The 232,961-nt window shown below is 40.5% G+C and overlaps 2 protein-coding genes across 9 annotated transcripts; one reads left to right on the forward strand and one right to left on the reverse strand.

The window, feature by feature from the left end:
* The first annotated feature begins 35,062 nt into the window (after positions 1-35,062).
* Positions 35,063-136,678, forward strand: Cd99l2 (CD99 molecule like 2). Of its 2 annotated transcripts, XM_058582620.1 has the most exons (12): positions 35,063-35,323; positions 84,125-84,187; positions 99,289-99,360; positions 100,597-100,668; positions 113,045-113,116; positions 113,243-113,326; positions 115,229-115,294; positions 127,473-127,511; positions 128,010-128,129; positions 131,238-131,255; positions 132,461-132,526; positions 133,728-136,678. In XM_058582620.1, exons 1-12 carry the CDS (start codon positions 35,257-35,259, stop codon positions 133,790-133,792), a joined length of 804 nt encoding a protein of 267 aa, XP_058438603.1. In that variant the 5' UTR covers positions 35,063-35,256; the 3' UTR covers positions 133,793-136,678. The 2 variants fall into 2 exon arrangements, with proteins under 2 accessions (XP_058438603.1, XP_046309521.1); XM_046453565.2 differs by lacking the exon at positions 131,238-131,255.
* Positions 136,679-137,959: 1,281 nt separating this feature from the next.
* On the reverse strand, positions 137,960-213,062 carry Mtmr1 (myotubularin related protein 1). 7 transcript variants are annotated; one of them, XM_058582613.1, is made up of 18 exons: positions 212,758-213,062; positions 206,708-206,813; positions 197,350-197,373; positions 196,755-196,781; positions 195,216-195,266; positions 191,173-191,248; positions 174,042-174,136; positions 173,423-173,530; positions 170,254-170,355; positions 169,863-169,946; positions 168,565-168,714; positions 167,085-167,273; positions 161,844-162,029; positions 161,090-161,296; positions 155,160-155,252; positions 147,836-147,949; positions 144,640-144,816; positions 137,960-140,320 (listed from the first exon to the last, which is right to left on the reverse strand). In XM_058582613.1, the coding sequence occupies exons 1-18, from the start codon at positions 212,910-212,912 to the stop codon at positions 140,156-140,158; spliced, it is 2,109 nt and encodes a 702-aa protein (XP_058438596.1). In that variant the 5' UTR covers positions 212,913-213,062; the 3' UTR covers positions 137,960-140,155. The 7 variants fall into 7 exon arrangements, with proteins under 7 accessions (XP_058438596.1, XP_058438597.1, XP_046309479.1 ...); XM_058582614.1 differs by lacking the exon at positions 197,350-197,373; XM_046453523.2 differs by lacking the exon at positions 195,216-195,266.
* Between the last annotated feature and the right edge of the window lie 19,899 nt (positions 213,063-232,961).

Consider the following 232,961-nt stretch of genomic DNA (forward strand, 5'->3'; position numbering starts at 1 on the left):
TCAAGTCTGGAACAATATGAACATCAAAATAAATACAGAAGGGCTCGTGGTGTTGTAAGGGTAAAAGAAATTGAAGTTAGTGTAAAAGTTAAAGGGTAAAAGACTGGGCATTGTAAAGTTTCTAAGCTGCAAGGTCTGAGTTAAAATGTAAAGGATTAGGTATTGTTAGGTTTCTATGCTACATGCAAAACCTGAAATTCCTGTAGCTGTTAAGACAATGCTTGGAACCGCCCAGTAAATATTCCCCCTGACCGCTTGGTTGTCTAATAACTCAGGGCTCTGTATGATCTTGCACGTAGGCATTGCAGGGCCTCGACCAATCAGTTTGAATGTGTACCCCGTTTAGAACTGACCTATCACCCCCGTCCGACCTGTTCCCGCCAATGAATGAACTAATCATGTTTAGGAATTGTTGTTTGATTTTCCCGCGGTGTATGATGATTTGTTAAAGGAGACTGTGATGTATGTAAAATCCCCGCCCTCCCCCAAAAAGTGTACTTAAGCAGTGCTCAGCCCCTGCTCGGGGCTCTGGGCTGTTCTCCCTTCTTGAGTGGGCACGGAGCCCTAGCATGCTAGATCAATAAATCCCCTTCTGCCAATTGCATGAGTGGTCACTTGGTGGTCTCTTTCTCCGACGCTTTGCCGGACCCTTACATTTGGTGCGTTGGCTGGGAATTGCGCATCGCCAGACAAGGAGACCCCAACGGACTCCTTTAGGGGGTAAGTAAGGTGCCTCTTCTTTTTCCTCCTCTTCTTCTCCTCCTTCTCCTCCTCCTTGCTTTTTCCTTTGCGATCGCTCAGAGCTTCTTGGTTCAGGTTTGGTCTTTGGCTCAGTGGAGAGCGTAAGTTCTCAGAGCTTTTTGGTTCAGGTTTGGTTTTTGGCTTGGATTGGTTGGTTGGGTTGGCAGCGTGGCTGCCAGCGGAGAGCGTAAGTTCTCCTTGGCAGTGGTGGACAGACGTGTCCTAAAGCCACAGGCCACTCCTCTTAAGGGACGCCTTGGAGGATTCGGGGAGGGGTGAAAGTGCCCCCAGTTGGTAGAGGGACAAAAGTGCCCTCGTTTGTACTCTGCTGCCAACCCGTTTGGTTTCACCGGCAATTCTTTCTCTCAGATTGGATTAACAGTCTGTCTTTAATCTTTGCCTCTAAACTTGTGTTAACCATTTACTGTTTGTCCTTGTCTCTGTGTCACGTTTGTATTGTCCCTGTCTCTGCCTGAGTAACTCCCAGTATGGGACAAAGCCATTCCACGCCTCTGTCCCTGAAGCCTTTCCTGGTCCCTGCTTCCAATCCAACCCCTTCCCCCATGATCCTATCACTCAAACCTTCTGCTCCTCCCCCTTTTCCCTTCATTCTCTGAGTCACAAGATTGTAGATCTTGGGGTTGTGAACAAACGGGAGATGCATGATGATCTTTGTGTGTCTTTTTGTCTGTGTCTCTGTTAAGTGTGATGGCATTATTTTATTTTGGACCGATGCAGAGTCCCAAATTCCAAACTGCATTAGATGTGTGGAATTAACTTTAGCTAAATTTTAACCTAATGCTTCTCCTGTGAGGGACCAAAAGTCAATAGAACCACCAGCTTTTCTGTTCTCACCTTTTACACCTCTCTTAGCTGTGTTTTAAAGAACTTTGATAAACTTTACCCCCCTTTGTTAAGTGAGATTAGGGAAGCAGTGTTTTCTTTTCTTTTTTAGTTGGCTTGAGCACGCCCACTGCAGAGGGAAATGCCTGGGGTCTAAAAACTTTGATATCTTGCTTAAACTTTTCTCAAACAATTGCAAGCAGAGGATGAACTTTTTTGGGAAGCTGACTACTGAAAAGTTAGGAGATGTGAAAAATGCCTGGTGCCTGGGGTCAAACCAAACCAGAGGAACTAATCTTGGAAGTAAAAGATGGGGCTGAGAGACTCCCAGCAGCTGCCAGAGCCATTTTGCTCTGGGGAACTCCCTCATCCCTTACCTGCACTTTAAGGATTACTCCACCTCTGTTTACTTAACCAAAGGGACAATGAATGCAGTAATGTGTTGATATTATAGATTGTTTCTTGGGAAGGATCTTGGCTGAATGTGTATCTAAAAGATGATTTTTTTATTGTAACAATTTGGTATCTGAATGGGTTTCTAAAGCATTGCACTATCTTGCAGTTAAAAGTTAGGTTTAAGCAATTGTTTAGCCTGATTTCAGATAGTTCATGCTAGAAAACTTAAATACTTAGGATAAAAAAAAAAATTAGAAAGTTTCAATTTTGAACTGGGTAGCCTGAGAAAATTTCACTAGGTATTCCAGTGCATTAACTTTGGCAAGGATAATAAATTATGATATGATATCTGTTCCCCTCAGTGTGTAAGATTCAGGGAAAAAAAAGGTGCTAAATTAAAACGTTGGTCTGGCTTATTGAAATGACATTAATTAGCAACAGTCTTGGGAATTTTTAAAGCTTAATTTCGGATACACATGGTAGTGTGTGGTTCTTTTTAAAATTTTCAGGTAATTTAATGTAACTTAATACTACTTTAGGAACTTCAGAACACAGAAAGTGGCTTAATGATCCTAAAGAAATTTCTTCTGTGGTAGCTTTTTTATTATTAAGATCCTATTTTCAGTTTTGTGTGAGCAAGTTTTTCTAATGTAAAGAGATATAAAGATATAAAATTTTGAGAATTGCATCTTAAACCTGGAAATTATGACTTATAGCTAAAATGCCTTAGGCATGAGGTTTCTGCTCAGAATTCCAGTTTTCCCAGTTCCTTCCAGACCTCAAACAGGATTTAAGTTGATATGCAAATAGAAGAAGCCCGGGGCTCAATAGAGGACAGATCTGAGATCCAAGGAAAAAAAAAGAATAAAAGTGTCTTTTTACCTGAACTCAAACTAGACCCCAACCAAAAAGTAAATTATATGGTATTTACTAATTACTGGCCAGTCATCTTTTTAGGACTCTTGCTTTTTCTTAGATTCTGTATTTTTTTTTTTTTTGAGCTCATGATTTTGGTCCTACAGACCTAGGTTAATGTTTTTCTGATCAACTGTGGAGTTTTTAAACATTGCAATGGAGATTTCACCTGAAAAAGCTACAAAGATGTTACACTTGTGTTATGTGTTATATGTCGATATGTCTGTATGTGTGTATGTCCATATATCCTGCAGTGATATGACAATTGACAGATGAGGAGCGCTCATAAAAAAATTTAAAAATGGATCCAAATATCTTTGATTCACGTGATTCAAATGGTTCAATTTAAATTGGGTAAACAGATAAAATGTTGATGTCTATGAAATAATCTGCCTAAATTCAGAAATTTACAGATATTGTTTCAAAATGTGAACAGAAGGAGGTTAACAGATGGAAAAGAGAAACTAGAAGGTTCTAGATATGGATTTAATAGAGGGAAAATGTGTTTCTGGATAAGAGAGTCTATGTGATTAAGTAATTAAGAGGGTTTAAGTAAGGGATAAAAAAAGGTTTGTGTAAGTTGGTTATATGGTTAAACTATGTTATTATTTTTCAATACTTTTCTTGTGCTCTCTTACTCTGCATAATGAAGTTCTTCCAAACCCAATTGCAGAAAGTATCTAATTAAACTTTAAACCAGCTTCTGCTTAGGCACTACCAGCCTCTGATGACCGATGAACCCCCAACATCTTCAAGAGAACAGTTCACTCAGTGCTGAAGCTCACTACCAGGCATGATGGAATGCAACGGATATCAGACAGCGGGAGACAACAAGTTCGGAGAACCTCTTAATCTGCCATCCTGGATTCATGAGTCTTTATGTCCTTCTAAGCTTCCTCATGGCCCTTGGCCTCTTTTCTGTCGGTCCCCCAGCATGGAACTTCTGCCAAAAATTGACCTTTGCTTTAATATTTATCTTCATTCTGTTTTTATTCCCTCTGATTTTCTTCAGGTGCTGGTAACGCCAACATGGCGCCTATCTGGAAGAACTTACCAATAAACGGGTTGCCTGCCATTTATCTAAGCCCTACCATCTCCCCCTTAGTTCTATATAAGCACACAGCTTTTTGCAAGGTTAATTATGGTGCTGTTAATGTGTTCATATCTTCCAGGTATACAAGTCTTTAAGGTAGAAGCTTCAAAAGTACATTTTATCAAGCTGGTGTTCTAAAGTTGTATGGTAATTTTAGGCTTAAAAGAAAAACATGTTGGAGATTTATTTATATCATTTGTGTTCTACAACTGGACTTGTTATCAGTTCTATGTTACTTTCTACTCTGAGGTACAATTTAAATGTATTTTAAGTTAATGAGAGCCTAATCTGTGTGAAGGTTTTATTGCAAAACACAAAAGTACATTACTACTTTTCTACAAAAGGTTAAAAGCTTTCAGCTTTTCTTTAATTCATGTTTTAAGTGTGATATTATATTATGTTAGCTAATGTTCATGTAAACTTGAACAACAATTTATATAGACTTTATAAAATGATGTCTAAAAAGCAAAAGATCAGCTTCAGAACTATAATATTCAAGATTTATGAAGAGCCCCGCCTTACTTGAGATAAGGCTCTATGTCCCATCTCATGTGAAAGAGACTATAAAAGAAGTAAGCCAGATTTCAGTACATTTAAAGTTGTGTCCAAAAGTAGGTTTTTGCCAAGATTACTAGGATCTCAAACAGGGAATTATGGTGTATAACCCTGCCAGAATTCAAGGTAGCTATTATGTAAGCTAAATATGTTTTTACCCTAGTTAGTTTTGTTTTGTAGTTTGCTTATAGATGGTTTAAGGATTGCCTGTTAATGTTTTAAAGAGGTACTGCTTTAACACAACCTGGGTCAACATAAGATAAGGAGTTATCACCTACAGGATAGAGAGATAGACATTAAAGCCCAGTACTCTTAATATAAGGCTATTGACTTATTTGCTGGATGTTTAAGATTAAGTTTTTAAAATTAAAGATAAATTAAAAGGGCCAAGAAAACCAATATTTGGCTCTTGCCCTCTGAGTCAGTCTGAATCAGGGAATAGGGGACTTCTCCAAAGGGCTCTGCAACTCTAGGCCACATAACCTCCTGATCAGGGAGATTAATGAGACCAGTGGAGGACAGAAAGCCAATCGGTGCATTTGCTGTGAAGAGGAGAGTCATCAGAAAGGGGAAACATCCCTGATGCTTCCGAGGGAAGCCACATGGTCAAACAAGGCCTGGACCCATCCTAGCGCAAATGGCACTAGCAGAACTGAGAAGCTGCTGTAAGTTCCCCGAGGACTCCCAGGGAAACTCAGCTGACTGTTAACAATAGATAAAAACAAAAGTCAGTTTGACTTGCTTCATCTTAAACACTTAGCAAAGACAGTCAAAGCCAAAGCACAGCTGTTCCTGGACATTTTAAATAATAATAATAATTAAATGTAACTTCCAAAAGTAAGTAAACTGGAGGCTACAAAAGAGATACTCAGACAGGAATGCCTGATAACTATTTTTTTTTTTTTTTTAAAGAGAGAGTGAGAGAGATAGAGGTAGAGAGAGAGAGAATTTTTTAATATTTATTTTTTAGTATTTGGCGGACACAACATCTTTGTTTGTATGTGGTGCTGAGGATCGAACCCGGGCCGCACGCATGCCAGGCGAGCGCGCTACCGCTTGAGCCACATCCCAGCCCCCCTGATAACTATTAAAAAGAACTGCCAGAGTAGTTTTTAGTTTAAGGCCCACAGATATTCCTAACCTACACAGGTAGGCTTGGTGTTTGCTAGTATGGTTATCCAGCCCTAAGTAACAGAATTAAAGGTTTCTCTATTAGACACAGAGGTCATACTAGTAAAAAGGATTTTACAAGATTAGATGGCATTAAATTATTAGACTATATCTTAAAAGAAAGGACATCTGTAAACCTAAATGTTAATTGTTGTGTTTACATCCCTGACTGACATTTCTGGCAAGGTGACAAATATCCTTAAAGATTTACATGCTCAGATAGAAGCCATGTCCTCAGCAACTTTGTCATGGAAACAATATCTTAGCTTCTGGTTCTTGGTACTTCCTGGTGGAAAACATTGTTAGTCTTTGTCTTGGCCATTATACTCATTGGCATATTCCTGTGCTATGAGATTTATTGCTGCATCAATTTGGTTCCAAAACTAATGAATTCTTGTTTCTCTTATAGACCATCCATCACTCAAATGGCCCTCCAGCCTATTACTTCTCAATTGGACTTTTATCATGGACCACTCGATAGACCCGATATTTTTAAAGGGGGACTCCAAACTGCTTGCCCCACACCGACCCTTTTCAGCCTGAAGAAGCCAGAAAGATCCTCTTAGCCCCCCTTCCTTACAGCAGTGAGGAGTTCCCAAATTAGAGGGGGGAATGAAGCCAGATTTAAAGTTAGGTAGTCAGTGTAGTTAGATAAATCGGGGTCTAATACCGAGTGAAATCTAAAATGGAGGCCATGTGGAAAATGATTCCAGGGAACGCAAAACAACTCATGAAATGTGAAACCCTTCAATAATTATGATTCATTAATTTTAAGATTAAAAGTAGTCAGAAAAAGGAGTGGGGAATGTAAGGGTAAAAGAAATTGAAGTTAGTGTAAAAGTTAAAGGGTAAAAGACTGGGCATTGTAAAGTTTCTAAGCTGCAAGGCCTGAGTTAAAATGTAAAGGATCAGGTATTGTTAGGTTTCTATGCTACATGCAAAACCTGAAATTCCTGTAGCTGTTAAGACAATGCTTGGAACCGCCCAGTAAATATTCCCCCTGACCGCTTGGTTGTCTAATAACTCAGGGCTCTGTATGATCTTGCACGTAGGCATTGCAGGGCCTCGACCAATCAGTTTGAATGTGTACCCCGTTTAGAACTGACCTATCACCCCCGTCCGACCTGTTCCTGCCAATGAATGAACTAATCATGTTTAGGAATTGTTGTTTGATTTTCCCGCGGTGTATGATGATTTGTTAAAGGAGACTGTGATGTATGTAAAATCCCCGCCCTCCCCCAAAAAGTGTACTTAAGCAGTGCTCAGCCCCTGCTCGGGGCTCTGGGCTGTTCTCCCTTCTTGAGTGGGCACGGAGCCCTAGCATGCTAGATCAATAAATCCCCTTCTGCCAATTGCATGAGTGGTCACTTGGTGGTCTCTTTCTCCGACGCTTCGCCAAACCCTTACAGTGTGGTTCACTGGTTGAGCATATCTTTAGGATGTGTAAGATCCTGCACTCCATCCCCAGCACCAAAATAAGTAGATAATATTAGTAGTGAATTATATGTATATATCCATGGAACAAAATAGGAATTCATCACCTATGCCTATATAAACCAAGAAACTGGAGAAAAGAACAAACTCTCCCCATAACAGAACACCAATAAACAAATGTGGAAGGAAGAACAACATTAGAAAATCATTTGGGAACTATCATAGTAATACTTTATTCAAGAAAGGAATATCAATAGATGCTAAAACTGGCATATAAAAGTTGAATGAGGAATATCATTCAAAGTCTCTCCCCCAAATATGTACTAATTACTTATAAATTCATAAGTACAAAAGCCTTCCTGGTGGTAGGACTGCACATTGGTGCAGCCAATCTGGAAAGCAGTATGGAGAATAGTTGGAAAACTGGGAATGCAATTGCTATTTAATCCAGATATCCCACTCCTCGATCTATACCCAAAGGACTTAAAAACAACATACTACAGGGCTGGGTTGTAGCTCAGTGGTAGAGCATTCATCTCACACATGTGAGACCCTGAGTTGGATCCTCAGTACCACATAAAAATAAATAAGTGAAATAAAGGTATTGTGTCCAACTACAACTAAAAAAATAAATATTAAAAAACCCAGCATACTACAGGGACACAGCCACATCAATGTTTATAGCACCACAATTCACAATAGCTAAGCTGTGGAACCAACCCAGATACCTTTCAATAGATGAATGGATAAAGAAAATGTGGCATATATACACAATGGAATATTGCTCAGCAATAAAAGAGAATAAAATCATGGCATTTGCAGGTAAATGGATGGAGTTGGAGAATATAATGCTATGTGAAATTAGCCAATCCCCAAAAAATAAATGCCAAATGTTTTCTCTGATATGAGGATGCTGATTCATAATGAGGATGGGGGAAAAACATTGGAGGAATGGAAGAACTTTGGATAGGGCAAAGGGGAGGGAGGGGAAGGGAGGGAGCAGGGACATAGGAAAGATGGTGGAATGAGATGGACATCATTATGCTAAATACATGTATGAAGACACGAATGGTGTGACTCTGTGTACGACCAGAGTCATGAAAAATTATGCTCTATATGTGTAATATGAATTAAAATGCATTCTGCTGTCATATATAACAAATTAGAATAAATCTTTTTTTAAAGCCTTCCTGGTAGATAAACCTGGCAAGTAACACTTTTATCAAGTGATCAAAGTTAATGTTATAATCAGTAATGGGACAAATCAATACCCTATACTTCCTAATATTGAAGTTGAAAACAGTAGCTTTCCTGTTTCTGTAAAGCAGTTTTTCAGGAGGTCAGTACAGACCTTCAGAGCCTGGCAGAACGAACAGTCACCAGTGTGCAGAACCTGAAGAAGGAGAACAGGTCTTCAAAGACCTAGATTAGAAGTGCAGCATGCTGGCAACAGCTGCAGAACAAGCAGGTCAGAGTAGTACAAAGACCACAAGTTCCCCTTGGTCAGGCTCCCCAGGTGCAGACTATTCCACTAAGACCCCTGGATGCAAACAATCATCCCTCTAATTCTCTGTGTTCTGTGCCATTTACATTCCTTTTTGATCAATCAGGAGACAGACTCTTTACCCAGGCTCTGTGGTTGGAACCCAGGGCCTCATACATGTGAGGCAAGTATTCTACCCTTGAGCTATACCCCTTGCTCTCAGGGAGCCAGCTTTGAGCAGGCCACCTGTGGATAAAGCTCTTTCTTTCTGCATAGGCTTGTCTTTTGCCATTGTATTGCCCTGAATGTGCATAGCACAGTCGGCCCATGCTTAGTAGCAATATGGTATACTGAGAACAAATTGGAGTCAGATTTACAGATAGGTAGTTAGTGTACTTAGGTAAATCTGGGTCTAATATTGAGTAAAGAAAATGGAGACCATGATTGAGAATGGCGTCCAGGAAACCAGAGCTGCACTTGGGGAAATTGAAATGTTAATGTCCCTAAGGGGGCTGGGGATGTGGCTCAAGCGGTAGCGCACTCGCCTGGCATGCGTGCGGCCCAGGTTCAATCCTCAGCACCACATACAAACAAAGATGTTGTGTCTGCCGAAAACTAAAAAAATAAATATTAAAAAATTCTCTCTCTCTCTCTCTCTCTCTTAAAAAAAAAAAAAAAAAAGTCCCTAAGTGCCGCACTCTGGCTGGGCACAAATCACGAGCCACTGAAGCAGGAACAAACTTTATTTCTGAACTCCACCAGCACACTCCACACACGCTCCCCGGGAATTCTCCCCCAACCACGCACGTGGCGTTCTCCCGGGACACACTACACCAACAGGGAATCCCTCCTCTGGAATTCCCTCCTACCGCACTTCCCCAACCAATGGGAACTCTCCGGGAGTCCCGCGAGAGCTCCAAAGTAGCAGGCCTAGGCAGACAGCAGGGGTCTAATCTCCAATTGAATGTGCATCTTAACATAATCATTATCATCTCAAGGGCTTGCTGGGGTCACCTTTCAACCAAAAATGTCATTCCTACTTGGCTATGGCTCTCAGCACCTAAGGCCCAGAACCCATCCTAAGGAACTGTTAATGAAGTAGCTCCCAGTAAACAGGGAGGTGCTAACCAAAAACCACCCCAGGCCCTTCCTGCTCAGACTACTCCTTCAGCCCACCTATGCCCTCCTTTTGGCCTTCCCATCTGCATTCTAGCACTGAAAGATGAAGGGAAACAAAGGAAATGAGTGTGGGAAAGCTGAAAGAAGACCTTAGCTGTAAAAAAGGGAAGACCTCCTCTTCCATGGATTCCAACTTTGCCTTTAGGGTCCCCTTCTTCCTCCGGGGAGAAGTCTTTTCTGCTCTCCTTTAATAAAGCTTCTACTTTCCACTCTACACTTGCCTTGGTGTGTTACATGTCAGCATTCAGGAAAGCAAGGATTTGTCACCTGTCACCTGTAAACAGCAGTAACAATATCACTTCCAAAGTGCTCCTGTGGAAACATTGACCAAACCCAACTTGAGGGACATTCTACAAAATAACCGGACTGTGCTTTTTAAAAATACTGAGGTCAGGGCTGGGGATATAGCTCAGTTGGTAGAGTGCTTGCCTCACATGCACAAAGCCCTGGGTTTGATACCCAGAACCACACACAAAAAAAATGAGGTCATAAAAAACAAGGCAAGACTGAGAAACCATTCCAGATTGAATGACAAGTATACGCAACATATGGTCTAGGATTGGATCCAGGACCAGAAAGGAAACAAGGAAAAAGAAAGTTGTTATTGTTGTTGGCTGGGGATGTAGCTGAGTGGCAGAGTGCTTGTCTGGCATGTGTAGAGACCTGGGTTCCATTGCCAGCAACACACACACACACACACACACACAGAGACACACACACACACACAAAGTTGATAATGATGATGATGCCAAACATTGTTTCTGTTTGGATTTTGTTTTTCTTACAAAGACAGTAATTTTTATTTTACTTTTTGTTGCCAGAGATTGAACTAGGGTCGTTTAACCATTGAGCCACATCCCTAGCCCTATTTTGTTTTTATTTTGAAACAAGGTCTCAATAAGTCCTTAGGGCCTCACTAAATTGCTGAGGCTGGCCTTGAACTTGTGATCCCCCTTCCTCAGCCTCCTTAGTCACTGGGATTACAGGTATGTGCCACTATGCCCAGCTCAGAAATTGTTTTTTGACATTCAGAATTTTGTCCAAAGTCCTCCTGCCTCTGTCTCCCCAAAGATGTCCATGTCCTAGTCCCCAAAATATTTGAATTTGTTAGCTTACAAGGCAAAAGAGACTTAGCGGATGCAATTAAGTTAAGGATCTTGAATGGGAAACTTTTCCTGGATAATCACAAAAGGTCTCTCTTTGTAAGAAGGAGGCAGGAAAATCAGAGTCAGAGAAGGAAATGTGATGACAGAAACAGAGGTGGACTGATATGGCCACAAGCCTAGTGATGTAGGCAATTTCTAGAAGGTGAAAAAGCAGGGGAACAGATTCTTCTGAGACCCATTTGGGACTTTTGAGCTCCAGAACTGTAAGAGAAGCAATGTGTGTTGGGTTAAAGCCAGAACATTTGGGGTGATTTGTGACAACATTTATCAGAAACACACCTTGCTTCCTCCACTGTGGAGAATGTGGGGTTCTCCAAGGCCTTCACTGTCTTATTCATGTCCTCATGAACAGAAAGGTGTCTTCCCCTGACTCCTGACCCCTTAGTAGCCTCTCAGGAAATGTTCATTTGAATTCACTCAGCCAGAGTGGGTATTGAGGGCAGGAGGGCTTGGCAAATATGAGATCTCCCAAGTGGGCCTTCTAGGAGTCAGAGTTGGGGGCATTTTAATGCCTACGAAAGGAGTCCCAGATGTAAGCTTTCTGCCCATCCAGGAAATATCTGGAACCTTCTGTATTCCCCCCCAGTGGTGCAAGTGCCAGCTGGGCCCAGGTTTTGGTTTTAGAACTGCAAGGTCCCAGAGCTCCTTGCCAGCGGCCTTTGCCCTATGCTCCTGCCAGAGTAGGGATACTGATACAATGTCTGAGCTGGAGAGCTGAGTTTTCTCCCACTAGTCCAGCCCCAACTTCCTCACTTTTCATCAGGGTAAACAAGGCCCCAAAAGGGGAAAAGACTTGCCTGAGGTCTCATGACCACCCAAAGAACTGGATTGATATTCCAGACAGCTGGGCTCCAGGTCACAAAAGTTTTCCTTTCCCAGAGCCAGGGAGGGAAGAAAGGGGACATGTTGTATCCTTGGGTATATAAAAATGTGTGGCAATGTACCATTTAAACAGTACTTTTTGTGATTGAAATGTTCTAAAAAGAGATTGTGCTGATGTTGCAGTACTCTATAAATTTCCTAAAAATCTGAGTTGTATGTATACCTACAATTTATGTTCTCTACATTATAACCTAATAAATCTGTTTTTAAAAAGACATTGTAACATCTGTCTGGAAAACCCATTAAAAAACCTATATTTATCCAGCAGAAATGGGGTTCAGTGTTAGAGTATTTGCCTAGTATGTACAAGGCCCTGGGTTGGTTTCATCCCCAGCACAGCATACACATGCAAAAAAATATTTTTTCTGGTGAGGTGGGAACTTAAAAATGTGAGTCTCTTGGGTAGCCCACTAGCAACTCCCCTTTCAACATGCAGCTATCATTTGTCCACAGCTGCCCCCCCTTTCAGGAGCTCACAATAGGGAGGGAGATATGGTGCCAGCAGAAATATCTGGAATGTCAGGGATTCTGGGGAGTGACTGGGATCAGTACTGCCAGGAGGAACAGACTAGATACCACAGCTCCCCGGAATGGGGAGAGGAACCACCCCTGAACAAGAACGGAGAGTGCCAGTGACCATGAGAGCCCTTTCCTGTCAGCTGCCTGGGAGCTGTGTGGCTGAGCCTCCCCCTGCTGCCTTCCCTCTAGCCCTCCTTCAACTCAATCCATTACCTTCTGTTTACAGCCTCTTCAGACAGTTTTCCTTGGCTTGATGCCAAGCCAATTTGAATTAATTTTCCAAGCATGACCCTGTGAGTCACTATATTAAATGCCTTCCAGATAGTTCTCATTGCTGAATACACGCAGTGCATTTGGCCAGCCATCTGTAATCACAATAAGGTACCCAGCCCAACAGAGCAGTGCCCAGCACCAGTAACAACAGCCCCAAGATGCAGAAGGCTTCATGCCACACACACCTTCTTCTGGGGTTTCTTGGAAATTGAAAGAGATACAGGTCAGCTAAGGAAGGATTGCCCAGTGATTAGCTTTCTTTTGTTTTTTTTAAGCTGCTTTGTTAATGTGTAATTATCATACTATACAGTTCATCCATTTAAGGTGTACATTTTAAGAGTCTTTGGTACATTCACAACCATCACCAATTTTAGAATATTTTTGTCACCTCTAAAAGAAACCTCCTACCCTTTAAGCTATTATCCTGTTGCTGCCTCCTCCCCCCCAGCCCTAACAACCACTAATCTCTTTTCAGTCTGTATCGATTTCCCTAGTGTGGACTTTTATTTGAATGGAATCATATGATATGTGGGTTTCACTGGTCAGCTTGTAAAAGGAAAATTGTCAAAGGACTGAAGAGCCAGCTTCTGAGAGGAAATGTGAGGGGTTCCAACCCCATCTTTTGAGGAGTATTCAAAGGTGGGATATGAAAGGCATTGCCTCCTGCTATGTTTGGACCACCCCACAGACTCCCAGTCTCTCCCCTGGGAGGAGGGCCCAAGGGGACTACCTTTCATGTGCCTTTCCATCTTTCCTGGGGCTGTAGTCCAAAAAGGCAGGGAAGAGGAAGAGTTTTCCCTCTGGTTCTCAGGAGGCTAAAGGGAGCCCTGCCTTCATTTGGACACTGAGAGAGGTATACAGATGCCCTTGGGCACACACTTGCAAGCAGCCAGCCTGACAAAGAGTCCCTCCTTCACCTCCTTACACAACTCACATTCATTTTCCTTCTTGTGGAAGCAAACTTGGCTTTTCTCCAGTTCACAGGAGCATCACAGAGAACGTTGGCAGCCTCCCCACAGAGTCATCACCCAACTCATTGTGTAATCCATAAAACCCAAACTTCTCAAGGTTGGAGGCTGAGAGATTGTCTGGCCTAGATCAGGATGGGCATCAGACCTGTAAGGGTCCGGCGAACGTTGGAGGAAGAGACCATCAAGAGACCACGGCTCATGCAACAGCAAAAGGGGTTTATTGAGGATCCAATCCAGCATGCTGGGGCTCCGTGCTCACGCAAGAAGGGAGAGCAGCCCAGAGCCCCAAGCAGGAGTTGAGCAGTGCTTAAGTACATTTTTGGGGGAGGGCGGGGACTTTACATACATCACAGTCTCCTTTAACAAATCATCATACACCGCGGGAAAATCAAACAACAATTCTTAGACATGATTAGTACGTTCATTGGCGGGAACAGGTTGGGCGGGAGTGATAGGTGAGTTCTAAGGCGGGAGGTACATTCAAACTGATTGGTTTAGACACTAGTGTCTTCAAGGTCCCTCCATGTTGCAGGGTGTGCTGGTGCACCTTTCCTTTCTGAGGCTGAATAATATTGCACTGTATAGAGAGACACCACATTGTGTTTATCCATCCCTACCTTGGTGGACTTTGGGTTGTTTCCACCTAGGCTACTCATAATGATGCTGCTATAAACATTCATGTGCAAATAACTTTTGTTACTGATCCTTAACCTAATCCATTCAAGTAAATCTCTTTGAAGACATGCCACTCACAGATCAAGATATGTCAACATCAATTCAACTCTTTCTAAGTACAATCCAAAATGATGTCTTCATTTTCACCATATTTACCCCTTGAAACCCTCCTCAAGTTTGTGCTTAAAGAGGTAGTGAGATATAGAGAATATCCAGCAAGCTAAATGGTATGGGTTCGTTCATTCTGTTCTGTGTTCACAACCAGCATTGATTCCCAAACCACAGGTGTATATTGACCAGGGTAGGCTTGTCATGGGGCACAGCAGAATTAGACTCAGTTCACTTGCCACACTTCTTTCCCTCTAACCAGATGGGTAAGTGAAAACCCCAGATCAGCACAAATCCTTTGATAATCATTTACATTTCCAAATAGCCCATATAAAATGGGACCCTTGACAAGAAAAGAACATCACTTGTAAATTACAAATGTTAACTTACTAACATTCAAACAGGAAGTTATCATACCTTCAAATGCTGGACTTGATTGGAAAGTCAAGTTGTTTATTTGCTGGGTCAGTGGCTGGTCCCTCCTATGGAGCACATGACACTGAATGAGAGTTGAGCTTTACTGTGCAGTGCTTGGCAAAGCTCCCATGCACCTTTCATCACAGATCTGAATAAGGAACTATGCAAGGGCATGAATGACATTGAAATGGCAGTATTTCATTTTCAAGAGAAAACAGGTGCATTGAGAAAGGCACTTTTAGAACTGTGTCACCTAGAAAGGATAGATTGGGCTGTGGTTCGGCAGCTAGACCCTGGCTTGGATCTGTAGAGAATCCTAGGAGTTGCTTCCTCATTCACCCACTCATCCTGTGTCTAAAGATACCATGTACCTTCTCTTGACAATTCTAAGCTCCCAACAGAATCTCTCCCATAGCCTCTCAGCTCCAGAGCACAGGGTGAGTGTGGAAACGTGGGCAGAAATTTATTTATTTATTTTTGGTACTGGGGATTGAACTCAGGGGCACATCCCCAGCCCTATTTTGTATTTTATTTAGAGACAGGGTCTTAGTGCTTTGCTTTTGCTGATTCTGGCTTTGAACTCATGATCCTCCTGCCTTAGCCTCCCAAGTGGCTGGGATTACAGGTGTGTGCCACTGCATCCGGCCAGGGCAGATTCATTCAAGATGTGTAACAGCCTCAAAGATGTGTCTGAAATTTAGGCTTGTAATAAAGGCTTTTCTTCAGCAGTTTTAGAAACCAAGCTTTCCATAGCATCCTGGCTCTAAGCTGCAGGTGGGGGGGGAGTGGCGCGGGACATGAGTGAGTCAGAGGACCTACAGGTTGGAAGGGGCTTCAAAGGAAGTCTAGAGAACCAGGCCCAAGTATCCCCAAAAGTCCAGCCAGCTAAGCTGGAATCCCTTCCCTGCAGAGGCAGCTCCTCCATCTTGAGATAGTTCTGCCACTCAGAAAGTTCTAGAAGACATTACCCGTAACTTGTCCCCTTTATTCTTGTTTTCACAAGTTCAGCCACATGCAACAGATTAAATCCCCCAGGAGATCCCCTAGGATTCTTGCTCATCAACCCTGTCCCTTTTATCCCTTAAAATCATCTTGTTTTCTTGCCTAAACATTCCCAAGCTTATTCCCTGTATGACAATTCTGAGCTCCCTTTGACATTCTCATCACCAGTTCTTGAAGCACGTCTAGCTTGTTAATGTCTCTAGAAGGGCTACTGATACCCCAAACAGGGCACATATCCAGGCACTGTAGGCTGACCAGGAAGGCACAGGACATCACCTCCCCTTTCCTAGAGTACAACAAGTTCTTCAGAGCATGTAGGGATAAAAGATATCCACATTTTTCTGCTGTAATTCTAGAAGAATCTACAACTCAGATGGTTAGCTTACTACTTATGCCTCCTTCCCTACCCACCTACATCAAAATTTTACCAGTTCAAATAAAATTTTAAAGTTATCATTTGTGAAGTGCTTCATCTGTGCAGTTTCCATGTGTGTTAGTGTGTTTCCTTTACACAAGGGTCCTAAGATGTAAGTGCTATTACTCTGCCCATTTTGTACATCAGAATGCTGAGATTCAGGAAGGCAAGGTGATTTGTATAAGGTTACTCAGCCTGGCTGACTGCAGAGTCCATGCTCTCAACCTCTAAAGCTGAATGCCATCCTCTATTCACTGAGAACTGACATCTCCCACTAGCAAAAAGCAATGCCAGGTCCCAATATTGGCTTCAGGAATCTCTTCCCTGTGCCTTGGGCCTGTGAAACATGTACAGAACCATCAGAAAAACTAAAGGCCAGGATGACCACTCTGGCTCTTTCCCAGTCTTCCTGACTGTAGCTTTAGGACAATAAGCACTCCTGCGGGCTTGGCTTGGTGTGTCAGTCCTAATTTCAAGGCCTAGGCAGGACAGAGGGCAGTAGCAGCCCACCCTGTAAAGCTCCTCTGGATGAATGCAGTGGACCTTCTTCCCACTTAACCTGGCCTTTGTTAAAATGCTCCTGGGGAGTTGGCCTATCTTGCCTATCTACAGGTATGGTAGAGACCTAGCCACTGATTTTGGAGACACTTTTGGCAGAATTCCTCAGAACAATGTAACTACTGGGGCCTGAGGACCTCTCAAACTCTTCTTCTGAAGCAGTGCTAATGAAAAACCAATAGTCCCAAACTATATAACACATATGCCTACCCAAGAGGCAGCTAAGTGGAGAGTTTTTCAAGCCAGAGTCTGTAGGTTCAGGTCCTGGTGGTTTCACTTCATGCTGTGTGACCCTGAGCAAGCTGTTTTACTATGCCTCAGTTTCCTCAGTTATAAAATGGTGAAAAAATAGTACCTATCTGTATTATTTAGGCCAGGCTGCTTTAACAAAATACTATAGATTGGGTGATTTAAGCAACAGAGATTTATTTCTCCTATGTTTGGAGGCTGGGAAGGTCAAGATCAAGCTGCTAGCAATGTGGTTATCTATGAGAGCCCTTTTTGGGACTTGTAGATTGTTGTCTTCTTGCTATGTTCTCAAATGGCAGAGACAGTATTCTGTATCTCTTTTTATAAGGGTCCCACTCTGGTGACTCAATTATCTTTCAAAGGTCTCATCTTCTCATATAACATGGGGAGAGGAGGGCTTCAACCTATGAGTTTTGGGGGGACACAGACATGTATCTTCTCACACTGTCTGATAGGGTTTTGATGAGAATCTTGGAGCCTTTAAAACATTTGCTCAATGTCTAGTATCGAAACAGTACTCAAAATACACTTGCCAGGGGCTGGGGATGTGGCTCAAGTGGTAGCGCGCTCGCCTGGTATGCGTGCGGCCCGGGTTCGATCCTCAGCACCACATACAAAACAAAGATGTTGTGTCTGCCAATAACTAAAAAATAAATATTAAAATTCTCTGTCTCTCTCTCTCCCTCTTTAAAAAAAATTCTCTCTCTCTCTCTCTCTCTCTCTCTCTCTCTTTCTCTCTCTCTCTCTCTTTAAAAAAATACACTTGCCAGTTGGTTCTTTCTTTTTATGACAGCTTTGTTCAGATACAATTCATATACCACATAATTCAGTATATAATTCAACATGTGCTTGTGTATGTTTTAACGCATTTATATGGTTGTGCACCCATCACCATTATCTAAAGGCAGAACATTTTCATGACTCCAAAAGAAACCCTGGCATCCTATGACATCACCTCCCAGCCCTCCTTTCCCTGAACCAGCCCTACACAACCATTAATCTGCTCTCTGTCTCTATGAATTTGACCACTCCAGACATTTTGTATAAACATAATCACAGTATGGTATTTTGTGTCAGCTTCTTTCACTTAGCATCATGTTTTCAAAGTTCATATATTTTGTAGTGTGCATCCATATTTAATTCTTTTTTACTGTCTAATGCTATTCTATTATATGGATAAACAACATTTTCTTTATCTATTCATCAGGGACATTTGACTCGTTTCCACTTTGACTATTATAAACAAATCTGCCATGAGCATTTGGGTATGAGTATTTTTTTTCCAGTGTTAGGGATTCAGCTGAGGATTAAACCCAGGGCCTCACACATGCTGCACAAAGTTTCTACTACAGAGCTATACCCCCAACCTAGACATGCTCTTTCAATTCTCTTGGGTACATACCTAGGAGTACTTTGCATTGCTGGGCCATAGAGTAACTCCACAGTTCACTTGTTGAGGAACTCCCAAGCTATACCATTTTATATTTCCACCAGCAGTATGTGACAGCTCTGATTTCTCTCAATCTTCATCAATACTTGTCATTATCTGCTTTTTTGATTATACCCTCTGTAGTGGGGTGAAGTAGGATCTCACCATGGACTAACTGCTTCCTTTAGAGAGTACTTATTGGCTTTATACTGGAGCTAAGCCCCAAGATGAGAAAAGAGCTGGGGAGACAAGGTCCTATTCTGAGCCTGGGACCACCCTCATGCTGGAGTTTGATGGGAAGAGTGGAGGTTGCAGAGGAAAGAGTTCCAGAAACATATTTAGATATGCCCCTCCTCTTCACTGACCCAACTCCACAACAATCCCATGTTCAATTCCACTAGAGAAACACAAGGGAAGCTGCACCCTAGGCTTCCAGAAGCTTTCCTTCTTGATAAAATGTACATAGGGTATAGTTAAAAATAAATAAGGGAAATGCCCAATCAAGTCTGTCACACAGGATACCTTGCTAAACAGATGGATGTTTGCCCTTTGAAGGCTTTGATAAAGAAGTACATGTTAACCTGGGGCTTGAGGGACGTTATCATTTGAATAAAAGGATGGAAAGGCTAAGAGAAGGATCAACAGGCCGCAGAAGTCATATTAAGTAAAGACAAGGAGGCAGGCAAGCAGAAAGTCCATTCAGGGGACAGTAAAGTCACGCATTGTGCCAGCTGAACTAAGGCAGGGGAGGCTGAGCATTAAATGCCAGGTCAAGGCATGTGGCCTGATCCTGTAGACAATGGGGAGCCAGGGGACATTATATGTAAAGGAAGATACGGTTTTGGTTGTGGACACTTTGGGACACAAGCTACCACTCAGTCAGGAGGGGAAATCAACCTGCTTTCTGGGGACCAACATGGAAATAGGCACAGAGGTACAGGATGGCAAATGTCACCCCCAGGACCCTGTCCCTGGGCAGGGACCAAAATGAGGGAGCAGGAAGCAGATACCTGTGATCACAAATGAGCTGGAAATCAAGAATGTCAGAGCAAGAAGGAGATGCAGGTGTGTGAAGACCTCTTTCTCTTCAGGACTCTGCCTAAGCAGAAAGGAAGGGGAGAGAACCAGATTTCAGGAGACACTGTGGAGACAGGCTCCAGAAAGCCTGTTGCCAGTGGGCTGCCCTGCCAAACCATCTTAGTACATTACAGGGACACTCACCAGAGGCAAGGTGAGGAGGTAGGAGGTGTGCTGTGTGCTGAGTGGGTAGTAGGGCGTAAGAGTAGTGCTGGCTGCCCTGCACTTCTGGAGACCATCTGTCTATTTTCTTATAGATGAGTTCCTTAATGACTCAGATATTATATCTATCTATCTATGTATATATTTTTTGGTAATGGAGATTGAATTCAGAAGCACTTAACCACTGAGCCACATCCCTTGACCTTTTTATTTTTTGGTTTTGAGATAGGGTCTTCCTAATTGGCTTAGGGCCTGGCTAAATTGCTGAGGCTGGCCTTGAACCTGTGAACCTCCTGGCTTACCCTCCCAAGCTGCTGGGATTACAGGCTCACATTTTTAAGTTTTTTTTTAATTGTGGTAAAATATACATAACACAATACCTATCATTTTAACTATCTATAAATGCACAATTTACTGGCGTTATAATCAAAATGTTGTGTACTCATAACCACTATCTATACTGGACACTTTTTCATCATCCCCAACTTTGAACTTTATACTCAGTAAATAATTCCTCTCCATCCCCTGTCTCCCACTTCATGGTAATTTTTGTTTTGTTTTGTTTTGTCTTTTGGTGCTAGGAATGAACCCAGGGGCATTCTACCACTGAGCTACATCCCTAGCCCTCTTTATTTTTTTATTTTGAGACAGGATCTCACTTAGTCGCTGAGGCTAGCCTCAACTTTGTGAAGCTCTTGCCTCTGCCTCCCTGTTGCTGGAATTACAGATGTGTGCCACTGCACCTGGCCCATGGTATTTTCTTATGTACTTTCTGTCTCTAAGAATTTGTCCATCAAGATACTTTATATAAATAGAATCATGCAATATCAATGTTTTGATTTCTGGCTCAGCATAATGCTTTCGAGGGCTATCTATGTTGTTGCTTACATCAGTATTCATTCCTTTTTATGGCTGAATAGTATACCCTTGTGTGCATATGCCACATTTTGTTTATCCATTTATTGTTCAGTGGACAATTGGGTTGTAAACATCTTCTGGCTTTTGTGAATAATGCTGCTATGGACATATATGCATAAATATGTGTTCAAGTCCCTACTTTCCATTATTTTCTGTATGTATACGCTGGTAAATACCCCCTGTAGTGAGTTGAATAGTATTTCCTAAAATGCATGTCCACTGGGAACCCCAGAATGTGACTTACTTGGAAATAGAGTCTTTGCAGATGTAATTAAGTATCTCAAAATAAGGTCATATCAGATTAGCATGGGTCCTAAATCCAATCCCTGATGTTTTTATATGAAGGCCATGCCAAGGCAGAGGTGGAGATTGGAGTTGTGTACCTACAGGAAAGGGAAGTCTAGGATTGCCTGACAGCCACCCAGAGCTGGAAGTTGCAAGAAAGGGTTTTCTGTTAGAGTCTGCAGGGAGCACAGCCCTGCTACCTCCTTGATTTTGAACTGTGGCCTCTAGAACTGTGAGACAATGGATTTTTGTTGTTTTAAGCCCCCAGGCATGCAGTAATTTGTTATGGCAGCCACGAGAAACTAATATGCCCCCTCATGGGAGTATCAAAATTATTAAATATGAGACTTGTCAAGTGCTTATCATAACACCAGGCTCATTGCCCAAGGCTTTTCAAGAAATTATTATTATTCTCATCTCAGGTACCATTCACAGCCGCCCACAACCATAACACAGAGCACATCCAGGCACACAGTTCTCTGAGGCCTCATTTGGCTTACACGGCAGGCACCTAGCTCATCCATCTTACCAGAAAGAGTGGGCTGGGCAGAATGTGAGTTTGAATGCCAAGTTGACCACTGACTTGCTGGTTGACTTGACTAAAGTCAGTTTCCCTTTTTAGAAGATTTGTTGTATCAACTACAAGGTCATGATATTAATAGAAATGGTGCCCTCCTCCTTGGTTGCTGGGAGGACTTGACAAGGGAATGCAGGTGATAGTTTTGGTACCATGATTATCAGAGAACTTGGAAGTAGAAGGGATCTTAGAGATAGTCCAGTCTAACCAACTCATTTTCCAGAAGAGAAAAACAAGGTACAGAGAAGAACAGTGACTTGCTCAAGCCACAAAGTGATTCCTAACCTTTCTCCCCACCCCAACAACATCTGTGTGAGGGACTTGAAGTGCCCCAGCTCTTGAATGCTGGGCAGCACAAATCCATCCCCCAAAGCAGCTCTCCTGAGAGACTGGGTTTTCAGCAGCCAAGTGAAGAACACATTTCAGGAAGTAGAGAGGGCTCAATTGTGCCATGGCCACAGAAAGATTAAGAAACAGAAGGACTGAGAATGGAGGATGGCAGGAGCCAGCGACAGTTTTCTATACCCAGCCAAATAGTGCAGAGTTGGCTTTATGGACCATAGAAAAGCAGTAATAGATGATGGTACACAAACAAATGGGTGTGGCTATGTGCCAATAAAACTTCATGGACACTGAAATTGCGTGCTACATCATATTTGTGTGTCACAACATATTCTCATTTACAATTTTTCTCAACTATTCTTTGAATAGTTTGAAGGCCATGTGAAAACAGTGGACAGGACTTGATTCACTAGCCTTAGTTTGCCCCGCCATGGTCTCAGGCCAAGTACATTGAAAACTCAGGAAGTACAACCCTGAAAGGGGTGATATTAATAGCTTCCTTGATACCAAGTGGCTCATGTATATAAACAAGAGAAATGAAAAGATGTGTCCACACACACACATACACACACAAAGCAAAAAACTAGGGCTGGGGCTGTAGCTCAGTGGAAGAACACTTGCCTAGCATGTGTGAGGCACTGGGTTCAATCCTCAGCACCACATAGAAATATATACAAATAAAATGAAGCTATTGTGTCCATCTACAACTACAAAAAATAAAAAAGCAAAACCTAAAAAAAAAACTTATATACATGCATGTTCCTAGGAGCATCATTCACAATAGCCCCAAATTGGAAACAACCCAAATGCCCTTCTATTGATGAATGGATAAATAAAATATGGCATATTATACAAGCAAATACGTCAGCCATAAAAAGAAATGAAATTCAGATACATGGAATGATGTGGTAGATGAGATTTGAGAGGGTCCTCAAAGGTACAGGAAGCTTGGTTCCCAGTGCAGCAATGGTGGGAGGTGTTAGAACTTTTAAGAGGTGGAACTTAGTGCCAGGTAATTAGGTCATTAGGGCACTTCTCTTGGAAGAGAATAATGTAGTTCTCATGGGACCCTAGTTAGTTTCCATGGCAGTGGATTGTTATAAAAGAGCGAGACTGACTCCTGAATCTCTCTGGCTTTCTGTCTCACCATGTGATCTCTGCCATATGTGTTTCTGCCATTGTGATGCCAGCAGCCATAAGGTCCTCACCAGTGATTGAAATGATGAGGACAACTAATCTTGGACTTTTAACTTCCAACACTGTGAGCTAAATGCACTTATTTTCTTTATAAATTATCTAGCCTTAGATATTTTGTCCTAGCGATGGAAACAAATAGGTGGTAGAGCATGAATGAGCCTCAAAACCTTGCTCACTGAAAATAGCCACAAACAGTAAGGCCACATGGTATATGATTCATTTTTATATGAAATATTTAGAATTAGGCAACTCAGACAGAAAGGTTATCAGTGGTTGCCAGAGGCTGGTGGAGGGGGAAAGAGGAATGCCTAGTGAGCAGAGGGTTTTGTTTTTGGGGTGATGAAAATGTTCTGGAAGTAGAGGTGATAGTTGCACATCACTTTTTTTAAATATTTATTTTTTAGTTGTACACAATACCTTCATTCTGTTTATTTATTTTTATGTGGAGCTGAGGATCGAACCCAGGGCCTCGTATGTGCTAGGTGAGTGCTGTACTGCTGAGCCACAATCCCAGCCCCTGCACATCACTTTTAAAGTGTTAATTTTTCATGTGAATGTTACCTCAATGTAAAAAACACAATTTCACTGATGATTCGATCATGCTGGTAGGGTTGAGAAATGGGGCCAATGGAAAGAGCAAATTTCCAAGCAAGTTGAACCTGAAGGTGAACTCACAGCTGGGTGTTAAGGTAGAATCAAACAAAGGATTCCATCTTTTCCTGGGTTGGCAGTTTACAGTATGTTCTAGTACAGCCTGAGGGATAGACTGAAACCACCAGTTAAAGGCAAGGCAAAAAGTCCCTCCAGATAGGTGAAATGGCGGGGTAAGGAAGAGATAGGACTGAGCAGAGGGAAGCTGTAGGTGAGGAATGAGCTGGGGAGTTGCACAGGAAGGAGGGACTGCATCCAATCGTATAGGACTTTGCAGACCACAGACAAGAATTCAGTCTTCATCTGAGTCAGATGGACAGCTACCCCTCTACCTGAGATTGATAAGGTTTGAGCAAGGGAATGACATGATCCCAGCTCCTTTTTAAAATTTTATATTCTAATTTGTTATAAATGATAGCAGAATGCATTACAATTCATATTACACATATACACAATTTTTCTTTTTTTCTTTTTTTAATATCTTTATTTTATTTATTTTTATGTGGTGCTGAGGATCGAACCTATGGCCTCGCACATGCTAAGCGAGCGCTCTACCACTGAGCCACAATCCCAGCCCACATATACACAATTTTTCATATCTCTGGTTGTGTAATTCATATTACACCATTCATATTACACATATACACATTTTTTTTCATGTCTTACCCTTTATTTTCAAGTGCACAGGAGAACATTTCTGATATATGCATCCCAGTAGGCAGGCAGCCAACAGCGACACGGACTGGAGGGCAGGTTATAGACAAACCGGTTGCCACATCTATGGCAGGGTTTAGTATGGAAAAGGACATCCTTTGGCTCTCTCACATCCCTCAGTATCTCCATCAGCTCATCATAGAGTTGGAGAAATCTCCCTGGGTGGATGGCACCCTGGGCATCATAGCTCTCCAGAGGGGCAGGATACCTCTTTAGGCTCAACTGGCTCAGCCTGGAAGCGTGAAGCAGCAGGTTGCTCAGGACCGACATGGAGATGTCATTCCCATGGAAGCTCAAGACTCTGAGCTTGGAGCAGTAGCTCAGGACAGGGAGGATGGCCTGGAGCTGGGAGTTGGTGATCCCACAGTCTTGCAAGTTTAGGGTCTCAAGGGTGGCTGCAGCATTCTCTAGCAGAATTACGAGGGGCTCAGGACTGAAACTCGTCAATTTGCTGCCCCACAGCATCAGGTGTATTAGCTGGTCGAGGTTTGGAGACCCTGACAGATCATTCCAGTCTGGATCTGAAAGCTGGCAGTTGGTTATTGAGAGGGTCTCCAGGGGGGGGGGGGTCTTCAGGAGCCTGAGCACCTGGCACAGACGGCCTTCTAGGCGGAAGATACCATCCAGGTACAGCCTCTGGAGGCTGTCCATCTTGGCAAACTGTGAGGTAATGTCATCCATCAACTGATCTTTCTCCTCCTGGGAAGCATAGGCAGACACACAGATGTGGGAGAAAAAGAGCTTCCTCAGGTTGCTAATCTGGCCCCAGTAGGTAGCAAAAGTAGACAAGGTGGACATTCTCCAGGAACACTGCACATCCACTTGCTGGATAAAGTCCAGATCCAACCTCTCCAAGATCCTCTTGATGCTATGAACGGGCAAAGGGCATATCTGCAGCTTCTAACAGCACAGCTGTAGCAGACCCTTCCTCTCAACTACTCACTGAAAGAGGAAGGAGAGGAATGCATTCAGGGGTCTTTGTTGAAAGCACAGGCTTACTAACACCTTCAAGGGCAGAGTGGGCCCTGACTCTGGAGGGACTGTCACTGTTTGCCTCTCCTTCATGTCCTCTGGTGACCAGGCATCGACCATGGCTCCAGACCACATCCTCCAGAAGTTCCCATGAACCTTCCTCAAATCCAGCACCTGCGGTTTCCACCTCCTGCAAAGAAAACAGCAGAGTCTCAGCCCTGAGGCCCCTTCCTTCATCTCTCAGCTGCTGCTCCCCGCTCCACTTCTTTATTCTGTCTCACTTTTCTCTACTCCTGTCCCCTCCAATCTAGCCTGGTGCCTCCACTTGTACCAGCTGAGGAAGGGGCAGGCAAAACCTCCTTCAAGGGTCAGGACAGCTGCCACAAGCACCTCCACATCAGGAAGCCCCTCCCAGATGGGGCTCAGCATGGCCAAGTGCCGCAGTCTGGCTGGGCACAATCAGGAGCCACTTGTCAAAAGAAACTAGCTTTATTTTTAGAACCACACAGACCAAACAAAACAGCCTCTCAGGAAAAACCCTCAGAGCCTCAACTGCCACCACCGGCTTTCCACAAGCCTCCCTCTCCCACACAAGCTTCTCTCCACCTCCCACAATCCTCCTGCTCTTGAGGCCGATTGGCTGGGTCGTGTGGGCAGAGCCAAAAAAGTCCCCCAATGAGCAGCTCCGTGGTCTGAAAGGGCAGGGAAACAGCCCAATGAGCATCACCGCAGAGGAGCCAATCAGCTAGATGTTGCTGGGGCTGCTGTGAGCCAATCATCAGCCAGCAGCTGGAAGTTTGCTGGGGCCCCTTTGGCTGTGGCTCTCAACAGCCAAGGCCTCTCCAACCCTCTTTGATGGCAGAACAAGAAGCCTGTGGAGCACACTTAAGCACCTACTCTCCCTACTCACAGCCATCACTTCCCTGGATGCCCAGGGTGCTCCCTTCCAGGGTCCCCCTCACCTGAGGCGATTCTGCTGGGCAGCTAGCATGTCCAGCCCATCCAGTGCCACTCGGATCATCTCCAGCTGTGGCTTCCTCATCAGGGCCCCCAGGGGCAGGCGGATGAAGGGCCAGGCCTACACCATTTTCTTTAGGATCTCAGTGTGTCCCCCTCTGAAGGCCTCCATGAAGAGTGGTGGGAAGAGCTGTATGGGCAGGTCCTCCAGAGCTAGGATGGCCCTGGACTTGTCCTTCAGGAGGCTGTGCCCTGCCAGTTCCTGGAGTGTGTGTGTGTGGGGGGGCCGCTGCTCATCCTCGTGAGTCTGCATGGAAAGGATCCAGAGATGGACGATTGGCAGGTAGTTCAGAATCCTAGCAGTGTCAGTGACACAGGGCTCCAGGTTTCTATGCTTCTTTAGCTCCTTGAAGCTTTTATTGATCTTTCTAATCCCACCTCCTCTTTTCAACTCCTAGTTCCAATCAGTGTTACCTGTATACACAATTTTTCATATCTCTTGTTGTATATAAAGTAGGGTCACACTATTCATATCTTCATACATGTACTTGGGGTAATGATGTCTGTCAGGTCAGTGGTGGTGACTTAGAACAAAGCAGCCTGCATGGGAAAGAAACATCAATCAGGCACCTATGGAAACACCTGTCAATCAGCGGGATCTCCTGACCAATGCCTGTCAATCAGCAGGCCCCCTGGCTGATCCTGGAGTTCAGCCAGTTCTCCCAACCAACTCCAGTGGGACAAAGGACTCTAAAAATAACTTTTGCTGTCCCAAGCCCTTCCCTCCTGCCTTAGCCCCATAAAATCCCAGTCCAGTCAAGCTCCCATGCGGTTTCTCCTCATGACCTTCTCCTGTCCACTCTGTCAGTCTGATGAGTTCCACCCAGGAATGATATCTTAAATAAAGCCATTCGGTGGGCTTTTTAAATCTGCCTCCTTTGGTCGCTGCCCACCTTGCCTGATCTTACAAGGTCCATCTCATTCCACAGTCTTTCCTACCCCCATGCCCCCTCCTTCCCCTCCATCTCCTTTGCCCTATCTAGAGTTCATTTATTCCTCCCATGCCCCCCCAACCCCATTATGAATCATCCTTCTTATATCAGATAAAACATTCAGCATTTAGTTTTGGGGGGTTGGCTAACTTCACTTAGCATTATACTCTCCAGCTCCATCCATATACCTGAAAATGCCATGATTTTATTCTCTTTTAATGCTGAGTAATATTCCATTGTGTATATAACACAGTTTCCCTATTCACTCATCTACTGAAGGACATCTAGGTTGGTTCCATAGTTTAGCTGTTGTGAATTGTGCTGCTATAAACATTGATGTGGCTGTGTCTCTGTAGTATGCTGTTTTAAAGTCCTTTGGGTATAGACCGAGGAGTGGGATAGCTGGATCCCAGATCCTTTTAAAGGGGCACCCTCTAGCTGCTGGGTAGAAAATGGGCTGAAGGAGGCACCCAGCAGCTTTCCAAGGCAGGGATGGGGCACACATGAAAGAATGGATGGAGAGGGTTGAAGGCTGCCTCCTGGGTCTAGGGGAGGAGCAGAGTGATTTGGGGGAAAGGGGGGACAGTTGTGTTTTAGACATTGCAGTGTCTCTAAAAAGTCACTTTTGAATAAAGTGTTATCACTACTAGCTGAATGTTGTATTCCACATTGGTGTAACTTTTTTTTTTTTCCACATTTTCTGTAACTTTTTCTGGGAAATTTCTCAGGCTGCTTAATGACTAGAACGCAACGTAAAGAGAGCAAATGTTGGTTTGTGTGGTTTAAAGTCTCTCAAGTGCTTGAGGGAGACTTCACTGGGTAAGCTAAATAAATTCCTACTCCACATTTGGGAGGCAAATGTTAAGTTCTGTTCCTATTGAGGTCAGGATTCAGAGTAGAAAATGCTGTCTGGGAAATATTACAGAGACATAATTTATTTCTTGCCAAGTGCTTATGCAAATTCCATATGAACTCAACTGAGAATTAAAAAGAAATATACAGAACAGTCTGTGCATTAGAAAAACACGCAGGTATGAGGTTGTGCCCTGCATGACTCCACACGCAGGCCTCCTGAAGACACTAGCTATTCTGCATAGAGATTTCAAAAGAAGAGGGCTGCTTCCCATAATAATGAGCCTTGAAATGAAATTGTGACCCTGTTGCACCTCCTACTGTTTCTTCTGGTCTGTTGTCACAGTGGCCAGCACTGCATTGATCACCACCATGTTGTCCTTGGGGTGTTAAGCCCTTCAAATCCCAAATGGGAATCCTCACAGGGATTCAGGATGAGATGACACTGTCGTGAATATCTAAAAAGGAAAAAAAAAAAAAGGATGAGATGATTCTGATCTCTGCATAAAGGGCCCCTTTCTTGGGATAAGTGACTCTGCAGCATGTAAGACAGGAGCGACAAGGGGCAGGGGATTCTGCAGAAAATTGGAGAGGAAAGTCAGCGCACTGAGAATGAAGCTGCTGCTCCTGCCCAGCCAGTCTTGGCTGTGTCTCTCTAAATCCCTTTCCCATGCTGGCTTGCACCTCTCCTGAGAAGGGTTGTAGGATTCTTGGGACTCTTTCTCCCCACTTCCCAGCTTTTTACTCTTGGATGGTTCCTGTCACTTAGAGCAGCATTTTCTAAGGCAGATTCGTATTCTTATTTCTTTTTTTTTAAATATTTATTTTTTAGTTGTAGTTGAACACAATATCTTTATTTATTTATTTATTTATTTATTTATTTATTTATTTTATGTGGTGCTGGGGATTGAACCCAGGGCCTCACACATACTAGGAAAACACTCTACCACTGAGCCACAACCCCAGCCCAGATTCTTATTTCTATACAACAAAAGTCTTGAAGTTCCTTGGAGAAACAGAACCATGAAATGCCAATATTCTGATCTTGTCACCCTGTAGTGCTACCCCATCCCACTTAAAACATGTAGAGGTTGACATTGGCTTCTAGGAGAGTCTAAATTTACCCTGGTCTACAAGCTCTGCATGACCAGGTTGTAGGCAACTCAAATTCCATGTGGCCACTCATTTCTGGGCCATTACCTCAGTGTTTGTACCACAACAACCCCCATCTGACCAGGGAACTGTTTCCTTTCCTCTAAATTGTCTGTACCCTGATTCTCCCACTGGAAAAAGGTCTGCCTCAGAGTCCCAACAGCTCCCAGTGCTTCTGTCTCTAACTGCCTGAATCACATGTACTTCTAATTGCCTGTCTTCTATGTCCATTCCTATAGGGAACTGCCAGAGTCGCTGGACTTCTTGGAGTCTTCCCAGTCCTGAGAACAGGGTCAGGCCATACATTGAGGCCCTTCCTTCTATCTATCACTTCCTTCCTTCTATCACTACCTCCACCCCATCCACTCCCTGAATACAGTCTCATGGCCCCATCCCCTCCCCCTAGAAGATATGTGTCACATTCCTATGTACCACTTGCTTCCCCCCACCCCCGCATACTGCTTAAAACCCTTATGTAGTTTCCCTCTGTTCTCAAGTTCAAATCTTTGCTCATTAGCATGGCATTAAAGTCTCTAGCTGACTTTGCCATGCTACAAAGAGAGGAGACATTAAGAATGTGGTGGAACTGGGCACTGTAGAGACGTCTTTAATCCCAGGAACTCAAGAGGCTGAGGCAGAGTATCACAAGTTCAAGGCCAGCCTCAGCAATTTAGCCAGAGCCTGCCTCAAAATAAAAATAAAATGGGCTGGGGATGGAGCTCAGTGGTTAAGCACCCCTGGGTTCAATCCCCAGGACAAGAGGCAGGGAGAAGACACCCTGGGGAGTGGCAGAAAAGCCTGAAACAATTTCCTTATAACTTGAAAAATATGAGAGGCTTCTACTGACATATGGGGTATCTTCCAAAAATTCCTGTATATCAAGGCTCTGAGTAGGCTGAATATTTTTAGGATAGCTGGTGGTTCCCAGCTTTGTGAATTTCGCCAAGTAAATTTCTTTTTTTTTATTTTATTCATTTGAAATTTTGGGAACAGTAGTGTTGCCAACTTTTTATTTTGCAAAGTAAGCACATTAAACAAAACACTGCGATCTTTGCAGGAAATAAAGGACTTTTGTATTCCAAAAAAGTTCACGATTTCAGAATAAAGGTCAGTACTCTAGTGTTTTATTTTTTTTTTTTGGGGGGGGGGAACATTTGTCCAAACAAGTCTTTGTCTCTTAATTGGCTCGCACAGCAGGAGCACGGTGGAAGTCAGAGTGTTCTTTTCCATCTCTTACCCAGCTAGGATCCTAGAGGGCCATGAGTGAGTGACGCCCCCTTGAGGGACTCGCTGAAACATAGTATTGAGGGTGGGTTTAGAGGCAGTTGGGAGCAAGAACAGGAACTCTGCTTTCGTGATAGCACTGTGATTTTATTTATTCTGGGAGGCTGCAGAGGCTCAGGGACCCTGAGATAACAGCTGTTTTGTAATTTAGAACACATCCTCCCTTGAACACAGTGTGTGATGAGATTTGGGAATACCGGGCTGGCCCTCAGGAGCCTACTGAACTCACATTAGTGTAAACCTCCCAGTCTTGTCTGTGTGTCTGCTGTGCTCTCAGGCTAGCTTGGTGGACATTTGTCCACGCCACACTTCTCTGCGTGGGCCAGAGCTGGGGAAAGGCAGGCATTTTAGGAGTGGGGCTTGGAGGACCAAATGGTTTTTCCAATTGGTGACAATTTTCAGGGCATGAGAAATTCAGGTGTAGCAAGATGGTGGGAGCTGGGCACAGTGTCACACACCTATAATCCCAATGGCTCAGGAGGCCAAGGCAGGAGGATTGTAAGTTCAAAGCCAGCCTCAGCAAAAATGAGGTGCTAAGTAACTCAGTGAGACTCTGTCTCTAAAGTATAAAAAGGGATGTTGCTCAGTGGTTAAGTGCTCCTGGGGAGGGGGAAAAGAGGGTGGGGACAAGGGGAGGGTGTGTGGTGGAGTCAGGCTTGGCCATGAGTTGGTCCCAGAACTCAGGTGTATTGACAATGGGAAGTATGTGTGTATGTGTTGCAGGTACAGATCATGATTTCTAAGTGTAGAATTTTCTATATGTATATAAATTTCATGCTTACTTTCAATTCAGCAAGGTAGCAGCAATCCAATTGAGTTCCACCTCATACATTCATCAGATAGACTCATATTAACCCAATTTACAAGACACAGAGAGACAAACTAGGTTCCATATGCATCATAACATAAAGGGAGAGTTATCTGGTGTTACTGCTATTTACCAGTGATGAGTCCTTGCTTCCCCGAATGCTGAAGTATAACACCAGAGAAGCACGCAGAGGCAAGTGTAGAGTGCAAAGTGGAAGGCTTTATTAAAGGACAGCAGAATTAAAGGACAGAAGTCTTTACTTCTCCCTGGGCAGAATCCATGAAAGGGCGAAGTCTTCCCTTTTTTACAGCTAAGGTCTTCTTTCAGCTTTCCCACACTCATTTCCTTTGTTTCCCTTCATCTTTCAGTGATAGAATGCAGATGGGAAGGCCAAAAGGAGGGCATAGGTGGGCTGAAGGAGTAATCTGAGCAGGAAGGGCCTGGGGTGGTTTTTGGTTAGCACCTCCCTGTTTACTGGGAGCTACTTCATTAACAGTTCCTTAGGATGGGTTCTGGGCCTTGGGGACATTAACATTTCAATTTCCCCAAGTGCAGCTCTGGTTTCCTGGACTCCATTCTCAATCATGGTCTCCATTTTCTTTACTAAATATTAGACCCAGATTTACCTAACTACACTAACTACCTATCTTTGAATCTGGCTTCATTGGTACGATAACTGATCTTGGGCATTTGCAATATTTTAATGAATGAATTTTTTTTTTTTTGAGTGAGTGTGTAAGGGTAAAAGAAATTGAAGTTAAAGTGTAAAAGACAGGGTGTTGTAAAGTTTCTAAGCTGCAAAGCCTGAGTTAAAATGTAAAGGACCAGGTATTGTTAAGTTCCTATGCTACACCTAAAACCTGAAATTCCTGTAGCTGTTAGGACAATTCCCGGGACTGCCCAGTAAATATTCCCCCTGACCATCTAGTTGTTTAATAGCCTAGGACCCTGTGCAGCTTGGCACGTAGGCATCTCAGGGCCCAAACCAATCAGTTTGAATGTACCCCCTTCTTAGGATTGACCTATCACTCCCGCCGGACCTGTTCCCACCAATGAATGTACTAATCATGTTCAAGAATTGTTGTTCGATTTGCCCGTGCCTCATGATGATTTGCTCTGATGTATGCAAAGCCCCCGCCCTCCCCAAAAAGTGTACTTAAGCACTGCTTAACCTCTGCTCGGGGCTCTTGGCCACTCTCACTTCTTGAGTGAGCCTGGAGCCCCAGCGCACTGGATTGGATCCTCAATAAATCCCCTTTTGCTGTTGCATGAGCCGGTCTCTTGGTGGTCTCTTCCTCGGTCGTCCGCCGGACCCTTACAAGTGTCTTTTGGCACATGATAACCATTGTCCTTTTCTCTTGGTTTTTATTCCTGTATGAGAACAGGTCATTTTTTTTTGTGTGTGTGCTTATCATATGTTCTAGAGAAGCATTCTTTTGAGGTTCCACATCTTTACCACTCAATATAAATTCATGCCATTGTTCAATTTGCTGGAATGGAGGTTAGCAATCTTTTTCTGTAAAGGGCTAGATAGCAAATATTTTAGGCATTGTGGGCCCTGTAGTCTCTGTTCCAAGTACTCATTTCTGCTGTGGTAGCACAAAGATAGCCATAGAAAATACAGAAAATAACGGCCATGGCTGTGTTCCCATAAACTTCATAGCCCTGAAATTTGAATTTTGTATTAATGTTTTATTTCATAAAATACTTGAGTTTTTGGCAATAATTTTAAAATGTAAAATGTACTCTTAGCTGGGAGGTTGCACAAAATAGTGGGTGAGCCAGATTTGGCCCACAGATTGCAGTGTGTAACCTGCCCCTGAGCTAGAAGACAGTCCTATCACACATTACTATGGCAGGCATTTGGCTGGCCGGTTCAGTTGTCTCTGATGCACATGTAGCAGAGTTTCGGTTGGGTGTCACCACACTGCCTGCTGACTGAGATGGCCTCACCTTAGGGGTTGTACTTTCCACAGCATTTACCCATCACAGTCTGAAGGGCTCCTATAGACCATGTAGTGGTCCATTAGTAGAAGTCACCACCAAGGTCAGACAGTTAAATAATGGCCCAGGGCATCTAGATTTAGTGGAAAAATTGGGGGCATTTCTACAGTCTGGAATACACAGTAACCTCCCACAGTCAACAGTAGCCAATATTTCTTCAGCTGTTACAACAAGTAATAATTCTACCATCATCACTGTGTGCTAGGCTGCCCACTTTTCAGGTCCAGCCAGTATTTGTACCACATCTGGTACTAAAGTACAAATTCTTAGCCATTTATTGACTGGGCTTCCTCCTTTATTGTTGGTGGCAGGAGGACTTCCTCCTTTGATGCTGTGGGCCTGGGACTGGCTTCCTCCTCAACCTCAAGGAACCGCTTAGCTCATTCACCCTCCTTAATTATTGCAGTGATGCATAAGGTCATTGTAAGTAATAAAATATAAAGGTAAATGCCTGAAATGTGCCATGTGTAGAGTGCCAGTTCAGTGACTGCAGCTACTTCTGTTCATTCTCTAGCTCATGTAACAAAATAAACACTGCTTTGAAAATCAGAAGACTGACTCCTTACACACCATTTGGTTTTTTGCAGCCCCAGGATTCAGAGCAATGAATGGAAGCTGAGGAGGCAGGGAGAACCACTGCAGGTCTGGGGGGGCGGGGCACAGGAAGGCTGCCTAATGGGCATTGGGGGAAAGTGGCAGTAGTCGCTCTGTAAGAAAGATGTGGTCCAGGACCTTCTGTGAACCATAATGGCAGGGACAGGCTCAATGCTGTCACTCCGGAGCACAGTGGCGCTTTCTCTTTGTCCTTGAATGTTACTTGCAGCTGGGGCTCTTCTACAAAGCTTTCACGGAAAGGTTGCAGGGGGGCATCTTGCTGTCCGTGGTGGTGTCACAATCTGATTTCTCTCCATCTGGGAGATGATCTCCATCTGCGGGTGTTCATGGGAAAGGACTGCAGCGCGTTTGTTGGTAATGGGGTTTTCCAGATCGATTCTGCAGTTGTGAACTTGCACTTTCAGCGCATTCAGAAAGCCTAGGGAGTGCTGACCCTGGCCCTACACCAAGTCTCCGGAGCACGAGGCGCTCTGCCTCTGGGCCGGTCCCGTTTCCTCTCATCCGCCCTGGCACCCCCGGGCCGCTGCCTGCTGACCGCGGTCAGACACGAAAAAAACGGCACCTTTTCTTTACTTTTGAGACAGGGTTCACTACATCTTCCTTCAGGGAGCAGCGAAAGGCTCTTATGCTCGGTTCTGGAGCGGCGGCTGGAGGGGTCCCCGGGGAACAGTCTTTCTTGGGGAGAACTTCAGGGCCAGAAGGGGAAGAGTCCTGGCCAAGGTCACAGAGCTGGCAGACGCTCCGACAAGTGCACTCAGGCCTGGGGGGAGTCACCGCACACGCCCGCCACGGCAGCCTCTGGCTCTCGGCCTCAGGCAACTTATTACTCCCTGCCCACCCGCCCCTAAGTGCTTTCAATGGCCGGAACCAGGAGGGAAGGGGTGTGCGGGCGGCGCCCCAGAAATCAGACCGCTCCACCCACTGGGAGCCTGCGGCCCCGCCTCCCGGCATTGGCCACGCCCATCGCCCCCGCCCTCAGACTGCGGCCTGGCTACAGAGACCCAAGCCTGGTCCCGCCCCGCCAGCCTTGCCCCTGCCGCGTCGCCCGCAGGCGCCAGCACTCGCGCGTCCCCTTCCCCGGCCCTCCCGGGGCCGCGCAGCGCGCACCGGCTCTGGGCGGGGCCTTGCAGTGGTAGCAGGGCTCCTCCTCCTGCTCCTCCTCGACCTGCCCTTCGGGTCCTCTCGCGCTGTCCTCCTCTGGGGCCCCTCCGCCTTGTCCCAGCCATGGTGGCCTGGCGCTCGGCGGTCCTTGTCTCCCTCGCTCTCTTCTTGGCTATCCTGGTCCAGAGAGGTAAGGCAGGCGGGGGACGCGTGTGGACCCCGCCCTGGGGGCCCCGGGTCGCTCTGTGCTTGAGCGGCCCGACCCCCGCCTCGCAGGCCTGAGGCTGAGGCACCAGGCTGTGCTGGGCGGAGGTGCGGGGTGCGACCATGCCGGGATCAGTGTAGCTGGAGAGGAAACATGGGGCCTCTCTTGGTGCTGAGCTACAGACCAGGAGATTGGCCTCCGCTAAAATCCTGAACAAGCAGGTGTCACCACTGGTGACAACAGCTGTCCTCACGAGTTTACCTTAGGGAAAGCCTTGGAAAGAGCAGTCATCTTCGAAAAGTGTGTGGGGCCACCTGCAGCAAAAGCACCTGGGGAACTTACTGGGCAGATTCCTATACCTTTGTGTTGGGATTGCGGTGGGGCTGGGGTGGGGGTGGAGGTGGAGGGCGCGACGTGTAGGTATAACCAGCTCCCTAGATGCTTTTGGTATCTGCTTCAGGTTTCAAGCTTTGGTCATATTTTGCCAAGGAAGAGGAGAGAGAAATTTCGCTGAATCAAGGATGCAAGGTTCTTAGACTCTGTACTACTCAAAGTGTGGGCCAGGGCCCAACCGCATTGGCATCACCAGGGAGATTGTTAGAAATGCAGCATCATATGCCCTGTCCCTGACCCACTGAGTCAGATTCGGTGTTTTATTTAGCTTTTTAACTAGGTCCCTGGGTAATTTACAGGCACATTCAAGTTTGAGAAGCATTGTCTTAGAATAAATGCAATCTGTGGTTAAAAGTAGTGTCTTAAAACATGTACCAGCAGAATCTTCTTAAACTTATTTATATCCCATCTCCACATCAGAAAACTGGTCTAAGGGAAACTCTGCAATTTGAGCACTGAATTGTGCTCTGAGCTTCATGAAAATGAAGGTAAATCCAACTAGTGAAAAACATGAGCTCAGAAAAGAAAAGCTTTCACATGGTATTGAGTTCTACTAAAATTTATGTCACATATCAGGAACTCTGGAAAACAGTGGACAGTACTAGCCAACGTAGGTTTGCAAAAGATGCAGAAATGTTTTCATGTGGGTCCTCTTCCTGCATTTGATACAAGAAGAGCCATTCAACATTCTTCAAAGATGTCAGGCTTGGTTCTAGGAACTGATGATATAGAAGTGAACAAAACTAAGACTGTCTTCCTGAAGCTGACCTCCATGTTGGAGGGAAAAAAACAACTACACACATCTGTTCTATAGAATATATTGTTAGTGCTATGAAGAAAAATAAAGCAGGTTATAGGGATAAAGTGTTTTAGAATTTTCCCTTTCATTTTCTACTTTGGGAATACAATTTATTCTGTCTAATATGTATTTGTGGAGAAAAGTATACAGTTGTGCCCCTCTTATCCTCGGGAGATACATTTCAAGACTCCCATTGGATGCTTCAAACCATAAATAGTATATACATGGTTCAGTAAACCCTGTATATACCATGTTGTATACTGTATTCCAGGCAGCATTGCCACAGAGTACCAAGTTCATTTGTCCTTCCATGTCCTATGCCCTGGTGCCTCATTTACATCACTGATCTTTTTTTCTCTTTCTACATTTATTATTGCTGCATAATAGTTGCACATAATGATGGGATTTGATGTTACATATTGGTAAATGCACACAATATAACAATATAATTTGACCAATTTTACTCCCCAGCATTTAACCCGTCCCTCCACTCCTCCCACCCCTTGGTCCATTTCTTCCACTGATTTCCCTTTGATTTTCATGAGATCCACCCCACTTTTGTTTGCTTTTTTCCTCTCTAGCTTCCACAAATGAGAGAAAACATATGACCCTTAACCTTCTGTGTTTGATTATTTCACTTAACATGATGGTCTCTAGTTCCATGCATTTTCCTGCAAATGCCATACTTTCGTTTTTCTTCATGGCTGAATAAAACTCCACTGTGTATAAATATACCACATTTTCTTTATCCTTCTATCCATTGAAGATACCTAGGCTGGTTCCATAGTTTGGCTGCTGTGAATTGTGCTGCTATAAACATGGGTATGCATGTATCACTGTAGTGTGATTACTTTAATTCTTCAGTGTAAATACTGAGGATTGCTATAGGTGGGTCATATGGTGGTTGCATGCTTAGTTTTTTGAGAACCTCCATACTGTTTTCCATAGTGGTTGTACTAGTTTACAGTTTCACCAACAGTTTTTCTCCACATCCTTTTTAACATTTATTATTACTTGTATTTTTTTTTTACTTTACTAATAGGATATCTTTATTGCTGTTTTCATCTTCCTGGATTACTTTTCTGGAAATTCATTTATTAAGTTATCAAAATTTAAAGGAATTTCATTTCCTCTTTTAGTACAAAAGAGCATCTTTTTACTATTATCTTAATTGTATATATTTATGGTGTTCAGTGTGATAATCTAACACTAAGATTTAAAGTTAGTAATAACCCGGTCAGGCTAGTTAGCATCTCCTTAAATTCCTTTGTTTTTGATTAAGACAGTAACTGTGCATTTGCGGTGGGAGGTTCTGACGGCACTATGTGTTCTGATCAAGTCGGGGTCATTAACGCTTCCCTCTGCTTCCCTCTCCTTACTTTCTGTTTTGGGGCTTGGAGGTCCTCTTCTGTTATTCCTAAGATATGCAAGGTATGGAGACTAGTCACCTGGTGTCCTGCAGAACACAGAACCTGGCACCCCGTCCCATGTTTTAGTTCTGATCATCTGCCACCTCCTCTTTCCTTCCCCAGCCTTTAGGAATTGCTGTCCTACATTCCGATACACTCTTTTCACCTTGTACCTATGAGAACACAACAGAACTTGTCCTTCCATGTCTGACATTTCAGGCACATTCAAGTGTGGAGGGCCTACCTTGCACCTGTGCCTCTGACATAATGTCCTCAGCACCGTCCAATTTCCTGCAAATGATGGAATGTCATTTTTTATGGCTGGATAATATTCCACTGTGCATACATACCATTTTCTTTGCCGTCCTTTCATTGGTGGGCATCTGGGTTAATCCCACTTCTTGGCTATTGTGAATTGTGCAGCAATAAGCATGGGAATGTGGGTATCTCTTTGACAGGCTTTGTTTCCTTTGGATATACCCCCAAAGTGAGATTTCTGACTCATCCATAGGTCTATTTTTAGTGGTTTGAGGAGCCTTCATGCTGCCGTTTTCCACATCAGCTGCGCTAATTCACATTCCCGCCAATGGGGCAGGAGCATTCTCTGTCTCTGCCTCCTTGCCAGCGATTGGTATGCTCTCCTTGTGGTTTTGATCTGCACTTTCCCGATGATATTGAGGTTGAGCATTTTCTCAGGAATTCGAGCAACTTCGCTTTCTGTTGATAGGATCGCAGGCAACCTCTCCTTTCACAAATGCAAGATCACAAGGAACTGTTGGTGATTTTTAATTTTGAAAGATTTTTCTGCTGATGCAACTGTTACCAAAACTGCTAAGAGCCTTTCATAGGTTGTGACCGCATTGGGATGAATTTCTGATAAATTACTTCAAGATATAAGGTTGAGTACAGCTAGAGCCGAGAGTTCTTGCAAAATAATTTTTCTAAAAATATGTAACTCTCTGTACAATTGAGTTTGTGGTAGCTTGGCTCTGATTTAAAATTCAAATTCTTTTTTTTAAAGAGAGAGAGAGAGAGAGAGAGAGAGAGAGAGAGAGAGAGAGAGAGAGAGAGGAGATTTTTTTTTTAATATTTATTTTTTAGTTATTGGCAGACACAACATCTTTGTTTGTATGTGGTGCTGAGGATGGAACCCAGGCCGCATGCCAGGCGAGCGCGCTACTGCTTGAGCCACATCCCCAGCCCTAAAATGCAGATTCTTACAGTGGTGTTTTAATGCTTCCCCTGAGCTTTGCTGTTACCTGGGCAGGAGGCACAAGGAACCAGGTGGCATCACTACTTGAATACCATTCCCGAAGTCGGGGTAGGCCTTAGATGGCTGTGTCTTAAGTGAACAGGAAGAGCTACCGCTAGCTGTCCCTCCTCTTTACTGGCCAGTCACCTCCCCAGGGCCACACACTGCAGCCACCACCTTGCTAGTGCTGCCCCCAGCAGCAGCCTGGGCCTAGGACTTGGCCCCGCCAACCCTGCTGCAGCCAGACTGTGTGGAGGGCCTACCTTGTACCTGTGCCTCTGACCATGTGTCCCTGCTGACAGGCACATCCTCTTGTACCACCAGGCGTCCTCACAAAGCACAGGTGCAAAGACACACTGGTTAGGAATGCCACGGGGGCCAGCAGAGCGTCTGCTTCTCACTTCCTGCTCCCTCTGAGGGGAGTCCTGTGCGGCTCAGGCCTCCAGCCTCGTGGCTGGCCTCCAGCCTCGTGGCTAGCCCCCGCCACCAGGGACTGTGTGTTGAAACCCATGACGTCCTTCACCAGGGGTCCTGCAGACAGGCCCACCACCTAAGCCTGCCTGATCGGCCATGGCCACCTGACACAGGGCATGGAGGGGCCTCTGGCACAGTCCTCCTCACCTGTGCCAAACCCAGGGTCTGCCCTGCGGGACAGATCTCAGCCTGTGTCCCCTGACCTCCAGCCCACCCCGCCCACTCTCAAAATCATCTTTACTCCTCTGATGGGTCCCTGATCCAAGGCCTCCTCTCCTGCGCCTCTGCTCACTTTACTTTGTGGTTCGACTCCTCGTGGAATCACAGTTGTCAGCATTCGGTGTGGTCAGCACTCAGCGTGGTCGGCACTACTTGTATTCTTGATGACTGCTATTCTGACTGCTGTGAGATGAAATATCAGTGTAGTTGATTTTCATTTTCCTAATTGCTAATGATGTTGGACATTTTCTATATATTTGTTGGCCATTTGTATTTCTTCTTTTGAGAAGTATCTGCTTAATTCATTTGTCCCTTTATTAATTGCATTATTTGATTTTCTAGTATTAAGTTGTTTTTTTTTTTTAAATTTTTAGTTGTAGTTGGACACAATGCCTTTATTTTTATTTATTTATCTTTATGTGGTGCTGAGGATTGGACCTAGGGCCTCACACGTGCTAGGTGAGCACTCTACCGCTGCTACAGCCCCAGCTCTCTGGTGTTAAGTTTTTGAGTTGTTTATATATTGTAGATATTAACCCTGTGTCAAAGATCTTCCATTCTGTAGGTTCTTTTTCCACATTCCTAATTGTTTCCCTTGTTATGCAAAAGCCTTTTAATTTGATGTCATCCCATTTATTAACTGTCAGCCCACATCACTACTCTTCAACTTTGGTACCATTAGGAAGTAAAATAAGAGTTACTTGAACACAAGCACCACAATACTTCCACTGTTGATCTGATAACCCTACTAAGCTACTAAGTGACTTGTTAATGGGTACTGCATACAATTTAAAACTTGAATCATTTATTTCTGGATTTTCCATTTAACATTTTCAGCCCACAGTTGACCACCAATAACTGAAACTAAGGAAAGAAAAATCCTCAGAAGGTGAAACCATAGATAAGGTGTGTATTGTAATCTTTGATTGATTTGCCTCTAATAGCATAGAATTTGAAAGATGAATATACATGATCGAGTGTCAGCTTTTCACTGTTTTGAGATATACCGAATTGATTTAGGAGGTGCTGAAGGAGACTGAGAACCAGTGCAACCATTTTACAGTGAGGAAAGAGGCATAGAAAGGTGAAGTAACTTGTCTCAGATCATCCAGTAAGATTAATTGGCATGGTTAAGATTTTATCCCAGGCTTGCCTGACTCCACAATCACACCCTTTAAGCACTAGACATTATGGCTTTATACCTGGAGGCTGTCCCACTTCTACCACTTAGTTGCTTTGGGAAAATGAGTTCTCTAGACCTGTTTGCTCAACCATATAATGCCTGATAATTCACAAAGATATCTTGGGACCAGGAATGTGTCATTCTTAGATCTGAAGCTTGCTACCAGCTACTACCTCCTGAGTGCTTGCTGTGTGGCACAGATATCACATAACTTGTTTTTAATTGCCCCAATAATTTTGCAGGTTATATATTATCCTTGCCTTACAGATGAGGGGATCCTGGTCACATAGCTCAGAAGAAATAGAGCCAGGATTACAACCCAGATAGCACTGCTACCTAGTGATCTTTTTTTTGTTGTTGTTTAAATTAAGAATGCTGAACCAGATACAGGTTCATTTCAAGGTAGGGACCCAGTTTTCTGGATCTTTTGTCCAAAATAAGATTTTTTGCATTGGCAGTCTGCTCCAGGATCTGGCCAGTTAGCCTCAGCTGCTGCATGGAAATGAAGAAGTTGCACTCGAGGAGAGCCGTGCCTCACTGAACACCTGCTTTGTGTCTCTTCAAAGTGTTCAGTGAAGGCACTGGTTGGCTCTCCTTGAGTGCAACTTCTTGGTCCCAGTCCTTAATGATAGGTATGACTTAACAACCCCAGCAGACCTCAGAGGGCTCACAGGATATCAGGGCATAATTTGTGAAATCCCTCCAGGCTTTGGCAAGTAGAGACAGGCATAAATAAATTCCTTTACAGGAATGTAAAGGGTAGTTAATTAGTTATCCTTGTTCTAATTACAGAGGGGTATTCAGTTCAGAGGGGGCAACTGTAGGCACCGAGGAAATGTCTGAAGTTTTCCCAATAGAGGTGACACAATAAGGCCTCTCCTTTTGGCTGTTCAGAGGGATATGAGGATGAGGATCTGGATTTGGTCCTGGTGAGTTCAGAAAAGATACCTTCCAGATATGCTGACTTTCCTGTTCCCAGTTCTGTTCCCTACCCGGTGTTTTTGCCTTTCTTGCCTTGTGCACTCTTCCTTTTTGCACTTTGCATGTTATTCCTCCTCTAGGGTGCTGAGGAGCCTGGCTCAAGGGGTTCCTGACCTCCAACCCAGAACAAGCCCTTCCTGAGGCCTGCTGAGAGGTCTAGTGATGGGCGAATTGTGGCTTGCATGTCGAAGCATTACATCATCATAAACAGTTATGAAGAGCTGATGGCAAAATCTTTCCCATACATAGGTGTTAGTTTACATGCAAAAGGGAAGCAGGGGAATTGAGGAAGCAGGGGGAATTAAGGTTGCTAGGTGTCTGTCCTTAAAATAAGGTTATTCTAGATTATTCAGGTGAGCCCAATGTGATCACACAGGTCCTTTAAATATGGAAGATGGAGGCAGAAGAGTCAGTGTCAGTCATGCCATGAGAAAGCGACTTGACTGACCATTGCTGGCTTTCAAGGGTCCAGGATCCAGAATGTAAGTGGCCTTTAGAAACCAGAAAGGGCAAGGATTGGTTTCACCCCTACAGCTTCCAGAAGTAACCATCCCTGCTGACACTCTGATCTTAGCTTAGTGAGACTCGGATTGGACCTCTGACTTCCAAAACTGTTAAGATAAATATGCTGGGCTGGGGCTTGGTTCAGTGGTAGAGCACGCTCGCCTAGCATGCGTGAGGCACTGTGTTCGATCCTCAGCACCACATAAAAATAAAATAATAATAAAATAAAGATATTGTGCCCACCTATAACTAAAAATAAATATTAAAAAACATAAATATGCATTGTTTTAAATCTTTAAGTTTATTATGTTTTGTTAAAGCAGAAATAAGGACAGAAGCTAGGTGGATCTATTTGGAATCGTTTTTCAAATTAGAGGAGATGCCCTCTGCAGAAAGTATTGCTGCAGTCTGGAATTCATTACCATTGAAACAGTGCCAAGGACCAGCTGGGGCTCATTTTGATATTAAAAAAAAAACAGTATTCCTTTTTCAGCTAGACTGGGATGATGGAACTGTTAAGTATTTCTTTTGCCCTAACGACACTTTGAGACACTGAGGGAACCTAAACCAAACTGGAAGCCAGGAGACCAGAGAAACCACTGATGCAGCTAATGCCAATCACACCTAGAGCTCATTACATATCTGCTAATGCATAGATGAGTGGTCATTAAACCACTCTGTGGGTTAAACATGACTAAAACATGCACCTGCACTCAAAAAGCTTATAGTCCAGACTGCTCTAAAAGCAAAGGTCCATAATAACTGTCATATGTGTTTTAAGAGACATGAGGATTCCACTGTTACTGCAGTGGTATCTGAACAGAAGACTCCCTTTTTCTTTGAGTTTTCATCTGCTGCATAATCAACCTCTGCAACCTAGTGGCTTGAACAGCACCCGTTTTACTATGTTCATAGATTTAATAGGTCGAGAGTTCAGACGAATGCAGTAGAGATGGCCTGGTCTCTTGTCTATAGTGTCTGGAGTCCCAGCTAGGAAATTGCCCTTGTCTTGTCAACCAGAAATGACTGCAGATATTGTCCAGTATGCCCTCAAGGGCTAAATGTCTCCTGGTTGTAAACAACTACTATAGATCTCTCTCTCTCTCTCTCTCTCTCTCTCTCTCTCTCTCTCTCAAACAACTACTATAGATCTCTCTCTCTCTCTCTCTGTTTGTGTGTGTGTGTGTGTGTGTGTGTATTTGCAGTTGTTGGGGATGGAACCTAGGGCCTCTTGCATGCTAGTCAAGTACTGACCACGGAGCTATACCTTCAGCCCAAGACAGCCTTATTCTTTGTATTTGCCCTGTCTTTTCTCAGTATTCTTCATAAGTCACTTAAGTTTTCTGTCATCATCACTTTGCCTCAGGATAGATGTGTTGTAGGAAATCAGATCACAGGCAATCCTTGTGGACTGGTATCAGCTCTGCAGACTCTAGGAATGTGCCCTAGACTCTGCGATGAGCTTTGAATTCTTCCTGTTTAGCTTAGGCCTGTCACCAATCTCCTCAGGTAGTTAGTGTTTTTCTGATTAGATTTTCACAGATGGCTCATCTCATCTTTTTCATGTTGAACCTTATTAGTTTCCATTTTAGATGACAATCTTGTCTTTTAAAATATGTTTGATTTTTTTGAGAGTCAGAGAAAAAGAATAGCAAAATGAACCAAAGACTTACTCAGGCAGTTCATAAAAGAGATCAAATTGAACAATAAACATATGAAAAGATGATCAACCTCATTATTAATTGGAGAGATGCAAATTAAACTATAACAAGATAAAAATACATGCCATCCAGTAGGCTAAAAATGATAATAAAATCCGACAATACCAAATGTTTACATGATTACAAGGGTAATATGTAGTTTTTGTGGTAAACACGGAAAATATAGAAAAGTGTAATGAAAACAGAAACCCCATAACCCAGGGCTAACTCCTGGTACCACATAGGAATTCAGTATTTTAATGTTTTTCTATGAAGAAAATATGTTTTTCAAGTTACCTTTCTTCCCTTGTTGTGAAATAGAACCTATAGAAAAATGTATAAGGCTTATATTTACAGAGAAACAGAGAAGTACAAAGTGAAAACCTGTATCACCATCAACCAGGTAGAAAAACAGAATGTTGATAACACCTAGGTGACCCGTATATTCCTCTGCTGATCACAGTACCTGTCTTCCCACCTCTGAGAGGTATCTACTACCCTGATTTTGGGGCAGTCCTTTTCTTGATTTACCTCATCCTTCTACTGCCTATGTATGCAGCCCTAAATAATGTAGTTTTGCCTGTCTTTTCTTTGGTGTGTGTGTGTGTATGGTTCCAGGGGTGGAACCTATATGGTCCCACATATGGTCTTGTGCATGCTAGGCAAGCATTCTAACACTGAGCCTCAGTTTTTCCTGTCTTTTATTTTGACTTTATAGAAATGGAATTCCACTGGCTGTAATCTTCTGTGTTTTGTGTCTTTCCCCCAGTGTTGTTGATTTTCTGTTGTGTGTAGCTGTATTCATTCATTTTCATTATTATGTATTCCACTATTTGAACATGCCCCAAGTTTGGGGGGTTTATAGAAATACATTCTTTTATTAATAGACATTTGGGTAGTTTCCAGTTTGGGACCATTTCAAGCAGCGCTGCCAGCATTCTTATGCTGATGTGCTTAGGTTTCTATTGGGCAGAAATTCTCAAACCGTGGTCTGGGAACCTTCCTGGTGCGGAGTCCCATTTCATGAGTCTACAAGATCCAACTATTAACTATTTTCACAGTAACACTAAGATGTCATGTGTGTTTTGTACTCTCCTTCTCTCATGAATCTACAGAATGTTCCAGAGGCTATGTGATGTGTGACACAATTGATCTGATGGCTAATGGAATGTATGCTGTCCTGTGCTTTAAAAATGTTTTATGAGGCTGGGGTTGTGGCTTAATTGTAAAGTACTTGCCTAGCATTGTGAGGCACTGCATATAAATAAATAAAATAAAGGTCCATCAACAACTAATAAAACATATTTAAGGGGCTGGGGATATAGCTCAGTCAGTAGAGTACCTGCCTTGCATGCACAAGTCCCTGGGTTCGATCCCCAGCACCACAAAATAAATATATAAATAAATAAATAGGGCTGGGAACTTAGCTCAGTGGTAGAGCACTTCCGGGTTTAATCCCTGCTACACCTCCTCACCAAAAAATCTTAAAAAAAAAATTATTTGGGGCTGGGGATGTGGCTCAAGCGGTAGCGCACTCGCCTGGCATGCGTGCGGCCCGGGTTCGATCCTCAGCACCACATACAAACAGAGATGTTGTGTCCGTCGAAGACTAAAAAATAAATATTAAAATTCTCTCTCTCTCTCTTTAAAAAAAAAAAAAAGAACGACACCCAATACTTACGTCCAACCTCAGCTGTACAGATGATGCTCGACTTATGTTGTTTTAAAAAAAAAAATTTAAACAAAAAATATGTTTTAGTAGCCAGGGACAATGGCAAATGCCTGTAATCCCAGTGGCTCTGAAGACTGAGGCAGGAGGATTGTGAGTTCAAAGTTAGCCTCAGCAACTTAGTGAGGCTCTAAGCAACTCAGTGAGACTCTGTCTTTAAATAAAATACAAAAAAGGGCTGGGGATGTGGCTCAGTGGTTAAGTGGCCCTGGGTTCAATCCCTGGTACCAAATAAATAAATAAATAAATAAATAAAATAAAATACATATGTTTTAGTTTTTAATATGATAAGCACCCACATAAACAAAGCTCTTTAAGCTCCTCAACAATTTTTCAGTGTAAGGGCAAAGAGTTTGAAGATCACTGCTCTTGGGTTATATGTAAGAGTGGAGATTCTGGATTTCACAATATTTGTAACTTTGGTTTTATGAAGTGGTACCAAACTGCCCACCAAATCGGTTACCTATTTATATTCCCACCAGCAAAATAGCAAAGTTGCTGTTATGCCACCACCTTACCAATACTGGGTATTGTTAGAGTGCATTGTAATACTCCAGGTGGGTTTGTAGTGTTATATTATCATGATTTCATTTTCATACCTCTGATGACTATTTATTGTCCAGTTTGACTTCTTTTGTGAACTGCCTGATGAAGTCTCTGGCTCATTTTCCTGTTGGCTCCTACTCACAATGCTTTATTTTCTTGTGTTCTTGGTTGCAGTTCTCTTTTCGTTTGTTTCTTCAGGCTGTGTACTGCTCTTTCCCATTGAAATATATATGTGGGCAATCTTTGAAGCCTGGAATAATTGTACCATCTTCCAGAGATTTGTGTTCAGTTTTGTTAGTTGGTTTCTTACCTTTTCCCTTGGTTTCATCAGGACCAGGCAAGCCTTCTTTTTGGTCTTTTGGAGATGAACTTGGGAGGGGCAGGTTTGTTTCTGAGTCATGCTTACCCCGTGGGTATAATACTTTGGGGTCCCAGTTTAGTGTGGAAAGAACTTTATTACCATTTCTTATTTAGTGGCTGTAAGTGTGGACTTCAGTTCCTTTTGTGTGTCTTGGAACATTTCTGAAATCAAAGTCATGGTTTGTCAGATGCCCTTAGAACAAGTGGGTGGGTTTGTGTGGGCTCCCACCACTCTGGATTTCTAGCTGTCTCATAGGTTTTGTTGTGGTTATTTTTTTTAACCATTTTGCCAGTTCTTCAGCACTTTAAAATATATTTAAAAATTTTTTATTTGTAAAAGGACACAATATCTTTGTTTTATTTTTATGGATTTTTATGTGATGCTGGGGATCGAACCTGGTGCCTCACATGCCAAGCAAGCACTCTACCACTGAGCCACAACACCAGCGCCCCCACATTGAATTTTTTGTAGAAATTTTTGCTGATATTCTGTTAAACTTTCTGACATGAAGAATAGCTTATATGTTACAAATATGGTAGAGGTTTCTGCTTAATTATGGTAAGGGTCTTCTGAGTGTGTGTGGGGGTGGTCTGCTTCAGTGGCATTGTTCCAGAATGTAGTAGGGTCAATAGTGGGATCCTTTGGTGCCGTCAGTTCCCTCTAAGAAGTGTCAGTTGAGTTCTGCTTATGTGCCAGCACCTTGCTTGGTGCCAGGCCAGTGGAGAAGAGGCAGGCACTGGCCCTGCATTGGTGAATCCCTAGCCCAGTGTAGTGAGAGGAAGGGTTCTTTTCCTAAAGTTGGGGATTGACAGGTGTGGGGATAGACCACTGTGACATGGATTTGTTAGAATCTCTGTGGTGATCAAGCTGGGACTATGCCAGGTCAGAGGAGCAGAACCAGAAGGGATGGCAAAGAGCTGCCTGGCAAACTCTTCAGGTCTGGTGGGGGAGGAAGTCAGACCAGAGTTGGGAAGACAGGCCATGGACAAAGAGTCGAATTTCCCTGGTGGGGCAGTTTCTACTCCCCCATGGGGATGTGGTTGCCTTTAGTGAAGTGAAGGGATGAAAGAAGTTAGAGATGACGAAGAAAGGGAAGGTGCTGAAGACAGGATCTGGTAGATGACCAGGCCATGAGGACTTGGGGTAGAGAACCAAGCCACTGTCAAGCAACTCCATCTCTTTTAATAACTGGAGGTAATATGCTGGAAGCCAGGAGAGGACAGACCAAAGAGAAGGGCAATGGCCAGGTGGCTGCAGTCTCAACAGAGGAGGGGTGCTGCCTGGGAGTGAAGGTAGGTTTCTTGGAGGGCCCTGATCTTCCCTCTAGAGGAGGAGATGGGTAGAAAGTCACAAAGGGACTTGCCCAAACTCACAGATGGGACTATATGTCCACTGTCAGCCTCTGCACAAGCCTCTGCATAGTAGGTTTATTTCCCTTCCCATCTCAGCTGTTAAAAGAGTTGTTATTTGGAAGAGTATATGCAGGGAGCTTCTTGAAGTACCTTAGTATAAAGCAGGCAAAAGAAGTAATGGGGCTTAGAACTCATTACTTAGAATCAGTGCATTTTCACATACCATACAATTACTCATTTCAAGTGCATAAATTCAGTGTTTTTTTAGTATATCACAGAGTTGGCCGACTCTCAGCATTATCTACTTTTAGAACATTGTTACTGCAAAAGAAACCCCTCCCTGTAGTAGTCTCTCCATTTCCTGCCTTCCCTCTAGCCTCTGGCAGCCTCTAATCCACTTTCAGTCTCTATGGATTTCACTTAGTGTGGATCAGTACTTCATCTTTTTGTGGTTGGCTAACATCCCATTGCACAGATAGACAATTACATGCTGTTTATCTATTCCTCACTTGACGGCATTTGGGTTGTTTCTACTTTGGGCTACTCTGAATAATGCTGCTATGAACATTTGTGTACAGGATTTCGTGTGGAATTAGATTTTGTGTGGACTTAGGTTTTACTTGGGAATTACCAAACCATGTGGCAACACTATGTTTAACGTTGTAAGGGACTGCCTGACTATTGTACAAAGCTGCTGCATCATTTTACAATCCCATTAGCAATGGACAAAGGTTCTGATTTCCCCATATCCTCACCAGTTTTCATTATTTAGATTGTCTTTTTTGTGTGTGTGTGGCGGGGGGAGTACCAGGGATTGACTTAGGGACACTCAACTACTGATGCACATCCCCAGCCCTTTATTTAGAGACAGGGTCTCAGTGAATTACTAAGCACCTCACTGTTGCTGAGGCTGGCTTTTTCTTTTCTTTTCTTTCTTTTTTTTTTGGTGGTGGTGCTGGGGATTGAACCCAGATCTTCCGCATGCAAGGCAAGCATTCTACCAATTGAGCTGTATCCCCAGACCCTGAGGCTGGCTTTGAACTTGGGATCCTCTTGTCTCAGCCTCCTGAACCACTGGGATGACAAGCATGCACCACTGTGCCTGGCCTTTCTTTTTCTTTTTGATTCTTGCCATTTTAGTACATGTGAAGAGGTAGCTCCTTGTGACTTTGATTCATATGTCCCTGCTAACTAATGAAGTTGAGCCTTCTCCTTTCCTGTGATTATTGGACCATGTTTTCTGGAGTTAAAATCTATGTACTGCAGAGGTTATGAAACTGGAATCAGTAGGCCCTGGTTCAACTCTGCCTCACTGTGGGTCCTTCATGTTTTTTGTGAATTTGTCATTCTTAATGGTATGTAATGAATGGTATGTTCTCTTGAGGAGGCTCAAGAAAAGAAACTGATGAAATCCATCACTTCTGATATGTATTTTATATATATATGAAATTTTGGGGAGTACTAGGGATGGACCAAAAGGGTGCCTAACCACTGAGCAACATCCCCAGAACTTTCTTTTTTTATTATTTTTTTATTTTGAGATAGGGTGTCACTGAGTTGCTTAGAGCCTTGCTAAGTTGCTGAGGCTAGCTTTGTATTTGTGGTCCTTCTGCCTCAATCTCCTGAGCTGCGGGGGTTACAGGCATGTGCCACAGTGCCTGACTATTCTATATTTTTAATTGCCCCCACTTTCATGATTCCTTTCATTTACTAGCAACATGCTCAAGTTTCCCTTCATCCTGCATCATGTCTCCTCTAAATACCTCACTTCTGTCCTTCAAATCTCCCTTTAATTTCTCAAACTAGACTGTGGCTTCTGTCATTTGTCCCATTGGTCTACTGAAAGGTTTTTCTAAGGCCACTAGGATACAAGTACAGATTGAACATTTCTAATACAACAATCTGAAATTAGTAATGAACTGAAATTTGGATGCACATATTTCAAAATGTGAAAAACTCTAAAATCTGACACACTTCTGGTCCTAAGCATTTTAGACAAGGATACTCAACCTATAATTTAAAAAGTTGATTGTTGAAGTAGTAGATCCCAAACCATTCACACCAGTGATCTCTCTGGGGAGTAGAATTGGAAGGAAGAGGATAACTCTCACTCCTTGCTCTAGAGTTGTTATTTGGAAGAGTATATGCAGGGAGCCTCTTGAATTACCTTAGTATAGAGCAGGCAAAAGAAGCAATGAGGCTTAGAACTCATTACTTAGAGTTGGTGGCAGGAGATGTCTACACTGGTGACATCCAAACAGCTCTAGGGACCTTTGATACAATATTGGGGTTAAGCACTGTCTGCACACCCAGTCAATGATGTAGATGGGTCATACATATTCTATAATTTAAAAAATGTATTTAGACATTGCTCTTATTGATAATAAATTGTAGAGGGCTGGGGATGTGGCTCAAGCAGTAGCGCACTCGCCTGGCATGCGTGCGGCCCGGGTTCGATCCTCAGCACCACATACAAACAAAGATGTTGTGTCCGCCGAAAACTAAAAAAAAATAAATATTAAAATTCTCTTTCTCTTTAAAAAAAAATAAAGTATCAACTAAGAACTTTAAAAAAATAATAAATTGTAGAAATTTTAGGATAGGCCTTTCTACAGTTAATCTTATTTTTGTGAATTTTTAAAATTTCCCCCTGCATTTCTTCCACATGTACTTTAGAGTTAAATTTTCAAGTTTTTTTTTTCTTTTATGTGAACTCCATTGAGATTTTACTGTGTGTATATGTGTGTGTGTCTCCATTGAGGATGGAACCCAGGCCCTCATGTATCCTGGACCAGCATTGTAGCACTGAGTCATATACCCAGCCCCCCATTGGGATTTTGTTTGCAGTTGCCTTCTTTATACAGGTTGATTTTTAGGAAAATCACCTTTTAAACATTTTTATTTATTTTGACAGCATTGAGTTTTCCCATCCAAACTCAAGGTAGCTGTCTATTTAGTACCATCATCTTTGAATTTTATTGTGTTCATCTTCGTTCTTTACATTGATTTTTGACTTATTTCCAAGTGCTTTATAATATCTATTCCTGATCTATTTCTGTTGTAAATGGGATCTTCCACCACCCCCATTTTCTGAATGATCATTGTTGATGTTTGAGAAAGCCACTGATATTTGCATACATTTTTAATTACCAGCTATCTTACATAAACATCCTATTTATTTATTTATCTACCTATTTATCTATCTATCTATTTATTTATTAAGATGGGGGTCTGTCTGTATTGCTCAGAGTGGCCTCAAACTCCTGGGCTTAAGCCATCCTCCTGCCTAAGCCTCCAAAGTAGCTGGAACTACAGGTGTGCTCCACAATACCTGACTGTCTAACCATTTTTTAATTTCTTCTAGTTTTTCACTTGATACTCTGGGTATTACCAGGTATATAATCATATCATCAACAAATAGTGATGCTTTTGTCTCTCACTTCCTTTTTCTTTTTTGAGGAGAGAGAGAGAGAGAGAGAGAGAGAGAGAGAGAGAGAGAGAGAAAAGTTTAATATTTATTTTTTAGTTTTCGGCAGACACAACATCTTTGTTTGTATGTGGTGCTGAGGATCGAACCCGGGCCGCACACATGCCAGGCAAGCACACTATCACTTGAGCCACATCCACAGCCCTCCCTTCCCTTTTAATTTCTTACCTTATTCTACTGGTTAGCACATCCATGGCTTTTTATTGTTGTTGTTGTTTAATTTTTTTTGTATTTGTAGATGGACAGAATGCCTTTATTTATGTTTATGTGGTGCTGAGGATTGAACCCAGTACCTCACACATGCTAGGCAAGTGCTCTACCACTGAGCTACAGCCCCAGCCCACATCCATGGCTTTTTTAAAGTAATAGTGGTCCTAATGGTCTCCTTACTTGTTCTTTTTTTTTTTTTTCCAGTACTAGGGATTGAACTCAGGGCCTTGCACAAGTTAAGCAAGTGCTCTACCATGGAGATACATCCCCAATCATTTTTAAAATATTTGAGACCAGGTCTCCATAAATTGCCTAGGCTGGCTTCAAACTTTTAATTCTCCTGCCTCAGTCTCCCAAGTAGCTGCATTTCAGGCATGCACCACCATGCCTGTCTTCCTTGCTTGCTCTTGACTTTGACTTGTTATACATAGTTTTATCATGTTAAGGATAAATCTCTACTCCTATTTTACTAAGGATTTGACTTTTGAAAAACTCAGAATTAGATACTAATTTTTATCAAGCATGTTTTGGTATCTTTAGATTTGTCTCCTCCCCTTTAACCTGTTAATATCTTTTAAATTTTAACTACAGAGTGTCCGAGTGATCCTGGGAAAGCCCCCTATGGTTTAGATGTGTTGTTTTACTTATGCTTTTTATATTAATAATCATGTGAAATTAGACTATAGTGTACTTTTTCTGTGTTACCTTTTCTAGGTATTATGAAAATAAGTTGGAAATTTTTCTTGTTTCTCTGCTCTGCGTGTTTAATAGTGGAGAAATTATCTGTGTTTTGAGGATTAAAGTACTTCTCCAGTGGATTGAGTCTGCTTGATTCTTTTAGTGCAACAGTTCTCAGACAATGAATCCATTTTCCCCATGCCATTTGCTCTATTTAGGTTTTCTCTTTGTAATTGACAAATTTTTGAAAATTTATATATTTGTAGATTAATATCCATCTAGACAAGTTGAATATGAATGAACTCTACAAAGAAATGAGTTTTTTGTTATATCCCTAGGACCTAGAGCAGAGGAGAGCACGTAGTAGTTGCTTATAAATGTCTATCAAATGGAAGAGGGATTCAGTTGATAAAGTCAGATTTATTTTTATTCATGAGAATAGAGCTACATAAAATTTTGTCTTATTATTTTGATTTCCTTTGAAGTAGTAGTTAATTCTGTGTTATTCCTAACCATGTTAGTTTGTTTCTGCTCTTTTTCTTGGGTAGGTTAGTGAAGCAACTGGTTTCTTTTTGTTATTTCTTTTTTAAAGAAACTTAAGCAGAAGGAGCAAATCACCTGTCAGATGAAAAGAAGTCAGTTTATTTTATCCTTTATTAGGACAGTCTCTTGGGGAACAGTGTGTGATCTAAATTGTCATTCTCATAGTGACAACACAAAGGAAAAATATAAGACTTCTTGTATCCAAACATTCACAGCATCTTTATTTGCAATTGATCTCAAGCACTGGAATGAGCCAACACATCCCATACCATGGAATACAACTCAGCAAGGAAAAGGAACTACTAATACAACCTGGATGGATCTCAGATGTGTTATGGTGCATGAAAGAAGAATACAAAATGAACAATTCCATTTACATGACATTCTTGACAAAACATCATTATAGATATAGAGAACAGATTGTCGGTTGTTGGCTTAGGGTCAGGTGCATGGGCATAGGGAGAGGAGAGGTGGAGAGAAGTGGGTGTGCTTGTATAAGATCAGCAAAAAGTACCCTTGTGGTGACAGAACTGTTCTTTAATCTGTGCTGGTGATCACACGAATCTACACATGTGATAAAATTGTATGAAATTTACTAAACACCCACATATGAGTACAAATGAAACTGGGGAAATGTGAATGAGATGTATGGTTATATCAATGTCCACATTCTGATTGTGATAGTATACTCTAATTTTGCATAATAAGACCTTTAGGGGAAAACTGGGCAAAATGTACAAGGGGTTTCTTTGTATTGCTTCTTATAACTCTATGGAAATCTGTCATTATCTCACAAAATTGAGTTCAAAATATCCTGAAGGATGTACATGTCACTCAGGAAACTTGGAGATATCTACTTAATATCAAACAGCCAAGCAAGAGGCAGTTCAAAATAATGTACTCAGAAAAGGGAAGCCAGGGAGGAAATTATTGGCTGTGAACACTGCAGTATTTAAAAAGATCTCAGGCTAATAGATCAGGTACAGAGCGGTGCCTGTCAGGAAGTCCTGGGTTCAGAGATCCAGAGCCACTGTGAGGGTGGGGGAGCAAAGAGAGTTGAAAACATAGGAGCAGGTGGAATCCCTCTGGGACAATGGATTAAACCTTAAGGCACTCTGGGGAACACTGAAATTGGAGACAAATTCTTATCATTGAAGGAGACTGGGAACTGGTGATGAGTGAGATAAACAAAGGAGGAAAATGTGGAGACTCAGGCTGGGCATGGTGGTGCACGCCTGTAATCCCATCAGCTCCCAGAGGCTGAGGCAGGAGGATCCTGAGTTCAAAGCCAGCTTCAGCAACTTAGTGAGGCACTAAGCAACTGAGCGAGACCCTGTCTCTAAATAAAATATTAACAAGGGCTGGGGATGTGTCTCAGTGGTTGAGTGCCCCTGAGTTCAATCCCTTCTACCAAAAAAAAAAAAAAAAAGAAAAAGAAAAAAAGAAAATGTGGAGATTCAGGACAAAGTATTTCAAGGAATCTTGCTCAGCATTATCAGTTCCAGTAGAGGGAAGGATGAAGCCAAAAGGATGAGCTCTCATGCCTGCCATGTGCAAACCTGAGTGAGGCATTTCTCCTGCAAGCTAGCCTCTGTTGTGCTTCCCAGTTTGGTGAATGGTGTCACTATTCAATCCATGTGCCAAGGGACACTTGGAGCTCGTTCTCATTACTGTCTCACCACTGCAGCCCCTCTTAACTGTGCCCCCTGCCCCTCCTCAGCCTGGCCTTCCTCACCTACCTTTCTCTTCTTCTCTGGCCATTCCCTGCCACACACCCTGGTCCAGCCATACCCACTTGGTTTCCTGCCCACCTGGGATCCCTGTGGGCTGTGAGAATGGTGTGCTCCGAAGTGCTAAGGTCTGACTTTGGAGGATTCTCCTGCCCAAAGACCCTCTCCTTCTGCTCCTCTTTGTGAGCCTGTCTAGGCTCACATTCCCTAAAGTCTGTCAGGCAGAGCTGATCACCACTGCTGTGGTTATAGATCCTCATTGTTCAAATGCTTCTGCCCCTTGGCTAAGGAAAAGAACTCTGGTTTTCTCATCCTTCTGTCTCCCCTAGTATCTGGTGCCTGATTGGTCTTCAGTGTTTGGTGACTAAATCATCCCATGCTTGCTTTTTTGATTCTAGAATCCTATGGAGAGCACACACAGCAGGATTCCCTTTAAATGAAAACATTTTAGGTCATTGGAAATGGGATCAGATGTGCAGAAATTTGAATCATAGCAGCATGGCTGGGGCTTCTGTTGCACTCAAGCTAGGCATGCTGATCCTTGGAAGTACACCCTGCTTCATGTTTGCACTGTCAGGCTCAGACCCTGGTTGGAGGCCAGGTGTATTTATAGTGAGCAAGACATCTGACCTACCTTTCCTTCTCATGCTCTGGGCACTTGGCTGCTTCTCAAGTCTCCTCCCATTTCCTATTATGCAGGCCAGCCCTGATTTTCTTTGGGAGCTAGCTGACTTCTGCCAGGTTCCCTGTAGTATCTGATAGAATCTTCTTTATGAACATGGAATTTGGAAATGCAGTTTTCTTTTTTAAACGTCTTTTAATCCCAGCAGCTCTGGAGGCTGAGGCAGGAGGATTGCAAGTTCCAAGCCAGCCTCAGGAAAAGCAAGGCGCTAAGCAACTCAGTGAGACCCTGTCTCTAAATAAAATACAAAATAGGGCTGGGGATGTGACTCAGTGGTAAAGTGCCCCTGAGTTCAATAACCAGTACCCACCAAAAAGTCTTTTAAAAATGAGAGATAATTCACATATCATATGTTCACCATTTTAAAGTATAAAATTAAGTGGCATTTAATACATTCAAAAGCATGTGCATCCTTTACCAGTTGTAGAAGCTTTATTATCCCCAAAAAAGAGATTGTACCCATGAAATGGTCATTTTCATCTCCCAACTTTTGCTAGCCCCAGGTAACTACTAATCTGCTTTGTCTCTATGGATTTGCCTATTCTGACCGTTTTGTATAAATGAAATCATACAGTAGGTGTTCTTTTGTGACTGGTACTCTCAGGGAGTATGTTCTCAGGGTACACCCGCATTTTAGCAGGGATCAGTATTTCACTCCTAGTAATGGCTGAATGATATTTCATTGTGTAGGGCTGGACCACTTGCCCTAGAACTGTGCTCTATAGTGGCAACAACTGTAGCCAACTTGTTCCAGGATGTTTTCCAGGGCTGGTCACCTGATCATGTTTACTGGTAACAGTTGTTGAATGAATGAAAGGTGGTTACTGGTCTTCCTCAGTGTCTGTTAGTTCTTGATGGTATTCTGCAATGCCACCAGCAGGGAGGTGGACTGCATGCTGGGAGGATGAGAGTGGGTGCAGTGTGGAGTGGCAGTGTACACACTTGATCTTAGCCAAAAGGCCGAGAAGCGATGGAGTGGCAGTGTAGATGGTGAGGGGAACAATTCTTCAGCTACTCTTCTGGGTATCCCTTCCTCGCCCCGTTTCCTCTTGCCCACTGTGAGGAGGGGTGAGGCCTCCAACCCAGCCTGCATGCCTCCTGGGAAGAGATTGTACCTAAATTTGGCTCCTTCCCATCTTTTCTTGGTACTATTTATATTGGAAACTTGTCCTATTTAGAAATTAATGGGGAGAATCACAGGAACTTCCTATCTCCTACCTAGCATGTCTTTTCATTTGTTGAAGTCTTTTGTGTCTTAGGCATATTTTTTTTCTTTTCACGCCTTTTATTGGTGCATTATAGTTGTACATGATAAAGAGATTTGTAGTTACATATCTTAGGCATTTTTTAAAGTGTAGTTTACATACAGGAAAATGCTCAAATATTAGGATATTTTGTAGTCTTCTTTGGTAATGTGTTAAAATTTTGTCACATAGTTCTAGTATGAATTTAAAATATTCTTTTATTGAGGTATAAGTCACATATAGTAACATAATAAGATATTAAGATTGTTAGGTTCAATCAGCTTTGATGGGTGTGTATCAAAACAGACCAATTTTTATCACCCCAGAAAGCTCCCTTACATCACTTCCCCACTGCCTCCCCCATGCAATCAGTGATCTGACTTTTACCACATATATTCTATCTAGATTTTTATTCTAGATTTTTTTTCTTGTACACGCGAGGCAAGTGCTCCGCCACTACATTCATAGCCCTCACTCCTAGCTTTTAATGTAAATGAAACCATACCATATTATTTACTGGCTTTTTAATGCAGCATAGTGTTTTCAAGGTTCATCCATGTTGTGATATGGCTCAGCATTTCTTTTTATTGCTGAGCAGTTTTCCATTGTATGGGTAGATTCCATTTGGCTTATCCATTCTCCTGGTGATGGACATTTGGGTTGTTCTCAGTTTAGAGTGATTATGATAAAGCAGCTGAACATTTGTGTTTGAGGATTTTCATAGTTCTATGTTCTCATTGTCTTGGGTGCAACTCTGAAGGGAGTTGCTGACTCATGGAGTATGAATATATTTAGCGTGCCTGTAATCACAGCAACTCAAAGGCTGAGGCAGGAAGATCACAAGTTTGAGGCCAGCCATAGAAACTTAGTGAGACCTTGTATCCAAATACAAAATGAAAAGACCTGGGGCGGGGGGGTGGACTGGGGTTGTGGCTCAGACGTAGAGCACTCGCCTAGCATGCACGAAGCACTGGATTTGATCCTCAGCACCACATAAATGTAAAATGAAGATATTGTGTTCACCTAAAACTAAAAAATAAAAAAAAAAATAAAGAGAAAATGTTAAAAAAAAGAAAAGACCTGGGTTGTATCTTAGTGGTAAAATACCTCTGGGTTCAATTCTGAGTACTGGAAAAAGAAAAAGAAAGAAGGAAAGAAATACAGAGAGGGAGGGAGGGATGGAGGGAGGGAGGGAGGGGGAGAGAGAGAGATATGAGAGATGAGAGAACAAACTGCTGGAGTTTTCCAAAATGCTTGTACCATTTACACTCCTACCAGCAGCAAATGGAAATTCCAGATTTTTCACATTTTATATAATATTTGGTGTTATGGCTTCTCTGACTTTTGATTTTTCTGTTATTCTGATTTCATCCATCTTCACTCTTTGGGAAGTTCTTCTGAATCTTGGATCACTAATGCTCTACCCACTTGCTCCTATGTCCAGTGTTTTCATGAATGTACTTGTGTACTGCTTTTCTGAGATTTTTCTAGGGTTTTGAGAGAAAGGCAGTCAGGACATCATTTTTTTAATTATCCAAATAGTCTCTAATGGAGTTATAGCTTGTTCTGTGTCAAACACGGCCAACTGTTCCTGTCTTCTGTTTCCTGCATTTTGTTTGCAAAGCAGCAAATAACAAATATAATGATTCCTTTATTACTCCAAGCCTGTGATCAAAGGATATTAACCTTTCAGCCCCAGTCTTACTGCATGTCCAAGAATAACTTATAAGAGGAAAAGGGACTGTTGACATTTTATATGATTTTAAATATTAAAGACTTTTGGTGGACCAAATGGAAAAAGTCTTGCATGTGACACAGGATGGAAAGTGAGAGGTGGCAGTTGTTTCACTAGTTCCCTTGAATGCTCAGCCCCCAACCAGCATACCAGATGGGTACAAGTGGTCGCTGTAACTCCTTGAATTTGTCCGTCTTCTCCAGAATGTATGTCCTGCTTGTTATGTCTTCAGGAAAATTACTGTTTGATTCATTTTCTTCCTTCCTGGAGTAAAGTAGGCCTTCCCCAGAGGGTTGGGATAATCCTGCTGGTAGGATGGGGGTGTGGTGCAGTGGGGTGAGGCACAGACTCTGGCTATCACAGTCCAGGTTAAAGGAGGGGTGTAGGATGTGGAGCTTTTCTGGTGGCAGTAATGCCTGAGGATAAGGATGTATTTTGTGACCAGGTACTGAATCATATTTCATAAGTAAAACCTGTCATTTTGGACTCTGAATTTTTGCTTAAATGATATTAAGAAAGCATAGTGCCTCTGCAGAGCAGGATGCACACGTTTGTGTGGAGCTCTACTTTCAGGAAGCAGTTTCTGAAGCTAGAAATCCTTGCTACATTTTTTCCCCCAGTTCTGAAAGCGTGCTCAGAACCTCTGCACTCAGGAATTCATCTACCTGTCATTGGCAGTCTGTTAGTCTGTCTGAGATGTGTGGTAGAAACATGAATATACTTTTAGAAAGGGACATTCCAAATGTGGGAGGACAGCCAGAGTTGCTGCCTTTAAACATCCTTTTCAACTGAACTTATCATAGCCATAGAAGCTGGGATGGGGGTGGGCAAAGTAGGGAAGAAACCTAATTACGCAAATTTTGATCTTAAAGCTTTTTTCCTATGTTTCCTGGCAGGCTGTTCTTTAATCTCAAGAGCAAGATTGCTCAGAATTACCATATATTCTTGTTAATTGCATTAAAATGATAGCAAAGGTTGTTTTTGCTATAATCAAGAGTGATTTTGATTAATACTTAGGAAATGAAACGCCTCACCAGTGGTGGGAATGAGAACAACCTTCTTAGTCAGCTGTCCTCTTCCTTCCCTCCTCTTCTTTCAAAAGGCCAAAGATGCAAACATATTTGAAATCATTTTTAAATCTATTTGCTTATATGCATAGTCATTTTGAAAGAAAAGTTCTCAAAGAGGGAGTCTGATTCTTTTCCTCTTTCTTTAATGTGAAGGTTGTAGAATATCTCTTTACCAAGGAAGGCAGCGAGAGGACTTGACTGACATCTTGGCTGGTAACAGAGACAGAAACATAGGCTGTCTCATGGTAGACTGGCCGTGGACTGGCAGACATTCAGTGTACTCTGAAAGGTCTTTTCTGTTGGATCAGTAGAGGACATTGGGAAGCCCAAGAATAAATCTGCTGGAGAAGACACGATACCACCTATGAAGAGGACACTAGAAGTACATACAGATAGGAGGTCCAAATGAAATGGCAGACAGCAAGTGATGCATGCAGTATTTAGGCAAAGGCCCAGAGCATTGGCAGTGGGTTTGAGAGAAATGGCTGAATGTGAGAGAGATTCAGTTGAATTGACTGACCTCTTGGATAGATTGGTTGTGGGTTGTGAGGGGAAGGAGGTGTCACTGGTGACAGCCAAGCTTCCAGTTTGAGCAGCAATATATGCAGCATCCTTCTCTTAGATGGCAATAATCTGGACAGGTTTCCCTGTGCACAGGTGGGAGGTGGGTGCTGAGAAGTGACATTCCCAGGAGTTCTGAGATTGATACAGAACACACACTTTCCTCCTGCTGATGAGAGGTGCCCACTCCACAAGGAGAGGCATTTCACAAGGATTGTCCATAATGCTTCAGGACCAGATCATTCTAAAAACTCTGAACTGATTACCCTGGAGAGCCTCATTCACTCACCTTGACCGTAAGAGAACCTGCAGAACAGCTTCCATGGCTTCTATTCAAAGGAATGAGGTTTTCATGGACAACTACCCACACCCCAGGCTGAGTGGTAGGATGAAGTATGCCCAAGGAGCTACCTGGTATCTGTGTGTGTGTGTGCGCGCGCGTGTGCGTTTGTGTGTGTGTGAAGCTGGGCCTTGAACTCAGGCCTCACACATGTCAGGTAAGCACTCTAGCCCTGGCCTTTTAAATTTGAACTCAGGAGCACTAGACCACTGAGTCACATCCCCAGTCCTATTTTGTATTTTATTCAGAGACAGGGACTCACTGAGTTGCTGAGCACCTCACCCTTTGCTGAGGCTGGCTTTCAATTCATGAGCCTCAGCCTTCTGAGCCACTGGGAGTACAGGTGTGTACCACTGTGCCTGGTTTCCCTGGTCTTTTCTTTAAAAAATAATTTGACAACATATTTACAGAAAAATTATGAAAATAGTGCAGAGTTCCTGCATACCTCCTCAGTTCCTCCTATTATTGACATCTTACATTAGTACAGTACATTTGTTACAATCAATAAACCAGTATGCTACATTGTTATTAATGAAAACCCATATTTTATTCAGATTTTCTTAGTTTTCCCCTAATGTTCAGAAACACTGTCCAGGATCCTGTCCCCTGCCTGCCTGGACATATTGCAGCTAAGAATTACTGGGCTGAATGGTTAAGAATTTCAATACTGGATTTCCTTGTGTTTGGGGGTTCTATGTCGCTTGGATAGTTAAAGATTTCCTGTATTAGGGTTTTTCTGTTTTGCTTTGTTTTGTTTGTTTGAGATGGGATCTTACTGTGTTGCCCAGACAGCTCTCAAATTTCTAGGCTCAAATGATCCTCCCTTTTCAGCCTCCTAGATAGCTAACTATAGGCATATGCCATTGCACCAGCTTCTGAGTTATGTTTTTTTTTCTTTAAATAATTAAATTTCAATACTGTTTGCATTAATTTTCTTTTTCTTATAGCTGTTGCATCTGATGGAGCTCAAGGTGACTCAATGGTTCTATTTCCAAATAGTTCATGGAAAAGTGTGATTCTGCTGGGGAGGGGCAGAGGTCAGGGCCTCCTGTGCACAGCCACCATGTGGGTGAAGCATCATTTACCTTCTTAGTCTTTCCCTTTCAGCTCTTTGGTGTAGACAGTAGGGTCCATATCACTCCTTGGTCCCAGCCTGCTGTCACCATGGCAAGTTGTATGAGACTTCCCTTTCATTTTCTTTTATATTAGTTTAAATTTCCCTTCATCTTCCATTTCCATCTCTTCCCTTAAGCACCCATTCTTATTTTTTCCATTTTTTTTTTTTTGTACCAGGGATTGAACCCAGGGCACTCAACCCTGGGCACTTAATTGAGGCACATCCTCAGCCCCACTGTTTTTGGTTGTTATTGGTACCAGGGAGTGAACCCAAGGGTTCTTAACCACTGTGCCACATTCCCAACTTTTTTTATATTTTATGTAGAAACAGAGTCTCACAGAATTGCATAGGGCTTTGCTAAGTTGCTGAGGCTGGATTTGAACTTGTGACCCTCCTTCCTTAGTCTCCTGAGTCACTGAGATTACAGGCATGCACCACTACGCTGGGCTTTTCCATGTTTTTTTCCTGTGGTAAAATACACATGACATAAAATTTACTGTCTTAACAATTGAAAGTGTATAATTCCATGGGATTCTGTATATTCCTGTTGTTGTGAAGTCTTTACATGTGGGGCATACATATGAATCTACCCAAGGGTTGCTGGGTGGTTTCTAGAATACTTGTGCTTGTTCTTGCTCCCACCATCAAGGCCCATAGGTTTATATGTTCCCCTGTCCTTCCCAAGTCTCTCCTTTACTCATCTTTCTAATTTTTGCCATTCCACAGGCATAGAGTAGTATCTCCTTGCATTAAGCAGCCATGATAAGCATTGAACATCTGTGGTGCCATTCATAGTGCTTTATGCCGCAGTCTGGCTGGGCACACAATCACGAGCCACCACACAGCTTGTAGATTCAAACAGCAACTCTTTATTCCCGAACTCACACCAGCCGTCTACAATCACGTTCTGGGGAAATCCACGTTCTCTGCCCAAATCCACCTCCACTGGGCTTCTATCTCCAAAATATACTGTCTGAATCCCGTGAGAACTCAAGGGGAACTCAGGCAGCAGGATACACCCTATTCCCAGCAGGAATAATCTTAAACCTTAAACCTGGAACCTAAAACCGGGAACACCCTAATCTGCCTTGGTCCTTGAGCAAGGTCACATACATTCAATGTCACTGCAACATGGGGTACGCTGGCAAGGAAATTGTCATACCTACTTGGCTAATGGCTCCCAGCAGCTTTATGTACATGTGGATACCTGGCCCAAGAGAGGTTGAATGTTTTGATTAAATGAAGATGTCATTTGTCACCTCTCATCTTCCTTCCCAAGCTGTGTTCTTCCTGCTTTTAGAAACTTTTTGCAAACTCAAAGCTTCCAGGAAGCCTTACTGGATGAACCATGCCTATTCCTTACTCTTGATTATTACTAACACTTCAGATAATGTGTGTTTGTACGGCTTTACTAGAGCTGCTCTAACAAAGTAATTCAGCGGACCATATTAACAGTGTACCACATAACAACATTTGGTGACTGACTGTGGTATATATCTGACAGTATACATCACATAGCCGAGGTGTATAGGAGGCTACCTCAGCTAGGTTTGTGTAAATACATTCTATGATGCTTACACAAAAACAGCATCACCTACATACATTTGTCAGAACCATTACTTATTGTTAAGTGATTGTGCTACAAACTGGATGACTTAAAATAAAAACAATAAATAGATGGGGAAAGGCCAGTGGAGTAGAGGAGGGAAACAGGCTGGGGAGAAGGCAGGAGGTGGTAATGGGGACTGAAATGGAGCAAATTATATTCCATATAACTGTGATTTTGTCAAAATGAATCCCACTAATATGTATAACTGATACACTAATAAAAACATTGAAATATTTTCTCACTAGTCTCAAGAATTCAAGGTATCAGCAGGGCCATGCTCCTTTGCTCTCTTATATTCTGGGTAGAATCTTTCCTTGCCTCTTCCTAGCTCCTGGTGGTGACCATGTGTCCTTAGCAATCCTTGACTTGGTGCTGCATTGCTCCAGTGACTGTGCCTCCACCTTCACATAGAGTTCTTCCCTTCATCTGTGTCCAAATTTCTCACTTGGAAGGACACTACTCATTGGGTTAGGGTCCACTTTAATTCAGCATCTTAATTTGATTATAGCTGTAAAGACCCCTTTTCCAGAGAAGGTCACATTTTTCAGGTTCTGGTTGCACTTGAATTTTGGGGGGATAGTACAATGAGACAGGCAGATTTTGCTTCAACAAACAGAAGTATGCAGAAAACTACCCTGAGAATGTGTTATGCCCCACTGATGAGCCAGTGTTGCAAGATCCAAATGGAGGAATGAAAAGGAACCCTCTAATTCTTTCTTCTTGACTTGCTGCCTTTGGTTGCTTTCTGATTTAGTCTTCTCATCTGAAAATTAGATTGTGATAAGCCTATCTTTATGTGAATAATGTGATAATTTGCAAGATTTGCAAATTGAATTCCTTGTGAATGGAATTTATCCCTCCTGGAAGTGACCAAAATGTATTTTGCTCAGGTAAATACAAGCTCTGGTGGTTGGACTGCCATCATTTGTTACCTTACCATACACAAGTGCCCCATAAGTACAATAATTGGACGAAGCTGTGCAAATGACAGAGCCATAGTATAATGTTCACAAGTGCCAACATGTAGCAAAGACCTTATAATATACTAGGTGTGAATTATGGGCCATAATTAAGGCCTTTGTCACTCATATTGCCCAATTAGAATATACATAATTGTAAGTAGGACTTTTTTTTTAAAGAAAAAAAAGGATAATTGCTTGTTGAATGTCTGACATTAAAGAGTTAGCAGAATAGGATCTAGAAAGGTTTCCAAATGAATACTACAAACCTGTTAAGAACAAAGGGGGGTGCTTGGACATCATTTGGATGTCAGCTAGTTTGGAAACTTCTCTGGGGCAGCGGGTGTGATGTTCATGCTATTCTCCAGGCCTAGGATGGTGTCTGGATGGACAAGTACATAGAAGAAAGAAACAAATAGTCACCTACTACTGGTATAACTAATTGCCATGAACTTAGAGACTTAAAGCAACACAAAGTATATTCCTTTATGTTCTGGGTATTGGAAGGTTGACAAGGATCTCACTGGGCTAAAATCAAGAATTCCTTTTGGGGTCCCAAGAGGTGAATTTGTTTCCTTATCTTTTCTATTCTCTGGAGATTGCCTGCATTCCTGGGGTTGTGACTCCTTCCTCTTATCCCACAAGCTCAGACCCTGTCTCATTCCTCTTTCTTTATACTACACAGACCCTTGGGATTACCTTGGGCCCACATATATTATCTAGGATAACCTCCCCATCTCAACACTTTAGTTTAGTCACGTTTTGTGGTCACTTTTGCTACATAGTGTGACAAATTCAAGGTTTTGGTAGTTGGAATGAGAGCATCCTTGAGATATTCCATCTACACCAGGAATGTACTTTTTGTACTGTGTCACATTGCTTTTTAAAAATAGTTTTAATTTTGAATATGAACATAATATATTCCTAGAAAATGGACAACTACTACTGACATTTTGGTATGTATTATTCCAGGCTTTATGAAAACAAGAAATGAAAAAATCTCAAATAGGTCAGCAAGGTGGGGAGTAGATGGTGCTGGCCCCCAGAGACTATTGTATGGTTTAAGCCTTTTTTTTCCTTTCTCTAAGAGGTATATAATTTGTTGCTGTTTTTAACTGCTTTATTGAAGTGTAATGGACATACAGTGAACTGCCCACGTTTAAATTGAACAGTTTGGTCAGTGCTGGCAAATGTGCACAACTGTGAGACCATTACTGCAGTCAAGGTCACCAACATCTCACTTGGCCCGAAAAGCTTCCTTATAACCCTTTCTCCTCTCCTCCCTATACCAAGGTAATCACTGATCTTTTTTTTTTTCTCTCACTGTAGACAAGTTCACATTTTCTAGAGTTTTGTAAAGATGGGATTATGTAGTATGCTGCATATATTTGTTTGAGAGTAGGAGTGTCTGTCACTCAGCATGATTCTCCTGAGATGCATCCATGTTGTGTGTATCAGTCATTCATTCCTTTCCCCCCTCAGATGGAAGGTTTTGCTGTTGTTAAAAAAAAATGCTCGGTTAGGTGATTTCATTTGATACATATGCTGAGTGTACAGGGAGCCTGTGCTATAATGGGCCTACTTCAGGAGACCTCACCTTGGGTCTCTTGGCCCTACTTTGTGCAGAGAAGTTAGAATTCTGCTTGTTGACCCATGAAGTGACAGCCAGGAGAAAGAGCTCTTTTGCCTTGTGGGGTGGGCACAGGCTTCCTAGAGGACATGATGCTTGACATGGGCAATAATTTTCTGTGGAGATGGAAGGCAGAAAAGAGTACTCCAGGGCCAGGAAGTGGAATCCTTCAAGGACTCATCCCAGATGGGGCATCCAGAGTATGTGCAGTGAGGAGCTATGGGGAAGGATCTAGAAGTGGCAGGTTGGGGCCAGTTTGGGGAGTGACTTGTGGGTCAGGCATATGCATTTTTACTCCAGTAGCTATTGGAATTTCCTGGGGCTGTCGTGATGAAGTACCACAAACTGGATGATTGTAAACAATAGAAATATACTCTTACATTTCTGGAGGCTAGAAATCTGACATCAAGGTGCTGACAGGGCATATTCCTTCTGAAACCTGTAGAAGAGAACCCTTCCTTGCTTCCTTTAGTTCCTGGTAATTCCAGTCTGTTTTCATCTTCACATAGTCTTTTATGTATTTTCTCCTATTCCTCCTCCTCCTCCTCCCCCTCCTCCTCTTCTTTTTCGTGCTGGAAATTGAACCCAGGGTCTCATGTATGCCAGGCAACTGTTCTACCACTGAGTTTTATCTCCGTCCCTATCTTCTCTTATTATGAGGACACTAATCCTATTACATTAGGGCCCACCCTAATGACTTCATATTAACTTGGTTACCTCTGTTAAACTCTTATCTCCAAATACAGTCACTTTTGGAGGAACCGGACTTCAATATATGAATGAGGGGGTGCACAATTCAGCTCATAACAAAAGTGTAAAGTGTCACTCTTTGCCTTTGCTGAGGAGTGATTTCGCTCTATAGATTAGCTACTAAAAAGTCACTTTTCTTCAGCTTGCACCCAGGGAATTCCTAGGCAGTGTGGTGTCTTATTATGAATGGCAATAATTAAATGACCCAGAGTGGGGTAGAGGGAACAGAGAAATAACACAGATGAGATAATTTCAGATTAAATTATTTCAAGAGTGGCATGGTATTGGGAGAACTGCTTGGTGGGCTGCTTGTTTTGCAAGTTGAGTGAGAGTCCCAGTGTGTGTCCCCCCTGGATCAACCTGTGAGCTTACAGCTAGAGACAGGACTCTGATGCTCCCATGGGCTCCTATTGGGGGAACAGCAAGAGATGAATTGGACGATATTGCACCCTGTGTCTGGGGTATGGAAGGGCCACATTAGGGAAGGGCTCCCCAAGGAGGCACATCTTGACTGTTGGGCTGTAAGTTTTTGGCCCATCAGCCATTGATTTGGTGCTTGGATCCCCCCACTTTATACATTATGCTGGCATGTCTCTCAGGCACATGTTTCTCGGGTGCATCTCTAGGCTTGGCAAGTAGCAGTGATTGCCAGGTTAGGGATAGGGCCTAGGTTTGTTGTTAGCAGGTTGAGTATAGTGTTCTAGGTTGCTCCAGCTCAGTGGGACTTGCAGTGCTATGTGTACTACAGAAAAGGCCCACCCTTTTGAAGTTATCCTTCAAAAGGGTTTTTGTTGTACTTATATCACATGTCATTAAAGAGATCACAGCTCTAAAACAGGCCCAACTATTTGAGTGATTGTGAGGAGGCCCCTCTGACTGGGCCTACCTTTGCAGAACTGTAAACTAATAATTGGGTCATGTTGGCCTTTGAAGGCCCTCAAAGGTCCGAGGGGAAGGGAAGGACCTGAGTTCTGTTGCTGAAACTTTGCAAGAGCCCTGTGTTCTGGCACTGATTTATCACCCCCATATTCCAGGTGAGAAACTGAGTTGCTGAGCAGTGAAGTGCCAGGGCCAGGGTAGAGGCGACTCTAACCCCAGTGTTCTGATTCTAGTATGCATGGTCTTTGCGGCCCTACACCACACAGCATGAATGTCAAAGCAGGTTACAGCGTTCAGTGGCTTTTTTCCCTAAAGAATTTCTCAATATATGTGGGTGAAACTTTTCCAGTTCTTGCCATCATCCTTTTTTTCCCTCCTCAGTGCTACGGATCAAACCTAGGGCCTTGAGCATGCTAGGCAAGTGCTCTGTCACTGAGCTGCATCCCCAGCTCACTCTAGATATGTATCATTCCACTTTTACTGGAGTGTGTGTATATGTGACACATCTCTATCTGGAGACGCAGGTTGGCTGACATGGCCTAGAGTGGCTGTAAATGGCAGAATATGGATCCTATACATACGTCTCTTAAGACCAAGAGTTGGGAGGAGATGGTTATAAGCAGCAGAAGAGTATGGCATGAATTGAATTAAAAAATCAACTTCATAGTTGCTTATTGTATTTTACTGTCAAAAGTAGTAGTTCTATATATATGTAAGATAATTGAAAACATGTCCATACCAAAACTTGTACATGAATATTCATAGAACACTATTTATAATATTAGAAGGTGGAATCAACCCAAATGGTCACTGATTGATACAAGTGACGAAATAAAATGTGTTCTGTATACTCAATGGTCTATCATTTAGCCATAAAAAGGAATGAATTTCTTTTTTTTTTTTTTAAAGAAAGAGTGAGAGAGAGAGAGAATTTTTTAATATTTATTTTTTAGTTTTCGGCGGACACAACATCTTTGTTTGTATGTGGTGCTGAGGATCGAACCCGGGCCACATGCATGCCAGGCGAGCGCGCTACCGCTTGAGCCACATCCCCAGCCCCAGGAATGAATTTCTGACACATACTTTATATGGATGAACCTTGAAGACATGTTGCTGAATAAAACAAAGTAGTAAACCAGGTCCATTGGCACATCCCTGCAATCCCAGTGACTTTGGAGGCTGAGGCAGGAGGATCACAAGTTTGAAACCAGCCTTCACAATTTAGCAAGGCCCTAAGCAATTTAGGAGACACTGTCTCCAGATTAAAAAAAAAAAAAAAAAAAAAACAGCTATGGCTGTGGTTCAGTGATAAAATGCTCCTGGGTTTTATCCCTAGCACCAACCAACAAACAAACAAACAAGGTGGTTACAAGAGATTCCATTCATATGAGATATCCAGAACAGGCAAATCCATGGAGACAGAAAGTAAATTCATGGTTTCCAAGAGGTGGGGGGAGGGGCAATGAGAAATAGCTACTTAAGAGGTTCAGGGTTGGCCTGGGGCTGTGGCTTGGTGGTAGCACACTTACCTGGCATGTGTGAGGCATGAGGTTCAAGTCTCAGAACCGCATATAAATAAATAAAATAAAGGTCCATTGGCAACTTAAAAAAATATTAAAAAAAAGAAGTTCAGGGTTTCCTTTTGGGGTGATGGAATGTTTTTAAAAAGTGATGTGTGTGATGATTACAGACCATTGTGAATATATTAAAAACCACTGAATTCCATTGAATTTATACTTTCAATAAAGATATTTTAAAGAAAGAAAGAATCTGAGGTACTGGAGCAGATGAAGGGATGTGTTGAGAAGAGTTTCCATGCAGAGGGACTCATGAGGACTCAGATGAGGGGAAGAACCAACTGAGGTCTAGTGACCAAAAGAATTCCAGAGGTCTGGGCCATGGTAGGGAGTTGTCATCCTGTGCTAAACCATTGTCCTCATAGGTTTGGCTGACAGCCATGGCTCCCCGATTGACCTCCCACAAACAGTTCTCCACACAACAGAGGGATCTTTGAAAAATGTCAGTCAATTTTGCCAGATGTGCTTGTCCAACTGAGCCTGCAAAATTGGTCTTTTTTAGTGAAAATTCACCTCACTGATGACTCTTCTGACTGCCCTACCTAAAGCAGATTTTCACTGCTAAAGCAACTGACCTGAAGCACTCTTTTTAGCCAGGCAGGAGTGAACAATTTAAGTGCTTGAAACAGGAAACTATCTGGTAGTTATTGATTATTGTGGGCAGAGTACTTCTTCTCCTCCCCTGCCTGATATCCACATCCAGATCTCTGGAACTTGTGAATGTTGCCTTGTAAGGCAAATGGGCTTTCAGACATGATTAAGTTATGGATATTGAGATTAGAGATTAGCTTGGATTATCCATCTGGTCCATTGTCATCACAAGAGGCTTGATAAGTCAAAGAGGGAGGTAGTCAGGAGAGTCAGAGAAAGACGTGATGTCAGAAGCAGAGGTTAGGGTAATGTACTTTAAAGATAAAGGGTCATGAGCCAAGCCATGCAGGCAGCCTCCAGATCTGGAAAAGTCAGGGAGACACACTATCCCTTAGAGCCTCTGGAAGAGTTGCAGCTTGCTAGTGTCCTGATTTTAGCCTAGTGTGACTCACTTCAGACTTCCGACCTCCAGAACTGTAAGAGCATAAAATTATCCTTTGAAGCCACTATGTGTATGGAAAATTGTTATAGCACCAAGGGAAAGGTAATGCAACTGTCTTATCAAAGCACTTGACTATTATGGGACCTCGCAGGCAGGCAGGCATGCTGGGGGAGAATCAGATTGACTGGCAGAATGACCCAGTGCAGCTGTACCTTTCTGAACCCGGCTCCCCATTGTAAAAGACATTGCTCATCAGCACAGTGGTAGCTCACTGACCATTGGAGTATTGATGCCAAACACCTGGCATGAAGACTGGCCAACCCTAGGTCCTCAAGAAATGGGCATTTTGTTTAGTCATCTAATCCAATACCTTCCTTCTGTAGAATGGGAGAATGGAGGCAGAGGGTGGAAATAATTTGTCCAAATTAGAAGACAACAGAAGCAAGCCTAGAGTTCAGATCCCTACATCTGGAGGGCAGAGATTTCTGGTATGTTTGGCTAGTCACAATGACCTATTATGTGTTTTCTTTATAACTGGGAGAGAGGAGCTCCAAACACAAAGTAATGATGAGGGGGGAAAAGAGACAAAGTAATGACAAGGAGATGAAAATGCCAACCTTTCTGATTTGATAAGTACATATTGTATACATGTATTGAAATATTATACTGCATGCCATATGTGAGTACATTACATGTCAATAAAATGCTATAGAATATTTAAGAAGATGGAAATGTTAAATATTCTGATTTGATTATTATATACTGTATGCATGTGTCATATTATTGCATAGTACCTCATAAATTTGTAGAGTTAAGATAATTAAAAAATTAGAAATTAAAAATTGGGCTGGGGATGTGGCTCAAGTGGTAGCGCGCTCGCCTGGCATGCATGCGGCCCAGGTTCGATCCTCAGCACCACATACAAACAAAGATGTTGTGTCTGCCGAGAACTGAAAAATAAATATTAAAAAAAAATTCCCTCTCTTTTTCCCTCTCTCTTAAAAAAAAAGAAATTAAAATTTTTTAAAAAATGCTTCTTTTCTTTGATCTGGGCTTGGCTATCATATAGGAAGCACTTGCTTCTTAGGCAGGGTCTCTATAGCACTGTTGCAGCTGGGTCTCCACCCATCAGTGGGCTGTGCAAGCAGTGTAGTGGGTTGCAATTAGCTCTCTACACAAGAGACATGGTAGATTAGAAAACATTATAGTCCATCTCCCAAATAATGGTAAGCATCCTTTTGTTGTACTATTTGTTTCTATGAGTATCACTTCATTGTAACATGTGTGGTGTGCCGCAGTCTGGCTGGGCAAAATAACCCAGGGGGTGACAAGCAACTTGTGAAGGTTGATACAGCGGGAGCCGCTTTATTGTAGGACAGTAGGGGTATATATACATAACTAATTACACACAGCTTGACTCAATTTAGCATCATCATCCAGTTACAGCAATCAGTCATTAAGGAATCCTCATCATCTTAATAATTATACACAGCTTAACTTAATTGACATAATCTAGACACAGCAGTCAGTCATTAAGGAATCTCCATCATCTTAATGGCTTGCTGGTGTTACTTCTCAAACCACTCCTCCTGGCAAAGTGCCAGGCGCCATCTTGACTTGTCTGTGGCCCTCAACAGTGGTGTTTTGTCTAAGTTTGTTAATGTGTACCTGTCTGCAGGTGACTGAGTGGATTGGGTAGGGATGTGAAGTGTGGGCTCCATGTGGGGGCATGGGTATCCTGTGCAGCTGGGGACTAGACATGTTCTGCTCAGTTGGTGAGGTCGTTAATGGTGAGTATGCCCACAGCTACGCTGGCCTTAATGATGAGGTACCTGCTGCTACCCTGGCTTAGTTCTTGTCTTAAGGACACATTTGGGATGAAAAGAGGCTTGCAAATTGGACATGTTAGGGCACACAAGAAACTTTTCTTGGGCTCCTTCCTCTTCCCTCTCCAAATTGGTCAGGCATGTTCAGCAATCTAGACTTGCAAGATACTTGTCAATTCTAGTGGATTTTAAATTGTCTTCTTATATCCTCAAAATGTCTAGATCCTCAACACTCCCCATTATCACTCTTGTGGTCATTGACAGAAGTACAGACTGCTAAAAAAGGGAAAGGGCAAGTGAACATCAGGGACTTTATTTTGCATAGTATTAAATAATGTATTTGGTTTCTTTCCTACTGTACAACTAACTGATTTAGGGATTTAGTTGGCCAAATCAAGTAGACACAGGCTTGGTGACACAGGCTCAGGACACTCATCTCCTCTTTCCTGCAGATAGGGAAACCATGTGGTCTTACTCCCTTTGAGGATTTGTTTTGTGGGATGAGTCAAGCTGGTAGCCTGCTCCAGTGAGAAGACAGCTCCAAGGGAGATTGGGAAGCCGGATGTATTTCCCATCAGAGGGCTGGCTCATTTTCTCTTTGACCCTGTTCACCAAAACGCTAAGTCGACATTTGAAGAGCACCACACAAGTACCAGAGGCTGGGAGGGCTTTGTCCACTGACTGTGTGCATAGGTGTTGAATTTGGGTGTGGTTGTTGATAGAAGCCATAGTCTGTGGTTGGTTGCATCCATGAAGGGGATTTGAACAAGTGACTTCCTGGCAGTATGATGCAAGTGAACAAGTTCATAGAGAAAAGTTGCATAAGTTGAAGGGCAGAAGGGTTGAAGAAGTGGGAGGAGCAAGATCTCTTAGTGCTGGTGGCCAGTGATGCTAACCACAGGATTTATATATTATGGGGTAAACACACAAAAAAGTTTCTAAAAACCTGACTCTTCCAATGAGTGAACTTTTTCAAATGCACATGCCTGGGCTTCCACCACAATTTTGAGAGAGAAGTAGTTCCTAAGTGTGGTCATCCTGCCCCCAAGTTGATAATCTCTGCATTTTGCATTGGAAATGAGTTTGTTACATTCTAAGGAGGGTTAATGACATTTCAGGTTGTGTCCAAAGTTAATATGCCCTATGAGAGGTGGCTTTGTCTGTGAAGTTTATTTCTAAGAAACCATTAATTGCTGCTGTTTTTTTAAATTCCAAAACTTGTGGAGAAAATCATGTAAAATTTACCATCTTGAACCATTTCTCAGTGTACAGTTAGTAGTGTTAAGTATATCTCTCTTGTGCAGTCAAACTGCAGAAAAACACTGTTTTCATCTTTGCAGAACAAAAGTTGTCCTTAATAAATAACAACCTCCCATGCCTTCACCTCTAGCCCCTGGAAACCCCTATTCTACTTTCTGTTGCTATGAATTTGACTAGACTAGGGCTCTCATAAATGCAATCAGACAGTATTTGTCCTTTTTGTGACTCTTATTTCACTTAGCAGAAGGTCTTCAAGGTTCATCCATGTTGTAATCACTTGCTTTACTTATTTATTTGGCACTGAGAATTGAAACCAGGGTCTCATACATGATAGGGAGGTGCTGTACCAACAGGCTACACCCCAGCCTGCTGGATGTTACTTTATTTCTTATTGTTTTCTAGGATTTCAATAGTGGGCATGCATTACTTGAAAATAATCATAAAAACTTACATGAAACAGTGAGAGGTCTAGTACAAAGGGGGCCTGTAGGGGCCACATCAGGCAGGATTGGAGGCCTGGCAGGCCATAGTTAGGCATGTGCAGTTTATAGTCAATATACTGAGGATGTTTTTGACAGCTTCAAGCAGGGTAGGTAATATACTAGGATGTTTGCTTAGAAAGGAAGAAGGTATCTCCCTGCCTGTGGGCATGATGAGTGGGTTGGGAGCGACTCTACACCTTACCCATTCTCCTGGAAGGCCTAGGTACATGGCTATTGTGGTGGTCCAGGAGAAGGATGTTTGCTGTATGGGCTAGACATGGAGAAGTAGGTGGACCTCAGGCATGTTGTGGAAGCAGAATCAATAGTTTCTGGTGATGGGGTGGCTATAGAATGTGGGAGAGAATATGTCCAGAATGGCTTGCAGGTTTCTGGCTTGAATGGTAGTGCCATTCAGTGAAACAGATGGGGAACTTGGGCTAGAGAGGCAAGCTTAGGCATTTGGCTGTGAGACATTGGGAAGTGATTCAAAGAGGCGGGAGTATAGACAGCCATTTTTATAAGTTAGCTCACGAAGAAGGGGGGAGAAGGCAGCAGTATCGAGATGGGCGTACACAGTTAAAAGAGGGTTTTCTAGCTTAAAATGGGAGATTTGAGCATGTTTAAAAATAGATGGGATGATACTTCCCAAATTGATCTACAGATGCAATGCAATCCCCATTAAAATCCCAGCTGCCTTTTTGCAGAAATGGACAAGCTGATCCTAAAATTCATATGGAAATTCAGGCGACCTAAAATAGCCAAACAGACTTGAAAAACAAGAACAAAGTTATTGGACTCCCATTTCCCAATTTCAAAACTTGGTAAGACACAACAGTAATGAAGACAAAGAGCTGGGACAATGATTACTAGTATGATGGGGAGACAGAAGCCAGTTCAGGACATGCTTTCTTGGAGGAACTGTGAGGATATCCCTGCAGGTAAAAGCACCTGCAGGATTGCAATTCTGAAGAAAGGTCTATTTCAGGAACATATGGGAGGTGTTGCTAATGCCTTTCTACTGTTGTAGTGGCCTGGCTGGGTAGCACAACTGAAGTCTTCTTTTTTATTTTTTTAATTTTTTTGGCACTAGAGATTAAACCCAGGGGTGCTTAACCACTAAGCCACATCCCCAACCCTTTTTTAAAAAAATATCTTATTTAGAGACAGGGTCTCATTGAGTTGGTTAGAGCCTCACTGAGTTGCTGAGGCTGACTTTGAACTTGCAATCCCTCTGCCTCAGTCTCTCAAGTTGCTGGCATTACAGTTGTGCGCCACCACACACGGCAAGACTAAAATCTTTATGGGGCTTGGGAAGTGTACATTTGGATTCTACTTCTGAGCTGTCCCTTGACAGGGAAACCCCTAGCTAATGCTGGACCTTGTGACATGATTGCTTTGCTTTGCCTTACAGGCTGTCTGGGTTAGATCAGGCTCTACCCAGGTCAGCCTGTTGGGGCCATTGTGCAACCCAGGCTTCATTCTAGTGCATCTGCACTGCAAAATGAGCTTTCTTGTAATTAAAGTATCCTGTTTTTGTTTAACCAATTTGAAACATAACTTGAAAAAAAATCCAACTTTTTTCATGGATCCCGTTTATCTCTAAAACAAATGGATCGGAGTAAGAGATCTTTGAGGTTGTGCTCTGCTCTGCCTACCTCTGGTTTCTCTTTCTTTCTTTCTTTTCTTTTCTTTCTATAAAAAGGAAAAAGAAGGTTTACTGATTTGCTAGCAAAGGAGAAATGCAGGGGACTACTGTGATTCTGCCCATCAGCCAGAACAAGAAAGCTTTTAAAGAGGAGATTCAAAGGCTAGATTCTACATGTTCTCTGTTGGTGTTGTAATAATACACTTTTTAATTTGTGAGACAGCCATTTCTGAAATCTTCTGGTACCAACCCAAAGTCTGGATTACTTCTTTTCTATGGTAGGTGTGCACTCTACAACAAATAACTCTGCCTAGAATGGGGAAGAAAGGCAATCCTGTTTCCCTTGAGATTAGGGAGGGGGAGATTAGGGAAGAGCCTGGAGAGAGGAAGTGAAAGAAACATGTCCATTTAAAAATAAGTTGCAGTGGCAGAGCAGCAGGGGCTACTATATGCAAAGCCTAAAGTAGACCTCTGTTACATTTCCCCAGTGTCAATATCTATATTCCATTTCTGTGGAAAAATGGGCGATGATATCTCCAAACTGTTTCCTGCTGAAAGAGGGTGAAATTGGGGAAAGTAACCCAAAGTCCTTGTTTTCTATCAGATGGGGCTGGACAGTTAAAGGCATTCAGCATCAGGGCAGTCCAGAGGTCCACAGTGGCAGATGGCAGGTGACTGGACGAGGCATGCATAGGGCATGGATCATGCTAAGACAACAAATGACCAAGGGTGTTATGACTTTACTGAGTTCATTTTCCTTTTTCTCAGTATGGACCATGATGAAGCAACCTGTACCATTCAGGGAGTGAAGGCGGGAGTTCCTGATGTAAAAGGAGCTTTGGCAGCTGCTGGGATGGTCCCTCAGTCCCTCTGTTTACTCACAAGAATCTCTGATTTCAGCATATTCATGTATGCAGCAGTGGCCAGACACAACTTCTCACCTTATCTAAGAAATCACACAGAAAGCCACTTGTTTAGGTTGGCTTCAGGGAAAGGAATGCTGCATATATTGTTATTAGTTGACAGACTGTGGCTTAGAAGTGTTTGGGTACGGCTGTATCCAAAGCACCAATATTCTTCTACCCTGGTTTCCCAGGCTTATGGCGCAACAGTAGAATCTAAAGATTCAACAGACACTGGGTGGCTTTATATAAGAATGTGTTTGCAGGGGCTGGAGTTGTGGCTCAGTGGTAAAGCACTTGCCTGGCATATGTGAGGCCCTGGGTTTGATCCCCAGCACCACATATAAATAAATAAATAAAATAAAAGATCTATTTACAACTAAAAAATATTAAAAAAGAATGTGTTTGCAAAAAAGTAATTGACAAATAACTATGGGTAAATGGCAGGAAGATCAATAGAAGGAAGGGAGCACTAGGTGGGGAGAGGAAAGGGTAAGAAGAGGTACTAGGGTCTGAATTAGAACAAGATATATCCCATGCTTATGTAATTATGTCAAAATGGATTCTACTGTCATGTATAACCAAAAAGCACCAATAAAAACGTGTTTGAACATTTTAAAAGGACTTACTTATAATCTACTTACTCATCCATGATTGATTGATGAGCTTCTACTTACTAGTTGATCTATTAGTAATAATAATATGTAATATTTGACGGATTCCTATATTTCAGATACTATACTAAACACTTTTTATAGAATGACTAATTCTGACATCATTGCACTGCAGTAAGTTATATTATCTCTAGTTGACAGACAAGGAAACTGAGGCCTAGAACCATCAAGTCCCTTGCCCAAGTGTCCCTGCTGGTGAGTAGTGAGCTGAGATCTGCATCAAGGCTCTGGTTTCAAAGCCAGTCACCAGTACTGATATCCTCAGGTGTTTTCCTGGCACAGCCTTGGACCAGTTCTCCATGTGACAGCAGCAGCATCACCCTTCAGCACACTTAGTACTTGCACTCCTTCATACAAACTTCAGACCTGAGAGGAGTGCACCTCTAGTCATGGACTATTATGAGACATTAAGTCTCCTGAAGCATCACAATAGCACCTGATTTGTCCATGACCATTTTATTACCACTATAACATCCAGCTTTTCCTGAAGGGGGAGGAGTAATCAGGTATGATACCTTTATTTCACATATAGGGAACAGGTTATTCTCTGGGGTCAAGTGATTGCTCTTGGGCTTTCAGGCCCTGAGTGGCAAACTGGGACTAATTCTTGCATCTCCTGGTTTGGGGGTCATTTATATTTCTGCTGCCTAATGATTAATTGCTTTGGCTCCTGGTGTCCTACCTGTAAAAGGACCATCTGATTTCTGAGGTCCCAGTGAAAGTACGTGGAGATAGCTACTCCATTTTCTGTTGAGATATAATTCACAGAACATAAAACTTACTATTTCAATTTCTGTAATTCGGTGTTTTTAATAGATTCACTATGTCTTACAACCATCACCACTACCTAATTCTAGACCATTTCTGCCACCCATTAGCAGTCTCCATTTTCCTCATCACAAGTCCCTGGCACCTATTATATTTTTCTTGTGCTAAGCAGGCCCCTAGTTCTCAGCTCTGACTTCTCCATGAAAAGGTCATCCTTGTAGACATACAAAGTGCATTTAAACTTTTCTCTGTGAGCATCCATCAGACAGTTGGTTTCTGTGTAGAAAGGAATACTTTTAATTGCAACTCATCAGCAAAGTGACTTACATAAAATTTCTAAACAAATAATTTTCCCACATTGAAGATCAAGCCACTTGCTACATAAGACACTTAGATACTTCCTGGAAACATGTAAAAAGACTTTCAGACCTGGGGCTGGGGTTGTGGCTCAGTGGTAGAGCACTTGCCTAGAACGTGTGAGGTCTGGGGTTTGATCCTCAGCACCACATATAAATAAAAAAATAAACTAAAAATATTGTGTCTAACTACAACTAAAAAATAAATATTTTTTAAAAAAGACTTTCAGTCCTGGTGCCTGCATCTGAAGGATCCCTTCTTTACTGAGTTTCCCTTTCCCCAGTGGAACTGGAGAGGGCAGCTCTGTGTATACTTGAAATCAGCTGCTGGCTCTGACTCTGCAGTGGCCACTGCAGTTGGATTGGTGGTGGTGGCTGTTTTGGACTGAAATGCCAATTCCTGTCTTCTTGTGAACTGTCTTTGTGTCATTATTGTCTTCTCTGAGAGGGCCTGGAATTTATTCATGAAACTACTTGGAGCGCAGATGGCAACAGCTAAATCCATTTAGTAATCAGAATAAGACGCAGGTCATTTTCATGTTACCTTGTGATGCTGCAACCTAACTAAGCCAGAGGATATTAATTACTCAGCATGCTTTGGGGTATAAAAGTCTAAATTTATCAAGAACAAGTGTGTTAGAGTCTAGATTGAGGCAACAATTTTTTTTTTTTCCGTTCTGGGAATCGAACCCAGGGCCTTATGCATGCAAGGCAAGCACGCCACCAACTGAGCTATATCCCCAACCTGAGGCAACAAAATTTAAAAGGGTGCAAAATCCCATAGAAATTGGGAATTAATAGAACTAGCATTTTTGGTTCCCCCCCCCATCCTCTGTAGCAAGAGGTGAGAGAGGATACCTACTTTTTGCATTAAGGGAGAGAAATTATTTCCACAAAGAGATCTTTGGAAAATTGACCGTGCCTCCCAGTCACTTTGTCGCATAGATTTCCCACAATGCAATTTTCAGGAATGTTTAAATGGTAGGTATGGAGGTGTGAACTTTTTTCTGTGACCTCTAGTCTTTCCTTTTAGTAATTTTGGCCCCAGTACCCCCTGCCAGAGAACGGGGATGGGGTGGGGTGGGCATCACGCTTTACAAGTAGCTGCACAAGGTGAGGGCTTTATTCCATCATGGTGGAACATCTTTATTACAGGGCTTATTTCAGGTTAAGTTAAGCTATGTACCTTACCCCTCTGTCAAGGTTTCATGTGCTAATAGAGGCCAATGTTACTCTTATTCTTTGAAACCAAATGATCAAGAGGTTTGTGCCATAATTGTATTTTTCTGGGTCATGATTTTATCCCTCAGGTCTGGTTTTGAATCTGATCTCTCTTGTAATGGACTTTCTTTGCATTGGTTGGTGTTCTCCCTATTGACAAGTCTGTTTCCTTTTTGATAAGTAGCTTCATGCTCTTGGAATTGTTTAGACACAGATGCTAGCCCAGATGACAGACAGGTGAGTAGTATCATGGCTTTCCTGGGCACACTTAAATATAGTGTGAGTATTTATGGAACCACTAGTAAAGCAGACAAATGGAAAATTTGAGATGACACATCTGTGATTTACTAGACTAAGATGTCCCTGGTATTCTTCCTTATTCATATCCTTGGAAAAGGATCAAGATTTTAAAATCTTGAAAAGTGAAGCAGTTCAGGTGAATATGTATTCATTTAGGATTTATACTGGGCCCTCTTCCAAAAGAACTGAATGAAAATTGCTTGCATATATAAAGGGAAAAGGTAGAATAGAATCCATCCTTAGAAAGCAGGTGGATGGATGTCACTGGCCACTTGAGAGGCACCAATCTCCCTGCTTGAATCCTGACTTTGTCTCTGAAATCTTTGCAGTTTTTCATCCAGCAGTAGACAGCAGACACGTTCCTATTGCAGATGTATGGATTTATCACAAATTATTATCAGGCACTGTGTACTGTGAATTCCTAGAAACAGATCAGAGATCCTGTCCCTGAATGGAGCCAGAGTTTGGGTAATGCAAACGAACAGACCTGTAGAGATGCTTCTTTGCTGCCAGGTCTGTATTTAGCATTGCTATGGAGATTACCAAGTCCCTGCCCTGGCTCCAAACAGCTCACTGTCTAAGGTAATGCTGTCCTATGGAACTTTCTATGAGGTGGAAATGTTCTCTGTGTTGTTCAACCCAGTAGTCACCAGTCACGTATGGCTATCGAGCACTTAAAATGTGATTAATGCAGGTAAGGAGCTAAATTTTAAATATTTACTGAATTTTAATTAATTTTATTATAAATAGCCACATGTGGCTAGTAGCTACCATGTTGAACAGGGCAGGTCTAGGGAGAAGATGCACATAAACACTTAGCTGGAATGGGTGTGCAAACAACAAAGGAGGGAGTGATTAATCAAATCTAAATGAAAAGCTACTTAAGGGCCCATTAGATGGTGTCTCTCAAGGATCAGACATTCTATCAAAGCTTTGGCAGGTTATGGCTCACTGCCAGGTCATGATGCAATTTTCTAAAAAGGACTGGCTGTGCCTTGTTTTATAGCCTTCATTAAAATGCACACTTAGCTTCAGATGCCAGTGGTGGTGGGTCAGGTTGCAATATGAGGTCAAGTTTGTGTTCCCTTCCAAAGGGACATAATCTTCTGAAGGCAAACCTTGGCTGCTGGAGGTGTCTGTGGGTGGAACCAGCACTTTTCTTATTCAATAGGTCTTCTCAAGGACACATAAAAGTCTGTGGGGAACATTTCTAAAGTTCTGCTGTGTTTGAAAAGAATTTCCAGACAGGTATCACCAGTTCACTATGTAATTTTTCCATTTAAAAGAAAGTCTTTGTGACCCTCTGAAGTGGAATGAGATAAGTTGAATACTACCTACTTATACAGGGATTGGAGGTTTTGAACAGCCTGGGATGAATCAGTTGCTTTTTAAAATATGTTAGTGCCAAAGAGAGAACTTGTGGGATTCTTGTCTCCATCCCAAGCTGAGTACTTTTGGGTGGCACAAAAGGGCTAAAGAATATGAACCTATTTGAAAAAAAAATTGAATATAATATCTTTATAAGAGTATTTGTTCTTGTCTTGGATTTAGCAGCTGTGATTGGTTGTAAGATTATTTTCCTTTTTGCAGGGTTACAGATGGAACTCAGGGCCTAATACATGCCAGGCAAACACTGTACCACTGAGCTACACCCCCGGCCCTGGTTGAAACCTTTTTTTTAAAAAAATATTTACTTTTAGTTGTAGTTGGACACAATACCTTTTTTTATTGATTTTAAAAAAAAATAAATGACAGTACAATGCATTACAATTCTTATTACACATATACAGCAAAATTTTTCATATATCTGTTGTATATAAAGTATGTTGACATATAATTCGAGCCTTCATACATGTACTTTGGACAATGGTGTCCATCACATTCTACCATCCTTGTTAATCCCCTGCCCCCTCCCTTTCCCTCCCACCCCTCTGCCCTATCTAGAGTTTGTCTATTCCTCCCATGTTCTCCCTCCCTACCCCGCTATGAATCAGCCTCCTTATATCAGAGAAAACATTCAGCATTTGTTTTTTTTGGGGTTGGCTAACTTCACTTAGCATTATCTCCTCTAACTCCATCCATTTACCTGAAAATGTCATGATTTTATTCTCTCTTAATGCTGAGTAAAATTTCATTGTGTATATACCACAGTTTCTTTATCCATTCATCTACTGAAGGGCATCTAGGTTGGCTCCACAGTTTAGCTCTTGTGAATTGTGCTGCTATAAACATTGATGTGGACACAATACCTTTATTTTATTTATTTTTATGTGGTGCTGAGGATCAAACCCAGGGCCTTGCACGTGCTAGGTGAGTGCTGTGCTGCTGAGCCACAACCTCAGCCCCTGTTTGAAAGCTTTGAAGAAGTCTTCATAGCTCAGAATGTAGTTTGAGATTGAATGGTTTTATCCATAAATGGTTTGTATCTGTTGAATCCAAGGTCATTGAAGGATTAATAATACAAAATTGTGTTATGTTGCTCTTAACTCTTTAGCTAATGGCATGTGGCAGGATATATTGACAAACACTAAAGGAATGGCTGGGACTGCAAGCAAAATATTTGTTGGAGGAGTGTACTCTTACAATTTTAGAGCATTTTGGATTTCAGATTTTTAGGTAGGGATGCTGTATTTTGAAATCAGTGAGTATAATGTCTCCATATTTGTTCTTTTTCCTCAAGGTCACTTTGGCAATTTAGAGTCTTTTGTGATTTCACACGAATTTCAGGATTGTTTTTTTTTTTGTTTTTTGTGAAAAATGACATTGGAATTTTGATAGGAATGTCATTCAATCTGTAGAATGTTTGAGTAGTAAGAACACTTTACAAATATTAAGTGTTCTATCCATGAAGATGGAATATCTTTCCAATTATTTATGTGTCCTTCAATTTATTCCATTTTTTTCCAGATTTTATTGTATAGATCTTTCACTTCCTTGGTTAAATTTATTCCTAAGAGTTTTTTTTTTTTTTTTGTACTGAAATTGAACTCAGGGCCTTACTTACTTAGGCAAGTAATGTACTATTGAGCTATATCCCAGGGCCTCACATATACCAAACAAGCTACATATACAGAACTTCCTAGTACTATTTTAAATTTTATTTTAAAATAAGTTCTCACTAAGTTGCCCAGGTTGACTTCAAACTTGCAATTCACTGTCATCAGTCTCCCATATAGCTGGAATTACAGACTTGTGCCACCATGCCCATCATCTTAAGTGTTTTTAATGATAGTTAACTAGGATTGTTTTCTATTTTTTAAAACTTACTTAGGCCAGGTGCAGTGGCACATGCTTATAATCCCATTGACTTGGGAGGCTGAGGCAGGAGGATTTAGAATTTGAGGCCAGTCCCAGCAAATCAGTGAGGCCACAACCAATGTAGTAGGACCCTGTGTAAAAATTAAAAAGGCCAGGATGCCAGGTGTGCTGGCACATACCTGTAATACAAGCAGCTCAGGAGGCTGAGGCAGGAGTATCATAAGTTCAAAGCCAGCCTATATAAAAGCAAGGTGCTAAGCAACTCAGTGAGATCTGTCTCTAAATAAAATACAAAATAGGGCTGGGGATGTGGCTCAGTGGTTGAGTATCCCTGAGTTCAATCTCCAGTAACCCCCACCTCAAAAAAAAAAAAAAGGTCAGGGGTGTGACTCACTGGTAAAGTACCTCTGGGTTCAATCTCCAGTACAACCGCCACCCCCAAACAAACAAAAACTTATTTGGAGTATATAGAAATGTGACTGATATTTTTGTGTTTATTTTGTAACCTACAATTCTACTGAATTTATCAGTTCTTCATTTCCTATATGAATGCCTTTTATTTCTTTTTCTTGCTTAACTGCACTGCTTTTTCTTCACCCCATAAGTTTTGATGGGCTGTGTTTCCTTTTTTTCTTTGTCTCAAGATACATTTTAATTTTCCTTTTGATTTCTTCTTTGACCTATTAGGAGCATATTGTTTGATTTTCATCTATTTGTGAGTCCTCCAAGATTGCTACCATTATTGATTTGTAGTTTCATTCACTTGTGGTCAGAAGAGATACTTGATATGATTTCAGTCTTCTTAGATGTGTTTGAACTTGTTTAGTATCCTAATGTATGATCTGTCCTGGAGAAAATTCTGTGTGCATTTGAGAAGTATTTTTTTTTTTTTTGCTATTGGATGGAATGTTCTATAATATTGTTGGATCTATTTGATCTAAAATGTAGTTTCAGTCCAATATTTCCCTATTGATTTTCTGTTTACTTCATCTGTCCAATGTCAAAAGTGGGGTCTCCTATTTTTGTATTACAGCCTCTTCATATCTATTAATATTTCCCATTAAAATTGAGATGTTCTAATGTTAGTTGCATATATATTACAGTCATTGTAACTCCTTGATTAATTAGCATTTTTCATTATATAATCACCTTCTTTGTCTGTTTTTATAGTATTAGACTTATAGTCTATTTTGTTTAATGTAAGCATATTACTCTCACTATTGGTTTTCATTTGTAGAGACTTATCTTTCTTATCCCTTTATTTTCTAAAGAGAAATTACTATATCAAGAAAATATTTTAGTATTATTTTGTTTCATGCAAAGATAGTTAAATTTTTAAATTCTCTTTTTCTTTTTAGGATCTGGAGACTCTGATGATTTTAATCTGGAGGATGCACTGAAAGAAACTTCCTCAGTAAAGCGTGAGTAGTAAATCAAACTATTAAAACCAAACAGTAGTGATTAATAGGGACTACCCACTCAGAATATATATACCCTCAAGAATAACAAGGTAGTCTATATTACACTTGATCAGGTTAAGCATGACTAGAAATTATATTATTTTTAAAATATGAATATGTGAAGTCCTTTGTTGAGAAAATCTAACAATGTCCCCAAGAGGGAACTACAGTAGGCTGTGGAGTATGTTAGTTTTTTTGTGCTGTTCTGTCAATTTATTCTATAAATCTTTTTCTAAAGATTAGTTGGTATTTTTTGTTTTCCATTACATGTGCAGGGCTTTTTCATATGTACATATATAGCTTGTTTTTGACTGCTGCTTCGTATGCTACAGTATGCATTCAGCAAACATCTGAGTGCCACCTCTGTGACAGTTCTTTTTTTTTTTTTTTAGAGAGAGAGCGAATTTTAATATTTATTTTTTAGTTTTCGGCGGACACAACATCTTTGTATGTGGTGCTGAGGATCGAACCCGGGCCGCACACATGCCAGGCGAGCGCGCTACCTCTTGAGCCACATCCCCAGCTCTCTGTGACAGTTCTTGTTTTAGGCACTGGGGAGATAGAGCACAGACTGGTGCCTCTTAGAACTAGCATTCCAGTAGTATGGATTTGGCCATGGCCAATAATGACATTTATTCACTGGCAGATATGTAGTTTTTTCCCCCCTTTTTACACAATTACAAATAGGGCTACAGTGAACATTCTTGTCCATGTCCTTTGTACCTATGTGTAATGAAACTGCTAGGGCAAAGTGTATGTGTATTTTACATCTCAGTAAATTTTGTCAAATTGTATTCCAAAGTGGGTGTGCTGTTATGTACTGCCACTGATATTGTTGCAATAAGACCTTTTTTCTCAGACCTGCTACAATAACACTAGATTTTTCTTATCAATATTTTCCAAATATGATAGACAAAACAATATCTCATTGTTTATTATGCATTCCCCTGATTATAGTACGATAGAGCATCATATTACATATTTATTGGCCAGTTGCATTTTCCTCTTTGATGAACTGTCTGTTCACATCCTTTCCCCATCTTTCTGCTGGCTACTCATCTTTTCAAAATGAGTTTAGAGGATTTCTTTGTATATTCTGTGTTGAGAAAGTTAGGGGCTCTGGAGTGAGACCCTTCCTAGGTCTGAACCCAGCCTCTGCCATTAATTGACTGTCACCTTGTATAAGTCAAGTGATTTCTCTGCATCTCAGTTTCCTCATCTAATAATAATAATAATAGTAATAATAGTAATAATAATAATACCTGCCTTCTGGGATAATTGTAAGGATTAGATGAGATGATCCACGTGAAGCATTCAGCACAGTACTTGGAACAAGGTGAATAACAAGTGTTAGCCATTGTTGTTCTTTGACTGGCTTGGTTGGAGTGACTGACTGTGATTGGGCAAGCATACCCAAGGAACACACAGACCTGCCTAAATCAACTGATAGACTCAACACAGTTCCTGCCAAGATTCCAGCTGGACTTTTGCAGAAATGAAAAGGCTGATTCAAAAATTCATATGGAAATTCAGGTGACTCAAAATCTTCAAAACTTAATGCAAAATGTATAATATTCAAAGTATTGTGGTATGGATAAAAAGACAGATTTAGAGATCTGTGGACTAGAATTGAGAGTCTAGAAATAAACCCTGACATCTATGGCCAGTTAATTTGTTGTAAAACAAATGCCAAGATCATTCAAAGGGCAAAGAACAGTCTCCATCAAATGGCGCTGGGACAACTGGCTATCCACATGCAAAAGAATGAAGTTGGACCTTTACCTTATACCACACACAAAAATCAACTCTGAAGGATGATAAACCTAAAAAACTATATATCTCTTAGAAGTTAATGTTTGCATGTGGTGTGAGGTAAGAGGTTAGAGTGTTCTTAGGACTTTCCTGAGCATGCACACAGTCTTATGCATGTGAGTGGCCTCTTTGATTCCCAGGAAAATAAATAATTTATTGACAATGTTGATTTTAATGAAATTATTAAACATTTCTAAAAGTAACAAGACAAGAAATGATAAGTATAAACAGACTCCAAATTAATAAACTTATTATTCTTTAATGGGGCCTTTTTATATGGTGCTAGATATTGAACCCAAGCCTGTGCATGCTAGGCAGGTGCTCTGTCACTGAGTTACACCCCAGCCCCTTAGTATTAGTATTAATACTAATACCCCCTTCTGAGTCATGTGCCAGACCATCTAATCTGAGTCTTAGGCACCCATCAGCCAGTGTGTCTGGAACTCTTAGCGCCACCAAATGTCATGTCTGTTGTTGAAAGACAGCCCTTAGGACCACATCATGCTGCCACCTTTTGTTTTCTACCTTACCTTACATTTCATGTAGTTGAGATTTCAAAGACATAGGCCTTGGTCCAATCATTTATCCTATGGAGAATGTTCTCATTTGTACATTGTGCATTCCTTCTCTTGTTTAAAAAAATTCATGAACCACCTAGTTTGGGGTACCCTTGTCAGTGACCTCTGTCTATTCATTCATCAATGCTTAATGTGTACCTGCTTGCTGCCAGGCACAATCCTAGGTGTTAGGCATATTCTGTGGAAAAGGTCACTGCCCTTATGAAGTTACTTTCTTCAGGAGGACACAGAAAGTACCTAAAATAATTTCAGGATGATGTGATGGTGGAGGCCCAAAGAGGTGATAAGGAGCAGCTCCTTTAGATACAGTGGCAAAGGTTCTCTGAAGAGAGGTGATGTGCAAGGAGCCATGCAGATTGGGGAAAAAGCCTTCAAGGCTAAGGGATCAGGCATGAGAACTCTGAGGTAGAAAAGTGCTGGGCTTACTCGGGCCTGGAACGCAGCCTGTGTGGCTGGAGTGTGGAGAGAGTTGGAGAAAGCATAGAGAAGTTGTCAGGGAACAAATCATACAGGATCTCATAGGGCATGGTGGTGACTTTTATTGTAGGTGTAAGGGGAAGCTCCTTAAGGATTTTTGAATAGCTTTATTGGCATATAATTCATATTCCATAAAATTTACCCATTTCAACATGTACAATGCTTTTAGTGTACTTATAGGATTGTGCAACCATGACTGTTGTCATTTTCTCTTCTTTTCTGTAGTGCTAGGAATGGAATCCTGGGCTTTGCACACATGAAGCAAGCACTCTACCCCCACTTACTTTTCCAGCCATCAGTCAATTTTGGAATGTTTTCACCATATCATAAAAAATAAGCCCTGTACCCTATGTTACTTCATTTTCTATGGCTGTAGCTGAATGCACAGACTGGGTTGTTCATACAAGATAAAGACTGGTTTGGTTCATGGTTCTGTGGGCTGGGAAGTGTAGGAGCATGGTGCTAGAATCTGGGGAAGGCTTCTTGCTGCATCATGGCATGGAGAGACAAAGCAAGTCAGACCTTGTTTTTGTAACAAAGCCATTCCTACAATGACCATTATTTCAGTAAGACCCTCCTGAGGTCAGAGCCCTCATGACCCCATCATTTCTTTTTTTTTTTTTTTTTTTTAGAGAGAGAGAGAGAGAATTTTTTTAATATTTATTTTTTAGTTTTCGGTGGACACAAAATCTTTATTTTTTTATTTTTATGTGGTGCTAAGGATTGAACCCAGCACCCTGCGCTTGCCAGGCAAACGCATTACTGCTTGAGCCACATCCCCAGCCCAACCCCATCATTTCTAAAGATCCTTCTTGTCAGCATTGCTGTATTGGGGACCAAAACATGTGAGCTTTGGAGGACATCTTCAAACTATGGTAACCGTTGTTTCTTTTTCTTTTTCTTTTTTAAGATTTATTTAGTTGTAGATGAACATACAGTATCTTTATTTATCTTTATGTGGTACTGAGGATCGAACCCAGTGCCTCACACATGCGAGGCAAGCACTTTGCCACTGAGCTACAGCCCCAGCCCCTATGGTAACCCTTTACTTGTCATCACCAATCCCCTGATTCTTCCCGTTCCCACCCTTCACCCTTAAGCAACCACTAATCTCTTTGTGTTTCTGTGGATTTCCCTATTCTGGATATTAATGGAATCATTCTTTTTGTGGACTTTATTTCTGGCACCTTTCACATAGTGTAATGTTTTCCAGGTTCATCTGAGTTGCTTTCACAATTTTGTCCCCTACTCAGTCTTCAGTTCTCCTGGAGTAATACATGTCTGCTTTTGAGAAATAAAACTTTTTATGATGTGGGCCCAGTGGTTTGTGCTTTTAGTCCCAGCAATTTGGGAAACAGGTAGGAGGATAACTTGAGCCAGAAGTTCAAGGTCAGTTTGGACTACATAGTGAATCCCTATCTCAAAACACAACACAACAAAACAAAACAAAAAATGTAAAAAATGTAACTTTTTGTGAGTGTCCTTGTTTCCTAGGAATGCCATGGTCCCTGTCTTAGTATATTTGGTTTATTGTAGCAAAACATCTTGACTAGGTAATTTATTTTAAAAGGAGAAATTTACTTATCACAGTTCTGGAGGCTAGGAAGTCTAAGATCAAGACACATTTGATGTCCGGTGAAGTCTTCTCTTTGCTTCATAAATAGTGTCTTCTATTGTTGTCCTCAAGTGGTACAAGGGACAAATCGGCTGCCTCAAGCTTCTTTTACAAGGGCCCAAGTGCCATTTATGAGGTCAGAGCCCTCATACCTAATCAATCCCCAAAAGCCCCACTTTTTAATACCATCACTGTTTGGGTTAGATTTCAACATGAAATTTTGGGGACACACAAAAGTTCAGACCATAGCAAGCACTATCATTAAACCACAGCAAGATGATTGTACCATTTTTGTTTACTGTGTTGGTTGCAGCACCATATTATAGAGAATCACTCCACATAGGATTGCCTTGATGCTGGAAGCATTTGCTGAGCAGCCAAGAAATTTTAAAGCTTTAATTTTGAGAAAGATATCAGAGAAATAGTTTTTTTTTAATTTTTTAAAAATTTTAGGACCTTAATGCTTTGAAGAAGTTGACCTACTATTCTTAGAGTTCTTGATGAGTAGTTAGACTCTCTTCATCTTAATTATGGATGACAAAAAATCCCATTCAAAGACTCATGACAATATACAACAGAAAATCTGTAGTTAAGTTTCTTTAAAAGCGCATAATTCCAAGCGCATGTTCTACATCATTACAGGCTCTGACTCTGACAGAGTAATTAACTGGTTCCACGTGCATTTAAGAACCAACCTCTCTTGAAGCGGCACCTACAGATCTTCAGAGGAAACAAGAATTTTCTATAGACTGTAGCTTGGTAGGGCAGAACTCCACAAAACTACCATAATTATACTTTGGTACTAGCATAGTGTAGATAAATGGAACACAATTCAGAGTCCAAAAATTAAATGTTCATGTGTATGATCAATTGATTTTTAAAATTTTCTTGGTGTATTATAATTATCACATAATAGTGGGATTCATTCTGACATATTTCTGTATGCAATTAATCAATTTCATTCTCCAGTATCTTCCCTTTCCTACAGCTCCTCCCCTGTCCCTGACCTCTTACTTTACTCCCTTTACTTTCATGAGACTCCCCCGCCATTTCCCCCCTTTTTTTCTCTCTGGCTTCCACATTTGAGAGAAAACATATGACCCTTGAGTTTCTGAGTCTGGCTTATTTCACTTAGCATGATGTTCTCCAGTTCCATCCATTTACCAGCAAATACCATAATTCCATTCTTCTTTATGGCTGAATAAAACTCCATTGTGGATATGTACCACATTTTATTTATCTATGTATCTGTTGACTGATAGTTGATTTTTTAAAGACAGATAAAACAATAATTTTAAACAAAAGCTGTTTGAGTCATTCAAATTTTAAGCTAATATATACATAAGTGACAATTGCTTTCCTAAAAGTTGTCCAAATAATGATTTCAATAATGCAACTCTTCTTTCATACCTTTTCACATCACTATAATATAAATATACATCAAGAAAGATAAGCTACACTTCTTTATTTTACATTAGAAAGTCATCTCTCAATCTATGATGAGCATGTATTATATGCGTAGTGGGGCATGATAGTGCATGCCTATAATCCCAGGGACTCAGGGGACTGAGGCAGGAGGATTGCAAATTCAAACCAAGCCTCAGCAACTTAGTGAGTCCCAAAGCAATTTAGCAAGATCCTGTCTCTAAATAAAATACAAAAAAGCACTGGGGATGTGACTCAGTGGTTAAGCACCCCTGGATTGAATCCCTGGTATAAAATAAACAGATAAATAAAATATATATGCATAGAAATAAAAACTAGCAACAGATTATCAATGTGGTTCTTTTGCCATAAAAATCTATGTGGTGGGCTAGGGTTGTGGCTCAGCAGTAGAGAGCTCGCCTAGGATGTGTGAGGCACTGAGTTCAATTCTCAGCACCACATATAAATAAAAAAAATATTCCATCAACAACTAAAAAATATATTTAAAAAATCCATGCACTAGTGTAGTGTTCACATGGATGTATGTGGAATGGTATACAAAGCTTCCTGCAGAGTAGCATGCACGTTTGAGCAAATTAAGAAAACTCTGTTATCAACCACTTCCATATAAGCCTGTTACTAAAGCTGAACTGTGAGAGATGGTGCATGCAGTTATGCTATGGTCTCCTTTACCATTCCCACTTTTTCAAAAAAATATTGAGTTATAATTCATATAATAACATTAGTCATTTTGTTTAATTTTTGAATAATTTTTGTGTGTGAGTTATACAACAATATTATAACATGTGTACTGATAGTAAAATAGTTACTGTAGTGAGCCAAGTTACCACATCCATCATCTTGCTTTGTTGTGAGATGATGGATGTGGTAACTTAGCAAAATTTCCCTTAGCAAAATCCCTAATATAGTAGAATTTTATTAACTATTGCCCTCATCTTATATATTAGATCTCTAGACTTGTTTATCCTATATATCTGATACTTTTTTCTTTTAATAAAATTAACTGTTTCATTAATTCAATAACTTATTTATTTCTTGTGGTAGTGAAGATTGAACCCAGTGCCCTGCCCATGGTAGGTAAGCACTCTACCATCAAGCTACAACCCCAGCCTTTCAATTTTTTTTTTAATTTGTAATTTTGAGACAGGATCTAACCAAGTTGCCAGGCTGGCTTTGAACTTAAGATCGTCCTGCTTGAGGCTCCTGAGTAGCAGGGGTTACAGGTGTGCCCCATTGTGCCTCCCTTTGATACGCATTTTAAAGTTAAGAATTCAGTGGCATTCTAGAATAGACAATGTTGTGTAATCACTATGTCTATCTAGTTCCAAAATATTTCTCTATTCCAGAGTAAAATCTCTTAATGTATTTCACAGCATAATTGTCACAGATGTTATGCCATTTTTATTTTTGCAAAAAAGTGGAGTGTGACCATTATGTGAAACTTCTTAAAAATTGTGCCAGTATTATTTAAAAGTCATTTATTACCATACTGTCTTTGGTGAAAGATTAGGATGAATAGAATACTCATGAATATATGATAATATGCTGGTAGTGCTTATGCAGTGAACTAAGGTTCTGTTAACCAGACTCTCCTCATTCCTCCCTTGTTCCAGTCCAAAGTAACCACCCGCTTGCTTTTTGTGTCTGTGAATTCAGTCTATTTTGAATATTTCATATACAGTCATGTATCATGTAAAGATGTTTTGGTCAACCACAGACCACATATACAATGACAGTAGTCTCATAGTCTCATAGGATTTTCAGAGAGCTGAAAATTTTCTATTGCTTACTAATATCTTGATGTCATAGCATAACACATTGCACTTACAATTATGTATAGCACATGGTATTTGATAGTAAATAATTATGTTGTTGGTTTATGTGTTCACTATACTTTTAATAGTTATTTTAGAGTGTAGTCCTACATTTAGGTTTGTAGCCTCAGAATACCAGGCTGCCTAGGTGTGTAGGAGGCTGTATAATTTAGGTTTGTGTAAGTACACTCTATGATGTTTTCACAATGACAAAATTGTTCAGTGACACATTTCTCAAGATATATTCTCATTAAATCAAACCTACACATTTGTGTGACCTTCTGTGTCTGAATTCTTCCATGTAACATAATGTTTTGGAGACACATCCATGGTTTCAGTGTAACTTATGATCAAAATACTCAAGGAAAAATAGTGTTTTTACTGAACAGGTATAGACTTTTTCTTGCCTTTATTCCTTAAATAATATGATGAAACAACTATTTATTTAACATTCACCTTATATCAGGTTTTATAAATAATGTAGAGATTATTTCACATATACAAGAATAGGTATGTAGGTTACATGCAAATACTATGCCATTTTATTCAAGGGTAGGTTAGAGTCCTGAAACCAGTCACTCACAGATACCAAGGGATGACTCAATACTTTGTTTCTTTTTGTGCCTGAGTAATATGGATTGTGTGCATATACGGTTATTTGTTTATTCATTGTTTAATGGATCTTTGGCTGTTTCCACATCTTGGCTGTTTAGGAATTATATTATGGTCAACATGCTATTTATATGTGTTTGTTTGAACCCCTATTTAAATCCTTTGGCAAATATACTTAGGAATGGAAAAGCTGGTTCATCTGTGCTTAACTATTTTAGGAACTGCCAAAGTGTTTTATACATTGGCTAAGCCATTATACATTCTCATAAGCAATGTATGATGGTTCCAGTTTCTCCACATTCTGGTTTTCTTTCTTTCTTTTCTTTTTTTTTTTAAACATTTATATTTTAGGTGTAGATGGACACAACACAATGCCTTTATTTTTATGTGGTGCTAAGGATCGAACCCGGGCCCTGCCCTTGCTAGGCGAGTGTTCTACCGCTGAGCCACAATCCCAGCCCTATTTTTTGATTTTCTAAAAATTGTTTTTACTAGTGCATTATAGTTATACATAACAGTGGGGATCATTTTGACATATTCACAATATGTCAGGGATTGAACTCATGGACACTCGACCACTGAGCTACATTCCCAGCCCTATTTTGTATTTTATTTAGAGAGAGGGTCTCACTGAGTTGCTTAGCACCTTGCTTTTGCTAAGGCTGGCTTTGAACTTGCAATCCTCCTGCCTCAGCCTCCAGAGCTGATGGGGGTGTGTGTCACTGCACCTGGCTGCATATCATCTGCCCAGGTTTTTAAAGGCATCTTAATGGCATTAGGTGGAGCCTTGTGGTTTTCATTTGCATTTCACTGAAGATTGAATCTTCATGCATGGATCAAGTAGGATTTGTAAAGATTTCTCCCATTTTATAGGTTCTTTTAACTTTCTTGATGATGTCCTTTAGATGCACAGAAGTTTTTTTTTTAATTTTGATGAAGTTTAATTTACCTGTTTTTTTGTTTTTAAAAAATTGAATTAACATATTATGTATACATATTTATAGGGTATATACAATAAATCAGTACATGTTATAAAATTTATAGTGATCAAATCAGGATGATAGCATTTGCATCTAAAACATTTATCTTGTTTTGGTACTGGGGATTGAACCCAGGGGCACTTAACCACTGAACCACATCCCCAGCCCTTTTTTAAAACATCTTATTTAGAGACAGGGGTCTCACTGAGTTACTTACAGCCTCAGTAAGTTACTGAGGCTGGCTTTGAACTCATGATCCTCCTGCCTCAGCCTCCTGAGCTGCTGGGATTACAGGCATGCATCACTGCACCTGGCTTAAAACATTTATCTTTATGTACATTAGAAACTTGGGTCTCTTCTAGTTATTTGTCATGGACTATGGTTACCCTTCTGTGCCATAGGACACCTGAACTAATTCTTACTGTAACTGTATCTTTGTACTTGTTGTCTAACCTCTCGTTTTCTCATTTGTTGCTCATGCTTTGGCTGTTAAAGTATCCATTGCCTAATTGAAGGTCATGAAGATTTACTCCTGTGTTTTCTTCTAAGAGTTTCATGGTTTTAGCTCTTACATTTAGGTCTTTGATCCATTTTAAGTTAATTTTTATATATGATATAAGGGCCTGCAGGTTAATTTGGGAAATTTTGCCAGGTTAACAATATTGACTCTTCTGGTATTTTATTCTATTTTTAGGTCATCTTTAATTTTTTTCTTATTGATGTTTTATAGCTTTTAGTGTATATGTCTTTACACTTCTTTGGTTAAAGTTATTTCTATGAGTTTTCTTAATTGTTATTATAAATGGAATTAAGTTCTTATTTTCCTTCCTGAATTGATCATTGCTAGTGTATAGGAATACAACTGATTTTAATTTAATTTTTTGCCCTTTCTTTCACAGAATAGGACTTTTTAAATTACTTTTTATTCTAATTTGTAAAACAGGACTTTTTTTAAAGCAGCAAAACTAAAGATTACTTTGATTATAATAGGTTCACATGTAAAAGGTAAATAAAATTAGAAGCAAGATTTTCATAAAGAGTTAAAAATAGAGGTGTTAACTTCTGTTTTATTAATGCATATTGTATGAATTGATTTGTATTTTGCAACTTTGCTGAGCTCACTTATTAATTAGCTTAATTATTTTAACATATTTTTATGTAGATTCTTTAGGGTTTTCTTTTTAAAAAAATATTTATTTTTTAGTTGTATTTGGACACAACACCTTTATTTCACTTGTTTATTTTATTTTTTTTTATGTTGTGCTGAGGATTGAACCCAGCGGTAGAGTGCTTGCCTCGCATGTGTGAGACCCTGGATTTTTTAATTTTTATTTATTTATTTTTTAGTTGTAGATGGACACAATACCTTTATTTTACTTATTTACTTTTACTTGGTGCTGAGGATCGAACCCAGTGCTTCATACGTGCTAGGCGAGGCTCTACCACTGAGCCACAACCCCAGCCCAGATTCTTTACAGTTTTCTATAGGTAAGATTGTCATTTGTTTTTAGAAACAGTTGGAGTTAGTTATAATAGCTTTTTTTTTTTTTAATCTTAACTAATGGCCCTGGCTAGAACTTTTACTATAATGTTGAATACAAGTGATGAGAATGGACATTCTTGTCTTGTGACTGTTTCTAGGAGGAAAGCTTTCAGTATTTAACATTTAGCTTATGCATTCATTTATAAATTCTTTATAGATGCCCTTTATCAAGTTGAGAGAATCCCCTTTTATATTTAGTTTACTGAGTGTTTTGTCATGAAACAGTGTTGACTTTCATCAGATGCCTTTACCGTATCTAGTGAGATGATCATGTGTTTTTTCAATTCTATCGGTATGGAACATTACCTTAACTGATTTTATCATGCTATGCCACCCTTGTGTTCTTGTTTCCTCTTGGTCATGATGTGTAATCCTAATATACTACTGGATTTGGTTTACTTGTATTTTCTTGAGAATTTTTGCCTTTGTATCCGTAAGGGTTCTAGGTCTGTAGATTTATTGTGGTGTATTTGTCTGACTTTGGTATTGTGGTACTACTGGTTTCATAGAATGACCTAGGGAATATTCCCTTCTCTTGAATTTTTTTTAAAGTTTAAGAACAAATTTATAAATTTATTTCTGAGCACTGCTTTCACTAAAACACAAAAGTTTTAGTATGTTTTCATTTTTGTTCTTAAAGTATTTTTATAATTTCCCTTTTGAATTTTTCCTGGACCTATTTTTGGTTATTCAGAACTGTGCTCTTTAATTTCCATATAATTATTAATTTCCCAAATGCCCTTCTGTTATTGATTTCTAATTTTATTCCATTATGTTTGAAGAACATAATTCATATTATTTCAATTGAGACTTAGTGCTGGGGATGGAGCTCAGTGGTAAAGCACTTTTCTAGCGTGTGCAAGGCCCTGGGTTTGATTCCCAGCACCACAAAAAATTTATTGAGGCTTGTTTTGTCATTTAGATAAGGTTGGTCTTAGAAAATGTTTCATATACACTTGAGGAAATGTATGTTCTGTTCCCAGTTGGTTTATTTCATGATAACTACTAGGTCTATTTAGTTTATACAGTTGTTCAAGTCCTTTCTTAAAACTGGTTATTTTTAGTTATAGATGACAGTGTAGTCTATTTGATATACTTATGCAAGGATGGAATACATCTTATTCTAATTAGGATTTTCTTTTTCCGCCTCATTGTTTCTTCTATAATTGAAAAGAGTGTATTGAAATCTCTGTTAATGTTAAATTATCTAGTCTTCCTTTCAGTATTATCATATTTTGCTTCATGCATTTTGGGATGGTTTTAGGTGCATATATATTTAAGATTATTTTATCTCCCTGTTGAATTCACCCTGTAATCACTATAAATGTCAATCTGACTCTGAAAATACTTTTTGTTTTAACATCTGTTTTATCTGGTATTAGTACAGCTACACTAGCTCTCTTACTATTGTTTGTGCAATATATCCTTTTCCATTCTTTTCTCACAACTTATTTCTATTTTTGTTGTTTGTTTTCTAAGTAAATAATACCCATCGAGTACTTGCTGTATACAAAGCTGAACTTGTTTTGTGTCTGCCTTTCACATTACTTAAGCCTTCTTTTCCTCTACGTCTTTCTTTTCTTTGTTCTAATCAGTTATACATGACAGCAGAATGCATTTTGATTCATTGTATACAAATGGAGAACAACTTTTCCTTTCTCTTGTTGTACATGATGTAGATTTGCACCATATGTGCAGTCATACATGTACTTAGGGTATTGATGTCCATTTTATTCCACCATCTTTCCTGCCCCCATGCCCCCTCCCCTCCCCCTCCCCATTGCCCAATCAAAGTTTCTACATTCTTCCCATGCACCCCCCCCCCCATTATGGATCAGCATCCACTTACCAGAGAGAACATTCAGCTTTTTTTTTTTTTTTTTAGGATTTGCTTACTTTGTTTAGCATGATCTTCTCCAACTCCATCCATTTACCCTCAAATACCATAATTTTATTCTCTTTTAATGCTGAGTAATATTTCATTGTGTATATGTATCACAGTTTCTTTATCCATTCTTTGATTGAAAGGCATCTAGATTGTTTCCACAGTTTAGCTGTTGTGAATTGAGCCGCTATAAACATTGATATGGTTGTGTCACTATAAAACTAGACATGTAGACCAATGGTACAGAATGGAAGACACAGAGACAAACACACACAAATACAGTTATCTCATATAATACAAAGGCGCTGAAAACATACATTGGTGGAAAGAAAGCCTCTTTAACAAATGGTGCTGGCAAAACTGGAAATCCATATGCAGCAAAATGAAATTAAACCTCTATCTGTCACCATGCACAAAACTCAACTCAAAGCAGATCAAGGACCTGGGAGTTAGACCAGAGACCCTACCCTGTGCCTAATAGAAGAAAAAGTAGGTCCAAATCTCCATCATGTTGGATTAAGTCCTGACTTCCTTAACAAGACTTCTAAACTACAAAAAGTAAAATCAAGAATCAATAAATGGGATGGATTCAAACTAAAAAGCTTCGTCTCAGCAAAGGAAACAATGTGAAAAGAGAGTTCACAGACCAGGAGAACATCTTTACTACATGCATATCAGATAGAGCACTGATTTCCTCTACTTCTTTTTTAAAATTCATTTATTTATTCTAATTTGTTATATATGACAGCAGAATGCATTTCAATTCATAGAATACATATAGAGCACAATTTTTCATGTCTCTGGTTATACACAGAGTCACTCGGTTCATATCTTCATACATGTACTTGGGGTAATGATGTCCATCTCATTCTACCATTCTACTCCCTCCCTTCTCCTCCCTCCCTCCCCATTGACTTATCCAAAGTTCCTCCATTCCTCCCATGCTGCCCTTCCCTACCCCACTATGGATCAGCATCCTCATATCAGAGAAAACATTCAGAATTTGTTTTTTGGGATCGGCTAACTTCACTTAGCATTATCTTCTCCAACTGCATCCATTTACCTGCAAATGCCATGATTTTATTCTCTTTTAATGCTGAGTAATATTCCATTATGTATATAGTATACCACAGTTTCTTTATCCATTCATATACTGAGGGGTATCTAGGTTGATTCCACAATTTAGCTATTGTGAATTGAACTACTGTGAATTGAGCGTCACTATAGTATGCTGTTTTTAATTTCTTTGGGTATAAACAGAGGAGTGGGATAGCTGGGTGAAATGGTGGTCCTATTCCAAGTTTTCCAAGGAATCTCCATACTGCTTTCCAGATTGGTTGTACCAATTTGCAGTCCCACCAGCAATGTATGAGTGTGCCTTTCTCTCCACATCCTCACCAACACTTATTATTGTTTGTATTCTTAATAGCTGCCATTCTGACGGGAGTGAAATGAAATCTTAGACTAGTTTTGATTTGCATTTCTCTAGTTACTAGAGATGTTGAACATTTTTTCATATATTTATTGACTGTATATCATCTTCTGAGAAGTGCCTGTTCAGTTCCTTGGCCCATTTATTGATTGGGTTATTTATTTATTTATTTTTTTGGTGTTCAGATTTTTGAGCTCTATATATTCTAGAGATTAGTGTTCTATCTGATGTGTGTGCATGTGGTAAAAATTTGCTGCCATTCTGTAGGCTCTCTATTCACCTCACTGATTGTTTCTTTTCCTCTTCTTCTTTTGACAGTAGGGAAACATGCATCATAGTTTTGATTTCTGTGAAAAGAAATTATTGGAAAATTCATGCACATCATGTAATTCTTGTGAATGATATAAATAATTTTAAAGGAATATGCTTGAGCCCAAAGTCCTAATATTTCTAATGGTAAGCATACTTAATAAAATATTTCATTCATGTGTTTTGACTATTTTCTTTTAAAAATATATATATATATTACTTGTAGATGGACACAATATCTTTATTTTTATATTTTTATGTGGTGCTGAGGATCAAACCCAGGGCCCTATGAGTGCAAGACAAGTGCTTTACCACTGAGCTACAACCTCAGCCCTTGACTACTTTCAATCTATGGAATACTTCCATATTTCACTAGGAACATAACCCCAGCTTGTCCCTGAACAGTATTGTCTATGGTTAAAGTGCCAGGTTGACAGTGTGGAACAAAGGTTTGGTGCTCTCAGGGACTAATGCAAGGTTACTTACTGCAAGCCATGGAGTAGTTGCTGTGTTTGGTTACTAAATATGCTTTCCTTGATGTCCTTTCTACCCCTTCTAGAGAGATGGGACCACCTCACCACTACTACAACCAGGAGGCCAGGAACAACCAGAGCTCCAGCATATCCTGCAGGTAACTGGCTGCTCTGAGGAGGGCAGTAATTAGGGCCCTGGTGGTACCCCCTTGGGGCACTGCCCAAATAAGCTAAGTGTATATTTTTCCCCATGTGTGCAAAGCCAACCAAAGCTTTTGTCTAAACATTGGGTTCAACTTAGTAAAGTGCATACCTAGCTGATCATTGTGCTTTTTGTGTGTTTTATGAAAAGTTCTGCCATGGAAATTTTAAAGAGAAAAATGCATTTGTATTTTTTCCCTTATTCAACCATTTAATTTTCTAAAATCAGAGAAAATGTATTTGTAATTGGTTAGGCTTTATGAAGCCCATCAGACTTTTTTTTTTTTTTTTTTTTTTTTTTCAGGCAGAGAGAACATTTTGTAATGGGATTTATTTTATGGGCTTACCTTTTAGGAAAGGATTTTGGAACTCAGTATTTCTGTAATGACTCTTTCCTGTAATTGTTTGAACCTTTCTTTAGTTGGACCATTTTGCCATTTGGACATCTTCAGTGATTTAAAGAAAAGCTTGGCTTTGGGGATCACAGACTTAGTTACTGCCTCCATTGGTAACTTGTTTACAGTACTTTCAGGAGACATGCTGATACCTTCCATTCAGTGGAGAGCTACTTTCCTTTCAAAGAGACAGCGATGATCTAAGAGAGTCACTGCATGAGTTAACATCATGTCTTCACATTTCCAGATTCAAAGGGGTATTTTGTGACCATGTGGTCTTGCTTTTTTTTTTTTTTTTTGGTACAAGGGATTGAACCCAGGTACTCAACCACTGAGCCACAAGGGCCTCACTGCTGAGGCTGGCTGTAAACTCCTGCTCCTTCTGCGTCGGCCTCCCAAGCCGCAGGGATTACAGGTGTGCGCCACCACACCTGGCTGTGTCCCCCCTTTTAGTTTTCCTGTTTATGGACTTTGCACATCTGGTTTTGAATCTTGGTTAATACCTGCAATCAGCAAGTATATCATTAAAATGATCCACCTGCTGGCCAAAGCAAAGCATCTGTAAGAATCTAAATTAATTTTAACATCAGTATACTGCAGAATCAGAAAGCAGGAACTTGCTCCATCCTGTGGGTATTTTCATTAACAGTGTCTGTATACAGAGATTTCATTTTCAGTTTCTGTTTTCTTAACTCATTGTTAGTGCTGATCAGTTGAACCCATGGGTGTTGTTTTGCTTTCTTTGGAGTCTTGCGCCCCATTGTTAATCACTTGCTTGTTTCCTTTATGTTTGGAAAGGTGATTTTGATTTGTCTGATGCTTTGGGTGATCGAGATGATGGCCATAGGAAACCAAGTGCAGGAGGAAGAGGTAAGTCCTAACTGGTTGGAACCACTGGCCTGTGGCATAGCTCCATGCAGGATTCTGCCCTGTGTCCCAGTGATCCTCTTGTGAAACTAGGACACTTCAAATACCAAGAGAACCCTAATATACAATCATGCCCCAACATTTTAGTCTTAGTATTTCCTAAATTATTGATCTTTGTTTTTCTCTCTCTCTATATATATATATATTTTGTACTTATACACAATATCTTTATTATTTATTTATTTATTTATTTATATGTGGTGCTGAGGATTGAACCCAGGGCCTTGCACATGTGAGGCAAGCTCTCTACCACTGAGCCATAACCCCAGCCCCGATCTTTGTTTTTTTTTTTTTTTTTTTTGTGGTCGTAGATGAATAGCATATCTTTTTTCTAATTTGTTTATTTTTATGCAGCGCTAAGGGTCAAACCCAGTGCTTCACACATGCTAGGCAAGTGCTCTGCCACTGAGCCACAACTCCAGCCTAATTATTGATCTTAAGAGCTTTCGTTAACATGGATCATTATGAATCAATATGTATCATCTAAGAACTTAAACTAAAAAAAAAAAAAAAAAAACTATTAACCAATCCATGTAAATGACATTAAAAACCATACATAATAACATAAATTGGAGTTTTTTGTTTTTCTTACTGTTGAGTTTTGAGATCTCTTTAAGTATTCTAGACACAAGTCTTCAGTCAGAAGTGTTTTGCAAATGTTTTTTTTTCCTATTTTGTAGCTTATCTTTTCAATCTTTTAACAAGGACTTTTGTAGAGCAGACATTTTAAATTTTGATGATGTCCAGCTTATCAGCTTTTCCTTTTATGGACAATACTTTTTAAAATCATTTTGTTAGTTGTCAATGGACCTTTATGTTTTATTTATTTACATGTGGTGCTGAGATTCAAACCCAGTGCCTCACACATGCTAGGCAAGTGCTCTACCACTGAGCCACAACCTCAGCCCTGGATTATGCTTTTGATACCATGTCTAAGAACTAGGATTCCCAGGTTCCATCGATTTTCTGGGTTTTTTTCCCCTTGCATATGAATTTCTAATTATTCCCAACACCATTATTTAAAAGACTATTCCTTCATTGAACTGCTTTTGATCCTTTAAAAAATTAAATGGAATATAACTCTTTTTTGTTGGATTTGACGTGCTGGTATTTTTTGTAGATTTTTGCATCTGTATTCATAATAGAGGTCTGCAGTTTTTCTTAAGATGTCTTTGTCTGGTTTTGGCATTAGAGTCATGCTGGTCTTGTTGAATGAATTTGAAAGTATATCTTCTGTTTTCTGGAAGACTTGTAGAAAGATTGCTATTTGTCCTTTAAATGTTTTGTATAATTCACCAGTGAAGCCATATGGTCCTGGGCTTTTATTCATTAAAGTTTGATAATTAGTTTTATTTACTTGATTTTTTTTTTTTTTTTTTTTTTTTTTGTGGTGCTGATGATTGAACCCAGGGTCTAATGCACGCTAGGCAAGCTCTCTACCATTGAGCCATAGCCCCAGCCCCTAGTTCTGTTTACTTGTCTATTCAGACTTTCTATTTCTCCCTGAGTTATTTTCAGTAGTTTGTGTCTTTCAAAATTTTGTCCATTTCATTTAGGCTACCAATTTATTGGCATACTTTTGTTAATAGTATTCCCTTTTTATAATCATTTTTATTTATTTTAGTCAGTAGAATTTGCAAATTCCCCTAATTTTTCTGTCATTATTTTTCATTGTTTATTTTTCCTTTTACCTCTACCACTTTTTGATTCATGTATTTTGAGTGTTTCAGTGCTTCCAAATTTAAAAATATTATTTCTTCCAGGTGTGTTCATCCTCTTATCAATGTGTTATACCTTTCCTTTTTTCTAATTTCTTGGCTATGCCATCCCTTTTTTTTCCTTTTTGGTACTGGGGATTGAACTCAGGAGCACACAACCACTGAGCCACATCCCCAGCCTTTTTTTCTTTTGTATTGATTTCATTGGTATTGTTTACTTTTCTTGAGTCACCTATTATGCTTGGGTGTGAAACAGAAGTTCTCTAAGCACCTTCTCATTTCATCACATGGAATGTTAAAAAGATGTGTATTCAAGGTTGAATTCTAATAAACGTTTTCTGCTCCAATTACCATAAGTTTAGTGAATTAAAATGATTTTCTATTCACTTAATTCTCATTTGCCTAGGATCAGGAATGTGGCACCTATTTAGCTGGATCCTCTGCTTAGTGTCCCCTTGCAAAGGTGCAATCCAGATGTCAGCTGGGGCTAGGGTGTCTTCTGAAGTCTGAGGTCATGTCAGTTTCCTATTTCTGCTATAAATCAATGACCATAAACCCGGCTTTTTAAACAATTCAAATTTATCTTATAATAATTGAGATTATTAATTCAAAATGCGTTATGCTAAAGGAGCTAGCAAAGCTACATTTCTTTTGAGACTCTAGGGGAGAATCTGTTTCCTTCCCTTTTCCTATGTGTACAACCACGAGTATTCTTTGGCTTGTGGCTACTTCCTCCATCTTCAAGGCCAGTTGAGTAGCATAGTCAAGCTTTCTGAGTCCCATTCCTGCTTCCATTATCACATCTCCTCTGCCTCTCCTTCCTGTCTCTCCTTGCAGAGGCCCTTATGATTACATTGGCCCTGACCAGATAATCTCCCTGTGTCAAGGGCCTTAGATTAATCACATCTTCAAAGGGCCTTTCCTTGTGTAAGGTAACATGTTTAAAGATTCATAATTGTTAACAGAATTCATTTCCATGAAGCTGTGAAACTCACAGTTGCATATTTCTTCAAGATCAGCACAAGAGTGAGAGATTCTGCTGTCTGTGGTATCATTCAGAGAAGGCCTAAGCCCACTTTTCAAGAGCTCACCTGATTATGTCCAAATCACCTAGAGTATTCTCCCATTTGAGTAATCTAAAGTCACACTGCAAAATCTATTGACCTCTTCCATGTTAAAACTTCATCATGACAGTGCCATCCAGCCTGGGCCTGGGTCCTTCCCACACTCAAGGAATGAAAATTATATAGAGTGTAGGAATCTTTGTGGCTATCGGAGAATTCTGCCTACCAGCTTCATCTAGGACTTTCTTAGGTGAAACAGGCATTCTTTCTGGACTGCCATTGTGTAGTGATGAAGAGTCTCATCATATCTTGGGCCTTGCTGCATGCCAAGGGCTGGCAAGTTTACTCACCTTTTGTATCACAGTGTAAATGCTGATCCAGTAAAAAGGGCAACAAACATTTGAGGGTGATTATGAAAATAGTTATGGCCTCCTAGACCCCCTAGGGGACAATGGGGCCACTGTCCTTTGAGAGGATGACTTTATGAAGTTATGTGGTATCAGAATGTTTTCCTTTGAGTTAGTGATCTGGTCAGTACTGGCATGCAGTGAGCATGTATGCTGGTGCTGTGGCAGGCAGGAAGCTTGGTTTACATGTTGTACCAAGCTGTTCCTGTACAGTTCCATTTCTGTAGATGGTAATATGCTTCTAGTCTTTGGGGAGGGCACTTTTAATAAACTCTTTGAATGAGCAGTTCTACTTCAAAGTGCTTTCCCCTCCAGGTACATTTATACATATACATGTACACAGAGGTACATTTGAAATGATGTTTGTGACTTGTGTAACAGACCCAAATTTAACACCCTCAAATCCCACTACTGAAATAGATAAATTCTAAACCATTCGTACTATGAATATGAATAGTAAGGTAGGTTTCTGGAACTGACACAAATAAAGCAAGCCCCAGAACAATGAATGAATTTCTATCATATAAAATTAGATGTGAACATAGGGACACATGCAGAGCAGCCTCCTCTGGGGATAGACTTGAGGCTGGCTTTGTTATTTCTTATAGTTCTGTGCCATTGGTAAAATGTATTTTTAACACACAGTGCGTATTACCTTTATAACAAATTTAAACTTTAAAATTGAAGCTGTTTTTACTAAAGAAGAACTCTAGGTGTCAGAATTGGAGAGAACCTCAGTACTCATGTCCTCCCTCTCATTATTCATGTGAGAGGGACTTGTTCAAGGTCATGCTGCAAGCCAGTGGACACATGGACTGGATTCCAGATATTCTGACTGTATCTGGAGGGTCTTTTCTTCTGTAACGTGTTGCCATGAGAAGTGTTTGTACAGAGCAGTACTGATGACACTGTAAGTAATTTCAGGGTTGTGGTTGGCCAGAGTAGCGCCATGAGTTCCTTATACATTTTGAATATTAACCCCTTATCAGATATATACTTTCAAAATATACTCTTCTATTCTGCACATTATCTCTTCATTTTCTTTCTTTCTTTCTCTCTCTCTCTCTCTCTCTCTCTCTCTCTCTCTCTCTCTTTCTTTCTTTCTTTCTTTTGAACCTGGGGTGCTTTACCACTGACTTAGATCCCTAACCCTCTTTATTTTTTATTTTTTTAAAAAATATATTTTTTATTTATATGTGGTGCTGAGGATCAAAACCAGTGCCTCACCCATGTTAGGTAAGCACTCTACCACTGAGCTATAACACCAGCCCCTATTTTTGATTTTGAGATAGGGTCTCAGTAAGGTGGTGAGACTGGCTTTGAATTTGCCATCTTCCTGCCTTAGCCTCCCCAGTTACTGGGATTACAGGCATGTGCTACCACCCATGGCTAGAAGTGCATTTTAAAACTTAAATTTCCAGGGTTGGAGGTGCAGCTCAGTGGCAGAGCTCTGGCTTAGCATGCACAAGGCCCTTGGTTTAATCCCTATACTGCAAATAGATAAGTATATAAAATTTCCAAACATATGGAATACAGTATTACTTTGGTCATTGATTTGTGATTTTATTCTATTGCAGCTCAAGAACATGGACTGTATGATACCAATTCTTTTTCTGTTTCTTGAGACTTGTTTTGTGGCCTAGAACATGGTGACAAATGTTTTGTTAAAAGTTTAAGGTGAACTGGAAAAGAATGTGTAGTCTCTAGTTTGGGGATATCCATGAACTCAGGCTTATTCAATTTTTCTATATTCTTACTCATTTTTGTGTTCTTGAATTTTCAATTCCAGTGAAAGGTAGAGTCATTTATTGTGGAGTTTGCTGATTTTTGAAGTTTTCCTTTTACTGCTACTTTTTTTTGTGTTTATATTCATCTGAGACCCTGTTATTAGGTAAATGCACACAAGACCAGAATGCTTAACACTTCTCAATGAATTATTTCTCCTTAGGCAGTCATCCCTTTAGTCCCTAATAATTATTTTGGCCCTGAACCTCGACTTTGTTCAACATTACCTTCACTCCACTAGCTTCCTTTGGGGCAGTATTTGCCAGGTATGTTTCTTTTCATCTTTGTCAATTGGGGTTCGGTGGCAGACCACAGATCTATTCTAGCTATATAAGTTGATTTTTTAAGAGATTTATTATCAGGTGAGGGTGAATTCCATAATCCAGGGAACAGAACAAATCCTAACTTCAAAATACCATAGAAATGCAGCCTTATCCCCTACTCCAACCTGAGACCAAGTATCTGCTCCCAGGCTGTCTACACTGCAACTTTAAGCATCACCTGGCTTAAGTCTTCATTCTTGATGGCTCTTCAGAATTTCTTAGTTGGATACGAACCCATTCATGTATTTTGCTTTTGTTTCCTATAATTTTTGGGGTTGTATTCCAAAAATTCTTTGCCTAAAGCAATGTTTAGAAACTTTTCATCCTTTAGGATTTTTTCTAAACTCTGTGAAAAATGCTGTTGGAATTTGTATGGGGATTGCACTGAATCTCTATATAGATCACTTTGGATAATATGGACATGTTAGCAGTGTTAATCCTCCTAGTCCATGAACATATCTTTCTACTACTGCATCTTCTTCAATTTCTTTGAGTAATGTTTTATAGTTCTCAGTATAAATATCTTTTAACTCCAGAGTTCAATTTATTCCCAGTTTATTGTTTTTATATTATTGTAAATGGGATTTGTTTTGTTAAGATGTTTCTGAGAGTTTATCGTTAAATATAAAAATGTTCGATTTTTCTTATTTTAAGTTTGTATGCTGCAACTTTACTGAATTTGTTTATTTTAACAGCTTTTTGGTGGGTGGAGTCTTCAGATTTTTATTTCTATACATAAGATCCTGTCATCTACAGACACAACTGAACTTCTTCCTTTCAGACTGGGATGCCTAATTGCTCTGGTGAGGATTTCCAGTACTATATTGAATAGAAATGGTGAAAGTAAGAAAAGTGATCTTCTAAGAAAAGTGATCAGCTTTTTACTGTAAAGTATGATGCTAGCTGTTGGCTTGTCACACACAGACTTTATCATGAGTTACAATCCTTCTGTACTTAAAGACTTTTTTTTAATCAAAAGCATGTTGGATTTAGTCAGATGTGCTTTTTCTGTGCCTGTTGAGATGATTGTATGAAGGTACAACTTCATCTGATGTGGTGTACCACATTAATTGATTTAAGTGTATTGAGCCATCATTATATCCCACACATAAATCCAACTTGATCATGGTATATAATATTTTTAATGGGCTATTGAATTCTGTTTGCTAGGACTTCATTAAGGATTTTTGTTTCTGTGTTAAGCAGGGATACTGGCCTGTACTTTTCTTGTGGTATTTTCTGGCTTTGGTAAGAGAGTGATGCTTGCCTCACTTGCTTTACACTCTTGATCCTTCTGCTTCAACCTCCAAAGTAGCTGGGATTACAGCTGTGTGCCACCATATCTGGCTGTTAGATTTTGGATCATTGATTCAATATCCTTATTTATAGTTGGCCTGTTACAATTTTCTGCTTCTTCATGTTTCAGGCTTGATAAGCTGTATGTTTCTAGGAATTTATGCATTGTTCTAGGTTACCTGATTTTTGGTTCATAGTAATCTCCTATGATCTTTTATATTTCTATAGTATCAGTTGTAATATCTCCTTTTTTCCTTGATAATTTTGAGAGCTCTCTTTTCTTTGTTAGTGGAGCTAAAGGATTTTCAATCTTGTTTTATCTTTTCAAACAACTGTTAGGTTTGTTTGTGTGTGTGCTGGTTACTGAACCCAGGGTGTTGAACATGCTATGCTAAGCATGTGCTCTATCATTGAGTTATGCCCAGTCTATGAAATCTTAGTTCTATTAATCCTTTCTCTTGTTTTTCTTGTCTCTACTTCTTTTTGTTTTTGTGGTAATGGTGAGAGTGTTGAACCTAGAGCTTCATGCATACTAAGCTAGTGAACTACACCTTCAGCCATCTATGTTTCATTTATTTCTATCTGATGTTTATAATTTCCTCCTTCCTGCTGACTTTGGCTTAGTTTGTATTTGTTTTGTTAGTACCTTGAGCCATACATTTAGGTTGTTTAAGATCTTGTGTCCCCCCCCCCCCCCCCCCCAGGTAAGCATTCCCCCTTAGAGCTTCTTTTGTTGCATCACATAATTTTTTGCTTGCTTTCTTTCTCTCCCTCTCCCTCTCCCTCTCCTCCCCCTCCCCTCCTCTCCTCTCCCTGTCCCCTTCCTTCCTTCCTTCCTTCCTTCCTTCCTTCCTTCCTCCCTCCCTCCCTCTCCCCCTCCCTCTCCCTCCCTCTCCCTCTCCCTCTCCCTCCCCTGCCCCTCTCCTTCCTCCTTTTCCCTCCCTGTCTCCCTCTTTCTTCTTTCCTTCTTTCTTTCCCACTGGGAGTGGAACCCAGGGCTTCATGTATTCTAGGCAAGTGCTCTACTACTGACGTACCCCTCTATTCCTTCGTCTCTATTACTTGATTTTCCTTTTCATTTCTCCTTTGACCCATTAGTTGTTTGGGACCATCTTGTTTAATTTCCACATGCTGGTGAATATTTCAATTTTCTTCTTGTAGTTCCTTATCATTGCATTTGGAAAAGCTACTTGCTGTCATTTAATGATTTCTCCTCTGAACTCTCTTCCATTGTTTCATACATGAGCTTTTGTGGGATACCTCATATCTAACCATACAGATATTTAATTACTCTAGCACCTTTTGCTGAGAAGACTTTCTTACACTGGATTGCCTTTGCATGTTTATCAAAAATCATCTGGTGCATGTTGAGGTCTTCTTGAGTTCTCCATTCTGTTCTTTTGATCTGTATTCCTGTCTGTCCCTCAACCACTGTCTCAATTAGTGTACCTATAAAATAAGTCTTAAGACTCGTTAGAGTGATTCTTCTCACTTCATTCTTTTTCAAGATTTTAAAAAGTTATTATAGGGCTTGTGCCTTTCTATACATATTTTAGAATAACTTTGTCTATTTCTAGTAAAAAAAATCTTTCTGGATTTTAATAGATCAGTTTGAAGAGAGCTGACTTTTTTTTTTAATATTTGGCAGAATTCTCCAGTGAAACTACCAAGGCCTAGAGATTTGTTTTTGAAAACTTCTGTTTCAACTATAGCTATAGGAATATGCAGGTTGTGTATTTCATCTACATTGAGTTTTTTCTTGTAGTAAACATATATAACATTAAGTCTTCCATTATAAGTATATATTTCAGTGCAACCATCATCACTATATGTTTCCAGAATTTTTCATCACCCCAATCATGAACTCTGTAACCATTTAAAAACAAACAAACAAAAATCCATGGACTGGGAGGTAGCTTAGCAGCAAAGTATTTGCCTTGCATTCACAGAGCCCTAAGTTTGATTCCCACTCCCCGCTCCCCCAAAGAAAGAAAGAAAGAAAGAAAAAATAATAATTCCACATTCCTTTTATTCCGATCCTCTGGTAACCTGTTTTACTTTCTGTCATTAAGCATCTTCCCATTCTAGGTACATGCAAAAGGACAAATATTGTATGATTCTACTTATGTGAAATACCTAGCTAACTTCACTTAACATAATATTTTCAGGGTTTGTCTGTCATAGCATGTATCAGCATTTCATTCTTTTAAGGCTGAATAATATTTCATTGTATATGCCATGTTTTGTTTAACCATTCATATGTTGATATAAACTTGGATTCTTTTTACTTTTTAAATGTTGTAAATAATGCTGCTATAAACATTGGTGTGCAAGTGTCTGTTAGAGTCTCTACTTTGAGTTCATTTGTGTGTACACCTAGAAGTTGAATTGCTAGATCACATGGTAATTCTGTTTTTCATGTTTTAAGGAACTGCCAAAATGTTTTCCACATTGGCTGTACTATTTTATATTCCCATAAGCAACATACTAGGTTTCCAATTTCTTTTTTTTTTCATATTTATTCTTAAGTTTTAGGTGGACACAATATCTTTATTTTACATTTATGTGGTGCTGAGGATCGAACCCAGTGCCTCTTGCATGCTAGGCGAGCACTTTACCACTGAGCCACAACCCTAGCCCCTAGGTTTCCAATTTCTTCATGTCTTCATCAGCACTTGTTATTCTTTATCTTTAATTTTTAAAAATTTTGATAATAGCTACCTTAATACATGTGAAGTGGGATCTCTTTGCATTTTTTTTTTTTTTTGGTGGTACTGGGGATTGAACCCAGGGGCGCTTATCCACTGAGCCACATCCCCACCTCTTTTTATATTTTATTTAGAGACAGGGTCTCGCTAAGTTGCTAAGGCTGGCTTTAAACTCACAATTCCCCTGCCTCAGCCCCCCTAGCTGCTGGGATTACAGGCGTGCGCCACCGTGCCCAGCCTAATTGCAGTTTTGATTTGCATTTTTGGAATCTCTATTGATGCTGAGCATCTTTTCATGTGTTTATTATTATTTACTAATTATGTGTTATTAGGCATTTTAATGTCTTCTTAAAAGAGCTATCTAGTCAAATCCTTTTCCCATTTTTAAAATCATGTTGGTTGTTTTTTGTTGTTGTTGAGTTGTAGAAGTTTCTTACATAGTATGGATATTAATACTTTGTTATGTGTATGATTTGTAAATATTTTCTTCCATTCTTGTGAGTAATCTTTCTACTATCTGAATAGTGTCCTTTGGATAAATTTAAAAAATTTTCATGATGACCAGTTCCCCCCCCACACTTTTTTTTGCTTGCTGTACTTGTAGTATCATGTTCAGGAAGTCATCACCAAAACTAATGTCATGAAAAATTTCCCATTTGTTTTCTTGTAAGATTTTTTTAGCTGTTATATTTAGTCTTTGATCCTTTGAATTATTATTATTACTATTATTTGCAATGCTGAGGATTAAACCCAGAGGTGCTCTATCACTGACCTGCCTCTCTAGTCGTCGTCGTCTTCTTCTTCTTCTTCTTCTTCTTCTTCTTCTTCTTCTTCTTCTTCTTCTTCTTCTTCTTCTTCCTCCTCCTCTTCCTCCTCTTCCTCTTCTTCCTCTTCTTCCTCTTCTTCTTCTTCTTCTTTTATTTTGAGGCAGGGTTTTGCTAAGTTGCTGAGACTGGCCTCAAACTTGTGATCTTCCTACCTCAGTCTCCCAAGTACCAGGGATTACAGGTGTGTGCCACCATGTCCAGCTTGAATTAATTTTTCTATATGTTGGAACTTCATTCCTCATTCTTTTGCATGTGATGTCCAATCCCAGAACCATTTGTTGAAGACGGTCCTTTACTTATTGAATGAATGGTCTTCACATCCTTGTTGTAAATGTGTTAATAATATATGGTAGGGTTTATTTGGGGGCACTTTGTTCTCTTGCATTGGTCTGTGACAGTTCTTATATGTCTATACCATGCTGTTTTGATAGCTACAACTTTGTAGTGAGTTTTGAGATCAGGAACTGTGATTCTACCAACTATGTTCTCCTTTTTCTAGACTGTTCTTGACTATTTAGAATTCTTTGAGATTCCATATGGATTTTAGGATGGATTTGTCTTTGTCTGCAAAAAAAATGCCATTGGAATTTTAAGAGAAATTGCACTAAATTCATAGCTCATCTTGGGCAGTATGGTCATTTTAACAATATTAGTTTTCTGATCCATGAATATGGGATTTAATTGTGTTTTGATAGTTGGTAGTTTTTGTGACATTGGTACATTTTTCCAAATTGTCAAATACATGACCATAAAGTTGTTCATAGCATTCCATTTTCCTTTTTAATGGCTACAGTTTGTCATCAGAGTTTATTTCATTTTTCAGGTTGATGTGTTTTCTCTTCTCTTCTTATAGTTATTAGTAAGACTATAGGTTTATCACTTAAATTTACTTTTTCAAAGAACAACATTTTGGTTCATGACTTTCTATAAGTTTCCTATTTTCAATTTCATTGATTTCTTCTCTTGTGTTTACTATTTCTGTCTGCTTGCTTTGCTTTTGTTTTTCTAGTATCTCAGGTTAAGAACTTGGGTTTTTGATCTTCATCTCTAATTTAAGCATTTAGTGCTATAAACTTCCCTCTGAATATTTTTTAGCTGCATCCTCTATATTTTGATATGTTGTATTTTCATTTTCCCATAGTTCTCTGTATTTCTAAATTTCTCCTTGAGTCATTTTTTTGGCTTTTATTTTATTTAGAAGTATGCTGTTTAACTTCCAGTATTTGTAGATTGTCTTCTCTTTTTTTTTTTCCTTTTTCTTCTTTGTATCTAGTTTGGATTCATATTATCAGAGATACCTCTCTGTATAACTTTAATACTTTTTAAGTTTGTTGAGATTTCTATTTACATATTTAGAAAGGGTCTTACTAAGTTGCCCAGACTGACCTCAAACTTGGATTTTCCTGTCTCAACCTCCTGAGTAGCTGGAATTGCAGGCATGTACCACCACACCCACCGGAGGACCACATTTAATCTGCCAACTCATTGATGCTTTTTCCCCCCACAAACATTGCTATTTCTCTCTGGTTGCTTGCTCTGGATGGCTCTGTCAGTGCCTTTCTCCACTATTACCTTCAATAACAGGAACAATTATGGCCTTCTCTTCTAAAGTGCAAGAGAAGAGAATGTTGGAAAATGCCATGCTGTGGAATTAATGTGAAAGAAGTCCATATTTTTAAAGGACCTGGTTGCATCCAAAGACCTAATATTTCAGTAGTAACCACACTTGTATAAAATTGTATGTATATGTCGTAACCACTTTTAATTAATAAGACACTTCCATACTTCACAGGGAATGTTACATTGGTCTATCCATGGCAGTTGTCTTTGGTTCAGGTCTGGGTGGCATTGGTGGAAACCAGGGTGAGGAGCTCTCAGGGATCATGCTCAAATCTAGAACTTCCTGGCCATGCAGTCATCTCCAGCAGATCTGAGCTAAAGTCCCAGCTCTCTCACCTACCTGGTCAGATGTGGGACTACAGTCATCTCCCAGTCCCCCCTTCCCCTGAAGAAAAGTGAGCAGAATCCACCATTTCTAAACACCTTCCGTCTCTTTGGCATTCATCTCAATATGATTGTTTGGAGGTCTGAAGGTCCAAGGCAAGGGTACTCTATTGATGTTGTGACTCTCCCAAGGTATAGAGTAGTTGTATAAATGTGTGTTCCTTACTGTCCTCCCTCCCCCTTCTAGGGAGATGGGACCACCTCACCACCACCACAACCAGGAGGCCAGGAACAACCAGAGCTCCAGCAGGTTCTTCAGGTAACTGTCTGCCCTGAGGAGGGCAGTAAGGAGGGCCTTAGGGAGCCCCTTCAAAGATACTGTCCAAATGACCTGCTTATAGTTTAACCAGACGACTGTATTCTTGTCTTTTGGGGCCTCCTGAAGTAAATGATTTCGACTTGGCTGATGCCTTGGATGATCGAAATGATCCAGATGATAGCCGCAGGAAACCAAATGTAGCAGGAGGAGGTAAGTTCCAGCTGACTGAAACCATAGGCCAGCCCCTGTTTCCAATCCTGGAACAGTAGGTCGTATCTATCAGTATTTACCATCTGAGTCCTTAAAGCTGAAATTGAACATGACCAACACGAGTCCTACACGTTAACATAAATAGCATATTTTAATGAGAAGTAACTATATTTGGCAAGAAAAAAAAAACACCACTTAGTGAGAATAGTGGCATTATTTTACATTTTTGCAAATTTCTCTAATATCTGGCTTGATAGGAGACAACTGGATTCTCAAATGTAAATTTCAATTTAGTTGTGATATGTTGTGGGTGAAATACATGAAGAAAATCTAGCCTCATACAGAGAGGTAGCTGGAAAAAGGAAAACATCTTTATAGACTTTTCCACGTCAATATGGACATTCTTCTTCAGTAGCATACCAAAACTCAACTAATAGTTGTTTATAGGTTAAGCACATTGTGGGAAACGTGTCTGTGAGCTTTCCTCCCTCTGTTCCATTGAATCCCATGGGACTCTCTTGCCCTCTTAGTGGATCTTTTACCTATATGTGGTTTTGTGGCATTGCACATTGGTGTCACTTGGAAAACATTAATATTCTAAGATTTTTCCAGTTTCAAATAATGCCACACTTCATTATGCAAAACCCAAAGTCACATTTGTTAATATCACCACCTATGTCATTAGAAAAGGTCTTTGAGTATTGGGAAGCTATTAAATCACAGTGATGGATATAGGTTTTTGAGAATCCTAAGTTTTAGTTGAAATCATATTCTTGGCAATAAATACCATTAGTGGCCTTCCTGAATTGTTGAAATCATTTCATTGATTTTCAAGAAAACATCAACATGGTATAACTATAGTTGGTCCATCATTCATTCTATCCAATAAAAGTGGTCTCCTGTGACCCAAAGCAGCTAAGACCTTAGAATTGGAGCAGTCACACAGCTGCCTTTGAGAGAACTATAGTTCTTCAAGTGCAACAGAAATGCCATAAGCATACTTTCCATTTCATCATGGAATATTCAAAGAGGTGTACTCAGTGGTTGAACTATATGTAATTAATAACTGTTCTGCTTCCTGTATTGGTTTTCTATTACTCCCATCACGAATTTTCAGAAACGTAGTTTTTTTTTTTTTTTTAAAGAAATAGCGAATGAAGATAATGCCCATTTGCCATCTTGAAATTTCCTTTAGTCAGTTAGGAAGCTGAGCTTTCTGTTCAGGGTTTCATAGAACTCTAATCAGGGTGTTGACCAGGGCTGGGGTCTCAAATTCCAAGCTCATGTGGTTGCTAACAGTACATTTCCTTTCAGCTATTTGCTTCTTCAGGACCAGCAGGAGAAAGGCAGAGAGAGAGAGGGTTGAGAGGGAGAAGAGAGAGAAAGACTTGCATTTTTGCTTCTGATGTCTGAACTTGAGGGAAGATAAAACCTGCATTTAAGGGGTCACCTGATTAAGTCAGGCTCACCCAGTGTAATTTTCCTTTTGATTACTGTATCTTAATTATGTTTGCAAAATCCCTTTACCTTTGCAATGTAATATGACCTATGACCTAATCAAGGGAATGATATCCATCCACTTCATAGTCCCACTCACATTTGAAAAGACTGGCTGTTATGCAGGGCATGTACACACCAGCAGTGGGAAGTCTTGGGGCCCTCTTGGAATTTTGTCTACCATCTTCATCAAGGGATTTTTTGTGTGGTTCTGGGGATTCAACCCAGGACCTTGCACATACTAGGCAAGTACTATTCCACTAGTCCATGCCCCCAGTGCCATCAAGGACATTCTCAAGTGGAACTGGCAGCATTTTCTATTAATATTAATTAATGTTAACTAATATGAGTTTCTTGTTGCTAAAAGTGTTTTGTCATTGAAATGTATATTTTATTTTTTTCTAGGTTTTTCAGACAAGGATCTTGAAGACATATTAGGAGGTGGTGAATACAAACCTGATAAGAATAAAGGTAGTAGTGTTGATTTGTTCAACTGTGTTCCTATTCTGGTTAAAAAGGTGCTTATGCAGCAACCAGGCTAATTGAGCCATTCTTACTCAGCTTCTGGGAAATGAGAGATAGTACCCAGATACCCCAGCTTGCAAATTGGAGTTCCCTTGCAGTGACATGGGCCATGAAACTCAAAGTTGCCTGTAAAAGTCACTTTGGAAAAGCTACACATTTCTCCTGCTGCCCTTTGAGCCAAGGTGCCTCCTGGACTGACGTTTCCATGCTAGCAGTAGCCTGTTTGTGAGGCAGTGCTGAGTGAAGAATGACCAAGGGCAGAACACACGTACAGAATGGCCTTCCCCAGAGAAAGCCTGCCCCTCCTGCTGTGCTTGAACAAAGGCTCATCCTGATGCATTTTTTTTTTTTAAAGGCTCCTAGCAAGTCACATATCTTTTTAAATACCTTTAGTGAAATAGCTTAAGACTCACAGGCAGTTGTAACACTACTTCAGGGAAATCCCTCCTTGTGCCCTTTCCCCCCTGAGGATAGGGTCATACAGAACCCAAGAACATTGTCCAAACCAGGAAACTGACATCTGTGCAATACTGTGAAGTCATGGACATACCTTGTTCAGATTTCCTGTGTGTGCATGTGTGTGTGTGTGTGTGTGTGTGTATCTGTGAAATTTTATCATGTGAATATTTGAGTCACTATCACCACAATCAGGAGGCAGAATGGTTCCATCATATTATCCCTGAATAGTCATCACACCCTCCCCAAGGCACTATATTTTTCATCCCCCGCACAACTACCAATGATTTAAACCTTTTATCATAGTGTATATCAAATCTGATGCTAAGTATGGGGGGGGGTGTCAGCCAGATTTGTTAATGTGGTGAAACAACTTAGTGTTATGACTTGTAGCTGTAACTTGCTATGTCTGTAACTTGTGGTTGTAATGTGTTGCGGCAGAAACTTGTGATCACGTGTTAGGATGGTGAGTGGAGTAGGTTGTTAACACTTTGGTTATAACTCATTGTGATGGCATGCTGTAGTAACAGGCTAGGGGTGTGACAAGTTATGGGTGTAGCTGTAACCCTGAGATGCCTCACAGTCCTGACTGTGGTACTGACATTTGCTTCTTTCTTGCAAGAACAGTGTGTCTTTCATATGGGAGCATTGTTCTTTCGTGATTCAGGTACTATATTCAGAATTATCTTCAGAAATCCCTTTCCAGACAGTGTCATCTCTAGAAAAAAAACCCTAAGAGCCTCTAAATGAAACTCAAAGGTGTCAGGAGAACATGGAACATTTAAAGGGCAAACCTAGCAAATTAGCCAATTACTTCTGGGTGACAAATGGTATTTCCAGATGGGGAGATGAGGGCAGTAGTTGTGTGTGTAAGCATGCATGTGAGGGAAGGTCTGAATGGCATGTCAGGGGCTTTTCCTTATTAAAAGTACTTGTTTTAGCAAGGAAGAAGTATAAGGAAATTCTTTAATTAGGTTCACATTGGAACTTCTCTTGTAACGAATAATCAATTGTTAGCTTCGGTTATATCCTCTGTCATTATGGGTGTCAGTAAAAGAAGATCAAGGGGTCCCACCAGAAAGGACAAGTGTGAAACTGAAACATGATTATGACAAGTACACAATTATCTTCTCAGACACTATCCTTTACACAAAAACATGTTCATGTTGGGAGCAAAGGTAAAGCATCACATTTAAATAAATTATAAACTTCAGCATAAAGAGAACATCTGTTAATGCATTTCCAGCCTCATGTCCTAGGGAATAGATTCAGCTATACTTTAGTGTGTTTGTGAAACAATATATTATCTGTTATGTATTTTTTCCTCATGAAACCTTTTCCCTGGCCCTTTAGGAGGCCCATATTTCATCTGGGTGAAAATGCCAGTCTTTTGTCAATAGGTCCTCTTACGTTGCCTAAGAGGGTGAACCCACCCCCTCCCCCTTCACTCCCTCCCTGCCTAGTCTGGACTGGGATTTTTCCCCATTTTAATCAATACCTTCTTTGGTATTCCCCTGTCATTTGTATCTGAGTGCATGTAAGAAGCTTCTCCCACTGTGTTTCCTAGTGACATACTGATGGTTTCAGCTTTATGTCATGTGTGACCTAGGTTCTTTGCCTGTAGCTGGTTACCCTCTCTCTGTTTCCTCACATGGAGATCAGAAGGAGGATACAAGCTCTGTCATGTCTTCTTATAAGGCCCTAACCCCATCATGAGAGGTCTATGCTCAGGACCTAATAACCACCCAAAGACCCCACCTCCTAACAGCATCACAGTGGATGTCAAGACTTTGGCATATGAATTTGTGAGGGGTATACAAACACGTGACACATAGCACTAAGTATGCACACATAGCTATGATTATTTTTAGGCTTAATCGTCTGTAGTTATATTAACCTAAACATTACTTCATACTTATATCTACTTGAATCTAGTGCCAAAAGGCTTATTTTGGTCTTGCTTGCTTGCTTATCTGTAACTTGCCTCTCTGATGGTGAGAACCTGACTTCTACCATCTGTCATCCTGCTCCTTTCTTGCTTAGTTCAGCTATGCCTGTATATCAGTATAAGAATTCTCAGCCCATACCCCTTTGTTTCCCAGTTACTTAGACCATCTCCTCCACCCCTGTGCATTCAGTATGGTTTTGCCATATGTTTATAATGGGTTAAATTCATTTGTCACTGTTGACATTCCATCCTGGGATTCCTCCACCTACTTAGTTCATGTTTTGTTTTGTTCTATTGTAAGTTCTTCTACACATTCCCTCTATAATCCTCAGTTATTCCTGCCTCCTTCAAGTCTTATCTGTCTTCTATTATTGTAACCACTGATTTGTTCACCATCTCTACAGCTGTTTCTTTTCCAACATGCTGTGTCATTGCAATTGTATAGGATATAGCCTTTTCTGACTGGCTTCTTTCACTTAGCAGTATGCATGTAAAGTTCATCCATATCTTTTCATAGCTTGTTTCATTTTAGTACTGAATAACAACCCATAGTAGAGATATACCACTATTTACCCATTCACCTGTTGAAAGATACCTTGGTGGCCTCCAGCTGTTGGTGAATATGAATCAAGGTGCTTTAAACATTTACCCTACAGATTTTTGTGCAGGCGTAGGTTTTCACCTTACTTGGATAAATAGCTTAGGTGCGTGCTTGCTGGTTCATATGGCAAGTCTATGTTTAACTTTGCAAGAAACTGCCAAGCTGTCCTCTAAAGTGACAGTACTACTGTGCATTCCCACCAGCAATGAATGAGAGTTCCTGTTGCTTCACATCTTTGTCAGTGATTGGTATTGTCAGTTTCTTTCTTTTTTTTTTTTTTTAATTCAGACATTCTAATAGGTGTGTATTGGTTTCTGGTGGTTTTCTTTTGCATCCCCTTACTGAAGGCAGAACCTCACACATACCAGGCAAATGTTTCACCACTGAATTACACCCCAAACCATTGTTTATTTCTTATTTTATATTCTCTGGTGAAATTTGTTCATATTTTTCCCCAATTTAAAATTTGAGTGGTTTGCATTCTTATTGTTGACATTTAATGAGCTCTTTATATAATCTGGATACAAATATTATATATATGATTCTGCAAATATTTTTTCCCAGTCTGTGGTTTGTCTTTTCCTTTTCGCTCTAGGGTTGTTTGTAGAATAAAGATACTAGTAATTTTATAAAGTTCAACTCATTCATTTTTTTTCTTTTATAGATTATGCTTTGGTGACCTTTCCCTAAGTCTTCCAAGAGTTTTACAGTTTTAGCCTTACATTTAGGACTTTTCTCCATTTTGAGTTCATTTATCTATGGTGTGAGATTAGGACATGATTTTTTCTTTGACATGTGGATATTCAGTTGCCTTAGCACTGTTTGTTGACAAGGCTATTGTCGTGATGGAGAAAGGTGTGACTATGTAGTCGAGGGGAGAAATAAAGAATGTCCACACACTAATGCCCTTTTCAGTGCTTTATTCACTCAAATTACTCAATAAAATTTCACTCTATAGGTTCTTAATCAAGAAAATGACAATCCTTAATGCTGGGCACTGCAACAGACATAATCAATACACAGCAAACAATTCTAGATTAATTCTAAGCACAGCAAACACACTTAGTCATGACAGGCTCATGACAATTCCCTCTGCATGCTAAGCTCAAGTGCCAGATCTAAAGTCTCATGCCTTAGGCTTTAAGTTGGGTAGATGTCCACTCACTCAGACCATAGTGATCAGATCAGGAACCAAGGCAGGCTTCTCCTGGGGTGGAGCTGATGGCCCACTGGGGAGAGGGTCGTAGGGAGAAGTTGTGACTCTCACCAGGGTCAAGATGTAGCTGTAGAGTTTGACAGCAGTGAGGACAACGCAGAGGCAAATGATGAGAAGAGTTGGGGTATCAGTCCAGGTCCTCATCAGGCTCTCCAGAGTGAGGGCATCAGTGTTAGCTGGATGAAAGTCTGTTCATTTGCTCCATCATTTATGCTAAGTCTGGGGGCTTCTACCCACCCTTTGAATCCCTATCAGCCATTACTGCGTTTCTTTCATTCTGGGGTCAGGACATCTGGTCTAGTGGTTTCCACCCTGATCTCTTGCCTCTGACTTTATCAGGGCAAAGGCAAATGACAAGTGACTTCACTCTGAGTTTTGTCAGGGTTGTGAAAAGTGACTTTATTTTATCAGGCTATGCCTGATAACAATATTGGAGGGCTCTGTAGGCGTGCCTGGTGGGGACTGTAGTTTTATTTTAAAATGGTGGTAGGCTAAGGCCCTTCTTAGGTTAAGGCCATCCTTACAGCTATCCTTTCCTCCTTTGAATCATCTTGGCTCCTTGGTTGAAAGCCAGTTGACATAAATGTAAGTGTTCATGTGTAGAATCTTAGTTCTGCTCTAGTATCTCTATGGTTGTCCTTCATCCCGTACTAGACTCTGCTGGGCCTATATTTAGCTTCAGGATGACTAGGAATATGTAAAGAGTTTTTTAAGCTCTCTGCAGTTGCTTCACCTCCCCATTTCCCTATTAGATCTTAGCCAGGTAACTGGTTGGTGTCTTGCTCAGGTGAAAGAAACTGCTGGCCCTCCCTATTCACTTAACTCCAAGATTTCCATGTTACCTGACAGTGCTCCAAGTCAAGTCCGTCTCCTTTGGCATCTACAGCATGGTTGCTGGGTTTTATGGTATCCAGGGAACAATCTGTTAAAAGACCTAGGGGGAGGGAAAATGAGGGCAGTCCTGAGCAAAAATGCCTCTGACTCAAGCTGCTCTGACTGAAAGTAAAGCAGTTTCTAGTTTCTAAGGAGAGAATGTGTTCTCCTCACTCTCTCATGTTAGAAGTCCTTTCCCCTTGTATATTTTGAAACTGGAATATTCTTTCTCCTTACCTCCCATCAATTTCAGGCCCTCATCTCCTCTCCATGGATTTTCCCCTAACCTCTTATCTGGTCTCCTTGATCCAGTTTGCCTTCCGTGCAGCTTCCGGAGAACCATCAACAACATGAGTCTGATCATGTGTCACTCCTCTGTTTAAAAGTACTGCATAATAATGAACATATAGCCAGTTAAAACTGAGTGTAACATTTGAATAGACTCTTCATAGAGGAGATTATTATACTCAAAATCAATGTTTTTCAAGGAAATACACATTAAAATCACAATAATATACTACAACTCACCTATCAGAATAGCTAAAATGAAAAGAAAATACTGATAATATCAGATGTTGATAAGGATGTGAGACAACTGAAATTCTCATGCATTGTTGGTAAAATTTCTTAGAAAACTAAACATACACCTACCTAGTGACCCAACAATTTTAGAAATGAGGGCTATGTAAAAAATATAAACCTGTTGATCCTGTGATCCACATTAGGGGTGGGATCATGGCATGGGATAAAACATGTGAGGGAGCCCAGGACTTCCCAGAAGGTGTGGGTAAGGGTGCAGTGTGAGGGGAGGTGAACTCTGTGTCTGACCTGTAAATCCAGCTTTCTCCCAGTTGAGCTCCAGGGTGCTTGTGGGAGATGGGGTAGCAGAAGTAACAGGAAGTTTCTGTGTGACCTCAGTCCTGTCCTCTACTACACTGAAGCTCTGTCCTTAAGGGTGCTGGTATATTGTAGCCTTTTCATGAAGTGATTACCTTACCTTGACCTTCCTCTGGTCCTTGTGTCTGTTCTCAATTGGCAGAACATCATGGCAGGAGAGTGTGGCAGAGGGAGGCAGCTGACATGATCAGGAAGCAGAGAGACTCCACTTACCAGATACAGAATATATACCCCAAAGGCATGCCCCCAATAATGACCTCCTCTCACTACACCCCACCTGCCTCAGTTAATTACCACTCAGTTAATCCATCAGTGATTAATTCAATGATTAGGTTAAGGCCATAACCCAATCATTTCTCCTCCAAACTTTGCATTGTCTCACACTTGAGCTTTTGGGGGACACCTCACAACCAAAATAATACACTTTATTTATTAACTTAATTTTATTTTGCACTTCTGCCATTTAATTTTAGATAATGAAAAATACATTTATAAACTATCTGAAAGCCCAAACTGTGTCTCATTGAAGTCCAGAATACTCACAAATGTATTTAAACACCTGAACATCTTCCGCTAACAGTTCTATATACAGTTATCCTTCTGTTATATGACTCTCTGTGTCCTTGGCAACTGAATGTGTCATTCCTCATCATGAGCCAGGGCTTGGGCTGCTATCAGAGAATGGCATCTACATGCATTGTGTCCTTGCCTCCCCAGGTGTGTGGCTGTATAGAACTCAAGGCTGTGTATGTGTACATTGTTGTTTTTGTATTTGAGCTGCTGGGGTGTCTGACACCTACTTTGAAAATGGGGCTTATTACAATGTGTTAGTCCATTTTCTATTGCTGTAACAGAATAACTAAGAATGGGTAATTAATAAAGGAAAGATGTTGATTTACCTTACAGTTCTGGAGGCTAGAAGCTTGAGATTGGACAACCCCCTCTAGTAAGGCCCCATGTTGTATTATAATAGGGCAGAAAAGTGGAAGTGCAAGTAGACACCTACAGATGAGTCAAAACACAGTATAACAGCCTGCTGTTGTGCTAACTAATCCATCCCCAGGACAAAAGACTTAATCCTTTTTCAAGACCTAATCATGTCTTAAAGGCCCCACCTCCCAGCACTGCCAGTGGCAATCAGATTTCAACACCGGTTTCCAAGGGGACAAACCATATTGAAACCATTGCATACAACTCTCTCACTAGCCAGTGCCTCCTGTTCTACAGGGTCCCTATAACTATCGTGGTCAGCATAACTGTAGCTGCCCTTATAGTGGTGGTGGTTGCTACAGGGTTCCTGTAGCTCTGGGACCTGATGTGGCAGGTGCTTACTGTTGCTACAGTGGCTATCGTTAGATCAGAGGTTCCTAGAGCTATAGCAGTCTGTGCTGAAAGCAAGTTGCAGCATGAAGTACACTGTACAGGGAAATTTCTGGTGTGACAGAAGAGTACCATAGTCCCTTTAGTATATAATCATGAACTCGGAAGGCAGGTGGGATAAAATGTACTGTATTAGAAAATGAAGATCTTGCCAATGACTTGTGAAATAGCCTCTTGGAGAGAAATAGATCATATGGGGCTTACATATTTACAAGTTTTCTAGAATTCTGTAAAAAAAAGGTGTACATATGTAAAAAATTATGTAAAAAAGTTTGTTGTTGTGCCATCTAGGGAGAAGGGCCAATAATACTTTGGAATATAAACTGGAAGTTCTTTTTCTATGCACAAATATACATTTGTAAAGAAGTGTGTCTGTGATCCTTGTATTCTTTTACCACCAGTTTTTATTCAACCATGGTCTATTGTTGAAATGTGTTCTATAATACCCTGTCAGTGACAACATGATATTATGTTATACCATCATGTCTTTAACCAGCTACCTGTTTTTGTACAGAGGGGTTCCCCCAGCTTTTGCTACTGTGCACAGTGTCAAGATGAGCATTGTCATGCTGAATATGCAAAAGCACAGTTGTTTCTGTCAGTTAAATTCCTAACAGTCAAATTGCTAGGTCATAGAAGGTATCTGTTTTTAAAGATGAGACTTTGCATGGCACAGCCAAGAAATATTCCATTAAGGTTGTACCATCTTGCATTTCAACCATGAGGAAGCAAGTAGATGCCTTTTTTCTTAGACCTTTGCCTCCATCAACATCACGGTTTTGTAATCTCTGTAAAATCATTCAGAGCAAAACACTGTCCTGTTCAAATTTTCATTTTTTTAATTCAAAAGAAGTGAAACTTTTTATATGTCTTATTGGACAATATATTTTGTGAATTGCCTGTCCATGTCTTGGCCCAATTTTCTCATAGGTAAGGGTTCATTTTACATTATGGATTAGGAAGCCTTTTGCATATATTCTAAAAATATTTCATTTATTCAGTCAAACAACTTTGCATTTTTTCTACTTTTTAGCTTTTATGAATGTTGCTGTTATGAATATTGGCATACAAATTTTTATGTGGACGTATGTCTTGAATATATATCTGTCTTGGTCTGTTTTCTGTTGATGTGACTGATGATCACAGACTGGGTAATTTGTTAAGAATAGAGGTTTATCAAAGGCTGATTGTTCTCTCTGATTTGTGGATGCTAAACCACAAAAAAGAAGGGTAGGGAAGAGAAGAATAGAATCCATCGGATTAGACAATGGGTAGGGAGGGGAGAAGGGGAATGGGAAGAACAACAGAATTAAATGGACATAACTTTCCTAGCCTTGTATTTGAATACACAACCAGGGTAACTCTACATCATGAACAACCACAAGAACAGGATCGTAATTAGAATAAGTTGTCCTCCATGTATGTGTAATATGCCAAAATACATTCTACTGTCATACATACATAAGTAAAAATAACAAATAAAAAAGAATTGAGGTTTATTTAGTACCAAGTTCTGGAGGCTGGGAGGTCTAACGGCATGATGCTGACATATGCTCATCATCTGATGAGGGCTTTCTTGCTGGATCATGACATGGCTGAGGCCTTCATGTGGCAGGACAGAATGAACATGGTAGCCTTGGTCCCTCTTCCTCTTTTTTTTTTTTAAATTTTTGTTCTTTTAGTTATAATGACAGTGGAGTGTATTTTGACATATTGTATATACATGGAATGGGTAATTAATAAAGGAAAGATGTTTATTTACCTTACAGTTCTGGAGGCTGGAACTGCCCATTCTTGGGCTTGTACATGATGTGGTGATTCACTGATCATGTATTCATATATGAGCATAGGACAGTTGTGTCCAGTACATTCTACTGTCTTTCCCATTCCCATCCCACCCTCCTCCCTTTCTTCCCCTATGTCTAATCCACTGAACCTGCACCCTCCCTCCCTGGCCTTCTTTTAATCAGTCCACTAATGCCATCATGGGGACCCACCCTCCTGACCTCATCTAACCTTGATTACCCCCTGAATATCCCACCTCCAAATACCATTGACATATGACTTTGGGGATTAAGTTTCCAGTACATGGATTCCTGGGGGTACTTTCAAACAGTTTAACAGTTGTCCTTACTAATGTATAAGAGAATTTCAGTTTTCCTCATCCTTTTCTTTCTCCTTTCTTCTTTTCTGTGGCATTTCATTATGATTTTGGGGTGCCTTTCCTGAGTTACATGGACTGATTTTTCAGGTGCTTATTGGCTATTTGTGTGTCTTTTTGACCATCAAATCCTTTGCCTATTTTTATTTTTTATATTTTATTTAAATATTTTTTATTTGTAGATGGACACAATACCTTTATTTTATTTGTTTATTTTTATGTGGTGCTGAGAATCAAACCCAGTGCCTCACACATGCAAGGCAAGCACTCTACCACTGAGCCACAGCCCCGGCCCCAGCCTTTGCCTATTTTTAAATTGAATTATTGGTCTTATTATTGAGTTGTTAGGAATTCTTTATATATTCTCAATATAAGTCCCTTATCAGATATATAATTTACCAATATTTTCTCCCATTCTATGAGCCATCTTTCACTTTCTTGATGATGTCCTTTGAAACACAAAACGTTTTTAATTTTTATAAAATTCAGTTTATTTTTCCTTTTGTTGCTTGTTCTCTTAATACTAAAGTTTATACATGTGGTACACTCTTTCCCATTTTGTGTTTCCTGCTTTATGATCATGTTTGAAAGTCATTCCTTACCCCTAAGATAATATAAATGTTGTCCTAAAATTTCTTTTAGTGCTTTTATGGCTTCATCCATTTTATTTTTATTGGGAACTCATTTTCTTGGATGGTACTGAGTTGTATCACTTTATTTTATGCCGGTGGTTTTTTTGCTTGTCCCAAGACCATCTTTTGAGCAGAGTGCATTGTGTAGAGGAGCTGGATTCAGCTTGAGCTCAGGTAAAGTAACCAGAGATCAGTGGCCAAAGAGTTATCAAAGCCAGGACCTTGGCGTGGCTAACTCCAGTAACAAGGTTCATGCAACTCAACTGGACAGGATTTGGGGTGATGAGCTTTATTTTTCTATTTTTCCTCTAGCCTCACAGGATGAGATCCCTGTTTTTGGAGAGGAAAGAATTACAGTTTTGGTTATCATCTTAAGTCAGTGTTTCCTATAATCACAGCTAGATAATCAGGAGCCTAAGTGTTTGGATCTGTTGGCCAGTCTCTCTCTGCACCCCTGGGGGGAGATGAGGAAGTGAGCAGGCTTGGGACTACACTCAGCTTCATTCTCTCTTTATGTTAAAGAATTACCTAGAGCTGGGTGCAGTGGTAGGATCCTGTAGTCCCAGCAGCTCAGGAGGCTGAGGCAGGAGGATTGTAAGTTCAAAGCCAGACTCAGCAATAGTTAGGCACTAAGCAACTCAGTGAAACCCTGTCTCTAAATAAAATTCAAAACAGGGATGGGATGTTGCTCAGTGGTCAAGTGCCCCTGAGTTCAATCCCTGGTACACACCCCCTCCCTCAAAAATAATTACTAAGAGGGTTCAAAACCTGGAAATCTAGCCACTTGAATGTGTCAACAGAGGGAGCCTATGTGGATATCTGCCTTTATCCTTGGCAATAGCCACCTCTAGAACAGCAGAGGGGACCAATGACAGGCCAGCATTGTAGTTCTGCAAGCACTCACTGGTGACCTTGTTGCCACTCACACATTAGTGTATATGGTGACTCCTACACTTCTTCCCACTCTGCTTTCTCCAACAATAGCAAGTGTGTTTGTTAGAAATGCTGTGTTATTTGTTTTGTGCATAGCTGTTCATAGCCAATCTGAGATCTTTATAAGATGCATCTGATTCCGTGATTCAGTCCTAGGTGGGAGAATAACAAATCTCATTTTCTCCTGCCCTTTGACTCTTTTTTTTAAAAAATAGATTTTATTTTTTGGAGCATCTTTAGATTCACAGCAAAATGAGTGCAAAGTACAGGGAGTTCCCATATAGTCACTGTCCCTCACCAACCCCCCGCAATCATTGCCTCCCCCCACCATGGTACACTTTTTACATTCCATTAGCCTACACCTCCCAAGACTCTTTGATTAGTAAAGAAAATGTCAGAACCCATAGCCTCCAACACCACAGGTTGGATTCCCCTAAGAACTCTGGGCCCAGAAAAAATCATCTCCTTCCATCAATGAGCATTTGGTCCTAAAAGGAAGAGGGTGACAAGAAGTACAAACTCAGGGCTAATTAATGTCCTGAATTAGTACCAATTGCTTGTCAGGGAGTGTTGTGTGTGTGTGTGTGTGTGTGTGTGTGTGTGTGTGTGTGTGTGTAGAGCTCTGTGGAGTTGTATCACAGGTGTTGACTGGTGTTACTATTACTATGGTGGAGATGAACAGTTCTGTCATCACAAGGATTCTCCATGTCACCCACTTAGAAACACAGCCAAATCCTTCCCCCTCTATCCTCAACCCCTGTCAACATTCCTATGGTGTTGTCATTCAGTCAGGCCTGCCCTGTACTCAACCTCTGCTGCCTGCCAGCCTCTGCTCCCTCCCTTGTAGGTGGGGTGCTAAGTGCAGCTGCCCCATTGGACAGCAGAGAGAAAAACTAGGGAGCTAACTGAATGATGAGCAATTCTACCCTGAAGCCTGGGCTTTGCAGGTGACGAGCATAAAGAAACAGGCCCTGCCATCCACATCGCTGCAGGTTCACAGCAGACACTGTTTTTGTCCTTTCTCCAGGTGGTGGTGGCTATGGCAGCAGTGATGACCCTGGATCTGGTGAGTATCTGTACCCTAAGGTTTCATTGGAAGCCATAAGGAAAATAGTGCTGTCCCACAGCTGGTCTCAGGGTGTACCCTGCCCTTTCCCTGAATGTTTTCAGCAGAAGCCATAAGGCAAATAGCAGAGGGGTGCAGTCTTTAAAAGGAACTAGCATGAAGATCTGAATCCCAGGGGAGGTGGTCCAATGAGGGGGACTGTTGACCCAAGACCCAGAGCTGTGGCTGGGCCTTAGTAAGAGCGGGGACAGTACCATTTCCATGTCTACATTTCAAGTTCCTCAAAATGCAAGTCTTTATAGAAGACCAAAAGTATTTGGCAAATCCAAGGAGCACTGTGTCACCGTCATGCCTTGGACATCCATGGCTTAGCCTTCTTGCATGGACATGGGGGTTACGGCATCTGCACCAGCTTAGTTCGGGGCAAGTAGAGAAACCCACTCCTGAGCTAAGCTCCAAGGTGCTCTGCAAAAGCTCTCCCTGTTCTTTTGTGCCCAGGCATGTCAGCAGAGACTGGCACCATCGCTGGAGTAGCCAGTGCCCTGGCCATGGCCCTGATTGGTGCTGTGTCCAGCTACATCTCCTACCAGCAGAAGAAGTTTTGCTTCAGCATTCAGCGTAAGTGCACCTGAACAGTGAAGGGGTCAGTGTAGACACATCCCTCTCACATCTGGCCCCACACTAGCTTCTAAGTGTACTGCCTGGGCCACGGTGTGGGGTACCCTTTTAAAATCCACAGGGACAAATTGAGGTCCAACTGAAGTGTACACCAGTGTACAACAGATGGGAGTTTTCCAGGTGACCTTGACATTCCAGGGGCCCCAGTACTCAGAGGCTATATGGAGACAGAGCTCAGTGACCATTGTGGCATTTCCTTCCCTAGAATGGAAAGGGCCCTGGGATATCCTTATGGCCTCTGATCACATTCAAGGGGATGTGGGGCTACCAGAGGCTCTAGGTCAACAGGTCCCTCTCCTGCTGACCAGAAGGCCATACTTTCTCGGGGATTTTAAACATAGCAGCAAATGCCATTGGGCAAGCCAGGGCTCTTATGATTCTGAAAACATCCCCTTTCTGATGCTAAAAGGTTGCTATGGGGCCACACCCACTCCTGCCCTCACATCTTTTGCTGCTGTGACTAACAGACCTGACCAGAACAACTGTTGAGAAGGAAAATTTTATTTGAGGGCTCAGGATTTTCAGAGGTCCTAGTCTTTAGAAGGCTGGCTCCATTCCTTGGGGCTCAAGGTGAAACAGAACATCATGGCAGAAGAGCATGACAGAGGGAAGCAGCCCACATGATGATCGGAAAGCAGAGAGAGAGACTCCACTCACTAGACACAAATATGAACCTAAAACCATGCCTTCTATGCCCACCTCCTCCAGCCTTCACTTACCACACAGTTAATCCTGATCAGGGGATGAATTCACTGATTGGGTTGAGACTCTCACAATCCAATCTTTTCTCCTTTGAACCTTCTTGCACTGTCTCACACCTGAGCAGTCCAAACCATATCCACATCCAAACCATAACAGTGGACCCCAAAACTAGTGGGAGGTCTGCACATTTACTGGAGGTCTAGAAGTGTCACATGGCATACCTCTTTGTCCTGCTGTTCTGCTCTTTTCCCTTCCTACGTACATGGGGAGGCAAGGAGAGGAACTGCCACTCTGTGCTTGGTCCTTAGCCATGGAGGTACTCAGACAAGAAGCCCTCTAACTTGGGAGGCAACAGGTTTCACCAACAAGGTTTGCCAAACAAGCAGTCTCGACCTGCACAACTGTTGCATTATCCTGTGGCTGTTGGGACAAAGAACCACAGTCTGAGTAGCTTAAAACAACTGAGACTCATTCTCACAGTTTTGGAGGCTGAAAATCTGAGGGCAAGATGTCAGCAGGGCCGTAATCCTTTTGGAGGCTCTAGGAAACGATTCTTCCATGCCTCTTACAGTTTCTGGGGATTCCAAATGTTCTTTGGCTTGTGGCCATGTTGCTCAGTCCAGAAAGATCTCACCTTGAGAGGCTTAATAAGTAGTAGACTTCACTTTAGTGGTTTCAGACTCTTCTCCTGGAACCCTGGGACTTCTATGAGACTGGTGGCACAAACCTAAGCTTCCCAGGGCCCTATGACTGACTAGAGTGTGAAAAGTCTTATCAAGTTATCTCTATGCCCTGAAAAGTACACCCTGGAGTTCTGACTGGTAGGAGGAACACTGAGGTGTGAGCTCACTCAGGTCCACTCAGGTCCATTCTCATACTTGACGGTGAAGAGGTTGGGGCCTGAGAGATGAAGTGATGTGGTCCAACTCCAAGTAGACCCTGATGACCCCATTTTACAAAAGGACTAGAGCTGGGTGAATGCAGATCATTCATTCACACCCAGAGCCTCAGGACTGTTCCTGTGGGTGAGAAGCCAGCCCTGTGCCTCAGCCTGGCAAGGGCAGGGCAACAGATGGCCAAGAGGACTTGGGTTGAACAGACAGGGTGGGTCTTCTGGACCTCAGCTGTATGAACAAATCTTGTGACCAAATAAGGTCAGAGCCACCCAGGTAGGAATAGAGAGGAGGAAAATGGGTTGATTTCCAAAACATAGAATAAACATCTTGATTGGATGTGTTTACAGGGACACTAAGGTAAAAGGAAAATACATTGTCTTCACACTTGTTTAATAAACAAACAGGTGTGAGGTTTCACACACTGAATTAGCAGGCAAAGTGGCTGGTTCCAGAGGGAACTCTCCCCCACTCTGTTGATCTTGGACTTTACTGCCCTTCTTTGTCAACCCCCCTCTTTCCCTGGGTGTCTGTCTCCCGAAGGTAAAGGCCTGGGATTCCCTCCTGTGCCCGACCTGTGTACTCCCAACCTTGGGACCTGTGCCACCCAATGTGTCTCCTCTGGGCCACAGCTCTCTCACTGTTGCCATGGCCACTGCCTGTCCAGGCCCAGGTCTTCTTCCATCTCCTAGCTGGATGGTTTCATCTGCCTCCTGCCTGCCCCTCTCCCCTCCCATAATTCTCCCTCTTCAAGAAGGACCTGTTTAAAATGCCTGGACCTCGTGTTTCCGGCTGCCCTCAAGTTATGTTCCAGGCCCTGAGCTTGGCATTCAAAGCCCACTATGGTGTGGCTCCTCCCTGTCCCTTGAAGCCTTCTCTACAGCCATACCCGCTTCCCTGGATGCCCTGCCCTCTCCACCCTGCAGCCTCTGTCTCCAGAGAGCTCCTCTTGTCCTCTGGCCCAGAGCATTTCCTCTCAGGAATCCTTCCCCAGGACCAGCCTGTGGCTGCATTGGCTGCACTTTTTTTGTGCTGCCACAATGCCCCCTGCTGACTTTGCCAGAACCTGCAAGGCCAGTGGGTTTGTGTCTGACTACACCCCAACCCTGCATTTCTCTGGACTGTCCATTCCATAGGGACTGTTGTGCTTCATGTACTGATGTGCTAATGATATATAGTCCAGGCCAGGATCAGAAACAGTCTTGAGGATATTTGTAGGGTGGCTAACCTCATAGACACTGTTTCTGTGGAGGGCCTGCTTCCACCTTCTATGTGGGCCTCAGGTGCTCTTGGTCACTACTGCTACCAAAGGAGCCCATGCTTTGGGGACTGTCAGCTTCCCCTGTCTGCCTCCAGTGCCAGTGGTCAGTGTGTCTCACAGAAAGCCCAAGAGTTTGGTTGCCAGGAGCTGAGTTCTTACTCCAGGGTTCTAAGATTCGTGTCTTGCCTTCAGATGCAGCGGAAGGTCAAGGTAACAACGTGCTTTGATTTACTTATGTTCCTTGTGCTTTGTCCTTGGACACCTCATCATTCCTCCCCCTCCCTTGCCTCATCTTGCTCTTTCTCATGCTCCCCACCCCATCCTCTTCCCTGGCACTCACCAACTTGGCTGCAACCACAACCATCTTTAGCTTTCCCTGATATGTGTGTGAGGATGCCACTTGCCAGACCCTCTGTCCCCAGGCCTGTGTGGCTGGGGGTCAGGGATGGGGCAGGATCAGAGAGGACACTGAGATGCCCCCTAGTGGCCATCCCTGAGGAGCAAGTACAGGCAGAAGGCAATCTCCTAGCCCCCACCCATCAGGGCTGGGCCCTCCCCTGCCTGGCTGTGCATGGGGCTGGCCACCTGTGCCAAAGAGCAATGACTGCATTTTTTCAAAGGCTCATCTGGCTTCCATCTTGAGCCCTTGGCCTGGGATGATAGTGTGACTTGTGCTAGTGCTTGGTCAATTGGTCTATTAGAACCACAATTTTCCTGCAGGGCCTGGGTTACCAAGAGATGAGACAAGGTCTGTGGATTCTCCTTTAGCAGCAGCAGGTGTGCTGTCCACTACAAGCCTCTGCTGGACTGAAGAGGATGCTTTGTTGAATCTCTGCATTCTAGTTAGCCAACTAGACTAGAGCAGCTGCCAGTAGACCCTGGGCCCTTCCAGCTTGGGTGGGGACAGCAGTTATTCCTGCTGCCAGGAGAAGCCATTTGGTTTCTCGGTGCAGGTGCTGCTGGGAAGGCCATGTGTTGGCAGGAGGCTTTGTTGGCATCTCCACAGTGAGCTCCATTCAGCCATCTGCCCCCTCTCTGTGCTGCATCCATCAGTCACTCATGTGGCACTTGGCTCTCTCACTACCTCCCTGGTCCCTGGGTCACACATGGGACCTGTGGATGGTGCTGAGCCCTGCTGTCTGGTGCCTCCTCTTCTGAGCAGAGCTGCCCTATAGGGACAGGGTGTCAGCGGCCTTTGATGCATAATATTTCATCTCTGAGGCACTGATGAGTACTCCTGAGCAGTGCAGTTCCAGATGGACAGTTTCAGTTGAGATAAAGGATGTCCAGGTTGTCCAGGACAGGGGTCTGAAGTGGGCAGCTACTGTAATGGAGGACTCGGTCAGCAGTGCTGAATCACAGGGGGCCCCTTTATTTCCATGCCCATCACTAACACTGCCATCCACCCTTTCCAGAGGGTCTCAATGCAGACTACGTGAAAGGGGAGAACCTGGAAGCCGTTGTATGTGAGGAACCCCAAGGTGAGGACATCTTGGTTACTATTCCTTGCTGAAAGTCTCCTAGTTGGTGGCCCCAGCACTGAGCAGAACTGGGCTAGGGAAGCATAGAATGACCAGCCAGAGTAGAAGGCCACAAATGCCCAGGTGTGCCTGATCAGCCAGCGTCTTCTGGCTTCAGGAGACTGGCATTGCTGGGATGACAGAGCATCTGGTGCCATGTCAGCGACTTTTGGGCACTCCTGCTATTCTTGCTCTTGATTGATCTGAGCTGGAGCACCAGGTACCTCTCTGTTCCCTGTTGGCAGAAAGGGACATGTCCTGGACACATTTAGATAGAGCTGTGGGAAGACTTTTCACCTAGATCTATAGCCTTTTGATTTGAAAATTGCCAAAGGCAGGGCGGGTACATGGTTAAAACCCAGACCTTCTCATCCTTCCCTTCCTTGCTCAGTGAGCACTTTTGGGCTTCAGGAACTAGCAGCAATTTGAGGCCACATAAGATCAGGCCACTGGTCTGGAGTAGCCAGCTTCTCCAGGAAGATATAGCCTGTGGCCCAGAATGCCAGTGGAGAGGCCTGGCAAGGCTTCAGGAAGCAGAAGGCAAGCCACCTTCCTATCAGCTAAGGCTGGGATGGCACAGACAGGGAGACTAGCAGAGCCCAGGTGTGTTGTGACCAGAGTCACAGGGCAACAGCCATTATGATGGGGCCAAGGAGATCAGGAGGGACTGTTGTGTAAGGGGAACAAGGTTCTCATGTCATCATCAAGGTGTTGCCGTACCAAATAGATGAAAATAGCCCTGGGTCCAAATGTGGAAAAAAAGGATTCTATGAGAGGTAGCATTCACTATCACAAGTTTTAAGACTTCTAGCCTCCATTGAGTGAGTGAGCACCTGTACTGGCCAAGTGCTGTATTGAGTGCTTTATTTAAAATAATCAGTAACCCTGTGAGGAGCATTCCAGATTCCAGGTGAGGAAGTGGAGGCTGGGCTCTGCAGAGCCTGGCTGGCTTCCCTTTCTCCCCCTTCACCCACCCAGAACATTGTTCCAGGGCCCAAGGCATGTCCGACACAGGGCAGGGAATGGGCCCCAGAGGAAGTGTGTCTGGGACAGGCTTGGGTCAGTTCCTGACCCAACATGCAGGAAGCACAATTCTGTCCCTAGCAGGGCCTTCTGTGCAGGATACAGGTGAGACCACCTAACACATGTCTTCTTTCCCTAGTGAAATACTCAGCACTGCAAACACAGTCTGCAGAGCCCTCGCAACCCGTACTGTCCTCAATCTGAGGCTCCATTCAGCAGCATACACACATGAAGGGTGCCACCACCCTTCGGCCCCTCATGTAGACCCCCAGCTGCTGTGCTACGCTTTCCACATCATTGGCTTCTTATTGTTGTGAGTTTTCCTGACAAGCTTTGAGTGTTCGTGAATTTGGTTTCTGTGCCCTGCCTGCAGGGTGGGGTGTCTGCCCTGCCCCAGGCGCTCTGAAGAGACTTGGTACTGAGACTCAGGACCCAGTTCCAGCAGATTACCAGCATCATCCTTGGAACCTGCTGGGTCACCAGCTCCTCAGAGCCATCCTGTCCCAGCCTCAGCATGGGGAGGGGAAACCAAGATGAGAGCAGGCAAGAGGACACTGGGGACGGCGTGGAAGGAGAGCATTTCTGCTTGGGTGATAAATCGAAAGGTGGTATGATCCCCCTACACACTGGAGTGGCTGACTCTGGCAGTGACCTCTGAGAGCTGTAAGTGGCTGGGTCCTGCTAGCACCCAGTTCACTTGGAACCCCTGCACGGGGCAGACAAATCAACACCAAGCAATGCCACACACATGTAATACCCAGGGCAGTGTTTTTCTTTTCCAATCCTGGATTTTACATTGCTGGCCTTTAGAGCTGGCACAAGTGGAGACTTTTCAGTTACTTCAGTGCAAATGTGCATCTCATGATAATCCTGCCCTGAGAGTATAAGAATCTGGAGAAGTTGGAAGCTGCGACTTGCAGCCCTAATTCCTACCAGATTCCAGAGGGAATGGCCAGGGTAAAATTCTTAAGAGTCATTTCTGCTTTGGAAATGTTTTCTACTGGGTGGTGGGTGGTCACCCCACCCTGTATATGAGCTCATTTGAGTAGCAAGAGCTACAGGCATGGAGAACGAGCATTGAAACCAGAACCATGCTCATAGAAGTTGCCTAGAAATGTATGGGAGGGTACAGACCTGTAATCACAGCAGCTCAGGAGGCTGAGGCAGGAGGATCACAAGTTTGATACCAGCCTCAGCAACTTAGTGAGGCCCTAAACGACCCTATCTCAAAAACAAAACAAACAAACAAAAAAAAAAAACCAGACAGACAACAAAAAAATCAGGTTGGGGATGTGGCTCAGTTGTTAAACATCCCAGTTAAATTCCTGGTACCAAAGTAGAAGAAAAGAAAGAAAAAGAAATGTATGGAAGGAGGAAAAGGAGCTGCTTCTGCCTGTGTAGCTCTGTAGTTATCCTCCTTGTCGATTCTGATGAAGAGCATTTGGAACATTGATGATATGTTAGACATGAGAACCCAAGGAATGGCCCCTAACCTGGCCCAAGTTGCGTGGTTTGGGCCAGAGCATAGCTGGCTTCATGGTATTCCTTTAGCCCTTGCCCCCAGCAAGCTCTGCTGGCAGAGGCTGAGCTACAGCATAGAGCCCTGTGTGCTGGTTATCAGTTTGGCATGTCAAAAAGCAATTGTTTGCTTCTTTGCCTCATGCTAGGCAATCCTTCTAAGCCACACCTCCAGCCTCCCAGAGAGCAATTCTGAAAGCAGAATATAAGTCACCAGCAGGCAAGATTCTATTTACAAAACTTCAGGGCGTCTTTGGACTGCATGATGGCCCCACGCATTCCACATGCTGCACATTTGCTCCTTTGCTGAGCTGGGATGAGGCATTCCCATTTCTTAAGGAAACCACTGAAATCCAAGCAGACCCCACCCACCATCTAATGCATGCTACCGTGTGTGTCCGTTGTTTTAAAAGCCTATTCATGCCGGAGGGGCTTCAGAGGTGGTGCTGTCTCTAGGTGGTCTGGTAAGCCCACTCCCAGCGAGTGCTTGCAGCCTTCCAGCTGTTCCCTGTCCTGTTTGGCCCAGACACACCAGCACTGGGTCTGAAAGGCAGGCTGGAGCACTGAGGACGCAGCAACATGAAGGAAGGGAAATGGGCCTCAGGAAGTCAGGGAGCCATTGTTTGCAAGATTTGCCTGTTTCCAAGACCTTCCACACTGCTGGTGAGAATATCATCAATCAGATTTGTGCCTCCCTGATACCAAGGACATCAAGAGATGATGGCCCCACAGCCTGGCCATTGCTGAGCTGGAGGTGGCTATGAAGAATTTTTGCACCTCTGGTCTGTTGGCACCTAGACAGGGTGACCTCAGGTGTTATCCATCTTACCTTTATGGAGAGGCCCATCTGATGGCACAGACGTTGAAACCCTGCAGCCATGATGTAAAATAAATGCTCTCGGTAAAACCATTTTCTCAGTATCACTGACTTCAGTGACAAGAGCCCTATCTGCTCTCCCTTAGCTACCTCGGTGCCTTCTGCGTAAAGCCCTCCTGCATAAAACCCATCACTTGGCCCACAGGCGCTAACTTCAAGTGCCTGGACAGGCCTGGGCGGTCCTTGGCCTCCCATTTGCAGAGAGTATCATTCCAAGGGCTCCTTCTTCCCGCTGGCATTTGACACTTGCTTGGGCACTGTGGCCTGCAGAAGCCTTGGGAACTCCTCTCCTGTCTATAGGAATGCTTCATTAGTCAGTTCAGGTCTGGTCCTAGGTGGTAGGAAAAAGGGAGTGATATGGAAAGGCCAATTGAGAACAGTGATTATCAGCCAAGCTTGGCAGGGAGAACTTATAAAAAGTTTAACATTTATAGTATTAGCTCTGAGTATATGCGAGTGAGCTCACAGCTCCATGGAAGACTGCTAAGGGAGCCAGAAGATAGGGAACTTGGTGGGGAGGCGTGTCCTCATGCTGTGGGGCAGGCCCACTGCCTCAGCCACTTGGATTGGGGTTAGTATCATTTCTCTGAGGAAGAAGTGCTGGAGACCGATCTGTACATCCTTTTGTATGTGCTGTGTCCAAGTGTGAATTGTAAAATGTCTAGTGTGTGCATTAAACAAAATGGAACGTTGTATTGGGATTGTGTTGAGGTGCTTTTGTCACATGGCTCTCTTTTCCTACAAGAGTTGATATGGAGCTGAGCTCATTCCCTTCATTTCCAGCCATAGGTTTTCTCCAAGTTGAGAGTTCTTGCAGTTACCTCCTCATGAACAGCCTAGTGTCAGGGCTTCTGGGGGTGGCCTCCCATTATACAACAGTTGCAGTATAATATGCCCAATATCCTGGGCTAGGAGGGCAGATGCAGGAGAAGAGCCTCCAGAGGCCACACCCAGGCTTCATGGGCTGCCTGATGCTGCAGCTTGCCAGGTAGCATCAACTCCTTTGGGAGGACAGACGTGGCTGCACTGCCTGGCAGCTTCCCAGCCCACTGCTCTGTCCTCAGAGAAAGCCAGTCACCAGCAAAACTTCTAGTCATGTGAGTTGTTTCAGGCAGAGAAAGCTGAGCAAGAAAAGGGGCGTTGTATCTGCCTGTGAAGAGTGGACTGTTGGGGATCAAGTCCCAGCAGACCACCTTGTCAACTCACAGCTTGAATTACAAACTGAGAAGATGGATGAAATTGTCAGCATGAACACGCTGCACAGATCCTGTGCAGTGATTGGAGTTGTTTCACATTTATAGCAGTTTTTTTTTTTTTTTTTTCATTTTGCTAAACTAGTCTGGTAGTGAAACAGCACCAAATCCTCAAACTCAAACTCACCATGTGACTGCCCTGTGCAGAAGTTCTACATGGCTAGTGGGGACCTGGCACAGTGGCCCTCCTAGCCTTCTGCTCTGGTGTCACTGCTGGGGATAGTTGCCTGGCAATTGATCCCACTGAGCATCTTCTGCCTAATATTAGGTTCTCTCACCCAGCAGTGCTTCTCACGGACAGTCAGAGATCTCAGGCCCTAATAAGAAGGTTGATCTGTAGGGGGCAGTGTGATTTCACACAGGCCTTTACAGGGCTCCAAAAACGTGAAGTTCCCTAGAAATGGGGAAAGGCCAATTTTAGGTTTTACGCTGTACAAGGAGGACCCATTCCTTGACTCTTGGGTATTTCCAGTAGTTTTCCTGCCTTCAGCATTTCCTCAAATTTATGGGTAAGGGGCATTTCTCATTTTAAAATCAGAGTACTTATCTGTTCCAGCCAAACACTTAAGACTCCTGATGAATTAATTACATGTATGATTTTGTAAGTGAATATTTAGCCACTTTACATATATTATTTGTGGTTGGCATATAGTGAACTACTAATTTTCCCCAAGGGAAAAACCTACTAAAACACTTAAAGAGTGACAACAAAAAGACCAGGGATCAAACATTGTAATTTTAATGATAGATTGAAATACAGTGCATCAGATGAGGCAAATACAATATTCTACCAGTTTTTAAAAACCTGAACCATAAAGGTTTTACATTCTAGTACACTTAAATAAAACAACAACAAAAAAGATGCTTACATAATAAAACTTTACTTCAAGTTGTTTTAGAAACGGTTCTGTTCTAGGAACATACAAAGGGAAATGCTCTGCTGTGCTTTTTTTAAAAAATCAAATGGGAGTTTCGAGGGATCTGGCTGGCAGAGACCACCCAGGTGAGGGAGCATGCAGCTTGGCAGGGGGCAGCTCCCACCCCACCCATACCAGCCAGCTCACCTCACCAAGAATTAGCACTCCTGGCTTCTCTGGTTCTGCCAAAAGCATCATCCACTCCACTATAAAAACAGTTCTAGTACAGCTCGGGAATTATATTTTTCCAGGGGAATAAAAATGGGAAATATCTCCATTTAAAAAAAAAATCAGTGCATCAATGAATAATAGTTTATAAATCAGCTTTTGGATGTGTTGGGAACATAAATCAAATGTTAATTAAGCTATGATTTAGAAACAAATCCCCCAGATGATAAGAATTGAGAATTAATTTGAGGTTATCAAATTATCTTCAATAAATATTTCTAGTATCTTCTGGAAGGATAATTTTCTGTAATAATCAGAAGATTGCAAGTTGAAAAAAAAATCTATTCTCTATATTTGACCATAGAAAACCTTTTTTAGGAATATATTTTAAAAAGTAAGGTCAACATGTAGGACTCTGTGTGGCATTCAGCAACTTGACACCAACCAGAAGAGGGTGCAAAACAGCAGTTCCGAGGCTGACCCTCTAAGCTTCGGAGAGTAATCTTACCTCCTGTTGCAGGTGGGGGTCTGGTGATTTGTAGAAATGGGCACAGCACTTGGCGGAGGGATGCTGGCACCCCACAAGAAGGAGCTAAGAGTTGATCATAAATTCATTCTTGCAAGGACTCACAGAATCACAGAGCTTAAATTCATTAAGTGAAGGTGCAGAACGATGGAGAGAAGCTTGCCTAACTGAGGCTGGCTCTGAGAAGGAAGAACCGAGGGAAGAGTGTGCTCTGCTCTAGCAAACCTCAGCCATAGCACAGTGGTTGCTTGAAAATATGGACAGGCAGTCTTGTGAATAAACTGATGTGAAAGGGTTGTGATAAAATGACAAATATTATTTTGTCCAGGCAAATCACTGGACAAGAAAGCAGCCTTGCTTTGATACAGATGCCTGGCATCTGTTGAGAGGTGGTGGGCTGCAGAAACAGCCCAGGAATTATCAATAGGCGCTGCTCTTGAAGGAGCTGTCTGGGAGGCCAGCACTTAAGCACGGCTGTCTGAGTTCTCAGCATAACCTAATTTTTGCTGTCCTGAGGAACCCACTGCTCCCTGTGAATGGACTGGGCCACCTCAGGAGGCAAGTACAGAGTTTGGCTGAGGTCAATAACACATTGCCATTGAAATGACCACATCCAAAGCTTATTTCAAATGTGCCACACCAAAGTCAGCATGAAGTTCATTTGGAAAGAATTTATCACATAGTCCAGTTAAGCAGATCCCCCCTCAGGTGACTATTCTAAACATAAAAAAGGACATAGGAAAATAAAGGCATGTTTCTCTTTTTAAAAAATACCTTATATGTACACAAGAGTAATTGGTGCAGGAAGACCCCTTGCATGAAGATAACTGTTGACTAGATGGCAATTGTCTGTATTCCCCAAAACATTTCATTTAAAAACAGTTTTCAAGTTGTGGCAAAGAGCTGAAAGAAGCCACATGCCTGGCAGTGTGGTCTTTCAAGTGAAGGATGTTTTTTCTATGAAGGGTTTAACTTGGAAAGAAATGGCGTGAGATGTTCTAAGCCTAAGTGCTGCGCTGCATCCACTCGAGTTTCCCCCACACTGTCTGTAGGAGAGGAAGGTGGTTCACAGGGTGTGTGTGACAGGTGGCTCCCCTGTGAACCCGCCTACAGGAGGGTCGCAGGCTGGTCACAAAACAAAAAGCATTTACTGACAGTGGGAGCTGCCACCTAGCCACACAGATGGTCCCTGGGCCTAATCCTAAGAGACAAGATCACAAGTTACAGCCCTAACAGTAATGGCCAGGTTCTTGAGCCGCCTGGGAGATGGTGGAGCAGCAAGATGGCCCGAGACACTGGCCTTGCTCATCAGACTGAGGTGTGGACAGGAGTGGCTGAGTGGGAGGGCGAGGAGCCCCGCTCAGACGAGGATGAGACGGCACGTGTGGCCACCTCCCGCTGCAGATCCTCCACTCGCTTCTGCAGCTCAGCCCTGACAGCCAGCAGCTCCTTGAGATTCTGGTGAATTGGCATCTGGTGGCGAGCAGAGACAAAGTCTCATTATTGGGCTGCTCTTACAGTACTGTGTTCCAACATCTAGACCCTCAGCTTTGTGGTTATTTCCTCACCCAGACTCCTGTGTTACAAGTCTCCTGGACCAGTTACTGATCTTTCCCCAAGTGTACACTGATCCCTTCCCCATAAGCCATGTGCTTCAGCTGCCACCCAGACTACCCTGCATCTACTGGCAATGAGCCAGGCTGGACTGGGCACCATTCAGGCCTTTTTGCCCTCTGCTCTCCTTGCTGGGCTCCCAGTTCTCAGGACAAGATTCACAGGCTCTGGTGAGACCGCAGACCTGAGTCTGCCCAGTGCAGACTCAGCCGAGCAGTCTGCTGAAGACCGTCAAACACACATGGTGCTTCCGGGCTGCCCAGCTAAGCCATGTTCACATGCAGACCCTGCTGCCTCCAAGAGCTCTGTATTTGTGCATTTTTATAAATAGTCTCCCAGACTGAAAAATACATCTGTTAAATCAGAACTTTCTATAACTTGGAGTTGTGTTTATTTGCATGAAGTAGAGCATAAGGCTCCAGAGGGGTGATGCCAGGGGAAAGGGACCAGCCTCTCACTCTATTCAGTACTTCTGCTCAAGTGCTTCACCCTAGTTATCTTTCTTTTAAACCCACAGATTGGGATGGGACAATAAAGAAACTAGAAGGTCACGCTATTTTACAGTCATAGCACCTAGCTCTCCAAACTACCAAGATAGCCTCAGCACCTACTAGAAGCCCAGAGATCAAAGACCTGGACTTTCACAGGCTGTGAGCAAAGTTGACTAGGCAGGGAGGTCACTAGGGAAATGAAGAGGCACAGGGCGGGGTCTGGATCCTTTTCTCCTCCCATACCCACTGAGCACACACAGGTACTAGGTGGATTCCAAGCCTCAAGCAGACCTTGTGATGTACCATGTTAATACCCTCTAGTGGCTTCTTCCCCTTGCCCTGAGAGTAACACCCTGAACTTGACCTCCAGGCACTAGCCTGCTTCTCTAGCTCATCACTCACCAGGTCAAAGACTTGAAGCTGCACCATCATGGTGCCCTGGTGATCAGCCCTTCTGGTAGGTGGGGGGAAGAACAAGAGAAGGAAGAGGAGTAAAGATAGGGCATCTGCATGCTTCCAACATCACAGGGTGCTCAGTAACCAGCACCAAGGAGGCTAAGAACACACTCTCCTTTGTCAGACCATGGGAAGAAGAAGGTAGGGGACAGCAACATCAGGGTCTTATAGCAAAGGCTAATCCTTAAAGGACACTAACAATGACAATAGTTCTCCTCTTAACCTTAGAATCTCTCTGGGATTTTGCTCATCTGTGGGATTGTTTGATTCCAATCAGATGAGGGAATGCTTTGCAATCAACCACCATTATTAACATACACATGAGCTTCCTGGAGCAGAGCATGCAGGGGAAGAGTCTCCTGCACCCCCAGGAAATGAGACCCGGGCTGCCCAAGTGTGCCACCATCACCTTATGTCCTCAGGGAGCTTTTCGTAGTTTTCTCATGTATCAGGTTATTTGCCACTAAGCAAAGGGGTGCCTGAAAAACAGATGACTCTGAGACTTAAATGCAGGACTGCGTTAGAGAAACTTACCAGAGAAAGGCTAGCTATGTCTGACCCAGGTGTGCTAGCATGTGTGAGGCATAAGCCAAGGCCCAAAGGAGGAGGATGCTCACTGGCTCTTGGTCCCACTCAGCCATCCTCTGATAGGTTTTAAGAGGGAGCCCCTCTCACAGAAGCGAACCCTGCCATCTCCTTCTCAGAGCAAAGAGACCCAGTAGGCTTGTGTCCCCTGCCTTTCCTCCTATATCCCTCCTCCTCTCAGCCCCACACGACTCTGTTCCAATCACCACACACCTATGGCAACCTACCTCATGGCCTTCTGCTTCCCATCCACCACAGTGCAGCCAGAGGGAGGAAGCTTTCCCCATCATACACCTGGCCTTGTGCAAATGCCCACCTGCCTCCCTAGCATGGTATATCACCAGTGTCCCAAAAGGCCATGTGCCCAGCATGTTGTGTTTGTGGCCTTTAGTATAAAAGCTGTAGCCATGGAGATACAGCATAGGGAGAACACAAAAAACCGGACACCCACCTTCTACACCCCCCCCCCCCAGTACTGTGGCAGGTACTTGGCATAGATTTGTATCATGCTTGCACCTTGCCGTGAGGCTCAGGGCCTTGCTCCAGATCAGGACTGAGTTATTGCCAGAGACCCAATTTGGCCCTGCTGAGGGATATCCTTCCACAACTGCACACAAGTTGGCAAGTCCTGGATGAGTTATGGCTTTTCAGACCTTCCTTCACCCTCTGCACTGTGGGACTAACATGAAGTCACAGGCACAGTGCCCAGTGGCACACTAAAGGACCTCAAGATAGGCAGCTATAGCCATGTTCCCTTGATCATCATCACGCTGAAACGGAATGCTCTTCCATGAGGAAACATCAAGAATAGATCTCTTACAAAAGATTTGCTCCCTGCCCTTACTTGTTTCTAATGGAGAATGAGCATAACAGGGTGTGTGGCTGGGCCTGTGGCACTGGCAGAATGAGCCAGCACAGTGCTTCAAGGGGATGCTGCTTACATTTCAAGTCTATGACCTGCTAAGCCCTGCAGTAACTGAGAAACCCCTCTAACCAAAAGAGCACCAAACAGTTGGTCCCTGGAATCACTAAAGAGACTACTTAGTGGTTCTCTCTACATAATTAAAACAAAGATGTGACTTTCCCACTCTACAGCTGCCCAGCAAAGAAGAATTCAGCCAAGTGCCTGTGACAGCAAAACACACAAAGGAGGAAGCTGCTGGAAGCGGGTGAAGGCTGGGTCTCCTAGGTACAGCAGCAAAGGCAGGCAGAGTAGATCTGGAGCCTGGACTCCAGTGAAAGGATGGCAGTTCACCCTGCACTTCCACACCTGCAGAGCTTTGAGGTGCCACTTGTGCTACTTGGAGCCACCAGCCCCAGCCAGGGAAGAGGAGAGGGAACAACAGAGGTGAAGGCAACAGGGAGTGTAGGGCCTAGCTCAGAGAACTATGTAAGTGCTATGATCAGTGAACACTGAAAAATGCTCCTGCAGTTATAAGGCAGCAGGGATTAACTCACAGGATCTAGAGGAGGAAAGGGCTTTTGCAGCTGGAACAAATGGAGTGAAACAGTGAAGCATCAGGGAAACAAGAAGCAAGTGTGACTGGTGTGGGCTGCGGCATCAGAGCAGAAGATCCAAGGAGGAGATGGGTCACAGCTGCCTGGGGCAGCAGAATGTGCACATCAGACTGAACCCACAGCTGAGGCTCCATGTAAGTGCACTGTTAGCCCCAGGAGTTAGGAAAGGGACGGTGCCCTCTGGAGTTCCAGTGCCAGACAGCTGAAAGTAAAATGAACAACTGGACTTTGCCCCTGTCTGTGAGGCTTGGGGCTAAGATGGAGCATGTGAGGACACCATGAGAGGGACAGATAGTTGAGGAGGAATGCAGAGAGAGCAGGCAGGCTACATCACTGGCTGATGGGGGAAAACAGTGGTGTGAACAATGGCTGGGCAGCATACTCCTGGTGACTGTCTGCTAAGCCTTGGGAGTGTTATCTTAAGAAGAAACCTCAGCAGAAAGCTCTCTGTCCACAGAGGTGAGGGCTGTCTCTTTCCCTCATTCTCCACACCCAGACCCCACCAGGCCTGGCCACCCATGTACAGAAAATTGGGGGTGGGGAGCGGGGATGAGTCAAAACCCATGGCAAAGCCCCCAAACTGGGGGAGCATTCAGAATAGGTCACGGGAGGCATCGCTCACAGCCAGAGCTCAGCCACCAAAGAACACAAAGTACAGGCACAGGCTTGGCTGACTGGCCCTGTCTATGTATTTTTCTCTCAGTTTTTACCATCTCAGAAAGTATTACTGTGAAACAGTCTAGGATGGTAAGGCAAACATTACCCCTTCCTGGAGGGGAGGCTGTTCTGTGCCTCTGCCCATGCCTTCTTTCTACTGTGCTACTACAGCCTTTCCACCAACTCCAAACGTACATTAGCTAGAGTAGGTACTACTCCACCCATAAGACTTCTGAGCAACTTATAAGACTTAGAGCCAAACACAGACAGGATTCTCTCCATACCTTCCTCAGTAGAGAACAGAGGGGGGGAAGGAGGAGGTTTTCAACTCTAACAGCTTGGGGTTGGCCTATAGGAACATGAATGCAAAGAACTGCAGTACGTTAGCACCCATCATGCACACATTTTATAACATCATCTTCACCAGGAAAGAGACGTGTTCCTATGAGGAGAATAAAAACAAAAAGGTACCTGTGGTCGCATTCGTGGATTCCATCGTACATAATAGTTCACCCATAATTCCAAATGACTCAGACTAGCAACAGGATATAACACATGGTTTTCATAATTCACAAAGAAGGGATTAGAAAATTCATCTAGCTGGCTATTGATATAAGACCATAAAGATATAGTCTTTGTATATAGATCCTGAAAAACAAAAAAGGAATAATTGAAATAAGCTTTTCTTCATATCCCAAGAATGAGTATTACATAAAGAAAATGACTGGAATAATGAAGAGAACTCAAAGAGTTACTAGGCCCCACCCCCATCCTCCCATCAAGTCTGGCCTCATGCTGGGGACAACATGGGAACATGCACTGCTTGCTGTCTTGGAAAAACATATTGCTGATGTTAGGCAACATCCAGTAAGTGTGTCTGTGGGGAGGCAGAATGAGAACTTTCTAACATCCACAAGATGATAGGACTCATCAATAATAAATACATTTTTTTTTATTCTGGTTTAAGTTTTGCTTCTGTGACTGTTCATGTTGACAAATGTAGGTAGAATTTACAGTTAAGATCCCTTGCAATGGAAAAACCATACATATCTGCAGAATACTGTGCCATGACGGCAGACTGGAAAAGCTGCCTATAGAGAAGTATGCATATCTTCCCCTCAATTTTACAGTACACTATTTAGAAATGATTAACAATTTGCATTGCTCATCTGAATGAAAACACCCAAATTTGTAGGGATGGGGACAAGACAGAGAAGCATTAAACAATGGATCAAACAGTGAAAAATTCAAATGAAGAAAATAGGTCAAGAAAATGTTCTATTATTCTGTTGCTTATAAAAATGTTTACTTCCCACTGGAACATTCAATTATGACCATTTAAGTTCTTATATTCATAAGAGAAATACCACCAATAATTCAAAGGATCCAGAATAGCCAAAGTAATTATCAAAATGGAAGAACAAATTAGGAAGACTCATATTTGCCATTTTCAAAACTTACTACAATAATCAATACCAGTGGTGCTGTCATAAGGATAAACATAAAGATTAACAGGACAGAATACGGGGTATACTGGGGAATGATACTGGCCAAATTACATTGTGTGCATGTATAAATATGTAACAATGAATCCTGTCATTATGTATAATTATAATAGACCACTAAAATATGAGAAAAAAGAATATAAAAATGAATTCTTGCATTTATAGTCAACTGATTTAGAGCAAGGGTGGCAAGACTTCAATGGCAGAAAGACAGTCTTTCCTCCAACTAGTGCTAGATAGCCAATACAAAAGAATGCAGTTGGACCCTTATCTCACATCATATACAAACATTAATTTTAAATGAATCACATACTGAAATTTAAAAGTTAAAACTGTAACATTTTTAGAAGAAAATAGGATCAAATTTTTTGTGATCTTAAGCTATGATTTCTTAGATACGGTAACAGAAGTATAAGCTACAAAAGAAAAAAAAATGGACTTCATCAGGATTAAAAACTTGTGTTTCCAAGGACATCATAAAGATAGTGAAAAAAATAACCCACAGAATGAGAGAAAAAAAACTACATATCATATATCTTATTAGGGACTTGTATATATAAAATGTGTCAATAATGAAACTAACAAATAACCTAATTAAAAATGGACAATAGACCTGAATAGACATTTCTCCACAGAAGATAGACACATGACCAATAAACACATAAAAAGATGTTCAACATCATTGATTGTAAAGGAAATGCAAATTAAAAACATGTCATATTACCAAGTACGATGGTTATTATTTTTTAAAGAAATAATAAGTGTTAGTGAAATGCAGAGAAATGAGAACCCTCAGACATTGCTGGTAATAATGCATAATGGTGCAACTGCTTTGGAAAACAACCTGGTGGTTCCCCAATAAATAAGTTAAACATATATTTGTGGCATGACATAGCAATTCCATTCTTTTGTATCCAAGAGAAACAAAAGTATATGTCCACAAAAAAATATGAATGTTTATAATACACCATTATTCATAAGAGCCCCCAAGTGAAAATAACATAAATTTCTATGAACCAATGAATAGATAAAAAATGTCATCTCGGGCTGGGGTTGTGGCTCAGTGACAGAGCACTTGCCTCGCATGTGTGAGGCACTGGGTTCAATCCTCAGCACCACATAAAAAATGAATAAACAAAATAAAGATACTGTGTCCATGTATAACAAAAATATTTTTAAAAATGTGGTCTATTCATACAATAGAATATTATTCATTCACAAAAAAAGAATGAAGTACTGGCACATGATGAACCTTGAAAACATGTTTTCGTTCTGAAAAATGAAGTGAAGGAAGTCAGTCACAAAAGTCCACCTACCATATGACTCCATTTATATGAAATGAAATCAAATCCATAGAGACAGAAAGCAGATTAGTGACTGCCAGAGGCTAGGGTGTGTGGTGTTTATTTTTGAAGTGATAAAAATTTTATAAAATTACATATTGGTTATGGTTGCTCAATCTGTGTATATGCTAAAACCACTGAACTGTACACTTTAAATGAGTGAATGTCATAGTGTATAAATTAAATCTCAAGAGACTAGGCTTTTTTTTTAAATAGTAAATTTTGCAGTCCCCCCTCCACCAAAATAGATGAAATCATAGTTTAAATTCTATATATGAATTTCACTCTTCTGCTGCTGGGTTTTCCTTTGTTTTAAGGAACTTTATTAAGATATGATGATTACCATAAACTTTATTCTTTATTTTTTTCCCCTTTTAAGTTAACAGGGCTCAATCACACTGAATGCAGAGGAGTACAGATTTGTGTTACTCCTCAGAAAGTCATGGGCTGGAGCTGGGGCTCAGTGGTAGAATACTTGCTTAGCACATGTGAGGCACTGGGTTCGAGCCTCAGCACCACATAAAAATAAATAAATAAAAGGATTGTGTCCATCTACAATTAAAAAAAAAGAAAGAAAGAAAGAAAGAAAGTCATGGGTTCATTGGGTCCCAACCACTATAAAGTAAGAGACTCATATTAGACATATGTGCTTGAGTTGCTAGAACCCCGTGAGGGCTTCTAGTATAAGCCCCACCTCCTTGCACACTTACAGATAGCAGCAGGACCAGAAGCCAAGTCCTCCCTCCATTTAGGCCTCCTTCTACAATAGTCCTTATTGGAATAGGTGCCTGGGCAACATGGGAGACATAAGACACTTACCTCTTTCAGCCGCTGTTGTTCACAGTTACACAGAAAGGTCCCAAAGAGACAGCTATAAAGGTGATCCAAAATTGTAATCAAGAATAGTTCATTAAACTCGAATGCTGAAGGAAACTTAAATGGAGAGAAAAATAAGGTTGTCTTAAAGTCTAATTTCTAAAATAAAGTAATAACACTTCATTGTGAAAGATAACTAAATTACTGTTTGGAATTTATCAAGATTAAAAGGCAGAAAGACCCTATGTCTTAACTATCTAAGTTTCAAGTCCAAGGTGATCTGTCTGGCTGAGAAACAACAAAATTTGTTGTATTTTTCTATGCCTAAAATATTTTATGTAGTTTCTACTTCTCACAATGTAGGACAGAGCTCAGGTTCACCCTTCTGACAGCAACAGAAAACTGGAAAAAATATATGAAACAAAATGTTTTGATATATTGGCAATAGGCAACAAGAGACTGTGACCTTGAGAGAAGGCAAATAAGTGAGGGGAGCACTATTATTGTTCCAGCTTCCTATTTGGAGGCACACTGTAGGCCACACAGCAGGAAGGGAGACCCTGGGTTCAACGTATACCAAAAGTGAACCAAGAAGAAATAGAAAATATTAATAGCTCTTCTATCCATTAAAAAAAAACAACTCGTAACTAAGAACTTTCCCACGAACACAACCTCTCAACATATATCCCTGAATTTTCTTACTGATATAAGAGCAAATTGAACCTGGCAGCATATTAAAAGGGTAATACAAGCTGGATGTGGTGGCACACACTTGTAATTCCAGATACTCAGGAGGTTGAGGCAGGAAGATCGTAAATGTATCCATAGCCTGGACAACTTAGCAAGATCCTGTCTCAAAACAAAAAGGATGTAGCTTAGTGATAAAGCACTTGCCTAGCATGTGAGAGGGTGATGGTAGGGTTTGTCTTAGGAATGCAAGGCTGGTTTAACATCTGAAAATTAATGTTACCCCAAAAGCCATTATTATAATTCATCATATTAACAAAAACTATATAATCATCTCAATTATTTTAGGTAACTGATGATAGGGCTTTACAGAATTCCAATGAGACTATTAGCATTGCCAGCAGGTTTTAGCTAGTAGCTGGCATTGAGTTATCTGGAAATGATAATAATGATCTCAGCATCAGCATATACTGGGTACCTACTGTATGCCAGAATTCTAATTTTAAAAAATAGTGAAATATTCATCACCTACTGAATGAAGCAGAGCCAACTAGAACAAAACCAAATAGAGTTACCTAGTGTATCTATATTGAAGTCAGTTTATATAAAAGACCTATTCTCCAATCAGAGTGATGTTTTGCACACTATTATGACTAGTCCTGATATCTCTAGAGTGATAATGAGGATCACTGAAAGACAAGTTTACTTTTTAATTTGTCTTTACTAATTTACTATACTAGGAATAGGGTTTTCTATTAGAAACAACAGTCAAATGATGACAATCTAGACTCCACTTGAAACTGTGATTTTCTTCACTAAGTTATTACATTAGTTGATTTAAAAAATTAAGTATAGTGACCTTCAATAAAGATTTGCCTTTCTCTCCTCAGGGACTGATCTCATAGAAACACAAATATCTCTCCTTAAGGAGCCCAAACATAATGTTGCTTCTTCAGAAACTTCTGGAAACCAGCCGTGGTGATTATTCTTCTGGTATTCTTGTCCCCAGGTTAAGTAAATCAACAATATGATGTCTCTGGCTGAAATACTAATAAAATCTACTTGTGAATTCTCTCCTGGGTTTTTAAGGCTGCTCACTACAACTCTAACAATGGCCTTACATTGAAAATGGCTGTTTTTTTTATAATAGGGAGTGAACCCAGGAATACTCTACCACTGAGCCATAGTCCCAGACCTTTTAATTTTTTTTTCTATTTTGAGGTAGGATCTCACTAAGCTGCTGAGGCTGGCGTGGAACTTGTGATCCTCCTGCCTCAGCCTTTTGAGTTGCTGGGACTACAGGCATGTGCCACTGCATCTAGCCCAAATGGCTGTTTTTTATTTTTTGTTTTTAATGTCAAATGTGCTATGTCCATTTTCCCAGAATCCCATAACTATGCTGAAATCCTAACCCCCAAGGTGATAGAATTAGGAAGTAGGATTTCTGGGGGGTAATTAAGGCAAGAGGGTAGAGTCCTCATGAATGGGATTAATATCTTTACAAAAGAGGCTAACAGTGCTCCCCTGTCCCTTCCATCATCTGAAGTGACAGTGAAAATGTGTCATCGATGAACCAAGATGTAGACCTTCATCAGACAGAATCTGCCAGCACTTTGATTTTAGACATCTCAACCTCCAGAACTGTTGAGAAATTTCTGTTGTTTATAAGCCACTTGGTCTGCAGTATTTTGTCATAACAACCCAAATAGACTAAGACAATAAGCATTCTTACTGATTCCCACAAGCCTGCATGCTAGATTTGGGAGTCTGGGTAGGTACGTCTTAGTGCCACAGACAAGCCTTGTGGCCAATTGCATACCAGGTATGGGAGGGCAAAGTGGGCAGGGTTCAATCCAACCTTATTGGCACCTATGAAAACCAAAAAACAAAGGCTTCATCTATCTATACTCACTTTGGTTCATTGGGTAAAGATTGCCATTCATACTCAAAGGGTATTGTGGCATTAAGTTCAACTAAGAAAACAACTCTCTGGGGAAGTAGTAGCAGCTAGGGCAATACAAATAAAATATTAACTCTCTGCCATTCAGTATGTTTTAATTTCTTCACTTGGAAACTATACCATTCCCACAAAAAAAGTAGACTTTCAAAATATCCACAGTAATCTACAATAAAATTCTGTACCTCTTGAGGAATGCACATTTATTAGTAACTATTAAACCTATCCAAAAGAGTAAAGGTGCAATTAAACTATGACTACTATAGAAAATCTCTGAGACTAAAGATTCCCTCAATTATTTTCCCTTTGTTCCTTTTCTAACAGTTTGTCAACATTTAGACTAGTTCATTTTATTCTGAGATTTTTAACAACTTTACACTGACTTAGCATAGTTGATTTAACTTTGGGCAACCTAAAATAAGCCAATCTTGTTACATGGATGCATCAATATCAATCATTTGTTAATTAAGTGATACACACTAATCATTTATCTCTCCTAATGTATTAGCAATACACACCTTTCATGAACAGAATATTTGAGCTGTGGGAGGCACCCAAAATGTTCTAATCCAAACCCCATATTTTCTTTCTTAAAATCCAAGGAAACAATTAAGAGCAGAAAGAGAAAGCCTACAAAATGGGAGAAAATTTTGGATAGTGACTCATCTAATAGGGGATTAATATCCAGAATATACAAGAACTAAAAAAAATTAACACCAAAAAGATTAATAACCCAATCAATAAATAGGCAAAATAACTTTTTGTGAAACTTCTCAAAAGAAGAAACACAAATGGCCAATAAATATATGAAAAAATGTTCAACATTTCTAGCAATCAGGGAAATGCAAATCAAAGCTACACTAAGATTTCACCTCAATTCAGTCAGAATGGCAATGATCAAGAATATGAACAATGATAAATGCTGGAGAGGTTGTGGGGGGAAAAGGTACACTTTACATTGTTGGTGGGACTGCAGACTACTGCACCCACTCTGGAAAGTAGTATGAAGATTCCTCAAAAAACTAAGGATGAAACTACCGTATGACCCAGCTATCCCACTCCTTGGAATTTTCCCAAAAGATCTAAAATTGGCATAGCACAGCGATACAGCCACCTCAATGCTAAAAGCAGCATAGTTCACAATAGCTAAATTATGGAATCAACCCAGACACCCATCAATAGATGAATAGATTAAGAAATTGTGGTACATATATACAATGGAATTGGACTCAGACATTAACTCAAAGATTGAATGTTTTCTCTCATATGGTGAAGCTAGATGAGTGAAAAGAAGTCAAGCAAAGTAGAGGAAGGAGAACATGGGAGGGGAGGAAGGATGAGAGGGGATAAATGGGGAGGGGAAAGAGGGTATTATGAACTGAAATTCATTTCCTTGCATGAATGAGTTTGATGGGATGAATCCAACTACTATGTATAACTATAAAGCTCTAATTTAAAAATCCAATAAACAATACAAAACTAACAGATTAGACAAGAAAATAGGCACTAAACAGTATGAAGAACAAAAATCAGTTTGAAGGGGTTTGTTCATACATCCTCTAGGCATTCAGGAGGAATACACTACTTTACATCCACAAAAATGGATGTTCTGTGCTAAGGCGTGCTTATCCCAATTAGTGGTATAAGAATTATTTTTTCATACGACATTTATATGCAATTTTTCTAGAATATGTTTCATACTTTCTTGTCTTAACCTGAAATTAAAAATCATTTAATTTTGTTATTGGCTCAGCATCAATACAAACAGCACAAAGTAGAAGGCATATATAATAGTAGGACTTATAGCCAGCCTCCCTGCCTTCTGAGCCTGTCTTTGCAGTTACTTGTTACTTGTATAGTCTATGTGCCACCATTCTATCCCCCACCAGCTCTCTAAATGGCTACTTTTAATCCACTGTGGCCTGGCTCTCAGATAAACATGAGACCCCAATCAGTGTGTTGATGCTAGGTCTAAAAGTATATGACCCAGCCATCCCACTCATTGGTATTTATCAAAATCAATAAGTAAATTCAACATCCTATAGTGATACAGGCATAACAATGTTTATAGCAATACAATTTACAATAATCAAGTTATGGAACTGGTCTAGATGCCCATCAACAGATGAATGGATAAAGAAAATGTGATTATATATATATATATATATATATATATATATATATATATATATATATATATATATATATATATATGAGTTTTATTTCGCCATAAAGAATGGAATTATGGCATTTGCCAGTAAATGGATGGAACTGGAGAACATCATGCTAAGTGAAATAAGCCAGGCTCAGAAACTCAAGGGTTGAATGTTTTCTCTCCTATGCAATCACTCGAGAGAAATGAAGTAAATTTTAAAAAGAGGGGGAAATCCTATGAAAATAGAAGTGAGATTAGTAGAGAAGAAGAAAGGGACTGAAAAAGAAAAAGAAAGGGTGGGAAAAGGGAGGAACTGCAGAATGAAATGATCAAACTGGGCTGGGGTTGTAGCTCAGTGGTAGAGGGTTTGCCTAGCACAAGTGAGGCACTGGGTTGGATCTTCAGCACCACTTAATTAATTAATTAACTAATAAAATAATGTTTAAATTCTTTTTTTTTTTAAAAAGCAATTGATCAAATTATGCTATATGTGTGTGTATGTATATGTGTGTGTGTGTGTGTGTGTGTGTGTATATATATATATATATATATATATATATATATATATATATATGAATATACCACAGTGAATTCCACATTTATGTATATCTATCAAGCACCAATTAAGAAAACAATAAGTAGGGGCTGGGGTTATGGCTCAGCGGTAGAGCGCTCGCCTCGCACATGCAAGGCCATGGGTTCAATCCTCAGCACCACATATAAATAAATAAAATAAAGTTTAAAAAAAAAAGAAAAGTAAACAGTAAGTAAACAGATGGAAGACCCATAGAATAGAGAAATGGGAATAGGGGGAGGGAGGAAGTGAGGGAAAGTGGAAGTACTGGGGACTGAAATGGGGCAAATTATATTCCATGCATGTATGATTATGTCAAAATGATCCCCTATATTATATATAACTATAAAGCACTCATAAAAACATTTTAAAAAGGAAGAGTCAGTTCTAAGTGAGGACCTGAGTACTCTGTGAGATCTCCCTTGGCTACTCAGAAGTCCTTGGCTACTCTGAAGATAGGTCAACATTCTCTAGACCCTTTCCACAGTGTGCTCTGTGAACCCACAACATCACCCTGTGGAGATGCAGCATTGCTAGCTCTACCCCAGATCCATAGACTCAGATTCTGCATTTCAACTAGAACCCCAGGGGATGTGTTTCATTTAAAGTTCCAAACTTAAGCATACACCACAATGCCTGGAGGCTTGTGAAACCAGAGTGCTGAGCTCCACCCCCAGAGCATCATCCAGTCTTTGGTAAACCTGAGAGCTACCATGGCTCCCAAGCTCCCAGGCAATGTTGCCTGGGAGAAGTCCCAGCTGAGGTGGGAAAGGGCAGCAGGGGCAGTAGATGTAGTGCAATGGAGCTCCACCTTGTTTTTGCCCCAACACAAGCTCCCATCAGTAACAGTAACTCACAGTCAGGAAACACAATTGACATTTTACAACTTTCTACAGTGAGAAGGCAGTTGTACTCTAAAAAGATCCCAGGGTGACTGTGGTAAGGTTGCCAGGAGTATCACAGATGAGCTTATGACTGTTGGAGGAATCCCTTGCAGGATTTCAGCAGTTTTCCTGGCTGGTTCCCTTCCCCTTACCTGAAAGAGCCAAGGCAAGAGCTCCATGCAAGTGTATAGGAGGGACAGCACCCAGGCCCTGGTTCTCAGTCCCCTAGTTTACTCTTCCTGGCAGCCCCTCCCTCAGCCAGGCTGCACAGTAGGCTCTGGGAAAAACTAATCCATTTTACCTCCTTCCTCCCTTTCTCTGATTCTAAGTCCATTTCCCTGACACTATCTCCTATCCCAAGGCTAAGACACCAAACTCAGGCTTGGAAATTGGAGATAAGGGGGAAAAAAACTGCAAGTGCCCTATGGTCTTCTCTGAACTGAAAGCCTTGGGGCCTAAGGGAAGGAGGATACATGCCTGGCTTCCTTGCTAACCAGCACCCTGTGTACTGGGGTTTGAAAACTAAGTGATAGCTGAAGATAAACTACTACACAGCTTCCTCTCTGCCTTTCGTTCTTGACACATACTTCAAAGTCTCAGTAACTTTCAGGTATGAGGGGCTGTGACCTACATCAGAATGCCTAGATTCCTAAATTCTCTGGTCTGACCCCATTTACAGCCATATCTGCATTTCTAACATCTGGCCAAATGTTAGATTAAGTGCCCAGCAGGAGACTAAGCAGGTTTCCTGGACCTGACAAAAAGGGAGCACTAGAGGCAGAATGGACTTGAGGAGCAGGGCCTTGGTTTGCACAGCTGGTACAAAAGAAGATTGACAACAACCACTTGCAGAAGAAAATTAACTTGGTGTGAAATTTGTTTTTTCTAATTTTCAGCTTATGTTTCTAAGTGAATAAGAATCAAATTGTACCAAATAACATAAGGGGTCATATTTTACATACAAACATTGATTTTGAATGAAACAGCAATGAGAATTTATCCAGTTTTCAACTTAAGATATACTTGAATCAAACACTACATAGGTCAGAAATATACTTGAAATCTCTCACCTGTCTTGTCATTTGCCAAACACAATCAATAAATTGAAGGAATATAGGAGATCGGTCAGGATCAGCATGGTTGTCATCACCATGGCCCACTCGCTGCAAAGAAAGCAAAAGGTTAAACATCTTCATGTATGCTTCAGTCCTCTCAAAAGTCATTTTAAGTTTCTTTGGTGATACAGTAATACCTTATCAGATTTAACAGGATTTGTGGCACATAAACAGCACTTGAAAATGTTTACAAAATTAAAGTGACTTCCATATCTTTTAGGAAACCAAGATTCAGCTTACTATATATGTTGATTGTTTTGTGATTTCTCTTTAATATAGTTGATTTCAATAAATGATAATCAAGTGGCTAGTGAACTTTTCAGTTCAAATAATGGGTTCAAGATCAGCTACCAGCAGGGGCTGGGGAAAGGGAAGGGAAAAGAGAGGTACTGGAGTCTGAATTAAAATCAGATCTATTTGATGCTTGTATAATTATGTCAAAATGGATTCTTCTGTCATGTAAAACTAAAAAGAACCAATAAAAGAAGATCAGCTACCACACTAAGCAAATTTTATCAATGTGGGAGTGAGTACCAATTAGCTCACAAAGCACATCATGAATGTCATTTTCTCTGTAAGTATAAAAACATTTTTTCCCATTTTTCAGAAATGTCAGGAAGTCTGCATATCAAAATAGTGATTAATAGGGCTGGGGTTGTGGCTCAGTGGTGGCGTGCTTGCCTAGCATGCATGGGGCACTGGGTTTGATTCTCAGGACTGTATATAAATAAATAAATAAATAAATAAACGCCCATCAATAACTAAAAAATATTTTTAAAAAATAGTGATTAATAATAGTTTTAACCAATTTTCTATCACTCAAGAACTCTTCTTCCTTGCTCAAGGAGTCTGGTATTATATTTCAGATCTTTTTATGTTTTATATTAATAGATTGATACTTATTCTCACCCACATAAACATGATTGCCAAAAACACTGAAAACATCACGAGTAAAAAGATAGCTAAAGAGTGAGCATTCTGAGAGAAGCTTAAAATAATATATAACAAAAGGACAAGAAAGAAAAAAAAAACACTGGGAACATAGAACATGGTCACCACAGGGAGAAAAAAAAATACTTCATCTATAAAATTGCCATCAGGAAGACATAAAAACAAAGAAATAACCAAGTCGATGTCAACAGCTCAGAGTAATAGTGTATTGCCTTCTTTTCATTTTTTTAATATTTGCAGCAGCTTTATTTTTAATAGTCAAAAGCTGGAAACACCCAAATGCCCACCAAGAGATGAATGAATAAATAGTGGTACAGTCATGTTTTGCTTAACAATGGGATAGGTTCTGAGAAACATGTCATTAAGCAATTTTGTCATTGTGTGAACATGACATAGAGTATTTTTAGAATGATATGGCTATGACATCAGTAGACAATATCTTATGGGACCACATCATAAGGGTGGTCAGTCATTGACCACCCTTTATGGGTGCATAATTGTATATCTCTACAACGGAATGTTTCTCAGCAATAAAAAGGAATGAAGTATTGATGCATGAAACAATATGGTTAGACCTCAAAATAATTATTCTGAGCAAAAAAAGCTAGATAAAGAAAAGAAGAAACTTCATGATCGTATTTATGTAAATTCTGGAAAATGTAAACAAACATAGGGTGACAGAAAACAGGTTAGTAGTTGCCTGGGAATGGGAATGGGGAGTTTTTTCGTTTTTAATTGTAGTAAAATAGAAATAAAAGTTTTATCATTTGGGCCATTTTAAGTGTGTAGTCCAGTCACATTAAGCACATGCACACTGTTAGCACCATCACCACCATGTGTGTGTCCAGAACTTTTTTATCTGACAAAACTAAAACTCTGTTCCCATTAATCCCCAACTCCCCATTTCTCCTCCCCTTAGTCCCTAGCAACTACCCTTCTGCTGTTTCTATGATTTTGACTGTTCTAGGCACGCCATGTAAGTGGAAAACGTTCACTCTATATACCTTTGTGACTGGCTTCTTTCATTCATCATGTCTTCAAGGTTCATCCATGTTGTACAATGTATCAGAATTTCTTTCCTATTATATTCCATTGTATGGATAGACACATTTTGTTTACCATTCATCTGTTAATGAACATTTAGGTTACTTCCACCTTTGGGCCATTGTTAATAATGCTGCTATGAACAATGCTGCACAAATATCTGTTTGAGTCCCTGCTTTCTCTTCTTTTGGGTATATGCTCAAAAATGGAATTGCTAGACCAGATGACAATTCTATTTTTAATTTTTTTAGGAACTTCTATACTGTTCCATAGCAGCTGCATGCATTGCCTTATTTCTGTACTTGCCCTACATAAAATAATTTGTAGATCCTGCTCTTCAGTATTTAAGGTTCCTAGGGAGCAGTTCCTCACTGACAGTTCAAACTTTAGAATTCATTCTTTCTTTTGATAGACAGTCACTGAACTCCTATGGTGTGTGCAAGACATCATGTCTGGCCCTCAGAATTTCAGGCATTTTCATGGAATCTAGTGGAGTTCTAGTCTTTGGCTAGCCACCTAGGATACCAAGACAAACCTGTGCTTAATGACTATTCATTTGTGGTTTAGTCGAAGGAGAAAGACTTGTAAAGAACAAGGGCAAATAAGTATTGTAGGGGCTTCTGTGTGTGCATTTGGTACAGTGTGGGCTCAGAGGAACAAGTAAACCATCCTAGCATGGGGTTAGAGAGGGAACAATGGGGGAAACTCATAAAAGTTAGTTATGGTTGAGGTCTCATTTAAACTTTGAATAATAGGGAGATGCCTATTTCCTATTGGCCAGGAAATTATTATAAGCAATGGAAACATGAGGGAGGATGCTAGGGGAGTCATACATAGCTGGACATTACTGAGGCTTGGGAGATGAGGTAAGGGGAGGAAGTTGATAGATGAGGCTGGAGACGGGGGCCAGGGCCAGATAACTAAAGGGTTTGAGAGCCATGCTGACAGGTTGCCTATGATCCTGAAGGCCACAGGAAGGCACTGAGGGATTCACACTGGGCAGTGGCAGCATCAGATTTGTCTTTTGGAATGTTCCATCAGGCTACAGTAGGGATGGTGGATTGGAAGGGGACAGGTTGAAAAGAGACTACTTAGGAGACTTTCTGAGGGAGTTGGTGAGACCTGAATTAAGAGGGCAGCAGTAGCAATGGAGAGGAGAAAACAGATTTGAATACATGTACTCAAAGTCATGAGACTGACTGAGATCACTCAGGGATTAAGCACACAGAGAAATCATCTAAGGACTAAGCCCTGAAGTACATCAACATTAAAAGGTTGGAGAAAAGGGGAGGACCCAGCAATAAGAGAAAATGTAAAAGTTTATAGAGGTCCAGAAGCCTAGTGAAGAAAGTGCTTCCAGAAGGGGGGAAGAATCAACAGCATCTAATACGCAGGCCAAATAAGAGAAGGACTTGGCAAAGTGGCAGTTGCTGACAACCATGAGAAGACCATGATGTCAAGACAGCTGGAAGGAGACAGGCAGTGATAGTAAATATATATAATAACTTTGAGGAGTGTTGTAAAAGGGGAGCAGATAACTGGGGTGACAGCTAGAGAGGGCTGTGAGGCCAAAGGGTTTGGGGGGATATAGTAGTATGTTACTATACCAAAGGGAATAATGTAGGAAAGAGTAGGAATGGGGACAGGATGAAGGAAGAACAGTCAGTTTCATAATAAGGTCCATGAGGTAGATGATGGAAACAGGTGGACAAGGGCAGGAACTGGCCTCAGTAGCTCAGGTGTCTCATTCCCAGAAATTCTAGGTAACGTAGATTACAGGGACCCAGTGGGTAAGTGGTTGCAGGCCTGAAACCATGGTCTAAATGCTGGCTCCATTCTAACAGTATGACCTAGAGGAGATAACTCATATTCCTGAAACCTCAGTTTCCCTGCCTGTCAATGATAGTACCTGCCTATCAAGATTAAATAAGATGATTCATGTGATGGTGATGGACATACAGTGGTACTCAGTAAATTGAGGCCATTATGAATCACACAGTCACATCACCTTCTCTGTGGCCATGATGTGGCCAGCCCCAGCATTAGCAAGGAAGGACAGGACCACAGAATTGTGGGCTATCTGGACACATGCACTCCTGGTCATCCAGTTGTGTGCTGCTATCTCTGTTGTTTCAATAGACAACCATTACTGCTGCTCATCTGAGAAAGGCCACTTGCCAGCCTTACCTCCCTCCAGACATACAGTTTGGAAAGGACAGGTAGAAGAGAATGGTTTCTGAATCCTTAGGGAAGGCAAATTGCAAATATTTAGAAAGATTCTATACTTTATCCTCCCCATTGAGTCTAGCCCTTGATGAGAAAAAAGAAACAAAGCTGTTCATGATAGTGTTTAAAAATAACCAAAAGAAGTTAAATTTGGCTGGCACTTAGCAGGGACCCTGACATCTAAGCACTTGATAAACCCAACCTCCATCCCCCATACCACTCCATTTCAGAGGGGAGGAAACCAAAGCAAGAGAAGGGAAGGAATGTATCTAAGGATCTGACAAGAATTCCCCTGGGGCACAGGATTCGGAGGCTATGGACCTGACCATTTTAAAGGGCTGTGAGGGCCTCTCTCTGCTCTCCACTTGGTGCTCCTACATGGAAGCCACTGAAGTCCTCATGCTGCCCATCCTGCATTCCAAAATGAGTCTCTCTGGGAATCTTGGAGTCTTCCAATCCAATGCATGGTGAAGACAAATCCCCAAGAGATCAAGAGACTAGGAATTAGCTACCAACTGGATAAAAACACAAATGGCAGCCACAAAATGCCATGCCAGGTGACCCAGCAATTTCACTCCTGGGGATATGTTCCCCAAATTGAAAGCAGGTTGCTTTGGGGTGAGTTATGTACTTTGCAAATTGAAGTCCTAACCCCTAGTACCTCCAAATATTATGGGATTTGGAGATAGGACCTTTACGGAGATGAAGTTATAATGAGGCCATTAGAATGGCTCCTAACCCAATAGGACTGGTACCCTTATGACATGAGAAAATTTGGACACACAGAGAAACACCAGGGACACATGCACATAGGTACGAGCATGTGAAGAGGCAGCAAGAGGGCAGCCATCTGTAAGCCAAGGAGAGAGGCTCAGGAGAAACTAAGTTGCCCTGCTGGCAACTTGGTTTTGGAGTTCCATCCTTTACAACTGTGAGAAAATACATTTCTGTTGTTTTAAGTTGCCCAGTCCATGGCACTTCATTATGGCAAAAACTTGTACATCCATGTTCACAGCAAAAAGTGGACAGAGCCCAAGTGTTCATCTACAGATTATGGAAAAACAAAACATGGCATATATATACAAGGGAATACCATTAACCATAAAAAAGAAAGAAAATTTGATATTTGTTATAATATATATCAACCTTGAAACATCATGCTTAGTGAAATAAAGCCATTAAGGGAAAGTAAATATTGTATAATTCCTCTTATATGAGGTACCTAGAATAGGAAAATTCACAGAGACAGAAAGCAGAGCAATGGTTGTCAGGGGTTGAAGGGAGGGGAAAATGGAAGCTGAATGCTTAAGATATGTATAGAGTTTCCATTTGGGATAATGAATAGTTTGGGACTAAACAGAGGTGATGGTTACACAACATTATGAAAGTCATCTAGGACACTGAATGGAGCACTTAAAAATTATTAATTCTATGTTATATGAATTCTACCTCATTTTTAATAAAAAGGCATACATGTACACAAAAAAAGCCCTGCCATACAATGTTGAGGTCCATGGTATTCTATTATGGCAATTCAGGTTTGATACAGAGGTGAAAGTCTGCACGCAAGTGTGTGCACACATGTCTGTATATGCTACACATGGCAGGTACATACATGTGACAAAGCAAAACATTCAACCACAGACCTCATCATCTCAACTTACCAGTGCAAACCTATGTCCGAAGCTTATCCACTCCTTTTCTATGAGAGTTTCGAATCCTTTAATGGTCCTGTAATAACTGTCCAACATCAGCATCGCTAAAGATGTGAGCTGGGCTGTTCGGTCCCAACCATCGCTGCAGTGCACCACCACAGAGGTTTTCCCAGATTCAATTTTATCAGCAATTCTTACTGCCCCAGCAAGAAGCATCTTCAGAAAAGGAGATATATCAGACAAAACTACACTGAATTTCAATTAGTGCATAAAATAATTCTAAGGAGAACTTTGGAAGTTCTGGTCAATAAACCAAACAAGAATGCCATGCAGGGGCTGAAGGCTGGAGCTCAGTGGCAGAACACTTGCCTACCATACAGGAGGCCCTGGCTTCCATCCCCAGAACCACACACACATACATACACAGAAGAATGCCATGCAGTCAATTAAGAATCACCAGGAAATTTTAACATTAAAAAAAAAAGTATACAAAGAAAAACTACAGCAGTAATTCGGGTCCTTTTCTAAAGAGTCACAAAGTTCTTTTACAACCTGACTTGAGGCAAGCCTTAACCCCTTTTGATTGTCACAAAAGCCCTCTACAAAGACCATAGTCAGGATGCTGCCTGAGGAAACCAAGAAAGCTCATAAACAAAGATGCACTTATTTGTGATACCAAAACCCTCTTGGAGATGGGGAAATTTATGGCACTGATGGAGTGAAATCTTAAATGGAAAGCAGATCAAAGACTAGACCTCTTTACCCTTATATATTCCAGCCAATGTGTCCCATCCACGTTGGATAGCCACCGTGCCTCATCAATGGAAGGGTACACGATCTCTTTTAATTTCCGTAGTGACTCTCTCATCACATGAATATTGTGAATCTCCAAGAACACAAGCTCGGCATTAGGGTAAGCACTTTCACTTTCATATCCTCCACCCTTTGCCTGTGAAAAACAAAAGATATATACCATTTATCTGGAATTAACTTTTCCATTGTTTCTAGTGCTACCAGATATAGACCACTAAAGAAGCAACAAACACATCCATTGATAAACCTTGTATATACTTATCTAAGTGTCCTGGAGTTGCCAGAACAAAGTACCACAAACTGAGTAACTCAAAATAAGAGAAATGTATCATCTCACAATTCTGAAAGCTGAAAGTCTGAAATTAAGGTGTTGGCAGGGTCAGGTTCCCTCAAAAGCCTCTTGGGGAGGATCCTTCCTTGGGCTTGCTTGTCCAGCTCCTGGCAGAAGCCCCAGGCATTCCTGGTTTGTAGAGACATCACTCTAATCTCTGCTTTCATCTTCACTTGACCTTCTCCCCTTTGCATCTCTGCCTCTTCTCTCTTCTTATAAAAAATACCCTTTGTATAAAATTAGGGCCCACCTCAATACAATATGACCTCATCTTAATTATACATGTAAGAACCCTATTTTGAAATAAGGTCACATTTGTATGTATTAGGAGTTAGGACTTCATATCTTTTTATAGGTATATAATTAAAGTCATAACAATCCTTCATCTATTAAAAATTTTTTAAATATAAAAAAACTGGTTCTTACTTAAGAATTAGGTTTTAAAAGGTATTCTTTATGTATAACTAAAAAGAACCAATTAAAAAAAATTCCTTCAAGAAACTGAAAACAAACTAAAAAGGTATCTACTGTTAGTGCTATTTATCTGAATAGAAAAAAGTTGCACTGCTACAAAATTTCTGCAATAAAATAATTTGGCGATCAAAAGACAAACCATAACATTTATCTAAGCAATTTAACTAAAACAAAATACAAATGTAACAAAAAAGGAGGATATAGCCCACTTCCTGGTGGTTACTCAAGAAGTTAAACATAAAATTGCAATATGATCCAGCCATTACACTTGTATACATATATCCCACAGAATTCAGAAAAGGTATTCAAACAAAAATTTGTACAAAAACATTCACAACAGTACTATTCACAATAGCCAAAAGGGAGAAACTATCCAGATGTCCATCATCATCAGATAGCTGGATAAAAAAAAATGTGGTTTATCTATACAATTGAATATTATTTGGCCATAAAAAGGAATAGGGTACTACTGTTAAAATGTGGATGAACCTTGAAAATGAAGTAAAAGAATACAGGGATTTAATATTATATGATTTCATTTATATGGAGTGTCCAGAACAGGGACCCCATAGGAATAAGACTAGTGGGTCCCGGGGCTGGAGAAGGGAATGGGAATTGACTGCTACAATGGATGGGGTTTGTATATGGGGTGGTAAGAAGGATCAAGAGTTAGACAGTAGTGCTAATTGCACAACACTATGAATGTACTAGGAGTCACTGAACTGTAAACTATGGAATGGCTAAAATGGTAAGTTTTATGTTATCTGACTTTTTAGCTCAATAAAATAAACAAAGGTAAACATGTCTGTGACCCAAAGACCACACTCTTCATTCAGTTTCCAATAATTTACCAAGTAAATATGAATGCCCATTCCTGGAGCAACAATGATAAACAAGTAGAGACCCTGGTCTTTCAGGTCCCCCAAATCTGGGGTGGACCGGGAAGAACAGGGTCAAGGGTAGCACAGGGCTATGGGTCTTTTGCTCTGGGCAACCCAGGGGACACCAGGAACACTGGCCAGGCCTGTTCCACCAGAAGGAAGAAAGCACAACTTGGTGAGAAATGGGCAAGAACATCCAAGGTTAAGGGGCCATGGAGATTGACAGTGACACAGCTTCCTGAGAGGGGCATAAGAAATTCAGCAGACAGAAATCTAGGGCAACAGCAAGAATGATGAACAATGAGACCAGAGACCATGCTGGGACTCAGTGCCAAGCATGAAGAGGGTAAGACAACAGAGGAATCACTGACTCTAACTGGAAAGAAGGCACTGGAGGTGGGTGAGACTTTTTGCTATCTTCCCTCTTTCTGCATCTATTTCTATATGACCTTATTATAGGGACACTGGTCATTGAATTCAGGGCCTATTCTAATTAGTTAAGACCTCATCCTAACTGATTACATCTACAAAGGCCCAATTTCTAAATAAGTTCATATTCTGAGGTTCCAGGTAGACACAAATTTGGGGGGGGACATTACTAGATCCATTAGAGGGGTTCAACATACAAAAATCAATGAAATGCAGCACATTAACAGAATGAAGGGGGAAACAACTACATGAACATCTCAATGCAGAAAAAGGATCTGACAAAATCAAACATCCTTTCAAGATAAATACATTCAACAATCTAGGAAAGGAGGTAAACTTCCTTTACTTTGATAAAGGACATGTATGAAAACCCATAGCTCATATCATACCTAATGGTGAAAAATGGAATACTTTCCCCTAAGATTAGGAACCAGGGCTAAGGCTCAGTGGCAGAGTGCTTGCCTACCATGTGTGAGGTACTAGGTTCAATCCTTAGCACCACATAAAAATAAATAAAGGGATTCTGTCCATCTACAACTACATAAAAAAAAAAAAAAGTCTAGGAACCAGACAAGGCTGCCTGCTTTTACCTGAGATTCAATATTGTGCTACAGGTTTTTTATAGGGAATCAGGCAAGTAGCTATGAAATACAATACCAGAAAAGACATAGTCAAACTCTCTATTTGCACATGACATAATCATATATGTAGAAGAGTTGATGGGGACTTCAACAAATGAATATCCTGTGTATTTCCTAGACACATACACTGCTATGGTTAAAATTATTGTAGACATGCATTTTGGTGTCCTGCTTTTACTTCTTCTGAACAGGATAGAAGACAATGAAGTGCCTATTAGATATTGAGAAAATCACCTCCATGAAATTAGCCTTAAAAAATACTTGGGAATCAATGTAACAAAAGAGGTGAAGAACTTCTACAATGAAAACTTCAGAACACTAAAGAAAGAAATCAAAGAAGACCTTAGAAGATGGAAAGATCTCTCATGTTACCAGATAGGCAGGATTAATATTGTTAAAATGGCCATACTACAAAAAACACTATACAGGTTTAATGCGATTCCTATAAAAACTCCAATGACATCTTTTTTTAAAAAACATCCACTCTTTTTTTAATTATTTTTTTTTAGTTGTAGACAGACACAATACATTTTATTTATTTTTTTTTTTTATGTGGTGCTGAGGATCAAACCCAGTGCCTCACACATGCAAGGCAAATGCTGTACCACCTGAGCTATAAGCCCAGCCCCCAAAATGCCATTCTCCATAAAAATAGAGAAAGCAGTTATAAAATTCATTTAGAAAAATAAGAGGCCCAGAATACCCAAAGCAATCTTTAGTGAGAAAAGCAAAGCAGAAGACATCAAATGCCAGACCCTACTACAAGCTACAGTAACAAAAAAAAACATCATGGTATTGGCACCAAAACAGACATGAAGACCAATGGTACAGAATAGAAGACACAGAAATAAACCCACAGAAATACAGTTATCTCATACTAGACAAAGGCATCAAAAACATACATTGGAGAAGATAACCTCTTCAACAAATGGTGCTAGGAAAACTGGAAATCCACATGCAGCGAAATGAAACTAAAACCCCTCTCTCTCACCCTGCACAAAACTCAACTCAAAGTGCTTCAAGGACTTAGGCATTAGACCAGAGACCCTGTGTCCACTATAAGAAAATTTAGGCCAAACTCTCTATCATGTCTGCTTAGGAGCCAACTTCCTCAACAAGACTCCTAAATGCAAGAAGTAAAATCAAGAATCAATAAATGGGATGGTATCAAACTAAAAAAGGCTCTTCATATCAAAGGAATCAATCAAGAATGTGAAGAGAGGGGCTGGGGTTGGGGTTCAGTGGCAGAATGCTCGCCTTGCACATGTGAGGCACTAGGTTTGATCCTCTGCACCACATAAAAATAAATAAACAAAATAAAGATATTATGTCCATGTATATATAACTAAAAAAATTAGAAAAAAAAAAAGAATGTGAAGAGACAGCTTACAGAATGGGAGAAAATCTTTGCCACCCACACCTCATATACAGCATTAATCTCCAGGATATGTAAAGAACTCAAAAAACTTAACATCACCACCACCACCACCACCACCACTGCCAAAACACCAAATAACTCAATCAATAAGTGGGCAAAGGAACTGAACAGGTACTTCACAGAAGAAGAAATATGAATGTTCAACAAATATATGAAAAAATTTAACCTTTCTAGCAATTAGAGAAATGCAAATTAAAACTACACTGAGATTTTTTCTTACTCTAGTCAGAATGGCAATTATCAAGAATACAAGTAATGATAAATGTTGGCAAGGATGTGGGGGAAAAGGTACACTCATACATTGCTGGTGAGAATGCAAACTGGTGTAACCACTATGGAAAGCAGTATGGAGATTCCTCAAAAAACTTGGAATGGAACCACCATTTGACCCAGTTATCCCACTCCTTGGTATATACCCAAAGGATTTAAAATTAACATACTACAGTGACATAGCCACAATCAGTGTTTATAGCAGCTCAATTCACAATAGCTAAGTTATGGGACCAACCTAGGTGCCCTTCAAGAGATGAATGAATAAAGAAAATGTGATATATATATATATACAATGGTACATTAATCAGCCATTAAAAATAATAACTTTATGATTTGTGCTGGTAAATGATGGATCTGAACTATCATGATACATGAAATAAGCCAATCCCAAAAAACCAAAGACCAAATATTCTCTCTGACATGTGGATGCTAATACACAATAAGGGAGGGGAAGGGAGAATAGTAGTTCAGTATATTAGACAAAGGGGAATGGAGGGAAGGGAGTTGAGATGGGAATAGGAAAGACAGAATGCATTGGACATAACTTTCCTATGTTCATATATGAATACACAACCAGTGAAACACCGCATCATGTACAACCACAAAAATGGGATCCTAATTAGAATAGGTTATACTCCATGTATGTATAATATGTCAAAATGCACTCTACTCTCATGTATATCTAAAAATAATTTTTAAAAATTAAAAAAAACAAAGCATGTACCTTGTTGGTATCAGCAACACTGTTTTGTCGGGCATCAAAGATAATAAGTTTGTGGGACTGTGCATTAGCATCCATTATTGTTTGCAAGTATTTTTCATCCTCTTTGCAGCGTTTATCATTGGGACCCACCAGTGGCTGGCTGCAACGGGTAATTGTTGCCTGACTCTCCGGATGAATCCATGACAACACCTAGTGTTTTTAAGCAAAAATATTAGTACAGTTCCTAAAGCAATATATTCTCTAATTACTTGGGACAAAAAGCACAATCTCTCCCTAAAATTTTCCTCTCCAAGCACATTTTATTTTCCTTCATGCCACAGTGGATAACCACGTGGCAGGGTGTGCAGCAGCTTGTTCAATATGTGTTTCTCCTAAGCCAGACAGTTGGCCATATCTTTCCCCAGAGCCTCATGCACATCAGCCTAGCACATGGTAGCTACTCATGTACCAAAGGCACAACATACTCAGGTACTGAGGGCAGGTGGCTACTTCTTTAAGGTGGAAGTCAACAGATCTTCTAGAAAGTAGGATTTGGGAGGTGGGAGGCTGGCTCATCAGAGCTGAGAGAGCAGTACTGCGGCCAAAGGACCCACTGTTCTACTCAGGTTGTAACTCATCTGACTAGATGAGCTCTAAAAATCTCCCTTCACCTCAAAAATTCTATGATTCTAAAAAAACAGAAAAACAAAACCTAAGTCTAACTATTACTGAAATATAGCCCCAAACCTATTTAATTGACTAGTTTACTCTTTTCTCCTAATTAAAAATTAATCATTGTATCTCCACAATAACATATGTGGCAGGGTGAAGACAAAGTAAACACAGTCTCTTAAAAAATTTTAAACTCTGCCACCAAACCTTCCATTTTCCTTCAATGGCCAAGTGACTCAGAATTATAACAGAAACTCCAGGGTAAAACCATCACGCCCTGCTGGCTGCAATTGTTTCTGTAACAGTGTTCTTCCCATGCAGCTACAACATTCCACTCAGCGTGAAGAAAGAAAGTAACTTTTCCAGGACATTTTCGTGAAACCCGTGATGTGAACTGTTAATGCAACATCATGTTCTTTCTTGCTGTGTCTTTGTTATTCTCCTCTACATTTGGAGAGCATAACTTAAGTTACCCTTGCACTTAGAAACGGGAAATCATACAAAGGGGAGATGCAGCAAAAAGAATGTTTATATCATTAGGAATTTCTTTTTTTTATTTACTTTTTTTAAAGTTTTTTTTAAGGTGGACACAATATCTTTATTTTATTTTTATGTGGTGCTGAGGATCGAACCCAGTGCCTCACGCATGCCAGGCAAGCACTTGAGCCACATCCCCAACCCCATTAGGTATTTCTTGAGAACCAAAGATATGTTCATTTTTAAGCTTTTTTTCGCCTACTGTCCACTTGGCTAGATTGTTTTCTGTCTTGCATCTTCCCATATTTGATCTAACACAGTTTCCATCTGAATGACAATCTTCATTACTTACAGGGACTCTGCCTTTTGCTCGAAAGGCTGCCACTTTTGAAAGGTCATCATCTTTTACACTAGTTGGCACAACAATGATGGCAGGGTAGGTGTCACAGAACTCATAATTACTGTTTATTTTGGATATTTTCCAACTCTCATTTGGCAAGCCCTGAAGGGTGTTAAGAAAAAGGGAAAAACATAATTTTCCACTTTGAAAAATTACTAATCATTAATCACATCTGTTTCTTATTTTCAACAAAAAATCATTTATACTTGTTTATTGTTACTTACAAATTCATACATGTGTATATACACATATGTATACACTTGTATAATATATATATATGTATTATATATATATATATATATGAGTGTGTGTGTATATATATATATATATATATATATGTGCACGTGTGCATGTGTGTGTATAAAATCTGGTATAAACTATTTCCTAGATATTCTAAAAATCTAATGAAGCATAAGGTTTTCCAAATCATACAAATATTACAAGTATAAAAGTGTACACTAGAATTCCAGTTCTATATATTTATTGTCCTATTTTCTATAAACAATAAGCTTAGTGTTGTTTCTAAAAATACACTAAAAAGTACCTTATATACATAACAATAAATGTTGAAAATAAGTAATACAAAACATTGCATGAAATAAAAGGTATAGACAAACATAAAATGTCATGAAAATAAGATTATACTGGAAATAACTTAGAGCTGACAATGTACTACAGAGCTCCCAAACTCAGTAGCACCACCTCAGACAGATGCAGTATTGCCATACACCGCAAATTGAACTTAATTAAGTGGTTTGGATTTGTAGTCATCAACTCTTTATCAGGTCATCTAATAAAAACCACCTGGAAGATCTGTCTTTTAAACCCCCATTCTTTTTCTTTATTTTTTAAATTATTTATTTATTTGTTCTAATCAGTTATACATGACAGCAGAATGCTGTCATGTACACAAATGGAGCAGAATTTTTCACTTCTCTGGTTGTACCCAAAGTAGGGTCACACCATTTGTGAAACCATACATGTAACTAGGGTAATGATGACTGTCTATAAACCTCCATTCTTGACCCTTTACACACCCTCTGGCAAAGGATAAACAATCAGTGACAGAGTCAAAAGTTTGGCATAGGAGAAGAAGCACCCCAAGAGATGGTGAACCCATAAGATAGAGAAGTTGTGCCTATGTACAACTTACTGGAAAGTTTCTTTTCCTCTACCACATTTCTAACCTTTTAGAAGAAAAAAAGATGTTCAACTTATTTATTTTCAGTCTGATAAGCAATATCCTTTACCTGTCTGTTATATTCAGATACTGGATCATAAACTTTCCAGCCATTAATTGGAAATTTTTCTTTATAACTGAATGCAAATAGTGCCTAGATACAAAAAACACAAAATAGATGTCAGTATATATATTTTTACATCATATACCCATTATTAAAACTTTTCATTCTGACATGAGCTGAATGTATTAATATTCCTATTATAACTTCAAGTTTTGAACTAACAAATTGGTAGTGTCTCAAACATTACAGAGAACTGACAACATCCAAATATTCTAATATTATTTATCAATAGAAGAAAAAAGAAATGAAGGAAACCTCCAGAAAACAGAATAATTAAGCATAAAATTATTAGACCATCACAATTGCTTGCAGAAAAGGTTTCCTTTGGTGAACTTACCTGCCCATTGGAAAGAGGAAATGCATGTTTGTTGAGGTTTTCAAATATTCCAAGTTTACGCTGTTCCTCCTGTTTATAAGCAAGTCGCAAGTTCCTCATATCCTGGTTTAAAAAAAAATTAGAACTCAAGTTACTCAATATTTACTGAACTTCTATGAAGCAGATACCATGCCTATACTGATAAATAAAATATTTCATTCATCTCCTATCTTCTACTTTCTACAACTATCAAGAAAAATTTAACAAAAGCACTTCCAATGAGATAAAATAATTATGGAAACGATAACACAGGGGATGTACTATATAGGGAATCATCAGATGTAACAGAATAAGGTTTGTACACAAAAGCTATGCCATCAAGTACTGTGAAGTTACTGAATAAGGTGTGCCATGGAATTAGTTGTGCATTATAAGCCACTGAAAAAAAATCTATAGAATTCATATCATCCATAAAACAAAAATGCCCCAGATGCTTCCCCTATGCACTTACAGAAAGTTTTAAAAATATCATGTAGAGACAGTGACATACTTAGAGCAACATGATGCTATTTCTCCAGCTCACAGTTTCTTGAAATGCTTCCCCACAATGCCAGTTGATGGCCAAAGGCCAAGCACAAGTCAATGGGAACAATCCCACCAAGCCCAGCTCTGATGCTGTCATTTTTCTCATGACAATGTTTTAGGCATTTCCTCACAATATTTTTAAAACTGTGTCTATGTCAAACACAAAAATCTCATTCTCAAAGATTATATTTGAAAATAAATGTAACCACAAACAAAGGAATCACAATTTGGGAAATGAAGAAGTTATGTAATATTATTTATAACACCAAAAGCATGGGAATAACCCATCAGCAGGGGTTGTAGTTAAATAAACTATAAACAGCTAACCGGACACTAAAGAGTTGTGAAAATCAAGAAGTAACTCTATATATACTAATAGAAAGAAGTTCCAATGTATACTGGTAAGGGGTAAAAGAAAGGAGAATACTGTATATAATAGAGTACAATTTGTATTTTCAAAGAATAAGACTAGACATACATGCTTAGGTGCATAGGGTATCTATGAAGAGAGGTACTCTAGGAATTGGTAAATTGGGTGCTGGCAGGGAGTGGAACAGGGATATTGGGGAGAGGAAGATTTACTTTTGCTATATAGTTTTTGTACTTTAAAATTTAGTACCATGTGTTAAAAATAAATCCCACACTTTATATGGCCCTTACACGTGAGCTGAGAGGGCTAGGAGCCTGGCTTTAGTGCTTTTAGGTTAGAAAACATTTAAATCAGCTGTTAGCCAATGTCCACCTAGCCATAAAAATATCTTAGTAAAATAGTCACAAGACACCTGCCAGAGCAGCATAATTTCCTGACACACCCTATTTCTGAGCTACTGGAGACACACACACACACACACACACACACACACACACCTTGGTAGCTACCTGAGCTGACTTGCTGTTTGGGAGTTCTCAGAAAGAAAAATATCCCAAGCTATAAAAGAGCATGTGCAATGCTCCTGGTGTGGGGCTGGGGGTGTATCTCAGTAATAGGGTGCATGTTACCAAGTGTGAAGCCCTGGGATTTGTCCTCAGCACCACAAAAAACAAAAACAATCTTGGTGTATATGTAAGCACATGGGTACAAGGCAAGAATGAGCATCTAAAGGAAAGCCAAGAGGACTGAGAGGCAAGGATGAAGGGAGGGTGGCTCCAGAGGAAGCTGCAGAAGAAACTGAATCAGATTCAGACATGTGGGGACTTGAGAAGGGATGTTTCCCCTAGCCTGTGAACAATGGGAAGCCACTCGAGAGTTATGAGAAGGGGAATGGCAGGTTTCAAAATCGCAGAACCAGTTCAGTCCTCTGACTTAAGTTCTGCAGCTGCTTGTCACTGTTCACATGTGGAACCCTGTCTAAGAAGGACAAGTGCAATGTGCCATGTAGTCACTAATGTGTATCTAGTAAGCCAGCAGATCCACAATTTGGAAAAGTAAAAGGTTCTTTGAATAACCGTATTTAACTGCAGTCTAAGGCCAACCAGGGGTAGCTGTCCTCAGAAATTTGATCAAAGCAAAGAGATTGACAGGAATCTAAACACATAATTTGGAAGGGAACTTGACAATTCTACAGGCACTTGGTACGTTAGGTAGGTTTTTAGTATTATATGAGGTAAACTCATTAGAAATAAAACATATCCATTAAGGGCACACAATTCTAATTAATTCATTGGAAGAAGGTTATAAATAAAAAATAAGCAATTTAAGGTGAAAATTCCAGCATCACCAAAAAGACTTTTATCAGATGATTTACATAACACTTTTGACTCTTTAGGAAATCTTTGTCCATCCAATGTTCTGAAGAGTAGTCTTAAAACAATGAACAAGCCAGGCATGGTAGTGCATGCTTATAATCCCATTGGCTACGGAGGCAGAGGCAGTAGAATCACGAGTTCAAAGCCAGCCTCAGCAACTTAATGAGGTTCTAAGCAACTTAGTGAGACCCTGTCTCTAAATAAAATGCTATGAAAAAAAAAATAGAACCTCTTGTCCTGAACCCCTGGCTTTCCTGGCTGAAGGACAAATGAGAGAGAACAGCTTACAGTTCAGTCCTTGGTACAAAAAAAAAAAAAAAAAAAAAGAAAAAAGAAAAGAAAGAAACATAAGGAAAAAAAAAAAGTATTGATCTCTGCTTTCCACTTGCTTTCTCTAAGATGTAACAAATAATGTCAGCATTTAGGTTATATGTCACATTAACTATAAATACTTCAACAGCGCTGGTTTGCTGGTGCACAACCAGAGACTCAGGAGGATGAGGCAGGAAGACTCAAGTTGGAGGCTAGCCTAGGCAACTTAGTGAGATCCTATCCCAAAATAAAATAAATAAATAAATAAAAAGGTGTAGGGATGTAGCTTGATGATAGAGCACTCTTTTGATGCCCAGTACCAAAATAAAAAAAGAAGACAAATATTTTAAGAGAAAAGGATTAATTTGATGAGTTACACAATAGTTTAAATCTGTTGATATAAGATTTGAAGAGATCACTGCCCTGAAAACATCTGGGAAACTAACAGTGCAAATTACTCTTACTAACCAAAGATCACAAAGGCTGCGTCAGAAAAAGTTGTGAGCCAACTGCCCCCTTTTAGTTTTCACTTGTGTTTGTAGTTTACCTTGCACACGATCTCTATACCACAAGAATTGTCCCCATGACTCTGCACACCAATCTTCTCAACTCTGCTGATCACTCCAAGGGGAACATCAAGGATAAAATGTGGATCCTACATTTAAAAATTAAAGGTCAGCCACCTGAGTTTTCATGTCTTAAGTCTTTGCAGGGTTATGAAACAAGTTTGTTTATCCTGCATTTACTCTTTGTTCCAGCTAAGAAATTGAAGTCTGATTTATAGCATACCTTCTGAGGTTTCCACTGAGACTACAATGAAACTTCCCCTCCAGGTTTAAATGGTATTTTAACAGCCTTTTGGTCAAAATAAAAAGTCTTTTTGCAAATGTGATATCTTAAAACTCCCCCTCTGAAATGAAAAAAAAAAATACCTCACCCTCTGGTTATCTATGGGTGATGGGATTTCAGAAGACTGCTTATTTTCTTCTTTTATTGTTCTGAATTATTTTTTAAAAATAAAACACACTTTAAAAACTCACCCTCTTGGACTAGGGATGGTGCTCAATGGTACAGCACTTGTCTAGCCATGTTTGAGGCCCAGTGTTCAATCCCCAGTACAACAAAAAATAAATAAGTAAACAAACAAACAAACATTAAGAACTCACCCTCTCTACATTTTTGAAGTACATCTTAAAGTCCGTCACTGTCAGGGTTCCAGTCACTGCTCCCATAAATGGGCAGATATACATGACGTCTTTCACTGAAAGAAAAAGCTGAAACTAGCAACTACTACTATAGACTTGTGCTTCAATAAATCTTAGCATGAGTTTCCAAAATATGTATGGTATGTTATTCTAATTTTCTAGGAATTTTAAATTCCTAGGATTATATCAATTATTAACTTAAATAAAGTCATAGATGGAGAGTCTTCTAATAAAGTTCAATTGTTTAAAACAAAACTCTGATTTGTTAATTAATGACATTTTTAAGTAAAGGCCTCATAATAAGTTACATTTTGTCACTTTTTCCAGGTAGTCAACATTTTTCCTGGGATATAAATTAATCACATTCAAAACATTAAACTCTGAAGACACTGGGGCTTTCCTTTCATGAATTATTGCTACTTAAAACTAATGGAAGTTAAATACTAACTCCTAATGCTATTCCAAGGCAAACTACTTTACAAATTACAAAACTACAGCCTCTTCAATGAAGTAGAAAAAGACTTGTTTCGGGGCTGGGGGTGTAGCTCAGTGGTAGAGCACTTGCTTAGCATGCATGCGGCCCTGTTCTGTTCTGTCTTGACACTAGAAAAAAAAAATCCTGTTTCAAAATCCTTATCAGCTTCCTTATCAATTTTAACTTTCTTTTTATTATCAATCAAGTATAAAACATTATTTAATTCCTTTGAGTGTTAAGAAGCCTACATCTACCATAAAAGATCCTATATCATTATTTTACCAAAAGTATCATTCCAATGGATTGATAAGAATATACATATCTACAGATGTACTGAGTGGAACAATTGAAAGTACTAAAGTTAGCCTAGCACTGTGGTATATGCCTACAATCTTGGCGACAAGGGAGGTTGAGGCAGGAGGATCAAAAGTTCAAATCCAGCTCCATCAATTTAGCAAGGCCCTAAGCAACTTAGTGATGAAAGGAAAGTGCACATAACACTAGGAGCAACCAAGAGATCTTTACTGCAGCAGTGCAACAAAGGAGAAGAGAAAGAGAGAGAGAGAGAGAGAGAGAGAGAGAGAGAGAGAAGAAAGAGAGAAAGAGAGACAGAGCAAGAGAGAGAGGGGCCCAGCAGGAGGGAGTTTTTATAGCCCAAATCTAATGGGGCCTCTGGTTCTGCAAGCTGCCTTGTTGGCACAGCGAGGGGTTAAGTGTTCAGCCTTGAGTAGGAGTTGAGTGTTCAACCTTGAGCTGCGGGGGGGGGGGGGGGGGGGGGGGGGGTTCAGCTTTGACACAAACAGGTGAAAAAGGACCAGACAGAGGGGGGTTTGAGTGCGTGGGCTATCCTGCAGCTAACATTTGTTCAGCCTGCCCTTCAGATAACATAGTTCAGCCTGTCCTGCATCTAACAAGTGAGACCCTGTCTCAAAACAAAAAGGGCTAGGGATGTCACCTAGTGTTAAAGCATCCCTGGGTTCAATTCCTGGTAAACAAAAATAAAACAATGTATTGAGATGTTTATAACATAAGTAAGAATAAAATAAAGGACAATCATGGCATAAAGATGGGGAAGGGACAAATGAAAGGCTCTTATCCATGAAGAGGTATTTAAAATCACTTGAAGTCATCCATAGTAAGTTAAAGATGTGAAGCAACCAGTAAAATAACAAAAAGGGTTATAGCTACTATGCAAACAAATGAGATAAAATAGAACCTTAAGAAGTATGCAACTAAATTAAAAGACGATAAAAGAGGGGAAAAGGAATCAGAACAAATGGAACCAAAAGAAAACAAACATCAAAACTGTGCATTTAAAAAAAAAAACCTGTGCATTTAAAGCTAATTATATTAATAATTATACAATATGTAAATGACCTTATATTAATAGTTATATAATGTATAAATAGCCTAAACACCTCAATTAAAAGGCAAAGATTGGGGCTGGGATTGTGGCTCAGTCACCTAGCATGGGCGAGACCTGGGTTCGATTCTCAGCACCACATAAAAATAAAGGCATTGTGTTGTGTCCATCTACACCTAAAAAATAAATATTAAAAAAGGCAAAGATTATCAGACTGAAGACAAAAGCAAGACCCAACTACATGTGACTGAAAAGAAGATCACTTGAAATATAAAAATACAAATAGTTTGAAATTCAGATGAAAATAGGTACATCATGATAATACTAATTAAAAGAAAGCTACCATGTGTATAAAAATATCAGACAAAGTAAATTTCAAAGCAAAAGCTATTACTAGGAATAAAGAAGGTAATGTCATATTAATAATAGGGTCAATGCATCAGAAGGACATACTTACAAAACACTTATGCACCTATTAACAGAACTTAAAAATGGATGCAGCAAAACTGATAGAACTGCCACAAGAAACAGACACATCCACAATTATAGTGAGATTTCAAAACCCCTCTCTCAATAATTGAGAGAAGTAGATGAAAAATGAGTAAGGGCACAGAAGACTTGAACAATGCTATCAACAAACTTAACCTAACATTTATAGAACACTAATCAATAACATTAAAACAGGGCTGGGGTTGTGGCTCAGTGTTAAGAGTGCTCGCCTAGTATGTGCGAGGCCCTGGGTTTGATCCTCAGCACCACATATAAATAAAATACAGGTATTGTGTCCATCTACAATTAAAAAATAAATAGTAAAAAAATAGCAAAACACACATTCTTTTCAAGTACACATAAACTGTTTATGAAGACCATAATAAATGTCTTTTTTTAGTTATATTGATTTTATTTTTTTAAATACACGACAATGGAATTCATTACAATTCTTATTACACATATAGAGTACAATTTTTCATATCTTTGTATATAGAGTATGTAGAGTATGTTCATGCCAATTCATGCCTTTATACATGTAGTTTTTTGCATTTCAATTCTTATTACACATATATACCACATTTTTTTGTATCTCTGTTTAAAGTATGTTGACACCCAATTTGAGTCTTCATACATGTACTGTGGATAATGATGTTCATCACATTCCACCACCCTTGCTAATCCCCTGCCCCCTCCCTCCCCCTCCCACCCCTCTTCCCTATCTAGAATTCATCTAATCCTCCCATGGTCCCCCTCCCTACCCCACTATGAGTCAGTCTCCTTATATCAGAGAATACATTCGGCATTTGTTTTTTGGGGATTGGCTAACTTCACTTAGCATTATCTTCTCCAATGCCATCCATTTACCTGAAAATGCCATGATTTTATTCTCTTTTATTCCTGAGTAAAATTCCATTGTGTATATATATGCCACATTTTTTTTATCCATTCATCCACTGAAGGGCATCTAGGTTGGCTCCATGGTTTAGCTATTGTGAATTGTGCTGCTATAAACACTGATGTGGCTGTGTCCGTGTAGTATGCAGTTTTTAAGTCCTTTGGGTATAGTCCAAGGAGAGGAATAGCTGGGTCAAATGGTGGTTCCATTCCCGGATTTCCAAGGAATCTCCATACTGCTTTCCATATTGGATGCATCAATTTGCAGTCCCACAAACAATGTATGAGTGTATCTTTTTTCCCACATCTCTACAACACTTATTGTTGTTTGTCTTCATAATAGCTGCCATTCTGACTGGAGTGAGATGATATCAGAGTAGTTTTGATTTGCATTTCTCTGATTGCTAGAGATGATATGTATTTTTTCATATATTTGTTGATTGATTGTACATTATCTTCTGAGAAGTGTCTGTTCAGGTCCTTGGTCCATTTGTTGATTGGATTATTTGGTTTTTTGGTACTTAGCTTTTTGAGTTCTTTATAGATCCTAGAGATTAGTACTCTATCTGATATGTGAGGGGTAAAAATTTGCTCCCAGGATGTAGGCTCTCTGTTCACCTCACAGATTATTTCTTTTGCTGAGAAGAAACTTTTTAGTTTGATTTCATCCCATTTATTGATTCTTGGTTTTATTTTTTGTGCTATAGGAGCCTTATTAAGGAAGTTGGGGCCTAATCCCACATGATGAAGATTAGGGCCTACTTTTTCTTGTATTAGACACAGAGTCTCTGGTTTAATTAATATAAAAATATTCAAGGTATTAAAAGTATGTTTTCTGTCCAAAAATGGAAGAAACAAAATTGGAAAAAATTCACAAATATGTGGGAATTGATCAACACATTCCAGAATAACCCAAGGTTCAAAAAGGAAATCAAAACGAAAACTTAAGCATTTTCAATTGAATGAAAGTGAAAGCACAACATCATAATTGGTGAGATACCACTTCTAAAGAAGCACTTGAAAGAAAATCTGAACACCTAGACTAGAAAAGAAGAAAGGCCTCAAATCAATGACCATAGCTCCTACCTCAAGAAACTAGAAAAGAAGAGAGAATTAAACCCAGGAAACACAAAGGATCAGAGTGGAACTAAATGAAATAGAAAATAAAATAATGAAACTAAAAGCTGATTCTTTGAGAAGATCAATAAAATTGATAAACCTCTAACTAGGGGATTAATTAATATCTGAATATTAAATTTACCTTGAATTCCCAGGATAAAATCTACTTGCTTATTATGTAGTATCATTTTTATATACTGTTGGATTTGACTTATTAAAATTTTTAGAAGTTTCACATCTATATGTATGACATATATACTCTGTAGTATTCTTGCAATGGCCATCATGTTTTCATACTTCTTTTTATTGCTGAAAAGTCTTTCCTGTAAAGATACATGATAGTTTGCTTATCCATTCATCTATTGGTAGATATTTGGGTTGTTCCTACAAATAAAGCTGCTAAAAACATTTACGTACAAGTTTTTGGATGTGTATTTCCTTTTTTGGGGGGGTGGGTAAATACCTAAAGAATGGAGTGTCTAGGTCATATAGTAGGTGTACATTTAACTTTTTAAGAAACTTCTAAAAAAGTATCTGTTTGTTAAAAGGTAAAGAAAATGGTGGTAAAAAGAAAAGCCTGCATAATACAATATAAAAATGAGAAAAGTGATGTCACTACATATCCTATGGATATTAAATGAATAATAAGAGGATGATATAAACAATTGGACAATAATTTGACAACTCAGATTAAATGGGCAAATTTCTAGAAAGATATAAACTACTAAAGCTTACTTGGAAGGAAAAATACAACCAAGTTCAACTGCATTTCTAAACATCAGTGATGAATCCTCTGAAAGAAATATTAGGAAAACTACCCCATTCAAAATAGCTTCCAAAAATATAAAATACTTGGGAATCAACTTAACAAAACTGGTGAAAGACCTCTACAATGAAAACTACAGAACACTAAAAAAAGAAATGAAGAAGACCTTAGAAGATGGAAAGATCTCCCACGCTCTTGGAGAGGCAAAATTAATATTGTCAAAATGGCCATACTAACATCGCCCCAACTGGAGGAGGTGTGGAGCAGAGCCACTACCTGCGCCTGCAAGGTAGGCAGACCTGTGACCAACCAGCGGAGCAGGCTCAGCGGCCTGCCGGCGTGGTAGACACATCGCCCCAATTGGAGGAGGTGCGGAGCAGAGCCGCTTCCCACGCCTGCAAGGTGGGACCTGCGACCCACCGGCGGAGCAGGCCCAGCGGCCCGCACATCCCCCCAATTGGAGGAGGGGCGAAGCAGAGCCGCCGCCCGCGCCTACAAGGTGGGCAGACCTGCGACCAACCGGCAGAGCAGGCCCAGTGGCCCGCCGGCGTGGTAGACACATCACCCCAATTGGAGGAGTGGCGGAGCAGAGCCGCCGCCCATGCCTGCAAGGTAGGCAGACCTGCGACCGACCAGTGGAGCAGGCCCAGTGGCCTGCCGGCGTGGTAGACACATCGCCCCAATTGGAGGAAGGTTCCAGCTGCCACCCCCAAGGTAGGCAGACCGCGCGGCCCGGAAAAGGGACCCGGCAGCACGCCAGCCTAGTTGAAAGATCACCCCAATTGGAGGAGGGGCACAGCCGTCGCCTGCGCCTGCAAGGTAGGCAGACCTGCAACCTGGAGAACAGGCCCAGTGGCCTGCCAGTGTCGTAAACAGATCATCCCTATTGGAGGAGGGGCCCAGCCATTGCCCCCAAGGTAGGCAGACCACGCGACCTGGAGAAAGGGCCCAGCGGCCCTCCGGCAAGATAGACAGATCACCCCAATTGGAGGAGGAGCACAGCCGCCGCCTGCCCCTGCAAGGGAGACTTTGCAACTATACAAGAGCAATATAAATATATAGGGGGAAAATTCAATAACACAACAGTTTCACCAAGCAGAAAGAAACGCGAGCAGTATGAAAAGACAAGGAAAGAAAGGACCACAAGCAATGCAGGTCAACTCAATTTAGAAGAGGTAATAGCTGAAGCAGATGGAATGTCAGATAAAGAATTCAGGATTTACATGCTTCAGATGATCTGGAGTCTCAAGGAAGACATTAGACAGCAAAATCAGACAATGAAAGATCACTTTGACAATGAGTTACATAAACAAATCCAAGAAGCAAAATATCAACTAAACAGGGAGATAGAGGTTATAAAAAACAAACAAACAGAAATCCTAGAAATGCAGGAAGCAATAAACCAACTTAAAAACTCAAATGAGAATACTACCAGCAGAGTAGAACACTTAGAAGATAGAACATCAGACAATGAAGACAAAGTATTTCAACTGGAAAAGAACATAGACAGCTCAGCAAGACTGTTAAGAAACCATGAGCAGAACATCCAAGAAATTTTGGATAACATAAAGAGTCATTGGGATACAGGAAGGTATAGAGGACCAAACCAAAGGAATGAGCAATCTATTCAATGAAATAATACGAGAAAACTTCCCAGACTTGAAGAATGAGACAGAATCCCAAATCCTAGAAGCCTACAGGATGCCAAATGTGCAAAATCATAAGAGATCCACACCTAGACACATTATAATAAAGATGCCCAACATACAGAATAAGGAGAGAATTTTAAAAGCTATAAGAGAAAGGAAGCAGATTACATTTAGGGGTAAACCAATGAGGATAACAGCTGATCTTTCAACACAGACTCTAAAAGCTAGAAGATCCTGGAACAACATATTTCAAACGCTGAAAGAAAATGGGTTCCAACCAAGAATTGTGTATCCAGCGAAATTAAGCTTCAGGATGGAAGATGAAATTAAAACCTTCCACGATAAACAAAAGTTAAAAGAATTTGCAGCTAGAAAACCATCTCTTCAAAACATCCTCGGCAAAACATTACAGGAAGAGGAAATGGAAAATAACAATGAAAACCAACAGTGGAAGGTAGTACAGTAAAGGGGAAAATAATCAAAGAGGAAAAACAAACCATGTTAAGTAACATAAATAAACAAATATGGCTGGAAGAACAATCCATATCTCAATAATAACCCTAAATGTTAATGGCTTAAACTCACCAATTAAGAGACACAGGCTACTAGAATGGATCACAAAACAAGACCCAACAATATGCTGCCTACAGGAGACGCATTTGATAGGAAAAGACATACATAGACTGAAGGGGAAAGGTTGGGAAAAATCATATCACTCATATGGACTTCGGAAACAAGCAGGAGTGTCCATACTCATATCAAATAAAATAGATTTCAAGCCAAAGTTAATCAAAAGGGATAAAGAGGGACACTACATACTGCTCAAGGGAACCATACACCAACAAGACATAACAATCATAAATATATATGCTCCAAACAATGGTGCAGCTATGTTCATCAAACAAACTCTTCTCAAGTTCAAGAGTCTAACAGACCACCATACAATAATTATGGGAGACTTTAACACACCTCTCTCACCACTGGACAGATCTTCCTAACAAAAGTTGAATAAAGAAGCTATAGAACTCAATAATACAATTAATAACCTAGACTTAATTGACATATATAGAATATACCACCCAACATCAAGCAGTTACACTTTTTTTCTCAGCAGCACATGGATCCTTCTCAAAAATAGATCATATATTATGTCACAGGGAAACTCTTAGACATTATAAAGGAGTAGAGATAATACCATGCATCTTATCTGATCATAATGGAATGAAACTGGAAATCAACGATAAAAGAAGGAAGGAAAAATCATGTATCACTTGGAGAATGAACAATAGGTTACTGAATGATCAATGGGTTATAGAAGACATCAAGGAAGAAATTAAAAAATTCTTAGAGATAAATGAAAACACAGACACAACATATCGGAATCTGTGGGACACAATGAAAGCAGTTCTAAGAGGAAAATTCATTGCCTGGAGTTCATTCCTTAAAAAAAGAAAAAAATCAACAAATAAATGATCTCACACTTCATCTCAAAATCCTAGAAAAAGAAGAGCAAATCAACAGCAAAAGAAGTAGAAGGCAAGAAATAATTAAAATCAGAGCTGCAATTAATGAAATCAAAACAAAAGAAACAATTGAAAAAATTGACAAAACTAAAAGTTGGTTCTTTGAAAAAATAAATAAGATCGACAGACCCTTAGCCATGCTAGCGAAGAGAAGAATAGAGAGAACTCAAATTACTAGCATACGGGATGAAAAAGGCAATATCACAACAGACACTTCAGAAATACAGAAGATAATTAGAAATTATTTTGAATCTTTATACTCCAATAAAATAGAAGATAGTGAAGGCATCGATAAATTTCTTAAGTCATATGATCTACCCAGATTGAGTCAGGAGCATATAGACAACCTAAACAGACCAATATCAATTGAGGAAATAGAAGAAGCCATCAAAAGACTACCAACTAAGAAAAGCCCAGGACCGGATGGGTATACAGCAGAGTTTTACAAAACCTTTAAAGAAGAACTAATACCAATACTTTTCAAGCTATTCCAGGAAACAGAGAAAGAGGGAGAACTTCCAAATTCATTCTACGAGGCCAACATCACCCTGATTCCTAAACCAGACAAAGACACTTCAAAGAAAGAAAACTACAGACCAATATCTCTAATGAACCTAGATGCAAAAATCCTCAATAAAATTCTGGCCACTCGGATACAAAAACATATCAAAAAAATTGTGCACCATGTTCAAGTAGGATTCATCCCTGGGATGCAAGGCTGGTTCAATATACGGAAACCAATAAATGTTATTCACCACATCAATAGACTTAAAGATAAGAACCATATGATCATCTCGATAGATGCAGAAAAAGCATTTGACAAAGTACAGCATCCCTTCATGTTCAAAACTCTAGAAATACTAGGGATAACAGGAACATACCTCAATATTGTAAAAGCTATCTATGCTAAGCCTCAGGCTAGCATCATTCTGAATGGAGAAAAATTGAAGGCATTCCCTCTAAAATCTGGAACAAGACAGGGATGCCCTCTCTCACCACTTCTGTTCAACATAGTTCTCGAAACACTGGCCAGAGCAATTAGACAGACGAAAGAAATTAAAGGCATGAAAATAGGAAAAGAAGAACTTAAATTATCACTATTTGCAGGTGACATGATTCTATACCTAGCAGACCCAAAAGGGTCTACAAAGAAACTATTAGAGCTAATAAATGAATTCAGCAAAGTGGCAGGATATAAAATCAACACGCATAAATCAAAGGCATTCCTGTATATCAGCAACAAATCCTCTGAAATGGAAATGAGGACAACCACTCCATTCACAATATCCTCAAAAAAAATAAAATACTTGGGAATCAACCTAACAAAAGAGGTGAAAGACTTATACAATGAAAACTACAGAACCCTAAAGAGAGAAATAGAAGAAGATCTTAGAAGATGGAAAAATATACCCTGTTCATGGATAGGCAGAACCAACATCATCAAAATGGCGATATTACCAAAAGTTCTCTTTAGGTTTAATGCAATGCCAATCAAAATCCCAACAGCATTTCTTGTAGAAATAGATAAAGCAATCATGAAATTCATATGGAAAAATAAAAGACCCAGAATAGCAAAAACAACTCTAAGCAGGAAGTGTGAATCAGGTGGTATAGCGATACCAGACTTCAAATTATACCACAGAGCAATAGTAACAAAAACAGCATGGTACTGGTACCAAAACAGGCGGGTGGACCAATGGTACAGAATAGAGGACACAGAAACCAATCCACAAAATTACAATTATCTTATATTTGATAAAGGGGCTAAAAGTATGCAATGGAGGAAGGATAGCATCTTCAACAAATGGTGCTGGGAAAACTGGAAATCCATATGCAACAAAATGAAACTGAATCCCTTTCTCTCGCCATGCACCAAAGTTAACTCAAAATGGATCAAGGAGCTTGATATCAAATCAGAGACACGCCGTCTGATAGAAGAAAAAGTTGGCTACGATCTACATACTGTGGGGTCGGGCTCCAAATTCCTCAATAGGACACCCATAGCACAAGAGTTAATAACTAGAATCAACAAATGGGACTTACTCAAACTAAAAAGTTTTTTCTCAGCAAAAGAAATAATAAGAGAGGTAAATAGGGAGCCTACATCCTGGAAACAAATCTTTACTCCTCACACTACAGATAGAGCCCTAATATCCAGAGTATACAAAGAACTCAAAAAATTAAACAATAAGATAACAAATAACCCAATCAACAAATGGGCCAAGGACCTGAACAGACACTTCTCAGAGGAGGACATACAATCAATCAACAAGTACATGAAAAAATGCTCACCATCTCTAGCAGTCAGAGAAATGCAAATTAAAACCACCCTAGATACCATCTCACTCTAGTAAGATTGGCAGCCATTATGAAGTCAAACAACAACAAGTGCTGGTGAGGATGTGGGGAAAAGGGTACACTTGTACATTGCTGGTGGGACTGCAAATTGGTGCGGCCAATTTGGAAAGCAGTATGGAGATTTCTTGGAAAGCTGGGAATGGAACCACCATTTGACCAAGCTATTCCCCTTCTCGGTCTATTCCCTAAAGACCTAAAAAGAGCATACTACAGGGACACTGCTACATCGATGTTCATAGCAGCACAATTCACAATAGCAAGACTGTGGAACCAACCTAGATGTCCTTCAATAGACGAATGGATTAAAAAAATGTGGCATTTATACACAATGGAGTATTATTCTGCATTAAAAAATGACAAAATCATAGAATTTGCAGGGAAATGGATGGCATTAGAGCAGATTATGCTAGGTGAAGCTAGCCAATCCCTAAGAAACAAATGCCAAATGTGTTCTTTGATATAAGGAGAGTAACTAAGAACAGAGTAGGGAGGAAGAGCATGAGAAGAAGATTAACATTAAACAGGGATGAGAGGTGGGAGGGAAAGGGAGAGAGAAGGGAAATTGCATGGAAATGGAAGGAGACCCTCAGGGTTATACAAAATTACATACAAGAGGAAGTCAGGGGAAAGGGAAAAAAAATCAAGGGAGAGAAATGAATGACAGTAGATGGGGTAGAGATAGAAGATGGGAGGGGAGGGGAGGGGGGATAGTAGAGGATAGGAAAGGTAGCAGAATACAACAGACACTAGTATGGCAATATGTAAATCAGTGGATGTGTAACCGATGTGATTCTGCAATCTGTATACGCGGTAAAAATGGGAGTTCATAACCCACTTGAATCAAAGTGTGAAATATGATATGTCAAGAACTATGTAATGTTTTGAACAACCAACAATCAAAATTTTTTTAAAAAGGCCATACTACCCAAAACGCTATAAAGATGTAATGCGATTCCAATTAAAATCCCAATGTCATTCCTTATAGAAATAGAAAAAGCAATCATGAAATTCATTTGGAAACATAAGAGGTCCAGAATAGCCAAAGCAATCCTTAGCAAGAAGAGAGAAGCAGGAGGTATCACAATACTAGACCTTAAATTATATTATAAAGCTAGAGTAACAAAAATGGCATGGTATTGGCACCAAAATAGACTTGTAGACCAATGGTACAGAATAGAAGACACAGAGACAAACCCACATAAATACAGGTATCTCATACTAGACAAAGGCATCAAAAACACACATTGGAGAAAAGACAGCCTCTTCAAAAAATGGTGCTAGGAGAACTGGAAATTCATATGCATCAAAATGAAACTAAAACCCCTCTCTCTCACCCTGCACAAAACTCAACTGAAAGTGGATCAAGGACCTAGGAATTAGACCAGAGACCCTGTGCCTAACAGAGGAAAAAGTAGGCCCAAATCTTCATCACGTCAGATTAGGCCCCAACTTCCTTAAAAAGACTCCTAAATTGCAAGAAATAAAATCAAGAATCAATAAATGGGATGGACTCAAACTAAAAAGCTTCTTCTCAGCAAAATAAACAATCAGTGAGGTGAAGAGAAAACCTACATTTTGGGAGCAAATTTTTGCCACATGCACATCACATAGAGCACTAATCTCCAGGATATATAAAGAAATCAAAAAACCTAACACCAAAAAAACAAATAACCCAATCAATAAATGGGCCAAGGAGCTGAACAGACAATTCTCAGAAGAAGATATACACTCAATCAAAAAATATATGAAAAAAAATGTTCAACATGTCTAATTACTAGAGAAATGCAAATCAAAATTACTCTAAGATTTCATCTCACTCCAGTCAGAATGGCAGTTATCAAGAATATAAACAACAATAAGTGTTGGCAAGGATGTGCGGAGAAAGGCACACTCATACATTGCTGGTGGGACTGCAAATTGGTGAAACCACTCTGGAAAGCAGTATGGAGATTCCTTGGAAAACTGGGAATGGAACCATCATTTAACCCAGCTATCCCACCCGCCCCACCCCCGTTTATACACAAAGGACTTAAAAACAGCATAGTATAGTAACGCAGCCACATCAATGTTTGTAGCAGCACAATTTACAATAGCTAAATTGTGGAACCAACCTAGATGCCCTTCAATAGATGAATGGATAAAGAAACTGTGGTATATGTACACAATGGAATATTACTCAGCATTAAAAGAGAATAAAATCACAGCATTTGCAGGTAAATAGATGGAGTTGGAGAATATTATACTAAGTGAAGTAAGCCAATCTCAAGCCATATACAAAATGTTTTCTCTAATATGTGGAGGCTGATCCATAATGGGGGTTGAGGGGAGCATGTGAGGAATGGAGGAAATCTGGATAGGGAAAGGGGAGGGAGGGGAAGGGAGGAGACATAGAGGTAGGAAAGATGGTAGAATGAGATGGACATCATTATCCCAAGTACATGTATGAAGACACAAATGGTGTGACTCTAGTGTACACCCAGAGATATGAAAAACTGTGCTCTATATGTGTGCTATGAATTGAAATACATTCCGCTGTCATACATAACAAATGACTGGAGCTGGAGAATATCATGCTAAGAGAAGTAAGCCAATCCCAAAAAGCCAAAGGCTGAATGTTGATCCATAAGCGGGGGGGCACATGGGAAAACTGGAAGAACTTTGATTGGGCAAAGGGGGGTAGGGAAGGGGAGGGGGCATGGGGGCAGGAAAGATGGTGGAATGAGATGGCCATCATTACCCTAAGTACGTGTATGGCTGCACATGTGGTGCGATTCTATATCGTGTACAATAAGAGAAACAAAAAGTTGTGCTGCAATTGTGTACAATGAATCAAAATGCATTCTGCTGTCATATATAACTAATTAAAATAAATTGATCAATTAGTTTTTAAAAAGAGAATGGAAATTAAAAAAATACAACCAAGTAATCCTACAACTACTAAAGACATTAAATTTTTACTTAAAACCTTCCCATAAAGAAGACTAAAGAGGACTGGGGTTGTGGCTTATTGGTAGAGTGCTTGCCTAGCACACCTGAGGCACTGGGTTTGATCCTCAGCACCATATAAAAATAAACCAATAAAAAAAAATATATATATATATATATATATATATATTTTTTTTTTTTTTTTTAATAAGACTAAAGATTCAGGTACCAAAATATTTGAGGAAGAAATAAACTCTTCCAGAAGACCGAGGAAAAGAGAATGATTTCTAATTCACTCTACAAGGATAGCATTATTCTGATGCAAAAACCAACAAAGTCATTACAACAAAAGTACAGAGCAATATGTCATAAAAATTGATGTAAAGTTTCTGCAATTTTAAATGAATCAAACCAACAAAATACATTATAAGAAAATAGAGTTTATCCAGGGAATGCAAGGTTGATTAAACATTCAGAAATTAAGTAATATAATCCACCATATTATAAACTAAAGAAAAATAAATGATTATATTAATCAATACAGAAAATGCATTTGACAAAATCTAACATTCATATTCTTTGTTAGAATATGACAGACAGAATGTTGAACCCAGGGGCACTCAACCACTGAGCCATATCCCCTGCCCTATTTTGTTTTATTTAGAGACAGGGTCTCACTGAGTTGCTTAGCACCTCACCATCTAACATTCATTACTGATAAAAACTCTCAGCAAACTAGGAATAGAAAGGAACCTCCTCAACATGACAAAAGGCATCCACAAGAACAAACAAACAAACAAAAAAACCCCACACAGCTAACATCATATTTAATAGTGAAAGTATGAACGCTTTCCCAAGACCAGCAACAAGACAAGAATGTCTGCTCTCACCTCTTTTCTTTAACATTATACTGGAGGGTCAAGCAAGAAAAATAAAGGAAGGAAAATAATTAAAAGACACTCAGATTGGAAAGAAGAACTGAAATGCTCATATATTGCTGGTGAGAATATATACTGGTTCAATCACTTTGGAAAATAATTTAGTAGTTTCGTAAATGGTTAATTGTACACCTATCATATGACCCAGATACTCCATACCTTAAGGATATTTACCGAAGAGAAAAGGAAATATATGCTCATACAAAGACTTGTATATAAATGTCACAGCAGCTTTATTTGTAGCAGACAACCAGTAGAAACAACTCAAATATCCACCAATAGATGAACACATAAGCAAGCTGTCATGTGTCCATATAATGAAATACTATTCAGCAACAAAAAGGAATGACTATCGACTCACATCACAGTATGGATATCAAAATGAGTACAAATTGAAAGAAGCGAGACAATAAAGAATATATACAATGATTTAATTTCTAAACATACCAGAAAATATAATCTAGTTTATAGCACTTGAAGATAGGGAGGAATATACCAGAAGTAGGGAATAACAAAGGGACATAAAGAAACCTCTGGTTTGGATGGTAATGATGGATACATTCACTACATTGACTATGATAATGACTTCCCAGGCATATACTGTGTCAAAACTCTTCATATTCTGACAGTGACAAACTGAAGTAATAATCCATGGAGAGTACTTTACTTTACAATGACCTATTTTAATACTTTGCCTCCAGGAATATATTTTATTTAAAAGTAGGGGTTAATTTACTTACCCTTTGAAAGCCACTGGAGGCATTTAAAGTATACTTAAATCACTTAAGGATGTGCAGATATCCTTAACGTATATATTCCAACAGTTGGGAGAGGAATGGAGCCAGGAGGGAGCATCCTTCTCCCAGAGTTCCATTTCCAGAGCGAAAGGAGAAACCAACAGGAGAGAAAGAACTACAGCTGGATCCACTGAAGTCTTCTCTTCTTAAAAAGACAACTATAAACTTGCAATCCAAGCTTTCATAACACTCCTTACTAATTCAAAGTGTATCTGATATACATACAATGTGATCAATCATCTAGATCAGCTCTAATCTCTTCTAAGTGGACTTTGGAACAGTGAGAAAGTAAATAAACCCCTCTACACATTGTACACTTTTAATCTGTATAGTTAATAAGGTCTGGAGAAAAAGCAAGGGCAATCATATTTAGCTCAAATTTTAAACAGATCATTCAGAAGGCAGCATGGAGCAGGGCTGGAAGAAGAAACAGTCAGAGACCAAGAGAGAATCAAGTTGCAGAAGCCAAGGAAAACCAAAAATGGATAAGCCAAGAGCCCAGACTGGGATATTCAGCAGGAAGAGTTATTTGAAGACTTAGGTAGAAGAACCTAGCTACTCAAATGTTCTTGATACAAGATGACCATCCTATGAAACTGAGCACATACCTTTGAGAGACAGCCATGAAGGAAGAAGAAAATGCTCAGCCTTGCAAAACAGATTGTTCAACCCAACAAACTGATGATATAAAAACGTGGCACCCACCAGCAATGTATAAGTGTACCTTTTTCCCCACATCCTCACCAATATTTATTGTTGATAGCTAAGCTATGGAACCAACTAGGTGCCCTACTATTGATGAATTGATAAAGAAAATGTGCTAGATATACATGATGGAATATTACTCAGCCATGTGAAAGAATGAAATTTTGGCATCTGCCAGTAAATGGATGGAACTGGAGACTATCATGCTAAGTGACATCAGCCAATCCCCAAAATCCAAAGGCAGAATGTTCTCTCTGATATGCAGATGCTAGCTCACAATAAGGAAGGGCTAGGGAATAGAGGTACTTTGGATTAGACAGAGGGGAGTGAAGGGAGGGGAGGGGAAATAAGGGTAAGAAGGATAGAAAAATGAATTGTGCATATAGGATTACATGACTGGTGTGAACCTACATCATGTACAACCAGATGAATGAGAAGTTATACTCCATTTATGTATGATATGTTAAAATACATTCTATTGTCATGTATAACTAATTAGAACAAATAAAAAAGAAAGAAAAGTTGGCACTCAGCTGCCCCTCCCATCCACCCATGGCACAATCAACTACCTCCTAAAATGCCTGACGACACACCACGGAGGGATATGGGAGCACTCGTGCCATTATCTTTACAATCCAGGATGGTAACACATAATGCCCTTTTCTTGCACTAAAATTATACTTTTTGGAATCTTATAAGCCACTAAAATTTCTTTGCAAAGTCCTCAAAACTGTTATTAAAATATGATATGGACTGTTTACCAAAACGTTTTCTATATGGTGAAATATTTCAATAAAGTAGTGAACTGACACTACACTAAGTGTTTAATTACCTCTTGGTTCATCAGGAAAAGTTGGGACCCTCTTCTCTTGGTAATGCCAACTAACACTCAATTACAGCTTAATGGGATCCTCTACAGTTTTCTATCTCTTAAGGTCAGGATGACAGTAATAAGAATGAATAGACCTAGTCCATTTGTCCCCAAATTGGTCTGGCTGATATCCAGCTTATATAAAACCTGTACTCACAAATGAAGTGCCATTTCATCTTCGGGATCTCTATAAGCAAAATGTATGCATTAAACTTACCAATAGCCTTAATTGATTCTCCTGGAAAAAGCGGCGCTTCTTCCATCTGTGCCAACTTATTTCCATCCCTTAGAGCCTGGCAAAAAAAAAAAAAAAAACAGGAGTAAATCTTACTTTACATCTGTACACCTGAGAAAAATGTGGTGTTCTGTGCTCTCTACAAGGCCATGTAAGCGTGCACAATGTATGCCCCCTCCCTTTAAAAGACAGTTTCAAAGCTCAGCATCACAGGACATCATGCTGCATATTCTAGCAAATTATTACAACATATTTACATTTCACAGTTAGAAAGCATTAATACAGAAGGGCCTTGACATGACAGATAGATACTGTAATCACTACACATATAGCTAATATATAAGATGCCTCCAGAATTTGGAAATAAGGTCAGAAAAAAAGGTCACCTTCTGAGCATGAAACTAATACAAATAAAAACATTAGATGTAGGTGCTTGGCTTGCCACAGAAATGACCCAGCCTATGAGACAGTTTAGGAAACCCCAAACCCTAATCAAATAATCAAAGAATGATCTCAGAACATAACCAAGGAAAGTTCTAGGCTCTGGTATTGCAACCCAGCCACACGTGTGTGTGCACACACACATACACCAAGTATTTAACAGGGGACATGGAGGGTGGAATTTTTCAGTTTACCCAATCCAGGCCACAAGAGAGTATGTTCTCATTTAGTACAAAAGAATACAGGTTGAGCATCTCTAATTAAAAAATCCAAATCTGAAATGCTCCAAAGTCTAAAATATTTTGAGCACCTACATGATGCCACAAGTGGAAAATTCTACACTTGATCTCATGTGATGGGTCACAGTTAAAACACAGGAACTAAAAATATTGTATATTATATAAAATTTCAGGTTATGTGTATAAAGTATACATGAAACAAATTTAATTTTAGACTTGGGTCTTATTCCCAAGATATTTTGTTATGTACATTAAAATATTCCAAAATAAAAAATCCCAAATCTGAAACATTTTTGGTTCCAAGCATTTTGGATAAGAGATACTCAACCAATATTCTAGTCTGTACTGTGGAGCAGGATATGCTCATAAGGCATTTCTCAAACCAATTCAGTTTTGTGCTAATTTCAAGCACACCAAGAAAACTGCTAATGTCTTACTAGTTTCCTGTATGGCGACAATGATACTAGAACGATGCCTTGTACATTTCATGCCGGCACATTTCATGCCCACATTTTTAAATGACCAGACGGGCATTACAGTCCAGTAGCCAGTTTCTTATAAGCTTGGTTAGATGGTGCCAGATAATTCAGGGGAGGTCAGAAAGCAGTGCTCTTGGAGTATAGTGCTAGGAACTGGAGCCTGAATCTGGGGCCTATTCAAAGTCACCACCATCTCTCTGAGATGTTGCCAAGGAAACCACTCATTTTCACCCTGGCATGTATGTGTCATAAATAAAAATAAGGTGATCAAACCCCTAGAAATTCCCAAGTTGTGTTTCACAGAGCATTAATTTCCCAAGAAATGTGAATAGATCTTAAAAAAAAAGTTTGGGAAATGCTGGGTTAAACAAAACAAGTTAAGCTATTTGTTTAGAGAGACAAAGTCTTTAGTGTGTTAATGTACACCAAGGCAGCAAGAGGGCGCTAAAGTATAATAATGCATGTCTCATACCTATTTGAACAGGGGCTGCATTTCCAAGGAATACCTGTCAACACCAGGAAGCCACTAGTGTTCAGTGGAAAACAGGTTGAACAACACCAAGTTTTCGGCAATAATTTTGTAAAGCAAAATGGATGTATTTTATAATTCTAATCTAAATTACTGAAAAGTAAAAATGACTAATGATTTTTCATAGTTACAAGAATATTTCAATCTTTCATTAAAGGGACTTAAAGGTCAAGTTAGAAACACTATAAAGAGTAGTTTCATACTGTTTTTTTAAACAAAAAAAAATGTTAAAATATAAATAGCAAATTTGATGCTAAAATGTTGGTTGAGGTATGTCTTTTTTCTGAAAGGGAACAAAATACACGGTCCATTTTTCTCCTTATCCAAAGATATATGGTTAATATAATATATATTAGGACCAATCATTAATTCTAAACAATTTATTCTGTTTAATTTTTAGTACAGATTAGTTAAGATATTTTCAGCCAAAAATTTTAAGGCATTAACACATTAAAGGGAACATGGAGAATCATTTTAGATTTAATGCTCACATCTATCTGATTTGGACTATACCTTTTATGCAACAAAACATAAGCCAATATGTATACTTTTAAATGCCTGGTTTTAGAAATATTAAAATATCTTAACAGAAACCTTAATTTGAAAATTTGCCTTAATTTATTATGTGAACCAGTGACTAATTTTATAGAATAGTTACAAAGTAAGAAAGCTACTTTAATCAATTTCATAGTTTTCAATTACTTCAAATAATAAATTGGTAAGGCTTATTATAATATATATTATACAGATGTAAATCCCTTAACTTATACTTAAAAATAAATGGGGATATATTATTTGAAATATATTTATAAAAACAAGCTATTCTGATCAATAGAATCTGAAGGGGATTAGAGAAGATAAGATTTCTACTAAACTTTCCAGCAAGCCACATGGAACACTGTAAAGTTCTCAATTCAGGACTAGCTAATGAAAAATTGCAGGTGGGAGACAGTGGTGATTGACTATTTGGGGAATGCACAATGCTGTCAAGATAGAGACTAAGGAGCAAACCTTTCTCTTCTTTTCCCATAGTCATGTCAAGTGTGGCTGGAAACACCTGTGCATTTACACAAGGCATAAATGTTTTGGTAAAACAGATAATATCCTCACTTGTGATAATTAAATCTGAGACATGCTTTTTAAATGATGAAAAATCAACTATCAGAATAAAACAAAGGAATGACCCCACTGTATCAGATTTCACCATAGGAAGTTTGTTTGTAAAAGGAACACATTAAGCTTTAGCATGGTAACTCAAGAGGAGAACAGTTTTTAAGGCTTATTTTTTAAAGTACAGTAGATTCCCTTTATGAAGCTGGTGTTAGGAGAATGGACTCACACTTGTGCTATATTAAGCTTTTGCAGCAACTACCAGGTTGCACAGGACATGATTTGACCCTTGATTTATCCAACCCATGTATTGTACAATCAAAGGATGGAGTAAATTTGACCTCACAATTACACCCATTCCTCTTGGTGCCTTTTGCACAAAGTGTTCACCAAATAAGGAACCTCCTCTGATGATCTCATCTCAACTCTCTTCTTATGACCCTGAAGGTCCAGATGAGGTCTGCAGCTCCCTGACTTTGCCCTTGAGGGCTCTAGCCCACAGGGGTGACCCTGGCCTCTCCACTATTATTCTTCTCAGCCTGAATCTAAGCTTCCAGGTGGACAATTTATGCAGCTGCTGCATGTCCAAAGCAGTGGTTTTCAAATCGAGCTCTTTCCCAGGGTCTCCAATGGAAGGTGGGGCTAGGCAGTGCAGGACAAAAAGCAACTGAGCTACCTGGGGCTTGCTTGCCTATGGGTCTCATACATTAAGGCAACAAGGAAAGGACTGCTGCCTTGAGACTCCAGAGAAGGTCCAGAGGCACTGAGCAAAGAGGAAGTACTCCAATAGGAATGATTTTGTAGACTGATTAGTAAATATAAAAATTAAGTACTCATTCCATAAACACTCACAAAGGGCACAGACCATGCAAATTTGAATAAAATAAAGTCCACATACTCAAGGAGCCCCTTAGCATTATGTGTCTGTCCCCTCTAGGTTTCTGGAAATATACTTTAGAATCGTACAATGATGGAGAGTCACTAACCTCATCAATAACCCCTATCTGGAGGAACCAAGAAGCACAGAGGAACAAATTTCTAGTTGACAAAATGTTGGATAAACCAATTTTTGCAAATAATGTCATAATGGAATCTACCAAATTTGGACAGGAGAACGCTAATATAGTGGTAAGAGCATCTGGAAAGCTTTGCTTATTGTCTAGAAATCTAGTATGAAATGGCTTCTAGATACACGATCCAAACAGATGAACACGTAGAACTTGCCACCTGATCAGCTTCAGCTTCAGAAGGGTAGCCATTGTGTTCTTCCTGTATCTCCTGCACAGCACCAGGTGCATGGACAAGAAAAGGCAGAGAAGAGAAAGAGAAACACGTGCAAACAGACAGGTGAAAGGACAGAATTTCTTTTTTAAAGAGACAGTAAGCATGTAAAAGTTGACACAACTTTCATGGCTTTGCAAATCACAACATTTGCCCCCTTGGAGTTAAGAAAATAATGTAGGCTATCTATGTAGCATCCTCAGCTTAAAATGGGAGTATCTATTCTGCTTGTGTTGGAATAGAAAATGTAAAGCAAACAAACATGGATTTCAAAGAATGCACTGTCTTTTTAAAATCAAGCAACACTATAGCATGTAGCAAAGAAACTAAACAACAGGCACATCATGTGCTCATAGAAAATAAAGCAAACCACAGAAACCAGGTAAAGGGCAAAGTCAGGCCAAAATACAAAGGCAGTTCATAGACATCTAAGTGTGTATTCAATTTAGAGTATACTTACTTGTATACTTGAAAGAACTATTATTTTGTCCAAGGGTCAGTTCCACTGCACACATGCACATATCACATGCTGGAGATTTTTATATATACATATGTACATATATGTGTCTGTTTCTTATTGCTAAATACTATGACACATGAATCAACATCTTATTAGATATTTCTAATTGCAGTATCAACAACATGCTTCCAAGAAATGAAAAGGTCACATATCCTCCAATTTTTTACCAATACCTGTGAAGGTACATTGTTTTTAGTTTAATTTCTTCACAAAATCAATTATTTTTGAAGCTTTAAAAAACCTAACTTTTAATTCAGTTGGTTAAGTGTAAAGAATGTGAATACTGAAAATGACAAGATTATAAAACCTTTTAAGAATGGTATCAAATTCCAGAGACTAAAAATATTAAAATTTAGCATAGATATTTTTATTTAATAAAATTTTTGTTCCAGTGATTATATTTCTTTAAAAGTGAAGAAGTAGCAAAGCTTTAAAAGAATTCAATATTTCCCACCTTCAGTTTGGTCAATAAATTTATCACATTTTATAATTTATCATCAGATTGAATTCAGTACACAGTTGGTACAACTACACTTCAAGGCAGTGTAATATTTAAATGTGGCCAGGTTTTTGAAATTCCTATTTTTGAAATACAAAGAAATGGAATTATTCTTTGATTAGATTTAAAAAAAAAAACAGAAAATGAATAAACAAAAAAACCCACTGCATTTCAAAATCCATGCAAGTGTAAAGGCAAACACTAATATTTAACAATGTGAATCAATGAAAGAAATGATTACCACAAGCAAAAGAAAACATGATGAAAACAAGATTAAAAAGGTAAACCAATTAAAATAGAAGAATTTGACTCAACTGATTACTTTTATACGACTTCATTGGCTTCAATAAGATTAAAAATTTTAGGCTAAAGTCATTAAATATACTGTCAAATCCACATTGTTTTCATTGAATGGAAACAGGTTAATTTTAAATGTCTGATGCTGAGTTAATTGCATGCACATTACCAATCTTTGTCTTGCTTTATGAATATTCTGAAATAAAGGGAAAGAAAATCATGAGGAAAATATAAGCTATAATCTGCTGTATCTCTATTTTAAAAACTAACTGGGACTGATTTTAGTACTTTTTTTTTTTTTTTAAAGATTAGCACTCCTGCTTTTTGAACTCAACATGCAAACACAAACATGACTCAAAACCTTACTTAGACTAGATGGACAACATCTGACCATTTTATTTTTGGGGAGGGGGTGGTGCTAAATTCCTTAGCATGAATCATATGGCAAGCAAAGTTAAAAGAGGTCTCTGTAGGCCTAAATTTATAATCCCTGCCCTGAGCATCCATCTGGTCAGAATTCATGTAGCACAAGGAAAGTCAGTAGTACACACTGGTAACAATTTTAGCATCCTGCCCTCACACACAGTGGCTTTTACTGCACATAAAAACATTGTAACAAATAAAGCGTTTCTAGTGAACACTTAAAGCTATAACACAGCAGAGCAAATTGATCTGAGTGACTCATAAAAACCAGTGAGAAGGTAAAGAACACTAAATAGACACACAAGGAAGAGGCCCATCTGCAGAAAGCCAGGTATCCTTACCCTTATATCAGGCCTCCTGAAAACCTGTTAGTTAAAATACAGAACATCATCATCATGGACATCTTACTATTGACCTGTGAAAGATGCTGTTAAGTTCAACAGCCCACTCCCTAGACAGACATCATAATCCTCTGGATAAAACTAGTGAAATCAATCCTAACACATGTGCCCTCCAATTTTCATTCAATATCAAATCAATACTAATAATATTTGTCCTATAATTTCCAAGGAAGTGTATAATTTGGAGAAATGTATCACTCTTAGGCTAAGACAAACTACATTATCTTAAATACAAACCTCTTCTGTCAAGTGCTATTATAAGTTATCGGGAACAGGCTGTGTTTGAAAAATCCATTTGTATTTCTGTTTGGAACACTGAATGCATTTTCTACATAGAGGCAATGACATAAAAAGGCAGTTATGCTCTCAAAGCAGCCCACAAAACAAAACAAAACCACAGAAACTCCCACATTGGACCTAGAGCACAGTTCAGCTATAGTATTAACTAACAGTACCATAAAACTGAGGTAATCACAAAGCTTAGCCTGACTTCTATTGAAATTATATTTCCAATTCATACATTGGACTATGGAATTAAACTCCTCAATGTGGCCACCCCATGGAGAATAGGGTGCCTGCTCTGTACCCCAGCACTGATAGACATGGATAGCTAAGGGAAACTTCCAGGCAGGAAGGGATGGTGGCTAACCTTAGAAGGGAAGCCACACTATTCAACTGAGACTTATTTCAGCAACATTATTCCTTTGCCTGTGGCCTGTGAATCTTAATTGAACATGCAACACACACATCTGGAAAGCCCTGGTCAGAAGAAATGGCCCACACATGGATGTAAATTTTGAAAAGCAAACAGTTGTAATAGTCTGAGGCAGACTTTATATCTCTATCTCATTCCAAAGGCTGCAATCCTAGCATCTAAACAGTGAGTGTTCTATTAAAAACATATCATCAAAAAAGACAATCACCATTTTGGTTATTAGCTTTATGGTTTAACTCAGAAGTGATAAGAAAATAATTGAATACAAATATATGCTTCAAAAAACATCAGTATATTATCACTAAAATACTCATTGAAGTCAAAAAGGCATTCTGAGCTAAGTGACACTGTATCTCAAAAGTATTAAAACCTGTAAGTTCCTATAAAGACTATTTAGAATAAGAGGCTTAAATGTGGGCTAGGGTTGTAGCTCACTGTTACAGCGCTTGCCTGGCATATGTGGGGCACTGGGTTCGATCCACAACACCACATAAAAATAAATGGATAAAATAAAGGCATTGTGTCCATCTACAAATTAAAAAGAAAAAAAAAGAAGCTTAAATGTGGCACTTTTTTAGGGCGGGGAGAAATAGGGTTATGGATGTTTATCTTAACTGTGATAATGGTTTGTTTCATGAATGTGTATATATGTCAAAACTCATCAAGCTGTATACTTTAAATACATGAGGTTTATCACTTAACTACACCTCAAGAAAGCTAGCAAAAAAAATAAAAATAACATGTTTATGGTAATAAAAACTTTGAAATAGAAAGTCTCCCCTCCCAGAGCTTCATTCCCCATAGACAACCACACTCAACTCGACCTATTTTTAATTCTTCTATTTCCTCCATTACTACGAAAAATGGTTCTACTTCTGTTTCTTAATTTGTCACCTTTAAACAGTATTCATTGACCTCCCATTTTAAACATTAAGAACATAATCTTTCTCAAACTACTACTTTTTTCTTCCTAGTCTTTGCTGATTCAAAGTTTAATTTTTATTTCTTCTGACATTTTCCTTCAGCAGCAGTTGCATCATAAAAATACACTCAGGACTTTTATGTTCCAGCCACTCCTTGAAGTACTTTATACATATAAACATTGTATTCTTAAAACAACCTTATGAGATAAAAACTATCATTGTCAAAACACACACACACACACAAAAGACAAGTTATTATTGGCCCAATTTCTTTCTTTCGATGAGAAAATCAAGGCACAGTTAAGTAATCTTCCCAAGTTCAAGTTAGCACAGCTACTATTTAAATCATGGTAGTCTAATTCCATATTTGTGTCCCTAACAACACTGCTCTTCTGCCTTGGTGTAGGGTCTCTATAATTAGCCCTGAAACCCTGCTTTGACCCCTCAAAAGTACACATGACAGCTCTTAACTCCCTTTAAGTTTGCTGAAGAAACCAACACCACCATCCTTTTCTCCACCTCTCTTGCCCTCTCAATCTCCAATCCTCCACTCCCACATCATGATATATTATTTTCCCATTTGTTATGTAACTACAACTTTTGATATTTCATATGTAAATTGACAGCAAAAGTTGAAAAATAAAAAGCGGCATCCACAATTATTTTATGGAAATAATATCTACTGCAGAACCAGGGAGTGCAATTGAGCCTCATATATGGAAGACATAGCTAGCTCCTTGTCAATAAAGCCTTCACTATTAGTTTGAGACACTAACTTGAAAGTTTGGAAAGGTGTAGAATAATTGGGCTTTAAACTCACATTCATTACCTACTATAGTGAAATCCTCAGTGTTCTTGGTATGAGAAGGAGGTCAATGAAGGCTTACTACAAAATCTCATGTGTGAAACAACTCAAGAAAATTTAGAGTGAAATGATTGGGTTATGAGAGCTTTAACCTAATTAGTGTTTTAATCCACTTGAATGGATTAACTGGACAGTAACTACAAGCAGGTATGGTGTGGCTGGGGCAGGGGGATCACTACGGGCATGCCTTTCAGGTATATATTTTGTTCTTGGCGAGTGGAGCTCTCTGATTCCTTGTTGTCATGCCCTTCCACCTTGATGTTTAGGCTCACCTTAGACCTAGAGCAACGGAGTTGGCTGTCTATGACTGAGACCTTGACATCGTGAGCCCCAAATAATTTTTCCATCCTCTATGTTGTTCTTGTTAGGTCTTTTGGTCACAGCAGCAAAAAAGCTGACTGAACTAGTTGTGTTTCTCTCTAGTTCATTCTGCCTGAAATAAGCCATTTCAGGCACACACAGAAGTTCATTTTCTTCTTGAATCCAATTCTGATGGAAGTCAGAGGAGAGGGCAGTGCTTTTGAATCAAGGCCAGGGAAGCTCCCAATGTCTGCCTTCTGGGCCTCAGTTTCTACACAAAGAAAATGAGAAGAGGTTGTGGGATGACTGCAAAGTCCTGACCAGTTTAAAATCCCAGGAGTGGGATTATCTAAACCTCCTTAGAAGCTTTCAGAAAATATCTCCCAAACTGAGGCTTAGGGAGGCAAACTGGCTCAGGTTACAAGAGTGAACTCAAGTCAAATCCTGAATCCACCACTTACTTGGATGAGCCATAAACCCCTCAGAGTCTTAGTCTCTTCTTTAAATTGATGACGCTAACTCCATCTCCCTCACGATTATTGGGAAGGTTAAATCAGTTAAGGTAACTGTACATGGGGCAGGATAAGTAACTTTAAGTTGATGGGTCTCAGCTCCCCTAATTTGGACCACAACTATCTCAATGTGGCCCACAACCCTCCCTCACCTCCTACACATGCCAAGAACCTCTAAGAAGGCATAAAAATGTAAGTGATTTCGATCTATTCAATAAAGCTAGCCTAATATCCAAAGGTTAACTAAGTTTTACCTGCCCATACCAACTCTAAATGGCTTCCAGCAAATCAAGAAATAGTAACAAAATTCAAATGTGTGTGAAAGTTTCTGTTGGGGGTAAACCTCCCTTCCTCTGTCCTTGGGTTCCCTTTGTCATCCTTCAGGCACTTCCCAGCAGATGGGGAAGAACTTCCATTAACCATCCATTTTTGACAGCTTTTGGAGTGGAGCTGGCATGTTTCACATTGGCCCTACAGTATCTGTCTGCTAGGGAGACCTGAAGGCACAGCCCGCTCTCCCCCAGCCCAAGGTGTTCACTTGTATGGGCCTTACCCCAAGAGAGGACACAACTGCATTTGGGTAAGTTAATTTAACCTTAGGTGGATGAATGAGGGAGCCTACTCTGCAACATACCTAAGCCAGGCCCCCCAAGCCAGTTTTCATCAATTGCTAAAGCTGATATTTTGGTCTAAATCTGGCTTCTGTCTTAATTCTTGATAAAGTGGCAGCTGATACCCTTAGACCCCCAAGAGTGTGAAAGGATCTCAGAAAGCTTTCAACACAGCCAGTACTAGTACTACAAATAATAACGAGCAGTTGTTGAAAGCTTAAGCTATGCTACTGAGTGCTTTACATATGTTCTGTCAACCCTCCCACCAACCTATGTGACAAATGCAAAAACCGAGGCAGTGAGTGGTGAGGCAACTTGTCCCTAGCCATGCAGCCAGCAACAGCAGAGCAGGGACTCAAACCCAAGCTAGTTGGCTTTAGTGCTCATGCTCCTGACCTCAACATGCCCTAACCTACATCTGTTCCCCTTCTGCAAAGTGCTGACAGGGACCCTCAAGTCTTAACTCCCAGAATGCCCTGCTCTTTCCCCCTCCTTCCTTCCACCACACCTGTTTACATGTCTATTTTAACACTCACCATGGGTCCAACTTGTATCATGATTTTCTTCATCTCTGCCTGACTGAATTCCATGTAGCCCAACTCAGAACAGATGCTCACATCATGTTTCTTTAAATAGATTATGTTCAGCAAGGACAATATACACTTCTTGTATTTGTTTTTACACATAGAAATTTTTAGTGGTAGTATGTAGTAAATGAGCATTTGTATGTGTTGTACTATTATAACATTCGTATGTTGCACTATTTAACATATTCAGCTTCTGCTACAATACCATTATGCAGATGAGGACACTGAGGCTCAACAAAGTTAAGCAACTTCATAAGCAGCTAGTCAGTTACAGGACTGGGATTCAAGGTAAAAGTGCTCTGATTCCAAATTTAACATCTGTTGCATTAACCACATACAATTTTCTAAGACCAAAAAAATCCATTTTTTTTTGTAGTGGTGTGGCAAAAACAAAAGTCAAGGCACTCAAGAGTCCTGAGGTCCTTAACCAGTTTGCTTTCATGTCTTTGACTTTCAAACTGTTCTTATGTTTACTTTATAGATAATGTCTGGGGCTTTTAGTTGTACTTAGTATGAAGAACAAGAGAAAGTTCATTGCTCCATCTTTCTAGAAGCAGAAGTCCAAGTCTTGTCATTTTTAAGAAATCTATCTCCTAAGGACCCTGGGAGTTAAAATAGCACTTTTCCATCTATTACAGTGGTCATAAACTTGAGATCTATTGCTCAGACAGATGGTAGCAGGATTTAAAAAAAATTTCTTTTAGAGGGGCACGATCACTATCCAGTTCTCTGTAATACTCCCCTGTGTCTGACCAGCTTGTTAACTGTCATATGTAGGCACCTGAGTTGGCAACCTCTGATTTAATATGTAACAAGGCCAGACTATAGACAATGGATTACAGTTATAGATTATGAAAAATCATGTTTAAGCTTCCCTTTTTAGAGACTAGTACTCAATTTAAGAAATATTGCTGGGCATGGTGATGCACATCTGTAATACCAGCAACTCAGAAGGCTGAGGCAGGAGGATCCTAAGTTCAAAGCCAGCTTCAGCAACTTAATGAGGACCTAAGCAAGACCCTGTTTCAAAATTTTTTAAAAATCGAAAAAAAAAAAAAAGGACATGGGATGTGGCTCAATGGTTAAGCAGCCTGGGGAAGGAAGGAAGGAAGGAAGGAAGGGAGGGAGGGAGGGAGGGAGGGAGGGAGGAAGGAAGGGAAGGAAGGAAGGAAGGGAAGGAAAGAAAGAAAGAAAGGAAGGAAAGAAAGAAAGAAAGGAAGGAAGGAAGGAAAGGAAGGAAAGAAAGGAAGGAAGGAAGGAAGGAAGAAAGAAGAAATATTAACCAAGATCTTCCTCCAGATTAATCAGATTAATGAAGTATTTCCCATATATTGCTTTCCCTTCCCTCTAAATTCCTTCTGGAAATTTTTGTTGAAGATCCAAAATTTAACTACTGTTCTATCTTGTTCACTGATTAAACTTTGTATAGGACACCTTTTCCATTTTCTCCTTTTTCTTCAGAATATATATAGAGAAGACACCTAGCTTCTGGGTGTGTATGGGTGAGGAGGAGAGAAAGAGAGGCAAAGGACCAAAGAATAGTTATGAGAGTGATAGAGTCAGAAGATAACCACATTAAACCTGCAGTGTCCTAATTTCCATAAGGCTGACCAGAATCAAATCTTTCTGGACAAAGCATAACTGAAGAATGCTCTAGAAACAGAGAAATTTAGCGGCTTATAATCTAACTTAAACCTGTTAATCCTCACAGATAAAGAAGCTATCCTCAGCAGGAAAGATGGTGGAATGAGATGGTCATCATTACCTTAGGTACATGTATGAGTGCATATATGGTGTGATGCTACATCATGTATAACCAGAGAAATATAAAGTTGTGCTGCAATTGTGTACAATGAATCAAAATGCATTCTGCTGTCATATACACCTAATTAAAATAAGTAAATAAATTAAGAAAAAAAAAGAAACTATCCTCAGAGATTATGCAAGTCACAAAGCTAACCAGTACTGTTTGTACTCCTCCATTAGGCTCCCTCTTCTTGGCCTGGTTCTACTTTCCAAACAATGGAAGCTTTGATCAACTGCATCCTTTCTACTAATAGTTCCTAGAAATGTTTCATTACAATCTTTGACTGTATTATTTCACCTGATCTATGGAAGATTAAATTCAGATCTTATTCTTATATTGTTTAACAAATTCAAGGAGGACATTTTTTTACTTTGTTAACTTAATAAAAATAAAAATAACTGAGTTGGTAGTAGGGGGGAGCAAAATATTTTATTACATTTCTTCTGATATTCTTAATTATTGGACTAATCTTCAGGATAACTTGGTATTAAAGCATGCATTTATTAATTTAGTTAACCTACAATTCAACCTAACAGCTATCTACTCTTTCAGCTGGGACAATGTTTGCCAAATTTCTGTGTCAACTCACAATACCAACTCTACCAGTTTGGCTTGTTATGTCTGTTTATCACTTGCACTGATATTAATATTTGTCCATATATTGATTTAAAATCCACTCCTTTGTATATTTTGTTTGCTTTAAGCAATAACATCCATTAAATCATAAGCTTGATGTGCTCATTTTTATAATATATAATAAAATAATTATAAGGCTATTAAAATATACTCAAGACATACCATCCAAACTCATCTCATATGACACCAGTGATATTCTTACCACTTTGGGTGATCTGACCCTGGGCTGACCAACAACTTAAGATATGAGTAAAGAATAAGTAACTGTTCTCAACATCTAACATGAGTTGTTAATTATTCATATTTGTATGAATGTACTAGGAATGCTTTGTCCCATCACCAACCTAAACAGCCTTAGCAAAGTGAGGCTAAGAAACTCAGTGAGACCCTCTCTCTAAATAAAATACAAAATAGGGCTGGGGATGTGGCTCAGTGGTCAAGTGCCCCTGGGTTAATTCCCTGGTACAAAAAAAACAAAACAAAACTAAACTTCCTTGAAGAAGCATAACAACTCACAAATTATAAATTTAATGTCAACTTGTACATTTGGCTACAGGGCAAATATAACAGAGATAGTTTTAAAACATGCTCTCTTACAATAACTCATCAAAGAATTTAACTGTAGGATGCAGGGATGAAATTTTTTTAAGTCTTATTTTTTTGAACACCATCTGTTAAACCATCATAACATGAGCTAATTCTGTTACAGAAAATTTGTAAACAGACTAAACATAATAAAACTTAAATTACTTCATGATAAAGTACAGATTCAGTTTGACCTAGTAATATATAGTTTAGAAACTATGCACACAGTCAACATTCAGTCTTTTATAGAAGCCACACAACATAACTATTCAACCATAATGAAAAATTTACAATTAACTCATAATTGCACATAAAGAAAATCACACCAAAGTCAGAGAGTTTTCCTCTGCCAATATGGGTCCTCGAGCATCTCGTTCAGTGGACAGTTTCTCAGGTAAAGTGGGGGCAATTGGACAACTGATCTATAGCTGCTCAGTGGCCAGCCACCCAGGCATTGGTGATACAGCAAATGCTTCTCCCAACTGGACACTGTGTTTGTCCAGTCAAGGTTTGAAGATCAGGAGCTCCAGCTACACTTTTCTGGGAAAATATAAAAACCAGGTAACAGGGGACACTATTAAGGGATATACTGTCACTCTTCTGGTGGGAAGATTACCCAATTTCCTCTAATCCACTGCTATGCCTTCCCCTGATAGGCATACTCAACAACATCTGCTGGCTTGGATGAGGCAAGAGACAGCAGCATAGCTGAATCTCAATTAGACGGCCTCTTGAGTTAGTTTCTGTACTTGTTATGTTATGAGCTAAAGAGGAACTGAGGCAATTAAGAATTAATTAGCATCTTTATTGTAGTTCTTAAACTATTTGTAAGATTTGCTGTCTGGCAAGGATCATGATTTTGAGAGCCTGTAACTAATACAAGTCCAGAATACTAAATATATATTTATACATGCTTATAAAAAATCAATCATATCTTCCTAGCAGACAAAAATGATCATGGTAAACTGAAACCTCAACTCAAATAAATACCACAACTGAAATGTAAACATGGTTTCACTTAGTGTACCTGTTAATAGTTTATTGACATTAAAATGATGGGGCAAGATCATAATGATCATCATGAACAAAGATGGAGCAAGTAATTTGGGGCTTGTTAATTGATTCATTAAGTATTTACTCAGTACCTATTATGCTCCAGGATTATGCTGGGAAACCAGTGGTGAGTAAAGGAGCCCTGGTGTCTGCTAATAAGGAACTTATCACTCTTAACTCTAGAATAAGCAGAAGAGATTAAAATAAACAAGAGAATTTAAAATAAATTCAATTTTTCACTTCAGTAAGGACTAAAAAATGAGGCTGCTCATACATTCTTTTGAATTTTGCAATTGCTTTTACATTCTAGTTACACATGTTAATGCTGCATACTCACAGATAATACCTAAATACAAAAATGAATTGTAAGCTTAAGGAGATAATGTACATATACATTTTCTGAAATAAAGAATATTAACAAAGAAAATATATGTATGTCTTATAATAAAATGGAACTTGAGTTTTAAAAGAATGATCATAATCTAAAGACAGTTTTTTCCTTTCAGTTATAAATATATGACCACATGTACTGGCTACTGGTAAAACTTCTAAATTTCCAGTTGAACAACAGAGAACTTTTGTCCCCATTCCCAAGCAAATGACAGTTAATCATCAAGGGGTCAAAGGCTCACTTGAAATAAAACTACAAAGCTTCTTTGCTGCTTAGGTTACTGAAAATGAATTAAACACTCAATGTTGCTTACCTTATAATCTCTGGATACATTTTCTGATGTCACTGAACCTGAAATCTGACTAGAAATTGTAGCAGCTATAAGCTGTTTACACCATTCAACATGTGACCCTGTAGGACTAAAAAAAAAAAAAAAAAAAAAGCAGCATGATTAATAGAGCACTGAATAGGGATATACACAAATTTAAAGGAATAAATTTTTGTTAAAATATTTGGTTACCTCTACATTTACTGTAAGAAATGAAATACTGGCCGAGCACCATGGCGCACACCTGTAATCCCAGCAGCTTGGGAGGCTAAGGCAGGAGGATCGCAAGTTCAAAGCCAGCCTCAGCAACTTAGTGAGGCCCTGGGCAACTCAATGAGACCCTGTCTCTAAATAAAATACAAAAAAGGGCTGGGGATGTGGGTTGTGGCTCAGTGGTTAAATGCCCCTGAATTCAATCCCTAGTACCAATAAATAAATAAATACTGGCTGAAATCTAGGAAGTAAGATTACAATCTTGGATAGTTTTAAATGAATCAACCAATTTTTTTTCAAAATTTTAAGATTCTAGGTGATAAGCATACTGTTCTCCAACATTAAATGGAATTTTATCCTATTACAATTGTATGGAAACATGATTCTTAATGTAACATTTATAGAAAACTAATTGTTAAGTGAAATATTTATCTTCCAGCATATGTTTTTCAAAAATTTAATTTCATGTTGGCAGTTTTAATCTAAAAACTAGTGTAATCTTGAGTAAACCAAAGAAACTCTTAATGGAGGAAAGCTGATTGTGATTTTAAAGAGAACAGAGTAGAAAAATAGCATTTTATATACAGTAATAATGATACCTTACATTTCTGTAAGTGTTCTGCTAGCTTACAAAATGTTCTTCCAGTTGTTATGCCAGAGCCTCATAACCATGGTATGATGAAAAGGCAGAACAGGGACTACGCAACTGGTTTTTGAGATGAGAAAATGGAGGCACAGAGGTGTCATGCTTTGTTAGGAAGCAGCCATCCTTTCAGAACATGGTACAATAGTGACCAGCTTAATGAGCTAAATCCAGCACCACAGATGCTAACCATCTGCCTCATATGAAAATACAACAATGTGAAAAAATTGTATCTTCCAATTCCACAGTGCTCTACAATGTTCAAAGCCATTTCCACACATGTATTCTTACCCAGCCTCAAAGTGACCCATTTTATAGATGAAAAAATCTAGTCTCTAGTTTGGTCCAAGCTCATATGACTGCTAAGTTCTAAAGGACCACAAAAAACAAACTAGGCAGTGGTAGAATTACAAATGGCCCCTCAAAATTGGGTTCCTCTCCTGATTTGTCAAAACTGAAGAAATTAAGCAAGAGAATAAAAGATGCTTATAAAAATTTACTGTGCAGGTAGCTTTCACTGACTATTCCAGATCTTTAAAAAAAAACGCATGACTAATTAAATCCACTCTCGTGTATTAAAGAAAAGAAACACACAAAATCACCAGGAAATATGTAAAATAAGCTAAATAATAAAGATGATGTTCTGTCCTAGTGATCTAAACTCCAGTTTCTGATTAAGACAGCCCAATGGTTAGCTGTGTGGTTGAAAATATAAGCAAAATACTTGCTCATTGGGCAGAAATTCTGATGATATCCCAGAAATCTATCATAATTCCTAAGAGCGGGGGAGGGGAAAGCAAGGATTTTTGTTTCCTCTTTAAAAGCTGCCATCTTTATTGCCTGCTTGTACTCAATTTTTCTTCTCATTTTGCCTTTTGATCTATCAGCACCCATTCCTGATTGCAAGTATAAGGAAAAAACTGTAGAAACCCAACTATTGACCATGAGTGGCCTGGTGCTACCATTTGCGCAGTATCCCTTTCCCAGTTCTTCTCATTAGAAACTTCCCTTTATTTTGAGGAACTATAACCCCTGCCTCCCACTTCAGAGGATTCCATGGGGGAGAGGAAAGGGATGGGCCAATCCCTTCTTCCTCCTGCTCCCAATTATAGCTTATAGGGGAGTTACTCTGGCCCTGCCAGTCCCAAGTTTGTTCTTGGATTCTGAGCTCTGTGGATCTGCCCCAAAGCTGCTAGAAGCCAATCCCCACCTCTACCCCTTAAAAGAACACACAGAGATAAAAAGTAAGAAACAAGAGATGGGCAGTCCTGACAACACTGTTGCAACCCTGGTCCCACTTACATGCATTGGCATTATCTCCCCATCTGGAGCAGTTACGTGAGCCAACATACCTCCTTTGTGGTAATGAGTTGTGTTGTCACCTACAACAGGAAGTGTCCTGGCCAGTGCAGTCACACACAAAGTGGTATATTGGGCTAGCAGACAGGAGGCCTGGATTCTAGCCATGCTCTGTCACCAGCTAGTCTGTGACCTTCAACAAGCCACATCCTCTCACAAGACCACAGCTTCGTTATCAAGTACAGTACTGGGAAGAGGAGTGAAGGTCCCATGTTCCAGGAAGCATGGCCAAGCCAAGCCCATATAGCCAGGTTCCACTCTAGGAGTCACTCTTCAAAGAAAACCATGAATGGGAGCTTGTGGAAATGAAAGACCTGAGATTAAAGGCCACATTTCCTCTTCCTCTCTCTCATCCCTTTAGTCTGCAACTGCCTTCCACATTCTTGGCTTCAACAACCACTTGTAGGCTGTAGGCTCTGGTTCTCCAACCTGGTCTTTCCTGGTCTCACTGAGCAATCTCATATAGCTGAATGCTCAGCAGGTCATGTCCCTGTTCCCTGGTTAGTATCTTAAAAATTGACCCTGTCCTATTCCTACTTTATTCCTTTTCAGGAGCCCCATCATTCTGTATTCTCATCCTGCCTCATGAATCGAAGCCCCATCTAGATGCCAATGACTCACCAATTTAGGTCTCCAGCCCAGGTGCCAACCCTGAACTCCAAGCTCATGTAAACCAACTGTCTTTCTGACATCTTCTCAGGGGTATAATTGGCATTTACTAATTGATATGTCCAAAGATGAGAGCCTGCTCTTTCCTAATCCTGGTCTGCTTAGAGACTTCTCCGTCTCAGCAATACCATTTTCCCACAGCAAAATACACTAGAATCCTCCATGATTCTTCTTTAATACTCAACAATCAATCTTCAGCAAACCTTATTGGCTCTACACTGCAGGTCTTCTTCATACCACATCTATAATCAGACCACTTCTACCCTCCTCTACTCCATCACCCTAGGCTAAGCTGTCATCCTCTCATGTGGCCTAGTACAACAGTCGCCTACCTGCTGGCCTCTCTGTTTCAACTCCTTCCCTCCTCTTCCTATTGTCCACATAGCACCATGAAAGCCTACTGAAATACATAATAAATTATATCACTCCTTCGTTCTGAAGTCCCCAGTAGCTCCCTATGGCCTCTAAGACTCTCCACCAGCTACTCCTGAGGCCTCTCTGACCTCATCCCTTAGTTCCCTCCTCACTACCGACTCCCTGTCTCCTTGCTAGTCCTCAAATACTTCCCTCACGCTCCTACCCCAGTTCCTTTGCATAGGCTTTTGCCTAAAAAGCTATCTCCCCAGATATTTGTAAGGCTGAATCTCCCACCTGTTTCAGGACACTGCTCAGATGTCATCTTTCTCAACTGGGCTTTTCTAATCATCCTACTAAAATTACAACCACTTCCAAAAGCACAGATCCCAACTCTTCTTAGCCCCTTCTCAACTTATTTTCCCTAGCACCTATCACCATCTAACCCAGAACACATTTTACTTGCTTTTTGTCTTTGTCTCCCAACAAACATACACTCTATGGGAGGAGAGATTTGTGTTACTTCCTTGCTTTATCGCCAGACTCAATGCATTACTGGATGCAGAGTAGGCATTCATATTTGCAGAATAAATGCATGAGTGATTAAGCATTTTGATAATCCACTGACCAGTTCACCAGTCCATCTGCCACACCACTGCATAGCTCACCTGATTGAAGTCCTTTTGTGGTCCCCAAAGCTAGGATGACCATATAATTTCTCATTCAAACCAAGAAAAAACTGAGTGTTGAAGAAGGATGTTAATAATTTTACTGGCCCACCAAGTAAAGCAGAACCATTGTGAGCAAAATATCCCGTGTGACTCACACAGGCTCAAAGTCAGAAGTGAATGGACTACATTTAGGATGAGGCCGAAAAATCTGTGTTTACACTTGAGATGATTCTGACGCAGCGATTCCTATAGCAGGATAATGACCCAATTCCTTAGGAAGGCTGTTTTCCCACAAGAAGCAGGCCTTCTCACTTACCAGTTCTCCATATCCCCGTATTACCTACGAGACTACACATTCTGCTCTCATGGCCAAAAAGCCCTCCCTGTTCTGTGCCCAAGCTAACTTCTACTCAGTTTTCACTATTCAGTTCCAGTGTCAGTTTTCCTTGGAAGATCCTCACTTATAGCCCAAAGTACCTGGCAAAATGTACCATAGTACAGTGGGATCACTACTGAGTCTATAGAGCTTTTGGAAAATACTAATTACCGGGCCTTCCAGAAATATCCTGAAGGAGTATTCAGAGAGGTATGGGGCCTGGTTCATTGTAATACTTAAAAAAGCTCTGCAGGAGCCAGATGTGGTGGCATATGCCTGTAATCCCAGTGAGTTGGAAAGCTGATTCCCAAGAGAATTGTAAGTTCAGGGCTAGCCCCCAAAACTTAGTGAGGCCCTAAGTAACTTCAGAAGATCCTGTCTCAAAATAAAAAGGGCTAGGAATGTGCCTCAGTGGTTAAAATCCCTGGGGTTTAATCCATGGTTCAAAAAGGAAAAGGTGTGTGTGGGGGAGCTCTGAAGGACAAGAATATAAGTTATATCTTAGGGTAACACATTCTGGCTCCTTCAGCTTGTTAGATGATTCAGACACAGGCCCCATCCTGAGTATACTTGTGTGTTCACTTCTAGCAGAGCTCTCAATCACATTTGATTTCAATTGTTGCTTTGTTTGTATTCTCAGCAAAATGGTAAGCCAGAGAGCAAAAGACATCTTGTATTATTGTCTGAATTGCTGATACCTCAAACATTGTTGAATATTTGCAGATAAGTAAAGTCCTCACCATTCCAAATGCTGTCTGTGTTAGCTGTGATTAGTTTTCAGTGAAGCTGATCTCTTGGGTGATTAATTTATTGAAGTACACTGTAATTACACTGAGCTAGCAGCAAAGTGAGGGAGTGTTTCCTGTTGTTCCTGTGCCTTTGGAAACTCCCAAAACTTCAGTATACTGGTATGACTAAGACAGGCAGGAATGAACATCTGAAACTCAGCTACATCACAACAGTGTCTGTTGCCTAAGTCACTCCAGCATCGGGGAAATGGCCACAAGGTGGGCAAACTGTATGTTCTGGGCCACAGGAAAATCCATCACTTGTCCTCAGAGTATGGGATGGCCCTTCCCAGTTGGACATGGTGGGTGGCTTTATGTGCCTGTAACACATTTCTCTTAGTTCTGCAACTGCCTCAGAAGCAGTAAGCTCATGCGTTCAAGAAAACAATGAGTGGGTCCCTCTGAAGTGTGAAGAACTGAAAGAAGATTCTGTGTTCTTGTCGCATGAACAGTTTGGAAGTTTTCCATCCCAGTTTTTCAAATCAGGGTATCTTTGCCTTCATCTGCACCAGCTCCCACGCGTATGGGATCCTGTCCCACAGTCCCCAACTCCAACATCAAAGACTCCAAGGAGCAGCAGCAGGAGGAGAATTTGGCTTAATAGGAGGCAAGGTGACTCAAAAGAGAACAGCCCGCCCGGGTGAAATTGCCCCAGAAGATTCGTGGCTCCAGCAAGTACAGACCACGGGTCGTCAAGGGAATCTTAGTAGGTATCTAGGGAAGCGGTGTGACAGCTCCGAAGGCCATCAGAGGGCCAGGGGAGAGCTCGACTAGCGAGGCGGAAGTGGGCCAGGTGCACAGCCTGGGACAGGTCCGAGGGTGCGGCCCAGGTTGGGGCGCAGGGGTCTTCCGGGGCAGGGAGGGGACTGTGGAGGGGCCCTCCGTCCCCGCCTCGGCGGCGAGCGGTGAGCGGGAGAGGCTGAGGGGGCCCAGTGAGTCAGGGCGGCCCGGGTCCCGCTTACCTGTCCAGGGTCTCCACGCTGGGTTGCCGGGAGCCGGCAGCGGCGCCCCCAGCGGCCCGAGGGGGCCTCCTGCCGCTCGCCAGTCCCGGGCCCGAGCCCCCAGCGCCCTCACAGCCCGCCGCCGCCGCCGCCGCCGCCGCCACTGGCCTGTCCATGGAGAGCCAAGCCCCTGCGGAGCCCTGCAACCGCCGGGAAGCCGCAGTCGGACAGGAGCGGCGGGCCGGAATGTTCCGCCACGCGTGTCCCGCAGCCCTACTCTGCCGCCCGCCTCAGGCGGCCGTCGCCATTAACTGTCACCTGGCAGCCCCACTTTACCCACAAGGCCGCGCGCGCGGAGGCTGGGGAGGGGGCGGGGTCGAGGCGGGAGGGCGGTGCGCAGGGCGGGCGTCTGGTTCCCGACCCCGCCCAGGCCCCACCTGGCACCCGCCCCCAGGAACCCGAGATTTGTAGGCTGGGACGTCCCGCTTGAGCACATCCGCGGGGATTCGGGATCTTCAACGCATTATGCATAACGTGCTTTGCTCAATAATCAAACCGGGTTGACTATCAAGATGCGGGGTATATATTAAAAAAAACAGGTTTGGGGAAATTCAAGGGTTAAAAACTCTTTTCTCCCTCAATTTTGTGGTGCTCAAAGAAGTTTTTGGGTCGGGACAGTCCAGGCTTCTTGGGCGTACCTGGTCTTGCCGTCTTGAAGCATAAGCAATTGCATGCATTTTAGCAAGTCTTCCCCACTCCCTTCTTCCCTCTACCCGCACCCCACTCCACCCCCCACACAAATCCACCTCCCTGCCATCTGTAGGGCAACCAAGTGATTCCAATGCCGCCCTCAGAACTTCCGCCTTTGGTTTTTGGTTTATGTTAAGAGTAACATTTAAGCTCTGTTGATTTAAATACGCCACTATGAAAATCATGATGATAAAGGGATTTAGGCATGCTTCTTAGATACATTTATTACCCTCATTCTGCTTGGGTTCAAATATGTAGTGGCTTATCCCCTTTCAGCACATCCCTGATTTTGTTGGTAGTAGATATGGGAATCCAGAGCTTTTTTGTCTGTGATTGCTCTGGATATGGAGTAGACCTCTGCCTTAGATTTGCCCAAGGACACATAAAGGGAACACTTCCCTTACTGTTAAAGGTAGACCTGCAGACAGTAACCCACACCCACCCCACACTTATTCTGTTCCACTGGCTTAATAACTTCAAACTAAGTCTTGAGAATGTGATGCCTGGAGCCCCAGCAACCATCTTATACCAAAGCACAGGTGAACCTATGGTAAAAGGTTGACAGAGTGAGGATGGCTGGGAGGAAATATCTTGGCATACTGGAAAATCACGTCCTGCAAGATTCTTGTTTTCCAAAATCATTAAACAAAATGTTTAACCTAGTGTTAGGGATTGAATGTTTGTGTCCCCCCACCCAAATTCACACCCCAATCAGGAATGTGCTGAGAGGGGATAACTACAAACATCATGGTATGTGAAGATGACGTCTTCATAAGGTAATTAGGTTCTGAGGGCCCTGCCTCAGCCTGACTGAATTTGTGCTACTATAAAAGGGCCACTAGAGAGCTTGATAGTATGCTTTCACGTATATGCACCAAGAAACCCATGTAGGGCCTGGGGTGTAGTTCAGTGGTAAGAGTGTGTGCTCAGTGCTTACGAGGCCCTGGGTTCAATCCTCAGCAGAAGAAAGAAAGAAAGAGAAAGATAGGGAAGCACAGTGAGGGAAGGTCATGTGAGGACATGGCAGGAAGACAGCCATCTGCAAGCCAGAAAGAGAGCTCTTACCAGCAGCCAAACTGCTGGATCTTTGACTTTCCAGATCCAGGATCTGTGAGAAAATAAATGTCTATCATTAAAGCTCCCCACCCCCTGCTCTACAGTATTTTGTGGTGGAGCCTGAGCAGACTAAGACACCCACTTTCAAAACAGTTTTTTTTTAAACAAATTGTTGCAAATACCCTAGCTTCCCTAAGATTTGTCAGAACAAAAATAATGCAATGAAATTTGAAGGATATTTAAAATACTAGATACTACAAAGAGGATTAAGCCAAAGAGGGGAATTCTCTGTGACACTATCAACCTTTCAAATTAGTTAACCACATGTTGGATTTAGAGGACAGAGATGAATCTGACATATACCTGACTATGAAGTTTACAGTTAAGTGAAGGAGATAAAGTAACACTGGTATTTCAAGTTGTAAGTGCTCTGCCAGGGGCAATCACATGGGTTGTAGGAACACCTACCCCAATCCATGGAACAGGAGGAAATTAGGGCCTGGGGATGTGGCTCAAGCGGTAGCGCTCGCCTGACATGCGTGCGGCCCGGGGTTCGATCCTCAGCACCACATACAAACAAAGATGTTGTGTCCACCAAAAAAAGAAAACTAAAAAATAAATATTAAAAAAATTCTCTCTCTCTCTCTCTCTAAAAAAAAAAAAAAAGAGGAAATTATGAAGGCTTCCTAGAAAAGGTGACATAATGCTGAATCTTAACAGATGAGTAGTATTGTTACCACTGTTGGCCGGTGATGAGTCCTTGCTTCCCCGATGTTGAAGAATAACACCAGAAAAGCACACGCCGAGGCAAGGTCAGAGTGGAAATTAGAAGTTTATTAAAGGACAGCAGAAAAGACTTCTCCCGGAGGAAGAAGGGGACCCAAGAGGTGGAATCCAGTTGGCGGACAAATGTGTTCCCCTTTTTATAGGTTTGGTGATGGAATGCAAGGGGGAAGGGTTAGGACACAGGTGGGCCAAACTGGCAGGAAGGACTTAATTATCACCTTTTGGGATAGGCTTATCACTTCTTTGGGATGGGCTATCTCCAAATCTGTTGGGGGATGTTTCCTGGGCTCCATTAACATTTCTTTGGGGTGGACTTTGGCCTAGGGCCTTTTAGGGACTTCATTAATATTCCATGAGTTGTCCTGTGTTTCCCTGAATCATTCTCAGCATGGCCTCCATTTTAGATTTCACTCCATATTAGACCCAATTTACCTAACTACACTGACTACCTAATTTTAAATCTGGCTTCATTATGTCCTTGTCAGGTGATGTCAAGTCATTCCAGGCAAATGGAACAGTTATGGACACAAGAATGGAGTAGGTTAATTACCTTATGTGAAAGGGAACTTCAAGAAATTTACTGTTGCTGGAGCATAAATTCAGAGAAGTGAGGTGGTCAATGAGAGGTCATCAGGGCCAAGCCATGGAAGATTTTAGGCTAAAAAGTCTGGGCATTGTTCTGTAGCTCAGCAGAAGGTTTCTCAAATGCTACTGTGCAAGAATCGCCTCCAATCTGCATTTCCAGCAGGTGTTACACGGATTCTGATGCAGGGCTCACTGCACTTGGAGAAATATTACTAGAGTAGATTGTGTTTTCAAAGCCAGCTGCAATAATACTTCCCATTCCACATGCTCTTTTGCAAGGTGACCTTGCCACTCAGATACATCAATAGATGGAGTCTATTTCTCCTCCACTTCAATGTGGAGAGAATGGAGTAGAGGTAATGATGTACAGTTTCCAAGACTAGGCCATAAGTCATCTGGAATTCCAGCATGTCTAGCAGCCAACACTGTCAGTCATGTGAGTGGAGCCATTTCATGGCTTCCAGCTATCCCAGTGGCTTTTCCAACACTATGTGAAGATGGACAATCATTCAATTAGTACAAAGATTTTGAGATATAAGTTGTTTTGTAAGCCAGTTACTAGATTTGGGGGATGTTTTCTGCAGCAACATACATTGCAGCCCAGAGAAGTAAACTTCCACTTGCTGAGATCTCTTCCCCACTCAGCTGGGGATCCAGGCACAAATCACAGCCACTCTCTAAGAAGGTGCTCTGCACTATTAGGTCAGAAGCTCTTATGGGTCAAGATTTATCCTACTAGCAAGCTAAAATTGTAGTTGATCATTATGCTCTGACAGAAAACACAGGATCTCTGAATCAGAAACAAAGATGGTTCATTATTCACAGCAAAAGATGCAGCCAGAAAAATATCTTGAATCTGCACTCCAGGCCCCGGTTTGCACAGGGTAGCATGCTCTTTTGTAATGCAACTTTGCCACTCCCACATCAAGAGGTGTTATCTATTTTCTATCCTCTTGAATGGAGGCTGGCCCCATAACCTCTTTTGTCCAATAGTGAACCAAATGGTATCTATACCTGCACCACAGAAGAGGAACCACAGATTTAGGAAACTCTGATCTTGTATTGGGTTGTTAGTGAGATGTCCATTCTCCTTTCCAGAGAGAGCAAATACTTTCATTAATTTGGACTGTAACCAAATCTCTGAAGAGGAAAAGAAGAGATCTTTACCTTTACTGCCCTGCACTGACTTCAGAGAGGGAGACAGCTATAAAGTTTACTGTCTTGTAATGTCTCTTGAACTTTCTTTTTTTTTTTTTAGTATTTATTTTTCAGTTGTAGTTGGACACAATGCCTTTATTTTATTTATTTTTATGTGGTGCTGAGGATCGAACGCAGGGCCTCATGCATGCAAAGCAAGCGCTTTACCACTGAGTTACAGCCCAAACCCTCCTGAATTTTCTTAAAATAGCTTTTTTTTTTTTGTACTGAGGATTGAACCCAGGGGCGCTTACCCACCGAGCCACATCCCCAATATTTTTTTTATATTTTATTAGAAACAGGGTCTCACTGAATTGCTTAGGGCCTCACTAAATTGCTGAGGCTGGGTTTGAATTTGCAATCCTGCCTCAGCCTCCTGAGACACTGGGATTACAGGCATGTGCCACCTCACCCAGCTTAATTTGGCTTTCTTTTTTTAAAATTTTATTTATTATAATTTGTTATATATAACAGCAGAATGCATTTCAATTTATAGTACACATACAGAGCACAATATTTCATGTCTCTGGTTGAACACAAAGTAGAGTCACACCATTTGTGTCTTCATGCATGTACTTGGGGTAGTAATGTCCATCTCATTCCACCATCTTTCCTACCCCCATGTCCCCTCCCTTCCCCTCCCTCTCCTTTCCCCTGTCCAAAATTCCTCATTCCTCCCATGCTCCCCCCACCCCCATTATGGATCAGCATCCTCATATCAGAGAAAACATTCATCATTTGTTTTTTTGTGATTGGCTTACTTCACTTAGCATAACATTCTCCAACTTCATCCATTCATCTGCAAGTCATTATTATTGTATTCTCTTTTAATGAGTAATATTCCATTGTGAAATTATATCACAGTTTCTTTACCCATTCATCTATTGAAGGGCATCTAGGTTGGTTCCATAATTTAGGTATTGTACATTGTGCTGCTATAAACATTGATGTAGCTGTGTGGGCACAAATGCCGCAGTCTGGCTGGGCACACAATCACGAGCCACCACACAGCTTGTAGATTCAAACAGCAACTCTTTATTCCCGAACTCACACCAGCCGTCTACAAACACGTTCTGGGGAAATCCACGTTCTCTGCCCAAATCCACGTTCTCTGCCCAAATTCACCTCCACTGGGCTTCTGTCTCCCAAAATATACTGTCTGAATCCCGTGAGAACTCAAGGGGAACTCAGGCAGCAGGATACGCCCTATTCCCAGCAGGAATAATCTTAAACCTTAAACCTGGAACCTAAACTGGGAAAGCCCTAAACCGGATTATCTTAAACCAGGAACACCCTAATCCGCCTTGGTCCTTGAGCAAGGTCACCTACATTCAATGTCACTGCAAAATGTCAGCAACATGGGGTACGCTGGCAAGGAAATTGTCATACCTACTTGGCTAATGGCTCCCAGCATTTGTGTATAAACATGGGAGTGGGATAGCTGGGTCAAATGGTAGTTCCATTCCCAGATTTCCAAGGAATCTCCATACTGCTTTCTAGAGTGGTTGCACCAATTTGCAGTCCCTCCGGCAATATGTGAGTGTGCCTTTTCCTCCACATCCTCGCCAACACTTATTGTTGTTTGTATGCATAATAGCTGCCATTCTAACTAGAGTGAGATGAAATCTTAAGAGTAGTTTTGATTTGCATTTCTTTAATTGCTGAAGATATTGAATATTTTTTCATATATTTGTTGATTGACTGTATATCATCTTCTGAGAAGTGTCTGTTCAGTTCCTTGGCCCATTTATTGTGGGTTTTGTTTTTTTGTGTTAAGATTTTTGAGTGCTTTATATATCCTAGATATTAGTGCTGCATCTGATGTGTGTGTGGTAAAAATTTGCTCCCATTCTGTAGGCTCTCTATTTACCTCAAAGAGTGTTTCTTTTGCTGAGAAGAAGCTTTTTAGTTTGAATCCATCCCATTTATTGATTCTTGGTTTAATTCTTATGCTATAGGAGTCTTATTAAGGAAGTTGGGGCCTAATCTGATATGATGGCGATTTGGACCTACTTTTTCTTCTATTAGGTAAAGGTTTCTGGTTTAATTCCTAGGTCTTTGATCCTCTTTGAGTTGAATTTTGCAATGGTGAGAGAGAGGGGCTTAATTTTATTTTATTGCATATGGATTTCTAGTTTTCCCAGCACCATTTGTTGAAGAGGCTATCTTTTCTCCAATGTATGTTTTTGGCACCTTTGTCTAATATAAGCTAATTGTTTTTATGTGGGTTTGTCTCTGTGTCCTCTCTTCTGTACCATTGGTCTACCAGTCTATTTTGGTGCCAATACCATGCTGTTTTTGTTACTGTTGCTCTGTACTATAGTTTAAGGTCTAGTATAGTGATGCCACCTGCTTCACTCTTCTTGATAAGGATTGCTTTGGCTATTCTGGGTCTCTTTTTTTTCCAGATGAATTTTATGACTTTTTTCTATTTCTATGAGGAATTTCAATGGGATTTTGATTGGAATTGCATTGAATATGTATAGTGCTTTTGGTAGTATGGTCATTTTGATAATATTAATTCTGCCTATCCAAGAACAAGGTATATCTTTCCATCTTCTAAGGTCTTCTTTAATTTCTTTCTTTAGTGTTCTGTAATTTTCAGTGTAAAGGTTTTTCACCTCTTTCATTAAGTTGATTCCCAATTTTTTTTTCCTTGAGGCTTTTGTGAATGAGGTATTTTTCCTAGTTTCTCTTTCAGAGGATGTCACTGATGTAGAGAAATACCTTTGATTTATGATTTCATATCCTGCTACTTTGCTGAATTCATTTATTATTTCTAGAAGTTTTCTTGTGGAAATTTTTGGATCTTCTATATATAGAATCATATCTTTGGCAAATAATGATAATGATTTGTGTTCTTGTTTTCTTGTCTGTATCCCTTTAATTTCTTTCATCTGTCTAACTGCTCTGGCTAGAATTTCAAGAACTATGTTAACTACAAGTGGTGAAAGAGGGCATCCCTGTCTTGTTCCAGTTTTTAAAGGGAATGCTTTCAATTTCTCTCCATTTAGAATAATGTTGGCCTGGGGCTTAGCATAGATAGTTTTTACAATGTTGAGGTATGTTCCTGTTATCCCTAGTTTTTCTAGTGTTTTAAATATGAAGGGATGCTGTATTTTGTCAAATAGTTTTTCTGCATCTATTGAGATGATTATATGATTATTGTCTTTAAGTCTATTGATGTGATGAATTACATTTATTTATTTCCATATGTTGAAACAACCTTGCATCCCTGGGATGGACCCCATTAGATCATGGTGCACGATATTTTTTATATGTTTTTGTATTCTATTTGCCAGAATTTTATTGAGAATTTTTGCATCTAGGCTCATTAGAGATATTGGTCTGAAGTTTTCTTTCTTTTATGTGTCTTTGTCTGGTTTTGGATTCAGGGTGATATTGGCCTTATAGAATGAGTTTCGAACCTGCTCCCTCTTTTTCTATTTCATGAAATAATTTGAGGAGTATTGGTATTAGTTCTGCTTTGAAGGTCTTGTAGGACTCAGCTGTGTATCTATCTGGTTCTAGGCTTTTCTTGGTTGGTAGGCTTCTGAGAGCATCTTCTATTTCATTGCTTAAAATTGGTCTGTCTAAATTGTGTATATCATCCTGATTCAGTTTGGGCAAATCATATGACTCTAGAAATTTGTTGATGCCTTTGATATTTTATATTTTATTTGAGTATAAATTTTCAAAATAGTTTCTAATAATCTTCTGTATTTCTGTAGTGTCTGTTGTGATATTTCCTTTTTCATCATGGATGTTAGTAATTTGTGTTTTCTCTCTCCTTTGTTAGTATGGCTAAGGGTTTATCGATTTTATTTTTTGAAGAACCAAATTTTTGTTTTGTCAGTTTTTTAAATTGTTTCCTTGTATTTCAGATCTGATTTTAATTATTTCCTCTCTTCTACTGCTTTTGGTGTTGATTTGTTCTTCTTTTTCTAGGGCTTTGAGATGTGATGTTAAATCATTTATTTGTTGACTTTTTCTTCTTTTAAGGAACAAACTCCATGCAATGAACTTTCCTCTTAGTACTGCCTTCATAGTGTCCCAGAGATTTTGATATGTTTTATCAGTGTTCTCATTCACCTCTAAGAATTTTTTAATCTCCTCTTTGATGTCTTTTTGCAACCCATTGTTCATTCAATAGCATATTATTTAGTCTCCAGATGTTGGAGTAGCTTCTGTTTTTTTATCTTATCATTGATTTCTAATTTCATTACATTTTGATATGATAGAATGCAGGGTAGTATCTCTATATTTTTGTATTTGCTAAGAATTGCTTTTTGGCATAATATATGGTCTATTTTAGAGAAGGATCCATGTACTGCTGAGAAGAAAGTGTATTCACTCATTGATGGATGAAATATTCTATATATGTCTGTTAAGTTTAAGTTATTGATTGTATTATTGAGTTCTGTAGTTTCTTTGTTTAGCTTTTGTTTGGAAGATCTATCCAGTGGTGAAAGAGGTCTTTCAAAATTATTGTGTTGTGGTCTATTTGACTCTTGAACATGAGAAGAGTTTGTTTGATAGATGCCCAATTGTTTGGGGCATACACATTTATGATTGTTATGTCTTGTTGATATATGGTTCTCTTAAACAGTATGAAATATCCTTCCTTATCCCTTTTGATTAAGTTTGGCTTGAAGTCTACTTTATTTGATATGAAGATGGAGACCCCTGCTTGTTTCTGCAGTCTATGTGAGTGGGATTTTTTCCCCAACCTTTCACCTTCTGTCTGTGGAAATCTTTTCTTATGAGATGAGTCTTTTGAGGGAAGCATATTGTTGGGTCTTTTTAAAAAATCCAATCTGCCAGTCTATGTCTTTTGATTGGTGAGTTTAGGCCATTTACATTCAGGGTTACTATTGAGACATGATTGATTGGTCAGGTTGGGCAGGACCGGTTGGTAGTATTGAGGGGCATGTTCAGAGATGCAGCTCTGTGGCGTGCAGTATTGTGGCTGGTGGCTGTCTCCAGACCCAGTGTAGTGTCTCCAGGTGCAGGCTACCATGCGTAGGGGATTGATGCAATGGCTGCACTGCCCCAAGGTGGAGGCAACCAGAGGAGCCCCACGTTGGTAGATGGGGACCCACACGGCACTGGCAGCCAGAGTTCCTGCGCAGGTGGGCAGCCAGGAGTCTTATGTGGGTGCTAATGTGGGTGGTCCTACTCTGGCACCTGGAGGACCTGTGTAAATGAGTGTCTGGGAGTCCTGCACTGATGCTGGGCCTGGAGATGTGTGCAGCATGGAGGCTGTGATTCCTGCGAGGGAGCAGCTGTTGGGGGTCCTCTGATCACAGAGAAACAGTATTATCACTAATTGAATGCCAGGTCCTGGGGCAACACAGAATGCAGCCTCCATCTAGCCCGCCCTCTTGGATCACTCTCTCTAGTGATTCTTAATTTGGCTTTCTTAACTTGACTGCTTAATGCATTCACTCAAGAGTAACCCGACCATGCAGAAGTCTGAGATATTTATGAAGAGTTGTCTCCCAGCACACATGGGCCCCACCTCTCCCTTCTGCCTTTCAAGGTCCACATGAGGATTACCCATAGTTGTTGGGTTGATCACCCTGCATTCCCAGGAGTTACTGTAAGGGAACTGGCATATGGTTCCCAGATGTCCACCTGGAACTGGAGTTGTATGGTGGGAGGCAAGGTGAGGAATTAATTCTTACACTGGTACTCACCAGGCCAGAGTCAAGTTCTCCTTTGTGCTCCCATTTTCACTCTGCAGTTCCTACTAGGGAAGCAGGAAATGTTTATGAGTGCACATTGCATGTTTGTGAATGTTTAAGCAATGAACAGTAGAATGCCGTCATTTTCAAAAGTACGTGCATAAAAATGATGTTGGGTACTCAATAATATGCAGATTAATGAGTTTCACTGCAGAGAATTTGAGGATTTAATAGCTTGGTGAGGCAGGTGCTGAGAATACACATTTTATAAAGTAACTCAGGTGATTTTGATATGGATAATCTGAGAATCACACTTTGAGAAATGTTATTGAAGGTGACAAGGAGCTGCAGAAGATCTTGGAGAGGATGAACTGATCATATATACACTTTGGAAAGATAACTGGGGTTGCATGATGAAGAGGAATTGGAAGGGACAAATGTAGTAGTAGGAAGTTACTTCTTACAAAGTTGGTTTTCTTTTTCTTTTTTTTGGGGGGGGGGGCGGCGGTGGTACCAGGTATTGAACTCAGGGGCACTCCACCACTGAGCCACATCCCCAGCCCTGTTTTGTATTTTATTTAGAGACAGGGTCTCACTGAGTTGTTTAGCGCCTCACTTTTGCTGAGGTTGGTTTTGAACTTGCAATCTTCCCGACTCAGCCTCCCAAGCTGCTGGGATTACAGGTGTATGCCACCCTGCCTGACATTACAAAGTTTTTATAATCCAAAGAAGAGCTGATGTGAGAGGGCTAGATTTTGCACAGTCCTCAGTAAGTAATGGGCTTTAGGCATGAAGAGGAGAGGGAGAGAGATGGCAAAATGGGTTAAAGTTTTCACTGAGGTTTTAGACTTAGATAACAGGGAAAAAGGAGAGATATTAGTCCCTGATATAAGGAATCCAGGATGGTAAGCAAGTGAAATAAGTGGGTAAAAGATGAATTAATTTTAAGCATGTTGAGTTTAAACCATTCCAAGTCTCAGCCCGTATAGAACCGTTGTGTGCATTAGAAAAAGACAGCACTTCACTTCTTTTTGTCATAAAATTGTCATAATATATCTATTTTGTTAGAGCTCAACCCTTGAATGCCAAGAAATTGCCATAAAAGATCTAGAAATTTATGAGGATGTCACTGAGAATGGCCCTTGTCTTAGTCTGTTTGTGCTGTTGTAATAAAATACCACAGAAAGGGTAATTTATAAGTAATATAACTTTATTTGTTACAGTTCTGCAGGCTGGGAAGTCTAAGATCAGTCTCTTCAGAGAGAGAGAGAGAGAGAGAGAGAGAGAGAGAGAGAGAGAGAGAGATTGAGGGATTTTTAAAGAACTGGGTCATTTGATTGTGTGGAATCTGCAGCAGTTGATTTTGCAGTTGTGAGTCTGAACACAGTCTGGAGAATTCCTTTTTTTCCGGGACACCTTAGTCTTTTCTCTTTTTCTGTTTTGTTTTGTTTCAAGGTGTTACAGGTTGAACCCAGGGCTTCTGGTGTGGTAGAGAAGTGCTCTACCACTGAGTTACATCCCCAGACCTGTGTTTTCTTTTAATGGATTCCTAATGGGAGACACTTAGGTTATGAGGGCTCCACCCTCATAAATAAATTAATGTCATTATTATGAGTGGAAAATTTATAAAAAGGTGAGTTTAGCTCCCTTTTGTCTTTCTCTTGTTTGTTCTCTCTCTCTCTCTCTCTCTCTCTCTCTCTCTCTCTCTTTCTACTTTCTGACATGGTATGACACAATATAAGGGCTCTTGCCAAATGTAGGCCCCTCAATCTTGGATTTTCTGGTCTCTAGACTCATGATCTAATATATTTCTGTTAATTTTTATAAATTACCCAGTTTGTGGCATTTCATTATAGTGGCACAAGTGAACTAAGACACTCATCTAAAATACCTTCAAAACAATATCTAGAATGGTGTTTGGCTAAACAACTGGGCACTAATGGCCTAGCCAAATTGACATATGAAATTAACTAATCACAGTATACAAGGGTCCTTTGGTGAATTGAAATTCTCAATGATACTTCAAATAAGTATGCCTAATTAAGTGGAATTATTAAAATGTTGCCTCCACCATCTCCATATAAAACAACATAGATGACTTAAATTTGCCTTCAGAAGTTCTCTGGAAGGTTCTTGGCTAGAGGTTCAATTACTTTCAAGGTTGAAGGATGGCTTGGGAGGCTATTGCCATCATTCCCCATCATCTCCAATACCTATCTTGTTTTGACACTGAAATAACCATATCCTCAGTCTTCCGTCAGGTGTTCTTCAAAGGCAGCATCAAGCTGTCTTGCACACAGAAATTGCTGTGCAGGAACCCCAGACTCCAGAGGATATACTTGCCTTACTCAGTAAATACTTCCCTAAATTCTCTGAAGATAAACTTCTTTAAGCAGCTGTATTATTTAAGCAAGGGGCTGAGGAAAACTCATCTACAAAGGAGTGAGAACATTCAGAAACACATGGAGGTCCAGGAGATGAGATTACTATGCAAGACAAGGAAAAAGCATATGTCATTTTCAGATCACCAAAGAGCACTGAATCTAAGCCACAGTAGTTCCTTTAGAACTTCCATTAGGCTCCACTTTCCAGGCCCAGGGTACTTAGGAAAGTGATTTCTCTGTGCCTCAGTTTCCTCTTTTGCCAAAGTGAATGTGGACAATGTTGGGTCCTTGAGCAGATTCACTTTATCAGCTCTTCCCCATCCTCCAGCTGCTGTGAGTCTTGTCTGTTAATCCTTCTTTAGAGGACTGCCCTCTGTGAAATGGGAGTCATTTTGCTAGAGGGTTACACATACCCACCACTCTCTTCCACCTTGGGCAGCTTGCAACCGGTGACTGACAAGAAACAACAAAACCCTGTTCAAAACAAAACCAATTATGTGGCAGATTCCTGTTCCATAGCTCTTCACAGGAGCAGGTTGAAGTAGGACTCCTGCTGCCACCATGTCCTGGGCCAGTTCCTTCTTCTGCTCCTCTGTTGTCTCATTCCTTCTCTCCTGAGAGCCCTTTACTGCATCTCATGTCCTCAGTCCCTGAGTCTCTGTACCTAGGGAACTTGATCAAAAACAGACATTAGTTGTCAGTGGCTTTTGGAGCTGGATGAATCTGGAAAACCATCTGGCTCAAATGCTGAACTGCACCTCAGGAAGGAAAGGTACATATTGGAGAAATACCTATAGTCAGGCAGTAGGACAACAACCAAGGTCTCAGCTTGTTCCTTGTTCTTTCTACCACATATTAAGGGGCCTCATTTTGAATACAGTGCTAGAAATACTAATATCAATATAAAGATATGAAGTCCTAAGGAAGTTCTAATTCAAGGAAATAAAACTGCAAAAATGAATTCAAAATTCAGGATCTCTTATCTCTTTCAATTTCTTCCTTCCATCTTGTCCTTCTTTTCTCTCTCTCCTCCTCTTTCTGGTTCTGGGGATCATACCTAGGGCTTCAGGCAAGTGCTCTACCATTTGGATACATTCCCAGCCCCTGAATTTCTTGCCATTAACATAGTATTATTTTATGAGAACTTTAGTACTGTAGCATTATTAATTTAATAGAAATAGAAACTTATGCATTCATTCACTTAAATGTTATTGAAGAATTACTATATGCCAGACACTTTATTATATTCAGTGGATGTACACAGATTACTTGCTTTCAACTGGACAGAAATTGAACTTCAGGAAATCCAGCAGATTTGGTTTGAGACCCACCAAGACCCTTATCAATGATAGAAAGCCACTCTGGTTTCGGTATCAGGAATAGATGTTTTTCTTATAACCACCAATTTAATTTGTATCTTGGAGAACACTGAATTATGTAACCATTATCATCTGTGCTTTGCTGAAAGCTTCAGAGACAAATGTATGGCACACTGCTGTAAAGTCTGCAGAATCTTGAAGCCTGGATTCTACCTGATTACCTCATCTATTTTCCTACTTTCATTTTCCTGATTAACTCATTTATTGCTATCTTGTTTGTAGTTTGTAAGTTGCCTAGAATTTTTCTCTTTAATTATTTTGAAGATTATATATAAAGAAGTAAAAGTCACAGCTATAGAGTCTCTTTTGTTTCCAAAATTAAGAAAAACCCTGTTCTAAGAAGATACAGGATACTAAACTAATATATAGACTCTACAGAGAGCATGTTATTATTCAGCTTTCAGTTAATCATGTGTGCCAAAGACACAAATCATCTTATAAAAATTTATGATCAGTTTTGGAATGTTTTAAATTCAGGAGATGGATGCTCATCAAGTTCCACAGCTTTCTTTGATTCTTTTGTGCTTTATGGGGTACTATAATAGATAATTGGTTTCTGTTGCAAACCACAACTTCCTCCTCTCAAACATTCCACAAATAAAAGATGATTAAAATGATTATGAAACCTAGTAGACTGTCAGTCAGGGCTCAATTATGGGAAAGAGGAGTGAGAACATGCATCCTTTCTTTGCTTGGCTTATCTCATTTAATAGCCTCTAGTACCATCCATGTCGCCACAGATGTTATCGCTATTCTATCCATTTTGTGGAACTATAATATCCCACTATGTATATGTACCACATTTTTGTTGGTGAATATTTATTATGCAGAATGCTGAGTTTTATTGTGGCATCTTGGTACATGCATATAACATAATTTGATTGATTTCATTCCCCAAGGCCTCCCTTTCCCTCCCCCTCCCCCATCTCCCTGGTCTTCTTTTTCTACCTTACTGGTCTCCCTTCTACTTTCAAGATGTCCTTTTTACCCACTAGCTTTCACATATGAGAGGAAACATACAATATTTCCCTTTCTGAGTCTGGCTCACTTTACTTGGCCTGATGTTCTCCAGTTCTGTCTATTGTCCTGTAAATGACATAACTTTGTTTTTTTATGGCTGAATAAAACTCCGTCATGTATGTATACCATATTTTCTTTACCCATTCATCTGTTGATAGGCAACTGGGCTGGTTTCGTAACTTGGCTATTGTGAATTGTGGTATGATAAACATAGGTATGCATATATCTATAATTCTTTTGGATAAATACCAAGGAGTGGTATAGCTAGTTCATATGGTAATTCTGTTTGGGGTTTTTGAGGAACCGCCATGCTGATTTTCACAGTTGGCATATGTTTATAGCATAGTTGGCATAATTTGGTAACAATCAAGATACTCTTCAGGAGGTATGGATAAATAAAACCATGGTCTATCCTGATAATGAAATATTATTAGGCACTAAAATGAAATGAGTTGTCTATCATGAAAGCACAGTGATAAATCTTACATGCATATTGGTAAGTGAAAGAAGCCAGTCTGAAAAGGATACATACTATATAATTCCAACTACATGACATGCTGGAAAATGCAAACTATAGAGACAGTTAAAAATGACTTCCAAAAGTTTAGGGAAAGTACTGATTTACATTCCTACCAACAGTGTTCCTTTCCCCCCTCATCCTTACCAGCATTAATTGTTATTTGTATTCATGATGATTGTCATTTCGACTGGGGTGAGATGGAATCATAATGTAGTTTATAATTTTAATTTTCCTGCTGGCTAAAGATGTTGAACATTTTTTTCACATAATGATTGGCCAATTGTACTTCTTTTGAGAGGTGTCTGATCAGATTATTTGCCCATTTACAGATTGGGATATTTGTTTATTTTTTCTCATGTTTTAAGTTTTTGAGTTCTTGATATATTCTGGATGTTAATCCTGTTAGAAGAGCAGCTGGCAAAAAATTTTCTCCATTCTGTAGGCTCTCTCTTTACTCTGTTCACTGTTACTTTTGCTGTGCAGAGCTTCTTAATTTAATGCAATCCAATTTGTTGATTCTTACTATTATTTCCTGTGGTTTGGAGTCCTATTCAGAAAGTCATTTCCTGCACCTACATCTTGAAGTGTTTCCCCTATGTTTTCTTCTAACAGTTGTTAAGTTTCTGATCTCATACCTTGATGCATTTTGAGGTGAACTTTGTACAGGTTTACCACATTTTTTATTCATTCATCTGTTGATGGAAATCTTGGTTGATTCTATATCTTGGCTATTGTGAACAGTGAGTCCAATGGACATGAGAGTGAAGCTACCAATACAGAAAAATTATATTTGAGGAGATGGGAATGCTAATTAATCTGATTTGATCATCACACATTATATACATGCTTTGAATGATAACAATGTACTCCATAAATAAGTATTAATAGTACATGCCAGTTTATTTTTTAGAAAAGGTATAGAAACTACATAGTCATGTGAACAGCAGTTTAATCAGAAGTATTAACAGAAGATTAGAGTAACAAGAGTTTGAATACTAAGAAGTAAAGAAAACTCATAAGAATAGAGCAATAGCAGATATAGGGAGAAGCTGCTACCCCTGGGGCTGAGATAGAGTGAGTAAGGAGAAGTTTTCTCCCAGCCCCAAGCCCAACAGCTGGAATTCTGTGGCTTGCTAGAAAGTGAATTGCTTAGGTACCTGTATGATGGGATTGTAGGAAATCTGCCCTCTGATGTGCTGAACAGAGCCAACCACAGGGAGGTGCTCTTCTTGAAACTCATAATAAAGTTGACTTTGGGGATGGCAGAGGGGGGGGGAGGATATTCACAGATAGCTGCCTCACTGGTGGCATACCATTGGAGACTGTCAGAGGAGATGTCAGGGGAATCTGCTGGCCAGGAGGCACTGCTGGCTGCTATATGCTGGGAGCTGGAGAAATCATACTCTGCAGAAGCCAAGTGCTGGAAAAATGCAATACATTGATAACTGGTACAGAGTCTCATAGACTTCCAGGACTGGAAGACACGTGGAGGTAATCAAGGTGTTTTTGTGTTTCCAATCCACGTTCCACTTGATGATTGAATGTCCTGTGTAAGATCCTATCAAGCACTGCTTCTACAGGTGTAGACGCAAAGAAAGAAAACTCTACATTTTAACCATATTTCTTTCCAAAGTCTCAATAATATAACAAGGCTTTTTAAACAAATGTGACTCAGGATCACTGACAATTTCGATGACATCTTCCTAAGGATGAAATTTGACCAATATGTAGGTACTGTCTAAAACAGTCATCTCTAAACACTTGGTGTTGGACTAAGTGCACAAAATTAACTCAGGTACCTTTTTGAAAATTAATATTCCTTTTTAAAAGCAACTTTAAGTTTCAGAAAAACAGCAGAAAGTACAGAGAGTCCCCACCCCACGATACCATTCCCCTTCCTCACAGTTTCCTTATTATCAACATGTTGCCAACCTTTCCCTAAACTTTTGGAAGTCATTTTTTAACTGTCTCTATAGTTTGCATTTTTCCAGCATGTCATGTAGTTGGAATTATATAGTATGTATCCTTTTCAGACTGGCTTCTTTCACTTACCAATATTCATGTAAGATTTATCCCTGTGCTTTCATGATAGACAGCTCATTTCTTTTTAGTGCCTAATAATATTTCATTGTCAGGATACACCACGGTTTTGTTTATCCATACCTACTGAAGAGTATCTTGATTGCTACCAAATTATGCCAACTATGCTATAAACATGTGCCAACTGTCAAACATTTGTGTGAAGGTTTTTGCCTAGGTGTAACTTTTAAATTTATTTGAGAAAATACCAAGGTGTGTGATTACTGATCGTATGTGAAGGCTATATTTAGCTTTGTAAAAAACTGCCAAACTGCCTTCCAAAGTGGCTGTACCATTTTGCATTCCCACCAGCAATAAATGAGAGTTCCTGTTGTTCCCTATTCTCACCAGAGTTTGGTGTTGCTGGTGATTTGCATTTAGCCACTCTAATAGGTGTGCAGTGGTATCTTATTGTTTTAATTTGAATTTCTGTGATGACATATGAAGTGTAGCATGTTGTCACATGCATGATTACCATCTGTATAGATATTTTTAGTGAGGTGTCTGCTCAAAACTTTTGCACATTTTATTTTATTTTATTTTTTTTAATATTTATTTATTTATTTTTCGGTGGACACAACATCTTTGTTTGTATGTGGTGCTGAGGATCGAACCCGGGCCGCACGCATGCCAGGCGAGCACGCTACCACTTGAGCCACATCCCCAGCCCCACTTTTGCACATTTTAAAATCAGGTTGCTGGGGTTATAGCTCACTTGGTGGAGTGTTTGCCTTGCATGCACAAGGCCCTGGGTTCAATCCCCAGCACCACCAAAAAACAAACAAACAAAAACAACAACAACAAAACCCCTTACAATCAGGTTACTTTCTTTTTATTGAGTTTTAAGAGTTCTTGGTATATTTTGCATAACAGGCTCTCATCAGACATGTTTTGCAAAAATTTTTCTCCCAGTCTGTGGCTCATCTCGTCATTCTCTTGAAAGTGTTTCAGAGAAACTTTTCATTTTAGTATGGTCGACCCTACCAATTTTTTCTTCCAAGGATTATACTTTTGGTGTTGTGTCTGAAAATTGTTTGCCAAATCCAAGGTCATCTAGGTTTTATTCTTCAAAGATAATATTCATATTGATTTTATAACCTGTAGCCAGTGATGCTCTAGGGGAACTTTTAATTATCAGCTCTTTGAAGGGGAAAAAAACCCCAATCTTTGTAGTGATTTCTGATTTCTGTGGCATAAATCTCTCTACCCTGGATCAAGGTGCCATCTTGATACCACCAAGTACAGGATTGGGAAGGGATGCTCATAGTTGGCCCATTATTCCAGGTGTGCCATCTCCAGCAAACTGACTACCTGTGCCTGATAATTAATTTGAAGGAAGTCCTGAAGTCTTTTTCCCCCCTTGGCTGTTTTTCTGTGAGCTATTAATTTTCTTCAGAAAACGACTGTGAGAATTTTTAGAATTCTGGGGAGAAGGTGTGATACTCCAGAAAGCATCTGGGGGCATCATAAGCCTGGTGCCAGAGGACTTTGAACTACTGAGGTAAAGTAAATTTGGACTACATGCCAGAGCTCACTCCCTGGTAAGCACCACTTCTTAGGACATTTTAATCTTCTTCCCTCTCTGCTCTGGGCCAGTGCAAATTTCCTACAGCCTCTGATGTGGGACTGTAGTGGGAGATATGTTAAGAACATTGAGGTCATCAGATCTGGGCCTGTTCACATTCTGTATCCTCCTTCTATTAGTTTCTGTGGATGCTTTAACAAATTGCTGCAAACATAGCAGCTTGGACAACATAGAAGTCAGGAGTTGGAACACAGGTCTCACTGGGCTAATAAAATGCAGGTATCTTCAGGGCTGCATTTCTTCAGGGGACTGTGGAGGAAAATCTGTCTCCTGTCCTTGATTGGCATCTGGAGGCTGCTGTGCCCTTTGGCCCATGGCCAGGAGAGTCAGCACATGGCAAGACTCTTGACACTGACTGTCCTTCTGCCTCCCTCTGTTACTTCTTTCTCTTCTTCCCAGTTATAAACTCCCACTGATTTTTTTTTTCAATCTACATCTCTACTTGTCTGTTTTCCAGATTCAGTCCCCCTGGTGTGGTCAAATACAGTAGCCTCAAACTGGCCTTTCTGTCCCCAGCCTTGCTGCTGTATGACAGGCCCCTTCCTACCTCTAGGTCATCTTTCCCAGGCCTGGACACATTGCAATCCAAGAGTACCAACTTCCTTTGTGTTCTACACACACTGCCTCCCCTTTAATGGATAGATGCTTCTGCTCATACTGTTTCTTTCTCTAGTGGTGGTTTCTTTGCTTTTCATTGTTGTTTTGCCATCCATACATCCCTAAATGAGAATGTAGTTCATTTTTGAACTTATAGGAATGCAATACTATTGAATATATTCTTTTTAAAATCTTTTTTTGTTGACATTGGACCTTTATTATTTATTTTTATGCTGTGCTGAGAATTGAACCCAGTGCCTCTCACATGCTAGGCAAGTACTCTACCACTGAGCCACCAACCCCACCTAAATATATTATTTTGTGCCTTATTTTTTTGAATCAAATGCTTTTATCTGTGTTGTGTATAGCTGTGGTTTAATGATTTTTCCTGGTTGTGCAGTATTCTATTGTCTGAATATGCCACAATTTATCTGTTCCACTGTAGCTAGATATGTGCACTTTGTTGTTACCTATGACAAACATGGTACCATAAATATTTGTGTACATGTCTTTTAGTGCAGAGTTCCTCATTTCTCCAGGCCATCTCTATATTCAAGAGTAGAAATGCTAGATCCTAGGGTAGGTATGAACTTCAGTTTT

Source organism: Marmota monax, unplaced genomic scaffold, assembly GCF_021218885.2.
Source record: "Marmota monax isolate L192 unplaced genomic scaffold, Marmota_monax_Labrador192_F-V1.1 WCK01_AAM20220418_F8-fsc00142, whole genome shotgun sequence".
Lineage (NCBI taxonomy): Eukaryota > Metazoa > Chordata > Mammalia > Rodentia > Sciuridae > Marmota > Marmota monax.

What these genes read in the sequence shown, in the direction of transcription:
- Cd99l2 (XM_058582620.1), top strand. Translation starts at nt 35,257, where the DNA reads ATGGTGGCCTGGCGCTCGGCGGTCCTTGTCTCCCTCGCTCTCTTCTTG. An exon ending in ACCAAATGTAGCAGGAGGAG is followed by an intron (nt 113,327 to 115,228) that starts GTAAGTTCCAGC and finishes ATTTTTTTCTAG; the next exon opens with GTTTTTCAGACAAGGATCTT. An exon ending in TGTATGTGAGGAACCCCAAG is followed by an intron (nt 132,527 to 133,727) that starts GTGAGGACATCT and finishes TTCTTTCCCTAG; the next exon opens with TGAAATACTCAGCACTGCAA.
- Mtmr1 (XM_058582613.1), bottom strand. Translation starts at nt 212,912, where the DNA reads ATGGACAGGCCAGTGGCGGCGGCGGCGGCGGCGGCGGCGGGCTGTGAG. An exon ending in TTCCTCTTTCCAATGGGCAG is followed by an intron (nt 169,947 to 170,253) that starts GTAAGTTCACCA and finishes TTTTGTATCTAG; the next exon opens with GCACTATTTGCATTCAGTTA. An exon ending in ATTGGCTGGAATATATAAGG is followed by an intron (nt 161,297 to 161,843) that starts GTAAAGAGGTCT and finishes CCTTTTCTGAAG; the next exon opens with ATGCTTCTTGCTGGGGCAGT.